The 288,358-nt window shown below is 45.0% G+C and overlaps 2 protein-coding genes and 1 pseudogene across 5 annotated transcripts; all 3 read right to left on the minus strand.

The window, feature by feature from the left end:
• Positions 1-29,168: 29,168 nt before the first annotated feature.
• LOC308614197 (polyadenylate-binding protein 2-like) lies at positions 29,169-31,262 on the minus strand (annotated as a pseudogene). Its single transcript has one exon. The product of its transcript is annotated as a polyadenylate-binding protein 2-like (transcript).
• A 12,737-nt stretch (positions 31,263-43,999) lies between these two features.
• Positions 44,000-166,594, minus strand: LRRK1 (leucine rich repeat kinase 1). 3 transcript variants are annotated; one of them, XM_081230161.1, is made up of 34 exons: positions 166,218-166,594; positions 161,375-161,625; positions 127,416-127,579; positions 117,645-117,816; positions 112,791-112,970; positions 112,225-112,373; positions 93,558-93,784; positions 92,355-92,482; positions 92,101-92,264; positions 91,129-91,266; positions 89,858-89,970; positions 88,755-88,831; positions 83,235-83,364; positions 82,481-82,593; positions 81,837-82,051; positions 79,672-79,836; positions 78,992-79,164; positions 77,778-77,898; positions 77,361-77,520; positions 76,694-76,970; positions 73,386-73,557; positions 70,635-70,798; positions 69,475-69,614; positions 67,404-67,653; positions 64,767-64,933; positions 61,657-61,854; positions 60,405-60,682; positions 58,571-58,765; positions 57,636-57,787; positions 52,816-52,933; positions 51,432-51,548; positions 47,698-48,548; positions 47,210-47,311; positions 44,000-45,344 (listed from the first exon to the last, which is right to left on the minus strand). In XM_081230161.1, the coding sequence occupies exons 2-34, from the start codon at positions 161,472-161,474 to the stop codon at positions 45,167-45,169; spliced, it is 6,048 nt and encodes a 2,015-aa protein (XP_081086287.1). In that variant the 5' UTR covers positions 161,475-161,625; positions 166,218-166,594; the 3' UTR covers positions 44,000-45,166. The 3 variants fall into 3 exon arrangements, with proteins under 3 accessions (XP_081086287.1, XP_081086289.1, XP_081086288.1); XM_081230163.1 differs by having other exon boundaries at positions 166,498-166,591; XM_081230162.1 differs by lacking the exon at positions 166,218-166,594 and adding an exon at positions 162,491-162,541.
• A 3,454-nt stretch (positions 166,595-170,048) lies between these two features.
• Positions 170,049-205,718, minus strand: ALDH1A3 (aldehyde dehydrogenase 1 family member A3). Its single transcript, XM_081230172.1, has 13 exons — positions 205,571-205,718; positions 200,211-200,315; positions 197,921-198,061; positions 193,325-193,454; positions 192,936-192,997; positions 190,427-190,555; positions 188,754-188,867; positions 186,186-186,288; positions 184,432-184,616; positions 179,621-179,785; positions 178,071-178,228; positions 177,218-177,292; positions 170,049-171,879 (listed from the first exon to the last, which is right to left on the minus strand). The coding sequence occupies exons 1-13, from the start codon at positions 205,667-205,669 to the stop codon at positions 171,807-171,809; spliced, it is 1,539 nt and encodes a 512-aa protein (XP_081086298.1). The 5' UTR covers positions 205,670-205,718; the 3' UTR covers positions 170,049-171,806.
• Positions 205,719-288,358: the final 82,640 nt, after the last annotated feature.

The following is a 288,358-nucleotide window of genomic DNA, read 5'->3' on the forward strand; positions in this document are numbered from 1 at the left end:
CAGCCAGACCTCCGTTTCAGAGTCATCTGGGTGCTTTTAAACAAGCACACTCCTGTGTCACTCTGGGTCTGAGAGCCGGGCCTGGGGACTGACATCTTGGCCTCGCTCCCCAGGTGATCTCTGTGCAGAATGATGGTGAGGACGTCCACATGCCCTGGTGTGGCCTGACTTCTAGAAACTAGTTGTTCATTTTCCACTAGTTATTTCTTACATTTTACTCTCTAGTAACACCAAAGAGCTTGTAATCCCTCCCCACATCAACACACACACACACGCATGTGCAGGGTGCTCTAAATCAGCCACACCTCTGTGCCTTTCTCTGCCTAGGCTGTGCCCCTGCCAGGCCCCTCCCTCTGTCCAACTCACTAACTCCCCCAGAGAGGATACTGTCCTTTTCAGCTCATGCAGGCTCTTGCTGGAGTGGTTCCATTCTTTCAGCACTCACTAGCTGGGACCAACCTCTTTTGGGGGAATGGATGGGAGAGAAGCACTGTGGGTAACAGGAAACCCCATATCAGAATTTAAAATGGAGGCAGGATAACTAACCACACGCATCATGTATAAATGTGTGTGTGTGTGTGCATGGAGAGAGAGAGAGAGGAGAAAAGGGGTCAAGTTTTCAGAACAAAAAAATGACGTCCTTATCTGACAAAGTATTTTTTCTGATTTGTCAATTGATATATAAATATGAGAAGTTTCATAAAGGCACCAAATTAAAGTATGGTTTGTTATTCAGTCAACAAAACCACACAAAGAATAATATGACATGAACAAAAACTGGAAATATTGCAAGGAATGCAGGGGATATTTGAAAGTTTGAAGTGGGAAACTTACCCCCGGCCCTCACAGCTGGACAGGCTGAAATTTTCTTTTCTTCAGAGTTAGAGTGTGGGTCATGGGGATGCTGATGAACTCCATAATGACAGCCCGTGAGAGGATGGGCTTGGGGAGGGGCAGGATCCCACCGTGGGGTGCACACCCCTTTTTTCCCTCCATCCTTCCAAGACAGCACCAGGCTGCACACCCCGCAGCTGCCCCAGCAGGATTCATTACTTAGAAGGGAAAATGCCCCAGCTAGTTCACCCAAGTGGGGAATTGCTCCAAATATGGTACCCACATCAGGTGCTGTGCAGGGACCCTAAGGGCCAGAAGCACTTGCTTGTAAAATAGATTAGATTGGGCAATCCACAGGCTTCCAGGGATCTTGTTTACAATTCTGCAGACACCTGGGGGCGTCAGTCTGGGCCTTAAGCAGGCTATGGCCCAGGCTCCCCTCTGTCTCTTCCCAGAAGGCCTGGGAGGCTCCACTTCCTCCACATCTGCCTTGCCAGGGACTCTTGAAGACAATAGAATCTGTCACAGAGTGACCTTTCCAGAGCTGCAGAGGTAGAGGTGGAAGGAAGGGAGGGAAGGTAGGTCTGAGGCCCTGCAGCCAGATCAATGCCTCCTGAATGGACCCAGGCAGGAAGGTGAGGGCCTGGGATCCCAGTCGGGGATGGGGGAAAGGGGAGTAAAGGGCAGCTTGTTGTAAAGCCTTGTTGGACCCCCACCCCCACGAGGCCACTTTGCTCCACAGCAGAAGCCCCTGGAGCCTCTGCGATAATCCTGTACAAGAGCAGTGTCCCCAGGTCCCCTCCTGCTCTCGTTTTTCCCTCCAGGCTCCCTCTCTGCCCAGACCCCTGTGGTCCAGCCTCCTTTCTCTCTGGCCCCCCTTACTGCCTACATGACTTTTGAGCAGATCACCACCTTTTATTTTCCAACTGCCCTTGTCTGGCCTCTACAAACCCACTGTCTCCAGATTCAGCTGACACCCCCACCCTTTCTCTGTAGCCCCCCACCTCTTCCTGGAATGATGGCCAGCCTGCCACTCAGGCCCCCAGCCCTTTGCCTCTCTCTCTACCATCTCACCCCATGGCTCTGAATAAATGACTCTTGAATTTGTTTTATCCCACTGAGTTCTTCCAACAGCCTTGAAGATCTCCAGATGACAAACCTGAGCCACCAAGAGTGTTGATGACATGCCCATGGTCACCAGAACAAAGGTGGAGCTGGTTCTGCACTGAGATGCTCACTCCACATTGCGTCCTCCCCTCGGTGACCTGGGCTCCCCTCCCCTAATATATTTGGACCCCAAGGCAAGGGCACAAAGGGACACCCACAAAAGATATGCGAAAATATTTACAAATTGTAACTTACACTATTTCTAATATTTTTTCTCCTCTTACCTTAGTAAATATATTTTTGCAATGACATGGAAGGGCTGGTTCAAATTAAGAATTTTACCGCATTATAAGTTCTGCAGGAGAATGTGGTGGTGAGGAGAGCCCTGCTGCCCAGCTCTAGACTGTCCTGCTCTCCTTATACCCCAGGTTCCCCCTGACACTGTGAGCAGCCCCAAATCTATAGGATCAGGATCAGTCCAGCTCCTGTGTGTGCCCTGAGCACACACCATCAGTGGTGTGGCCTCCCTAGAGAGGACAGGCCAGCAAGAGGCTTGTGCAGACCCTTGATAGTTGGATGGGGATTCTGGGCCCTGGGGCCTGGGCTTTAGGTGGGCTCCTCCCCTGGGCCCATACACTTTTGTCCCAACTGGAAGAAGGTCTGAGCAGTCCCCACGAACAGGGCACAGTGGGCTTCTCTTCCAGGACAGGTCTGGCTGTCCCCACACTGCCTTTAGTCCCTCCTGCAGGTCACTGATGGTTGGCTGGAGCCTGGAATATAAACAAACATCCCAGGGGCCTCCTCTGAATTGGCTCAGTTCCCTGGAACTCACAGAGACAGGGCACCCACATCCCTTGGGGTATGGTTGGTACTTCCTCACAGGCCTTCTGCTCTGGGGGAAGAGAAGAAGCTTCTTTCAGCTCCCAGTTGTGAAGTCAGAGCCCTGGTGCAGGGTGTATAGCTCCTATACCTGTGGGGGCTGGGAGGAAGGCAGTACAACATCTGGTAAGGGTGGGCGTCAGGGTCCACTGGCAGCAGGGGCAGGGAAAGAGGATCGGAGGCTGGTGCTGGACAAGAGGTTGGGAGCAGGGTTTGGGGCCTCCACCTTGGCAGCACATCTGGGGCCCCAGCTTCATCTTTGCTGCTTTATCTCGGATGGGTCAGATCTGAGGGGATTCCTCTGTGTTCTGAGCCTTTTGTCTATGAGAGGAGAGGGGGATGGGGTTCATCCATGCTGCAGCATGTGTCAGCATTTCCTTCCTTTTTAAGACTGAATAATATTCCATTGTACGAATATATTACATTTTTTAATTCTTTCATTTGTCAGTGGACACTTGGATTGTTTCTACTTTTTAGCTATTGTGAATAACGCTGCTGTGACCATGGGAGTGCTTCTTTCTTTTAAAAAGTTATGTCATGGGACTTCCCTGGTGGTCCAGTGTTTAAGACTTCACCTTCCAATGCAAGGGGTGAGGGTTCAGTCTCTGGTCAGGGAGCTGGGATCCCACATGCCTGGCAGCCAAAAAACCAAACATAAAACGGAAGCAATATTGTAACAAATTCAATAAAGACTTTAAAAAATTGTCATCAAAAAATCTTTAAAAAAAAGTTATGTCATGAATATTTTCCTTCCTAGTGTCAGAGGAGGAGAGGCCTTGAGAAGGCCAGGGAGGAGGTTCCGTGCCCAGCCCCTAAGCTGTTTTCTCCAGTCATGCTGCCCCAGCAGGGACTCAGCATTTCCAAAGGGGGCAGAGTCAGAAAAGGCAGCACGATAGGCTCATGGCTCCCGAGTCTGGTTCTGGCACAAGTCTGATGTGTATCGAGGGAAGGGAGTTCTGATGTTGAGATGTCAGACCGAGTGTCTGCAAATGGACAATGACAATGTCATTTGGCTAACATTGATATTTAGCAAATTAGCCAGCTGGCAATTGACATTAAGTGATGAGACTGGTCTTGAAGAATAGCTATGTGCTAAAGTGTAGGCAGCCAATCAGAAGGCAATCAACTTCCTGAATACCTTTTGGCCCATGTTGAAGATATGAAGGAGTGAGAGTAAAGCAACACTGGGGAGGGGTTGGGGTGAGGATGGTGGGAGGAGGGGTGGAGGTGGTGCGGGATGGGGCATTGGGGGTACAAGCAATATTAGCCACTTTTTTTTTTTTTTTTGCAGTACGCGGGCCTCTCACTGTTGTGGCCTCTCCCGTTGCGGAGCACAGGCTCCGGACACGCAGGCTCAGCGGCCATGGCTCACGGGCCCAGCCGCTCCACGGTAAGCGGGATCCTCCCGGACCAGGGCACGAACCCATGTGCCCTGCATCGGCAGGCGGACTCTCAACCACTGCGCCACCAGGGAAGCCCTAGCCACTTTTTTTTTTTTTAAACACCTTTATTGGAGTATAACTGCTTTACAATGGTGTGTTAGTTTCTGCTTTATAACAAAGTGAATCAGTTATACATATATATATGTCCCCATATCTCTTCCCTCTTGCATCTCCCTCCCTCCCACCCTCCCTAATATTAGCCACTTTTGATTGAGTACTTCTTGAGTGCCAGGAAATGTGTGAATTGCTTCTCACACATGTGGTAATGAAGGGGAGAAAGGTTGTCCCCTGTGCTGAGTTGAATGGTGGCTCCCCCAATATATGTACACATCCAATCCCTAGAAACCTGTGAGTGTTATCTTATTTGGGAAAAAGGTCTTCGTAGATGTAATTCAGTTAAGGATCTTGAGATGAAATTATCCTGGATTACCTGGACGGGCCCTAAATCAATGACAAGTGTCCATATAAGAGACAGAAAAGGAGACCCAGACACACAGAGGAGAAGCTCACATGGTCATGGAGGCAGAGATGGGGGCCATGGAGCCACCAGAACTGGAAGAGGCAAGGAACAAGATCTCCCCGAGAACCTCCAGAGGTGAACATGGTCCTGCAACCCCTCAAAGTGGGACTTCTGGCTCCAGAACTGACAGAATAAATTCCTGCTGTTTTAAGCTATCCAGTTTGTAGCAATTATTGTGGCAGCCCCAGGAAATTAATACAGTCCTTGAAAATTGTATTATTAAAATCTGCAAACCAGGTGTGGGTGATTAAATTGATGTGAACTCCAGCTTTGTCTATCAGTTTGAGGTCAGCCATTTCAGCTGGAGGAGGCAATATGGGGAAAGGATGATGAGTTAGGAGGGGGAGGTGAAGGTTTGGTGGAAGGAGCAGCAGCCTGTGAGACATGGTTGCAGGTATGAAGATCTGTGAGAGATTTCCCAAATGTTTGACTGGAATTTCATTTATTTCTAGCTATTTGCAAATTGTCCTGAAAACCTCCCACCTCTCTCTCTCTCTTCATCACACACTCACACACATTTATTCAATGTGACCAACTGCTTACACATCAGTGCCCACCAACACATTGACTGTGCTGCTAGGCTAACTTGATTTAGTGTAAACCTTATAGTAAAACTTTTCCCATCTCTGTGACAAACTTATTAATGTCAATCACCATTTGCAACTAATTGTCTTTGTGAATCAGAATTTCCTTAATAGTCTATATAACCCAAAAAAAGCCCCCTAAAAAACCATCAACAATAACCTTCAATTTTTAACTGCATCCAGGCCCAAAGCCATGTCATACTTTAAGAAACACAATGCATTTGGTAATTTCCAATTTTATTTACATCTTTCCAAAACATTTAAGCATTAGGTCCATAGTGATTTTGGCTCAAATTTCCACAAGCATTCTCAATTGCTAACACTCTGAGATCCCAGGGAAACTCCTGCTTTCCCAGCTCCTCATGCCCCCACCTCGGTCCCTTCCCCACCTCTCCCCTCACTGTGAACTCCGGCCACACCAAGGTCCCCTGACAAGTGGCATCCTCTGTGGAGCACATCCTCCCACCCTCATTGCTTTCTTTTTCTTCTATTTTGAAAATCTACCTTCTTGGATTTGGCTCTTGTGTGAGAGTTGGGAGCATGAAGGTTGTGCAACCCCTGGGGGGTTAATAATTTTCATCCTGTCTCATCACAGTTATACATCTAAATACATAAAATATATTTATACCTAGAAACCACTGCTTTTGTCTGTTGTATATATTACTGTTATATATCATATTTTATTTAAGGGGGAGGGTCAGTACCAAACACAAACTTGGAAGGAGGAAGTGGAGGGAGTGAGTACTTGTCTGGATTTATCCATCAGGTCCAAGGGGGTGATGCTTGATTGGGCCCCAACCTTCTCAAGGCAGGGCCTTTGTCTGGAGGCAGGACCCCTCACGACTCCCCACCCCTGTGCTCACAGCACACATGCACACCAGGCATCATTCCTATGACTTGGCTTTCTGGGAATTCCAGCCAGAAATCCTTCTGGGGAATCAATTAATTTCAACCCCTTGAAAAGAGCACCCCTCAGTGTGAAGGAATCATTTGGCAGTTCTGAATTTAATCACATGAGTTGGCTTCCCCGAGTCGTCCAGCTGTGACATATGAACAAGATGCTGGGCCAGCCAAGAACATGGGACATTTCTGTGGAAAGCTACTCTAAGGCTTCCTGGTGAAAACAGAAAGTGTCACCGCCCCTTGCTGACTTTCATCAAAGTGGAATCAGATGATAGACAACAAACATTAGTTGGCCGAGAGTGGGATACTTTGGCACAAGCCAACTGGCTTCAGGCAAACCACCAGCAAGCCAGCCTCTGGCAGGAGGGTCTGTCAGCTACCCTCAGGGGAGGGGCCCCACCTAGTGAGGGTGAAAGGTGGTGGCAGTTGACTCTTTAGGGGTTTGTGTGGTAAGGGGTGCTCAGGAGAGACTCTGCCCATGAGGAAATGTACCTTATCACCCAAGCCCGAATGTCACAGCTCTCTCAGGATGCTTGGTTGCCCCCTGGGGTTATCTGTCTGATCTTTGGAGTGGGTCTTAAGGGATACTTTCTGGTGTATTTGGAGCTTTAAAAGAGTTTCCACATCTAGGCGTCTGAGAATGGGGTGGCGGAGGCCACCTCAGAGGAGGGTTTTTCCCTTTGAAGCTCGGATGCCTGCTGGTCTTATCTCACACCGGCTCTGGTAGGGAGATGTGTGCCACTCCATCAGGGACTGCTATTTGATTCTGGGTATTGAAGGAGTGAGTCCTGAGCTTGTACACAAGGCTACTCTGCAGGCACAGATTCTGGAAATAAAGACAGAATACGGATGGATAACCCGGGCCTTCTGGATTATAATAGGAAAAAACTACATGTTTTCAAAAGGTTGGGATATCTGCACATCCTCTTCTACTTTTAAGATAACTACAATGTTGGTTTCCTGAAACCTTGAAAGGGAGCCACCCTTGCAAGTACATGTGCTAAGGGGTGGAGTGTTGCCATGTTGCCACTTGCTCACTGGGTTTTGATATTTGTTGGCAACCCCAAAAGGGATTGAAAGTGAAGCTGCCTTTAATTTGGAATTGATTGAGCATGTCTCCTCAGTTCCTATTAACATGTGGGGCTTTGAAAAGAGCTTAATTCCTTAATGCTGGCCAAGAAATCAATATCCTAATTAGTGTTCAAAGCAGACAGCCATTTCCAAGCAAAACCTCCTGTTCTGGCATAATTGGCCTGGATTTTCAATTTCAAACCTCTTTTGTAAAATAATGGCAGTGCATGCTTTAAATTTATCAGAGGATCTTTCAAATGTTCAAACATAATTTGTGGGATTGGGGAATATCACTCTGGAGTCCAGCTTCTCTGTGTCCTACTGGGGAGAATGTTCTGGGCTTTATGGTTTGAAGATGATGGCTCCAGGAGTTATTAAGTGCCAGGCACTGACATAGTGCTGGGAATACAATGGTGAAGCAAAAGAGAAAAAGTTCCATCTCTGGTGGAGTTTATAGTCTAAGAGGGGACAGATATAGTGAGAGGCCCACAGGAATAAATGCACAGTGGCACCCGTGGTAGGAGACAGGCATGGTGTTGGACAGATTATCCTGGAGACTTGGAGGAGTGACAACTGAGTTCTGGAAGATAGGTAGGTGGGGAGGGGGGAGGTGTGTCCAAGGCACAGGAAGGTCAGTGTGGCTGGAGCAGAGATGAGCTGTCAGTGCAGGCGATGCTGAGAACTGATGTCTTCGCCAAGAAAGAGAAACGCAGCCCCAGGAGTCCAGGATCTGGCCTGGCCCCTGGAGTGTTGGTGGGAGCTGGCCTGGTGCTCCCGGCTTGGTCCAGGTGTCCTGCAGACACAAACAACCTCATGGGGCACCAACACCAGGCAAGACGTCCCCGAGGCCATGATGAAGTGTAACAGACTGAGGCCACTTGAAAATCTTGTCTAAGCATAGACACAAAGTCGAGCTGCAAACCACAGAACAGCACACGTCCTTCTCTCTGGGTTCAAATCAGTGACTGCTGCTTCCTCACCTCCATCTAGGCTGCACCCCTGCACACAGCATTTATCATTTCTGAGACACGTAGTTGCAGAATGGTTCCCACTTCCTGACAACCCCCATCTAGAGCAGAGTCCCACTTCCTTGGACATCCGAAGTCCTGACACGAGCCAAGCCTCAGCCCTTTCCACATCCTCTGCCCAGATGTCCTCGGTCGTCCCAGGTGTCTGCCTCTCTCTCTCTGCGTTGGGTGATGCATCACCTGTTCCTGGTGGTGTTCACAGGAAACCCAGAGCAGAGGAAGGGGTGTCATGGGTGTTTTCTCTCCCCTCCCCCCGAACTTGCTCAGGCCCTGAGTTCCTGGTCCAAGAGCAGAGAGGGAGAAGAGGGCAGGGCAGCCATGAAGATATTGCTTGGACGTACCACCATTGTGATCTCACATGGGCAGCATTTTTTAAAGGACTCTTTTTTCTGGGCACTGAGTTCTTCAAGGGACCCCACCCCACATTCACTGGGGAAGGCTCTGCTGAGGGCTCTTGACCTGGGTGAGCACATTTCCAGAGGGCTGGAATCTCCAGCTTTTCTTTGGCATTTTGGTCCATGGTACTTAACCTTTGGAGTGGCTTTGGAGTGCAGTCTGTGCTCACCCTCGCTCTGCCGGCAGAGCGGCGTGCTGGTCCAGTCACGTGGACACTGACTCACTGTATGCTCTACATTGCAGGGGGGCAATAAGAAGATTCTAATGGGTCCTCTCAGGGCTCTGCTCGTGAGACTTGAGGTGAAGGGTGAAGCACCCTCTGCTCTTCTTCCCCTTTGGGGAGTAGAGAGAAGACTCAAAGGACATCAGTGGCTCTTTCCAAAATTCTGCTCTGCATCCCAGCTACCCCTGATACTTTACAACCGCAGTGTGGGTGAGTTTAGGTGCCTTCAGAGCTTCAGCTGAAATGTAGCATCTATGTGCTTCCGAGGAAATGTGTGCAATATTCAGATGGACTGGGCTCTCAGCACTTCAACCAAGAGCTGTTCCAGCTGGAGCAGGTCAGTTCTGGGCAGTCTGGGAGCAGGAGAAGGGTACCCCAGAACACTTCCTGATCCCGTTTTCTGTCCTTGTGCCTCAGCAGTACCCTGCCCTGGAATGAAGGAGCTTTCATCCCGTAAATACTCATCTCAGGGCAGCTGCCAATTCTGGCCCCACTCCTGAGGACCAGAGGGTTTGCATCTGTCCCACTTCCCTTGGCACTGAGGCCCGTGGCCATCAGGGTGGAGCCAAGCTCCAGAGCCAGCCTTGGTGGTGTGACCCAGCCGAGCCAGGAGCCTTGGTCCACGCCAGACAGCTTCCCCTGGTGAGGAGAGGCTGCGACAGCCACCCACACCCTCGGAGCCTGTGTCAGCCCCAGTGCAAGTCGAGTGGACCCCGGCTGTCCTCTTGAGAAGTGTGACCATTTAGTCTGAGGGGACAGTGGCGTCCCGACCCAAGAGTGGCTAAGTTTTCCAGCTGCCCAGCTGCTGTCTCTGCCCAGCAGGGGAAGCCACGCCAAGTTCCAGCTGAGGGAGAGTGTGCAGTTTCTGATGACATCCTCTTAGAAAGGGTCTTTGCACAGCCAGGGACCTGCATGACTGGGAGAAAGAGGCTAGTTTTCTTCTTGGAAGTTCCAGCCAAATCAGGTTTATTGAATCACTTCACTGAATCCCAAGAGAAAGACCCTTTGCCTTCAGCCCTGAATATAGGATTCCTGTTCTCATGTGGACTCTGTTCCAGCGGAATTTGGAGAGAGGCCTGGATTTGGAGCCTACCACTCCTTGTGTGATCACAGGCAAGCCACCTAACCTCTCTGGGCTTTGGCATTCTTTCTTTCTTTCTTTCTTTTTTACTTTATTTTTTAATTGAAGTATAGTTAATTTACAGTGTTGTGTTAGTTTCAAATGTACAGCAAAGTGATTCAGTTATACATACACACATATTCTTTTTCAGATTCTTTTACATTATAGGCTCAAGGTATTGAGTATATCAAGATATATACTCAAGATATTGACTATAGTTCCCTGTGCTATACAGTACATCCTTGTTGTTTACCCCACACCTTGGGTAACCATAAATTTGTTTTCTATGTCTGTGAGTATATTTGTTTTGTAAATAAGTTCACTTAATTTTTTTAGGTTGGACAAATAAGAGATATCATATGATATTTGTTTTTTTCTGTCTGACTTATTTCACTTAATATGATAATCTCTACATCCATCCACATTGCTGCAAATGGCATTATTTCACTCTTTTTTATGGCTGGGTAGTATTCCATTGTGTGTGTGTATATATATATATATATATACACACACACACACACCACAGCTTCTTTATCCATTCATCTGTTGATGGACATTTAGGTTCCTTCCATGTCTTGGCTATTGTAAATAGTGCTGCTATGAATATTGGGGTGCATGTGTCTTTTTGCGTTTGAGTTTCCTCTGGATACACACCCAGGAGTGGGATTGTCGCATCCCATGGTAACTCTATTTTTAGTTTTTTAAGGAGTATGGAGATACTGTTCTCCATAGTGGCTGCACCAATGTACATTCTCAGCAACAGTGCATGAGGGTTCCCTTTTCTCCACACCCTCTCCAGTATTTATCATTTGTAGACTTTTTAGTAATGGCCATTCTGACTGGTGTGAGGTGATACCTCATTGTAGTTTTGATTTGTATTTATCTAATAATTAGTGATATTGAGCATCCTTTCATGTGCCTGTTGGCCATCTGTATGTATTCTTTGGAGAAATGTATACTTAGGTCTTCTGCCCATTTTTTGACTGGGTTGCTTATTTTTTAATATTAAGCTGAATGAGCTGTTTTTATATTTTGGAAATTAATTTCTTGTTGCTAGCATCATTTGCAAATATTTTCTCCTGGTCCATAGATTGTGTTTTCGTTTTGTTCATGGTCTCCTTTGCTGTGAAAAAGCTTTTAAGTTTAATTAGGTCCCATTTGTTTATTTTTATTTTTATTTCCATTACTCTAAGAGACAGATTCAGAAAAATATTGCTGCGATTTACGTCACAGAGTGTTCTGTGGGCTTCAGTTTTCTTGTTTGCACAATACGCAACAGGAAGAAACGTGGGGTCTGAGGAAGGCAGTGCAGCCCCCTGAGGGTGGGTGAGGGCCTGGGGAGATAGCTGCCTATGCCCAGTGCCACAGTGGGCACTTGGGAGTTAAAATAAGGTGGTAATCCCTGGTTGGTTTGCCCCATCTAGATGCTCAGGACTAATGAGTGGAAGGAACCTCCCGCCAGGCCTCTGCTGACTTGATTATTTTGAAATCAGGGAGGCTGGAATTCTGCCATAATTATCTCCATTCCTTACAAAGAAGTCTGGAGTCATGTCCCACATAGCTGGATTAGTGCTGCTTTTTGGTCTAATGTGACAATTAATTGAATGTGTGCTACAACATGAAATCATGACAACGGACCCCCTCCATGTTAAGATTTCTAACTTTTCAGAGAGGAGAACTACGTTACATCATGGGCAAAAAACCTGATCTTTTGGCTTCATTCCTCCATGAGAGTTGCTGATTGAACAAAATAGACAAATACCCACAGGACGCCTTGGTTTCAGGCAGGGTGTCTGGACAGCTGCAGGGGTTTCTGCCAGAATGCAGTCGACTCTGCCTAGAGCTGCCCCTTCAGGCCGTCTCTAAGTAGCGCTGAGTCCTGGAGCAGCATTTTAAAAAGCTGATTTGGTTCAGGCTTTTAAAAAATCAAAACAAAACAAACACTGACCCCCACTGTGATGAACAACAACTTTTCTCAGGCTTGGGAGAACTGTGGCCAGGTTGCCCCTGGCGACAACACATTCTGGGTTGGCCGCTCCTCTGGGTCTTTGTTTCCCAGGTGCACAATGGGGTTGGAGAAGGTCAAACTTGTTTCCGGCCGCACTTTCTGGGAGGCCAAACCCATACCTCAGGGCCTCTCTCCTGCCCTTAGCCCCCTGGCGGGCACTGCAGCAGGGAGGATAGAGCAATCTGTGTCGCAGGATTCCCAGGGCCTCTTGCCTGGGAGCAGATCATCTGATGGCGAACGATGATGGCTGCTGACCGCCCAGGGCCCTGTTTGCTGCTGACCCCTTGGCCCCTGGACCTAGGAGTACTTGTCCAGGCTGTCCAGCCCGCTGCCCAGTCCCACATCTACAACCACAGACACCTGCTGTCCTACAATTTCCTGGAGACCTCCGTCCATCCATCCACTCTCAAGCAGTCTGGAGAGGAGAGCCGAGCCTAGGCCAGGAACAAAGGGCAAAGAGAAGGCCTGGGGCTTCCCTGGTGGCGCAGTGGTTGAGAGTCCGCCTGCTGATGCAGGGGACACGGGTTCGTGCCCCGGTCTGGGAGGATCCCACATGCTGCGGAGCAGCTAGGCCCGTGAGCCACGGCTGCTGAGCTTGTGCATCCGGAGCCTGTGCTCCGCAACGGGAGAGGCCACAACAGCGAGAGGCCCGCGTACCGCAAAAAAAAAAAAAAAAAAAAAAAAAAAAAAAGAGAAGGCCTGCTCCCCCTCCCACTTCACCTTTCCACAGCAGCAGTGATTTGCTCCCACCCATCCTGAGGACTTGGTTGCTGCAGTAACTCCTGACTTGAGCTCCATTCATGCATCAGGCTCAGAAACACTGAGCACAGGCCAGCAAATCCAGTCCTGGAACTCAGCCAGTGTGAACAGCCAGCTCTCAGCCACCAGTGCCTTCCTTGGGCTCTGCCTGGCAGGACCTGCTCACTTTGGTTCCCTGGGCCATGGGCACTCACGGTAAAGCTGCCCTGTAGGAGGCAGCTCCCATGGCCCTGAGGCTGGGTCATTATCTGCTAAATAGGGGCCAGCTCTCCAAAGGACTGGTGGCCTCTCAGGTCCTGGCAGCATCCGTGAAATGGAAAGGGGAGGAGGGGTGGTTGACACAGCTTTCAGGACACTTTCCTTGGCCAACTGTATTGTTTCTATTGTTGCATACCAAGTCACCCCACACTTAGTAGCATACAACCAGCTTCCTATACTCATAGTTCTATGGTCCAGAATTTGGACAGGGCACAGCAGGCTGGCTTGCCTCCACCCTGTAATGTCTGAGGCCTCAGGTGATGACTGAGGGTGACCAGACAGCTGGAATCATCTGAAGACAACCTCCCTCTTGTTTCCCTCACACGATGCTGATTGTTCACTGGGACCTCAGCTGGGGCTGTTGGTCAGAGAGCATACACATGGCATCTCCGTGGGGCTTGGGCTTCCTTACAACAAGGTGGCCTCATCATAGTCAGACGTTTCCCTGGTGGCTCAGGGCTCCAGAGGTGAATGCGCAGCTTCACACTGTGAGATTTGGAGGTCACACAACATCATTCCATTGGTTACAACCAAGTCACAGGCTCCCCAGATTCAAGGGAGTCAGGCATACCCGCCCCCCACCTTGATAAGAAGAATGTCAAAGCCAGTTGCAGTAAAGCACAGAGATAGGAGATACTGTCGATCTTTGGAAAACACAGTGGGACACACCACTCATTGGCTTTCCTTCCCACCTTGTCCCAGCCACAGTCCAACTGTGCAGACAGCCTTGGCCAGGTCTCTCCAGTGCCTTCTTCCTTTCCTCACTTCTGTGGGGCAGATCCTCACAGGCCCACCAGTGAGCCCGACCACACGGCATGGGGAGGCCCCTGCCTTTCCCACTGTGGCTGGGCTAAAGAGGCACGTTCAGGGTTAAGTGGAGTTCAGAGGGCCACTTGGTTCTGTGGAGGATCCCTGGCTGCCTGCACCCACCTGCCTCCCTCAGAATCCACAGCAATTCATGTGGCCTTGGGTCTTGTGTTTCTTGGCTCTCAACCTACAGCTCTGGAACGAGGGAAGCCAAGCAGAGCCTGGGGTTCCAAGAGCCCCCAGTGGCCCCGAGATTCCTCGGTGGCTGTCATGTAAGGGGGCAGGCTGTTCTTTATGGAACCGTGTTTGTCCGGGTGAACTGCAGAGGTGCTCCCTGCAGCCTTTGGTGGCTGAGAAGCTCTGAGATGTTTAGCTGAGAATAGTGCAAGGATTAGTAGGTCCCAGCTGTGAGGGCTGTGGAGACTTCACAGTTCCAGAAGCTGCTTGTATCGAGAGACTCTCACAGGAAAAGTTTTCGGGTTTCCAGACTTCCCCTCCACTCTTTGGCCTGCTCCTGATGTGCTGACCCTCACCCCGTGCAAATCCCCAGAGGGACACAGGGCCCTCCTTGGTCCTGCACCTGGGCCACATGCTAGAAATGAAAGCAAAGCATGTGAGTGCACTCACACATACAAACCCACATGACACATACCACACCCCCACACAACACACACACACGTGTACACCAACCCACCCCATGCATACACAGGCACCCACACACATAGCCATACCACACACCACATACACCCCCACACCTACCTACCCACATGCACACACACACACATCCCCATATCACATGCACACTGACACCATACACACCCACACAACACACATACCACCCACACCCACACATACACACACACAGGAAATACTCTTCACAAGCCTGTGGCATATGCAGAAAAGCCAAGTTACATTAAAAATTTTTTCTAAAACACAAGGAATGCAAAATGTCGATTAGAAAGTCCAAGAAGTCCAGAGAAGAAAGTTTGCCCTGACTCCCCTCCAGCTGGCCCCCCAGGCACACCAGGGCTCCTTTGGGCCTCTGCCTGCCCCAGCAGCTTCAGTGTCTGTATTTACATATGTCCACACACAGCCACAAGGGTTCCTTCTTTCCCAGATGGGATCATACTTGGGAATACTTGGTAAAGTAAACTCATCAAGCCCACAAACTCTTCTCAGAGGGCCATCCATTTCTTTGCAGGCCATGGAGGCTGGGCCAGGCAGGCAGACGTGCAGGAGGGCAGGGGCTGGGTCTGTTGGAGCGGGGCGCCCTCTGGCCACGGGTCAGGGAACTTCTCCTGCCAGCCTAGTGAAATTGCAGGACACTGGAGAGACCCTCTGCAACTCCCCTCCTTTCCTGGGCTCAGGCAGGGAGAGGAGTTCTTGTATTTTGGGAAACCGCATGTCTTTTTGGCCAAGCCCCAGGCTGCTGGCTACCATGGTTGGTCAAGTTCATCCTCCACTGTGGGAGAGGCAGGGCCCAGCCCTGGGCCTTACCCAAGGGTGCCACCATCTCCATCCGGGGACTAAAGATGGCTGGAGAGGAGTGGCTTTCCGAGAGGGATATCTGTACCCCAACCTCCATGTTCCCCTGGCTCAAGGCTCACCCAGCTGTCTCCCCATAACGTAGGTTCTCCAAGCCCAGCTGCTGACCTTGATGTAACCCGTTCCTGAGGACCAGGAGGGGATGAGGAGGGGGATGTTCTGTCATGCTTTTGTATACAGCCTGCCCTGCTTCAAGCCTTTGGAATTCCTCTTTAGGGCCTTGTTGCCTGGAGAACTGGGCCCCTCAGCTCTCATGGACAGCCATGGGCAGGAGCTGAAGAGGGGCATGCCCACGGGCATGCCCTCAGCCATGCCTCTGGGCCCAGTCTCCTCCCTGGCATGAGCAGAAGTGGACAGAAAGATAGACAGGCTCTCCCACCAGGGACTGACACCACCCTCGGCCCCTGTGGTGTCAACATGAGGAAAGGTGTACAAGCTCATGTGCGTGTGTGTGTGTGTGTGTGTGTGTGTGAGAGAGAGAGAGAGAGAGAGAGAGAGAGAGAGAGAGAAAGAGATAGGGGTTTTCAGCTATGTTCTGTGGATGTCATCCAAGACGCATCAACAGGAAAGGCTCAGAGTCCTCCAGCTGGCACCTGGCCTGCGCACTGGGACCAGGGTGGGGCCTGCGGCACCTCCCTTAACCCCATCCTCGAGGGGTGTTGCCTCCTGAGGGTTTTCACGCCCATGCTGTCCTCTCCACAGCAGAAGGTCAGCCTACGAACACATCCTTACAACCTGCTGTTCCAGGCCTGTGTGAACACTGCCCAGACACACACACACACACACACACACACACACACACCCTGCTGGGACACAGAGACCTTCCCTTTAACCTACCCCTGTTGTGAGCCTAGAACTAAGTCACTGCCCTCTGTGAAGGAGGATGCAGGGCCTAAGAGCCTGAGAAGCCCACCCTGGGCCTTCAGGGCAGTCAGCAGAAGCGGGATTTGAACCTGGGTCTCCCTGCATCTCCAGACCCACCGTAGCCACCACACTGGGGAACAGAGACTCCCTTAGTCCTCAGCAACCCTGAAAGGGAGGTTTGGGATGAAAGCCCTGGGCATTGGCTTTTGGGGTTTAGAGAGGCCGACCTTAGGGCCAGGCAGAGACCCTGTTCTTGGCGACCCCTGCCCTGTGCTCAGGGGGTGGTCTTTCTGTCCTAAGGACCCCTCTAGCCTCCACATGTTGGTCTCAGTGTTTAACTGAGCACATGCCATGGGTTCTTTGTTAGTACCGGGGAGGTGGGCAGGATGGAGTGGTTGGAGGTCCCAGGAGAGGGGTGGTGGGGGCCACCCTGCCCTAAGGTGGTAGAAGGAAAGAAGGCCTGGTTGGTTTTCTGACTCTCGCCCCAGCTGCTGCTCACCACATCGCACTAGTTCAATGTTCTCTCAGTCCCAACCCCTGAAAATGAAAGTGAATGAATAGGAAACTGCTAGTTCTAAGCTTAAAGGGCAGGAGGTTGGGGGATGGGCAGACTGGCTGCTGGAAGGGGTCCAGCCCTTGCCTCTTGAGATGTCAAATGCCCTGGGTCCCCACCCAACAGCCTCCTGGGGAGGAACGTCACCCTCACTGAGGAGTAGGTTGAGTTTGAGCCCATTCTCTGCTCTCCAGGCTCCACTGAAGGCGGCAAACACATAGTGTACATTGGATCAAATTTAAGCCATTGTTATGTTAGATCAAATTTAAGCCATTGTTATAAATACAATCCAGATTAAAGGTTAATTTAGTTTCACTTTTCCAGCTGCGCTTGGTTTGAAGCTTCAGTGACCTGACCCAGCTATTTCAGAGGTGGAGGTCTTTTCTAGTTCCTTCTGCTACATCTACATCGTCTGCTGAAGCTTCCACCCTCCTCTTGCCCCCTTCTCCCTGCTCCCTCCTTCCCTAGTCTCACACCAGCCCTGGACTTGAAGATGAGGATCTGTTCTAGGTGGGTGGGAAAGATGTCAACTTGTTCTGTGTAGCACAGAGGAAGTGAGAAGCTAGCTCCTGGTCCCTGTGTCCCTGTGCAGTGGAAACCAGGCCACCGTGCAGAGTTGTTTAGGATTCTCATAAGGGACCCGTGTGTGCTTTAAGGCCAGAGGCAAGATAAGGCTCTCCAGGGCACTCGGAGAAGCACCTCCTGGATTTGAAACATGGCCTGCCCTGCCACATCCACGTTATTTTTCTTCCCAGCTTTATTGAAGTGGGATTGACAAATAAAAATTGTACATATTTAGGTGTACAACATGATGTTTGGATACATGTGTATATTATGAAATGATTAACACAAGCTAATTAACATAGCCATCACCTCATACTGTTACCACTTTTTTTGGTGTGGTGAGAACACTTAAGATCTCTTAACAAATTTCAAGTACACAATACATTCTTACTGACTGTAGTCTCCATGCTGCACATTAGGTCTCCAGAACTTATTCATCTTATAACTGGAAATTTGTATCCTTTGACCAACAACTCCCTATTTCCCCTTCCCCACTCCCAGCACCGGTTAACTACCATTCTATGCTCTGTTGCTATGAGTTTGACTTTTTTAGATTCCATAAGTAAGTGAGATCATGTAGTATTTGTCTTTCTGCATCTGGCTTATTTCTTTTATCTTTTATTTTATTGAAGTATAATTGCTTCACAATGTTGTGTTAGTTTCTGCTGTACAACGAAGTGAATCAGCTATATGTATACATATATCCCCTCCCTCCTGAACCTCCTTCCAGGACCCCTGCCCCCTTCCCACCCATCTAAGTCATCACAGAGCACCGAGCTGAGCTCCCTGTGGTATACAGCAGATTCCCACTAGCTATCTATTTTAAACATGGTAGTGAATATATGTCTATCCTAATCTCCCAATTCGTCCCACCCTCCCCTTCCCCCTCTGTGTCCACATGTCCACTCTCTACATCTGTGTCTCTGTTCCTGCCCTGGAAATAGGTTCATCTGTACCATTTTTTCTAGATTCCACATATATGAGTTAATATACAATATTTGTTTTTCTCTTTCTGACTTACTTCACTCTGTATGACAGACTCTAGGTCCATCCACATCTCTACAAATGACCCAATTTTGTTCCTTTTAATGGCTGAGTAATATTCCATTGTATATATATACCACATCTTCTTTATCCATTCATCTGCTATTGGACATTTAGGTTGTTTCTATAACCTGGCTATTGTAAATAGTGCTGCAATGAACATTGGGGTGCATGTGTCTTTTTGAATTATGGTTTTCTCTGGGTATATGCCCAGTAGTGGGATTGCTGGGTCATATGGTAGTTCTATTTTTAGTTTTTAAAGGAACCTCCATACTGTTCTCCACAGTGGCTGTATCAACTTACATTCCCACCAACAGTGCAAGAGTGTTCCCTTTTCTTCACATCTTCTCCCGCATTTATTGTTTGTAGATTTTTTGATGATGGCCAATCAGACTGGTGTGAGGTGATACCTCATTGTAGTTTTGATTTGCATTTCTCTAATAATTAGTGATGTTGAACATCTTTTAATGTGCCTCTTGGCCACCTGTATGTCTTCTTTGGAGAAATGTCTATTTAGGTCTTCCACCCATTTTTTGATTGGGTTGTTTGTTTTTTTGATATTCAGCTCCATGAGCTGTTTGTATATTTTGCAGATTAATCATTTGTCTGTTGCTTCATTTGCAAATATATTCTCCCATTCTGAGCGTTGTCTTTTTGTCTTATGGTTTCCTTTGCTGTGCAAAAAGCTTTTAAGTTTAATTAGGTCCCATTTGTTTATTTATGTTTTTATTTTCATTACTCTAGGAGGTGGGTCAAAAATGATCTTGCTGTGGTTTATGTCAAAGAGTGTTCTGCCTATGTTTTCCTCTAAGAGTTTTATAGTGTCCAGACTTACATTTAGGTCTTTAATCCATTTTGAGTTTATTTTTGTGTATGGTGTTAGGGAGTGTTCTAATTTTATTCTTTTACATGTAGCTGTCCAGTTTTTCCAGCACCACTTGTTGAAGAGGCTGTCCTTTCTCCATGTGTAGTTTTGCTTCCTTTGTCATAGATTAGGTGACCATAGGTGTGTGGGTTTATCTGTGGGCTTTCTATCCTGTTCCACTGATCTATATTTCTGTCTTTGTGCCAGTAGCATACTATCTTGATTACTGAGCTTTGTAGTATAGTCTGAAGTCAGGGAGCCTGATTCCTCCAGCTCCATTTTTCTTTCTCAAGATTGCTTTGGCTAGTCAGGGTCTTTTGTGTTTCCATACAAATTGTAAAATTTTTGTTCTAATTCTGTGAAGAATGCCATTGGTAATTTGATAGTGATTGCACTGAATCTGTAGATTGCTTTGGGTAGTAGAGTCATTTTCACAATGTTGATTCTTCCAATCCAAGAACATGGTATATTTCTCCATCTGTTTGTGTCATCTTTGATTTTTTTCATCAGTGTTTTATAGTTTTGTGAGTAGAAGTCTCTTGCCTCCTTAGGTAGGTTTATTCCTAGATATTTTATTTTTTGTTGCAATAGTAAATGGGATTCTTTCATTAACTCCTGTTTCTGATCTTTCGTTGTTAGTGTATAAGAATGTGAGAGTTTTCTGTGCATTAATTTTGTATCCTGCAACTTTACCAAATTCATTGATTAACTCTAGTAGTTTTCTGGTGGTATCTTCTTTTCTATGTATAGTATCATGTCATCTGCAAACAGTGACAGTTTTACTTCTTTTCTGATTTGGATTCCTTTCATATCTTTTTCTTCTCTGATTGCTGTGTCTAGGACTTCCAAAACTATGTTGAATAAGAGCGGCGAGAGTGGACATCCTTGTCTTGTTCCTGATCTTAGAGGAAATGCTTTCAGTTTTTCACCATTGAGAATGATGTTGATTGTGGGTTTGCCATATATGGCCTTTATTATGTTGAGGTAGGGTCCCTCTATGTTCACTTTCTGGAGAGTTTTTATCGTAAATGGTGTTGAATTTTGTCAAAAGCTTTTTCTGCTTCAATTGAGATGATCATATGGTTTTTATTCTTTAATTTGTTAATATGGTGCATCACATTGATTGATTTGCATATATTGAAGAATCTTTGCATTCCTGGGATACATCTCACTTGATCATGGTGTATGATCCTTTTAATGTGTTGCTGGATTCTGTTTGCTAATATTTTGTTGAGGATCTTTGCCTCTATGTTCATCAGTGATATTGGTCTGTAATTTTCTTTTTTGTGTTATTTGTGTGTGGTTTTGGTATCAGGGTGATGGTGGCCTCCCTCTGCAATTTTTTGGAAGAGTTTGAGAAGGGTAGGTGTTAGCTCTTCTCTAAATGTTTGATAGAATTCGCCTGTGAAGCCATCTGGTCCTGGACTTTTGTTGTTGGAAGGTTTTTAAATACAGTTTCAAATTCATTACTTGTGATTCGTCTGTTTATATTTTCTAATTCTTACTTGTTCAGTCTTGGAAGGTTGTACCTTTCCAAGAATTTGTCCATTTCTTCCAGGTAGTCCATTCTACTGGCATGTAGTTGCTTGTAGTAGTCTCTTATGATCCTTTGTATTTCTGCAGTGTCAGTTATAATTTCTCCTTTTTCATTTCTAGTTTTATTGATTTGAGTCCTCTCCTTTTTTTTCTTGATGAGTCTGGCTAAATGTTTATCAATTTCGTTTATCTTCTCAAAGAACCAACTTTTAGTTTTATTGATCTTTGCTATTGTTTTCATTTCTATCTCATTTATTTCTGCTCTGATCTTTATGATTTCTTTCCTTCTGCTAACTTTGGGTTTTCTTTGTTCTTCTTTCTCTAGTTGGTTTAGGTATAAGGTTCGATGTTTCCAGTTTTCTTTTGATTTCCATTTTCATGGAGTATCTTTTTCCATCCCCTCACTTTCAGTCTGTATGTGTCCCTAGATCTGAAGTGGGTCTCTTGTAGACAGCATATATATGGGTCTTTTTTTTGTATGCATTCCACCAGTCCACTGGAGCATTTAATCCATTTACATTCAAGGTAATTACCAATATGCATGTTCCTATTACCATTTTGTTAATTGTTTTGGGTTTGTTTTTGTGGGTCTTCTTCTTCTCTTGTGTTTAGGCAGTTGTTGTGAAGCTGGTTTGGTGGTGCTGAATTCTCTTAGTTTTTGCTTGTCTGTGAAACTTTTGATTTCTCTGCCAAATCTGAATGAGATCCTTGCTGGGTAGAGTAATCTTGTTTGTAGGTTTTCCTTTTCAATACTTTAAATATATCCTGCCACGCTCTTCTGGTCTGCAAAGTTTCTGCTGAAAAATCTGCTGATAACCCTAGGGGGATTCCCTTGAATATTTTTTCCCCTTGGTGCTTTTATTTTTATTTTTTAGAGGTTAATGATTTTTATTTTTTATTTATTTTTGGTTGTGTTGGGTCTTCATTGCTATGTGTGGGCTTTCTCTATTTGCGGTGAGCAGGGTCTGTTCTTTGTTGCAGTGTGCAGGCTTCCCATTGGGGTGGCTTCTTTTGTTGTGGAGCATAGGCTCTAGGTGCGTGGGCTTCAGTAGTTGTGGCATGCGGGCTCCATAATTGTCGCTCACAGGCTCTAGAGCACAGGCTCAGTAGTTGTGGTGCAGGGGCTTAGTTGCTCTGCAGCATGTGGGACTTGCCTGGGCCAGGGATCGAACCCATGTCCCCTGCATTGGCAGGCGGACTCTTAACCACTGCGCCACCAAAGAAGTCTCCCTTGCTGCTTTTAATATTTTTTCTTTGAAATTAATTTTTGTTAGTTTGAGTAATATGTGTCTTTTGTTGTGTTTCTCCTAGGATTTATCCTGTATGGGACTCTCTGCGCTTCCTGGACTTGGGTGGCTATTTCCTTTCCCATGTTAGGGAAGTTTTTGACTACAGTCTCTTCAAATATTTTCTCATATGCTTTTTCTTTCTTTTCTTCTTCTGGGACCCCTATAATTCGAATGTTGTGCATTTAATGTTGTCCCAGAAGTCTCTGAGACTGTCCTCAATTCTTTTCATTCTTTTTTCTGTATTCTGTTCCTCGGCAGTTATTTCCACCATTCTATCTTCCAGCTCACTTACTCATTCTTCTACCTCAGTTATTCTATTATTGATTCCTTCTAGTGTATGTTTCATTTCAGTTATTGTGTTGTTCATCACTGTTTGTTTGTTCTTTAGTTCTTCTAGGTCTTTATTAAACATTTCTTGTATTTTCTTTATCCATGCCTCCATTCTATTTCCGAGATTTTGGATCATCTTTACTATCATTACTCTGAATTCTTTTTCAGGTAGGTTGCCTATTTCCTGTTCATTTATTTGGTCTTGGTAAGTTTTTACCTTGCTCCTTCATCTGTAACATATTTTTTTGTTGTCTCATTTTTTGATGGGTGGGGCTGTGTTCCTGTCTGACTGGTTGTTTGGTCTGAGGCTTACAGCACTGGAGTTTGCAGGCAGTTGGGTAGAGGTGGGTCTTGGTGCTGAGATGAGGACCTCTGGGAGACCTCACTCTAATGAATATTCCTTGGGGTCTGAGGACTCAGTGCTCCCACCACAGGAGTTCAAGCCCGACCCCTGGCCTGGTAGCTTGGGGGTTCCTCCTGTCCCCTTAGGGGTTCAGGGTCCCCCACCAGTGCCTGTTAGGTACCCTAGCTGTGAGGAGATGTGGACTCCAGGTCCTCCTACTCCGCCATCTTGAGTCCACCCCTGCCTCTGGCTTATTTCATTTAGCATAATGTCCTCCAGTGTTGCAACCTCTAATGTTGCAAATGAAGGATTTCCTTCTTTTTTCTAAAAGCTGAATAATATTCCTTTGTATATATATACCATTTGTTCTTTATCATAGAGCTTGTAGAAATTCACAAGCTGATCCTATAAATTACATGGAAATGCAAAGTAAGACCCCCATTCATCTGTTGATAGACACTTAGGTTATTTCCACATCTAGGCTACTAGAAATGATGCTGCAGTGAACATGGTGGTGCAGATATCTCTTCAAGATATCTATTTTATTTTCTTTGGATATATACCCAGAAGTGGGATTGCTGGATCATATGGTAGCCGTCTTTTAAATTCTTTTTTGAGGAAACTCCATACTGTTTTCCAGCTGTACCAATTCACATTCCCACCAACAGTATATAAGTTTCTTTTATCCACATTCACACCAACACTTGTTATCTCTTGACTTTTTATAATAAATCCATTCTAAGAGGTGTGAGGTGATATCTCATTGTGGTTTTGATTTGCATTTCCTTGTGATTAGTGATGTTGAGCATCTTTTCATATACCTGATGGCTATTGTCTGTAGTGGTAGTAGTTGTTGTTTATTTTTGTTTTCGTTGCCTGTGCTTTTGGCATCAAATCCAAAAATTCATCACCAAGACCAATGTCAAAGAGTTTTCCCTTATGTTTTCTTCTATGAGTTTTATAATTTCAGGGCTAACATTTAAGTCCTAAATTCATTTTGAGTTGATTTTTGTGTCCAGTGTAAAACAAGGGGCCAATTTTATCCTTTTGCATATGGATATTCAATTTTCCCAAGATCATTTATTGAAGAGACAATCCTTGCCCATTGTATATTCTTGGTGATTTTGTCAAAGATTAGTTGATCATCATATATGAGTGCATTTATTTCTGGGCTCTCAATTCTGTCCCACAGGTCTGCCTGGTTTTGTTTTGTTTTGTTTTCTGGAATCATACTGTTTTGGTTTCTATATTTTTTTAGTATAGTTTGATATCAGGAAGTGTAATGCCTCCAGCTTTGTTCTTCTTGCTTGAGATTTCTTTAGCTATTTGGGATCTTGTGGTTCCATACAAAATTAGGACTTTTTTTTCTCTTTCTGTGGAATACACCACTGGAATTTTGATAGGGGTTGCATTGAATCTGTAGATTGCTATGAATATTTTAACAATATCAATTATTCCAATCCAGGAACATTGGATATCTTTCTATTTATTCCTGTCTTTTTCAGTTTCTTTAATCAATGTCCTATAGTTTTCAGTGTACAGATTTTTCATCTCTTTGGTTAAATTTATTTTTAAGTATTTTACTCTTTTAAATGCTATTGAATATGGAAATATTTTCTTAATTTCATTTTTAGATAGTTTGTTTTTGGTGTATAGAAACACAACTAACTTTTGTATGTTGATTTTGTATCCTGAAACTTAAATGAACTTGTTTATTAGTTTTAGCAGTTTTGTGTTTGTGTGTGTGTAATCTTTAGGGTTTTCTATATATATAATCATGTTAGTTGCAAACAGAGGCCATCTTACTTCTTCCTTTCCTATTTGGATGCCTCTAATTTCTTTTTCTTGCCTAATTGCTCTGGCTAGGACTTCCAGTACTATGTTGAAGAGTAGTGGTGATAGTAAGATCCTTGTCTTGTTGAGTATGATGTTAGCTGTGGGCTTGTCATATATAACTTTTATTATGTTGAGAGCTTTTTTTTTTTTTAATCATGAAAGGTTGTTGAATTTTGTCACATGATTTTCCTGCATCTATTGAGATTACTATATGATATTTATCCTTCATTCTGTTAATGTGGTATATCACATTGATTTGCATATGTTGGACCATCCTTGCATCCCAGGGATAAATCCCATTTGATCATGGTATATGATCTTTTGAATTCGGTTGAATTTGGTTTGCCAGTATTTTGTTGAGGATTTTTACATCTATGTTCAGAGATATTGGCCTATAATTTTCTTTTCTTGCAGTGTCCTTGTCTGCCTTCAGTATCAGGGTAATGCTGACCTTGTAAAATGAGTCTGGAAGAATTCTTTCCTTTTCAATTTTTGGGAAAAGTTTGAGAAGAATTGGTATTAATTCATTAAATCTTTGGGAGAATTCACCAGTGAAGCCACCTGGTCCTGGACTTTGTTGGGAGATTTTTGAGTACTGATTCAATCTTCTTACTTGTTATTGTCTGTTCAGATTTTCTATTTCTTCATGATTCAGTCTTGGTAGATTGCATGTCTCTAGTAATTTACCCATTTCTTCTAGGTTATCCAATTTGTTGGGGGTATAATTGTTCATACTAGTCTCTCATGGTTCTTTGTATTTCAGTGGTATCAGTTGTAATGTCTCCTCATTCATTTCTGATTTATTTATTTGAGTCTTCTCTTTTTTTCCTTAGTGTAGCTAAATGTTTGTCAATATTGTTTATTTTTTCAAAAAGAAAGCTCACTTTTGTTGATTTTTCTATGGTTTTTCTAGTCCCTTGTTTACTTCTGCTCTGACCTTTGTTGTTTTGTTCTTTATGCTAACTTTGGTCTTATTATATTCTTTTTATTCTAGTTCCTTGAGGTGTAAAGTTAGATTATTTGAGATATTTCTTTTTCTTAATGTAGGTGTTTATCACTCACTATAAACTTCCCCCTTAGAGCTGCATTGCATCCCATAAGTTTTGATATGTTGTGTTTCCATTTTTTGTTTGTTTCAAGATTCTTTTTATTTCTCTTTTGATTTCTTCTTTGACCAGTGGTTGCTCAGGCATGTGTTGTTGAATTTTCACATATCTGTGAATTTTCCAGGTTTCCTTATCTTACTGATGTCTAGTTTCTTACTATTGTGGTTATAAAAAATACTATAATTTCGATCTTTTAAATTTGTTATGACTTGTTTTGTGACCTAACATATGATCTACCCTGGAGAATATTTCATGTGCATTTAAGAATGTGTACTTTGCTGCTGTTGGATGGAATGTTTTGTATTTGTCTGTTAGGTAGATTTGATCTAAAGTGTAGTTCAAGTCCAATGTTTTGTTAATGATTTTCTGTCTGGGTGTTTTACCCATTGTTGCAATGGGGTATTGGAGTCCCCTACTATTATTGTATTGCTGTCTACTTCTCCTTTCAGATCTGTCAATATTTGCTTTATATATTTTGGTGCTCTGATGTTGGGTTAATGTATACTTCCAATTGTTATATCCTCTTAATGAATTCACCCCTTTGTCACTGTATAATGACCTTCTTTGTCTTTTGTTACAGTCTTTGTCTTAAAGTCTGTTTTGTCTGCTATAAGTAAGTATAGCTATCCCTGTTCTTTTTTGGTTTCTATTGCCTAGAATACCTTTTTCCATCCTTCACTTTCAGCATATGTGTGTCTTTAAAGCTGAAGTTAGTCTCTTGTAAGAGCATATAGTTGGGTCTTATTTTTTAATTATTCAGCCACTCATTTGTTTTTTGATTGGAGAATTATATATATATATATATTATATATATATATAATATATATATATATAAACATATATTTAAAGTATAGTTGTACAATATTATATAAGTTACAGGTGTACAATATAGTGATTCACAATTTTAAAGGTTATAGTCCATTTATAGTTCTTATAAAATATTATATTTAAAGTAATTATTGATAAGTAAGGACTAACTATTGCCACTTTTTCATTATTTTCTAGCTTTTTTGTAGTTCTTTCATTCTTTTTTTTTTTTTTTTTTGTGGTACGTGGGCCTCTCACTGTTGTGGCCTCTTCCGTTGCGGAGCACAGGCTCCGGATGCGCAAGCCCAGTGGCCACGGCTCATGGGCCCAGCCGCTCCATGGCACGTGGGATCCTCCCGGACCAGGCACGAACCCATGTCCCCTGCATTGACAGGCAGACTCTCAACCACTGCACCACCAGGGAAGCCCTCGTTCTTTCATTCTTTTCTTCCTCTCTTACTGTCTTCCTTTGTGATTTGATGATTTTTTTTTTTTTGGCAGTGTTATGCTTGGATTTCTTTCTCTTTAACCTTTGTGTTATCTACTACAGGTTTATTCTTTCTGGTTACCAGGAGGTGTACAGAAAACATTTTATAACAACCTATCTTAAGCTGATAAGAACACATATAAAAACTCTACCTACAGTGGGCCATGATGCAGACCATGGGCTCCCATCTGGGTCTCCTTTTTGCAGTCTCCAGGGTGGGGAAGGGAAGTCCTAGAGGTGCATGGCCCATGGGATGGTGTCAGGCCATCCCTGCCCTCCCAAATTGCAGCTCTGTGTCACCCCTTGAAGGTTTGCCTTTGCAGAATCACACAGGTGTGCCCAGCAAGGCACCTGTGCTGATCTTTCTTCCCACTACTCACTTCTTCTGGGTATTTGTGGGTGCAGGGAAAGTGGGGGGGGGTCTATCCTGGAGTGGGGTGGCTTGGAAATGATGTTGTCATCCTCTGGATGTTTCTGGCCCCTATGCCAGAGAAATGGGGGATTTCCAGCATTTTAAGACAGCAAACCCAAAGCATCTCCATGGCCATCCCTCTGCCTTCAGATAACTCTGGGATTGTGAGCATTTCCTGGGTGTAAGTCTGGGAGCCAGCTATGTGCATGCTGTTGGGCTCACATGTTACTGTCTGTACATTGTTGATGCCCAATTTATCTGGCTCATGAATCTATTAAACATGAAAAAATAACCATCTCTAAATATTAATACACTTCTTATATATCTAACACATAGCACCTGAGTATTGACAGTTTTCCCCAATTAAACATTATTTAAAATTTTATTGAATCCCACTTATAAACAATTAAAATCGAAGTCTAAAATACAGACCACCTTCAGTGCTTTGAACATGCTAAGAAACAGTCGAGTGCTGTACTCACTATAAAACTGTGACCCAAATGCTACCTACTGCCTTAGATTCACATTTTTCTTCCTTGTTCTGCACTAACCTTCTTCTTATTCATACTCATAGTTCTTCCTATGGTTTCTGAGCCTTTCTAAGGTTGCAACGTATGAGTTCTGTACTCTAATATGGGAGAAGGGGGTTTCCCTACACCACCAAGTAATTCTCTGACACCAGCTGGAGGTCTTACAATTCAACTCAAATCTGACACTATCTACCAAGAGGTAGCATCAAATTCCTACAAGACTGCCATCCCTTGCCCCTGACACACATTTCAGATGCCAATCGCAAGTCCAGGTCATCACCTGAGCTTTTAACCGACTGGCTGTAGACTGGAGGTTCCAATGAGCCCCACCTTGGGTTTGACTGATTTGCTAGAGTGGCTCACAAAACTCAGAGAAGCATAATACTTACTAGATTATCAGTTTATTATAAAAGTATGTAACTCAAGAACAGCCAGGTGGAAGAAATGTATAGGGCAAGGTACAGGGAAAGAGTGTGGAGTTTCCGTGCCCTCTCTGGGTGCACCACCCTCTCCAAACCTCCATATGTTCACCAACCCAGAAGCTCTTCAACTCTGTCCTTTTGGGTTTTTACGGAGACTTCATTACAAAGGTATGATTGATTAAATCATTGGCCATTCCTGATTGATTCAAAATGTAGCCTGTCTCCCCTCCCTGGAGGTCAGGAGGTGGGACTGAAAATTCCAACTCTCTAATCACATGGATCACATGGTTGGTTCTCCTGGCAACCAGCCCCTACCCTGAGGTGCATGCAAAAGTCACTCATTAACATAAAAAAGACAGCTTTATCCCTCTTATCACATAGGAAATTCCAAGGGTTTTAGGAACTCTGTGCCAGAAACTGAGACAAAGATTAAATACATATTCCTTATTATAAATCACATACAGGATGCCATTTCCAGACCCCAGTGAGAAAAGATCTCAGATGCTGATGACGCAGGACCTGGGCTGTGGATAATTCCCTTGGGCAGGGCTTCTGGCAGCTCCTCCCAAGGCGACTGCACAAGCTGCGTGAGGTGTTTGCTCCTTGAATCTGTAGGACACTTCAAGCTCAAGCTTTTCATGAAGCTTTGTGTTTTTTGCAGTCCACCTCCCAAAGTGAGGCATTCTTTAGCTGCCATTTGTCCCGCTCACAGGCTATGTTGACCTGCTCTGGTAGCATCATGAGAAACACATCTTGTTCACATCTTCCCGGAAGGACAACTTGAGGTTCATTTCCAGGCAGAAGGGTGAGTGTGCAAGCCCCTCTCCTCTTCGATCTGCCCACCACTCACGGCAGACGCGGTTTCTAGCTCTTCATCAAGGGCGATAGTCGTCTCCTTTCAAGATGACTTTTCCTGAGTTTGTGTTTTCCTCTTACACAGATTTTAAAAATGTTTTTTTTTAATTATTATTATTTTTTATTTTCAAAAACAACCTTATTCATGACACATATTTAAAAAAAAACTCCCACCCCCTGGAAATGAGCTAAAAAAATAAACAAAATCCACCTCCCACCTCCCTGTCCCCACTTCCTCCCATTCCCTCCAAATAAAAGGGAAAAAAAGGTAAAGGAAACAAAACAAAACAAAAGACTGAAAAACAAAAAACACCCCAAAACCTCCCAAAACAAGGTAGTGCATTTCCCCAGGGGAAAGGGGAATTTACACTGGAGCCGCTGGGAGCAGATCAGAGATCTTCCGGCTACAGAAACCTGCAAAGAAAGACACTCAAAACAGAAAAAGAAACACAAAAGGAAACAAAATAGATCACCAGGCAATCTGGAGGGGCAGGGAGCCAGAAAAGAGGGGTGGGGTGGGTGGTAGACCTGGAAGGACAGGAACAGGCAGGAGGGGACTGTGAAAGCTAGGGAGAAGATGGAGGGAAGGTAACAAGCAGAACAGTTCGGTGTCCTTGCAGAGCCCTGGGTAAAAAAACCCCTCCTACCACCCATGCCCACCTACCCTTGAGCAGCCCGCAAGGGGGCAAAGGGGGACAGGGAAACAGGGGGAGCAGATTGCGCGGTTGAGACGTGTCCATGGCGAATCCCCAGAGTGAATGAGCAGCCCCCTGCCCCATTCCCTGGGCCTTCCCTTACTCCCCAAAGCAGGTCCCTCCTCAGCAGTTAGTTATGGGATTCTCCCCCCTTCCACAGTATATCTTTTTTTTCTTAATATTTTTTTCCATCAAGGTCATCTTCTGTTTTTTCTTTTTTTTAATTCTTTTTTTTTCTCCTTTCCTCTTTTTTTCCTCTCTCTCCTCCTAATACACACTTTTTTTAGTGAGGGGAATACCATGATGTCGCTCTAGCCCAGCCCCTGTAGACACGACCCCGGGGCCTGCTATTAAAACCACTGTAGAATCCAGATGCCTGGTCTGTTGGTTCATTTTGGGATCACCTTGATTTGTCTTCCTCTAAATAGGGACTCATCTAAGGCCAAGGAAGTCCTCACTGACTCTTTGTCTGAGAACTCTATATATGCAAACCCTTTGGGATGGCCACTAAATTAGTCACACAGTATAGTAACACAGTTGACTGAACCACAGCCATTAAAGTGTGCTTCCAGCTCTTCTGCTGTTGCACCATAGTCCACATTGCCAACATAGATGGAACGGGCATCAGCCTCCATCTTCTCCTCAATGGACATGATCACTGGGCCAGCATTGCCTGGAGCTGGACTCATACTCATCTTCTTCTCTACCTCGTTCTGTAGCTCCTTTAGCTTCTCAGCTTCTTCCTCCCTCTCCCTGACTTGAGCTTTGATCGCTTCCAGCTCCAGGTCCTCAATGGCGCCGTCCCCCGGGTCACCCTCAACCAGTCCCGGTTCCTCCTCCTCTTCCTGGCTGCCGGGGGCTCCCGAGCCAGGCCCAGGGCCCGGAGGTCCCGGGGCGGGTGGGGGGCACCGGGCCGGGCGGCTCCTCTTCAGGCTCGGGCTCCAGCAGCAGCTCCTCAGGCTCCAGTTCCTCAGACTCCAAGCCGTTCCCGTAGTCCCCTGCGTCCCCCGGGGACCCCTCCCCGGCCTCCCCACCAGCCCCGGGCACAAGATGGTGCCGCCGCCCCGGCCTGGAGCCCCGACCGCCCGCAGACCCCGCTGCTGCTGCTGCCGCCGCCGCCACCATCGCAGCTCAAAAAAATGTTTTACAAGCTAATATTCTACACTTACTAGAAGGAGCCAATACCGGTTTATATAATACTTGTCTTTAAAAGTGATCACAAATTATACGTATCTTTTCAATTACAGCTACAATTTACATGCTGTAAATAACTTCTCTTTTTTTGGTATTGTAACAGGGAAGAGCTAAATTGGACTCTATGTTGGATCTGTTTCTTTGACTTTAACCTTTGCTTTTCGTTGCTTTTGTTATTATAATCATACATAATGGCGTGCCTCAGGGAACTCTGCTGCCTCTGGTAGAATGTTAAACTGAAGTGCCTCTGTTCAGCTCACAGGGAGACAATCTGACCCTGCCCACCTGTGTGAATGGCTGCCAGAAAGAAGAAATGAACACATCCCCTCACTGAGGCTGGTCCTTCCAGGAGATGTTTTGCAAGGCTGATGGCCCTTTTTACTTTACTTCCCCACTGCCTCTCCCTCTCTGATTCTGTAAAAGAAACTGGCATCCAGACCCTGATAAGATGGTTTTGGGGGACCGTAGCCCGCCATCTCTCAGACTGCTGGCTTTCTGAATAAAGTCGTCTTCTTTGCCTCAACACCTCGTCTCTGATTTACTGGCCTGTCGTGCGGCAAGCACAGCAAGCTTGGACTCGGTAACAAATTTGGCTTAGCCAGCCAGGAGCCTTGTGGCTCATGGCTAGCTGGCCCCAGTCAAGGAATATTGGGGCAAGACCCTAGCAGCTGCCAGGTCCATTTGTCCTGAGGATCTTCCCTTCAAAGTACCCTGAAGCGACACCAGCTACCCCAGCGCTTGGCAGTTGAAGCAAGGAACCAACAAACTTCTAGGGGTCAACGGACTCAGTTTGATTTTGGACGGTAAGTCGCTCTGGTGTGCACACTGGAAACATATTCCCCCCCTCAATTTGGGCTTTTCCTTTATGGGACAAGCCAATTTGGTCAGGGTACCCTGTTGGAGAGGGGAATTGTCGTTGGACTCTACCTGATTTTGGGAACTGGTTCATTGGGAGCTAGTTCGTTGGTTTTGATCTTGGTTTTCTTTTGGTTTTGTGTGCATTGATGCTAGAATTTGTTTGTGCTTTTTGTGTTGGAATTTGTCTGCGTCTTTCATGTTTTGGTGTTATCAAACTTATCAAAAAGGGAAATACTCCATCTCTCCTGAAGGATAGCCTTTTGGGGCATATATTAGATAAATGGGCAAAACATAGCTATGAGCCTATGACTAAGAAAGACATGATATACTATTGTAATAGGGTGTGGACCCAATATATGTTAGGATCAGAAGAACGATGGACCCCTGAATGGTTCACTCAATTATCATACGATCTGGCAGTTAGAAGTGTTTTGCAAAAGAGCAGGGAAAAGAGGTGAGATTCCATATGTAGAAGCATTTATGCTATTGCATCAGGAGGAAGGAGTCAGAGGACTGCTACCTTATGGTACAGCGGTCTGAAAGGAAACCCAAGGGAGAACCTGTTCTACAAGGGGAAGGGGGAGAAAATGAGAGTGGGGACATATTATTCCAGAGCTTAAACACCGCCTCTGGCCCATCCAGCTCCCCCACTGGCTGAGCAGGCTACATGCACTGGCAGTTGTTCCAACTGCCCCACCCCATGCCACCAACATATTCACCCCTTTCACTAACTCTTGTTTCCCCCACTCATGGGGATCGAATAGAAGTTTCTATGGTAACCCCGGTGGCAGAGGGACCTGGTTTAGTATCACCATCTAAGACCCGACAGGCACCCAATTTGGACTGAGAGCAACTTCCACAGCAGGGCAATTTCCCCTGCGCTGATATCCTGTAGGAGTCCGTAATGCAAATGGCCAGCCAGCTGGGCTCCTATGGATGCAGAATCCATTCTCGACTTAGGATTTGCTTAACTGGAAAAACCATAACCCTGCTTACTGAGAGGACCCACTCCATATGACTGAACTTTTCACCTCAATATTTGCCACTCACCATCCCACTTGGGCGGGCATTCACACTGTTATGAATATAATGATTACTGAGGATGAAAGGAGGATGGTAGAGAGGAAGTGCACCAGCTCCGTTTAGTAGATCCAAATGGAACTCCAGAAACAAATTTGGCAGTCCCTATTGCTGAGCCTAACTGGGATCCTAATAATGGGGGCATGCCACTCCTAGAACACTACAGCGGATGTGTCTTAGTGGGTCTTCAAAAGGGGTTATCTAGACAAAAGAGCTTAAACAAGATTCAGGAGATAAAACAAAAGCCAAATGAGGATCTATCAGAGTTCCTGGAAAGGATTTATCAAGCTTATAAGCGCTACATGGATGCAGACCCTGAGACCCCTGAGAATGTATGACTTTCACTGGGCAAAGCACCCCAGATATAAGGAAAAAATTACAGACGTTAGATGGTGTATTTGGAATGAACCCTTCTCAATTAGTAGATGTTGCTTTTAAAGTATTCAACAACAGGGAACAATGACAAAAGCAAGAAGATGCAAAATGGAAGGCACCTTTTCTGGCAGCAGCATTGAATTCCCGGAAGGTGAGTAACCTAAAGGAAGGTAAGCCACCATTGGGGAAGGAGCAATGTGCTTACTGCAAGGAGGAAGGTCATTGGAAAAGAGAATGCCCTAGACGAAAGAATAATAGACAGGAGCCTCTCATATGGTACAAAGAGAGGAGCAATCTGATAATGAATGAAGAGGCCCTTGGACCTGAGGCGTCTGATTCTAATTTCCCCACAAGACCCCTGAGTAACATTGACAGTGAGGAACAAGTTGATTGACTTTCTAATAGATATGAGTGTCACATATTCTGTGGTAAACACCAAGGTGGCACAGAAAACATCTCAGTCTATCTTGGTCATGGGAGTTTCTGGAGAAGTAGAGAACCATTTGTTTCTATAAGCTCTAGAATGCCAACTAGGGGACATAGCTTCTTATACATGCCAGAGTGTCCAATCCCCCTTCTGCGACAAGATCTCCTTTGTAAATTAAACACTCAAGTAACCTTTTCGCCAGAACAGCTTGACATCAGGGTCCCACCGGAGCACACTTTAAGCCCACAAATGCTACTCATGGAAACCCCAGAGAAGGAGATAGAGCTCTTTCCCACAGAGGTCTACGAAAAGGTAAGGCTGGAAGTGTGGGCTGACGGCACTCCAGGGAAGGCCCAAAACACCTAATCTAAAACAATACCCTCTGAAACAAAAGGCTCAAAAGGGAATTCAGCAGATCCTGGAGAAGGTTTTGAAAATAGGACTGATTAGACCTTGCAGGTCCCCATATAACACACTTATCGTCCCGGTCAAAAAGCCAAACTCAGCAGAGTATCGTTTTGTCCAAGATTTGAGGGCTATTAATGAAGTAGTCCAAGACTTACACCCTGTGCTGCCTAATGCATACACTCTGCTCACAACTATTCTGGGAGAATATGGCTGGTTCTCAGTCCTAGACTTGAATGATGCTTTTTTCTGCATTCTTACTGTAGAAGAATCACAGCAGCTATTTGCTGTTCAATGGCAAGACCCAGAAACACAGGTAGTCCAACAGTATTGTTGGACAGTCCTGCCTCAAGGAGTTAAGAATTCCCCGACCTTGTTTGGGGAGACGTTGTCTAGAGACCTTAGAGGCTTAATATTGGACGAAGGACTCTTGCTCCAATATGTGGACGACTTGCACATAGTGAGCCCTACATACGATAAATGTCTACAAAAATTATCAGAATCCTGAACTATTTGGCTAATTGTGGATATAAGGTCTCCCAGAAAAAGGCCCGGATATGCAAACAGCAAGTCATATATCTGGGCTTTGCCCTCTCTCACGGACAGCAGGATCTTTTGCCTGACAGAAAGCAGGCAATTGCAGGCTTAGGAGCACCCAAGACCCACAGACAACTGAGAGGCTTTCTGGGAATGGCAGGGTTCTGTCGGATTTGGATCCCAAGCAATGGGCTCATTGTAAAGCCTCTCTATGAGGCACTGAAGGGACATGATCTTGAGCCCCTTACTTGGACTAAAGAGTGCCAAACAGCCTTTGAAATGATAAAAACGAAGTTAGTCTCAGCCCTGGCTTTGGGACTACCAGACTTAAAGAAACCTTTCAAACTGTATGTACATGAGAGACAAGGCATAAGCTTTGGGGTGTTAATTCAAACTCTGAGGAATATCCCCGGACCTGTTGCTTACTTCTCAAAACAACTAGAACAGACTGTTAAAGGGGGGCCTCCTGGCCTTCAAGCTGTAGCAGCTACTTGTGACAGATTTCAGGAAGCTGAGAAGTTTACCCTAGGGCAACCCACCACCGTGTATGTTCCTCACCATGCCCTTTCTTTGCTGGAACAGAAAGGGGCCTATTGGCTGACTTTTGGGAGAATGGGAAAGTACCAAGCCATTCGCCTGGACAATCCCAACGTAAGACTTCAAGTCACTTCAGCCCTAAATCCAGCCACATTGCTCCCGATTGACGCTGCACAATCCCCTGAGCATGACTGCCTACACGTCATTGAGCTAGTGTACTCTAGCAGACCAGACTTAATGGACCTACCCTTGGCTGAGCCAGATATGGAATTGTTCACCGATGGAAGCAGCTTCATGGACAAAGGTAGGCGACGTGATGGGTATATAACCACATGCCGGGTGGTAACACTTAAAAGGATTGTTGAAGCAAAAGCCCTGCCCCCGCGGAGCTCAGCTCAGAAGGCAGAAATCATTGCTCTGACAAGAGCCCTGCTCCTCGCTAAAGGGAAGCGAGTAAATATATACAGACTCCCGCTATGCATTTTCTGTGGTGCACGCTCAGGGGGCGATCTGGAAAGGAAGGAGGCTTCTCACTTCAAACAATAAAGGCACAAAACATGCTTCTGAAATCCTGTCACTGTTAGAAGCAGTCCATAATCCCTCACAAGTGGCCGTAATGCACTGCCCAGGCCACCAGAAGGGTGAGACTCACATAATAAAGGGCAACTGGTTAGCTGACCAAGCTGCAAAGAAAGCAGCAAAGGAAGGCAATTATCAAGCCATGATAGGGTCACTTCTTCCGCAGACTGACTTGTCAAAATATCAGTCAGTGTATTCAGAAAAGGACAAGGAGAGGGCCAAAGAGTGGGTTTTCACTCTTGACCGTAACTCACCTGGCTGGAAATGTAATGCACTAGGAACTGTTTTGATTCCTGAGGCCCTCTTGGACACTGTGCTGAAGCACATTCATGACAGTACCCATTATGGGAGGGTTGCCACCTGCAATGGATTCAAAATTATATAATGGGAACTCACCTACAAAATACCATCCAGCGAGTCACTCGGAATTGTATGATTTGTGCTAAAAATAACCCCAAAACTGTTGTCAGACCTCCCCAGATGGGGACCCAGCACAGAGGGACCTGCCTCACAGAGGACTGGCAAATAGACTTTACTCAAATGCCTCAAATTGCGGGAAACTTCAGATACCTGTTGGTGTGTGTGGACACTTTTTCAGGATGTGTGGAAGCATATCCCACCCGGACAGAAAAAGCCTCCCAAGTGGTTGAAGTCCTCTTTACGGAAATTATTCCCCAGTTTGGACTACCTAACACCCTCCAGAGTGATAATGGGCCGGCTTTTGTCTCTAGCATACCCCAGTAAGTGGCTAAAGCCCTGCAAATTAATAGGAAGTTGCATTCATCCTGGAGACCACAATCAACAGGAAAATCTGAGAAAATGAATCACATGTTGAAAAGGTGCATTGCTGAAATATGTCAAGAGGCTAATATAACTTGGGATAAGGCATTACCAGTTACCCTGCTATGGATCAGAGTGGCTCCCAGAAGCAGGGTTAAATTAAGCCCCTATGAAGTATTGTATGGTAGGCCATTCTAGGTATCTGCCCAGGCAGGGGAATCTGTAAATGCTCTGAAAGACATAGCTGTTGCTAATTATTAAAGCTTTGGGCACTATACTGACCTCTGTTCATGAGTTTGCTTCCAGCAGGTCTGCCTATCCAACTGAGGTGGCTTTGCATCCTTTCTGACCCAGAGATCGAGTCCTCCTTAAAACCTGGAGAGAACAAGGGCCTGAGCACCAGCTGACTGCAAGGTGGACAGGACCACATGTGGTATTACTCACCATGCATTCATCTATCAAATTGGCTGGGATAAAACCTTGGATTCATCATACTTGGCTTAAAGCTGCACCACCATCATCAAAAGACGACCCAACTCCTGAGAGGCTTGGAGAGCGGTGGGTTTGTGAACCCTTAGAAGACTTAAGGTTGCTCTTCAAAAAGGATAAGAGTTGAGATTGCAATTTCCTTATAGATGGAGAAGGATGGGTCAATCTACTTGTTTAATCCTGTTCTACTGAACAGCACAGCATCAGGTCCATATAATTGAGAATTGTACTATTTACTAAAAATTCTAAGAATTACCCCCTGCCCAATGCTGATCAATTCCATTCCGCGATCACCCCTCACTGCCCCTACACAGCAGGAAGTAGCTAAGAGTGGTCGTCGTCCCTTATCCCACAAGATTGTGGAATGGACATTGACAGTGGGGAATTGTAACAGGGAAGAGCTAAATCAGACTCCATGTTGGATCTGTTTCTTTGACTTTAACTTTGCTTTTCGTTGCTTTTGTTATTATAATCATACCCTGCCTCAGGGAAGCCTGCCCCTCTGCCAGAATGTTAAACTAAAGTGCCTCTGTTCAGCTCACAGGGAGACAATCTGACCCTGCCCACCTGTGTGAATGGCTGCCAGAAAGAAGAAATGAACACATCCCCTCACTGAGGCTGGTCCTTCCAGGAGATGTTTTGCAAGGCTGATGGCCCTTTTTACTTTACTTCCCCACTGCCTCTCCCTCTCTGATTCTATAAAAGAAACTGGCATCCAGACCCTGATAAGATGTCTTTGGGGACCCTAGCCCACCATCTTCTTGGTCTGCCAGCTTTCCGAATAAAGTTGTCTTCCTTGCCTCAACAGCTCATCTCCGACTTGTTGGCTTGTCGTGTGGTGAGCAGAGCAAGCTTGGACTCAGTAACAGTATCATTCCAACTTTTTACAACTTGTGTTGCAGGAAGGGGGATCCCTTCCAGGGCCCAAGAGTGGGCTCTTGTCTAACACTCGGAAATGAATTGTCCGAGGAGACACGTGCTGACAAAGCAAAAGACTTTATTGGGAAGGGGTGCCTGGGCAGAGAGCAGCAGGGTAAGGAAACCCAGGAGAACTACTCTGCCATGTGGCTCACAGTCTCAGGTTTTATGGTAATGGGATTAGCTTCTGGGTTGTCTCTTGCCACTTTGCTTGGCCCACAGTCTGACTCAGGGTTCTTCCTGGTGGCGCTCACATCTCAGCCAAGATGGATTCCAGAAAGAAGGATTCTGGGAGATTGGCAGGACATATGGACTGGTGTCTCCTCCCTCCTTTCAGCCCCTCCCATATTCTCCTGGTTTTTGGTGGCAGCACCATGTTCCTTATCAGGACCTCCTGTTGCAAGACAGCTGATGCAAGTGGTTATCACTGTGCCTGGTCAAGGTGGGTGGTTTTGGTCGATGGTTCCCTAACACGTACTATTCAGTTAACTAGTTAACATATCATCACAACTCAGCCTGAGTGAGCCCCTCCCTTTAAGGTGGACCCCTTTGTCCTTTGAATACTGCCCCTGAAATCCTTAGATATCCAGCTTGCCTCAGGTCCATTCTATTTAAATAGTGTGTGTATGCTTGTGTGTGTGTGTTTGTATGTACATGTGTTTGTGTGTCTGTGTGTATGTGTGTGAGTGTGTGCAGACATGGAATCAGCTGCCTTCCAAAGAGCCCTGCTTCACTTTGGTGGAGAAGTGCAGTAGGTCTAGATCTAAGAGCTAGAGGCGTATGTGAGAATGGTGATGTATGAAAGGGCTACTATATAAGCCACTTTTAATGACAGAGCTCCAAAATGTTTTTGACGATTTTATATACTAGTTTTGATTTACTTTTTCAATAAGTAACACTGATGATTTAAGAAGCCCATCCCAGCCATCTGACTCACCTCTTAAGGCAACCAAGTGTCCCAACTCTTGGTCTCACAACTGAAGGCTGTGATATCACATGGATGTTCCCAGTTTCACAGAGTATGGTGCTGTTCCCCCATGTCTTACCTTTCTTTTAGGATGAGCCTTTTTTGCCCATTTAGACCTCTCCTCCCTGTGTCCCTTTCTCGAGAAGCTCTCAGTCTGGGGAAGACAGCAAGGACGAGTGGATAGCACCGTGGAGCCTGGTGCCAAGGGCGTGAGAACCACGTATGAGTTTGCTGGGGGGCTGGGCATGGAGGTGGGTGGGACGTCGGCATCCTGTATCAAGCAGGTTGGCCAGGTGAACTTGGGTAACAAACCACAAGGTTCACTTCTTGCTCTTGCTCTGTGTCCATGGCGGGGTGTTGGGGCACTCTGAGTCACCTCTCCAGGACTCAGGCTGATTGGACAACGACCAACTATAGCTGCAGGTCCTGGAGACAGAGTGGGGAGCACCCTGGAGGGCCTCACACAGATAAGGCAGTGCTCTCACACCAGGTGATGGGCACTCCTTCCACTCATCCCATGCCCTGTTTGCCAGAACTAGTCACATGGCCTCTCCTGAAGGCTGGGGGTGGAAGATGCAGCCAGATCACAGGCCCAGAAGATTGGGGAGCATTGGTGATTGCCTTGAGGATGACACAGACCATGGATGGCAAAGTGGAAATTTATTTTATTTGTGTGCCTATCATTACTCAAATTTCGTTTTTTAAAGTATGTGCTCCCAACAGGACTCCTAAACATTCCTATTGCCTTTTTTTTTTTTTGCGGTACGCGGGCCTCTCACTGTTGTGGCCTCTCCTGTTGCGGAGCACAGGCTCCGGACGCGCAGGCTCAGCAGCCATGGCTCACGGGCCCAGCCGCTCCGCGGCATGTGGGATCTTCCCAGACCGGGGCACGAACCCGTGTCCCCTGCATCGGCAGGCGGACTCTCAACCACTGCGCCACCAGGGAAGCCCTCCTATTGCCTTCTTAACATCCATACACCAGCTTTCATGTATTGTGATGTGTGTTACACCTTAACTCAATTCTCAAATAAAGATGTTAGTAAAAGTCTTCTTGATACTTCAGAAAAAAACAGATTTATTTTTAAAGTTGGGCTGTTTCACAGGAACAGAACCGCTTGTGTTTCCCTTAAGCAGTTCGCAGAGAGGACTTTTGTGTCCCCCTGGGTGAGGGTCCTGGGTACCCATCTCAGGTAGGGGAGATGGTAATCATGACTGGGGGGCAGGAAGGGAGTCTTGGCCCTAGGTCAGGGGTGGGGCTGGACTGTCACATACTCCTCTCTCTTGGTCCCGAACCAAACCTGACGGAGGGTAAGACCTGTCATGGCCATTTCATGGAGTAGAAACCAGAGCCACAGGGGAGGGGTAGCTTGCCTGGGGTATAAGGTTTAAACCTGCAGGATGCCACAGCCTTAGTTTTGGCGTTTGGACAACTAGGATGGAGCCCCAGACCCCCCTCTGTAACTGGTTGCTCCAGGGACAAGATCTACAGGCCATACCCAGCGCTCACAATGCAGAAGTAAGCTCTTAGGCTTGTCTGGCCACAGAATGTTCCAGTCCCTTTTTGCTCAGGTATCTCTGCCCAAAGTTGAACAGATGCTTGTTAGGACCAGCTCCAGAGCATTACCTGTTAGGTCTCAGGGCTCTGTTTCGGCTAGTGGAAAACGTACCTGAAAGTTTAGGAATTGCATATGGCTCCTAGTAACAGAGAGCTGGAAAATATTTTCTTAAACAAGAAAGTACTTTCCTTGTCTATGAGGTGACAAGGAGCCTGAAGAGAGGCAGCCAGGGCTGGCGTGGAGGGTTGCCTCTCTATCACTCTCCCAGGTCCTCCCTGCACCCCCAGGGGAGCCCTGCCCTCTTGCTCCAGCAAGGACCAGGGAGGCAGGGGCAGGGTCAAAGAGGCTCCTGATGAGTCAGCCCTTTGATGGACCTTCCCCAAGCCCTACTCAGGCATCTCCACACTGTCCCTGGCTGGGCTCAGTCCCAGGGCCACCCCTCCCTGTAAGGGAGGCTGGGAGCTGATGCACCAACAAAAGCAGGGTCTGTTACTGAGCAGAAGGGGGGGCAGCGAGCAGTTTCTGTGATTCTCCAAGTGCTGTTATAACTAATACACCCCCTCCCCCATTTCCCTTTGACTGCTCCATTCTGCCAAGGGTGGGAAATAGTGTCAGGTACTAAGGGGTGCAGAGAACTTGAGGCCCCAGGCCCTGACATGCTGGAAGATGTGGATCCTTCCAGGGCATGATTTCCATGTTTCCTGGTTTTCCTGAGCCTTGGGGGAGTTTGTGTGTCACCTCGCATCCCCTTTGGGGCTCACTGACTGCTTCTTGCAGCATGTACTCCCAGCCTCGAAGGCGCTGTGTAGGGAGGTGGGGGGTCTGGTGTGCTCCCCCCGCCCCCTTGCCACCAGGCAGGGTCCTTGCAGAGACTCTGCGGGTCTGAGCAATCGGTGGCTCTGGAAGGTGGTGGTGGTGCAGCTGGTAGCCAGTCATCAGAAAGGCTGATGCTTCCCAGGTGCAGGGCGGGAAAAGGCTGGGCTGCCCTCTGCTAGGGGAGGAGTCTGACCTGCAACTGGGCTGCATGTGCTCTTGGCAAGAGGGGAATGGGGTCAGAGCCCACTGATCTTGGTCAACTGTCCCCAGCCCTTCACGCCTGTCCCTCTGCTTGGACCTCAGCCCAGAACTCTGCCTGCATCCACAAGACAGCCAGGGTGAGTTCTAGTTCAGCCATGGCCCCGGGGCCAGAAGGACATGACAGATTGTTGGCCCTGCCCCTGGGACCTGACCCCCTCGATGGGATCAGGTGCCTCCACGGAAGAGAGGGAACATAGGGGGGCTTCCCATTACCTCTTGACACCAAAGCCAAGGTGTGCCCTTCCTGGGTCCAGCCTGGCTTACCTTCCTAAGAAGGCTATTTTACAATTCCAACAGTGCCGAGGAAGGTATAAAGTAAAAACAAAGGGCCTACTCCTCAGTTCTCCTCCCCAGGGGCAACAAATGTCTACCTGATTCCTGGGCATCCTCAAGGATATTTTCCCTGTGCATGCACGTATAGCTGTACAACTTTTTTTTTTTAATGCAAGTAGTAACTCTATACACACTGTACTGCAAGTCGCTTTTTATAAAAACAATGCATTTATTTTACCTCGGAGGACACGTCAGACCAGCACCATTAGCACTGCCCCATCTCTGAAAGGCTGCAGAGTATGGCACTATTGGAGGTACAGGCATTATACAACTTCCTTCCTGATAGAGCTTTAGGCTGTCACTTGTTTGGGACCATTATAAGCAATGTTGCAATGACATCCTTGTTCTATATCTTGGAACATTTTCACAGAAGTTAAGGATCAAATACTTAGTGGGACTGCTAGGGTAGGGTCTTAGGGTATGTGTGTTTGAAATTTAGGTAGATACAGCCCAAATGCCCTTGAAGGAGCGGCCCCATTGTAGAGTGCCTCCCCTTTAGTCCATCCTCCACTCAGCAGCCAAAGTGATTTTTAAAGACAGTTAGATCAGGGACTTCCCTGGTGGCACAGTGGCTAAGAATGTGCCTGCCAGTGCAGGGGACACGGGTTCAATCCATGGTCGGGGAAAATCCCATATACCGTGGAGCAACTAAGCCCGTGCACCACAACTACTGAGCTTGTGCTCTAGAGCCTGTGAGCCACAACTACTGAAGCCCGCGCACCACAACTACTGAAGACTGCATGCCCTAGAGCCTGTGCTCTGTGACAAGAGAAGCCATGGCAATGAGAAGCCCGCAGACCGCAACAAAGAGTAAGTAATCCCCGCTTGCTGCAACTAGAGAAAGCTCGCCCACAGCAACAAAGACCCAGTGGAGCCAAAAAAAAATATATATATATATATAAATAAATAAATTAAAAAATAAAAATAAAAAAATAGATCATCTAATACCCTTTGCTAATACCCCAGTTGCTTCGATGGGTACCCACGCCTCTGATGCCATGCCTTGTCTGCCCTCCCCGCCATAAATAGCATTTTATTGTTGTCTCCATGACTATCATCTTACTGTTGGGTGAGGCTGAGTGTTATATCTTCTACCTGTTTTCCTCTCACGTTTTCTCTTTTTCATCGATAGGTACAAACTCTTCATTTAAAAGATAAACCAACTATTTGTCTCTCATTTTTGTTACAAATATATTTTTCCTGACTGACTGTCCATCTTTTGAGTTTGTGGTTATTTTTCCACTTAAGTGTCTAAGTTTTAGGTATTCAAGTTCATGGACCATCTCCGTATGGTTTCTAAGTTCGTGAAGAAGCCCCCTCAGCTGGCTCTGAGAGGCCACGACCTGAGCTCCTGCCTCCGCTCACTGCAGCTTGTGCTAGTCCTGGGGCTGGGCGAGCGTGGAAAGGCAGGCTGGGGCCCAATCGTGGGGCCCTGAGTGTCTCAGAGCAGTCTGGCTGCGGGGGATGTGAACCACAGGTTTGGGGCAGAGGAGGCGTAGGACTCAGTTTGCATTTGAGAAGTTAACTAAGCAGCTGTGGGGTGCGGAGATGAGAAGAAAGGGGAGTGGTGACCTCCAAGAACCTGCTGAGGGGCTAATGGCTGTGACATGGGGAGGCTCAGACCCTTAGCCCCCCTGAGGCCATTAATAGGAAGTGGGGAGACCACAGCCCATCTCTGCCCATGGAAACTGCTTAGGGGCAGCCTTGCCATGGGCCAAGGAGGGGCTGCCCCTTCCACTGGGGCAGTGAGTGGGCCTGCGTGGGAAGAGTCTGCGCTGTTATTACATGTACTCTACAGACAGAAAGCCATGACTTCACTCTTGAGATGAAAGGAATCACATTCGCCCACATACACCAGCAAAATCTTAAGTTTGATTTTTATCATTTAATTTTAGAAAAAGGTCAACAGCTTGTACTGGAGGATGATCTCACATTCACACTCCTGTTCTGGGTTAAGCAGCCTCAAATGGTTACTCTTGGTAACGATGTGAACATGTGTGCATAGGTGTGTACATGCAAGTGTGTGCGTAATTTATGAAAGTTCTTGCCATCATACCCATACATCCCCCTGTTAACAATTTCACTTTTTTACTCTGCTGTATGTGGTGCATAGTAAATACATAATTTGATATAAGCCTCATATGATGTGATTTCACAATCAGAGTCCTAACCCTTGAGATATGACTTAATTTGTAAAGTGATAAACAAGATTATTATGTGCAAACAAACAGGGTTTATGCTCCAGCTGCATCCAAATTTATTTCAAAAAGCTGTAAACACAGGCCCTTTCTCAAGTCCTGATGATTGAGTCTCTCTGCTTTCTGTCGACAGGAGAGGAATGTAAAGGCTGAGTCGGTGCTCTCGGCCCTGTGTTGGCTCTTGGTTTTCCAGCCCTGTCACTTAAAGAAACTCATTCATTCCCCAGATTGGGTAGTGCTCCTCGCTGGGGTCCTTCTAAGGCTTTTCACACAGAGACTTTCCCAAGCGGGGACATCTGATCTTAGCCTGCCCGAGCGGGGCCCCGGGCCCCGGGGACTCAGGAGCTTGAGAAATGTGCTGAGAGCCTGGGAGCCACCGGGGGAAGGGACAGGGGTCACAGCCCTCCTCCCTCCCTGCCCCGAACTGCTCCCCAACTGAGAGCCCCTAGTGTAATTCCACCCCAGACCTGGGGGTGAAAGTGGGGAGGCCCATTATGCCAGCAAGGCCCAGCCCCACTTCGTGTGACCCAGCCCAGCCCTGAGAGTGGATGGAAGAGGCAGGGGGACTTTGGTCCAATCAGACTCCACCGTCTGTAAAACCAGCACTGGGGGGATGGGGGTATCCAGGGAACTCAGCCCTAGAATAGGAGAACCCTCAACCCACCCCCACCGACCTGGGCGGGGTGGGAACTTCTCAGTACTTCTTAGCAGCAAGTGGTTCAGAGGAGAACCCAGTCTGCTTCCTGGGTCCTTAGAGGGCTGCAGGCTGCAGGTGGAGAGGTCAGGCTGCTGGCCCATGCTGGCCAGGTCCGAGAAATGCTCATTTCACAGGAATTACCTTCTCTTCCGCATGCAATTCTCCAGCCGGCCCAGCTCCTCATAGGACTGGTAGAAAACATCAAACTCCCGGGTGCCCCAGCCCCTCCAGACAGCCAGGCACCACTCCAGTTTTTCGTTCTCAAAGCCGCACACAACTGTGTCCTTTGCCACTACGGCAGCATCCACAAGCACCCTGCAGAGAGAGGGGGTCTGAGAAAACCCACAGGGGTCCCCACTTGGTCGGGGCTGTGACCCTCACCCTGCACCTTTTCGGAGGACATAGCCTGGTTAAGGGGGCATCTGTGCACCCCAGCCTGGCACCACCGCTGTGCTGGGGCACACTGCTTCTCTCTCTGTGGTCCAGCCTGTGGGCAGTCTTTCTAAAGTCTAAAAAGGGGCCTAGGGCATCATTTCAGGTTCACCTCAGAGCAGGTATCCTCCCTAATGCACCTCAGACCCCAAAGAGCCCAGAAAAAATGGTCAGCCCTCTGTGTCCACAGGTTGGGCATCCTCAAATAGGGAGGGCTGACTGTACTGTGCCATTTTACATGTAAGGACTTGAGCATCCTCGGAGTTTTGTATCTGCAGAGGTCCTGGAAGCAAATCCCCGGCAGATGCTGAGGGAGGACAGAATTATCAATTCTACCTAATAATTCTTGCTCATCAATGGTCCATGACAGATTTTAAGCATTAACTCAATTCCTTGCCACCCAGCCCAGGCATGATTCTTCTCCCTTTCTAAGTTTCCACATGCTTAGGAAATACAGGGCAATATATTAGGCAAAAAACCTGTACCAACAAGTCCTAACTATGTACATTTTTTTTGAGCCTGTGGATTGTTTTGCATGATCCGGGCATACACTGCAAGTTTCCTTCTGGGCCTCTGCGGGGATGTGTGTCCCACCTCCGAGCACACACTGCCTGCATCTCCTCCCTCTGCCCCGTGTGCCCTGCCTGGCACTGAGGCCAGCATGTAAACTGGGATGTGCAGGGCCTCCACTCCCTCAGGCCTTGCATGTCTCGGACACTTGGTAGCTATTTGCCAAGGGAATAAACGTCTCAGGTGCATCTCAAAAAGCTGGCCTCCCTTTTGCTGGCTGCCTGGCCTGCTTTCTCCCTACAGGAGGGCAAATAGGAAAAACAACACCAGGAGAAAATTCAGGGGAACTAATGGTGGGCACTCTGAGGTCAACAGGCCCAGGCTCTACAGAGCCGGCCCTGCCTGCTTCCCTGGAAGCCTGCCTGACCTGTGATCTGGGAACTACTGCCGCCCACAAACTCAGCTGGTGCTCAGCAGCAAACCCAGATCTTGTCTCCAGTATCACTTGCAGGGCAAGGGTCACTGGCCCGGGTGCCATAGACATTTCCTCTGTCATCATCCTTCTCCGGGGAAAACAGGCTGAATGCAATTTCTCCATAAGGCAGATTAACCACGTGGGACTCAGCAAAGTGAGGGGTGTGGACATTGCCAGCTGCCTGACAACTCCAGGAACACTGGCTGGCACCAGCCTCCCATCTCTATAGTCAGGCAGACTGTGTCTGGACAGGCTGTCCTGCCCAGCATGACCCTCACAATGGAGTCTGGCCTGCCTCCTGGTGGGACCCCCAGCAGATGGGTGCAGCTGAGCCTGGGAATGGGCATGGCAAAGGTTGGCGTGGTCTGGCTGCGCGGCTCCACCTGGTGCTGTATGGGAGGAGAGGCGCCTCAGGAAGGGCTCTCCTGTTTGGCAGGAGGGACGGGGAATCAACTGGATCCCCATTTCAACTGCAGCTGAGCTTGGGCACTGGAGGCATACCCCAGGCAGGGCAGTTGGTCCACAGGTGCTCTGGGCACGCCCAAAACAGGCAGCCATGACCAGTGGGTGATGGCCGGTTCAGCTGGTATTTGCTGATCCCCTAGGAGCTTCCTGTTCGTCCTCCGTCTATGGCCACAGTGGGGGACACCATGTTTATCGGTGGAGGACAGAAGGGTGGCGGCCATCATGCCGGGAGGTGGCAGTGAGGCCTCGATTCCCTACGCCACACCCTGGGTTCTCCAGGAGCTGCCCTCAGTCTTACCCGTGCGGAGTCAGCTCTCGGGCTTTCAAGACAGCGATGACTCGGCCCCGCTGGGTTCCTGCATCCTTCTCCAAGCCAATGACGATAACATCTCCACCACGCCTAAGAAACCAAAACCCAGAAGGGGAACTGTTTGTCTAGGGCTGTGCTCTCCAGGGGAAACAGAGCTGGTGTGCAGAAAGGCACGGGAACAAACACAGCTTCTGCAAATGGATTGAGTTACCGAGAGGGCCCCGGAGCAGGGCGAGGAGGCCTTTCCCAGTAGGAAACCTGACCGTGGCTCTCCTTTGTGGTGCCCTGAGCTCTCTGGAGGGCTGATGGGCTTTCGTGCAGCCCGTCTTAGATTTGCTAAAGAGATTCCCTCCAGTTCCAGAAGAGAGGGAATAGCTCCTGATGGATCTTGACAGTACCTTAAGGTTCCCCTCACTCTGCCCCCAAAGCAAGAGCAGCGGGCAGTGCAGGATGGCGCTCCCTGTTGGGAAACCTACCTGGGGACCCAGATGACATCTTTCACGGCAAGGATCTTCACAGCCTGCAGGTGCTGGCTGAACGCCTCGCCATCCACGGGGCTCAGGTCATGCTCAGACCTGTCAGAGCCTGTGGTGGGCTCGAGCAGCCTGCTGGTGTCCTCGCAGTCAGTGGAGAAAGGCAAGCTGGAAGAGCTTGTGGGGGAGCAAGGTAGGCTTGAAAGGGATGTGGGCACCTGGTGGGGTGGAGATGAGGAGTAGGAGGACATAGAGCAGTAGTCGGTCAGCGAGTCCTGGTGGGTCAGGATCTGCGTGCCCAGCTCCTCGCTGTACATGATGCTCATGTCTGCAATGGAGTCCTTCTTGGGCTCCTTCGGGCTGGCTGTGGAGCAGTCCAGGGGCTCCGGGCCCATTAGGTGCACGGGAAACACGTCCCTGAGGGGGCTGGGGTCCCCGCAGAAGTATCGGGCGCACAGCTTGTAGGTGGCGGAGTGGTACATCACCAAGCAGTTGGCCCTGTCATCCAGGCACCAGACGACCTCCTCCCCGTGGCACTCAGAGCCGCACACGACTGACGTGACCACCGAAGGGGCTGAGTAGGGCTCCAGCCGCCTGCTGATCTCCAGGGCCACGCAGTCGATGACCAGCAGGCCCGGCCCGTTGCTATACCAGACCTCAGATCCACTGTTGACCACCTCCATGGCCTTCACGGGGTAGGGGTTCTGCCTCGCATCTTCGTCTGGGATGCTGAACTTGGACCTGTTGGCTGTGTGTGAGCACAGGTAGGAGCAGCTATGGTCTGGGGCGCCGTGCACCATGGGAAACACCGCCACAAGTCCATCAGCCAGGCCTGCCAGCACCAGGTAGGAATTCTGCGGGGAGAAGACAGGGATGCCTGATGCCCTTGCGTCTCGCGCACCCGGGAGAGAAACAGTCGGTGCAAGACTCATCTCTGCACGTACTCTAGGTGGGCATGTGCTTTCTATCAGCACTTCCTGGAGAAGCCAGCTCCTAAAAAGGCAGCGGCTGCCAGCGGGAGCTTCTGGGTATGCTCCCAAAGGAGGTGCAGCTCAGGCCCAGAAAGGCCACACCCATCCCCCCTCCTGTGAGCAGGAGGAAAAAGGTCCATGGCACCCGAGCAAGGGGCACATGTTGCCTGGACCACACGGCTCGCCTTTGGTCAGCCTGGGCTTCTTGCAATGCCAGCAGGAGGGAACTGCCTTCTCCTTCAGGTCACCAGGGCCTCCTTCTGAGGCATGATGTGGTGCCCTCCTTCCCCTGAACTCTGCTCCTTAAGGTGACAGTTGTGGACACCCTATGGGTGTGCTCTTGGCCTCCTGCCTGCTGCCCCACAAGCCGGGTGCTCCATAAGAGCAGGCCTGGGTCTGCGTGCCCACCACTGCCCCCGGCACTGGCCTGCACAGGGAAGGGCCGAGTCCCAGTCACCTCTGTGACTCCCCCCAGTTTTATGCTCAAGTCACAACACGTGCTGCTGAACTAATTCTTGAAGAAATCACTTCCAAATTCAACCCTCTTGTGGAGGCACTTTTTGGCCACTATGCCACATTCCCTGCTTACCACATCTACTCTGAAATGCCTGTGGTTTAAGCATTGATGGGGTCTTGGGGTGTCTCCTGCCCCCACAATGAAGCATGTGCTCTTCTACAACCACCAGAGGTCATCAGGCAGAGGCCAAAGTTGCAGAGACTGTGCTGAATGCTGGGCCCAGCCCAGGCCTCCTCGGAGCATCTGTGCGGAGCTGGGAATGGAGAGCAGCTTAGCAGCCTAGACGCCTGAGTGGGGTTGGGGGGTGGCCAGGAAGAGTTCAGGAGAACAAAGCCAGAGCCGGGAGAGAGCAGAGACGTGAGCCTTGTGCCAGGGAAGGTGAGCAGCAGAAAGCCCCCTTGTTGGGAGCTGGGAAGTTGGGCTGTCCAAGGTGATAAGTGAACCAGCCTCTAGCTTACTGAAATCCATCTTCAGGATTCAAGGAAAGAAAACAGCCAAAGCAAATAGGAGCAAGGTCTCTATCAGTCCTGGCTCTGGGCCCCAGCCAGGCGGTGAGTCCCACATCCCAGATGGGTGTGGATGTCCGCATGCAAGAATGCAGGGGTCTGTCATCCGTGGCCACAGGGCAGCATGGCCTCTGAGGGGCAGACTGGCAGGGAGGCTCTGCACAGAGCCAGCTTTATTCCAGCTGGTCGAGCGGGTGGTGGTGCCCTGGCTTGGGGCTCTGGCCAGCCATGGCTTTAAATAACACTTTGTGTTGAGTTCTGTGCTTCAGTGCAACCAGGTCCCGAGCTCCCCAGTTGCCCGGGGGGCCACAGTCAAAAATGACTCTAAGGTTGATTTCAGTTTCTATTTTTTTAAAAATTTATTTATTTATTTATTTATTTTTGGCTGTGTTGGGTCTTCGCTGCCGTGTGCGGGTTTTCTCTAGTTGTGGCAAGCGGGGGCTACTCTTCGTTGTGGTGCACGGGCTTCTCACTGCAGTGGCTTCTCTTGTTGCGGAGCATGGGCTCTAGGTACGGGGGCTTCAGTAGTTGTGGCACACAGGCTCAGCAGTTGTGGCACATGGGCTTAGTTGCTCCGCGTGCAGCATGTGGGATCTTCCTGGCCCAGGGATCGAACCCGTGTCCCCTGCATTGGCAGGCGGATTCTAAACAACTGAGCCACCAGGGAAGTACCTGATCTCAGTTTCTTAAGAAATGAAACTGTAGAGGGGTGGAGAGGAGAGTGCATATATTTCACGATTGTCAGGAAGTAGTAATAATGCTCAAATTTACGCAGCGTGCTGGTCCAGAGCTTTGGGTACGTTATGCCCAGAGATCCTCCTCTCAATCTCTTTTACACCCATTTTGCAGATGGGAGAACTGGAATCAGATGATAATAGCCGACATGTTTTAACAAAGCCTCACCAATAATGACCTTTCGAGCAGGGAGCTGCACAAACAGGGGCCTCAGGGCCCACAATGGGGTTCTGGAGGCCAGAGAAGCCTTGGGGACGCCGCTGAGGAGCTGGGGCGAGGGTAGGGGCAGCTTCTTGTGGGGGTGGTCATGGCGCTTGATCTTCAGAAATGAAGAGGAAGAGGTGTTGAGCGGCAGGGTCAATTCTGGAGGGAAGGGCCTGCTCAGAGTGCGGTGCTGGGTGGGGAGGGGTGTGAGGGGGCAGCGGGGGGTGAGCCCTGGCCGGCCCTGTGGGCTGGGTCTGATCCTGAGGATCAGCAGCACTGCCGGGGCCCAGGGCTGGGGAGGGCACCACTCGCAGATTCATCTGAGAAAGGCAGGGGCTAGAAGTTGAGGTGATGAGTCTCACGGCCATGCTGGACAAAGAGGGACTGAGTTCTGGAACTGAGGCTGAGCACTCCAGAGGAGGCAGACCTGAAGGGGGAGGGGAGCTGGCTGCCCGACAGGGGTGGGGGCCTGCCAGGGCCCGGTGACCAAGTGGCTGTGGGAGGTGCTGGGCCAGGCTCCCGAGGCCCCTGCTCTCAGAAGGGGAAGGGCACACATGCAACTGCTCCTTGACACCACTTGCACCAGAAAAGCATCTCACCTGAACTGGGGCTGTGGCATTTGCATGCAGAACGCAAGCCTTCCACTTAGCCCACTAATGATGGCCCCGATCTCCTGTCTCTCTAAGGCTGACTGTGACCTAGGCTTGGTGATCCAGAAGAGCATGGCTCTCTCCCTCCCCACCAGCCCAATGGAACGGGGAAGAGAGAATCAGAGACCTAGGCACCACCTCCCCCTTACCTCACCTTTTTTATAACAGGCACCGCCAAGAAGCAGGTGACGATGGCTGGGGTGTCCAAAGCCCGTTGGGGCATGTTCAAGGGACACATGCCCTTGAGGCTGTAGATGTAGATCTTCTGGTCCTGCAGAGGAGACAGTCAACATGAGAGCCGGGGGACTTCCCTGGCGGTCCAGTGGTTAAGACTTCGCCTTCCAATGCAGGGGGCGCGGATTCGATCCCTGGTCAGGGAGCTAAGATCCCACATGCCTCACGGCCAAAAAACCAAAACATAAAACAGAAGCAATATTGTAACAAATTCAATAAAGACTTAAAAAACCAAAGCAAAGCAAACAAAAAACAACCATGAGAGCTGGGCTGCAATAGGCCTGCCGGTTCCTAGGGTGCACTCGGTCTCAGAAGGCCCTTTACGCCTTGGAAAGTAACTTATTGAGGCTTTCTGGTTGGTTGTTTTCATATTTCTGTTCTTTGTAAAAACTTGGAAAACTACAGAATATTCTGAAGAAAAACAAAATCGCCCATACTCCAATACCCAGAGAAAGCCACGTTTGGGATTTGGGGCCCAGACTTTCAGTTTTCCGTGGGTATTGGTGTGTGTGCGCGTCCCCAACAGTGGGACCACACTTCTATGCTGTTTCCACACTTTTCTTCTCCCAGGACTATCAGTGCAGGCAGAGGCCCTGTCCTACCTGGTCTGTGAGGGAATGATGCATGTCTATCGCTCAGGTGTACCAGAATTTGGCTCATCTGTTGTCAGATGTTTATTCTGTTCAAGTCTTTACTGCTATGAATTATACTGGAATGAGCATTCTTATACACCTATCTAGTCTGAGTGTGTGTGCGTGTGTGTGTCTTGGTTTTTTCCTTAGAACAAACTCTTAAAGCTAAAATTGCAGAGGCTTACGTGGTACGAATATTTCTGAGATTTCTGATTCATATTTGAACCATACTTCCCATCTGGAAAGGCTGCACCAGTTCATACACCCCCACCCAGTAGCTTCAGAGTATTTGTTTTGGGGCACTCCTCTCTGGAGTTCTCAGAAGACAGTTCCTTGCACCTTCTGCTGACCTTTTTACATGAAGGCGCGAGGCCTCAGAGCTGAGTGGATTTGCTGTGTAGACAGGCAATGTTATAAGAAACCCAGTCAACTTTGCCAACCTGCTGGGGTTCTCCTCTTGCCGGGATTCTGCACTTGACACTTAGCTGAATCCCAGAGATGCTGCTGGTTCACAGGGCTGCTGGCATTGCTCTGGGGTCTCACAGTTGTGGGCTGGGGTTAAATCTGAAATTCAAATGTACCTGGGTGTCCTGCATATTTAGTTGCTAAATGGGACCCCCACAGGGGCTGGTGTCGCCCACCTCGATGAGAGCCCTGCAGAGGGGTGGTTACCTCGGTGGCCGTCCACAGAGAGTTCTGGACCTTGAGCTGGCAGCTCAGCTTCATGCCCGCACAGCTCACGCGCTGCACTTCCAGGAGGCCCTTCTCCGCGTTCACCACCGTGTAGTTCCTACAATCGGCAACAACTGTGCAGTGAGCTCAGGCCTCCCTCTCCCTGGCCTGGCCTGTAGCAGCCTTGGAGGAGGACAGCAGCTGTGGACCTTGTCCACCCCTTCCAGCCCAGGGTCCAATTTCGCATGTTTTAAGAGACTCAAGGACTGTTCATGGCTGGGGAAGAGCCTGGTTCTGCCTGCCTGGTAATGCTTGAACATTTGGGCAGAGAAAGGCCATTCCCAAGCAGAAGCAAGACCCTCCTCTTTCTGTGACCTTTGAGGGCTCAAAAAGTTGCCCACAGCATGAAGGGACACCAGGGGGCTGTACCGGCACTAAGGCTGCTCCCTGCCCTCCCACTGGCTATGTCTCCCCGCCGCTCCCCCGCCACACACACACAGCACAGTACCTCAGGTCAACCAGAGACAGACGGGGGAACTGCAGAGTAGACTGGGGGGGTCTCAAAACGGGCCCCCAATATAAGTGCTTTGAGAACTAACAAGCTGTTGTTTATGAGAGTGACCCTTCACTCACCCGCCCCACCATGTTCCCCAGCATCGCCATCTCCCCACCGTCCTTGATAGGCATCCAGCATGCTCACTGTCTGGAGGGAAGACTGCAGCTGGGGCAGGGGTCGGTTATTCACCCAGGCCACACAGATCTTTTCCCCAGTCCAAGGGAATAAGTCAGGTGAGTGGACAAGAGTTCTCAATGGAACACTTTTCTGCCATCAAATTTTGGAAACCCTTGCCGTTGTTGGCTGATAACGTGTATTTGCAGATGATAAGAGATGAGTGAAAAATCAGCAAATGAAAACCTTCTTCAAAGTCATATTCCACCCTTTTTCTCCGGTCTATTTTCTATGCATTGAAAAAATAAAACTAGGATATTATAAATAACTTTACATTTAACTTGGAAAAAATTAAAAATATAGAGAAACTTAAAGGATAACACCCCTATTCCATCCAACAAGAATTTTGTTTTGTGTATCCTGTTTTCTGCACGTCCCCCCTTTCTTCTCACCCACTTCCCTTCCTTAATTCAGGATGGCCTCGATCTCATTTCCCCCTCCACTCTCACTTCCCAGGCTCACTGCCCTTTGTGCTTCTGGCCATAATTTCTTCCCCTCACCCTCCAGTGAGCTTGCCCCTTCTTCAGGCTGGGGGTGAGCGTTTAAAACCCTCCCAAGTCACAGAGAGAGGCTTCCCCTTTCCACTGGAGATAAGCTTTTACAGCTCTGAGCAGTATTGTCTCCAATATCCTGGGTGAGTCTGTAAGACTGAGAAGGTGGGGTGGAGCAGGGCCCATGCCAGAAGCAGCACTGAGCACCCCAACATCCCTGCAACCTTGGGAAAGGTTCCTAGACCGGCAATTACTGGGTCAAAGGGTATAAGTATCTCGAAGCCATTTAAGACATACCAACAAAATGGTTTTCAGACAGATGTGCAAATTTAGATGCTCACCAGTAAGGTATGACCCACCCTCAGTAGCATCCATTATTATCTTTGAAAAAAAAGTTTGCCAACATGATGAGCAAGAAAAAAAAGTTATCTTGCAGATTGAATTTATATTTCTTTGATTACCAGAAAGTTCAATTGTTAAAAAATATGTTCATTGTCCTCTGTTTACCTTTTTCAAAGGATACTTATGTTCCTTGCCTATTTACTATTGGATTTTAGTATTTTTTCCCACTGATTTGTAAAAATCCCTGAAATAAAAAGATAAATAATTAAAATTTTTCTCTATTTGTTTAAAAAATTTTAGAGAGTCTGTTGAGGAAATAAATATTGATGGGAAAATTGGGTTTATTTTTATATACACTGGTGAGCATTTCAATTTATTTTATGTGTACATTTATACTCTTTAATAGTAAGAGGGCTTTATTTTCATGATAGGCAATATGCCTATATTTCCTGGTCTTCTGAGATTGTGACATTCCACCAAAAGCACTGTGATATCGGGATGCTGTGCCCATAAAGGAGTTTGAAAACCATGTGCTGTCATTCAAACCAGAGGGCCCAGGCCCCACCTATCAATCCCTGCCTCCTTTCTTCTTTTTCACAGTGTGCATATCATGGTGCATGTGCCCATCACCCAGCTTCAGTAATTATCACCGTATGGCCATGTCAGTTCATCTCTGTTCCCATCCATTTTTTTTTCTCTCCCCAGATTCTTATGAAGCAAATCCCCCAAATCATCTTTTATGCATTTATCTCTAAAAGATGATTCGAAAAAAAAGATGATTAGAAACCTTACCACAGTGCATGACCTCACCTAAGAAAAGAGAAAATAATTCCTTAATATGAATATCCAGTTTTCAAACTTCCCCAGCTCTCTCATTATTGTTTTCAGTTTGCTTGAATCAGCAGTGAAAGAAAGCCCACATTTCCACTGAGTTTTATGTCTCAGTCTTTTGATAGGTTTTCCTTCCCTCTTTCTCTTTCTCCCCAGCAGGTCATGTGCTGAAGACACTGGGAGGTGTCCTGTGGAGTTCCTGCATCCCAGGGTTTCATCTACCTCATTCCCCTGTCCCCGATCTTGAGTCTTGATTAGATTCCATCTGAATTTTTAGGCAAGAATACTTCCTCATTGGGGTTGTGTATTTCTACTGAGAGGCACACAATGTCTGGTTCTCGCTCCTTTTGTGATCATTAATGATAACTGCCTACATCCATTATTTCAATAGAGATTACAAAATGCTGACATTCTAATTCTAGCATTTCTTCTTCATTTATTAGCTTCATTTACTCTAAAAAGAAAAACTTCCTCCTATCATCTCTTTTGCTAGCTACCATGGGGCACAGTTCACATAGGAAAGGCAGAATAAAACCTTGATTCTTTCTGTATAGACTAGTTTTCAAAATAATAGGTTTCTTCCCTAGGAGCTAGGAGCCTCTAATGATGATCAATGAGGAGTTTTATAAGTTAAAAGTTTTTTAATTATTATTTTTTATTAAGTAGCATTGGAAACTAACGAATTTAAACAATTTGATGTGTCTCAATTCATTGCAGATATTTATTCTTACTGATCCTTGGTTGCCCTATCTTTGGCCAGTGGGAACCTATTCAGATTGGCTCCTGAGTCCCTTTGATCCACCCTCACAAGTCTCTGATGGCATCCTTGTTTCCAGTGTGTCAGATATTTCAGGTCCACTTCCTGCCCCAAATCTGGAGTCAGCCACTTCTCCAATAAGCCTTGGTTCCCCTTGGCACTTAGAGACCACCATCTGCATCCTAGGGGTGCTCACTAGTATTTGGTTGGTCATTGTTTCTAGGCCTTTTCTTTTTTCTTTTTATTTTGCGGTACGCGGGCCTCTCACTGTTGTGGCCTCTCCCGTTGTGGAGCACAGGCTCCAGACGCACAGGCTCAGCGGCCATGGCTCACGGGCCCAGCCACTCCGCGGCATGTGGGATCTTCCCGGACCGGGGCACGAACCCGTGTCCCCTGCATTGGCAGACGGACTCTCAACCACTGCACCACCAGGGAAGCCCTAGGCCTTTTCAATGGGCAGAGCTAGGAAATATGAGTTCATTTTTCTTAAAGCTGAAATACTCACAAATCCATCTAATTTAAATTCAGAACTACAGGATTTTCATTTAACCTATCTTTTATATTTTGCATGCTGAGTATCACAATTTGCAATGCATGGCACCAACATAATTACTCATTAACTTTACCCTACAATTATAAGCAATGCCTTAAAATAGCAACACTACCACCAACATTATAATTACTGACTGTGTGTATATGTATATACATATATACACACCTACATATATATGTATTTTTTACATATATATGGACATATATGTATACACTTTTTACATATATATTTTTTATTTTTATTTTTAGGACATTTTTGTTTTTCTTAGAGCACGTCTTATGTCAGAACACTCAGTCCCAGTGACATAAAACCTGATGAAAACCTTACCAATAGTGACCTAGGGAAATGGCAAAGTCCCTTCCATTTATCTCATTGCATCTTAAGCTTTGCTTTATCTAAGCCTTATCAGATTTGAGCACCTGCAAATGTTGCACTAGGCTTCCTAGAAGACTATTTGTGCCATGAAATGCTCTCTTGCTTCTGAAGATGTCACTCTAGGTAGGTGGGAGAGGCCACACCTCTGGCCAGGACTGAAGGGTCTCACACAGGATGGTGCTTTTCTGCAAAGTCTCTGATGCTATCTTTCCAAGTCCTTGGCCTCTCTGTCATTCTCCTAGAACATGCAAAGCCCCTCCCCAATGTCGCTGTCCTTCCTGCCGCATCACTAAGAAAAAGAGATGCACCTGGAAGGCGGGGTGGGGGCATGAATTCTTATTGAAGGGCATCCCTCTTGCTTGGTCCTGGGACCCCTTCCCTTCTCTCTACTCAGCAACTCCGCTCCAGTACCTTCCTCTCTTCCTGACCCCCAGCATCATTTACTTCCTTTACCATCAAGCTGCAAATAACTTCCATCTTTAAACAAAACCCTCCTTTGACCCCCGCCCCCCATGTCCCTGGCAGACATCACATTTTCTCTGCTTCTCTTATCCACAAACCCACATGTGCATGTCTGTGGACTGTTTTCTCTCTCAAGCAGACTCCATCAGGCTTTCAACCCACTGTCCACTAAACATCTCTCACCATGGTCATCCATGACTGCTCCCCAAGTCCATGGTCACCGCCCCCCCCGCCCCCGCATTCTGATACCAGCAGGGCACGGTAGGCCTCAGACGTTACCTGGACTCCTCTTTCCCATCCCAGAACACCACCATGTACTCCTGGCCCTGGGATGAGAAGAAGGCCGTCTGCTTCCCGCAGGGCAGCTGGTACATGAAGGTTGCAAAGGTTGGGTCCTTCATCTGGCTCACCACTGCCAGGGCCAGTGGTCGCTGAGGGAGAGAGGCCAGCAGGGTCATGAACAAGGGTCACTTACAACCAGATGGATGCCCATTCTTTCCTTGAAACTAAGGGTCTTGAACCAGGAAGGAAGAAGTGGAATCTGCTTATTCAGCACCCAATCAAAACAAGAGGCCGAAACAACTTCAGATACCAGAAACAAACCCTTCCTGGGTCTGGGTCACCGTTATCCATGGCACCTCAAAGTCAGGTGGTCAGGTTAGCCTATACTCTGATATTCCAACCCCCATGCCCAGGGACACAAAATCTGGAAAATATTTTTCTCAGACCTCATTTACTCTCCATACATTAAACTAGCATCATCTAATTTGATAAATGAGTTTTAACCTTGAAACCATTGGTCTCTTCCAAAAACAACTAGCTTCAAAATGATAATATGGCTCCTGCTTCTCATGAGCAAACTTTCTTCCCATACTTTAAAAAGAGATACGTACATTCTCTCTGCTCTTGCATGGGGGCTGTATCACTATAAAGGTTGGTTTGCTTTATTCGCATGATGATGTAACACAAAAGTTGGGGAGGAAAAGAAACTTCATTTTTCCTGAGAGCGACACCCACCCAAAGAAAATGAACTGGATGTATTAGAAGCAATACATATCTCTTTGTAGAAGAGATGAGCAGAAAAGGGTTGCCCCATGTGTTCTAGACCCTCAGTGAAGGGTGGGCAGGCAGCCATACATGTGCACTCTGGAGACCCATAGCCTCCACCAGCTGGCAGGAGCTGCCAGGCCCCCAGGCTCTGTGCCCCCAGGTACCTTCTCGGGCTTTGTGTCCCAGCACTCCATCATAAGCGCCTGGAGTCGATGGAACTGCACTTCCTCCAGCTGCCCCAGAACCGGGCGGATGCCCTTGGACAGCTTCTTGGCAATCTGAAGCTGGTGCTGGCCCAGCGCAGGCCGCTGTCCTGACAGCAACTCGTAGAGCACCATCCCATAGGAAAACATGTCTACCTAGGCAGAGAGGCAAGCCAAGTCAGACCCCCTGCCTGGGCCCAGCAGATCTTGCAAGCTGGCCCTGAGAGAGAGAGGGAGTGAGGAGACACGTTAGATAAGGAAAACGTGGGCCCTGTCCAAAGGAAGACAATCATCAATTTCACCAATCCATCCACCTCTTTCTACCTGTCCAAGCATCCCACCAACCATCTGACCAACCATCATTCTGTCCCTTTATCCATCTATCTTCCAGTTCTTCCTTTTTTTCCTTCCTTCCTCCCTCCTTTCTTTCTATCCATCCAGCCAGCCACCCACCCACCTGATCACCTGTCCTTCTGCACATTTATCTATCCATCTTCCTATGTACCCATATATGCATCCATCTGACTGTCCTTCTGTCCATTTACCCATCCATCCTCCTATACTTCTTTCCTTCCATCCACTCATCCATCCATTCATCCATCCATTCATCCATCCATCCATCCATCCATTCATCCATCCATCCATCCACTAAACACATAATGAGAACTTGCTGTCAGGCACTGGTTAAGGGCTCGAAGGATGCCACGGTCCTTTCCCTTAAGTATAAAAACAAGGCAGGAAAATGCAAACTCTTGGTTTAACATGCTTGGTAGTAGGAGTACATGCAAATCATAAAGAGGGGAAAGTCTCCCAGATCACAACATTTTGATTCCTCTAAATGTCATGAAAATGTGCCTAAAGGAGAGAGTTACACAGGTCTCCATGAGGGTCAAGAAATAACTTTTTAGCAGGAGAATGGCTAAGATAGACCTGAGAGTTTTCAATGTGAAGGTTCTGTTACAAATTTAGTTATGAGGTGCCTTGTCACCTGTTACTAAGAAGCTTATTTTTGTCACTCTGGTTTGCCTTTTCTATCTTGGTTAATAGCTACAGATGCCGATTTAACCCACATATGCTTGGGTCATTCTTGAAGCAATTAGTCAATGACCCATCTGCAAATCACCAAATATAATGAGAAATTACAGACCAGGGGAGTTTCACTGCTGGCTGATTAATTAACCAGGGCTGGCACTAGATGCAAGGTGAGCACTGTAAGATGGTTTTAAGTTGTCTGTGTGCCTGCATCTACCAAACAGCCCTCAGGGAAGAAGGCAAGCATTTAGCCTGCGTCTCAGCCAAGGTTGGCCATGCGGCCGCCTGGGAGGCCATGCTTATTTAACCTGCCAGAATTCACTCTCTTCTCTTGGCTTTGGTGATGCTGCCTTTCGATTTGACCAGGAGCCTTTACCATCCTTATCTGTCTGTTCCTCACAAGCCACTGTGAGGCTGGTCCTCTGTCTCCATTTTGCACATTTAAATGGCAGAGTTGGGACACAAATCCGGACCCATCTCTGTCTTGGACTTTTTGTCCACTGTCACAGCCTTCACTATGTTCCTGAACTGAGGTTTGAGTATTCTGAGGCTAGGTCACTGTTCTGAAGCTAAGGAGAAGTCACCCATGACATTACTAGGTAGATACAGGCCTCTGTGCCCTTCTGGTTCAAGCCAGTGCCTGTGGTTGAGCACTGGAGAGGGAGAGATGTGTGCTTGGGGGCATGTGGAGCCCAGAAGCTGCAGGTGCCTCCAGGACTATGCAGTCCTGGGCCAGGGGACAGCAGTGGGCCAGGGCCCATACCTTCTCGTCGTACACGATGCGAGGCCTGATCTCTGGGGCCTGGTAGCCAGGAGTGCCCTCCACACCGAGGGCGCCCTCGTGAAATGACTGCCGGGATATGCCGTAGTCTGACAGCTTGATGTTGATGTGCTCCTTGACGTCCAGAGACCAGACCAGGATGTTGTCTGATTTCAGGTCACAGAAGATGATGTTCTTCTTGTGCAGGTAGGCCAGGCCGGAGGCTATCTGGTAGGCTATTTTTTGGGTGAGCATGTGTCCCAGGGGCATAAAGGAAGAATCTTCGCAAAGAAAAAATTATCAAACTATCATCATAACAACTCTTTTCTTTTCTTACCTCTGTCTCCCCAAATACTTTATATTCTACTGATGCGTTCTCATTGCTCTCCAGGCTGGATGCCAGAAGAGACAGAGAACAACCTTCTTAAGATTATTTAGGTTAGAAATGCTTGTTGTTACTGCTTCATGGCATCTCACGAATTGCATCTCTGCAATTGTTGGTGTTTTTACTAAAAAGAGCAAGGATTCAAAATTCCTAGAGCTCACCTGAGGCCAAGACTGCTATAATGTCAAGGGGTGCGTTGCAGGTATAAGAACTCCATTAAAAAAAATCTCTTCCACTGGGGGAGGAATAATTGATTTTAACTGCATTTCTTCTTGCTGAGTTAAAAGACATCTACCTCTTTCCCTCTGCCAGCTGTTTGGAATTTAGTTACCCATTTCTCAGGGTAAATATTTAAAACTTTTGTTAAAAAGTAATATCGGATAAAACTGACCCCAGGATCTCAGATTTTTAACAATGGTGGACAGATGTGGTGAGCTATGGGCAAAGGAGAGATTTATGTGGCTACTGGGCTCACCAGGCTGCTGCTGATCGGGCCTCCCTGGGCTGCCTCTTTTGATGCTCTCACTGCCCTCCAAGTGGGGCTATTATCATCCTCCTTTTATGGATGAGTAAATTAAGCAACTTCCTGGATTATGGCAGACAGCCTGGACTTGGAACATGGCTCTGTCTGACTCCAAACTGTGAGTTCCTGCAGCCTAGCCTACACCACTGCCCAGCACTTAGGCTTGGAGAAGCTCTTTTATCACCCACTGGGAGTGGCACATGAGTCACAGGTGGGTGTACTCGGCCACAGATGGCTCCCCAGGACCTGAGCTCCCCACCACTGACTCTCTGGCCTCCCAGGGGCTGGACTGGGCCAGGGCGGGCCCCAGGCAGCACTCTGTGGAAGGTTCTGGGCATGGTGGGTACCTTTGGCATTCTCGGACAGCACGGTGTTGAGGCTGCCAAGCGGGGCGAGCTCCAGGGCGAAGCAGAGCGGGTGGACACTGATGCCGATGAGGGACACGATGCAGGGGTGCTGCAGGGCGTGCAGCATGCTGGCCTCCTGCCGGAACTCCGAGAAGTTCCTCATGGCGTCTGTGGACCGAAGGTGCCTCAGCATGGTGTCTGCAGGGAGAGCACGGCTGTCACCACTGCCTGGGGAACCTGTGTAGGGCGACTCTGCGTGGGGGTCCTGTCACACTCAGAGGTGCCTCACTGGGATTCTAGGGGCTGGGCAGGGCCAGGATTTATATTTTAAGTCATTCAACATAACTGGGGTTGCAATATCGTCACCCAAATTTGGCACCAAATGTAGGCAGTCCTGAGGCATCCGGGCTGGTATCAAGCCCCCTCCTCAGGTCTACACTTGTCCTGTCACACTCGGCATTCCTATCCCCTTGGTGCACACGCCCCCACCCTTGCCACCCACTCTCTTAGCCCTCACCCCACCCCGCTGCTGGCTGCCTGAGGGTCTCAGTTGGATCTTATTCCAATCCTGCATCCCTGAGTGTCACCCAGAGCTCAGGCAACATGTCTGGCATGTAACCAAGTTCCACTGCTCATCTGCAGGGATGCTGGGGGCTTGGTCGCTGCTGCTCACCTTACTCCCTGCCAAGAGCCAGGACCATGAAGGGCAGAAAGGACTCTACCACCCTCTTGTCAGCCAGAGAGAAAACCATGGGGCAGCCAGGGGCCTGTGACACGTCATCTCAGGCCAGAGGAGAAAGGTCTATGGGCAGTGGTGGGCTGTGCTGTAACCTTCTCCAATGTCCTTGAAATGCATCCCTCACGGAAGGCATTTGCCTGAGTCCCCCTGAGGGGCCTTTCCCACCAACTGGTCACCCACCAGGCTGTGGTCAGCCCTGAGGTCACCGAGCAGTGTCCACGAGGTCCTGCTTGTCTTCTTGTGTCCTGATCTGTCCCTCCCCTATGTTCAGATTTTAAAATCAGGGATCATTGGACATGGAAGTTTAAACAGCATGAAGAAAATCTTGGCAGTTAAAATGTATCAACTGTGCCAGATCTATGTGTGTGCCAGACAAACTGTTTTTTAAGTGTAAAAGTCTTGTTTTTCACATTGGGTCTTTAGACCATTAAGAATGTATTTCTGACTATGGTCGAAGCCTGACCCAAGTCTGCCCCAGTTTAGCGAATAGTCAGTTCCCACTGACTCCTGACGCTACCTCTGCCACGTGCCAGCCTCACCTCCCACACACATGCAGGCTCTCTCTGTTCCCTTGACAGGCCCAGCCGTGCCCCAGGAGAACACTGCCTTAATGCCTGGAGACTTATAAGTCAGGCGTTCGCTGGGCAAGCCTCTCTCCTTTGTCTTCCGTTGTGGGATTTTCTTGGCTGTTCTTGGGTTTTTGTCACTTCACATGCATTTTATTTTCATTATTTTTAAAATATTTATGTATTTATTTGGCTACACTGCACGGCATGAGGGATCTTAGTTCCCCAAACAGGGATCAAACCCGTGCACCCTGCAGTGGAAGCACGGAGTCTTAACCACTGGACCGCCAGGGAAGTCCCCACATGCATTTTAGAATCAGTCAGATTTAACACACACACACACACCCTGCTGGAATTTAGATGAGAACTAAATTGAATGATAAATATTAATTATTCCTCAATACTTTATGGTTTAATTGCTGCCATGGAAGGCATTTTCTAATGGGTCATTGTTGTCAAATTTGATGCTGAGCTCACGTCTAACAACTTTATCAAACTCTTATTGGCTATGGTGTTTGTCAATAAAGTCTCTTAGATTTACATTCTCTGCATGTAACTATGGTTTTGTTTCTTCCTTTCTTTTTTTTTAAATTTATTTTATTTTATTTATTTTATTTTTGGCTGCATTGGGTCTTTGTTGCTGCGTGTGGGCATTCTCTAGTTGTGGCGAGCGGGGGCTACTCTTCGTTGTGGTGTGCAGGCTTCTCATTGTGGTGGCTTCTCTTGTTGCAGAGCACGGGCTCTAGGTGAGTGGGCTCAGTAGTTGTGGCTTAGTTGCTCTGAGGCTTGTGGGATCTTCCTGGACCAGGGCTCAAACCCATGTCCCCTGAACTGGCAGGGGATTCCCAACCACTGCGCCACCAGAGAAACCCCATGTCTCTTTCTTTCTGATCTCTCTCTCTTTTTTTTTTTTTTTTTGCAGCACGCGGGCCTCTCACTGTTGTGGCCTCTCCCGTTGCGGAGCGCAGGCTCCGGACGCGCAGGCTCAGCGGCCATGGTTCACAGGCCCAGCCGCTCCACGGCATGTGGGATCTTCCCTGACCGGGGCACGAACCCGTGTCCCCTGCATCGGCAGGAGGACTCTCAACCACTGCGCCACCAGGGAAGCCCCTCTGATCTGTTTCTTTATATTGCTCTATGATTCTAATTTTTCTACCAAGAGTGTAAATTCCTCTTGTGATCATGAAGATAACCATGCTAAGCCAGGGGCAGTGAGAAATGTGATATCCAGCTGGCTGGAAGGGAGGAAGCCTCCTAGCGCTTGCCCTAGCTGGGCATTAAGTGGTGACGTGTTGCTCTAGAACATCTCTGAGCTGCACATGATGTGTGGACCTGAGCATGCCAAGGCAAGAGGGTGTGCCCTCCTTCAGGTGGAGGGGGTAAGGGAGAATCCACCCATGCCGGCTTCCCAATTCATTCATCTGGAGTGCCCACCGTCCTTCCTTTAGTGGCTGGGTGGGGTGGCCCAGGGTGAGAGGTCCACCTGAGGTCTGACTGTGCGCCCACCACGTGTCAGGCCTGCGCTGGACATGGAGTGGATGGAAATTGTAAGGATGGCCCGTGCTCTTGGGGGCTCAGGTCCAGACAAGAAAGTAATCTCCAAAAGCAATTTCTAGGCCTTGCTCAGCCTGATCCTCAGGCCTGGCCCACATCTTGCCATGCATAAAGCGGGGCTACCCTGCGGCCCACATTGGCTTTGCTCACCCTCCTCCCCTGCCTGTGTGTCCTCAGGGGTCTCTAAGGTGGTGCAAGTTTGGACCAAGTGAAAACACGTGTGAAAAGAAATGATGCAGGGCCCTGTTTACCTTCAGGGGCATTAGCAAAATTCTTGAATTTCTTGATCTGGAATCGCTTCACAGCCACGGGCTGGCCTTGGTACCGGGCCCGGTAAATGATGGTGCCACTCCCACCTTGGCCCAGGACAGTGCTCTCATCCTCGCTGTGCTCCAGCTTGCTGTTCTCCAGGAAGAGCCTGCCGGAAACACAGTATGTGGGGGGGTTAGAGTAGACCTCCCTACCCACCCCCTATAACCTGGAGAGGCCCGCTGAGGTGGGAGGCGGGTCCTGGGCTGGGCGGGTACAAGAATGTGCTTGGCCATTAGTTCCCACTGAGGAGAGTCAGGGTTCAAAGCCACCAGGAGGTCACACAGATCTGGGATAAACCCCAGCCCTGGGCAGGTCACTCAGCCCTGACAAGCCTTGGTCTCCTCTATAAAATGGGCTCATAACAGGAATGGCCTCAGATGTGTGGATGGTGAGTGGCATAGGGTGAAGCCTCTGAAGGTGGCGGACACAGAAAAAGAATTCCTTTGGACATTTTCCTCCAAAAGGTTCTATGCTTTGAGAGCTAGTATCCATCAGACAAACTGTCTTTATTTACTGCTAGGTTAGTTGTTTCCTCATTTCTTTTTATTAAGCCAATAATTATATAAATGGCCATGCAGAGCTTCTGATCGGCATGGCCAGTGTCCCCACAATTGATGGCTAGGATTTTACCCAAAGGCAGGGAGTTTAGATCTTCTCACCTGTCTGTGTGTTCTAATCCTAGGTAAAAGGGGGACTTCTGTTGGGCTTTTGGAAATATTGCAAGTCACTCCTGGAAGGGAGGGAAAGAGGGAGGGATGCAGGAAGGGAGAGAAAGAGGGATGGAGGGCGGGCAAGGCAGCCGGATGCCCTCCCATTTCAGGGCTTCCCCCTGCTTTGCTGAGGTCCCCCAGTGTTCCTCTTCAGCTACCTCTGCCGGGTGCCTCCCCTGGAGCTCTCCTGGCCCAACAGACCAATGCCCCTCTCCCACCCCCCAACCATGCAGTTGTTGCTCATGTCTTCCAGGAACAGATTTTGCAGCTGCTCAGACTCTGCACAGCTCAACCACATCACACTCCTGGCAGATGCAACTGGACCCATTGTAGACCTTGGTGATGCAGTTGAAGATGAACTGGGCTGTTCTCCAAGTGTCCACCCCAAAACCACCTGCTCGGGAAGTGTGGGCACTTGGAAGCCTCATAAGACAGGGAAAAGTGGCTATGCTGAAGATCCCTTGGGGCTTTCTGTTAGGACTCCTGTAATTTGGGGATGCAGGACAAGGCTCCGTGGATGCCAGATTGCCCCTGCCCCCACCTGCCTAAACTCCCAGTCAGGGAGTGTGATGCTTTGGGGCCATGGTTGGGCCATAGCTAAAGTTTTCAGAGAGTCTCTGCTGGATTGTGAATTCTGTTCAGATTCTTGGGCATTTCAACTCCCAGCCAAGTACCTTGGTTTAGGAACCATGCTATAGCCTGCAATTAGATCCAAACCAACAGGGACAGCAAATCTGGCTTTGCTTTCCAGATTCCATACAGTAGACTCAATAGCCCAGATTCAGTGGGGGCATAAAACATAACAAGGTTCAGCAAATAAATGAAAATTCTAAAAGTTGGAGCTGCCTAATTGGGCACCCCACCATGAAATCTGATTCACACATATATAAATCTCTGCATGTGGTCTCCAAGACGTGACCACCCTCATGTTAAAGATCTAGAGATAAAGGTAAGTCACTTTGCAGAAGAGTGGTATTTAATTGTCATTTCTACCAATGAGGTAATGGGAATATTAAAAAGATCTATGGGGGAAATTTTTCCAATGTAGGAAGTGATTTCTTAATTTAATAGACTCATCCAGAAGCATGTTTTGGAACCACAAACGTGCAATATCTCGGAGTACTCCATATCCATTTTCTTGGGGTGGGGGAGCAATTTGGAAAAATGACAACACAAATATTCTCGCCCCCCCGAAGGGTTTCTTTAAAGAAACCAAATAGCAATCCTTTGAATAAGAAAACAACAGGATTTCACAACTCCAAAAACATTGCTAACCACCAGTGTCAAATTATCTCCAGGGAGACCAAATCATGGCTTCTGGTTTCCATGACTACAGAAGATTCCATCTTTTACCAAGCACTTGGATTCTGTGACTGTTTCCTATAGGGTGGGACCACAAAACGTTTTCTCTTTTCTCCAGCATTCTCTCCCCAGTTATTATCTTAGATTAACACAGGTAGACTCATCTCTAGGAACAGATTTAGGGGATCTAAATGCTCAGCTGCAGGGTAGCAGTGAGGAGTCAGCATTTGCCAAGAAAGGAAAATGAGGCGGTACATCTGGGAGCGCCCCCTTTTTGGACACCAATGGATATTTGTCTTCTATTCCTTGATCCAGCAGCAAAGTAGGAATCAGAGAGGAGGGCCAGCTCAGTGGAAAACAGCACCAGCTAATGTGAGGGAGAAATGGTGTGGGGTCCCAGGATGACTTCAACTTCCAAGTGCTCTTCCTATTGGCTGGGCCTGTGTGGCTTCAGAAGGAAAGCTGACAGCCTGTTTCCCTTCAGGCAGCCTAGGCCGGGAACCTAAAAGTCACCTGGGTTTGGATGGGAAGCAGTGGGTCCTGTGCATCGGCGCTGTGGCATACCTGGCTGGGAAGTCGGTCATGAACAGCTCAGGGACCAGCTCCTGGAGAGGCACGGGGAGGTCGGGGTGTCTGGGGCAGGAGATGAAGTCCTGCTCGATGGCTGTCAACACGCAGTCTTCCATGTCAAAGTACTGCACATCCTCCAGTCTCTCACTTGGGTCGGCGTGCTGAGCCCAGGAGGTCTCGCACACTGGGCAGGGCACATACTGCTCCATCAGTGGGGTCCCATCGCTTTCCGTGGCCGTCAGGGCTAAATGGGGACAGAGCAGGAGTCAGCTCACACAAAGGCGGCTGCAGGTGGGTCCCTGAACAGCATCTGCACCCCCAGGCTGGGTGAGCCTTTCACAGGAGGGGGTCTGTCTGCCTTGGCCTGGACCCCTGGGAGTGGCTGAAACATGACTGCCGCACTCGGGTTCCTTTTTCGGGAGCACCATCCTCGATCCTAAAAGACACTTGCAGGGAGGGGCCAGGGATGCACTGGACAGTCGCCAGGGGATCTAGACCCAGAGGTAGCTGGCCTAGGAGGTGCTGAGAGTTTGGGGATCCCTCCTGCACAGCTGGGCCCCGGAAGGACACTGCAGGCTGGGTCTGAGCTATGCCACACTCCAGTGACCAAACCACAACCAGTAAGGAGCCGTTCTTAAAATTAGAAACATAAGGCTTGCAATTACTATGATCTAGAAGAGCAATGCAGGAGGAGAAATGAGTACAAATTATAATAGACAAAATCTAGTCATTTTACTTGTGTTCCCCTGGGCAGGAGACACAGCTTTTCTGCACACCCCTGAAAGGAGGTACAAAGAAACACCCTCCAAGTTGTCCCGGGCAGATGCCAGAAGGGTGAGCTGATGTCCTGCTTTGTGCAGGGTGGATGCGTAGAATTTTCTGGGTACATGTGTGTAACACATCCTGCCAGCTGGCTGGTCGTGCTGTGTCTAGGCAGCCCTGTCTCAGGCCCTCAGCTCAGTCCTTCCTGTCTAATAGGCCCTAGTCAAATCCCCAGCAGCGCCTGTTGTGGGGAGATCACAAAGGGCCCGTAGGGTTCATATGGCTTAGAGGCCCCCATTGTATGGCCAAGCACTGCCCAATTGCCCCAACCCACACACTAAACTACCTTCCCTTAGGCTCCTTTCTAAGCTTATTTTCCTTGTAGGTCACCTTTCCCATCAACACCCAAAGGACCCCAGACCCGGGTGTCCAGAGTATGATCTGGAGCACGCCCAACCACTGTTTCTTAAGCATTTCTTTTGATGCTCTCCCAGGATGCAGGGATGGTGTACAGGTGAGGAAGCCAGCTCAGGAGGCCAGATGACTGGACTAGCAGGCCAGAGGCGGCACTAGGATCCCAAACTCGCTCTCTGCTCTTTTGGCCTCCAGGCTTCCGGAGTTGAGGGCTCACAGGGAAGAGGCTGCCTGGTTTGGACTGGATGGCCTCCTCCCTGCAGGATGCCCCGCAGTGGGTTTGTCTCCACTTCAGTAGCAAAACAAACAGAGGACCTCAAGAGCTTCACTTCAAAAAGTATTTTCTTTGGGTGGACTGTCAATGAAGAAACTGATCAAAGGGGCTGGAAAGGGCTACGTGGGTGGCTGATCACCGCTGGGATTCGGGGGTTTGGGGTAGGCAGGGAAGAAAACTGGGGGCCCTTGGCAGGTGTGGTGCCTTCCCTCCCACCCCTGCACAAGGGATGAATCTCCAGCTGCGGGCTCCTCCCTGGATTTCAGCAGCCCTGTCCTCACCATGTAAACAAGAACACGTGAGGCTCACATGGAGGGTCTTCCTAGACCATGTGCGGTACCCGGGGCATTCTTCCCCCACGCTGTGGGCAGCCAGAGGCCAAATCCCTCCCAGGACCCGTGGGTCTTGGCCCACTTCTTCCTCATAGCACCTCCACCCATGCCCACAGCTGGACTCCCCCAGGGCTCAAGACTCTGCCAAAGGTCTGTTAGGACCCCTCTGGTCCCCTTGGGCTGAGTCGCAGTGGGATTTCTGTTCTCCACATAAGGAGCCCCACCCCGATTTACAAAGAAATATTAACATGAGCCAAGACCTGGTTCAAAAACATTTTCTTACCAGGAAACCACTGATCAATCAAGGAGTTGACATGGTCTGTGATAAAAGCCATTGCCGAGAAGTCCCTTATTTCAGATTGGCAAATGATTTTTATTCCTCCACTTTTTTTCTTTTTCCAGTTCACATCCGAGGATTCCACACTGCAACCCAGAAACAAAAAGGGGTCCATTGTTATCGGCTGTGAAGGGCCCTGGTTTAATCTCCTTGCCTTCAGGGCGAGGGTGCAACCCCCAGGGACCACCCCCTCTGCAGGGACCCAGGCAGGACTGTCAGAGGAGGCTCCTGCGTTTGTGTACTTATGTGCATGGCCCTGCCTTGTCCCCCCGCTGTCCCCCAAATGGTGAAGCGGACACAATGAGGACTTTGTAGGAAGGGACGCTCAGGCTGGGATCTGACCCTTAGGTGTGACCCTGGGGAAGCTTTTTCCACCTGAACCACAGGCTTCGCATCTGCCAAGTGGCAACTGTGAGCTTTAAGTGGGAGCATCTATATGAAAGCACCAGGCACCAAGACTGGCCCAAACCAGGCCCTCAGAAAAGTTACTTTCCCCTTTTCCCCTCTCTTCTCACAGAGCTGAAAAAAATATTTTGAAAAATTAATTGTAAGTATGAAATAATCTTGTATGTACTAAACTAAACCTGATCAAAAATCAGTTACTAACCTGTTGAGCTGACTTTATCTCTCTCAAAAAAAAAAAAAAAAAAAAGAGAGAGAGAGCAGGAAAAAGGAGCTGAGGTAGGTACTGTGGGATACAGGCTGGGGAACCAGTGTCATCACCTGGGGCATCCTCTCTTAGGACAAGGGGGTTGTGCTGGATGGCTGCAAGGCCCCTGTAGGTCCCACCTAAGTGACTAAGGGGTGCTAGATATTCTCACCCCTGAGCTCAGTGGCCACCCACTTCCCTCCAGCGCTGGGCTGTGGTCACCACACCCTCCCTTGCCTTTCCTGTTCTGTAAGGGGAGAGAGGAAGGGGTGAGAAGGTGGGAAAGCTCTGGGACATTTGCTGGGGGTTTCCTACTTCTAGCAAGCTTCCATGAGGACCTGCCCTCGGGAACAGAACTCTGGACATCAAGTGGACAGTCTCCCGGTGGAGGCTGTCCTGAGGCCCGTTTCTGCAGCACCGTGGTGACCCGGTCAGGTGAACTCCCAAATGTCCCTACCTGAGGTAGCCCCCATCAAAAGTGACCAGGAGTCCTTCCTGCCAATAGATGGTCTGATTTCTTTTCACTCTGAATGTGCTGCAGCGATTTCTCTGGTTTCCTGTAAAACTGTAAATGGTGACTTTCCTGTGCCTGCTTTTAGTATTCTTCTTGTTTTCAAAAAGCTGAAAGACAGAGAAAAAACCCTACTTAAGTAGACCAGGCTCCTTGCTGGCCCTGGGCAGAGCTGTGAAGAGGCTGTCCTGGCCCCATCATGATAAAGGACCACCGTCCATCTTCCCACCCCCTCCCTCCTGCACCGCTCATCCTGCTGCCAAATGAAATGCTGCATTATCTGAGGGGGTCTCCAGGATACTCTGGGAACACATTTTCCCTAAAAGATTGAAAACAGGATTTTCTTTTTCAAATCTTTTCCCTCCCTGATTTTACAAGTTACCTTAGAAAATATGGAAAGTACAGAAAGATATAAGAGAGAAAATAAAATACCAATTTAATACATAGATCATGAAAATTTTGGTATATTTTATTCCAGGGTTTTTTCCTATCTACCTGTATGTTTATAAAACAGCTGAAGCCATATTTTGTAATTTTTTATTTCTAAATTTCTAATTGTGTATACTTTTAAAAACTTTGCTTTTCCTATGTCGTTAAAAACTCATAAAATTCATTTTTCTAAAGCTCAATATTTTATTAAGTATAGTAATTTGCTGAATTATTCTCTTCTTTGGATTTTTAGGTTGGTTCCAATCTTTTGCTCTTTCAGATAAGCCAGATGAACATGAAAACCACAGAGCTTTCTCTGATTTCAAATGATTTCTATAGTTCCCATTTATAGCAGTAGTATTATTGGGTCAAAGGGTTTGAACATTTTCAGGCTCTGGATGCCTAGTGAGGAATCACTTTCAAGGTGAATAGGCTGTATATTCACTGACCATGGTGTGTGAACTTTCCTGATTCTGGGGCTGGCTGTTAGCTCCCTGCTAATTTGATAGGTGACAAGTGGTATCTTATCAATGCTTGAATTTGCAATGCCTTTGATACTTCTGAGACTGAACTCCTTTTCCTCATCTGAATTTCAACAGGACTTCTTTCCTAATTCTGAGTGAGGGATGCTGCCAGGAAGGGCGCCTACCTCCACACCCAGCTGGGCCCACACCCCGCCAGCCACTGAGCCCACTTGGAAGCTCAGGCCTCACACGACGCTGATGCTTGGTGACCTCCCACTTAGAACGTGGCAGGAGGAAGAGTTCAAAGTGAGGTAAGAGTGACCCATGCGCCCACTCCTTCCATCTGTCAGTGCACCCAACTGTGTTGCTAACAAGTCTCCCTCCCATTAACATGAGCTGTGAGAGAAAATGCCAAAGCATTTTCAGGCTCTTCTATTTACTTTTGCACCTTTCAGTAAAATGGGAAGATCAAAGAATATCTTTACTTAATACAAGAAGTTTAATTCCATAAGGGCCTTATAATTAGAACATGGCAAAAGCAAACTCATACTGAGTTTAATGTCAGTTATTCAACAGTCCTGGCTTATGTCAGGGGTTCTCACACTGTAAAGTAAGTTACAATTCTCTGGAAGGCTTGTGAAAAACAGAGCCCTGGGCTCCATCCTGGAGTTTCTGATGCAGCAGGTCTGGGGCAGGCCCAAGAATTTGCACTTCTAACAAGTTCCCAGGTGAGGCTGATTCTGCTGGCCCAGGAACCCCACTTTGAGAACCACCACTCTAGCCCACCACTATTTCCATATTATTGTCTTGCATGAAATGAATGTTGACTGACAGCCGGGACTTTCTTCAACACAATACCAGGTGAACCCACAGAAAAGAACTCCTTGGGTTAGGTCTTCACTGCTCCCAGACCAAGTTAAAGTTCTGTGCCAGTGGTTCTCAAGCTTGACTGGACAGTGGAGTCACCTGGAGAGCTTTAAAAAAATACCGATCCCTGGGTTTCCCTGGTGGCACAGTGGTTGAGAGTCCCCCTGCCAATGCACCAGACACGGGTTCTTGCCCCGGTCCATCCAGGAGGATCCCACATGCCGCGGAGCGGCTGGGCCTGTGAGCCATGGCCGCTGAGCCTGCGCATCCGGAACCTGTGCTCCGCAACGGGAGAGGCCACGGCAGTGAGAGGCCTGCGTACCTCAAAAAAAAAAACAAAAACAAAAAGAACTGATCCCTGGCTGCCACACCCACAGATTCTGACTTAGTGGTCTGTGTCTGGGTCTGGTCTGTGTCTGTTAGAGCTCCCCAGGGGAGTCTAGTCACAGCCTGAATGGTAAAGCCATGATTCTGAGGCCATGGTTCTCCAGGTGTGGTCCCTGACCAGCAGCATCACCTGGGGCAGTGGTTGGATAAGCAGACTGCTGAGTCCCAGTCCACAGCCACGGAGCCAGAACCCGAGTGGGGCCTAACTGTCTGTGTTCTAACAAGCCCTCCAGGGGATGTTGATGTTGGTTAGATTAGAACCCCTGCTCTTAATGGGATATTCTGTCCAAGCCAGCTAGGCACTGATTTGGTATTCACAGAATGATTCAAGTGGGTCTGTGGCTTAGAGGAGAGAAGGCAGCCATGCTCTACTAGCCTCCGGGCCCTAAGTCAGCAGATTTGCTGCAGGAGAAGGGTCTTCAGCCAGGCTCCTCCAGCAAAGGGCATCTCCCTCCCTCCCTTCCTCCCTCCCTCCCTCCCTCCCACCAGGGCACAGTTGCAGGTGCCTCGCATGCAAGCAAAAACTGCCCCATGCAGAAAATGCAACTACCTGAAGGTCCATCTCGGCCAAGCTGATCAGCATCCGTGCTATAAACCTTTGCCAGAAGCCAACTGGAACAAAGCTCATCTTAAACACCCTCTGAATGGTGTTGGCCGTGGGATGCCGCATGCCGTGGGTGTCCAGGCCAGGTTTGGATGGAAGAAGATGTGGCAGGAGATAGCTGAAACACACCAAAGGGGGCTGGTGAACCAGGGGCCTGAGGTCTGCTGCAGGGCTCTGACCCCAGCAGACGGACTGGCCTGGGGCAGGCTCTGCTGAAACAGCTCAGGCTGCCCGGTGCCTTCCTCCCCGGGACTTGGAATCTTATTTTTAGATAGAGGGGGTAGTTTATATGCTTCGAATAAATGCTCCAAGAGAAAATGAAGATAGGCACAGTGAATCTGTTTATTGACATCTCTAAGATAGAGACTAGAATACGGCTAAGGGAAGACGTGGAAACATCTGTGGTCATAAACAGACACAGCAAATAGTAGTTATAACTTCTCTGTAAACTGGGTTGCGACTGGGGAGTCACTTAAAATTAACTTTGGATGGTGAAGGAAAAACAAATACAGCTGCGCAGTTCTAAGGACAATGTAGATATTGGGGTCAGAGAAACGTTTTTGGCCTTAGAAGTTATTTATTGTTCTTGACCCGTTGAAACAACACAGTTGCCTTAAAAGTTCGAATGAGGCTGTTTGTGCAAAAGAGCCATGTTTTATGAGAGCACTATTACTCATAAAAGCGCTGAGTCACAGTGTCAGTGAGCCATTCATGACTGTGATCGTTTGGAAACAGCTGAAATGGGGGAGGTCCCTCTAAGATTTCCCTGACAACCAGCAACCTTTCTGTGTGCCCTGGAGCTAAGGCGGCCTTGGGCAGAGCCTTGGATGTGCCCTTTTCTTAAAGGTTTGCCTTCAGCTCTCCTAATCCTTTAAAAATACATCAGTTTAGGTCCTATAAAATGTCTTTAGAACTTTCTGAAAGGGAGCGCTGAAAATATTGTAGAAGGAAAAGTCAATGACAGCCTGGTGGGTGGAGCAACCAGGGATCGATCCTGGCTCTGTCTTCAGCACACAGCTTAACCTCACTGCGATTCGACTTCCCTGACGTGGGAAGAGAAAGGATACTGACCTCAAAGGGTTAGAGAAGGATGGACAGGGGGCAGATGGTGAAGTTTTAGGTCCTTTTCAGCCATTACAGGTCTTGGGTGAAAGGACCTTCTCAACTACCCCAGCTAGGGTGCCTCTCTCCACAGGCAGGTGCTCTCCAGCAGATGCCCTGATTTAGTCCTTTAAGTTCTGCGAAGTCCTTCTTTATCTCTCTGACCTCCCCAAACAGGAGGCCCTCGTCAGTGCCCAGTGTGATTTATCCTGCTTCTTCTGCCTGCATTATGCTCAGCTTGGATCTCACGGGACCCCCTACACTTCCTGTGTGCTGCAGCTTCCTGCTTCTTTCTACCTGGCAGGTGTCCCCTGGGCAAGGGGAGGGAGCACGCTCTGCACCCAGGTGCCCCAGTACGCAGCACACAGAGCAGGTGCTCAATATTTTTGAAGGCAGAGGAGACTTAGAAGCCAGCATGGCAAGTGAAGAGATTTAAACTGACTGGCAATGGAAGCCCTGCTCAAGGTGAGCGGAGTCCTGGGAGACCATTGGCACCTCCTTAAAAGTGATCACTAGTAGGGCAAGGCTGTCCCAGGGGAAGAGCCTGGGGAATTAAGAGGTGAGTTCTTCATGTGCCTGTTGAACATTAAGTCTGTGAAGACCTGGGTACTGCGGAGCCGGCTCACACTATGTCCCTGAGGTTGTCTCAGCAGTCGGGCAGGAGCCTTCCCTGAGTGCTGAGAGCCAGTGAGTCCCCACCTGGAAGGTACACAAACACTCAGAAGTCTAGGGAGGTTCAGAAATGCCCTGAAGGTTTTCCCAGGGACTGGAGGCTTTCAGGGCTGCAGTTGAAAACCATGCTCTAAAAGGAGCAGCAAATGCCTTTGTTTTTGTTGATAGTGTCTTCGACCATATCAAACCTTATGGGGTGAGGAGCTGGAACTCCTGGTCCCTGGGGCACAAGGGAACCATTATACCTGTGCTAAGATGGAAAACGCTTGGACACTTCTGACTTTAGATGGAACCAGACACCACTGGCTATGAGCACTTAACACAAAGATGGAAACAATAACAGTACTGATAATCCTTGATGTCCTTGAAGCTCACAGGTGGAGGAGACACTTCTCATAGTTTACATGTATTATCAAATTTAATCCTCACAATGACTATAATACTAGTAGATAATAGTATTATTCCCATTTTACAGATGAGAAAAGAAAGGAAGTTGGGACTTGCTTTTACATAGTGCTAATATCTCCTCATTCCTCTAACCTGTTGATAAAATAACCAGAAAATTGTCAGATTCTGGCTGCTTCACTGTGTGCTTTTTCATGGGCCAAAGTCAAGGACACACCTGGGCCATGGTGTGAGGGATCATGTGGGTTTTGAATTCCTCTTTGGGGTTTCTCTTTTTAGGACTCAGTCTTGGCTCTCATGAAGCTGGAACAGGAAGGACTGAGGCCCCCTCCCATAGTCATAAGACGAAGTGGAAATCTCAGAGAGAGATGGCCCAGGGCTGGCTCCCAGGAGACCCAGTCTGTGCTGATGATATTGCTGGGCTGGCCACACAGGGTCCAGGGCAGCTCCCTGGGAGTCTCCTGTGGGCATCCCCCCAGAGCTCTGGGGTTGAGGGGCAGGATGGTGACAAGTTCTATGACAGATGAATGGAAAAGATCTGTGGATTTGGCATCCTGGCCTCAGGGCCAACATCAGCATCAGACCCAGGAAATGGCTGAAACTGAAATTAGGGCAAGGAGGCCCTGAGAACCAAGCTGGTTTAGGTCAGAGCATCATTAGATTTAACCCACATGCCCCTCCAGCCCCTGCCCTCCCTTGCGTTTCGAAGCTGGGCTGTATAATTAGCACACACATCTTTGTTACTTACTCCATTTTTATTCATCAAACAACCAAGCAATCAACCTCCCAAAGCGTGAACTTCCCAAAGTTACCTTTAATGCCATTGCCATTCTTGCATGTTTTCCTACACCTTTTCAATAAATGGATTTCTTTGAACCCCCTGAAGAGAGACATCCAAGGCACAGGAAGGAGCAGCCAGCCGGAGGACCGGCCAAGCCCGCCCCCTACTGCCCCAGCCCAGGCAGGCAGGTCATTATCATGGGCCGTCCCTGGAAATCTTGCTCAAGCCACCAGTGGTCCCAGCCCTAAGTCCTTCCTCTAGGGGGCAACCGGCACAGCCCAGTCCGTGGCCTCACCTGTCATTGGCGACGGGCAGGGCTATCTCAAATTTGGCCAGGAACTGGAAATACTGCTCTTCCGTCTGCTTCGTGAAGCCGGTCCCTACCAGCAGCATCCTGAGGTCCTCCGCCCTGATCACCCCGTTCTTGGCCACCGACCTGGAGCCCTTGATGTTGAAGATCCTCTGCAGACATTCAGACAACCAAATGGGGTCGAGGAAGTAGAGGTTCCTCAGGCCGTGGCTGGTGTCCGGGAAGTGGAGCAGGGTGCCAGTTTCAATGAGGAAGCTGATGGCTGCTCAGGGGAGGGGATGAGGGAACAGTGTCAAACAAAGGGCAAAAGGGACTCTGGGTGACCTCCTCCTAAGGGGGCCAGCTTACAGATTCTTCTTAGGAAGCCACCAACACTCCCAGCACATGGGGCCCTTCACATGTTCTCAACAGGCATCTTGTAACTCTTGCCAATGTGCTGATCTCCATTATTCATGGATTCCATCTTTGCAAATTCACTTACTCGTTAAAATTGATTTGTGACCCGAAATTGATACCTGAAGTGCCTTTGCAGTCATTTGCAGACATGCGCAGAGTGGTGAAAAATTTGAGTGCCCCTTCCCAGGGCCCTGTGCCTGTGCCTGCTGGTACCCACCTGATCCCCCCTCTCTCCCCACCCTCCCAGCCCACCCACCGGACTGTAGGTCCTCGTAGTCCTTGATGTCATTGCTAGGCATCTGCTCTACCAGCTGCTCCAGCTGCCTGTCCGTCAGGTACTGCACATCATCGCTCAGGCCGCGGCGCTGCTGCTCCGCCAGCACGGCCTCCTGGAGGCTCAGGTAGCTCCTGGGTATCTGGGACAGGTGGGAAAGGCTGGGCCCTCAGGTGTGCCCGGCCAGCCTGGTTCGCCTGCCACCCTCCAGAGGACTGACTAGGTGGAATGCTTCCTGTCACTGTCCCACCCCTCCCTTCCCCCAAGAAACTGCTCACATGGGGACCCCACACTATATACAGCACATGTGTTTTACAGTAGAAAGAGAGAGGGAGGTACAGTTCCTCTGACACATGGGAAGCAGGCCCTTCTGGCTTCAAGGGGATGAGAGGTACCCACCAGCCTCCCCGCGAGTCGCTGGCAGCCAATGGTGCTGCCCACATCTTTCATGCTGCACGTGACGTGGAAAATGAGCTGCCGCAGCCCTTCCTGACCTTCCAGGCTCTTACAGGAAAGCTCGCTGTGAGTGCAAAACAGAACCGTGCTTATTCATCGTACCTCCCCTCTCTGACAAGCACTGCAGTGCCTCTGTTTCCCTAAGTGTTTCGTCCCAAACACTGGCAAGTTGAGAAAACTCATGAGAGAAATTTAAGGAGGCCTTACTTGATGCAAAGCATGGTGCTGGGGGCACCACAATGTGCTGTTTTAGTCTGTCTTCCCAACGTGCCCACTTGACAGAGGAGGAAAGTGAGGCATGCAGGCACAAGGTGACTCCCAAGGACACAAGCTGGAAAGGAGCAGGCTTGGGTGGGACTCAGGTTTCTGACCCAGAGCCAGCACTCCTATTACCGCAGGCCCCAGGGGGCATTCTCAAGGGCACTCGAGGAATTCCTGAAAGCCCCATCCTGTACTCTGAGCCACATGGCATGTCTCCAGGCTGACCCACGCAGCAATGTCCATGGCACTTCACCCAGAGCGAGGGAACCCAAGAGCCACCAGGGTAGCAGTCAGAGAACACTTAACTAGCTGAGCCTCAGTTTCATAATCTTCAAAGTGGGCACAACAATCTCCATAACCTGCAGAGCTGTTGTGAGAATCCAAGGACAGGAGTGGGAGAATCAACATGCCCAGGACACTGGTCCCACAAGCAGTGGCCCATCCTGAACCCCACCCTGTGGCCCTCCCCCATCTCAGCCCCTCTGGACCACTCAGACACACTGGGAGGACCAGGACCACACCTGGGGTCTGTTCTTGATCAATGATCAACAAATGTGATGGGTGGTGTTTGAGTTTCTATCTCGTGGTCCCACTGGGGCCGTGCACACTCAGCACTGGCCCTGGGGGTGGGGAGACTTGGACAGGAAGCACAGAGGGTGTCTCCAGGCCCTGCCCTGCAGATCCTCTAGCAGCTCTTCACCCTCCCTAGGGCTGCATCTGTTCTGGGGGCCCAGGTGCCACCCTTCACCCTGGACAGGGCAACAGAGGAGCACAGCCCCTGCCTCAGGAGCCCTCTGCAGGCAGAGCAGGCGTCCCCAGGGAGATGGACAAGTGAGGGGCCGGCAGCCACAGCCCCGCGACAGGTGGGGATGAGCAGGATGCCATGGGACACTCACTGTAGGTGTTTGAAGGTGATGTCCGGGAAGCCGGTGGCCCTGGACCCGGAGGGTGAGCGGCAGAGCGCCAGCACGTAGGCGCGCAACGTGGCGATTCTCTCCACGCGGAATTTGGTTTCGATTAAGTCCAGGTGTGTTCCCACCACCAGCACAACGGCGTTTGGGGCCTTGGCCTGTGAGAGACAGTCTGGCTGGGGACGGGAACAATTCCCTAGGCGGTGGATGTGCCAACCCTGTACGCCCTGGCCCTCAACCATCACCCCGCTGCACCCCGCACTCGTCTCTGAGAACCTCGAGGGCCTGCCACACACTAGGGGGTGTGTGGGGGCCTGTGACACTCCCTGGGGCCTCCATCTCTGATCCCTTCAGACAGCGCCCCAGCTTCTGGCCCACGTCACCTTTCCACTGGAAGAGGGGAGCCCCGTTCCCCTCCTGGGTCCACGATGCGGGGCTCTTAAATTTAAGGAAGCAGAAAAGTACAAGAGCACCATCAACCATGTGGCCCAGGAGCGTTTTAAGTGCTTCACAGTGACCTGTGATTCTGGGGCCTCATGACAGCCCAGCAAAGTGCAAAGCATTTCTCCCTAACCATTTCCTTTTTTCCTTTTTCCCCCCCGAGAAGCGGCGGGGCCCCTGCAATGTCCTGAGGACTGAGAGCTGAAGGGCTGGCACCCCCTCACCTCGATGTTGAGAAGCCAGAACTGAAGGCTGGCCACAGCCTCCTCCCCCAGCGCCAGGTTCCAAACCACCACATACAGGGCCTTGTCTGTGAAGAAGCACTGGTTGACTGTGGCCATGCTGGCGGGCCCACCGATGTCCCAGACGTTGAACTCCACAGACTCAACCTACTTGAGCAACAAGGCAGCAACAGGGAGACATTTTAGCAACCAGGGTTTTAGTCAGTCAAATTGAGATAACTGATCACTCTGAACGTTGTACATGGGGGCCTGGTAAAGGCACAGCCATGGAAAAGCACGGCCTGTCCTGCTGTTTTTCTCAGGAACCAGCCATCTGAGGGAGAGAAGGGGGCCCAGCAGTTCAGAGGTGGGCTTCCAGGGGCTTCCATCTCCTGCTATGGGAGCAGGGGGTCCTGGAAGGCTGGGTCCCCTGGGCAGAGGCGTCTGCAGAATGTCGGAGGGCACTGTCTGCCTCCATCTCAGCTGCAGACAGTTAGGAGACATCCTGCCAGAGGAAGCCGGGGGCTGACGGCAGTGCTCACACCAAGGCTTAACCTCCGTCCAAGTGAGGGCAAGGCCAAGCAGACAGGACCCTGAACTGTGCAGGTCAGAGGGCAGTGCCCACCACGGATGATGGGAAATGGCCCTGATGTGGGAATCTAACAAAAGATTAGTTGCTGGGCTCCAGGGAAAGGCTGTGTAAATGGTGGTTTCTCTATCGTTTTATGAGGTCAGAGTCTGGCCCGAGTAGCTAAGGTTGCACTTTTCTGTGGCAAAGAATCGTTCCCACCATGCTGCAGTTTGGCCTCCAAGACACAGTGTGCTGACCTGCTTTTTTGGTGTAAAGATGAAAATGGACAGCTGTTCTAAACTGGCTGAAGGCCCAGCCACACAGAGAATTACGGAACTCAGTGTTCACAAGATCAGGTGGTTGTCCTTCAATGAAAGGGGTGGGGAGAAACTTGAATGACGGCAGAAAGGAAGTGGGGGCAGCCGAAGGTCAGGAAAAGTGGAAATACTACTAATTCACCCCTCAGACCTCAGACAGCTATTTGCTTAAGAACAGCTGGAAGAAAGTGACATGGAATAATCGCTTAAAAAAGCAGGAGAGAATACAGATTCTGGTTACTTTCGAGAACCTTTGGACATGCGTGAGCTAGGTTCACTCCTGGGGTGTTCTGGGGAAGGGGGCAGGGCTGGTGTTAGTTATCTGGCCCTAATGGGCAGATCTCCATTCTCTAGAGAACTAGTTTCTGAGTCCATATTAACATATACATTCAGCTTAAATGCTTCATGACTCGAATTGGATTTCCCTGACTTCAAGTGATTTTGTGTGAAAGACTCTGCAATAAAACTGATCTCTAGCTGGCCCTGTGCTGGGGGCTGTGGGGAAAATCATGCAGCTTCTGGCCTCAAGGTGGCTGAGTTTTCCACAAATAGCCTCCATGCACCTGTATCGCTGTGTGGCTACGTGTACCCACAAATACGGCAACAGGTAAGGGAGGCATCATTGGCATGTATTCACCCCCTGTGCCAGGAGAAATAGCTCAGACCTGTGCTATAGTCCATCCCACCAATATTCCACAGGCTCTTTTCTCTGATTCAAGTGCAAGACAATTTTCATTTGTCTCATACTGAATGAAAAACAGGATGATTAATAGGTTCATTGAAGGACTCATTTTAAATAGGGCTTAGAAACTAGACCTTTCAGAACTTGGGGTGAAAGCAGGTTTTGAGGGGGACAGTGCATTCATGCTGGGGCTGCCTTCTCAGCCTTCCTGTTAGGGGCAGGTATTAGTATATCTCACTCCTACAGCAGTAGTTCATTCTCAGCCCTGGGGAGGGGCCCTGTCCCAGGCCATTTGAATCACAGTCTTTGGGGCTTGGTCACTGCTGTCTTTAAAAAGCTCATCAAAGCAGTCTAACCAACAGCCAGGGTTGGCCTGGAACCTCAGCTTAGCTATAACAGAAAAACTACAAGGACACGTTAAGAAATTATTCACTGCCCTTGGCATGAGCTGGTTTGAAACACACACAGTGACCTCTGCAAATATCCTGGGCCTCAGATACCAGGCTAAGAAAATCCTGGGCTCTCTGGAGAGGAGAGAGAAGGGGCCCTGGAAGCTCCCTCCCTCCCACAGGGACTCTGCACGCCAACCATCCTTGACCTTGGCTCTCGAGCCAGCCGGCCTCTGGAGCTCCCACTTGGTGGTCCTGATGGCGGCCTCGCTGTGCACCACCTGGGGGGCCCTCCCCGTCTGTAAGATCTCCAGGAGGGTGGACTTGCCCTGACGCGGAGGACCCACGATGATCATCTTCATCTGCTTACACTTCTCTGCTTTCCGCAGCTGAGCACGCAGGTAAGACAGCACTGCTTTGGGGCCTGTGCAAAATCACAGTTGGGGAGAGTGGATGCTGCTGCTGACATATAGGTGGGAACATGCTCACATCTCTTGAGAAACAAAGTCCTATCTGGAAGGAACACTTTCTGTATGTTCTAATTGGGTGAGTTGAGAAGACTATTGGGTCTATGGAGGGAAGGTGTGATATGAATCACCCCAAAAGTGAAGTTTAAAAGTCAAGGATCTAAAGACAGCATCCTTGCTGCTACAGGTCATAGATAGTTTGATCACATGGTCAATTGCAATACAACGGTCCACAGCAACCATTGAGTTCTGGATAACTTCACAGCCTCTTCCCAAACACAGGAGCCAGAGGTGGGCTCCACAGGTCCCCCAGCTGTTTCCACCCCAGATCCTTAACAACTGGACTTGAGTGCCTTTTCAAGGGGGTGACGCTGAGGAAGCCCTACCTTCTTTTCTAATCTCTGCAGGCACATTGCTGACGTTCAGGTCTTCAATGTCCAACTGCCAGAGGTTGCCCAGCTGCCCCAGCTCAGGAGGGAGCTCTCGGAGGCCAGGATTGCTGAGGGCACACACACACCATGGGAGGACACACACACAGCAGCCCATCAGCCTCTGGGGCCTGTGGGGGCCACTGACAGTCTGTACCCCAAGCCCAACATCTTGGGCCCTGATTTCAAGTGTTCCATTTAAATACTAATTCCCAAGCCTTTCTCCCTGGGAAGCCAGTGGTACAAATGGCAGCTCTGTCTTCTGCAAATCCCCATGGCTTAGAACGGGGTCCCCTCCCCCAACTTTCCCATCTCTTCTATCATTTACACTATCCTAATGATGATCACTGCCTCTTCTTGACAAGGCAATGTAACCTGAATTATTTTATATTTTCATCAAGTTTTGCACACTGTCTGAATCCCCCAGCGGTGCTCGGCAGTAGGTACTTAGTAAATGAAAGGATGGATGATTGAGGAGTTCTTCTCATTATAAATGAGTGAAATAGCAAAGAAGGCATCATTGCATCACTACCTCTGCCTTCCCTTCCCTCGCCTCTTTGACTAAGCCTGGCTCTGAAAATCCAACTGCTGCTTCTTGGTACATAGGTGGATTATTTCTCCCTGGCTTCCATGTCCTCAGGTGGTTTACACAAGGACATTCTGCTTCCCTGGGCCAGAAGGGCCAGTGCAACTGCTCTGGCTGTGTACTTACTTTCCCAAGTAGAGTTCTGATAAGCTCTTCAGTAGGCAAACCGAGGGTGGGACTGCATCCAGGTGGTTGTCATTCAGACAAAGGACTTCCAAAGACTCACTTAAGAAGGGAGGAAATTCCAGCACACATGCTGCAAAGAAGTGCAAAGCAGACTGTACATTTGAAAATAATTCTGGACCACCACAGCGTTGGAGGTGTATAAACTGGTACAACCTCTGGAGGGCACTTTTGACAAGTCTATCAGAATAAGGTGCTCATCTCATGGATCCAGGGACTCTAATTCTAGGAAACAGTCCTACAGACATCCTGGCACGTATGGCAAAGATGTGAGAACAAGCACACTCAGTGGCACACTTTGTAATATTAAAGGTAGAAGACAGCTTATGTGTCCACCCACAGGGAGTTGGTTAAATGAGTAATGGGATTATATACAACTATTACAAAGCACAGGGCAGGTCTACATGTATGGGTGTGAAGAGATACTCAAGAGCTATTGGTAAATCAAAAAAGCAAGGTGTGGAATTAGGTATCTAGAAGGCTTAACTTGTGTACCACAAAACATATGCAAACATGAGAGCAAACACCCTCCCATGAATTTAGGTATGTTATATGCATGTGTGCATACACATTACAATGCACATATGCACGCTATATGATGTTGTGTGCATATGCACACACCACACACATGTATGTGTTACATGAAGTTATGTGCATGTACACACATGTGCACATATGTATGTTATGTGATGTTATGTGCACACATCACAATGCACACATGCATGCATATGTTATATGAAGTTATGTGCATGCACATGTGTTATAAGGTGTTATAGGCATGTGTACACATACCACACATGCACACCCATATGTATACATTACATGCTGTTATAGGCATGTGTATACACACCACAAATACACATGTGGCGTATATGTTACAATGTATGTCAGACACAAACACAGTTGCTACCACAGACACATGAAATTCCATAGTTTTCTCTGGAGAAGGGAATTACTAGTGTAATGGAGCAGGACCCTATGGGGCCTTCCCAGAACAGCCCCTCCCAACCCCATGTCCTCCTAGTGCCTCTTGTCGGTAGAAAAATTGTAGCCTCTTAGGCTTCCCCAAGTTCTAAAGAGTACAGTTCATCAGAGAAGTTGAGAAAATGCAGAAAGAAAGGAAAACAGTCAAGCAAGACAAAATAATAGTTTAGCTATTAGACAAAGTCAAGGATCTTTAGTCAAGAGCTATAGATAATATTCTGAGCCATGTCCTTTGAGCTGTTTTGCAGATACTGAATCCCCCACGAGGTGGAAGAAGTTAACTGTATGCTGCCCACAAGTACACAGTCCCCAGACTGGTTGGAACCAGAAGGCTGATGAGGTTGACACCCGAATACCTCACCACCAACCAATCAGGAGAATGTCCACGAGCTGATCACACAACCCATAATCCCCCTCCCTCACCCTGTCTTTAGAAACCTTTCCCTGAAAGCCTTTGGGGAGTTCAGACCTTTTGAGCACTAGCTGCCTGGACTCCTTGCTTGGTGCCTGCAATAAACACTGCACTTTTCCTTCACTACAACCCGGTGTCAGTAGATTGGCTCTACTGCATGTGGGCGAGTGGACCTGAGTTTGTTTTGGTAACACTAAGAGACTGAATATTCACTCCATGCCCTTTGGTGCAGTTCAGAAATTTTGTTTACCATATACATGTATTACTTCTTCAATTAAAAAAGCTAGTTAACTGAAAAATAATAATGTGGGCTTGGTTTTTATGCTTCTTAGGATGGCATTCTCTGAAAAACAAGCCAACTCTCTAGTATATTTAAGTGATTTCATTAATTAGGCTAATTATGAGATTACTATTAAAATCACACCAAATTTGCTGTTTCCACAGCACCAGAGTGTGTGAGTTGAGAAAGAATGTGGGGAGAGCTTGAAAACCGATGGGAATCAGAGGGTTGGATTGCAGCAGAATCTCTGAAGTGCCTTCTCCTTTCTCCTAAGGCAGGGAGAGCACACCCCTGAGGGTCCCTTTCAGCTCAAATTCAAGGTAAAACAACTGCCTCAAAGCCCTCTCAGCTGGTTCTCTGCCAGACACATGAGATAGGAAAGCTAGAATTCTTTTGCAGGGCTGAAACGATGTTCCTCTGCCCTTGATCACAGCTCCTCCCTTAACTCTGGCTTTTCTCCACACATGTAGCTGCAGTCTCAATGGTAATGGGGTAACCTGGTATCAGAGAATGTTCTGGGAGAGACGATAACGGAATACAGATATTGGCACCTGGAAAATTTCCCCAGCTAGTGTCACGCGAATGGCCCCTATGGAAATAAATGCGTAACAGACTTTTAAAGACAGCTTTGTACTAGTCCTTGTTCTACAAGAAAAATGTTCAAAAAGACTTTTATTTTTCAATGAAAAAGAATGATCAACTTCAGCCCTAATTCCCATGGAAAGAACATCAAGAATAAGAAAGGCTCACTTTCTTCCCAGAGAACACGTTCTGAACAAATGGCTTCTGTGCTTTCCAATTTTAAAGTTTCACCTTGGTGTTTATGAAGCCTCTTTAAGTAACGGATGGCTGGAATAAAGGACTTATACTGCAAACAGAGGCAACACCTGACACAGACCTCCTGGCCCAGAATGGAAACTCTGGAAACTGGGCTGGGCAGAGCACAGCTCAAGGTATTTATGAGCCGTAATTATTTATTCATAAGCTATTTATGAGTTGGCTGGTCTGAATTTTACTATAAAAATGGCTGTCCAAATTATTTTTGGACAAGGCCACTATGCCAACATGACTACTTGAATGTACATAAATCTACCTGGAGTCTTACTATCCGTCTGCACACAAGTATAGATGATCCCGTACCCGAGGTCAACAGCCTGAGACAATAACCCTGCTGAGGAAAAGCGTTTGCAGTGGGTCTCTCCCTTTCACCAGGTGTGGGCTTCAACTTTCTACTTGAAATTGAAAAAATCAAGAGGCTTTTGTCATGCGCCAACAGCACAGCACCATCCATCTCTGCCAGGGAAACTCCCAGAGGTGTGGCCCCTCCCCTAGTTCCAGACACATTCCTGCGGGCCACCAGCAGGGGCTCCAGAACACAGGTACACGTTTCTGTCCCACTTTTCACTGTGTGCCTCTGGCCTTGCACTCTGGCAGTTTCGAGGGACAGTGGCTGGTCCCGCAGGGTGCTGGGCGCACCTCCTCGCGCACATCTCTATGCTCTGCGTTTCTAGACTGGAGACACCTTTCTAGTCGACCGCAACCCCCGAGGCTTGACCCACAGTGGTGGGAGTGTGGCCGAGATCCATACTAGTAGCTCTTTTCGTGCCTACCCTCCTGTTTGGGCATCCATGAGAAAAAAGGGTTTGCTTTTCCTTCCTTCCAAGTGAGATCCCTGCGTCTGGACTCAATTTACAAAGTCTTAAGGCCCTTTGTTTTGAAAAGGATCAGTTATGAAATTCCAAATTGCATTTCCCTAGTAGCAAGGTTAAGGGCCTTTCCTTTCTTTCTGGGCCATCTGGGCTTCCTTTCCTGTGAACTGTTGATATCCATTGCCCAGTTTCTGCCTATTGGGTGGACTTAAAAAAAAAAATCAATTTGTAAGCCGTCTTTGTATATTAGGGACTAAAGCCAATTTATGTTGCAACGATTTTTGTTGCAAATATTTCCTCTCAGTCTGTTTGCATTATGACTTTATCATGCCTTTTACTGAACAAAGTTTTTCCATTTTTACAACACCCAAGATTTTGCTCTTTTTTTAATGACTTCTGGATTTCCCAACTAGCTTTTAAAGGTCTCCCAAATTATACACTTATTCTCTTAAATGTTATTTTTCTTTTACGCTTCAAGCTAACATCCGCATGGGGATGTTTGTAACTGATGTAAGGTAGGGCATCTAGTGCTGTGCTTTCCCCCCTTTCAGCTGGACAAGCAGTTATACCAGCACTATTTATGGAAACAATAAAACATTATTTTTCCCACTAAATTGAAATGCCACCTTTATCATATATTAAATTCCTATATTAGGTCTATTTTTGGACTCTGTTCCACTGATGATGTGTTACTTTTTCAATCCTATGTAAAAACACTCTTACATGACTGATATATGCATTATCATATGTATACAGTAGTTCATCAAAAAAGGGCAAGAGGTAGGCAGACTACTTAGTTCACCTCCTGCAAATGTGCCTTGGCCTCTGTGGCATTTCTTATCCCCATCTCACACCATCTATACTCAAAGAGCACTTGTCAATATAGATTGATCAAGCTGAAGAAAAAAGTTATATTACACTTAAAACAACCTAAATATTGGTTCCAGTTCTATGGGACAGTATCCAGAGGGATATATCTGTGACTGCTGATGGCTTTAGAACTCCTGGTTTTCAGGTTAAAAAAGAGGGCTGGTGACTGAACTTGAGGGACAGGTCCACACCTCCCCCTGTACCTTACAGAAGATAATGAACAAAAAGAACTGTTTTCCTAGAAATATTCTCTGCTGAACTGGCCTTGTTGTGTGACCATACAAACACCCTAGGAAAAGTTCTGTTTCTAATGAGTTTGGAGGAAGACCTCAAGCTCCTCCAGAATCTCAGCCCAGCCAGGACAGCCTGCAGGGCCAAGGGTGGCTGTGTTCCCATGTGGACTTCACAAGATGCCATAGTGTGGCAGTAAGGACTTCATAGTACTGCCCCCGGGCCCCAGTGCTGGATTCCACAATGCTGGCTGAGACCTGGCTCTTGCACTCAGTAGCCATGTGACCACATCAGTCAACCCTTGTGCTACAGACTGAATTGTGTCCCCTCAAGTCCATATGTGGAAGCCCTGACACCCAATGTGATAGTATTAGGAGATGGAGTCTTTGGGAGGTGATCAGGTTTAGACAAGGTCATGAGGGTGGAGCCTCCATGATGGAGTTAGTGTCCTTATAAGAAGAGATACCAGAGGGCTCTCTATCTCTCTCTCTGCCACATGAGAACACAGCAAGAAAGCAGCTGTCTGCAAGCCAGAAAGAGGGCTCTCATCAGAAACTGACACACCCTGATCTTGGACTTCCAGCCTCCAGAAAAGTGAGAAAATATATTTCTGTTGTTTAAGCTACCCAGTCAGTGGTACTTTGCTAGGGAAGCCTGAATTGAAGACACTCTGGAGGCTTAGTTTTCTCATCTGCAAAATGGAAAACCACAACCCATACGTCATGTGATGGTTAAAGAAAGACTGACACATGTATGGTATCTAGGGCAGTTCTCACACCCAGCAGGCCATCCACACACAGTAGCTACTAGTCTTACTGGCTGCAAACAGGAAAGGGGGTTTCAGGACACTTGCAGGCCATCTGTGTGACATGAGCCATGGGCACAGGTACTCCCAGGGTTCTGAGTCAAGCATGGGCATCTCTGGCATTCTCACAGGGCACTGCAGGGGAAAGCCCAACAGGAGGGCCATCCCCCTGTAGGGGAGCAGGGGCAGGGCCCGGCCCAGCTGTCTCATCTCCCAGCAGCAACACACACACCTGCCTCTGTCCCGGAACGCTGGCGGCCTCTGGTGGTGAAAAAGGAAATTCGCTTTGTTTTAAGTGCATCTTCATTTCTGTAGGGAGAAAAAAGTCAAAATTTGAGGAAAGCATGGCAAAGACATTTCTATTTTGGCTGTGACTGTACAATGCCACACATAGAGAAGGGAGAAAATTCCGTTGGCAGGGTGTTTGGGCCCCTGCGGCTGACGTGTAAGCATGGACAGCATCAGTTGTGCTCAGAAGTCTTTCCGGAAAAAAAAAAAGCTGGCAGGACTGGTGGTTTCCACTCCTGAGCTTTTCCATCCCAGGCAGGTGGTAGCGTTTCTGTGCCTGGCAGGAATGCCCATATCAGAGGCTGTTACTTCACGCTGTTCACTGAGGGAATTCTCTTAGGAGTATAAGTTCCACTGAGATGTCGCCTGCAGCAAGTGAACCGGGAAGGCTGGTCTTCAGGGTCCCAAGGACCAGCAGGGCTCATCCCCAGATTTTCCCCTTTTATTAGAAGACCTTGGAGGGTACTTTTTATTCAATCTCTATACACATTGGTTAGTGACTGGCAAAAACTTTTGAACAGAATGATAGGTGAGGCTAAAATGAGGAGATTCTCCAGGATCCTTTAAAAATTAGAAATGGGAGGACACTGTTTTGGGCTGAATTGTGTTCCCCCCATTCATATGTTGAAGTCCTAACCCCCAGTACCTCAGAATGTGACTGTATCTGGAGATAGGCCTTTAAAGAGGTGATCAAGTTAAAATGAGGTCCTGAGAATGGGCCCTGATCCAATCTGACAGGTGTCCTTATAAGAAGAGGAGATAAGGACACAGACAGGCACAGAGGGAGACCATGTGAGGACACAGGGAGAAGGCAGCTGTCCCCATGCCAAGGAGAGAGGCCTCAGGAGACACCAACCCCACCGCCACCTCCATCTCAGACTTCCAGCCTCCAGAACTGTGAGAAATAAATGCCTGTTGTTTAAGCCGCCCAGCCTATGGCACTTTGTCATGGCTATTCAGCAAGCTGGTAGAGACACCATCCCATGCGTCTGTTGACTGGGGTTACACACACATTTGAGAACTTGCTGGGGACAGACCCCTGCTTACCTGCCAAATTGATTTCTGGAGAGATCCAGGGTTTTGAGTTGTCTGCAGGTCCACTTCTCTTGAGGTGGCAGTGCCACCAGCTGATTTCCTTGTAACTTTAAGAACATGAGGGCCTGGGACAGAGGGAGAGAGAAGCAAAGACGATGTCAAATACCAAAGGAGCGGAAGACCTGAAGGGAAAGTCAGTTCCCTGGCAAAGCGAAGCCAAATGATTATAACCGATTCACTGTCACAAAGATTCCAACAGTGTGGGGCTTCACAGTGTCTTAAGACTCATAAAATTATAGCAAACAGAGCAGATGGGATAATTAATAGAAGATCCTTCCCTTCAGATCAATGGGAGGCAATTATTCAAGAAAGAATGGAATCTAAGTACTTCTCAGAATTGAGGTTTCTTAAGAGTGACAATTATTTGTGGACCCATCCTGGGAATGGTAGATGAGTCTGAAGGTCCTGGAGGCCACTGTGTTACCACAGGAGGGGGGTGGGCACAGCATGATGCCTCTTTGGGCTGGTCCAGGTGACGCCCTGGACAGGGGTCAGGTGGCATCAGTGACCCGAAAGGTGACCCGCCCCAGTCGTGCACCCTCTGCTGGCTTGACACTGATGCTTTCAGAGTAATGCAGAATTTCCCACCAGGGGCTGGCCCTGGGCACCAAGTGGTGAATAGGATCCATGCTCTGCTTTCAAAGGTTCCCAATGGAGTGGGGAAAACAGACAGATGTGCGAACAACATAAAGGTAGAAGGCAGCCCCATGCTGGGACACACACACGCGCGTGTACACACACACACACACACACACACACACACACACACACACACGGCTCTGGTAAAAGGCACTTCCTGAATTCACATCCGGGAATTCCAGTTCTGCCACTTCCGGAGAGGGAGGCAGGGACAAGAAGGCCCCGCCCTGTGGTGCTGCCAGGGCTTCACACACCAGAAGGCCTGGTGGGCTCACCCTGGAGCCGAGAAGGAACAGAGCCAGAGGTCAGTCCGAGGGGCTGCTGGGCTGTGCCTTCAACTGTCAACACTGAAGAAAATTCTGGAGGATAAAAATTCATCATCCCGCCACCCTCCCAGAGCTGTTTCATTTTGCACATTTCCTCTCAGTCTCTTTGCACACAACCATGCATGACTTTGACAGTTAAACCTTTCTTTCAACTTTTTTTGTCTTGAAAGCTCGGAAGAAGCACACAGGTTTCACTGCAATGTGGAGTGATTTTCTTAAAAAAGCTGAAAATGAGAAATAAGGTGCTATTAGACTTACATCAAGCTGGAAAAGTCCCAGGGGAACTTCTCTGAGTGTGTTTTCTGAGAAGTCCACATCCTTAAGGTGGTTCTTCCAAAACACAGCCATTTTGTCTGGTAGAGACTCCAAGGCATTTTTGGATGCTTTGCAGCATTTCTAGGAATTTGATGAGAAAGAGAATTAATTAGCTTTTTAAATGCCGTGGTGTCTATGATAAAGACTGTTTCCAAATTTAATGTTAAAAACAAGACCATTACAAAAAGGCTCTGTAATAAATACAATTCAGCTAATTAAGAGGCTACAGACTATCCTTGCCCCATTTTCCCGTCCTTGCTCCAAGGAAGGGATGGGAATGGTTTCCTGGGGAGACCAAGGTGGCTCATGGTCCTTTCCCTTCCCTCAAGAACATCTGGCCCATTGTCCTTGGAAATAATGGGACAATTCAGGACAGTGCTCTGAAGAGGAGCCATGTCCCACAAAAATATGCTTAAACTAGAAATGTTAATGTTAGAGATGGAGAATTTCCATATTTGCTATTGCAAACAGCAATAAAACACAAATATTCTTTATGCTGTTCCATCTGTTTTAACATGCAAACTTCCCAAGAGACAAAACCATGATTTAATGGGCAGCACTATGGATGCAGACTATCCTTCTCTTCTTTATTCTTATTTTACAGCTGTCCTAAAGGAACAACCCCACCTTTTGGACAGAACTCATCCTGGGCCAGAAGTTCAGGCTGTAGCTGTGGAAAGTCCTGTGGGTGTTACGGTGCGAATCTCAAACCCAGAGCCAGGTGCGCTGGCTCTCGGGTGAGTTACCTGCCTGAGACCCTCAGCTGCTGGATGCTGAGTAACATGCCTGTCTATAACACAGGACACCACTGCGTGGCTGCCAAGGGCACGCGGTGTGCACCGCACCCACAGCTCTGTGAGGCTGGCATGGATGTGGACTGACAGCTCCTTTCACGATTTTCGGCAAGTTACTAACCAAAGGGCAGGCCCAGGCATTTGGAAACACCTTCACGTTATTTCTGGAGACATTCAGACAATTGAGTGACTTGAAAGAATGAAGGAAAAGCGCAGGGAGTTCTGTCAATTTATTGTCAGAAATATCGAGTTCCTGTAGCTTCCTCAAACCAATCCAGTTCGTGGCTAGGGGAAAATAAAAAAGGATGAATTGTAAAATAGCCCAGTCAAGAAGAAAATGACAAAGTAAGTCAGGTTACTGATGCTAAAACATACCATTTTCTTCTTCAAACAATTTTTCCAAATAATTTTTTGAAGCTGTCAGTTTTTGAAGTTTTGAGAGATGCAGGAATCCCGGTGGGAGGTGGGACAACTTGTTGCTGGAAATATCAATTTCAAGTAGCCTGTAGTTGGGGGAGAAGGAAGTCAAGGCATCAGAAGAAAGAGGTAAAGCATCACGGGTACATATTTCTCTGTAAACATGTTTCTTTTTCTCCTTGCACAAGGATAAAGAATGGGCATTGAAATACAGCAATATGATTTTTATTCATTGCATTACTGTCACTATGTCATGCGTAGACAAAGAAAACCAAATCTCTCTTTGGTGGATCCTGGTCTCATTGACCAGTAGGGATGTAACCTTTCTCACATATGTGATAACAGAACAAGCTGGTGCCCTGGAAGCTATTGGAAGTCCAGAGAGCAGTGCTTTTAACCTATTGGACCCTCAAGTCTGTCCAGGTTAAAGACACCCACTCCATGGCACTTGTTTAATATTTTGTGCAGGCTTCTTTCCCATGAGTTACTGCTGACCCTAAGTTTTTTCCAACATTCTTTTTTACTTAACTTAGAGCCTTAGCTTTTGAAATCAGCTCAAATCCCATATGGAATGAGGCCTTGAAGGTATGATTATCAATACATCAGTGAAGGTAAGGTCCTTCCTCTCCCCATGCAGCCTCAGCAGGAGGCTTGGGCCTCTTCCCAAGGCCTCCCAGAAAAGGAGACTGGAGCTGCCTACACCATCAGGCTGCTGCCAGAGTCCTGTGAAATTAACTGTTTCTCTGAGGCCCTGCCCACTTTCCTTGGGAGGTGGACCAAAAGCTGGGTTGTCTGGGCACCATTGTTTCCACCAGCCCCTTTCCTCTGACTCCTGTGTGCAGGAACAAGACTGGGCACCTCGGGCAAGCAGGCCTGTGTGGCTGCCAGCGAGTAGTGGAAACGTGGGCCAGACAAGCCACCCTACGAGACAGATCTTTCTGCATTCATGTGGAAAAGAGGTGGGACCTGGTGCCCAAGAGCTTGCATAATGGCAGGCAGAACTTCCTTCTCTTATTTTAGCTGAAAATCTGTTTTCAAAAGCAACAACTACAATCAGAGAGCATGATTGCTGGAAGAGGACAGTGCAGGAGGAGGGTGGCGGTGGCAGCCGGGGCTCAGATGGCCAGGGCTCACCCCAGGGGCTGCAGGGCAGGAGCCCACCTGGAACAGATGATTTCGTCTGATGACTTCACGCTGGGCAGCTCCCCCAGGTGGTTGTCTGAGAGATTCAGCTTCCGGAGGTTGATGAGTCCCCAGGGGATGATGGAGGGGAGAGATGTCAGGCAGTTGGCAGAAAGGTCCAGCTCCGTGATCTGGCAGGAGATGTCAATGAGCCAGTCCAGATCCACCCAGGGCAGCTTGAGGTGGGACCATTTCACACGAAGAGCCTGGATATTGGAGAAAGGGGGAAAGCACACACCAGCGATGAGCCCAGGGCTTGTGCAGACTTGAAATAAAGCAATGATTTATTCAAGTGTGAATCTGTCTGTTCATCTCAGCAGAGTCCCGAGAGGTTGGGACCATGTTGCCCCTGAGAAGGTACTTATGCCCTCCTGCACCTGCAACCCGAAGGTAATCTCTGCACAGCTACAGCTACTCACTCTCCAGCCTCTAGAGGGAGCATGTGGGCTTAGCATCACCTCTTAGAGGGCTATCACCCTCAGGGGGGAAACACAACAGGAATGGCCCCTGCTCTGTACAGAGGAGCCCACCCAAGCTTGAAGCAGCCTCCCCAGACTGCAGAAGAAGGCTTAGACCCAAACCTGGGTCTTTTCACTTCCCTTCACGGCACTCTTCCCTGTGATTAGAGCAGTTGCCGCCTGCAGCTGCTTACACCACGCTGGACGCTTTGTGGATGAGCTGCTTCCAGAGTGAGAGACTGAATATACAGACAATGGCCAGACCATATATAAAAAAGAGAACTTTGACCCACAACCTGCAGCAACCTACCAGGAAACTAACCCCCTTATCTATAATAAAGAGTCCAGGAAGCCAAACTTGCCAGAAGCCATACTGCAATGTCTAGTAACAATCCAGGAAGCTAAACAATAACTTCTGTAACAACTGGCCCCAAATGTCCAGGACTTGATTGATAAGTGACAGTTTCCCTAATTTTGTCCCTGCTTCCAACTTAGACTAACCAGGGAAAGGCAAATATGCCCCCTAACCCATCATGTAGGACGCCCCCCTTCTAGTTAGCTGCCTCCAGCTTCCCCGTCAACAGCCTCTAGTCAGGGCACACCTGAAGCCTTCCCTTTATCCACCATAAAGCTTCCCCACTCCTCTGACAAAATGCAAGTGACAATGGCTGACTCACTTGCCACCAAAAGCTCTGAATAAATCTCCTTTGCTTTTCTCATTTGATTGGGTCAGAAAGGCCAGCAGTTTGCTGGCATATGGTGGTAAAAGAGATCTGGTTAAATGTGTATGAGCAGGGCTTTTCTCTTTCTTCTTGATCATCAAAGAATTTGGGGCTCAATGAGGTTTCTGGGGAAAGGAAATTGGCTTTTTGGCTTGTTTCTCTAAAGCAGCTGGAAATCCGTATCAGAAAATTAGAGAAACAAAGATTAGTTCTTCACTAATGGGAAAATGTAACAACTGGGAAAGACACCAGAAACATGGGGTAAGTTTGCTTTCAAAATTGGCAGCAGCAGACAGACTTCCTTATCTTGCCACAAGGTGGCAATATGTGCCTTATCTTTGTCGCCCCCTTAAGCTAACTTGCCAGGATTGGAAAGGCTGGGTCTGCAACACCCTCTCAAAGCTCTGGTCTTCGAACCAAGAAGATGAGGCTCTGTCTCTGTCTGACTCTCTCTCCATTCACCTGGATGAAGAGAGGCAGTCGATGGTATACTGGATTTTGGGTAAAGAGAATGGGGCTTTAGTCTCAGATTTTTGTTTTGTTTTGTTTTTTGGGTTTTTTTTAGACTTGACGTGTAGGCCTGTTTTTGTTGTCATTATTGTTTTCCGCCATAATTTTCTATTTTGAAAAATTTCAGAACTGCAGAGAAGTTGAACTAGGACACATGATTACCCATTCATACACCGTGCACTGTAGACTCACCAATTGTTAATATGTTGCCACATCTGCTTTCTCTTCTTTTTCTCTACACACACATACAAGCACACACACTTTTCATTTATCTGCTGAGTCATATGAAAGTAAATTATAGTTATCATGGCACTTTACACCAACATGTATCTCTGAAGAACAAGAATATTTTCCTACGTGACAACCATATATTTATCATTTTCAAGAAATGAAATCAATACATTATCAAATCCACAATCCATGTTCAAATATTCCCAAATACCCCAGAAATGTCTTTTATAACTATTTTGTATCTTGATCCAGGATCCCATCAAGAATCACACATTGCATTTAGTTGACATGTCTCTATTTTCTTTAATCTAGAAGAATCCTCATGTCTTTTAATGTCTTTTCCAACTTTGGCACTGTAAGTTTTCAAGTCATTCTAGTTGTCTTCTAGAATATTCCATAATCTGAATTTACTGAGTTGTTTCCTAATGTTTAGATTCAAGTTAAGCATTTTTGGCAAAAATCTCAGACAATGTTGAGTCCTACCAATTGAACTCCACCAGAGGGCACCTGATGTCAGGTTATTTCACTAATGGTCTGATCCCTTGGTTAAGTTCCATTTTACTCTTTGTGATTAATCAGCAATCTGTGGGGTGATATTTTGGGACTATCTGTGAATATTTTATGTTCCTACATCAGTTTACCCAGTGATTTCAGCATCCATTGTTGATTAGGGCCTTACTCACTTAGTACATTGGTGGTTACAAGGTGGTAATTTTTCTAAAACTACCATTCCATCTACATTTGTTACCTGTCATTTTTCTGTACAGAAGTATGTCCCTTCCCACCTGTTTAAATATTACTATGGACTCACAGGTCCTTTTTAAATTCAAAGTATTATAATTCATTATTATCATTATTTCTTCCAATGCTCAGTTAGTCCCCAGTTTGACCACTGGGAGTCTCATCAAGGGGACTCCTGTGTTCCTCTGACATATCCCTATCAGTTTTGGGTACTCCCTTACTTCCTGATAAAATAAGATGTTCAAGTTTCCTCTGGTCCTTTCCAAGTACCAGCCCTGATTCCCTTTAACAGAAAATGGTATTTAGAAACCAAGATCTAGGTGTTGGGTATGCTCATGCTATTGGGCTGTCACTGATTCTTGGCCCATTGATCCAACACAACCCTATATTTAACATGAGTGCATTCTGATGACTCCAACTTGAATCCAGTCACATCAGCTTCTTCCTAATCTTTCCATAAAAATTCATAGTTGTGTCACCCTTCACCTTATTATTGTTGGTTTTAATCTGTTAAATGAGCAGCTTGGACCAGATGATATCTAGGTCACTTCTGGACCCAGGATTCTTTCTGGCTTATACTCTTGAGAAGGACAGTGGCTTCCCACAGAAAGCCTTGGAGTGATCATGACAGCCAATCTAGGAGCCATGCCAGTCTTTGCAATGCCAAGTCAAAGAAGGCCCTCTAAGGGTCTGGCTGCCTCCCTTTCCTGGGTTCTCAAAGACATATCCAGGCCCTAGGTCCAGGGCCAGACAGCTGGACATAAATCCAAGGTGTCCAGATTGCAGTCTGACTTTCTCTACTCACCCTGTGTGGCCATTCTGGTCATTCAATATCAAATAGTTTGGACCTGAACTGAAATGGCAGTCAAATGCAAGATGAAAAGGAGGCTGGTTTTGGTTTTAAATAACAAACCTTAGGTGTCTATAAATAAAACTCTCTAAGGGCCATCAAAAATAAATAAAACAACAGGAAAGATTCAGGATGCTATTGTGACGTAAACTAGTTGCAGCACATCTTTGGAGGATCAGCTGAGATGTTCTGCCCTGACAATGGCAATCTTCCTCCTGCATTTCCTTCTTGTCTTCTGACCCTGGAGCTGCAGCCTAGAACTGAATAAGGAGCAGAGGCTCAGCCTCAGGAGACTGGAGCCCTGTGTTTGCTTAACTAACCCCATGTGGGGCCTTGGGCCAGTCGAGGTGGAGGTGGGTACTTTCACAGGTGCTATCAGGCTCACCTCCCCTTATAGGAACCTGCCTGTGGATTCCGTGCTGCACTAAGTCAGCCCAAGGGTCATCTCTGTCTCCACTGCCCCAGCAGGCAGTGTGGCTATCCAGAACCCGGACTGCATGCATCTCCAGTGCTGCACCTTGTCTGACTGTGTGTGAAGCTCAGCACCATGCCTAGCATGCAGCAGGCACTCAATAAATGTTTGTGTGCTGAAAAGAATCAAGCCCCTGGGACCAGCAATCCATCTATTAACACCTCTAAGCAGAACGATCACCCTAAAATACCAAGGTCTACTCAAACCCCTCAGCCTTCCTGCACCCCAGCCCGCCTGCAGCAGAACACCTGAACTCCCTCCCCAGACAGCCCCACACCTCCACAATCTGCCCCAATCACTCCCCAAATTTCTGTCTCACTGTCTCCTCCACGACCTCTGCCCACCCTCTGTGCTCCTCTTGGCAGATGGCTGGTGGGGTTAATAATTTGTTCTAGGTAGAAGAAACTGGGGAATGGGCCTACTCCTAGAGCAGAGAATTCAAGACCAAGGGGAAATTGCCAACTAAAGTACAGAAACTGCCTGTTCATAAATGAACCATAGGGCTCAGAAAGTGGACTGGAATTCATAGGAAGGCTGTGGGGGCCTGACAGTGAACTTACTGTCAGTACCTGACTGGCCAATGTGCCAAAGGGCTGCCAGGGTGCTCTGGGGCTGCAGGAGACACAAGGTTGGTGGGACTGGAGCTAAGGGAGTTTTGCAGGTTTTCACCAGAGAGCTGGTCTCCTTTTGATCATGGGTGTCATGAGGTCACTCAAGGATCCCAGATTCTGCAGGCGGGCTGGCCTCCGCCTTTGCACTCTGTCCTGCTACCACGACAAAGGGGAAAGGGTGCTCCCTGCTCTGCTTTCTCTCCCCTGGAGTTCACAGCCCTCTTCCCTCCTATCTAAATCCTACTAATCCTGAAAGCCCTGGGGCAAGGACCACCTTCTTCACGCCCAGTAAGTGTCTGCGGTACAGCCCCCAGTTAGGTAACAAGGATGCCATCTTGCTTCACAGTCAGCAGCGTTTACTTGAGCACTGCCAAGTGCACGCCAGCCTGTCAGGCACTGGGGTTGAAGATATGGATGCTGCAGATGGAACCGGCTCAGGGAGTTTATGTCTCGAAGGGAGGAGCTGTGTGTGTATTGAACGTGCATCTAGTCACCTTTCAAGGACTAAGAGTATGTGATGTTGACCAGAAAGCCAGGAAAGAACACCTGCAGGGAAGCCTCCTATGCTTCTTTGGGAGGTACTATTTATTAGAAGTAAATCATCAATAACAAGAGAGTGGCTGTGTGTGGCACTGAATTCTCTAGACATGAGGAAGAGGAGGAAGCAGATGCTGCCAGTTCCTAAAACTGAGCTCTTTCTAGGTCTTACACCCACCAGAGTTTCTGCAGGGTTGAAATTTGTGAAACTCAAGCCCAGGGAGAAGTAGTAAAAAGCAAGAAGTCAGAAAACATGATGACACACTCAGAATTCAGATATGCTTGTGAAAAGACTTCTGGGCTGGATGGTGGTTGGAAAAACATGTAGGATTTCTACCTGGTCTTGGGTTAGTCTGAAAACTTTCACTTATACAAGTTACTTTCCTTTTGGTGCACAAACATTATAGGGTGCACAAGTGTTTCCAAAGTGGCAGAGAGGAAGAAGGAAGGAGAAAGGATGCACAGTACACCTGACATGGAAATGTAGCTGGGCAAGCCCTCATTACTTATTTATGTTTAGTCCGGGCAGGATCACAATAAACCAGGTTCTGAGGGGGTGAAGCCAGCAACTGTATAATTAAATCCATGCACGCTGAACTGCAAAATCAAAGACAGCTGGCTGTGGAGATCCCCAAAATTCAACAATGCCATGGTTAAGGCACATCTCTCTGGAGGAAACAGAGACTATGCTCATGTTGGTCCTTAAGCATGAGCCCTTTCAATTTTGGGCCAAACAGAAGGAAGTACTACTCTCCCAGAAGACACTGTATGATGACTTAAGAAACTTGCTTTCCAAGGCAGTGGTGGTGACCAGGATCAGTTCAAGAAGGACTAGGGCACTTGGCTCATTACAGAAAGTGACGTTTGGAGTTACCTCTGCATACGAAGGTCTCCTTGTTCTGTGATGGAAGCTGTGGTCCAGGAGGGCAATTACCTGCCTTTATATAATGCTGCCTGAAGCTTCCATACAAAAATAACACGGTGAATGAGCCAGTGGACTACAGTGACATCTCTCATGCTTTTATGTCAGTGCAACCCTTATGGTTGAAGAATATAATTGTTCATGAAGGGCTGAAATTGACAATGTTTTTAGGCTGGCTTTAACCTTGAGAGCTGTGGGGCTGGCAACTGGGCCCTGAGCAGACACAGAGAAGGGTTCTCTGCCCCAATGCTGGGGGTGGGTGTGCATCCGCAATTTTGAGAACCCACAAGAGCAAGTTCCAACACTGCCTCCTTACTAGGTCTCTACTGAGCCCACAAAGCAGAATCTCCATCTCTTCTCCGTGTGTTTCCATCTCACTGTCCCTTGAGGGGACAGACCAGAGCTCAATCATAGCACAGCATGACACAAAAAAGGCAGTCAGTAGAATTAGTCTTTCCAGTCAAGGCACACGTGTTAAAACGGGGGAGAAATACATAGAATGTTCTAAAATGTATTAATGAACCCTTGGTCTACATAAAACCCAAAACTTTCTTTTTGTGGGTAAGCAGATTCCTGGGTGGTGGTTCCTTGTTGAACCAGTCAGGAAGACAAGAGCCACCTTCTGACATGTGAAGGAACAGTCAGGGCACCAGACATCCGGAGGAGTGCAAAACCAACAGGTCTAATCTGAAAGGAACAGACTCACTAAAAGGTCTGAAGAACAGGCCAAAAGAAACTCTAAAAATGAAGGCGCTCAGAGCAGCAGAGCCAGTTGCAGAATATGAAGACATATCCCAGGCCACCTGAGTGATATCAGTGACTGTGCAGAAGGGGATCTGTGCATGAATGCCAACAAGTTGGGGTAAATTTCAAGCCTACAAGTGTCTTTTGGGAGCCCAGACTGTCAGAGGAGGCTCTAAGTGAGGTGGAGTCAGCTGGACTGGGGGTCAGCACGCTAGAGACGGCAACTCTGGCCCAGTCTCCCTGTGCTGATGAGGGCCATGGCAAATGAGGACTATGCCCCACATCCTCGGCCCTGGAGAACCCTCCATGCAAGGCTTCCAAACGCCTACTGCTCAAGTCCCTGCACCCTGGCAGGGACAGGCTCTCAGGAGGGAGGGGGCATTGAAAGTGAAAGGATGAGAAGGAGCCTGGACCTTGACTGGCCATCTGCCTGTGCACATGAGGTGGCCATGGCGGGCGAACCAGGCCAAGGGCAATGGAGCGACAGCCATAAGGATGGTGTCGTGGGCTGAAGTGTGTCCCTGAAAAAGATATGTTGAATCCCTAGTAAAAAAAAGTCCCTGAGAAAAAGCTTATTTGAGCTTATTTGGAAACAGGGTCTTTATAGAGGTAATCAAGTTAAAATGAGGTCATTAGGGTGGGCCCTCATCCAGTATGAGTGGTGTCCTTATGGAAAGGGGAGATTAGACACAGAGGCAGACATGTGCAGAGGGAAGATGATGAGAAGACACAGGGAGGATGGCATGTGGCTGGAGTGATGGGTCTACAAGCCAAGGAACACTGAGGACTGCCAGCAGCCACCAGACACTAGGAAGCAGCAGGGAGGGGTCCTCCACTGCAACTGTGACAGGGAGCACGGCCCTGCCAACACCCTGATGTCAGACTCCAGCCTCCAGAACTCGAGACAATACATTCCGGTTATTTTAAATCAATCAGTGTTTGGTACTTTGTTATGGTGGCACTGATACAGATGGTAACAAGTCAAGTGACAATTGGAGAAGTCAAGACCTGAGAATCCGGAACATTCCATCAACAGAAGCCCACAGATTAAGAAAGGAAATGAAAGAGGCAGAGTTTCTTGAAAGCCAGAAGGATGTCTCTTAAGATAAGCAGATTAGAAACATAATAAAAAGGTGGGAAAAGGACAGTAAAACCAGTCATTAACTTAGGGAAAAGCCTGGGAGGACTCTATGGTGTAAAAGGAGAATTTTGAAAATGACCTGAGAATACTAAAGGGAGTAAGAGAAGGGAGAGGAAAAGAGAAAGGGGAGGACAGCCTTCCTTCTAAACTCAGAAGGAAGATCAATTAAATGACTCACTTGAACGACTTAAATTAAATTAAATTAAATGACTTAGTGAGAGGAAAAAAATGAAATCAGTTCTGACAAAAGCCTGCCTGCTAAAAATATTATAAATGTCAGAATTAGTAGTGGTTAACTACCAATATAATTTCAAACAAACAAACAAAAAGGGAAACATAACCAAGGAAGCCAGATCAATGAGAAATGTAAGTACAAAAATAACTTACAAGCAAACCTACAATGGCATTTTAAATAGTCAACATGGAACAGTCTGTTGCCTCCAAGGGCACACTCAAACCTGAACCCTGTAGGGGAACCTTCTGGAGGTTGAGCTGTGATCACATGATAATACCTTCCTGGTGACTCTTTGCAATGCATGGACAGAACTTTTTCAAATGACCCTCACAGTAACCCTGTAAGCACAATTTGCACATAAAGAGCCTCAGTGAGGTGACCTGTTTGAAGGTAACAGAACCAGGATCACGATTCAGGTGCCTAATGTTCTGTCTGGTCCCTTCCTACCAGGCATCATGTTCATTCACATGCCCATGGAATAGCTGACATGATTTCAAAGGCATTAGGAGAGATAACCAAGGTGACTCAATAATGATAAAGACACTTAACCACAACCCCCAAAATACAGCTATGCTAAATCTTTGTGTTCCAACCCAGGACAAATTTGTAAAAAACAAACCCATGAAAATTCAAGAAAAATATTAGCAGGATATGATAGGTCAAATATGCAAAAAAATGAATGGAGGACACTACAATAAGAATGGGAGATGACCAAATACTAGGGGACAGGAGAATGAATTCTGTTTTCAAATCAGTATGAACTTGCACATAAATTGATTACATTCTGTGTAAGAAGCAAAAGTAAAAGGAGAAAAAGGGGGGAAAAGGGCAAGCCTCCTACATATCTTATGCCTGGACAAAGGCAAAGTAAAGGTAGAGACCAATGATGAAAGCAGAATTAAAAGGTGTCCAATTATTTGGCCATTAAAAATGCCCTTTCAAATAATGTTTGGGTAGGAGAGAAAACCAATTCACAACAGTAGAATATATTTTTAGAACAACAAAAACATCACAAGTAATGGGGAAAAAACAAACAACTCTGATCACAGTTACGAAAAGGAAAATGTGAAGCATGATAAACTAGCTCTGCCCTGCTTAGAATGGAAAGCTAAAAGAAAGCAGGGAAATGAAAACAAAATTAGATTAAAAATAGAAAAAACAAAATGAAGTAAAAACTAGGAAGTTGGTAAATAAAACCAATTCTAGAGTTGTTGGAAAATAATAAAATTGATAATCAATTGACTAAAAATAAAAGTACCTTAATAATCTAAGAATGAAAATGACAATCTAACAACTGCTGAAAAACAATGTTTAAGTTGTGGGAGATATCCTCAGCCAGAGCTAACAAACCATATAATGATGTTGAAATGCAAAATTTAATTCCAAAATAAAAAATTCTCAAAGTGACACAATAAGAGAAAAAACAAAATAATGTATATGAGACAAACAAATAAGGAAACTAAAGAATCACTCTCCAAAGGCTCCTAATTCAATATAATTCTTTTTCAATCCAATCTTCAAAGAACAAATAGTCTCTGTGTTACATACATGGTTACTTAACAGAAGACTCACTTGATTTTATGAGTAAAACCAATTACTTTGCAAAAGCCATTAAAATTCTAGCCAACTGCATGCACACACTTGGATACAAAAACTGCAACAAAATCTTCTCTAATGGAAATCAACAAGTAAACTCAAAGGTTTCAGTTCTGCAACGGAGGAGGATCTATACCAAGAAAACAGCACTGTTGGTGGTAACTTATGGAAAACCACCAGCACATTTTGTTAAAGAAAAGTGGCCCTCTTTTAATCATCTGAATGCCAAAACATAGTAAATAAAATTTATCACTTTTTCTTCGCTAAAATTCTTAAAAATAGGTAAACAAGGTTTGTTTTAAATCAACATTGTGCTTTTTTCCATGTAGTATTTCAGTCATTCCTTTGAAAAATAGGAAACTTACCAAAAAAAATCTCCCTTCCAACTCAAGAATTTTGCCAATAGCAATATGCAAGAGAGAGAAAAAAACAAGAAATAAAAATACTATCTCTGCAGTTACTAAGCTATTCAACTTACTGTTGAGAGAACTCCGTTTCCTCAACTTTTAAATAAAGACAAAAATTTCTACCTCACAGACTTGTATAGAAGATTAAAGTAGAATATTTGGCAAAGTACTTTGTTAGCCATGAAGTCCTATGTAAATGGAAGTTTACTACATATATAAAATTTTATCCATCCATCTATTCACCTATTCATCCATGCATCCATCCAGGTATCCATCCATCCGTCCACCCACACACCCATTTTCCATCCATTCATCCATCCATCCATCCATCCATCCATCCATCCAAGCAACCAACTCCTCATCCTGTTCCAGGCCCTACACTGAGGGGCAAACACAGGGTGAGCAAAGCTGGACAAATCCCTGCTTTCACGAAGCTTCCAGTCAAATGGGGGAATTGACATTAAACAAGAATGTCACCAGAAGAGACAACCCCAAACTTTGTTAAGTGCTCTGAATAAAATGGCAGGAAGCTCTAAGAGATGGAAAGGGGGATGTGACCCGGCCTGTGGGCTGGGGCAGGCTTTCCTGAGGACGTGGCGTATGGCTGAGGTGTGGAGGTAATGCTGGTGTCCAGGAGCAGCGCTGTGCTGAGCATGAGGAGACAGACACTCTTGTCCCTGTTGTGTGGTGTCCACCCTGTGGGTATTCATGGCCAGTAGAGTTCCCCCTGCTGCTGGACATTTGGGTTTTGTTCTCCTAGTTTCTCTTATAGACAGCAGTGCTTTGAGTACAGTTGTGGCAATTACGTTTTTTTTCTTTTGAGTTACATCCTAGAGGTATCTTTCAGAAAGGAAATACCAAATTCAGAGCTGTTCTCTGGGAGAAAAGAGTTTTATAGCTTTTGTCACATGACGCCAATTACTTTCCACACATACGGAACCAATTTATAGTGCCAGCAGCAAGGCTTTGGTGTCCCTTTCTCTTTGACGCTGCCAAGCGCCTTACTCTGCATTTATATTTATTTTTGCGAGTTTAATAGGTATGTGATGGTACTTTCGAGTCATTTTAATTTGAATTTCTGTAATTGCCAATAAGATTGTATATGTTTCCATGCCATGATTTACTATCTGTGTTTTCTCATGTGTAAATTAACTGTTCGTTTCTCTTAACTTCTTACCCAAGGGCATTTGTGAGCAATGTGACCAGCAAGGGCCATGGCTCTGGCTTGGGCACTGCTGAGTCCCAAGCAACTAGTAGGTGATATATAAACACTGACTGAATTAAACTCAATTATCAACTGACATGTAATTGCGTCAATGGTGTTTTTTGGATTTCAGTTTCTGTCAATTCTTTTTTCTCAAGTATCTGCTAATGTTTTTCTTTTTAAAATTTCTTTAAAAATTATATTTTACTATATTAGTATACTATAGTAAAATTATATTTTATTATAAATAACTAATTTATATATATATATATCATTTATCTTATTTGGACTATATGTCTTTTTTTTTTTTTTTTTTTTTTTTTTTTTTTTTTTCTTTTTGTGGTATGCGGGCCTCTCACTGTTGTGGCCTCTCCCGCTGCGGAGCACAGGCTCCGGACGCGCAGGCCCAGCGGCCACGGCTCACGGGCCCAGCCGCTCCGCGGCATATGGGATCCTCCCAGACCGGGGCACGAACCCGTATCCCCTGCATCGGCAGGCGGACTCTCAACCACTGCGCCACCAGGGATGGACTATATGTCTTTATACATCTTTATATACCTTTAAAATTTTGAAATGGAATCATTTTCTTCTATAACTGGAATAAATGTGCTTTTTGAAAGTATATTCTGATGAATTTCCAGTGCTTAACTCTTACCTGTCTGGAATTTATTCATATCATTATGAATGTACTTGTCTATGCTGATATCCAGTAGTTCCAATGACATTTGATAATGTTTTCTTATTCTTTCCTTATTGTGTTTTCTAGCTTGTCACATAAGTTCAAACAATAGTTTTAGTATTTCTGCATCTCTATGAATCATCTTCTCATTGTAAGCTAAATGTAAGTGGCTTGTATAACTGCTGTTTTGTATTATGTTTGATGATCTAGTGGGACAGGCCACCAGGAAGCTGAACGGTTACACAGTGCACCTGCTCAGCTGTTCTACCCTGTGACCCTCACTATCTGTTCTCAAGTTCTAGGAAGCACTCACCATGTGGACAACGTCACAGTGGCGAGTCTATTCCATAGAGAAAGCGTATGAATGGGGCATGAGAGTGGGGAAAGATTTGGTATTTGGAAACTAGAGAAAACAGTAGGATAATTGGCTAAATTTCAGGGCACAGGAAAAGTGGAACTGATGGAAGAGGCCCATAATAATTCTGAGTTTGATCTCATAACTCTCAGAAGGCAGGTGAAGGCTCTTCCCTTCACACAAGCCAGCGGTGAAAAGGCCGAACCACAGGCAATCAGGCTGCTCCCAGTCTGCCTCTCACCTGCCGGGGCCCCTACTGCCCCAGAGACTTACATCTGCTCTGTGAGACAGGACCACCTGCTGTGAGGAGGACGTGAGGAGCTGAGAAGGTGCGAGGTGCAGATGTAGAAATGCTCTGGAAAGTGTAAAGTTCTTGAATAAGACTCTTGGACCAAGCACTAGGCCTAACCTTGGGCAAGGATGTTTCCCAGAAGCCTTAGTGCTCACAGTGTCAGTAGCCCTTGGTGAGCTGCTCATGAAGGCCCTAGCAAAGGCTGAGCAGCCACACTTGCTGCAGCCTGCCCTTTCTGAGTATCCCATGTATGCAAACCCTCAGACCCACCAGATCACTCTGATGGAGAAGGGCTGCTTCAGCTCCCAGAATGTGCAGCCAGGATGTTTATGCTGGGGCACAGATACAGGCATCTGAATGGCCAGTCACTAGGAATGTTTAAGGTACATCATAAGCCAGAGCTGATCCAAAAATGACAATAGTAGTAGTAGTAGTAGTAGTAAGAAGTGATCCTCTCTAGGTTTGCTGCCAGATTTGAAATCATTAGGGACTTGTAAAGAAAATTAATAATTCCCCAACTGCATAGTTTCAGAATCAATTTCAGCTCTTGTGGACTTACTCCTATACTCAGAACAGCCCAGCGTGCCCTCCGGCCCAGCCCTCTAACTGCTGAATGGGACAAACACCGTGGTTAGTCCAGGCCCTGCTTAGGCCTCTCCTGGCATTTCTGTTTTCCTGCTCCTTCCCGGGTGTGCCAGCATCAAAGTGTTATTTCTCATGGCAACAAAGCAAACATTGACAGGACAGTCACCAGGAGCACAGGCCGACTCATTAAACATTCAGGCAAAGGTTTGGCGGTTTTCCAGAAGGGCACCCATGAGCCAGAGCCAGGAACGGCTTTGGCCAGGTCTGACTTGGCTTTGCTTTTGCTCTTTTAAAAGTGTCCAGACCATGTGGTGTGGGCTCTCAGACTTTCCTTTCCAAACACCATCAAAACCTAACTGAGCAGCCCGCCCGCTGCCAGTGGAAAATCAACGTGGGCTTCTCAGCCATTCCCCGTTTGCCAGCAGAGGCAGGTTCTGGCAGCCTGAGAACTAGGCTGTGCCTGACACAGAGGCGTGGTGAACCTTGACTGGCCGTGGCTTCCACAGAGGCAGCAATTACATTAAAAAAATATCAACTAGCTAGTGGGGGAGGCTGAACACAAATACAGAAAAAAACAAGATGACTGCTTCAGCAAGGTCACTGCCATGAATGCCAGCAGGCAAGGGAGTTTTCAGGCTGTGTACACATGGTAGCAAAGCACCCTTTCAGTGCCTGCCCTTGTCTAATATTCTGAACAAAAAAATGCCAGCTCAACTCCACTGCACACCTGGGAAGGTCGAAGCACTTACCTCTGGTTTCTGAGTCATCGTTCCTGACACTGGACCCCTCCGCGCTAACCCCCTCTCTTCTGCCGGCAGCACAGAAGGAAAGTGTTGTCACAGGTTAGAGATCAGGGCAGCCAGACACACTGTCTGCACACACTGCACACACTGGATGCACACACTGCAAAGGCCCTTGAGTCTGAAATTCACTTGAATAAAAAAAAAAAATACCACCTGCTTTGGGGAAGCCCAAGGAGTCTTTATGACTCAGGATGCACTGTAATTTCATTTCCTCTTCCGATTCTACCCAAAAGGGCAAAGGAGAAGAAAAGCAACATTGTCTTTTCTTTGTCTTCTCCTTTGCAGAATGCAATAATCACTTCCATGCTCTATCCCTATCTTGGCAAATTAGCAGGAGTTACCCATAGAAAAGGTCACAGACACAGATGTCAACCATTTCTGCTTTTAACCTTAAGCCAAGAAAATGCAAGTCACTGGGTACACATTAGAATCATCTGGGGAGTTTTTAAAACTACTGATTTGGGTCCCATCCCAGAGATTCAGATTTAGTTAGTGTATGGTATGGCCTGTGCATCAGAATTTTTAAAAAGCCCCAGGAATTCCAATTACAGAAAAGTGTGAGAACCACTGATCTACATGAAAGACCTGGGAGGTACAGTTCAGGAATCATGAAATGAGAAAATCCCCAAGTTAAGAAGGCTCAGGTTCTGGTCTGAGTATCACTGTTTAATATTTTCTGTTCTTGGACAAGTAACAGAATATCTCTAAACCTCAATACTTTCATCTGGTAAACAGATTATATTTCTTGCAATTCTTACTAAAGTGTTGTATGGATCAAATATGAAAAGAAAGTGCTGGGAAAAACACTGAACACCACACACATGTAAGGGTTAGATGATCACTATTTATTTCCTTTTGCAACATGAAGCTGATGTTTAATGTTTATTGAGCTCTTATTATGTTCCAGGCCCTGTGCTAAGTGCACACCTGGCCTCCAAGGTAGATACAATGATTAACTCTGTTTATAACTGAGACCAGCCAAGGCACAGAGAGCTAACAAGTTATGGGAAATAGAATATCAGTGTTCTCTAGAAACTAGGAAACCAGCAATGATAAGAAAAAAGTAAAAAGGAAATAGCAATACATATAATCAAAAAGATGGGAGGGATAAACTAATATGACAGGTCCCACACAAATGTGAGTTGGGTGTGTTCCTCTTTCAAAAGACACAGTCTCGGATGGGATTAAAAACTCAATACTGTTACAAACAATACACCTAAGACAAAATAAAAACTGAAAATAAAGGCTGGGGAAACTTAAACAAGGTTGATGCAAAGAAAAAAGAGCAGTGTGGCCATGTGAAGAGCAGACAAACCCAATTTTAAGGATAGAAGCATCAACAGGATTAAGGCAGATATTTGATATAATGAAATACGTTAAAATGGGTCATAAAGCCATAAACCAGGGGTATGAAGCATAAACTTCTAGAATTATATGAAGAACTAGATAAAAATCAGTAGATGAGGAAACCAAGCCCCAGAGATGTAAGTAACCAGATGGAGGTCCTAGAGCAGTGAGGCCTGGAGCCCAGATTAGAGCCAGGAAGTCTCTTGCCAGAGCCTAATCTTGACCACAACACCATCAACCAAACACTCAGAGAAGATATCAAGAAGATTTCAGTACAGATAAAAGCCAAAACGAATGAAGGAACAAACAAAATAAATCATAAAAAAATAAAGAAAATCTAGGTCCTTGGTAGGACAACTAGAATATATAAATCCCTGGCTGGTCTGATTAAATTCAAAAGAGAAAAAGTAAAACTGTTCAACATCATAAATGGGAATATAATAACTACAAATATAGAAGAAAAGAATTACCAGAAAAGGTAAATGTAACACACTATGATGGCAAATTTAAAAATCTAACGGAAATGGATGATTTTCTACCAAAATATTACCTCTTGAACTGCACATAAGCAAAAGCAGACAACCTGAACTGATCAATGACTTCAAAAGAAGTCCCCAAACAAAGACCTGCTTTATCTAATCAATCTTTAACAATAAATAACTCCTATGAAACTTCTCCAGATTGTAATAAAATGGGAAGTTCCCTAAGTCATTCTGTAAAGCTAACATAGTCTTATACTAAAATCTCATAAAGATAATAAAAATAGAAAATTATAGATCAATTCACCTATAAATATAGATGCAAAAACTGTAAATAAAATATCAATAGGTCAAATCCAGCCATAAAAACACCAATTAGCATTATTACAAGATTTCAATATTGGGTCAGTATCTATCATCATCATTCATTACATAAACAAATTAAAGTAGAAAAGCTATGTGAATATATCCATAGCTGCTAAAACGAGATCCAACAAAATTCAGCAACATTTCCTAATAAAAATCCTAAGCAAAAAGGAATACATGGAAACTACCTAAATATAACAAGTCTATTTACCAAAAATCTACAGCAAATGACCATAAACTGCTGATGCCAAGACTTTTAAAAACAGGAACAAGAGAGATACGTCTGCTCTTTTCAGATGATTCAACTTTTGACATTTCTGCTGATAATCAGTAAGCCATGAAATAAAGTAAGTTAAATAAATATTAGAAAAGACAAGACAAACCTGCTTTAAATTTGCAGATGAGTTGATAATATACCTAAAAGTTTCAAGGAACTCCTCTAAAAACTAGAATTAGTAAGACAAGTTGGTAAGGGGACTGGGTAAAACAAATAAACAGAAGAGCTTTCCTTCGTACCAGCAACATTAGGCTGGAAATGGGTAAGAATTATATATATTCCATTCAAACAGTGGCAAAAACAATAATAAATAAACAAAATAGGTTCAGGAAATCTTTATGAGGAAAACTATAAAATCCCATCCAAGAACATAAACGCAGCACAAATTGCCATGGGAGTCACCATAGGAAATGCACAAAATGGAAAAACGAATGTCTGATAACAGTCAAGATATTTTTGAAAAAAGCAAATAAAGAGTAGAAAACTTGCATTAACAGGTTGTAAGGTTTAAATGAAATGCCTATAATCAAAACAGTATAGCATTTGAACAGAAACAGATTAATAGTGGACCAGTGCAGAGAATCCCAAAATGTATATAGGTATATATTGGGGGAAATGGCATTAGTGACATTTCAATTCAGAGGGAAAATCAAAGTTAATTTTAAAAATTGTGCTGGAATAACTGATCATCCACCTAGAAGAGAGGAATGCTAGATTCCCTCCCTCAAACCACATATACAAATAAATACAAGAAAAATTAAAGCTTAAAATATAAAAAATAAAAGAGTAAAAATAGTATAAAAGACTCTAGGAGAATATTTATATAAAATCGAGAGTGAAATGACTTTCTTATATAACCCAAACGCCATAAAGGAAAAAACAAACATATTTGATTATACATTCTTATATCTTTGTTATCTCAAAAGATAACAGACAGAAGACAGATAATGGATTGGGAAAAATATTGGCAACATGTATGATAAACAAAGGCTTAAAATCTCTAACATACAAAAAGCCTCTCCAAAATGAGAAGGAAAAGGTGAGTAATCCTTGAGAAAAATAATCAACAAACTGTAACAGGCAACTCATAAAGGGAAATGCAAATAATTGATGATGATATGAAAAGATGCTCAATATTATTAAGAATAGAAATGTGGACATTAAAACATGGAGATTCCATTTTTACCCATCAGAGTGATGAAAATTAAAAGGCTCCTGGACATCTAGTGCTGGCCAAAGTATGGGGATAGATATCCCCATGTAAAGCTGGTGAAAGTGTGAAACCAGAAATAATCCAAATGTCCACCAGCAGGAAAAGGGCTGAGTCAACTAAGCTACATTCACTCTAGATTTAAGGCACATATTTAAAAGAATGAGATGTAGCCACATTGACTGATCTAGGGGGAGTCAGTGATAGAGTGCTAAATTTAAAAAGTCAAGTTGAAGATAATGTAAACAATGCAATATTATTTTTGTTATTAAAATGGTAAACTAACTAGAACTAATTCCTGTATGTGTTTTTTCCCCAGTTTTATGGAGCAATAATTGACATACGACATTGTATAAGCTAAGATGTATGACCTGTTGATTTGATACATTTACATACTGCAGAATGATTACCGCCTGTAGCCTTAGCTAACACCTGTACTATGTCACCTAATTACTATTTCATTTTTGTGGTGAGAACATTTAAGCTTTATTCTCTTGGAAACTTTCACATATATAATACAGTGCTATTAGCTGTAATCAGTGCTGCACATTAGATCTCTGGAACTTATAGCTGAAGTGACCAACACTTCGGCTATATGACCAACATCTCCCCATTTGCCCCATCCCCCAGGTGGTGGCAAACCATCTACTCTGTTTCTATGGTTTGCCTTTTTTAGATTCCACATGTAAGTGAAAACATACAGTATTTGTCTTTCTCTGTCTGACTTCTTTCACTCAGCATAATGTCCTCAAAGTCCATCCATGTTGTTGCAAATGGAAGGATGTACTTCTTTCTCATGGCTGAAAAATATTCCACTGTATATATACACCACCTCTTCTTTATTCATTCATCCACAGACAGTGACTACTCACCATTTTTCCTGGACAACTGCTAGGCAAGGCACTTGCTTCGACGAAATACTTCCTGAGGAGATATTTGCTGGGGTCAGGACTGTCCAGTAAGATGTAGGAACAGAAGAAGGCCCCATGCCGAAGCAGGAATATGGCAATGTCTTCATTCCCTAAAGGACAGAAAGTGGAGAGCTAAGGGCATTGGGATGCAGGGTGTGTCACAGTTGTCCAAAAGGGCAGACACTCACATGTGAAATGAAAATGAAAAGGGCACTGGTGCTGTTGAACTTCTCTATTACCTCCCTTGACGCTGGAAGGTTCCTGTTAGTGACAGAACTTTTGTGGGGCTTTGCCCTTTGAAGTACCTCCTAAGATGGTCCCTTTGCCACGGTTGGCCCCTGTCACTGAAATCCCCTTGCAGGAGTGAGTAGGGGGAAGGAGGAGAGAGGCAGACCTTTTGAAAAAGCAAAGAATGGAGTTGCGAAAACCTCCACAAAGGCCATTGGAGAGCAGAAGTTGAGTGTGAAGGATGGGCCCACATCTTGACAGGGTGATGGTTTTCATGGGCGGACTGACTGGGGACCCACCTGACTTGATGGCCGCGTAGAGTGGCAGGCGCACGATGACAGGGAACTCATTCTTCCTGACTGCATAGCTCTCTGGGTCGGCCCCGTGCGTCAGGACCAGGAGTTTCACCACTGCCAGGTGCCCCTGCTGGCAGGCCAAGGCCAGCATCCAGTTCAGTAATCGCTGGGGGCTGCAGGGACCTGGCAGGGACGACAGGACAAAGGGAGAGGGTGGCTGGAGGGACTGGTTGTTCCTGCTCTGAAATCCCCTTCGATCACGGGCCTATTTCCAGCTGAAATTTGCTTCCATCCAGTTGACAGTGTCTATGGAGTAGTCCCTCTGAATTGCATATGACATTTCCCCACATCATTATAAACCCACTTGCTCATCGAATAACACCAACTGAGGAAAAGCAGCATTCAAAAGCAGCATTCAAAACAGTGTGATCTTAACAATGGAAATAAGACTAGAAAGAACTACCTTCAGTGCTGCAGAATTATCTCTGGGTAGTGGGATTGTGAGCATCCCCTTACTCTCTTCCTCATCCCCAGCCCTGACCTCATCCCTAGAGCAGCATCACACACAGGGATATGGGTTTTGGAGATAGGCAGTTTAGGATTAAAATATTTCAGCTGTGTGGGGCCCTGGTGGCACAGTGGATAAGATTCTGTACTCCCAATACAGAGGGCCTGGGTTCGATCTCTGGTCAGGGAACTAGATCCCACATATGTGCTGCAGCTAAGGAGCCCTATTGCCACAACTAAGGCCTGGTGCCACCAAATAAATAATTATAAATAAATATTTTAAAAAATCCATAGTGAATTTATCTGACCTCAAAAATAAAGATTTAGGGCTTTCCTGGTGGCGCAGTGGTTGAGAATCTGCCTGCCAATGCAGGGGACACGGGTTCGAGCCCTCATCGGGGAAGATCCCACATGCCGTGGAGCGACTAGGCCCGTGAGCCACAACTACTGAGCCCGCGCATCTGGAGCTTGTGCTCCACAGCAAGAGAGGCCACGACAGTTAGAGGCCCGCACACCGCGATGAAGAGTGGCCCCTGCTCACCGCAACTAGAAGAAAGCCCACACACAGAAACAAAGACCCAACACAGCCAAAAAAATAAAAAATAAAAAAAATAAAGATTAAAAAAAATTTCAGCTGTGTCATCTTGGGCAAATTTCTTATCCTCTTTGTGACTCAGTTTACCCATCAGTAAAATGGGAACAATAACGCCCCACCTCCCAAGTTTAATGTGAGGATTACATGACATAGTGTATGTCAAGTGCTTGACTCAATAAATTGTCATAACCTCTGTCAAGTGCCTGACATAACTCATTATGATATGTCATTATGTTCTTAGAGTAATAACACTTTTCTGCATTTCCAAATTATCTGTAATATACATACATTACTTTCATAAGTTAAAAAAAATACTTTGATGAAAAAAGTAGATCAGCCTAAAACAGAGAATTACTCCCTGAAAGAACTGCCTACTTAATTCCAGGATAAAATAACACTTAACACACTGAATGAACAGAGAGAGCGTGGGCTGAAATGTTACAATATCTTCAAGTTCAAAGTAGTGCAATGACTTTTGGATCTAGCTGCCATACAATCTCATCCTCCACATGGACACTTCCCAATTGCATCATAACACTGTCTCACTTCCAGAGGTGGAAAGTCCTCAGGAATCAAAGTGCTCTGAAGCCTGGAGAGAGCGACCCTCCCTCTGTGATAGGAAACTGACCAGGAAATAGGGGTGAGGCAGAGAAGGCAAGAATTAAAACCCACCACATAAGGTACCTGGCACTATGCCTGTGCTGCAGCAGGTGCTAAATAAATGTCCCTTCTTTGCCCTCAACTGATAACTAAAATGAACAATTCAAAGGAGGAGGTATATGAACAGAAAACGAATTACCCCTCTCCATTACTACCAGATATCCAGCTATGAGAAGTGTAGTCGTCATGCTGCTAACTTCTGTTGAGGATATAAGTGTGTCATTCTTAGGAGGCAGGCCCTGTATTTCACAGTCATAACTTTAATATGAGGAAACCGAAGCTCAGGGAGACTTGGGAACTTGCTGAGGGTCCCACAGTTGGTAAAGGGCAAAGTCAAGCCTTAAGTTCTGCTTTATCTAAAACCAAAGGGTGCTCTCTTAACCATACAAACCCCTACATGTATTCTATGAGGCCCAAATCCAGCAACACTCATAGAGCCCATCTTTCTACCTCCTCCTCCTTCTCTTCAGCCCTGCTCAGCTACAAGACCAGGAATTACATAATGATGTCCTTCAAATGATGTTCATAATTACACAACGATGTACCCACACCCCATGGACCTCTCATCCCTCCTCTTCTTGAACCCTGCCTTCATTCTCTAGCTGCCTCTTGTCTTACCTTACTCCCGACAGTGGCTACCTTTCCTATAGGCTGGGAATTCCCAGAGAACACAAACTGTTTTGCCCACCTCTGCACTCCCCACAGGGCCCAGCACAATGCACTGGACTCCTTCAGTCCTCAGCAGCTCTGTCCTGAGTTGAGTTAAAGACATGACACCCCTGGGAACAGCTGAGAACCATGCTCAGGTCCACCCAAGCTCCCTGCTCTGCAAAAGCAGGCAAACCAGGCTCTTCCCTTGCCTGTCTGCCAAGTAAACTCCTACTTAGCCTGCAAAGCCTGGCTCAGATGTCAGCTCCCTCTGAAGGCTCCAGCCTGCACCCAGACAAGACCATTCCCTGATCTGTGCTTGCAGGCCACTGTGTAAATATTTCAACCTTCGCATGGTTACACCTTTCTGCCTCAATTTCCTCTGCTTGACCAGGACCTACTAAAGGGATGGAATCACCTTTTTCAAAAAGCCTCTGTATCTATCAAGTTCTGCAGTGTGTCCAGTACTTGGAAAATGCTCAATAAATGTAAGCTGTCCAATGAGATGAGTGAGTCAGTGGCATAGACTCTTTGGGACTAGAACAGAGCTACTCTTGGAGATCCTTGAGGAGAGGGAATCAGCTTTGGCTCCTTGGGGGCTCCTTCCTGCCCTCCTATACCTTGCTTGACCCAAACAGCATCTATGGGCCCTAACAGTGCCCTTATTTCTGTTCATAAACTCATTCTCCTTCCAGCCACAGGAGAGGCATGCCAGCTTGGAACCAAATCTGAGCACAAATCTACCTCAAAGCACATAGCTGGACACCCCTTAACAGTAGTACTGCATAATTGTGGGGTCCCATGGAAAACTTAAAATGAGGATCGCTTGGACTTCCCTGGTGGTGCAGTGGTTAAGAATCCACCTGCCAATGCAGGGGACATGGGTCCAATCCTTGATCCTGGAAGATCCCACATGCCATGGAGCAACTAAGCCCGTGCGTCACAACTACTGAGCCTGCACGCCACAACTACTGAAGCCCACACACCCTAGAGCCCACGCGCCGCAACTACAGAGCCCATGCGCTGCAACTACTGAAGCCCAGTGCTCTAGGGCCTGCATGCCACAACTACTGAGCCCGTGTGCTGCACCTACTGAAACCCGCATGCCTAGAGCCCATGCACTGCAACAAGAGAAGCCACTGCAATGAAAAGCCCGTGCACCACAATGAAGAATAGCCTCCACTTGCCTGCACGCAGGCAATGAAGAGAAAAGCCTGCACGCAGCAATGAAGACCCAACGCAGCCAGAAAAAACAAAAAAAATGGGGTCCCTTGTTCAAAAATTATTAAAAATTTCAAGAGGGCTGGGACTTCCCTGGCAGTCCAGTGGTTAAGACTTTGCCTTCCAATGCAGGGGGTGTGGGCTTGATCCCTGGTTGGGGAGCTAAGATCCCACATGCCTCATGGCCAAAAAACCAAAATATAAAACAGAAGCAATATTGTAACAAATTCAATAAAGACTTTAAAAATGGTCCACATCAAAAAAAAAACTTTAAAAAAATTTCAAGAGGGCAACTGCAGAGTGTTAAACCAAGTGTGGGGCCCTTCTAAGTGCAGGGCTCTGTGTGACTGCACTGTCACATGCCCATGACGCTGGCCCCACTCCCTCACAAAATCCTAACTCCCAAGACCACTCTAAGGCAATGCCTCAGCCTATAGCTGTAGTGATGCCTGGACTTAAATAGTGTCACAGATCCAAGGCCATCATGGGAAATCAAAGGAGACCAGGACACCTTGAGTCCACCAGAGAAAAATTTAACTTGTTATTAAAAAAAGCAACATAGCATGGTACATCCAGACAATGTAATGTTATTCAGTAATAAAAATATATATATATGTGCTCTCAAGCCGTGAAAAGACATTGAGGAAACTTGAATGCATATTGCTAAGTGGAAGTAGTCAATCTGAAAAGGCTACGTACTATATGAATCCAACTATATGTCATTCTGGAAAAGGCAAAACTATGGAGACAGTAAAGAGATCAGTGGCTGCCAGGGGTTGGGAGAGAGAGGGATGAATAGGTGGAACACAGATGACTATTAGGGCAGTGAAACAATTCTGTATGATGCAGTAATGGTGGAAATATGTCATTACACTTTTGTCAAAAGCCATAGATATACAACCCTAATGTCAACTATGGGCTTCAATGAGTAATAATGTGTCAGTATTGGTTGGTTCATCAGTTTTAACAACTGTACCACTCTCACACAAAACGCAAATAATAGGGAAACTAGGAGGTGGTATATGAGAATTCTCAGTACTTGTTCATCAGTTCTTCTGTGAACCTAAAATTGCTTTAAAGAATACTCCCAGATTTCTGGATCTCATGACTAGTAAACAGTATGAAGACATAAATATTTTGAAGTGCAGCCCCCCTAAATGCCTGCCTGGTTCCTAAGAAAAGAGGGTCCCTGAGAGGTGGTGAAGAGCTCATGCTCTGGGATTTACCTGGCAAAGACTCAAGTAATTCCTGCACGACATCAGTGTGCCCAAACTGTGCTGCCACCACGGCTGGGTTGTCGTCGGTGGGCTCCGTTGGCAGCTCCACCAGTCTCTCAGTGAGAAGATACCGGACAGTCTCCAGATCCCCATAGGCCGCAGAGATGCTCAGGAGCTGGCCCTGGTCAAAACAGAACAGGGGCAGGATGTCAGCAAGACCAGTGCTGTTGGGAACTGCCAAGAAAATTGACTCTAAATGCTTCATGAAGTCCATGGGCAAGATTGGAGCTGTGCTGCCCAGGACAGCTGTGGCTGACGAGGCTTGAAACGTGGCTCATGCAAAGTGAGATGTGCTGAAAGTGTAAAATCACATGGGATTTCAAAGACCTAGTACGAAAAGGGTAAACTATCTTGTCAATAATTTTTATACCGATTACATGTTGAAATGATGATCTTTAATATATGCTGGTTAAATAAAATAGATTATTAAAATTCTACCTGTTTCTGTTTACATTTTTAATGTGACTACTAGAAAATTTGATCTTATAAATGTCTCATATTCTATTTCTTTGGAACAGCATCATGAAAGATATCTCAGGCAGGAATCAAAATTCTTCATGTTATTTGAATGTGCAAGCCAGGGCTGCTGTCCTGTGCCTTAGGTTTGTGCCTCTGAGAGCCCTCTTCTCACAGAAAGCCTGGTCTCTTTCTCAAAGGTCAGCACATGCCCCATCTCCTTGCTCACAGTGTCCCCTGCACTGGGAGGTCTCTGTCACCATCTCTGCATAGCTAAAGCCTTTTCGGCTCTCTCATCAAGGCTGCAGTACTTATTCATCTTGCCACACAGGTCATTTGAGCCTGAATACATGCTCTCCTGTATTGCTTTAAAGTCAGGTTTCTTAAGATATAATTTATACATAGTAAATTCACCCTTTTTAGTGCGCTTTGATGAATTTTGACTAGGTATAACTCAATCACAATCACCACCAGCAAGAGCTAGACTATTCCATTGTCCCCAAAAGCCATCTTGTATTTGTGTATACCCACCCCCATGTCTCTGGCTCCTCTGTTAGACTGTGGGTTCCTCGGTCCAGTGTCATGCTGGTTCTCCACTGAAGAGTCAGGCACAGGACACTGACGTTGGTGCCAAATGGACATGCCACATTGAATCCTGGCTCTGCCACTTACCACCTATGTGTCTTTGGACAAGTGCCTTGCCAGCACTGTACTCCAGTTCCCTCATAATAAAATGGAGATCATTACAACTCCCCTTAATCTCCTTCATGGCAGGCGTTGAGGGAAGTGGGTATAAGGAACCCAGCTCACAGAGGGCAGCCATGCTAATGAATTTGTGAGTGGGCCAACCCATGAATGCATGGGCATGATATCACAACCAGGGCAGACTACTGACACGGGCAGAGGGAGGCACAGACTCCAGGCTGTCTGCTGAACAGCCCTCCTTGTGGGAGGCCACCCAGTGCCAACCCAAGGGGCCAACAAGTCTGACCTGCTCATGTGTGCATCCCAGTTCTCCCCATAAGAAGAGAGGCCTTTGGCCATATATGCTGTGAATTCATAATAGGAGGAATCAAAAATGCCCTCCCCTCAATAATTCTCAAGCACATGTACTTGCCAATTTCCCCCAAAAAATCTCTTACAATTTTGAGAACAGGTTTAGTAACTGAGTTATTTCCAACTATTAATTATATGGAGACATTAAACCTGTGCTAATCAAAGTATTGCATCAGTAAAGTGCTTCCATGGTTAACAGCCAATAAGAATTTCCCACAAGGACCAGAATGTGGCAATGGTCTTCTCAAGCTGTAGGTGGGCAAGAGGGTTGATCTCTACAAGCTTTTTGGAAAAGTTTGGCATGTGTTTCAAAATTTAAAAATTGCTCATACCCACATTCTCAATTCCTGTTAACCTAGGCTGAGAAAATATATTGACAATAAGAAAAGGATTAGGCAAAAAACATTCAATACAGCATGATTTATAGTAGTAAAAAATTAGAAACAATACAAATATCTAACCAAAAGGAATAGCCAGGTAAGTGACACTGTCTCTACTAGATGGAATGTCATGTAGCCATTGAAGGTGACGCTCATAAGGAACTTATACAGAAAACTGTTCATATAATATTATGTGAGAAAAAGCAGTATGCAAAACTATACACAAATAGGCTTGTACCTATATTAGAAACAATAACAACGACAAAATGAATGTTCAGATCAGCAGCCTGGAAGAGAGTATACCAAAAATGCTAAGTGGGGAGGAGGGGGAAGATGGCGGAAGAGTAAGACGCGGAGATCACCTTCCTCCCCACAGATACACCAGAAATACATCTACATGTAGAACAACTCCTACAGAACACCTACTGAACGCTGGCAGAAGACCTCAGACCTCCCAAAAGGCAAGAAACTCCCCACGTACCTGGGTAGGGCAAAAGAAAAAACAATAAACAGAGACAAAAAATAGGGACGGGACCTGCACCAGTGGGAGGGAGCTGTGAAGGAGGAAAGGTTTCCACACAGTACAAGCCCCTTAGTGGGCGGAGACTGCAGGTGGCGGAGTCGGGGGAGCTTCGGGGCCGCAGAGGAGAGCGCAGCAACAGGGGTGCGGAGGGCAAAGTGGGGAGATTCCCGCACAGAGGATCGGTGCCGACCAGCACTCACCAGCCCGAGAGGCTTGTCTGTTCACCCTCCGGGGCGGGCGGGGCTGGGAGCTAAGGCTCGGGCTTTGGTCGGAGCGCAGGGAGAGGACTGGGGCTGGCGGCGTGAACACAGCCTGAAGCGGTTATTGTGCCACGGCTAGCCGGGAGGGAGTCCGGGGGAAAAGTTTGGACCTGCCGAAGAGGCAAGAGACTTTTTCTTCCCTCTTTGTTTCCTGGTGCGCGAGGGGAGGGGATTAAGAACGGTGCTTAAAGGAGCTCCACAGACGGGCGCGAGCGGCGGCTAACAGCGCGGACCCCAGAGACGGGCATGAGACGCTAAGGCTGCTGCTGCCGCCACCAAGAAGCCTGTGTGTGAGCACAGGTCATTCTCCACACCTCCCTTCCAGGGAGCCTGTGCAGCCCGCCACTGCCAGCGTCCCGGAATCCAGGGACAACTTCCACTGGAGAACGCACGGCGCGCTTCAGGTTGGTGCAACGTCACGCCGGCCTCTACCACTGCAGACTCGCCCTGCACTCCGTACCCCCTCCCTTCCCCCGGCCTGAGTGAGCCAGAGCCCCCGAATCAGCGGCTTCTTTAACCGTCCTGTCTGAGCGAAGAACAGATGCCCTCCAGTGACCTACACGCAGAGGCGGGGCCAAATCCAAAGCTGAACCCCGGGAGCTGTGCGAACAAAGAAGAGAAAGGGAAATCTCTCCCAGCAGCCTCAGGAGCAGCGGATTAAATCTCCACAATCAACTTGACGTACCCTGCATCTGTGGAATACCTGAATAGACAATGAATCATCCCAAATTGAGGAGGTGGACTTTGAGAGCAAGATTTATTATTTTTTCCCCTTTTCCTCTTTTTGTGAGTGTGTCTGTGTATGCTTCTGTGAGAGATTATGTCTGTATAGCTTTGCTTTCACCATTTGTCCTAGGGTTCTATCTGTCCTTTTTTTTTTTTTTTACTTAAAAATTTTTTTTTCTTAATAATTATTTTTTATTTTAAAAATTCTTTTATTTTACCTTACTTTATTTTATTTTATTTTATCTTCTTTCTTTCTCTCTTTTTTTCTACTTTTTCTCCCTTTTATTCTGAGCCATGTGGATGAAACGCTCTTGGTGCTGCAGCCAGGAGTCAGTGCTGTGCCTCTGAGGTGGGAGAGCCAACTTCAGGACACTGGTCCACAAGAGACCTCCCAGCTCCACATAGTATCAAACAGCGAAAATCTCCCAGAGATCTCCATCTCAACACCACCACCCAGCTTCACTCAACGACCAGCAAGCTACAGTGCTGGACACACTATGCCAAACAACTAGCAAGACAGGAACACAACCCCACCCATTAGCTGAGAGGCTGCCTAAAATCATAATAAGGCCACAGGCACCCCAAAACACACCACCAGACGTGGACCTGCCCACCAGAAAGACAAGATCCAGCCTCATCCACCAGAACACAGGCACTAGTCCCTCCACCAGGAAGCCTACACAACCCACTGAACCAACTTTAGCCACTGGGGACACACACCCAAAACAACGGGAACTACGCACCTGCAGCCTGCAAAAAGGAGACCCCAAACACAGTAAGATAAGCAAAATGAGAAGACAGAAAAACACACAGCAGATGAAGGAGCAAGATAAAAACCCACCAGACCTAACAAATGAAGAGGAAATAGGCAGTCTACCTGAAAAAGAATTCAGAATAATGATAGTAAAGATGATCCAAAATCTTGGAAACAGAAAAGAGAAAATGCAAGAAACATTTAACAAGGACCTAGAAGAACTAACGATGAAACAAGCAATGATGAACAACACAATAAATGAAATTAAAAATACTCTAGAAGGGATCAATAGCAGAATAACTGAGGCAGAAGAATGGAGAAGTGACCTGGAAGATAAAATAGTGGAAATAACTACTGCAGAGCAGAATAAAGAAAAAAGAATGAAAAGAACTGAGGACAGTCTCAGAGACCTCTGGGACAACATTAAACGCACCAACATTCGAATTATGGGGTTCCAGAAGAAGAAGAGAAAAAGAAAGGGAATGAGAAAATATTTGAAGAGATTATAGTTGAAAACTTCCCTAATATGGGAAAGGAAATAGATAACCAAGTCCAGGAAGCACAGAGAGTCCCATACAGGATATATCCAAGGAGAAACACGCCAAGACACGTATTAATCAAACTATCAAAAGTTAAATACAAAGAAAACATATTAAAAGCAGCAAGGGAAAAACAGCAAATAACACACAAGGGAATCCCCATAAGGTTAACAGCTGATCTTTCAGCAGAAACTCTGCAAGCCAGAAGGGACTGGCAGGACATATTTAAAGTGATGAAGGAGAAAAACCTACAACCAAGATTACTCTACCCAGCAAGGATCTCATTCAGATTTGATGGAAAAATTAAAACTTTTACAGAAAAGCAAAAACTGAGAGAGTTCAGCACGACCAAACCAGCTTTACAACAAATGCTAAAGGAACTTCTCTAGGCAAGAAACACAAGAGAAGGAAAAGACCTACAATAACAAACACAAAACAATTAAGAAAATGGGAATAGGAACATATATATCGATAATTACCTTAAATGTAAATGGATTAAATGCTTCCACCAAAAGACACAGACTGGCTGAATGGATACAAAAACAAGGCCCATATATATGCCGTCTACAAGAGACCCACTTCAGATCTAGAGACGCATACAGACTGAAAGTGAGGGGATGGAAAAAGATATTCCATGCAAATGGAAACCAAAAGAATGCTGGCGTAGCAATTCTCATATCAGACAAAATAGACTTTAAAATAAAGACTATTAGAAGAGACAAAGAAGGATACTACATAATGATCAAGGGATCGAACCAAGAAGAAGATATAACAATTGTAAATATTTAGGCACCCAACATAGGAGCACCTCAATACATAAGGCAAATACTAACAGCCATAAAAGGGGAAATCGGGAGTAACACATTCATAGTAGGGGACTTTAACACCCCACTTTCACCAATGGACAGATCATCCTAAATGAAAATAAATAAGGAAACACAAGCTTTAAATGATACATTAAACAAGATGGACTTAATTAATATTTATAGGACATTCTATCCAAAAACAACAGAATACACATTTTTCTCAAGTGCTCATGGAACATTCTCCAGGATAGATCATATCTTGGGTCACAAATCAAGCCTTGGTAAATTTAAGAAAATTGAAATTGTATCAAGTATCTTTTCTGACCACAACACTATGAGACTGTATATCAATTACAGGAAAAGATCTGTAAATAATACAAACACATGGAGACTAAACAATACACTACTTAATAACGAAGTGATCACTGAAGAAATCAAAGAGGAAATTAAAAAATACCTAGAAACAAATGACAAAGGAGACACGACGACCCAAAACCTATGGGATGCAGCAAAAGCAGTTTTAAGAGGGAAGTTTATAGCAATACAATCCTACCTTAAGAAACAGGAATCATATTGAATAAACAACCAAACCTTGCACCTAAAGCAATTAGAGAGAGTAGAACAAAAAACCCCCAAAGTTAGCGGAAGGAAAGAAATCATAAAGATCAGATCAGAAATAAATGAAAAAGAAATGAGGGAAACGATAGCAAAGATCAATAAAACTAAAAGCTGGTTCTTTGAGAAGATAAACAAAATTGATAAACCATTAGCCAGACTCATCAAGAAAAAACGGAGAAGACTCAAATCAACCGAATTAGAAATGAAAAAGGAGAAGTAACAACTGACAATGCAGAAATACAAAAGATCATGAGAGATTACTACAAGCAACTCTATGCCAATAAAATGGACAACCACGAAGAAATGGACAAATTCTTAGAAATGCACAACCCACCAACACTGAATCTGGAAGAAGCAGAAAACATGAACAGACCAATCACAAGCATTGAAATTGAAACTGTGATTAAAAATCTTCCAACAAACAAAAGCCCAGGACCAGATGGCTTCACAGGCGTATTCTATCAAACATTTAGAGAAGAGCTAACACCCATCCTTCTCAAACTCTTCCAAAATATAGCAGAGGGAGGAACACTCCCAGACTCATTCTACGAGGCCACCATCACCTTGATACCAAAACCAGACAAGGATGTCACAAAGAAAGAAAACTACAGGCCAATATCACTGATGAACAGAGATGCAAAAATCCTCAACAAAATACTAGCAAACAGAATCCAACAGCACATTAAAAGGATCATACACCATGATCAAGTGGGGTTTATTCCAGGAATGCAAGGATTCTTCAATATACGCAAATCAATCAATGTGATACACCATATTAACAAATTGAAGGAGAAAAACCATATGGTCATCTCAATAGATGCAGAGAAATCTTTTGACAAAATTCAACACCCATTTATGATAAAAACCCTTCAGAAAGTAGGCATAGAGGGAACTTTCCTCAACATAATAAAGGCCCAAAATGACAAACCCACAGCCAACATCGTCCTCAATTGTGAAAAACTGAAAGCATTTCGACCAAGATCAAGAACAAGACAAGGTTGCCCACTCTCACCACTCTTTTTCAACATAGTTTTGGAAGTTTTAGCCACAGCAATCAGAGAAGAAAAGGAAATAAAAGGAATCCAAATTGGAAAAGAAGAAGTAAAGCTGTCACTGTTTGCAGATGACATGATACTATACATAGAGAATCCTAAAGATGCTACCAAAAAACTACTAGAGCTAATCAATGAATTTGGTAAAGTAGCAGGATACAAAATTAATGCACAGAAATCTCTGGCATTCCTATACACTAATGATGAAAAATCTGAAAGTGAAATTAAGAAAATATTCCCATTTACCATTGCAATAGAAAGAATAAAATATCTAGGAATAAACCTACCTAAGGAGACAAAAGACCTGTATGCAGAAAATTGTAAGACACTGATGAAAGAAATTAAAGATGATACAAATAGATGGAGAGATATACCATGTTCTTGGATTGGAAGAATCAACATTGTGAAAATGACTCTACTACCCTTAGCAATCTACAGATTCAATGCAATCCCTCTCAAACTACCACTGGCATTTTTCACAGAACTAGAACAAAAAATCTCACAGTTTGTGTGGAAACACAAAAGACCCTAAATAGCCAAAGCAATCTTGAGAAAGAAAAACGGAGCTGGAGGAATCAGGCTCTCTGACTTCAGACTATACTACAAAGCTACAGTAAGCAAGACAGTATGGTCCTGGCACAAAAACAGAAATGTAGATCAATGGAACAGGATAGAAAGCCCTGAGATAAACCCACGCACATATGGTCACCTTATCTTTGATAAAGGAGGCAAGAATAAATAGTGGAGAAAGGCAGCCTCTTCAAAAAGTGGCACTGGGAAAACTGGACAGCTACATGTAAAAGAATGAAATTAGAACACTCCCTAACACCATACACAAAAATAAACTCAAAATGGATTAAAGACCTAAATGTAAGGCCATAAAACATAGGCAGAACACTCTATGACATAAATCACAGCAAGATCATTTTTGACCCACCTCCTAGAGAAATAGCAATAAAAATAAAAATAAACAAATGGGACCTAATGGAACTTAAAAGCTTTTGCACAGCAAAGGAAACCATAAAGAAGATGAAAAGACAACGCTCAGAATGGGAGAAGATATTTGCAAATGAAGCACTGACAGAGGATTAATGTCCAAAATTTACAAGCAACTCATGCAGCTCAATATAAAAATAACAGACAACCCAATCCAAAAATGGGCAGAAGACCTAAATAGACATTTCTCCAAAGAAGATATACAGACTGCCAAGAAACACGTGAAAGAATGCTCAACATCATTAATCATTAGAGAAATGCAAATCAAAACTACAATGAGATATCATCTCACACCAGTCAGAATGGCCATCATCAAAAAATCTAGAAACAATAAATGCTGGAGAGGGTGTGGAGAAAAGGGAATACTCTTGCACTGCTGGTGGGAATTTGAAGTGTTACAGCCACTATGCAGAACAGTACAGAGGTTCCTTAAAAAACTAAAAATAGAACTACCATATGACCCAGCAATCCCACTCCTGGGCATATATCCTGAGAAAACCATAATTCAAAAAGAGTCATGTACCAAAATATTCATTGCAGCTCTATTTACAATAGCCAGGACATGGAAACAATTTAAGTGTCCATCATCGGATGAATGGATAAAGAAGATATGGCACATATATACAATGAAATATTACTCAGCCATAAAAAGAAAAGAAATGGAGCTATTTGTAATGTGGTGGATGGACCTAGAGTCTGTCATACAGAGTGAAGTAAGTCAGAAAGAGTAAGGCAAATACCGTATGCTAATACATATATATGGAATTTAAGGAAAAAAATGTCATGAAGAACCTAGGGGTAAAATAGGAATAAAGACACAGACCTACTAGAGAATGGACTTGAGAATATGGGGAGGGGGAAGGGTAAGCTTTGTCAAAGTGAGAGAGTGGCATGGACATATATACACTACCAAACGTAAAACAGATAGCTAGTGGGAAGCAGCCGCATAGCACAGGGAGATCAGCTCGGTGCTTTGTGACCACCTAGAGGGGTGGGATAGGGAGGGTGGGAGGGAGGGAGACGCAAGAGGGAAGAGATATGGGAATATATGTATATGTATAACTGATTCACTTTGTTATAAAGCAGAAACTAACACACCATTGTAAAGCAACTATACTCCAATAAAGATGTAAAATAAAAAGCTAAGTGGGATTGTTTGGATGCATTAGGAATATGATTACTTTTTTGTTCTTTTTTTCTTTACTTTTATATATTTAAAAAATTTTCTTTTTTGAGCATGTGCTATTTTTATAGTGGAAAAAAGTGTAAAAGAATATATTAAGTTAAACATTCAGATTGCCATTTTGTCCTTTATATTTCTGTGACCCCCTCCCTGTCCCCTGGGAAGGCAGGAGTAGTGTGCTTAGGTGATGACAGCCTGAGAAGTCCAGTTGAAAGGACTGGCACCAGTAAGTTTACATGAGAAACAAGGTATTCAGAACACAGTAGAAATCCTCATTATGATTATAAAGATAACAAGAAAACAACTTTAGTGGTAACCTTCGCCCAACCTGGGTCCCCAGCTCTGGCCAGAGGGGCTGGCATTGACCTTACCTTTTCCAGCTGGGACATGGTCTCATCACAAGCTTCTCTGAGCAGGTGCTGGGCTCTGCTGGCGTCTCCTCGCTTGTATGCGGCATGAATGCCTTCCGTCCTGGGGCTCTGTGCTGTGGGGTCGCCACCTGGCATGGATAGTTTGCTGCCCATGTCCCCGGCACCTGGGTGGACAGAAGCACACACGTAGCATGACCTCCACTGCCAGCACTGCTCTTAGGAATCATCAGAGAGGAGAGTGGGATGTGTTCTTCAAGACGTAAATCTGGAGGCTTTAGCAAGAGAAACGGGTTGCCCTGAAATGCTGCCAATGTCACCAAGTACAGCAGACTTTGGCACCTGCACCCTGCTGGAGGCCCTTCCTGCATAGGGCCATCTGTGAAGGCACGGGGAAGCTGAACACAGCTCGGGGAAGATTCTGCAGCTAGACGATGGCCTGGAGCGAGCGGGTCCAGGGCACCCGGGGCAGCTGCCTGGCAGGAAACTGCCAGGCTGACCTTACCAACAGCAACAGAGAAGCAAGGGCTTTGGTGGGAGAGCTCGTAGCCCACCAAACTGTCCCACTGCTATATCCCTCAGAGGGATATGGTATCTAGTGGTGGAAGAAAGGCAGGTCAAATCCAGCGGGTGTGGAAATCTAGACCCTCTCTGCCTAGAAAACTCCACAAAGGCATGGGACTTAGAAGGGCAGCCCTCATTCCATACTGTGCTGGGTCTGAAGACGCAGAAGTGAAAGCAGTCAGCCCTTAGAGCTCCCACTCTAGAATGCTTCATAATTAGGAGGTCGGTGGATCCCAAAAGGCTTCAGAGACTTCCTGCACATCCTAAAGTTGCACACAGAATTCTGTGTGTGTGTGTGTGTATACATTTCTCTGGGGAGAAAATTCAAGGCTTCTACCAGATTTTCAAATGTGCTAGTGAACCAGAGTTAAAAGTTTTATCTCTACAGATATTACAGAAAAGACTGCAATGAATGAGGAGTTAAATTTTGATTGTGTTGAGTGACAGCAGAAACGGGGACAGAATTCTATCATTCTTGGCCAAGTTCACACAGCTTGTAAGAGGTAAACTGGGACTGAAGTTTGGTTCACCAGCTCTCAGGCTCGGGCTAAACCCACTCCATCTCTTTGCTACCTCTTTGAAGGGATAAAAAAACAGGGTTTTCTTTAAATGTAAAAATGTAAATGCTGAGGAAGGTTGGCTTCCAAACACTGACATCACAAAAGCAAATCACATTATAGTAGCTAACATTTGGAAAAAAAATTTTTTATATTTATTTTCAAAAGCATAAAAATTACATGCTTAGAAATAAATTTTTAAAAAGATGGACAAGATCTATACCCTGAAAGCTATAAAACACTGCTGAGAGAAATTAAACAAGACCTATATAAATGGAAAGAAATCTCATTTTCATGGATTAAAAGAATCAATATTGTTAAGATGTCAATTCTCCCCAATTTTATCTATAGATTCAATGTAATCCCTACCATAATTCCAGTAGGCTTTTATGGGCATAAAAATGGACAATCTGATCCTCAAATTTGTATGAAAATTCAAAGGACTTATAATATCCCAAGCAATCTTGAAAAAGAAGAGTTGGAGGACATATAGTACCTGATTTCACATCTTACTATAAAACTATAATAATCAAGGCAGTGTGGTAATAGATCCGTGGAACAGAATAGAAAGTTGAGAAATAGACCCATACTTGTACACCCAATTAATTTTTGATAAAGGGTGCCAACACAATGAGAAAGGTAAAAATCTTTTCAATAAGTGGTGCTGGAACAACTGCACATCCATTGAATAAAAAGAGACTCGGACCCCTACTTCTCACACAAAAATTACTTTGAGATGGATCATGGATGTAAACATAAAGGTTAAAAATTGTAGTGCTTTTAGGAAAAAAAATCACAGGAGAATATTTTTATGACTTGAGAGGAGGCAAAGCTTCCTTAGATGGGGCACAGAAAGTAATAACCATGAAAAGAAAAAAATTCCTAAATTAGACTTTAACAAAACTTAAAACTTCTGCTCATCAGAAGGTTGATCTACCATTTAAAAACTATTTACCATTTGAAAATGAGTAGGCAAGTTACATACTGGAAGAAAATATTTGCAAAACATATATCCAAAAAAGGAATGGTATTCAGAAAATAGAAAGAACTCCTATAACTCAATAATAAAGGACAAACAACCCAGTTAAAAATGAGCAAAGATTTGAACAGAAGATATTCTAAAAGCTCAGTATCATTAGTCATTAGGGAAATGCAAGTTAAAAACCACTACACTCCCACCAAAATCACTAAAATTTAAAAATACTGACAATACTTGGTGAGGATAGGGAGCAACGAGAACATTCATATATTATTGGTTGTGTCTAAAATGGTACAACCACTTTGGAAACAAGTCTGGTGGTTTCTTACGAAACTAAGTATATACCTACCCTATGACTCACTTATTCTATTCTTAGGTATTTACCCAAGAAAAATATGTGTAAAAAATATATCCAAGAATGTTCATGGCAACTTTATTCATGGTATTTCCAAACTGTAAATAGCAAAGGTGTCCAACAACAGGAGAGTGAATAAATAACTACTGTGGTATAGTAACTACTCAGCAATCAAAAGGAATAAATTACTGATCCATGAAATGATTGATGGGGATCTCAAAACACAATGCCGAGTGAAAGAATGATGGCCCAAAATGATCCCATTTATATCCTGTTCTAATCAGTGGTGGGAAAAAAATCAGAACAGTGGTTCCTGAGGGTGGGGACAGTCATGAAGTTTACCAGCGGAGGGGCATGAGGAAATTGTTTGGGTGATGGTTCTTTATCTTGATGATGTTTTTAGTACACAGGTGTTGGTATTTGTCAAAACTTATCAAATAGTCTAATGAAGGTATGTGCATTTTACTTTATATAAACTTTACCTAAAAAATTATAAATAATATTGAACTATAGTCAATAATATGAATACTGAAGCACTTGAGGGTGAAAAGTACAGATATTTCCAATTTACTTTGAAATGCATTAAAAATAATGGATTGAAGGATGGATAGAAGAAGAGATAGAAATGAGAGCAATTTTAGAAAATGTTAATGGTAAAATCTAGGTGGTGGGTATATGGATGTACATGGTTCAGTTCTTTCATTTTCACTGTATGTTTGGAATTTTTCATAACAAAATATTGGGAGAAGTGAATCAGAATAACATACCCTAAATGGAAGGCCTGCCATATGGCATACTGAACGAGCTCCACCACCAGCCCAGAAAAATCCTGCTCTGGAGAAAGGGAAAGACAAGTTGCTTACAGTAAAGCCCCTTGATACCATGCAGGGTCTTTACAGCTCACTCTAAGCCATGACTATTTCAAAGGCAACCATTCTGAAAATCCACGTTAAGTGGATTTCATGAGTGTCACGCACAATCTGCATCCTTCCTGAAACACCAATACAAGACTGCTGTGTCTGAATGGAGATTACTGGTGGTTTTTTTTTTTTTGGCTATGCATTTTTGGAAAGGGGTATCCAAAAAGGGCTTAGTGTGTAAGTGGTTATACATGTGAATAAGGAAGCTTCACATCCCATCACACACTAACAGTCCTCATTAATTATTTACAGTCAGAGACTAAGACATTTGAGAGTCAGCTGCAGGGAGAAACCATTGGCAGGGTAAGAAGAAGGCAGAATCCACGGCCGCGTCATCCATCAGAAGAGGCACTTAATTATGTCACTGCTCATCTTTCAGAATTAAACAAATATCCTCCTTATCTCTGTAAAAGACAGGTGCACGTGTGTGAGGAGGTATAAAGTAACCTCTTCTGTTCACATTAGGGACATAAATTTAAAAAATTCAACTTTATGCCCAAGTTAAGCAACACTGAGAAGGTAGAACCAAGGACATAGGATGCATGTGAAATTACAAGGGTGGTTTTACTTTAACTTGATTTATAAATAATGCAACATATGTAGAATAAATGACATACTAAGAAACAAGACTCTGCTCGGTTCTATTTACATATATATATATATATATATATATATATATATTTAATGCTGTGGGGTTTTCAGTTTGAATCTGATTTTCTTAAGTTGCATGGACAACACATGTACACTCTCACTGACCCAAGAGCTGGGAGCTCTGGTCCAATCAAATTGTTGGAAGGACATTATGGGACAACATCAGGTAATGCATATGCATTTAATTTACTCTGCCAACTTCATTTAATTTCCTGAAATCATAAAGAGAATGGTTAACATATATTTAAATTAAAAAAAAAAAGACCAAAATGCTAATGATAAGTATTAATGATGGGCTGGGGGGAATTAGTGATAGGATTAGAAAAGATTTTTCTTTATTTCCTAAATTCCCTGTAATGGAATTATATGACTGCTTTATTTAAAACTTTAAAGAAGTTAGATAAGTAATAAAAGAATACATTCTCACTGAAAAAAATTAAATAGTACAGAGATACATCATGTAAGGCAGAACCCCTCCTCCCCACCATGAAACACCTTTTCTTAGAGGTAAATATTTACTTTAATAGTAATTTTTTTTTACAAAAATACTACAGTTTATATTTGAGAATTTGTGTCCTTTGATTTAAACTTAAATCGGGGTAATTGTATGTATGTATGTATATTTGAGATTATTTAGTTATTTGTGCCTATTAATCAACCATTATCTGTAATTATATTCTTTTACACAGTAAAACATCACAGTTCTAAATATTTTGCTCATACAGATTTAAAATTCATACTAAAAATATAACCCCCCAAACTTACTCTATTTCAATACAATATTAATGTAGCAAACAAGTAACTAGGACTAGTAGGAAAATAATAGTAGAACATTATAATGATTCAGTGTCAAATTTTTTTAAAAATCCTTTTTGTTCTTTATTACAATAGGTGTAATTATTTTCCTAAATAGCAATGAAAATTCCATATACATATATATACTACAACCAGGCATCTTAATTGTTTGGGTGATGGTTCTATATCTTGAATTAAAGTTAATATGCATAACAAAGAAGGTAACAAAAAACTAGGAGAAAGGGAAACCATTAGCACAGTTCTTTTTTATTTTTAAGGTTTGGTCAGCGTAGCTTGTTTGGTTTTAGGAAAGTGTCAATTAGAAGTAATTAGAAGCAAGAAAGAGTGAGGGGAAGCCATAAATGTAGTGAATGAGTAGCATTATGGATTCAGCACATGTAGACTTACTCAAGAATACAAGAAATATTTACAGTAAGCTGTTAGGTGATAAGTGAACATATTCCTGGTGGGTGATAAATGTTAATATCTATACAGCCTGGTATTTAAATATGCTGGACATGGACAGTAAATTAAAGTTCATTATGTGAAAAAGTATTTGGTTAAAAAATATTTAAAAACCGATGAAAGCAGAACATCATTTAGTCCTTGATAATCACTTTCAATTTAATATTCTATTTATAAAAAAATACTTTCAGTAACACTGTATATTTCAGATATTCAGCCATTTCTAGGAGAAATGTTTTTAGTTGCTAATAACTCAATCTCTAAATGTTATTTCTGTAATTCAAGTTTTAGAAAAAAAAATTATTCTGACTACAGGAAAACTAACAGAAATTATTCTTCTCTTTTATTTTGGGAAAGTAATAAAACAGAATTCCATGAGTGTTATAGAGTGATGTCTGGCTGTACAAGCCATGTCACTTACACTAATAGTTCACTGTGGCCTTCCCCATCTTAAAGAGAGTCCTCCTTTGTCTGCTGATTCTGAGTCTGTTCTGTCCTTATATCCTAAGGAGACATTCTTCCCTTTTCTTCTAGAACAGTATTTGTTAACTCATCCCTCCCAGCCCAATGATCAGAATAAAATTCTCTCTCTACTGCTTTTTTCCTACAAATCTAGGACAATGGAGAGGTAATATGAAAGTGACCTTAATTCTATCAGTTCTAAATGTTGGTCTCTTAAGTATATATATTATACATTTAATTCTCACGTCCCCGTCAAAGAACGCATGCATGACAGAAGGCAAATGCTCTCTCTTGATTCGAAATCTGTGGCATCCTCTGTACATCCTGGAAAAGACACTAACGTTTTACTTGAATATATACTTTTTAAAAAATTACATTTACCTCCATCAATAGAGTAGCAAAAGGTAAACATATACCTAACAACCCAGAGTTCACTGCAGAATAAACAAGAGTAAACTTTAGGATGCTACTGACCTGGTCATAATTGTTTAATGACCTTCCTGTGCCATCCTCCATCGAGTCCCTGTGTGGCCAAACCCGGGGGTTGGGGGCTGGCCCTCCCCAGAGGTGACGCCCTCCTGGCACTGCAGTGGCTCACCCACTGTTGCCCTGGGCTTACCAGCCTCCAGCAAGAAGGATGCTTCTTTCTTTGCCAGCTGTCACTCTAGGGGTTTAGCCTCAGCAGCAGTTTTCATCTCTGGGTCACATTACGGTGAAATCCAACCCTTTATTTCTTCGGGGAAGAGGCAGAGGTTGCGGGGTGTAGAGGGCGACATGACCCCAGGGTGACTCTCGGCAGTAATTCCTCACTGACTCCAGATGGCTGGTGCTCAGCCTCATCAAGCTGGGCCATCAGACCCAGCATCAGAAAAGAAAGCAAAGACAGCAGTGGCATTCACCAGGGGCCTGGCTCACGGCTCATGCAGAGCAGAGCTCCAGCCACGCAGGCTGAGCGTTTCTCATACCAGCAAAGCCTCCCAGCACAGATGTAAAAGTTCTCTGTGGATATTCTCACCAAATCACTGGAAATGAATTTTTGTTAATAAAAGGGGCCTGGGCGGTTATACCTATGAGCAGGCTGTGCAGAGGGAAATCGCACATAAAAGTGCAGTTTTCTTTAGAAACAAAACATACAATTAATTGTTAAGATTCCATGTTATGTCCACCTGACACAGTGAAAAATTTAATGAGTTCTAATATTCATTGCTGGCCAGAGTGTGGTGAAAACTGTACACTTGTCAATGTGGGAAGGCTTACTTAGACAGGCTGGGACCTGGGACCCTTTGCTGTAGTGCTGCAATGCTTGCACCTGGACATATGTCTTCTGGAGTTACAAAATACAAAGAAACTATAAGGGACTAAAAAGAACTGTGTGCATGTGTACTTGGGGCAAATTGTGGACAAAAAGATACAAAAAGATCAAAAAAGCTAACTGCCACTTCTGTGGAGCAGGGAGCAAAAGCAGGGTACTGCGCATGCCCCCTGCACACAATACTACCAAAGAGGTGGGCAAAACACCTAAGCCACCCCTCCTGTTGAACCCCTGGACACACCCCTACCCTCACCCCATATAAGGGACCAGCTCGCCCCCCACCCCCCCAGGGAGCGGAGCAAGAAAGGGAAACTCTTGTTTGTTCTTGCTCCCCACTGCTGCATCAGAGGTCCCAATAAAATCTTGCTTGAATTTCTTGTCTGGCCTCTGATCAATTTCTATTGATTAAGGAAGGCCAAGAACCCTGGTCGGTATCAACAGCAACACTATGAGTAGGTGTCATGGCTGCCATTTTACAGATGACGGAGGCCAAGATGAAGACACTTCACAGTGACAGGCTGGCAAGGAGCAGGGGCAAGAGTGACAGCAGCAGGTCTTTGTGACCCTAGAGCCCATAGAAATCCTACTACTCTTCTTTCCAGTTTATTTTTTTTCCCCATAGGAAACATTTTTAAATTGAAGTATACTTGATTTACAATGTTGTGTTAATTTCTGCTGTACAGCAAAGTGATTCAGTTATACAATATATACAATCTTTTTTGGGGGCGAGCGGGGGGGCTTGCCACACCTTGCAGCGTGCAGGATCTTAGTTCCCTAACCAGGGATCGAGCCTGTGCCCCCTTCAGTGGAAGCACTGAGTCCTAACCACTGGACCACCACGGAATTCCCCTATACATTCTTTTTTTTTTTTTTTTTAATTTTTATTGGAGTATAGTTGCTTTGCAATGTTGGGTTAGTTTCTGCTGTACAGCAAAGTGAATCAGCTAAATGTATACATCTCCTCATTTTTGGATTTCCTTCCCATTTAGGTCACCGCAGAGCATTGAGTAGAGTTCCCTGGGCTATACAGTATGCACTCATTAGCTATCTATTTTATATACAGTAGTGTATATATGTCAATCCCAATCTCCCAATTCATCCCACCCCCCTTTCTCCCCCTTGTATCCATACGTCCATTTTCTACATCTGTGTCTCTCTTCTTTCCAGTTTAATACTTAAGACAGACTGCATGTTTTGTCCCCCTAAGTTTCATGTTAACCATAATCCCCAGTATGATGGTATTAGGAGGTGGGTCTCCGGGAAGTGACTGGCTTATGAAGGTGGAGCCGCCACGATGGGATTAGTGCCCTCCCAGAAGAGACAGAGACCTTACTTCTCTGTCCTACATGAGGACACAATGAGAAGATGGCCGTCTGCAACCAGGAAGTGGGTCCTCACCAAGAACAGAATCTGCCAGTACCTCATCCTGGACTTCCCAGCCTCCGACGTGAGAAATAAATGTCCGTTGTTTAAGACACCCAGTCTGTGGCAATTTTATAGCAGCCTGAGCAGACAAAAATAGTAGAACCTCAAGATACTTCAAAATGAGGAGCTACCATGCAGCCATTAAAACTGATGATAATGGAGACTAAGGAAAAGTACAGAAAAGACTTATACAATATTAAGCTAAAAGAATAGAATATGGAGCACAGACAGTGAAAAATGGAAAAAATATATAACACAGAAGATTGGTTGACATCATTTGAAAATATGCAAAGTGAAAAAATTTATTTTGGGAAAAAAAGATTTCTAATGAGTATAGTCTATTATTTTTGTTTATAAAAATTTAGTCTGTCTGTTTCTCTCTCTCTGTTTAGAAAGAAAAGCTGAGGAACACAAGTACATGATAGCAGCAGGTGAAATGATCAGAGATTTTTTTCTATTTGTGTTTTTCTGTGTTTGCCAATATCTTTCCCTTTTTCTCATCAGTTTGTATTGATTTTGAAATTAAGAAAAAGAAAACAATGAAGTGTGTCCAGCACAAAGTTGACTACTTTCAGTCTGACTTAATGAACTAGTTCTTTGATGGTATTATTTAAGCTAAAACAACTCTTGGGTATACCAAGTCTTGACTCAGTTGCTCTGGAAATAAAGAGAATAAGAAAATTTCCCAGACAATAACTGGCAAAGGTGTCATGGACTTTAAAAGAGAAAATAGGGCTTCCCTGGTGGCGCAGTGGTTGAGAGTCTGCCTGCCGATGCAGGGGACACGGGTTTGTGCCCCGGTCCGGGAAGATCCCACATGCCGCGGAGCGGCTGGGCCCGTGAGCCATGGCCGCTGAGCCTGTGCGTCCAGAGCCTGTGCTCTGCAACGGGAGAGGCCACAACAGTGAGAGGCCCACATACTGCAAAAAAATTAAAAATTAAAAAATAAAAGAGAAAATAAAATGGTCTATGATAACATTTAGTATATCAGTAATTGGTACCATTTACTGAGTACTGCCAGATGCTATAAGAAACGCCCTGCATACATCTGCCTTCCTCCCAACACCCATGCAAGGCAGGGGTTCTCATCACCACTTTCCACCAGATGACCAGTGCTCCAGGTGATTAGTGAAAGTGCCTCCATCCAGCTCCTAACAGCAGAGCTGGGACTTGAACCCTTGGCACCTGTCGTCAAAGTCCAACTCCTGACTTCCCAGGCTGGGTGCGCCCAACCAAACATGGGGCAATTATTCAGAATGTAATGTCCTTGGCAAACATGTAGGAACTAAAAGGTGAGATGATCCTGTCTCATTAGATAGAAAAACCAGAGAGGATATGGAAACCAATTCCTCCATGAATTCAGTAGCAGTGGAAGAGAGACACAGAAATATGAGCTACAAAGATGAATTCTTTCCAATACTTAGTTCCTCTCCCAAAAATTAATTTATTTATTGCTCATTCATTTTATAAACAATACTTACTATGTGCTGAGCTAGAGCCTGAGGACACACCTTGATGAGACAGGCAGGAAGAGCTAGAGTGTGAAGCTGTATTCTTCCCAGATTTTAGGTTTTTTTTGTAATTGAAGTATGGTTGATTTACAATGTTGTGTTAATTTCTGCTGTATAGCAAAGTGATTCAGTTATACATATATATACACACATTCTTTTTTAAAATTCTTTTCTATTATGGTTTATCACAGGATATTGAATATAGTTCCCTGTGCTATACAGTAGGACCTTCTTGTTTATCCCAGATTTTACTTTTTTTTTTTTTAAAGAAGACTGGGTTTTCAATTGTTATTAATTTATTTATTTTGACTGTGACACACGGCATGTGGTATCTTAGTTCCCCGACCAGGGATCAAACCCGTGCCCCGTGCAGTGGAAATGCGGAGTCTTAACCACTAGACCACCAGGGAAGTCCAGATTTTACTTTTAAACATCTACAACAAATGCCATGCTCGAGAGACTTGGGATGGTCAACAGACACTGACCTGGTCAAGAAAGATGAACCGTCCTTCTGAGGAAACAAAAATCACAGAAGTAAGACAGTTCCTTTATTTAATACTCACATAATATAAAAAGGTGCAATCTGAAGATATAAAAAGAAATAGTCATACTCTGATCTCTGGGGAGGTGATTGTGGGCTGGGCCCACTGAGGGATGGGCTAACCTCTGTCACAGCAATCCTGCTTCCAGGGACGTGACTAAGGGAATAATTCTATACATTTAAAAAGCACTATGCAGGGAATTCCCTGGTGGTGCAGTGGTTAAGAATCCACCTGCCAATGCAGGGGACACGGGTTCGAGCCCTGGTCTGAGAAGATCCCACATGCCGCGGAGGAACTGAGCCCGTGCGCCACAACTACTGAGCCTGCGCTCTAGAGCCTGCGAGCCACAACTACTGAGCCTGCGTGCTGCAACTACTGAAGCCCACGCGCCTAGAGCCTGTGCTCCACAACAAGAGAAGCCCCTGCTCGCCACAACTAGCAAAAGCTCACGCGCAGCAATGAAGACCCAACACAGCTAAAAATAAATAAATTAAATAAATAAATTTATTTTTAAAAAGCACTATGCAGGAAAACAAAAGGAAATATGCATAACGATGCTGATTTCTGTATGGTTTAGTATAGCAAAGAATGGTGGTTTTGTCAATTATGAAATGCACTAAAATGCTTATCACATCGAGCACATGGAGGGACCCCGCAACACAGGATAAATGACCGGAAGGAAAGACCCCAGATGATAACTTTGGTTTTTCTCATGTGATGGAATTTGAGGTGATCTTTCCCCCTTTCCTCTATTTTCCAGTTATTTCTCTGTTACTGCTATAATGGAAAAATAGTTTTTTTAAATACACTTTTCAGATTAACAAAGTGAAATTTCTAACTAAATCCAAATTCCTCTTGGCAAAGATAGACACAAGGAAAGAAGAAACTATCTCAATCCAGAGGGAAATTTAGGATGAGGCACCAAGATTTTTCCAGTAGTGCCTTTTACTGAGAACTGTGAACAATGCTAACACACGTGGCAACAGAAATAGAACTGTACTCAAATGAGAAGACTTGGGTTCAAGTCCCAGTCTATTGCTCAACAGCTGCATGGTCTTGGCAAGTATTTGAGACGTCTGAATCTTGTCATCTTCTTGTGAAAAACAAAAACGAAAACAAAATCCCCAAACAAAAAATGACATATATAACAATACTGCAAAATGCATGCTCCCCAAAATAAAAGGACCGGCACACAAATGGGGGTTATTTCCATGATGCCTGTCCCCATCCGCCCAACTCCAGGCAACTGTGAGGCACTGACACTGCACCCCCACTTTCTCTGTGGACCTCAGGCTCCCTCAGCCTTCACTCTTGTGTCTCTCCCTCCTGGAAGGAGCCTCACCCCTTCCCTGCTTCCAGGTCCAGTATGGATGCTACCCCCCAGGGAGCCCTGTGGCCCTTCCCATGGGCTTCCTTCTCCTCCCTCTGTCTGCACCTGGCCTGACTGGGACCACCCCTATTGTGTGGATCTGTCTGCCTCCTTTCTGCTTGGTGGTGCCGGCAAGCTGGGCCTGCAGATACTCAATCAGCATCGTGTGTCCCTAGCACTGTGCCATGCACATAGTAGGTGCTCATTAACAACTTCTTGAATTCAACTCACTGGGTTGCCAGAGCTCTCTGTGTGTCAGTGAGGGGTTCACTCTAATCTTGCCCATGGGCAATATCATTCAGGATGGCCACAGGGCACAGAATTCTCCTGGTAAAAGAGAAGGACACCTTCAGGCCCTTCTGGATTTTCCTTTCCACCAATTCTTCTTTAAATGCTTGATAAAATTCACCAGTGAAGTCATTTGGGCCTGGCTTTTCTTTGTGGGGCATTTTTAAAATTATTAATTCAATCTCTCTACTTGTTATAAGTCTGTCCAGATTTCTGATTCTTTCTTGAGTCAGTTTAGGTAGTTTGTGTCTTTCTAAGGATTTATCCACCTCATTTAAGGTACTGAATTTGTTGGTGTACAATTGTCCATAGTATTCTCTTATAATTATTTTTTATTTATGTATAGTTGACAGTGATGTCCCCTTTTCATTCCTGATCTTAGTAATCTGAGCCTTGTCTCTTATTTTTCTTGTCATTCTAAGTGAAAATTTGTAAATATTTTTTTCAAAGAACCAACTTTTGGTAGGTTTCTCTGATTTTCTCTATTGTTTTTCTAGTCTCTATTTCATTTATTTCTGCTCTAATCTTTGTTCTTCCCTCTGCTTGCTGTGGGTTTAATCTGTTCCTTCTTTTCTGGTTTCTTAAGATGGAAGGTTAGGATATTGATTTGAGATCTTTCTTCTTTTTTAATATAGGTGGGTATAGCTATAAATTTCCTTCTAAGCACTGCTTTACCTGCATCCTCTAAGTTTTAACATGTTGTGTTTTGTTTTCATTCATATCAATGTGTGCTCTAATATCCCTTGTGATTTCTTCTTTAACTCACTTGTTATTTAGGAGCATGTTGTTTCATTTCCACATATTTGTGAATTTCCCAAATTTCCTTCTGTTATTGATTTCTAATTTTATACCACTGTGGTCACAGAACATATTTTGTTTTATTTCAATCCTTTTAAATTTATTGAGGCTTGTTTTATGGACAAACATAATTTGAACACATAAGGAAAAATCTCAACAAAACTCTGTGTCCTAAAACACACAAACTAGATAAAAGGATGAATGACAAATGAGAAAAGAAAATTAGAATGACCAATTAGAAAAGAAAACCCCATATTACAGACAAAGGGTTAATATGATGAAAGAAGCATGCTCTTACATTGATGGAGGGAATACAAAATTGCACAACCTCCATGGAGGGGAATTACCAATACCTAGCAAAATTACATCTGCATTTTCCCTCTTAGCCCAACACTCTGTATTTTAGACATTTATGCCAAAGATACAACAGCAAAAATGCAAAATGATATCTACACAAGACTATTTATTGCATCATTATTGCAGGGAAACAATCTAGATGTCCATCTATAGAGAACTGGCTATAGAAACTATGGGACTTCTGTAATCAGAGTCCTATGCAAAGATAAGAAGGAAAGAGAAAGGGTTCTATATACTGGGGCATCATCTCCTACTGTTTTGTGATTCTCAGGGCAGCTCCCATTACCTCTCCCCTGGGTGGGACACACAACATCCCAGCCCCCAATGACCCTGTGTGCTAGGTCTGCTCACCCCATCCAAGAGCTGGGAAGGCAGAGGCTCAGCTGAGGGCAAATGAGGAGCCTGAATTATGCCCCAAAGTGGCAGCTCTGGCACAGTGCAGAAGAATAAGTGCAGCACTTGTGGTTCCTGGAAGAGGGAGAGGCCCACGCCCCATGCTTATGGGTAACTGCCAAGGATTCTCCCCATGCCCGTCCATAATCTCCATGCATCCTTAAGTACTGATGGTGAGGAGAAAACCTGCAACGAGGTGTCCTGCCTCTATCTCCTCATTCTCCTAGTCAGAGTGCACTTTTCTGGTGCAGGGCGGGCAGGGCAGGCTGCTGAGGTGTCTGCACTGGAAGGAGCAGAAGCAGGGCAGACAGACAGACATATACTCACCAAGACAAGACAGGTTGGCTTTGGGGGAAATACCTGGAGGTCTCCTGAGAATACAAGATTAGAGATTGAGGATAGAGACTGCGTTTTGTGAACTTCTGGGAAAGATCTGGGCAAAGGAGTTCAGAGGCTTGGCTGTATGCTTTAAATGGAATTCCCTGTGGATGTCCTGTTGAGAAACTTCAGTAAAGATTTAAACTGATTTTTGGTTTTGTTTTAAGATTCCAGGCTGGAGTTTCCTTGGAATACAGAGGCTATGAGTGATTTCCCTGCATCTCAAATATATATTCATTTCTCCTCTTCTTCCTTTTTAACAAATGGAATATACTATGATTATGTTCTACAACTTGCTTCCCTCACTTAAAAGTTCTGTGTGGGCACATGGAGATCCAGCATACCTGTTTTCACGGTAGCCCTTTGTCCTTATTGATGGCATGTCTAGTTCTGTGTAATCCCCTTCACTGCTGTGCTGAACATCCCTACATGTGCATTTCTCACCTGAACTGTATCTCCAGGTTAAATTCCTAGCAGTGGAAGCAGAGGATAGAGTCAGCCTTGATTTTTATAAAGATTGCCAATTTGCTTTTCCAAAAGTTGCATCAATTATATCCTAACTTAATTATCAACTCAATATTAGTTTAAAATAAAATATGAAAAACAGCAGAAATTATATCTTTGCTGTCTTAAATAATATCAAACTTCCTGATTGTTTCCAATCTGCAAAGCAAAATAACATATCTCATAATTGGTTCTGGTTTCCATTTCTTTCCATATGAATGACATTCAGCATATTTTCATGTTTACCCATCATCTCTATCTTTTTCAATGAAATAAACTCTCTAATTCTGTTTTTGGTTCATTTGAAAATTGGAATATTCTTTCTATCATTGATTTGGCAGTGCTCTTTGTGGTATATGTTGAAGATAGTTTTTACCTATTTGTTGGTTGTCACTTGAGATGCTTTTCTACAGAATAGTTCTAATTGTTATGTAATCATTTTATTAATCTACTCCTTTATGATATCTGGGTTTTGTGCTGTGCTTAGGAAAAAGTCCCTCTCCCTCCAAAATTATTTTAATTTATCATTTTCCTAGACTTTTAATGTGTTCATTTTTATGTTTAAATATTTGATTCATCTGAAATTGATTTTGGTGTGGAAGTGAGAAAGCAATATGTTATTTTTGTCCTATTGCCAAGTAAACTTTCTTCTCTGGACTAATTTGAAATCCTAAATAGTAAAGCAAAAGCAATGTGCATTTGGACCTATTTTTTTTTTTGGCTGCGAGGCATGTGGGATCTTAGCTCCCCAACCAGGGATCGAACCCGCATTGGAAGGTGAAGTCTTAACCACTGGACCGCCAGGGAAGTCCCATTTTGGCTTATTTTTGAGTTGCTACTCTGTCCCATTGCTTTCCCTGTCCTTTCCCTTTCTACTCTCCAACACATTTCATTACTATGGCATTGTAATAATTCTAACATATGATGGAACTACTCTGCCCTCCTCTCAACTGACCTTCTCCTCATTTGAATCTTCTTGGCTATTCTTATATGCTTATTTTTCTAGGTAGAATTTATTATTCTTTGTTCATGTTCTAAAAAGAAATCCTGTTTGTATTTTAACTGCAATTGCCCTGAATTATAAAATCAACATGCAGAGAATTGACATTTACAATGTTGTCTTCCTATACAAGAGGACTATATGTCATTTTTAAAACTGAAGTACAGTTAACTTACAATATTATATTAGTTTCAGGTGTACAATAATAGTGATTCAATATTTTTATAGATTATACTCCATTTAAAGTTATTATAAAATATTGGTTATATTCCCTGTGCTGTACATTACACTCTTTTACCTTATTTATTTTATACCTAGTAGTTCATACTTCTTCCTCCCCTTCCTTGATCTTGTCTCCCCCCACCCCCTCCCCTCTGGTAAGCACTAGCTGTGAGTCTGTTTCTATCTTTTATTTATTTATTTATTTTTGCGGTACGCGGGCCTCTCACTGTTGTGGCTTCTCCCATTGCGGAGCACAGGCTCCGGACGCACAGGCTCAGTGGCCATGGCTCACGGGCCCAGCCACTCTGCGGCATGTGGGATCTTCCCAGACACGAACCCGTGTCCCCTGCATCGGCAGGTGGACTCTCAACCACTGTGCCACCAGGGAAGCCCTCTATCTTCTTATATTCACTTGTTTGTTTTATCTTTTTAGGTTCTACATATAAGTGAAAACATACAGTATTTGTCTTTCTCTGTCTGACTTATTTCACTTAGCATAATACCCTCCAGGTCCATCCATGTTGTTGTACATTGCAAAATTTCATTATTTTTTATGGTTGAGTAATATTCCATTGTACATATATACCACATCTTCTTTATCCATTCATCTATTGATGGACACTTAAGTTGTTTTCATATCTTGGCTATTGTAAATAATGCTACTGTGAACATTGGGGTGCATATATCTTTTTGAATTAATGTTTTCATTTTCTTTGGATATGAACCCAGGAGTGGAATGGCTGAATCATATGGTAGTTCTATTTTTAATTTTTTGAGGAACATGTATACTGTTTTCCATAGTGTTTGCACCAATTTACATTCTCACCAACAGTGCACAAGGGTTTCCTTTTCTCCACACCCTTGCCAATATTTATTATTTGTAGGCATTTTGATGATTTGATGATAGCCATTCTGACAGGCATAAGGTAGTATCCCATCGTGGTTTTGATTTGCATTTCCCTGACGATTAGTGATGTTGAGCATCTTTTCATGTGCCTCTTGGCTATCTGTATGTCTTCTTTGGAAAAATGCCTTTTCAGGTCCTCTGCCCATTTTTTAATCAGGTTTTTTTTTTTTTTTTAGTGAGTTGTATGAGTTCTTTATATATTTTGGATATTTACCCCTTATCAGATTTACTTAAATATTCTTAAAGTTTCCTTCATATGATCCTGTATATTTATCATGATTTCCCCTAGACAGTGTACATTTAATTTATATTAATTCAATAATTAAGAAAAAAGCAAAACATTTCTACTTATAGCCCCTTGGACATTCAAAGTTCTCATTTCAGTTCTTCTGGGCTTGTAAACTGATCTGGATAGGGCATCTAGTTACCCACTAGATACAATGTCAATACAAAGAGCTCCTAGGAAAAACAAGGAAAGATCAACGAGGTCCTAGAGGTTGATAAGCAAAAGATATGAAGACAGAGTTCAAAAAAAGTAAATATAACCAGCTCTTAGACACACCAAAACATGCTAAGCCTCACTTATCATAAGAGAAATGCATATTAAAACTATACTGAGACACCATTTTTCACACATCAGATTAGGAAAAACCGAAAATTTGATAACAAACACTGTTGTCAGACCTATAGGGAAACAGGCAAGCACATACATTGTGGAGGATGGGGGTAAACAGGAAAAACTCCCATGGAGGGTGATTTGGCACTATCTGGCAGACTTTCAGAAGCATATGTCCTTTGACCCATCACTTTGAGAATTTATTGTGTAGATATGCTTGTATACATGTGAAAAGACATCACAGCATTTTTTGTTATAACAAAATATTAAGAATAGCCCAAATGTCCAGTAAAGCAGACTGCTTACATAAACTGAGGTACAACACAATAGAATTCTGTGCATTTGTCAAAAGAATGATTATGATGATGATAGCACGAATGTGTGAAAGAAACGGGCAATGTATAGAACAGTGTGTGTGATCAGCTACACATTGTATAAAGGAGGGAAAATAAGAATCTATATTTGTTTTGCTTGTATACACATAAAGACATTCTGTAAGGATGTAAAAATCAAAGAATGGTTTTTGAGCTGTGTGACTATATTCAAACAACTAAAGTTTTAAGATCTTGGCAAGGAAAAATACATGAAGTCATCTGCTCTGCCTTTTCCTCTGCATGTCTTCAGGCAGAGATACACACCCTCGAGTTCAAACAACAAAAATTGACTCCAGCTGATTTGCCTCAAAACAGGGACTGCCATCTGCCTTCTAAATCCCAAAGCAGGCAAACCAAAAAAAGCAACAAGCCAGGATCAGGGGTCCTCTGTAGCTCGCACAGTTATGAGTTGATGTATTTAACTCGTAGATTTGAAGGGAACCCCTTGAGTGATTACAACGTGGCCTCTGAAAAGTTAAAAGCAAACACCACAAACGTATCTGCATAAAAGATAATGCTTAGCAGAAGCAAACGCCTGCAGCCTCACCCCTTTGCCCTGAGACAAAAACGCAGAGAAGATCTTCAGTCTGAGCAAGAGTTTACATTCCTGGGTGCCGCACTCCTCTGCGGCTGGGTCTGTAGCCTGTGGCTGAGTTGGACCAGACCGCTCTGTGATTGCCACATTCACAGCTATTTTCCTCTATGGAAATGCCCACTCACATAGTACAAACTTCTTCAGTTAATACAAACCCTGGCCAGACAACAATATGGCCCTTTGTTTTTATGAGTGATACTCTGATTATTAAAGCAAGAAGCTCCATGATTCCTCAGAAACCGCAAACATCCCAAGAATGCCTGGGTTCTGCTACTGTGGCCCTTTGCCCACCGAAACCTGACTCAGCCGTCACCATTTCTCCATGAGTTCAAGGCGCTCCTTATGGACAGCTTTCAGCTGAACATTTAAAAGATACTCATGAATATTAGAACTTCAAGCTTTAGTAGGAAACAAACAGATTTTGCTAATCTGGTCAAAAAAAGCATTCTGAAGATAAGGCGGGGAAAGATTTTTACTTTAATGAAAACGTTTTCAATTAAAATTTAAAGTTTTAATTAAAACAATTTTTATGATTAGATTAGCGGTCATCACATTTCAGTGATAGACACATTCGAAAATGAGGACTGGACATGTTGTAAATTCCATGCTTCCTATGGCTTCAAGCCCAATAAAATCGAAGACCTCCCATTTTTAAGGACCTCCCCATTTTTATCAGTGTAATATTATTATCAGTTTCAGTTAACAGAACTAGAGTCCAGGTGAGGCTACATAATTTACTGAGTAACTACCAAGCATGCACACTTCGCATGGTGCTAAGCATTCTGCAAACAGATTCTAACCATTTCTGTGTTACAGACGAGGACTGCGGTGCAGAGGGACCAGGATTTGAACCCAGCTCCTTCTGACTGCAAAGTCCACATCCTTGACACCATCACTCATTTTCTCCTGCAAATTGCACACCTCAGAGATGCCAAGGAGATGCTGGGAGATAGGATCCAGAGAGCAGGCTGAGATAGGATCCAGATAGCAGGCTGAGCCCTGGCTGTAGCCACAACCTCCTGCCCCAAGTCCTTAAAAGTTATATATATATACCAAACTCAACAAGCCATGTGAACACAGAAAACAAGAAGGAGACCTATTAGGTCCAGAAACCATTGTGCATGAGATAGGCAAGGTTCAGGAGTGCTCCAAGGCTGCCTGGAGGGCATATGGGAAGCAAGGCCCCCAGAGCCACCAGCAGGGGGACTGCTCAGAGGGAAAACCACAGTAAGCCTTTCTCCAGCCTGCGCCAGGCAGTGGGGGGAAGAGGTTTCTGCCCCCTGTGCACTAGAGAGGAAGTGTGGAAACTTAGGTGGTGGGTGACACTCAGGCAGCTCGTGGAGCCCCCAACCCAGAAGACATACTATGGGTGCACCCCCAGGACAGCCCACTGCAGTCTCCCTGCCCCCCTATCGGCAGGCTGCGTTGACCAAAACTGCGTTCACAGACAGCTATGGGGAATCCCAAATACAAAGATCAACATCCAACCATGTACCCACAAACATTTGAGGAAGATGAACGCCATAAAGGAGAAGCACCCAATTCCGATAACAGAGCCTGCAAGCAGGGCAGGAAGAGACCCCTCCCCACCCCCATCCCTACACACAGAAAGTAAAGCTAAATTGAGTTCCCTGCTTATTTAGCCAAGGACCCAGTGCCACTGGGAGCATGTTGATCCCCCAGGGCAGGAGAGGATGAGGCATATCCCACCGCAGTTCCCCCTTGGGCCTCAGAGTCCCCAAGGGGAAGTGAGTAATTGACAGTGACAATGCTTAGGCAAGGTAGGGTCTTGCCAGATCTGAGAGCCTGCATCTCTTGCTGCACCCTTACATTACTGCTCAGTGGGAAAACCTACACAAATAACCCAGTCACCGAGATAAGGGAGTGTGGACAAACTCTGGACTCTTTGGTTGATGATTAACTTGTTATCAGCAACCACTACCCTCATCTGGGAGGAAAAGACTGAGTCAGTGCCTGAGCCCCCCTAAGCAGGATCTCGGGTTCTGGCTTTCCAGAATCTTGGGGGCCCATCTCCATCTAGTACCAGTGTTAGTAAAGCAAGAACAAGACCTCAGAATAAATATGACTGACGTCTTGGAGAGATACCGGAGGACGCAGCATCCATACACAAGAATTGACTGAAAAGCTGGGAGATTAAATCAAAAGAGTTGATCTGTAAAACACAGTAAGTGGGTGGCAGAGTATAATGGACAGAGCTAGAGGACAAATCAGCAATGTGGAAAACCAAGCAGAGGGTGCAGCAGCAAGACACAGAGAAGTTAAAGTACAGACAAAAAAATTAAAGAGACATGGAAGATGGTCCTTGATGTTTTTCAAAACGTGTCTAATAAGAATTCCAGAACCATGTACTCAAATAAATAAGAAACATTCTCAAGTTGAAAAAAAGATGAGTTCTCAGAAGTTAGAGCATACTACTCAAGAAGTTGAAGAGGGGAGGAGTGAATTTAGGAAAAAGAAGAAAATAAAGATAAAAGCAAAAATTAATTAAATAGAGGGACTTCCCTGGTGGTCCAGTGGTTAAGACTCTGTGCTCCCTGGAGAGGGTGTGGAGAAAAGGGAGCACTCTTGCACTGTTGGTGGGAATGTAAATTGATATAGCCACTATGGAGAACAGTATGGAGGTTCCTTAAAAAAGTAAAAATAGAACTACCATATGACCCTGAAACCCCACTACTGGGCATATACCTTGAGAAAACTATAATTCAAAAAGAGTCATGTACCAAAACGTTCATTGCAGCACTATTTACAATAGCCAGGATATGGAAGCCACCTAAGGGTCCATCGACAGATGAATGGATAAAGAAGATGTGGCACATATATACAATGGAATATTACTCAGCCATAAAAAGAAACGAAATTAAGTTATTTGTAGTGAGGTGGATAGACCTAGATTTGTCATACAGAGTGAAGTAGGTCAGAAAGAGAAAAACAAATACCGTATGGTAATGCATATATATGGAATCTAAAAAAAAAATGGTTCTGAAGAACCTAGGGGCAGGACAGGAATAAAGATGAAGACATAGAGAATGGACTTGAGGACATGGGGAGGGGGAAGGGTAAGCTGAGACAAAGTGAGACAGTGGCATTGACATATATACACTACCAAATGTAAAATATATAGCTAGTGGGAAGCAGCCGCATAGCACAGGGAGATCAGCTAGGTGCTTTGTGACCACCTAGAGGGGTGGAACAGGGAGGGTGGGAGGGAGACACAAGAGGGAGGGGGTATGGGGATATATGTATATGTATATGTATAGCTGATTCACTTTGTTATAAAGCAGAAACTAACACAACATTGTAAAGCAATTATACTCCAATAAAGATGCTAAAAAAAAAGAATTATCATTCTGAGACTTACAGAAGCTTTCTAATATAATAAACCACTCCAATGTTAAACTTAAAAAAAAAAAGGCTCTGCACTCCCAATGCCCGGGTTCCATCTCTGGTCAGGGAACTAGATCCCGCATGCCGCAACTAAGAGCCCGCATGCCACAACAAAGATCCCCCATGTGGCAAGGAAGATCCCACATGCTGCAACTAAGACCTGGCTCAGCCAAAAAAAAAAAAAAATTAATTAAATAGAAACCAAAGAGTTTTTGTCCGCCATCATGGTGTGTGTGGTTGACTCTGTTCCTCGCCCTGTCCTCTCCCAAGACTTTCAGGATCAAGCGATTCCTGGCCAAGAAATAGAAGCAGAATCGTCCTATTCTCCAGTGGATTCAGATGAAAATGTAATAAAATCAGGTACAACTCCAAGAGAAGACATTGGAGAAGACCCACTCTGGGTCTATAAGGAGTCACACATGAAATGGCACGTGTATTTTTGCTGTATCAAGGTCATGTGCATCTTAACCATATCACTCTGAAAACCACTACTATTTGGACAGCTGGATGTATTTTATTGGGAAAATAATTTTCCTCTTTGTTTCAATGTTTCTGCACTAGTGGGTTGGCTCAGTAATAAATATGTGAGATCTTTCATTGGAAAAAAATAGAAAGCAAAGAAACTAAAAAAAGCAACAACAAAACCCAAAGCTGCTTCTTTCAAAGGACTCATGAAACAATCTTATTGAAAGATTGATCAAAAAAGTAAGAAACGGGGGTGGGGGGTAGCAAAAGTATGGACAATATCTGGAGTGAGAAAGGAGACAAAAATATACACTAGAGAATTAAATCATGAGAAATGGCAGATGGCAGGTCTGGGACAGGAACTGGACCACAGGAGCCTGGAATATCTTGTCACATCAGAAAGCAAGGATGTTATCAAAGACTCCTGGGGTCATGTCAAAAGACAGAGAAACCAAACCAAAGGGGCTACTGCTGGCAAAAGATGAATAATTTTAGCATCAGAAACAAAAAAGTAAAAATCCATGAGTGAGTAATAATACTAAAAGGACACACTTTATCGGTCACCTTTGAAAGATGCTAGGGAATTGATCCATTTTCAGAAAATGGAATAATTAAAATAAGGGAAAGATTCATTCATCCTGACTTTCACATACAAACCGTATCTCAAGGTACCACAGAGTTGACGGGAGAAAGTCCTTCTTTAGAGATAGATTTCAGCTAGATGAAGAAAGAATGATAGACTTAAAATATCACCACTTCACAACCCCAAAGAAATAACTGATATAAAGCAACGATTGATGACTAATAAAATCATTAGGTGAAAAGCTGAAAAACCATTACAACCTTTATGATGACGTATCATGCTGACAACACCAAAATTACTGAAAAATTTGAACAGCAAAGAGAGACAGTTAGACATCATTTGAGTCCTGTGGTGAAACAATAGGAAATACACAACACTAGTTATTTAGTGTTCTTGCCAAGTCTTACTCAATGTAATCAAGCCTCTGGATCTATGGAAGCACAGAGGAGCACCACACCAGATGCAATCACCAAAATCCGGACTGTGGGAAACTACAAAGGATAAGCAATGTGGTTTTATCAACAATTAAATTGCAAGGAAAAAGGAAGTGAGGGAGAAAGGTAGAAATTAAGAGACTCAGTAACAAACCTGATTCAAGTCAACCATTCATAAAAATAAGTTATGAGATAATCAAGGGCATTAGAATGCTGACTAGATATCTGATGTTATTAAGCCCATATTTTTTATTTTTAAAAATGTATATAAAATGTACTGAGGTTGGACTTTTTTAAACACTTCTTGACATATGACGTTTGGAATTGGGTTCTAAATAATCTAGAGAGAAATGGAAGGGAATATGAATAGATCAAGATGGGCTATGTGTGATAATTGCTAAAGTTGGGGCAATGGATACAGAGCGGTCCATTACAGTATTCTCTCACTTTTATGACGCATTCAAAATTTTCCATAATATAAAAGATGGAAAAAAACAGATAAAAACATAACAATTTCAAAATTCTGCCTAGGCTAAAGATTTATGAAAAAAAAAGCCATTTTGAATCTAGGCCTAAGAAACTGATTTCTGAGGGAAAAAAAGAGAGAGGAAACTATTTTCATGAACAGGCTAGCCTCTGGGAGTGGAGGTCCATGCTGGACCCTCTGCTGGACTGAAACCCACTCCCATGCAGCAGATGCCCTGGCAAGCCTCCCTGTGAGAGGATGAGAGACTGGGGACCACAGGCAACCCATCCTGCAAACCCAGGCTTTGTGATTTCCTCTCCCTCAATGAAGCCTCTTCCTTAACCCAGGCAGGTGATGTTATAGAATTTTTGCTGACCAGAGGGGACTGCCTGGTGGGACAGAAACAATACTACGTATTTATAGGCACTGACATAATTAACAATGGTATAAAACATGGCAAAATGTCCATACTAACTTTGAATAATGGCTACCTTTGGGGGTTTATGAAGAGCAGTTACCAGGGAGAGTTCCAAAGGGGGCTCTAACTATTCTTGTCATGTTTTACTTCTTAAAATAATTGTTGAAGTAAAAATGGCTTAATATTAATATCAGTTAAATCTGAGTGTGGGTACATCCTTGATTCCTTTTTCTTTTACTCCTCACATCTAATGCATTATCGATTTCTGTGGTGTGCTGTGTCAAAGATGACCACAAACTTTTGGCATTCCTTCCTTTGGGAGCTGGAATCTAATATTTCCCATCCTGCATGGAATCCAGATTTACCTTCTGACTTGTTTTGACCAACAGAGGGCGGCAGAAGCAATGAAGAGACGGTTCAGGCATAAGCCTTAGTAAGGCCTCAGAGTTTCTGCTTCTGAGCTCTGGGAATTCAACTGCTAAACTGTAGACAGGCTGGGGGTGGACGTCTGGATGAGCATGTGTAAAGAGCAGCCACGGTGAGGAGCACCGAATTATCAGACATGTGAGTGAGGCAAGAAGAACCACCCGCTGAGCCCTGCTGATAACTGACTCACAGGATCCCGGGAAACTATAAACTGCTGTGGTTTTAAGCCAGCAAGTTATGGGGTAGTTTGTTACATAAGTCCTCAGAAAAGATTCCCACTCCATCCTCTTCTTCCTTTCCTGCCCCACCGTCCTGGCCTACCATGGGCCTTCTTTCCAGAGCTCTGGTAACAGCCTTCTAGTTGATTGCAAATTTCCCTAATAATGCTTTGAATCCTATAATTATTGGTTTATCTGGAATTAATTGTAAAAATGTTTATTTTAATCAATGAATTTGCACTAAGAAATAAATTAAGAAATTAACTGAGAAGATAGTAAGATTGATATCAAAATAAAATAAATGCCTATTAGGATCCTCAGGAGAATTCAAGAAGACACTGCATATATGTCACAGGAACAGAATGCTATGAAAAGAAACAATCAAGAATAGGAAAGAGCTTTTGGAAGTTAAGAAGGGTTGGAAAACGTGAGGGAAAAGATAGGCAACAGGAGTTCCAGAAAAGCAAACAAACCAAAACAATAAAGAGAAAAAGCAGAGGAAGATAATACTATCAATGAAAATAAAAGGACTTTTCCGGGCCTGAAAGGGATAAATTGTTGACCTACCCTGTACCAAGCAGCATGAAGGAAAAAGACCCCCACCCAGGTCTTTTGTTATGAAATTTCAGAAGACCAGACATACAGGGAAGATTCTAAAGGCTTCTAGAGAGGAAAAAACAGGTCACCCACAAAGCAACGAGAATCAGATCACATCAGAGGACAACAGAGCAGGCTCTTCCAAGGTCTAAAGGCAAATGATTTCCACTTGGGATCATGGGGAAGACCAATGGAAGATGCTTTCAGGAAAACCGAGTCTCACATGTGCCACCACAGCCCTTTCTGAGTTTTCTCACTCATGTGCTCCAGGTAACTGAGGGCTCAAAATAAGAGTTCTGAGTAAGAGGTGGAAACCAGGTGGAGGTAAAAAGTAGGGAAGAGGTGTGCGTCTCCTGAGCCCCACAGAACATGGATGACACTGAGTCCCCAGGCCAAGTCAAAGCAATGAGAACATATCATTTAATGTAGCAAAAGCAACCCAGAGATGAGTCCACACTGATAGAATTAAGTGGGAGGGAGCAGCTGGGAGGTGTGGTGCAAGGGGAAAGAAATCGTCCTCTATCGTGGCAGGCAGGCAGGCAGGCAGCAGACTCTGTCTCAACAGATGGAGCAAGAGAAACATGCAGGCATATTCTTTATGTAGAGGAATGGTGATGACCCGAAGAACTAGAACCAGAAACAGGAAATAGAGACACTTTTGGGAGCTGACACTGGGGCTTTGCCTTATAGTCCATCTGTATCACTTGCTTCCTTAACCAGGGCTGTGTATTACTTTGATAATTTTGAATGTGCTTACTCTTCGATCCTGCCATTCTGCTGGGGTATACTCAACTCTTATGGTAAGAAGCAAAATATGGAAAGAATCTAAAGGCACTATAATAGCAGATTGATTAAATAAATATTGTTGTATTTACACTATGGAATTTGATGCACATGAAAAAGACTCCAAGGCGTACATCACTCAAGTAAACAAAAGTTGCACAACGCATGTACAATTGAATGTCATGCATGTAAACCCAGAAATATACACAAAAAAGAATTGTGTGTGTGTGGACATGAGTGTAGGAAGAGGATGGAAAAGAAACACACTCAGCTAACAGTGGTCACCTGGGCAGGATGGCATTTGATTTTATATGAGAATGTATGTGATTACACACAAGTAACTTTTTCATAACTTTGGGGAGGCCCCTGCCCGCTATCAGGCAGGGGTTTTTTGCTTGTTTTTTGCTTTTGAACCCAGAAGTGTTGGTGATTTTGCATGGGGATATGGGCGACCACCCATTGGAGCCTTTTGATTCTGAGAGCAGAAGGGAGGGGTGCAAACAGCCTGAAGGGTCTGCCCTGGCCTCTTCCACCTCTAACTCCCAGGTGTGGGCCACTTGTTGCCACCCATCTGTCTAAGAGCTCACAGGGCCATCTGAAGTCCAAAATGAGCTACTAAAAGGAACTTGAAGAGTGTCATTCTTGAATACAAAATGTATTCAAATTCTAACCTCAAATTTGCATCATCACTTGGTTCTACATTCAAAATAATGGACTAAATTTTTCAATGCCTTTAAATATCTCTATTTGCTGAAAAATTCGAAGTGCCACAACTAAGTTATTTTTGGCTTTGGTTCTCCTGAAATGAATAGGTAAGCAATTGATTTTAAACCAACACCTGGTGACATGCCTGGCCACTGGATGCTGGACGATGTAGATGACATAAAAGCTGCGAGGCACAAACATAGCAAGAATTAGCAAAATGAAGTACAATCCTAAAAAGTTATTTACAATTGAAAATATAATTTCTAACTAATGTGTGATTCCTTCTATAACATCAGGGTTATGGGCTTAGGAAGGATTGTACTGCTTGAGATGCACACTTCTGTTTTTTGCTTTTTTATCTTTTATTCTTTAAAACAAATGTCAATAAATAGCAAGACGGCTAAGTAGAATCAGGAGAAACTGAACACAGGGGCGGCTAGGATGGTGAACAGACTCAGAACTGGGAACTCTAAGGAATATTGGAAGCCCCTATTTTCATTCATCAGGGGTCCTGAAAATGTGTGTGAAATCCATATACTAGAGCTTGGACTTAAACGTTATTGGGTGTGATAATTTATATGTTATTTATTTCTCTCAATTCCCAGAGTTAAAGGATTTCATAAAAATCCCAGTTATGGCTTCTTCAGAGTCTGGCTGATGTGGACCAGGAAACCAGGGAAGTGGGAGAAAATCCTTATCCCTCTGCACCGGGGCCTGGGGACGTCCATACAGGCACCTGCTCACAGGCCACTGACCTCTTCGTGGAGCCCAGGGCACAGAGTTGGAAAGAAAATTTCCTCTCCTGGCCACTGAGTAGCTGCCCTGGTGAAGGAGTCAGGGGCAAATGTGGGGAAGGGGAAGGTGGGTTGAGGCCCTGGGTGAGCTTCAGGCTCTGGGCACCTAGAGTGGGGTGGGGGGATGGGGCACTCCAGAGAGCCCACCCACACAGGGTGGAGGGAAGGGGTGGGAGGTTGCTCTCCCCTTGGGTCCATGTGGTCATGGCCTAACAGTTAGTCCACAGACTAAAAGGCAAAAGGTTGGTGATATCCAAGTGAAATGTGTAACGTTGCGGGCTGCCTGCTCTTGAAGGCAGTGGGATGGTTTGCTCAGCCTAAAAAGGAATCCACAGGGAGGGCAAGGCATCAAAGTTAGTTATTTCAAGAAAGGGGTTAAGGGATGCCCATCAGCCTAGGCGGGTGGAGCTAGAGGCAGTGGAGACAGGACTGGCCTCTGCAGCAGCACACACTTCCCAACACAGCAGCCCACAGAAAGGCTGGAATATTTGAGAGGGAGTCAGCTCCCTTTTGCTAGAAGTAAGCAAGCATATTCTGAACAAATAATCAGATGATCTAAGCCTCAGATTTAGGTTCATATTAAAAGCCCCATCAAACCCAGAGCTTCTGTCATTGGGCAGGACTTTGCAGGCATGAAGCACAGCTGTGTTAACTGCTCTGACATGGATGGATGCCCACGGCCGTTTCTCCTGCAACCTGGGCCACCACACAGCTTCCCTCCTCTTCACCGCTCTCAGTAAGGGATTCCTTACTGGACAATGGCTACTGTCCCTGGGGGGACCAGTGCTGCTTCTGCAGCCAGGTTGGAGAGGGCACCCTGCTGACCACAGTCCCAGCAAAGCCCTGTACCTCCAGCAGGCATGAGCAGGACACCAAGTCCAGGAACAGCTTAAGATGTGGGCTGGCGGTTACACTCTGAAAGGCACACAAAACAATGGATCTGCCCCTTGTAGGAGTTCCTACAGTGGCTCACTAAGAAAGCATGCTGCCACCGGAGGGGCACTTCCTAGTCACGCTATTTCCTATTTCTATTTCTGGAAAGCAGGCAGAGCTCCCACTCAGGCAAATCTACTTGGCTCTTGTATTAAAAAGTTATTTTCAAAACAGATTTGAAAAAGCCAGAGGAAAAAGAAAAGGACGTTGGAAGTAGCTATGTAAAAACCTAGGATTTGAAGGCCCTCTGGAATGTTCCTTCTCCTTCTTTGGTCCATGCTGTGAGAGGCAGGCAGCGGAAGTCAGGACCGCTCACAGAGAGGCGGGGGATGTGGACCACCTCAGGTGATGTCTGTCCAAGCACCTCTCACCCTTGGTGAGATCCTGAAGAGTCTCACCAAGCGTTCTCAGTCTGAATTATCTAGAAGTTTCCTCACTTCTCTGCTCCCCAGGAGCCTTACCTCAGCTGAGAGGACAGGTTTTTCCACTCTGACTGGTGAGACGGACGTGGAAGAATGTCTAATGACATGTTTGTCAAACTGGCTGGGTCCACAGTCCTGGCCCAGTATCTATCTCACTGACCCTCGTTCTCTCAGCTCACACACTCTGAACCCATCCATGCACTCTAAACATTCCTCCTGCACCGAAGGCCAGCTGAATGCTGACAGTACTAATAAGGTTGTAACACACCTTTCTGGGGCACAATTGTGCTGCACAAACATAGAACAGGCACACATAGCCCACATGGCACCACAGGCAGTTGGAGAAGCACTCACATATTCATGGGCGCTGAAAGGGTTAACCATTCTCAACAAGCACAGGTGAATTGTGTAAGTCAAAACAGGTAGAGGCACCAACAAACACACCCAGTACACACACACACACACACACACACACAAGACCACTACCAAAAGCCCAAAAGTAAAAAGTTAGTTTTTTACTAATTTTATTAAAGTTTGGATCTTTTCCTAACTCTACTTGGAAGTATAATGATAACATTATTTCCAAAGCATGGTATCTTCCAAGGATTTTTAAAAGGTGAGAGAGCTGCTCCTACATTGGGAATAACTTGGGTATCCACTGGTCCTCTTTCTGACAATCAGTTTCCCTCAGGCAGTGCTGGGAATTAGGTCTGCAACGGTCATCCCTGGGGTGAGGCTGGTGGATTGGGGGGAAGGGGAGGGGAGGCATGACTCCTCTGGGGAGAAGGTGGGGCAGAAAAAAATCCAGCTCATCCAATGGGGACAGAACTCAGAGGGTGGGCCCCATGGGAGGCACAGCTGCAGGTTCCTGGAGTCAAATATCGCCCCATTTAATCCAGAAAGAAATTCGTGGGAAAGAGGCCAGTTAAAGCAAATTTGATCTTGGAAATGAGCACCCAACGAGGGAGGAGGTACGCAGGTTGGATCCTAATCACAAAACTTCCATACTTAAAGAGAAAACAATTTTTAAAATAAGTTGCAATATTATTCTTCTAGTTGCAAAAGTAATGCAAAACAACCACAAAGGAACGCATGCTCATTGTACCCCTATGGGTAAACAAAGAGCAGTGGCTATAATCCCTAGTGACTGTGCTACTCTTTGAGTGTCACCTGCTCCCAGGCTATGGTCTTGGTGTATATAGTTCTATTTTGTGAAAATGAAATCCAACATGTGATGTTTTAAAATTGGGCCCACAGAGCTCCGGGGTCAAGGTGAAGATCAGCGGTGGGATTCACCACCCCCACCCCTCCACGACTGCCCATCAAAGCAACTTCACTGTTATAGCTGTTAGGTGGGCTGGGGCTCCAGGTAAAGTTTCATGAGAGAAAAGCTCTGTGGGCTGCTTAAATAAATAAATAGAAATACATAAATAAGATACAGTTTTAAAGTACTGAAGCCCACCAACTCCTATCATGGTAGATGAATGATGGACAACAATCCTTCCCTTCTGCCTGAATCCACAGCCTGGCTGTGGCCTCCTGGTGCAGGGAGCTCTTCACTTGGGCTGCTCCATGTGACCTTCTTTGGCCAAGGGCAGAGGCATGGAGGCGACAGCGTGCCACTCTGAGCCTAGGCCTTAAGAGACATGGAATGTTTTTGCTTTCCCTGCTTGCACCTCTGCAACTGGCAGGGAAGAAGGCGCCCTGCCAGCCTGCTGGTCTCAGGAGGTTAGGAGTCACATGGAGCAGAGTGCAGACTGCAGCACGCAGCAGAGCCCCCCCCCCACGCCGCCCCAGACCCCTCCTGGCCAGGAGGCCAGAAGTAGATGCTGATTGGCACATCCCACTAAGATTCTGTGTCTGTCTGGATCAGGGTTCAGAGAGGTTGAGCCACTCAGCTGAGGTCACCCAGAGCTAAGAACTGAATGCAGCCCTAATGAACCCCACAGACAGGCTCTTGAGCCCTCATCACACTGTGTGAGTCCCAGAAGTGTCTCCCCACCCCTCCTCACTCAGTGAAAGGAAACAGTCATAAACCGGCTGTGGGGTTCTAAACAAGACAGTGACAGAAGTACACATCACTCTAGGTTACAGGTAGTTAGTAGTGGCTCCTTAATCCAGAGCCCTAGGTAATGGATTCAGCATTCCCAGGACCCACACAGGTCCCCGTCTTCCCCTGGACCTGGCAGGAAAGCAGGGTGGGTCCTCTGCTGCCCTCATTCACTGCTCTCAGGTGAGCTGAACTGTCGCTGCAGGAGGCCAGGAGGGGCCTGAGGTCGGGCTGCTAAGCCATGTAAGCAGTCCGTTGCCAGCAGGAGGGGAGTGTTGTAGGGTTTCATCCCTGGGGGTCCCAGGGCAGGCCCTCCACACTCAGCTCCTTGGCTACCACCTACGGGACCTTTCAACTCTTGGAGAATGGGCATAAATTTGTACTTTCTTCATAATTTCCATAATGCTGAGCCATAGGACAGAATTTTACAATGTATTTCAGGTCACTTTTCTCTCATCTTCTTCAACTCTGTGGTTTATGTGTTTTCTTCCATGCATAAACACATCCCTGAGCATCAGGGTTCACAAGACACCACCTCCCCTGTCCAGCCCTAAGCAGTAGAACAGTACCAGTGGGGGCTGCACGATTCCCATAGGCTCCTCAAGCCTTGTGTGTGTCCTGAGGCTCATCCAGAACAGGGAGGTGTGGAATCCTGAGATTCCACTGGGGAAAGAGGCCCCTGAGGCAGAAAATACCTTTCTGTGCCTGCTCCCTCCCACCTGGTGATCACAGCTGTCAGGGAGAGGCAACTGGCTGTAGGAGCAGTGTAAAGTTCAGATCCAGACCTCAAAGGAGAAAAATGAGGGCTAGGAGTGTCAACACTCTGGCCTCTCATGCACATGAACGTTCTCTGGTCATCGTCCTACCTCAGGCCTGGAGACAGGGCTGGTTCCAGGTCTGTCCAGGGTCCCTTGACCCAGGTCCCCAGGAATTGTAAGAGTCAGTGAGGATTTCTGGGCACCTTGAGGTCTCAGCCTTGCCTCTCTGTTGGTGGAACACTGGCACAACCCGGGAGCCTGTTAGAAACGCAGATTCTCGGTGCCCCCAGACTCACAGGATGAGCATCTGCAGTCCACCAAGATCCCCAGGGGACTGGAGTATATACTGCAGTTTGAGAAATGCTGCTCTAATTTGCTGGTCCAAATCATTTAGACCAGTTGATTCTCAACCCCAGCTGCACAGTAGGATCGTGGTGGTGTGGAGGCAAGAACTTTTAAAAAATACCCCCAGGATGCTGCTCCAGTGGAGCTGGGGGTGCCTGTGCACTGACAGTTTTAGGCACTGCCCAGTGTTTCTGGAGGCCAGGGTGGAGAAGCACTCGCTTAGATCCACCAGCTCTTGACCAGGACGAGGACGGGGCAGAGTCTCCTCTGGGGCTTTTTCAGATGACACAGCCACCCACCCAGTGAGCCCCAGAAGGACTCAGCATCCCTGCCCCCACCATCATTCCTCAGGATTGCTGAGGAGAGGCAGATGGGATACTGCAGCTGAGAGTGCCCTGGAAAGAGGGTCTACCCAAAATCAGGAATAGCATTCCACGCACGTCACCTTGATCTCATGCTAATAAGACATGGCCTTCCTAACAAGCAACTGAAAAAAGGCATACATCTGAAAAAAAAAAAAAGAAAACCTTTCAAAAGATGCAAGTCAAACACTCTGGGAACATTTAGTGCTGGACAATGTCAAGAAGCAAATTCTTTTCTCATTTCATAATCTGATTTATATGTAAAGAAATCTTCCAGAAACATCATCTTAGTTAGACTTGGGGCATTTTCGATGGAGAAAAAACACTAAGTAACTGAACATAATGTCTACTGAGCCAGGTACAACACTGAATCACTAACTCCACAGAGGTACAAACCCACAGGTCCTCTCAAATCCCACATGATGACCTATACTTTGAGGATGAGAGTCCAGGGTTAAGGCACAGTTCAAAGGGCAGTTCTGCCCATTACAAGTTGTTGACCTTGACCAAGTTTCTACATCTCTCTTATTCTCATGTTCCTCAGTTATAAAATGGGGATAAAAGTACCATTTATAGGTTGTCGTGAGGATTAAATGAGGTTATTTCCTAAGACACTGAACCCAGGGCCCCATATGTACTAAGGACTTAACAAATATTTATTGTTAACAATATCAACGATATCCTATTGGGGATAAAAGTGATGCAACTCTGGTGAACAATCCAGCAATATGTGTAAAGAGGCTTAAAAACGTTCAAACCTAATAGTCCCACTTCTGTAAATCTATCATAAGGAAATAATCTCAAAACCATGTTTAAAAAGATGGACATGGAATGATTTTGGTCTGAGTCAGCAACTAGAAGCAACACAAATGTCCCAAAACATCCAGTGGGAGAGTAAGAATTAGGTCAATCATTTTGCACGGCACACCCAAATAAGATGATATTTCACTGGATCCCACAAGCTAGGTGACTGACACAAAGGGGAAAAAAGTAGGATACTGAAGTATATACATTATAATAAGTAAATAAAGGTAAAACAAAGTTCCTACAGCCCAGAGAAGCTGACTAGAAGACAACATACCTAGATATTAACTGTGTTTAGGGCAGTGGGACTCTGGGTGACTACTTTTTCTACTTCTTTTTTTCTTTTTTCAATCTTTCTTTAATAAACGTATTATTTGTATAGCGAGAACACAAAACCAAATCCCCGTTAAAAAAAATCTTTTTAACCAACATGAAATGATGCCCTGATTCTTAAGATCCACATAAATCTTAAGTCCACATAAATTTTGTCCCATGGCTCCTTCAATGTTTAGAATTTAAGTGAGAATCCCATGATATGTTTTATATTGAAAAACCATACAATTCATCAAATAGTTGGCAATTTATATCCTTTGGTTGAGAACCCATTGTTCATACACAGAACATGCAAAACAGGCTTGGCCAGCCCTGCCCTTACCGCTGTTATGGGTCTCCATGGCGTGTCCTGGACACACGGCTGACCCTTCTGGCCCCACACACCAGTACATGCTGGGTGGTCGCCGAGACATTCCAACCATCAAGCCTCGAGGTGGCCGCTCTCCCCAGTCAGTTCCCGCAGTGGTCACAGCAGCCGCAGCTCCCTGAGGGGTGGACTAAGTCATGGCTTATAGTCCAGGGTGGACCAAGTCACAGACACACCGTCATGGCTGAGCGGAAAGCTGTCTCGTCCTAGTGGTGAAAAAACATCAAGTCAGAAAGCTTTTCTTAACTGTCAAGTCACTTCCTGCACCCAAGCACATACTTATTTATAAGGTCACGTAAATACGCATTGGTGTTCCCCCTCCCCCTTTTTGCAACACTTCTCTTAACATTCCAGCTACCCAGTCACACCTGGTCAGATGGCGGCAGTGAAAAGACAGAGCTCCCCCACCCCACCTCACAGCTGGGCTCCAATCTGCCCAGCTTCTCCAATCTGCCTGAGAAGAGTCCAGATACTCCAAACAACTGTAGAACACCTACTGGTAAAGGGCTCAATCACTGCTCCATCAACACATATTCATAGTCACCAGCACGGTGACACCAAGACAACCAAATGAGGCTCCTTCCTTGCGGGGTTTATGCTCCAGTTGGGGTGGGGCAGACACACACGTACACAAAACAAGGCTTCCCTTTGCCCAGGACAGACTCTCCCGGAAGCCCAGAGGTGGGCATGTAATGACAAAGAGGTAATCACGCAGCAATCTCAAAGAGAAGGGTCTGGAAGGCACTGGTACCGGTTATGAAGCCAAGTCAGTTTGAGCCCTGGGGGATACAGAAAGGGGCTCCCTACATTCTACCTGCCCCCACCACCCCAGGGGATCTTTGGCAATATCTGGAGGCATTTTTGGTTGTCACCTCTGGGGGTGGGAGTGCTTAAAGGCATTTAGCAGGTAGCAGCCAGGAACACTGCTGAACATCCTACAGCACACAGGACAGCCGCTCACAGCAGAGAATTATCCAGAGAAACTCTGAGTTAGATTAAGGCACATCTCCTAAGACTAAGGAGACTGTGATGAGGCAAGGCACTGCTCTCACATGCTGGGCTCCCACTGACCTTGGGTCCCTGACACAAGGACACAGGCTGCTATGCTGATTAAATGATCAGAAGCACCTTGAGGGTGAGATCCAGGCTCAGCTTGGCAGGGCCCGGGGTGAAATGCACGATGGGAAGGGATGACCATATGAAATGCATGTGTCTCTCCCAGCATTCATGTGGAGTCTATAGTACAGACATAAAAAGTATGGTGCTAATTAGCAGCTGTTCTCTGAGATAGACAACTCTGAATTAGAGGGTGATAGTGTAGTCCAAAAAGAAAATTAAGGTCATGTAAATGATGCCTAAGACAACATCATCTATTAAAAACAGACATGCACCCAGGCAACTTTTCCCGGTTGCTGTGAGATTTCCAGCAAGGTCAAGTTTCTGCAGTCACCTTCTACAATAGGACTGGAAGTGGTTCTTACTTGCAGTAATAATAGTGGGAGGACTGGGAAGCCAGCAGGGTCTCCCACCTGCCCTCTGATTAACAAGCTCAGAAGGGGACTTCCCTGGTGGTCCAGTGGTTAAGACTCCCCATTTCCAATGCAGGGGGCATGGGTTCAATTCCTGGTTGGGGAACTAAGACCCCACATGCTACACAGAAAAAAAAACAAAAAAAACAAAAAACAAGCTCAGAAAATCAATGCTGGAGGGCAGACCCACTGTCTCCCCAGTGAGCAGGTTCTAGAAGGTACCCTGAACAGGGTGGGCACTGAGTAGGCTCCAGAACAAGGCTGTGAGAGCACCGGAACTTTCTCATCTTAGAGCCTGGCCCCTGGCCCAGGTGGTCTATACTCTTATAGGCAAGGGGAGGTGGGGCTGGGAAAGCCCTGAACCAGAGGTCTTGCCCTTTGTGAGCCCGCACCTTTCCGAACTAAAGAGCAAAAGGTTTAGAGAAACCACACTCGGGAAAATCCGTGTTGGAAGTTTGGGAGCCTGAAAAGTCCAAGAAGGAACGAAGGAATGATCAATCTGGACACTATTTAAGAGACAATCAAAGCTTTGTAAATTGCAAAACCTGATTAGGAAAATCAACTTGAGAGGGGACAGGGAGAAGTAGCAAAACAGAATCTCCATTTTAAAATAAAGGCTCCAAATCACACAGCAACATTCAGAAACGAAGGCGCACAGTTGTTATCTGCTTTCAAATGCCTCTCAATATCAGCTACCAATTATACCCAACAACACCTGAAAAACCCAAATGCTAGTAGATATTCCTTCTGAAAACAGAAGTGTCTTATCATATATGTTTTTAAGTTAAAAAAAAATCTTAAGAATATTTTAGGCCAACCTTCACCCAGCCATTTTGTTCCCCTTTTCATTTTCAGTTTCCTTTTGAAAATCATTTTACCAATGGAGGATCTTGCCACTGGAGCAGTTTTTCAGTTATAATTTGTATTTTGGCTTAGACTCTAAGGTAGAAGTTTTAAGATGAAGTAATTCAAGTTTTGCTCAATCTTTGCCCTCTAACGGATCTTTCCTTCTTCTTGCTTCTTTTGGGTTCCGATCAATGCAACAAATAATGGTTGCAAGTTACATGTTTTCTTTACATTATAGTATATATATCCTAAAGAGGGTTTTAAGAAGTGTCCTGCAATAGTAATTATTTTAATAATTTTTAAAACCTCACCATTGATGGAAAAGAAAAAAAGGAACCTGATATTCCTTCTACAAATGTTTTTATTGGGACCTTTCCATGGGGAGTGAGCTTCATGAATTCATGAAACTTACAGCTGGTGGAGAGGACACAGTTAAGTAAGTAAACTTTCTAATATGGAAGAAACATCCTGAACTTGCTCACTTGTCTTTTCAGGAGGCTTGGAAAGGGCTGCCAAAGAGCTGGAAGACACTTGCAAATGAGATGTGTTAGAAATGCTCTTATCATCCAGCTCTTTTTTGAAAAGCCTGGTCAAGATGGTTGGCCCATGGTCTTTGCACTATTGGCATCCCTTGACCAATATTGGTTTGCCTACAAAATGTGTTTAATGCATTTGTGGACATCAAAATATTACAGAGCTACAAACCGGAGAAATGTGTAGTTCTCAATCCCAGAGGAGAACAGAAGCCCTTCATGAGTCTAAAGCCACAAACAAGTTAAGGCTGTCCATTCACCACTCAGTCTCTATACCTGCATGAATTTGGTGCCTCCTGGACAGCTCTGGGAGTAAAGATGAAGCAGTGAGCAAGGTAGGCACATAGGAAGGGTCTCTGACACCTGGACTGCCAGTAGAGACTTCCAGGTAAACTAAAGGAGTAATTAAACAGATAAAGTAGGAACACAGACAGTGGCAACCAAAACGACATAGAGAGAGGGATGTGAGTGAGGCTGGGTTTGGCGAGGGTGGCTGGGTGGGGAAGCAATGGCCAGGTGGTCTGAGATGGCAGAGGCCAGATCAATTGGGAGATGTGCAGGGAAGGAGGTCTTCTGGATTTCATGCCAAGCACAAGAAGCTATTGAAGGGTTCCAAGCAGAGGACACTCTCTAATTTTTCAAAAAAGAAATTACTCTGGCTGCCAAACAGAGAATGGGGGGTGGGGCGGGAAGTACTGCAATTGTACAGGAAAGAGAAGCTCGTACCTTGCACTAGGCAAGGGTGGTGAGAAAGAAGGGAATGGACCTGGACACATGTGAGAAGTAGACCCAACAGGACTTGCTAACAACTGAATTCAAGGGACGAGGGAATGGGATGGAAGACAACTCCCACGTTTTTTATCTGAGCATCTGCGTTTACTACGTTTACTACGGGCCACTCACTGAGGTGTGGAAACCTGGGGGAGGGAGAGGTTTGGCAGATCCCCAAACCTCCTGTAGGGACACATTAGGTGTGAGGTTTGTATGTTTTTAACTTAATTTTTTATTCTTCCAGGACATAAACAAAGATAATTAAGTCAGACCACAAAAGGAGTTGAATGTTAAACATTTTTCAAAATCGTGTATATTCTAGTTGCCCCTTTAATGCCCGAGGAATTTGGATACAATGCGAGTGAGTAGCAAACTCTCAAAACAGTGCATTTGGTGAGAGGCTCGCTAAAAACAAAACTGCTTGCTCCTGTTTTTCTACTTCTCTGATCCTTGCAGGGGGATGTGCTTGTGGGAGAAAAACTTCATGGCCTCAGAACGCGAAGGAGCAGGGTGGACCGACCGCAGAGATCCCTATGCTCGGCCGTTACCATCTCCTTCCGACCCCCAGCCTTCCCCCACCCCCGACCACACTCATCTGCGCCCCCGCCTTGGAAGGTCGGCCGCAGAGACCACCAAGGAGATGGCGGGTTTTATCCGGACCCTCGGGCGAGAAGCGTGCACCGGACTTAGAAGAGGGCGAAGGCGCTCGGCCGTCTTGCATTGCCAGGCCGTGCCGGCAGAGAGCCTCCCGGGCAGTGCCTCTCCGACACCCACACACTCAGACTCACACTCCCGCACACACGCGCGCTCGCACGGCCCGCTCCAACTTGAAGGAAGGGGTTTTCTCCCAAGGTGGAGGAAATGTGTAGACGTCCTGGTGTATTTTCCTTTTGTTGCTTGGTGTCTGCCCCCTCCGCCCCGGTGCCGTCCCGCGAGGCCTCGGGTTCCCCGCCTGGGCCCACACACCCGGCACCCCGCGAGCGCGGCGGGAGGCTGAGGGGCCGTGAGCCCGGGGTAGCCCCGCGCCCCGGGCCTGGGTTGCAGGGCCCAGGGCTCCACGCGCGGTCGCAGCAGGAGGCGGCGGGTCCACGACGGGGCGCGGGCCGGGTCAGCACTTACCTGCGGCGACTGCGGGCAGGGCCGCCGGCGCCTGGGACGCGGGGCTGCGCGCGGGCCGGGAGGACAGCGGCGGATCGGGGCCGGGCAGCCCCTCTGCCCTCCGCCCCTGCGCCTCGGGCCGCGCGCCGGGGCCGGGCCGGGCCAGACGCACTTCCTCAATCCTGAGGAGGGCGGGCGGCGGGCGGCGCGAAGAGCGAGCAGGGCGAGGGTCAGCCGCTGAGAGGCCTCCCCACAATGGGCACGAGGAGTCCCTGCGGCCGCCAGCCTCAGTTTCCCTCACCGTAAACCCCGGGTGATCACAGTCACTGCTCCCACCCGGGTGACCACATGGCCCGCGGGCCCTTCTAGCGCGAGGTCTCCTCCAAGTTGGGTACCCTGCTCTCCACGCGGGGCAGGAGCAGCGGTGAGATTGGTTGGTTTGCGGCTCAACCCAGCTTTCCCTGCCCCTCTGTTCCGCTCAGCAGCAAGATTCGCTGATGAACTTCTGACTAGTATCTGTGGGTCGTAGATTCTGGCAGTAAATATTAAAAAGACGGGAATATTCATTTGTGTACAACTCTTTATAGAGCAGACTAGAAATATGTAATTTTAAAGCTTTAATAGTTTGCAAACTATTCCAGTTTGGTGGAAGGTGGAACCCCTTCCACCACATGAATTTACTACTTTAATTATGGATATATACAAAGATGTCACTGGTGAATCATTTTAAATTGTCTGGGTTTTTTTTTTTTTTTGGTGGGTGGTGTGGTAGATAAACATGAGGGAGTGTAGGCAATTTATTATGTTTCAACCTAATATAAGTATTATATTATATATATTATATTATATTAATATAAGTTACCACCATTGAGGCCATTATCCAAACGCAGATCATAAAGATGCACGTCCATGCTTGCAGGCAGGCATCGGATTCTGCTCCACGTGCCCACCGGGGAAAGAGAAACCTGCTTGGAAAAAAGCGGATGGTTCTGCACCCTGGCAGGACCCGCACCCCAGGCTCCTCCTATGTAATGCTATGACTGGAACATTCTCAAGGAACAGAGACAAATTGCCACCACTGCTATTTCACAAAAGCGGGGCAGCTGCAGCCCCACCCCCACCCCCACCCCCAGCCCCACCCATGATCTTGCAGACAATCCAGGCAGTGACCACTTGGACAAGATCCTTGGGTCCCTGTTTGCCGAGGGGGCCACGGGGCAGCTTAGCTTTGCTCCCTAGAGGCTGCCCCTCCAGCTCTCCTAGACCAGACGCCCTTCCAAAAGGGTGGGTGCAGTTTTGCAATCCTGCCCTCACCACTGCGGTTCTAATTCCACTATGCAAAAGGAGGTAGTATGATTGCTACCGAAAAGTCCCTAATAATTTGCAGGGCGTGGCGTCCACGGTTCTGGGTGAGCCCCGCGATGGTGGTGAGGCGCCCCCTGCAAGGCGCGCGGCTCTGCCACCTAGCGATACCGTGAGGAAGCGCACGCCCAGTTCGCAGACCAGGGAGCTGACGTAGCCCACCGGGATGGGGGCAAATCAATTTCCCTCTTTATTTGTTTGTTTGTTTGTTTAAACATCTTTATTGGAGTATAATTGCTTTACAATGTTGTGTTAGTTTCTGCTTTATAACAGTGAATCAGCTGTACATATACATGTATCCCCATATCTCCTCCCTCTTGCGTCTCCCTCCCACCCTCCCTATCCCACCCCTCTGGGTGGTCACAAAGCACCGAATTGATCTCCCTGTGCTATGCGGCTGCTTCCCACTAGCTATCTATTTTACATTTGGTACTGTATATAGTCCATGCCACTCTCTCATTTCATCCCAGCTTACCCGTCCCCTCCCCGTGTCCTCAAGTCCATTTTCTACGTCTGCGTCTTTATTCTTGTCCTGCTACTAGGTTCTTCAGAACCATTTTTCCCCGTTAGATTCCAGATATATGTGTTAGCATACGGTGTTTGTTTTTCTCCTTCTGACTTACTTCACACTGTATGACAGACTCTAGGTCCATCCACCTCACTACAAATCACTCAATTTCGTTTCTTTTTATGGCTGAGTAATATTCCATTGTATATATGTGCCACATCTTCTTTATCCATTCATCTGTCGATGGACACTTAGGTTGCTTCCATGTCTTGGCTATTGTAAATAGTGCTGCAATGAACATTGTGGTACATGACTCTTTTTGAATTATGGTTTCCTCAGGACAATTTCCCTTTTAAATGAGCTTGGGAATTGGCTTGGAAATGTCTCCACTGTAGAAAATAGCCAGGGCACTTGTCACATGGGTGGCCTGTTTCGAGCTGGTTGTATCCCAGCATTTAACTCTATCCATTGGCATGTGTTACAGGTTTGCATGAGGTGACTGTTACAGGTCAGTTAAGATTTCTTTCTGCTTATTCTTGACCCCCGCTGACCAGCATCTCATGTTGGAATGACCCCTCCTAAGATGGGGTCAGTTGGAAGCTACCTCCCTGACCTACCCTTTCTGCTTTCTGAAGGTGTAGTGATTGACTGACCCCTCAGTTCTTCTAGTCACCTCCCTTCAGCTGGGTATTCTGTTTCCTCAGAGATTTCTCCTTGGACACTTAAAAAATGTCCCTCGGGCTTCCCTGGTGGCGCAGTGGTTGAGAGTCCGCCTGCCGATGCAGGGGATACGGGTTCGTGCCCCGGTCCGGGAAGATCCCACATGCCGCGGAGCGGCTGGGCCCGTGAGCCATGGCCGCTGAGCCTGCGCATCCGGAGCCTGTGCTCCGCAACGGGAGAGGCCACAACAGTGAGAGGCCCGCGTACCGCAAAAAAAAAAAAAAAAAAAAAAAATTGTCCCTCATTATCCACCTTCAAGCTCAAGTCAGCCACATGCTAGGAGCAAGAACATTAAAAGGGCTTGGTCCACCATCAGGAGAAGCTAGGGCATTCCAAAGGGTCCACTTTTAGAGAATGTGCCAACCTACTGTGCCCCACCCGGACAGGCGCACAAGGGCAGGTGTGTACACACACACATATACACATACCACAGCCAGTATATGTCCTCAGAATGGTTACCTTCATGGTAAAACTTCATGGTAAACCAAATGAAGGTAATGCCGTTTTCCCTGAATTTTCTGCTCACATTTTGATTGGGAAATGGGAGGTTTCTAAATGCATTAAAGCATATACAAGTGCATATATTAAAAGGGATCTGATCCAAGCCTCCCTTAAATTTTCTCTGAAAGGGTGGAGCTTTACCTCTACATGGCCAAAATGATATGGACTCTCAACACGAGAGGCATGGTTGAACTTGGTGGACCTAACCAAGTACAGGAATGTTCTTGATCCAGCTTCAGTGTCAGTGTATGACTTGGTGATTGAGGCTTACTGGTTTGAAGCCTTAGAAACTTTAGGTAAGTTAACCCCAGACACCGAGATCCTCGTGGAGAAAAGTGGCAAAAATGGATGCTTGTGCACACAGTTGCAGGATACAGTGTCTTCCCTAAATCCCCGTGCAGTCTTCCCCGTCATTTCCCACACTCACATCTCCTCATCACTTTATGATAAAAAGGGACTCAGTCAGCTTAGATAACAGCTTCAACTTCACCAACTAAGATGCAGAGCCTCTGAGGCCAAGCTTGCTGCCTGGTCCATCCCCAAAACCATAGAAGTGAGTTTCACACTCAAGCTAAGCGTGGGACTTGATGGATTGAGCAAATGTAATTTTGTCCTTAAGTGATTGATACCACTTTATTACAAGCCATTTTGTACCAAAGTTCTAAGAAAAAGGTCAGCCTCAGAATTAAAAGGGGTCTTATCTTTAAATGAAAAGACATAACTTTCTCAAATATCTGATTTTATTTTATAGTTGTTGCATTGTTGAACACAATCTGCAGTTAGGGTCAGAATTCCCAGGCCAGTAGATTTTTTAAACCATACCACAGGAGTAAACCTTAACAGAAGTGAAATCTAATACTATATAGATAAATACAGTATATTACAGAAGGTTAAATACATCACCTCTGTTTACTTACAACTATAAAAAGATACATTATACCAATTATAAATAATGTAGCATTTCATATTAAAGGCATTATTGTACAATGAAAGAATAAGAACCTTCTAATGTATTACTATCAAGGTTAGTGTTTATAGTTACTTGAGATAAAATCCTGAAAATTCAGTGTATGAAGTCAAATCCTGATTTAACAAGTGACTGATAGTCGAAGTGATGTGTTAACTGATTGAGAGAAGGTGAATTGCATAGTGCATATTTCCAACAAGAATGCTAACCTCACTTCACCTAAGACTTTCTCTATACATACACTGGTTTTGACACTGACCTCCATTTTATTACTGCCGCCCCAATTTAATTCTCAAACATAACTTAATTCTCAAACATAAGCACCATTAGAAAAGTACTAGTTAGTAATAGTAAAAGTATCTGAATAACACAATTTCAGTTTGGTTTTGTTTTTTTAAAGCTATATGGGAAGACTTTCAGTTTTCCAAGTTAAAATTTGGAATTGCACATCCTTTGGATACACAAAGAGGAAAAGAAAAATTCACAACCTGTTATTGCTGTGCTCAGGCCACTGTAGTAGCAGACCCAGTTCCTCCATGAAGTGCAGATGTTATTTGTTAATCAATCACTAATTAATATCAAAATAGGACTTTGAAAAACCAGGGCTGTATTATAACAGCAGTCGTTTCAGTTGTGTATGTCTTACTAAAATGTTGATACCCCAACTGGAGAAAAGGAAAACTACACAGGCAAGTGGTAGAAATTCATAATTGGGAAAAGCAAATTATGGCTCTAATTTGTAAAATGTGGGACTTAATGATCCTAGGATTTGCTATACTGTTTTAGTGTCAGAGCACTGGGTCCTTAGCAGCGATGGTGACACTAGCGACATTTCCTGCCTAAGAAAGTGCCTTGGTTAAGGTAGACAATGACATAGCATTAGATAAGCTCTTTGGGCTGCTGATTTGGTCACATTCCAAAGGCAGTATTGGTTTTAAGCTGAGTCCCATTGTCAATGTCAAGATACAGTCCTTGAAGACCGTTCACACCCAAGGCCTTCAGGACCCTTCCATGGTACGTGCTTCCCCAAATCTCCCCACATCTGATACTCCCAACCTTGTTTTTTAATTTTTTTTAAAACTTACTGCTATTCCTTCTCACTGAATGGTAGGAGGGACTTGTTCTGTGGGCAGGTAACCCTGAGGAATCCGCAGGTCCAGAGCCCTGTTTGCAGAACACGCAGGGATTTTCTTTTTCCAAATTCTTACTGGAGTCAGAGTCAACAAAGCATTTTTAAGCTACTGCTCGATACTTCAAATACCACTTCCTGTTGACAACACCCTGAGCCTCCTCACTGTCCCCGGGATCTGGTGGAAAGTGGAAAACAGAAATGGCCACTAGTCCCATCCCCAAGCAGGACTACAATTTCACACACAACATTTTGGTCAATAAAACAGGAGCGTGAGAGGAAAATAAAAATCGTTCAAATCCAGTAGATTTAAAGTCTCCGGAAGAAAGTATCCCAGGAAGGTCAGAATGTAGGTTTCTCTTCAGCAAGTTAGATCTGCCACATTCAGCTGTCAGATGTTTGAGGAAGGAGTCTGCCTTTCCTTCAGGGGTCCTTGTCGTCCAGTTTGATGGTGACAGTTTTCACTTCTGTGTATTCAGCCAGCGCATATTCACCTCTGTGATCACAGAAAAGAGGGAGATATAACATGGGCAGGCACTTAGCCATTCTGTGTGAACCGAGTTCTAATGCTTCACAGGCTAGTACTCTGTTGGGCAGTCTGGAATCTGTGCAAAGGCCAGAATGTGAGGACTTAATAGAGTCTAAGGACTGTAAGGCCATTAGTAAGTTTAAGTACCTGGATATGTAACTGAAGGTTAAATGTCAAGTTTTGTGTGTGTGTGATGCTTCTGAGATATTCAGAAGGACTAAGGGTTTGCCTTCAAAGGATGAAGAGGATTTAAAACAAAGTGGTAAATCCCTGGGTGGAGCTGCTTGAAGAGACAGCAGAGGCAGAGGCCCGAAGCTATTGACTGGGTATGTGGCCAGAGCATCCATGATGGGCAGGGACATAGAGGACCTGGAGCTGGGGACCAGCTGTAAGAAGAGTGAGGCCAGTATGGAGCGGCGAGGGGCGCGGACGTTAGCAGAGTGGACACGAGGGAGTCCGCAGCCTTTGAGTCCGTGTTTCTGATATACATCCTTTCCTTAAGTCTTGCAGAGCCCAGCGACCCATCTCAGGCATCATGAGTCATCCTTAGGATAGATCCCCTTCCCAGAACCGAGAGGTGGCTTTGGATCGATTTAAAAGCCTCTACAAGACTTGCTCTGCCATTATGTAAATAAGAATGTGCACCTGTTTAGGAAAAGAGGTGGCTATGGAGGCTCTGTAGCTAGAAACACTCGAGACAGAATCCCATCTCATCCCTTAGACCAGAGCTTCTCAAAGTGTGGCCCCCAGACCAGCAGCACCAGCCTCACCTCAGAACTTGCTCGAAATGCAGAGACTCAGGTCCCCCAGACCTACTGTGGTAGGCAGAATAATGCCCCCCACAAGGCGTTCACATCCTAATTCTCTGAACCTTTGAAAATATTAGGTTATATGACAAAGGGGAATTAGGGTTGTACATGGAATTAAAATTGCTAATTAGCTGACTCGTGTCAGATTTTTATCCTTCAGAACCATGAGATAATACATTAATGTTGTTTAAGCCACTAATTTTGTGGTTATTTATGGTAGCAGCAATAGAAAATTAATACACCTACTGAATCTAGGGGTGGGGCCCAGAAATCTGTGCCTTAACAGCCAGGGGATTAACAAGCCATGGGATTCTGAGGTAGCTCAAGTTGGATAACTACTGGCTTGAATCCATGCAGTTTAGGCAAGTGTTTTTGCCTTCCCTGAGCCTCAATATCATCATCGGTAAAATGGGAATACCATCGCCTCCCTATAGTTATAATGATTAGAGTTGATTCAAATAGAGCAAATTTACCTACTATGTGCTAGGTAAAAAGTAAATGGTAGAAAGTAATATTATTATTTTATTGTTAGTATGTCATTGAGTTCTTTGGTAGTGTCCTAAAACGAAGTTCAAGAATGATACATGATAATGGGTGAATTATTTTGTAATTTTTTCTAAACATAACAAAATATAAAAGCCATATACAGAATGCTAAATTCAACTTTTGCAGAGCAGAAAACTCTATTAAAAAACCCAAAGGCAAATTATAAGCTAGAAAAAAATTACATTTACAACACTGTGTGAGAAACAGAGTGCTGTTTTCCTTAATACACAAAAAGCTCTTACTAACCAATTTAGAAAAAAAACAAATGGAAAAATCAACAAAAGACATGAATAGTCAGTTTGCAGAAGAAAAATAAAGATTACCAATAAGTGTTAATAAGGTGCTCAATCCTTTACAATTAAAGGAATGCAAACCAAAAGAGTGGGAGCCCATTTTTCATGTGCTGGATTACCCAATTTTGGGAATTTATTCTGAGAACAATTCCCCACAAGTGCATAAAGATTTATGCGCAAGGAAGAACATCAGCATGGTCTGCAGCAGCAAAACCCCTTGGAAATAACTCAAAAGTCCATCATAGGAGACCACCAATAAAAAGAAGGATAGGATATCCAAAACCCATTCTTAAGAGCAAAAAGTATTTTCCTCCCAAGTCATTTGAAAACAGAAAAAACATACATGTTTACATCCATTGTATGTATAGAAAATGTACAATAACCTTTAAAAATGAGCACATAGTATTGTACTGTAAAAATTCAAAGCAGTTAATGATTTCTCAACTGCATAAAGAAAAGAAAAGCAAACCAAGTGATAAAATCATGCTGAATTAGCACATAACTAGTAAGTCCAATATGAAATCACTCCTGTAAGATTAAGTGCATGAATCACCTCATTCTTTTTATTCCTGCAGTCACTGCCCTAGTTCAAGTTCTTGTCATTCTTATTTGACCCCTTGTGGCACTTTCTAAATGGTTTCTCACCCAGTTGTGACTGCCTTGGCCCTCACTTATCCATAAGCTCAGCCTTTCTCCCATTGGACCTCACCAGAATGTTGGGGGCGTTGGCACTGCTGTTTATAGAGTTCACTGCTGTGTGCTCAGAGCCTAGCACATGCCTGGGGCATCAAAGGTGCTCAGTAAATATATGCCAGTGAACAAATGAACAAGTGAACAAAATGAATAAAATGGATGATGGGACAGTGGTTACCTCTAACAAATGGGATTGAGGGTCAGGGGAGGGAGACCTTGACTTCCCACGGGTCTCTACAGTGTGGATTTTTTTTTGTTACTATATTGCAAAGCAAAACAAAGAACTAACAGGAGTGTCCAGGGGGAAGAGAAATTGAAGGCTTCATCCCAAGACCTGTACAGGGAGAGATCCCAGAGGGGCCCGTGGGTGGGCGGCAGATAGCCAGCCCCACCCAGGCCGCCGGGGATGGGGAAAACCATGGAATCCACCGCATAGTGCTCCAGCATAAAAAAGGGGAACTTACTGCAACATGAAGACATTAATTAGAGACAACTGAAAATGGAAATTGGTTTTCAAGCCAGTTTCCAGTCTCCTTGTGAATTATGTTAAAGTACTTTATCAAAAGCTTTGGGAAAATATATGCCAAGGGTCAAAAAAACAGACATCCACAAAAGTCCCAATTGTGGCTAACCAGCAGGATGACACACAGACTGAGTGTAGCGGATACTCCCCTGCCCTGTTCTGCAGCAGGCAGGAGGTGCCACCGGGGATGGGGAGGGAGACGCAGGTGAGAAAAGCAGTGAGGGAATAGTGTGTGTGAGTCAGTTGCCTAGAAGTCAGGTGGGCCCCACACACCCTTCCTGCATCCAAGGACATCTGCTTTGGGGACTGAAGTTCTTGCTGTGGGAGGAGGCTGTGCCTGGCCTCTGTGAGGGGGGCCTTGTGGGGTTCTGGGTCCCCCAGCTGTCACAACCTGACTGGTTGAAGCAGCAGAGCAAGGAGACAAATGACCCTGCATACCCTGGCTGGCTTCAACACAGGTGGCTCACAGAGGTGACCCCTGCTGAGCAAGGCCCTGTGGTGTGGTGGGTTTAAGAGTTCAATCCCAACTCCGTCACTTACTGGTAGTGTGACCTGGGGAAGGCACAGGACCTCTCTGAGCATCCCTGAGTTTCCTCATCCAAAAACAGGCATAGCAGTAGTACCTACCTGTAGTAGACTGAACATGTGTGTCCCCCTGAAATTCAAATGTTGAAACCCTAATCCTTAATGTGAACAAATTAAGAGGTGAGGCCTCTAGGAGGTGATTAGGTCAAAAGGGTGGAGCCCTCATGAATGAGATTAGTGTCCTTATAAAGGAGACCCCAGAGAACACTTTCCTCCCTTCCATTCCATGGGGACACAGAGAGAACATGGCTGCCTGTGAACCAGGAAGAGGGTCCTCAACAGACACCTGGATATTGAACCTCCAGAAATGGAGAAATAGATGTTTTTTGTTTAAGCTACCCAGTCTACTGTATTCTGTCCCAGCAGCCTGAATGGACTCAGATTATCCCAGGGACTGCTGTAAGGACGGCATGCCTTAACATGTGCAAGGCTCTCAGATAGAGGTCGGCAGAGTCCATGCTCAGCAAATGTCAGCTGTGGCCAGTGCTATTTGTGGGCCCTAGAGGTGATGCGGGTAATCCCAGCCCAGGTCTCATGTCCCTCGTGGACAGGTGAGTGCAAAGAGGTAATGAACAGAGGCTCACAGAACACAACACAAACAAGTCATTCAGCAGAGGGATCAAGGTTTCTGTAAAGGGTCTTCATGGCCAAGAATTTACTGAGGTTCTGCAAGGGGAAACCAATTTTAGGAATTAGGGGGATACAAATGGACACACTCTACTCAGACGTTCAGATGGCTCTGGTGTATTGCCACGAGTCAGGATGAATGAGAAAGAAGGACTGAGAAGGGGGAAGGGCCCCCAATTCCCTGGAGACTGGTCAAGAGCATTTGCTCAGGGATGGAAGCCAGCTCCGTTCATTCCTTCATACATCTTAATTAAGAATCTGGAAGGGTAGCTGCTCAAAGGCCCCACTAAGGCCCAAGCCAAGGGGAAGCATTTGAGTGCTCCTACTGGAAGATGTACAAATAAGTACGAAGTGATGCATCTGTATATAAATAATACAAACTGTTTAAATAAGAGGAAGAGCTCGGAGTCCTTTGAGATGTTCCAGGAATGACCCTGTGTGTTGTCACAGATGGTTTCCCTGGGAAGATTGATCCTACAAGCTATTTGTCCACAAAGGCTAATAAAACCCCAACGACCACCAAGAAAGATGTGGGAGAGAAGGCAGCATCTGGCTGGAAACCACAGCGTGCCCACCCCCAGAACGCTCCATCCAGCTCTAGGCCTGGGCCTTTTATCTTGGGCCAGACACAGAAGACCCACCCATTAGTCTAGGTCTATGGAGCACAGCCTCCCAAAGGGCAAGACAGAAGGGCACCATGAAGACATGTGCAGTGGGTTTGACAGAGGCTCGGAGGCCCGGCATGTTGCAGTATCCCTCTGAAGAGGCACTGAGGAGGAGCCAGAGTCACCCATGGTCTGTCCCTGGGAACTTGCTAGTGGGCAGAAGGGCCACAGCCTGACCTGGGAGAGAGCCCATCCTCCCTGCTGAGGGCCAGGGTTTGAGTGAGTAATGACATCCCACGTCTGGTGGAAAGTGCACTTCCCAGCTCTGCCCTGTCCTGCAGTGAGCCTAGGTCAAGTACCTACTGAACATCTCCACATGGGATGGGTGCTGGGGAGGACACATATGCTGAGGCTGGGGGTCGGTCCTGGGGTGGCGTGAGGATGAGGGTAGGGAAGGGCAGGAAGGGGAGAGAAGATGGGGGACATGGCCCAGCCCAGGGGGAAAGCACAGCACAGGGGAGAGCTCAGTGGACTGGAGGGTGGGCCACCATTCACCATACACTGTGGACCTAGTGTATCTTTTATCGGCCCTGCTGACAGGCATGGAGTGATAGAAACACTTACAGTTCTCTGCCGTTCCCCGACATTTTAAAGCCACCAAATGGAGCCTGTGCATAGATGGCATTGTAGCAGTTGATCCTGGAGAGAGAATAAAGAGAAGCTCAGGGTCACCAGGAGAGGACCCAGCTGGACCTCAGGTGTTGCAGCTACTAAGCACTTGGTGTAGAGCGTCACCTAAAGGATGACCTTTTTGTCAAGGTTTTAATCATGAAAACAGTGTTTTTGATCTCTGCCTTCTTGCTCTTACCACCAGAAACTAAAATTTGAATATTCTGAAGTATAAAGCTTCTCACTGGGGTAGGAAGGGAATGACAAAGGGAGAAAAAGGGAGAGGAAAATTATGGTGAAGGGAATAAGAATTAGCTCTGAAATGAGACAGGCCTGACCTCAAAGTTCTCCTGCTTCTTGGCCTCCAATTCATATTTATCTTCTAATATTATCTTTAAAAAGAGGATAGTGTAATCAGCAGAATTATTGGTGAAACAGGGACTTTCATCCATACTTTGCACAAGAGCATGTGCTGCTCTTAGAATTAGAATAAAACATAAGGGGTGGCCCAACACGGTGGTCAAGAGCATGGGCATCAGAGCTGGACAGCTGGTCCTGAGCTCTGCTCTGCCACGTACTAGCTGTGTGACCCTGGGAAAGTCATGCAGTCTCTCTGTCTCTTGATTTCCTCATCTGTGAAATGGGGGTGATAACAGTACCCCTCTCAGAAGGTGGTCATGAGGATGGAGCAAAGTGCTTAGACAGTGCTTGGCGCATAATGTACGACTAAAAGCTCTCTGTTAACAGAAGGGTAAGGAAGCCAGCTGGCCGGCAGCTCAGGGGGACCGAGCACTCACGCTCTACTCACCAGACAGTTCCAGACTCTAATGCGGAAGCCAGCTTCAGTGCTTTGTCGAGGTTTTTTGTGAACACAGCTGCTGTTAGTCCGTATTCAAGGCTATTTGCTCTTTTTATCACTTCTTCGATATTTTTGAACTTCAGTATTGGCTGCACTGGTCCAAAAATCTATGATTAATTGGAAGAATGGTAGTGAGAGGTTCTGGAATGAAGCATGTATGCCCTGAGCAGGCACTTCCTTCGTTTATGCTTTTTTCAAATACCCACAGTGCTCACACGCACGAAGAGGATAACTGAAGGAGAGAGTCCAAACACCTTTTTAGCTGTGTGATGGTTGAAATCTGAAGGGAAAGACTGAATTAAACAAAAATAAAAAATAACAACCAAAATAATACGTTGGGTCGAAGCTCTCTCAATGTGGTCAGGGCTTCTAGAAGCCCCAGCTTCAAGCTCTGGAGGAGCTCCTGCATGCTGGGATGCACTGGAGACAAAACCTTGGAAGTCATTCTTGGAAAGTTATTGTGAAGGGTGTTTGCAGGCACAGACTGCAGGCCCTGATCTCTTGGTCCTGCATTTTCTATCAATGAAGATGACCTAAAATGTTTCCCTAATAACTCCCAGGGGAGGGAATGAGGCAGTGTTCCTCACCATCTACAACATAGCAAAGGAAAGGAAAGAGCTACGGGCTGAACATTTAAAGGTGATTTTGAAAGAAGCTTGTAACTGATTCAATGTTCAGCACCATAGCCCAGCAGGACAGGGTCAGCCTGCTGAACTACCTGCCCTGGTTCCCATGGAGCTTGTCACAGAGAGGTTTAAAAAGCTGAGGCTCATGCCATCAGGGTACAGTTAGTAACCCATAAAAATCTTAAGGAGAAAGTGTATAAAAGGCTCGAACCGGGAAGATTTCGGCAGTGATTCACTCTTTCTTGTGCCCCAAAAGGCCACATTCCGGGGTCCAAGCACCTGGGACTCAGGTGGGAACCAGTTCTAACCAGCTTAACAGTGGCACTGAAAGACACAGTTAGAATTACACTCTTATTGGGTGTCACCTTAATTTCCACCATTTCTAAGGATGCCCATGATGGAAAACGTCAAAGAGACTTCTAGCCAGAACACGTTTTTGGAATGAACACTTGTCATTTAAGTTCGGTCTGGGGGAACTGAAGGCAGCTTTGGGCCCTGAATCCATGGCTCGATTCCTGACAAAATGCACAGGTTGCAATGGCCCTCCACCCTAGGCTAACCTGAGGACATGTGAGAAGACAGAAGAGGGATTGTTGTTACCCGGAGATGATGAGCAATGCATGGAGCTGGGGGCTAGGACAAACTCTACACAGGGCTCAGGGGTCCCAGGAGCAGGATGGCTTCCCAAAGGGCCCCTAAGGAGAGGGAAAAGGCCACAGGAAAAAGGAAAACAGTCCCTTCACAAAGATTTCTGGGATCCCTGGGCCCTGGAGAAGACTCCGGTTTGAAAGGCCCAGCCCCCTTCCCCACCCCCCTGGGCCCCAGCTCAGCACAGGGCCCCACGGGACATGGTTTTTCCTGCAGCCCCAGTACCTCCTCTTTGGCGATCCGCATGGTGTCGGTAACTTCTGAGAAGACAGTGGGTTTGATGAAGAGCCCCCTGTCTTCCATGGCCGAGCCCCCATATTCCAGCTTGGCTCCCTCCTTCTTTCCACTCTCAATCAGATCAAGGATTTTGTTGAACTGCTTCTGGTCAATCTGTAAAACAGTGAGAGGTAAGCCCGGCTTCCTTCTGGGAGGTGACTACCAACTTATGTGTCCAACGGCCTCCTATGTGATCATTGTCCTACCCATCATGTTTTGGCCAAGAAAAAATTCATGGACCAGATGTTCCCTGTATGCAAATATTCCTCCGATGCACAAATCGGGGCTCTTTGGAGCAGGGGAGAGATGGGCTTTTCTCATCCTCTCCAGGTGTAGGTTTATTCATATGTCTGACCCCCTCCATGCTGTTAAGCAAATCCGTGGGGGAAACAAGATCTGAAGTAGTCACATTCTTTGTTCTAACTCTTGCATCCTGCTAAGGTTGCCAGATTTAGCAAATAAAACCACAGGATGCCCAATTAAATTTGAATTCCTAAAAAGCAATGAATGATTTTTAAAGTATAAGCATATCCCAAACAATATTTGGGAAACACTTACGCTAAAAACGTATTCACTGTTTACTTGAACTGGGTGCCATGTATTCTAACTTGCCACCCTGTACCCTGCTCCTAGGGCACCAACAGTTATTGGAATTCTCCATCCACAGTGCAGAGAAGTGAGAAGTAAAGCTGACCACCTTACTCATCACCCCTGGACACAGAGTAGAGGCTCAAGGTGAGGTAGAGGGGCTGCTCCTGGTTGATGGGGAGCCAGCTCATCAGAAGGGCTCCATCTTCTGTCACCTTGTTTAGGGGTCTCCTGGGCTGGGGTGTACCCTGTACCACCAGCTTAACACCCAGCTTGTGGATGCTGTATTTGACCGGCTGGCAAAGGGCACCTCTCTGGGAGACTCAAGGGAGGAAGTGCTCTCCCCACCCAAAATGATCCCTCTTCCCGAATCCATGGGAACCCTGTTCTTGACCCTGACCCTGTTGCAAATCCCCTCCCTCTGTTCTTGACCCTGACCCTGTTGCAAATCCCCTCCCTCTGGCTGGGAGAGACAGAGCTTTGTTAGATAGGTTTGCTGTAGCTGTGACTTTCAGATAAAAAAGTGATTTAATTTAAGCAAATTTGAATAAAAAAATAAGCAACCCAATGGTGCATTTGGATGACTGTCTGTCCCTGAGGAGTAGGCTGGCTTTCTTGGAAGGGGTGGGCACAAACCATGTAAGCCCCTTGACCAGTCATCTTATGAAACGTGGATCCAGTGTTAAAACACCAAGTTGGATCCATTCCTCACACTTTGTACCAGGATAGATTCCAGGTAGATCAAAGACTTAATCAATGAAAGATGAAGTCATAAAAAGTTTTCAAATTCTCTCATGTGGGAGAATGCCTCCATAAGTTTGGAGTGCTGATGGCCTTTCTATGGCTTGAAATCCAGAAGCCAAAAGAAAAGATTAATAATTAATAAATTTGAGTACAAACAGCATAAGCAAAGTCAAAGGGCAAAACAATAAACTGGAAAAAATCGACAAGTCATATCATAGAAATAGTGCTAATTTCTCTAGTATGTAAAGAATTCTTAGAAGTGACAAAAAATGATCAGCAGTACAAGAGAAAAATATGCAAAGCACATGCACAGTTGATAGAAAAGGAAATATAAATGGCCTTTAAACATGATAAAATGTTCTACCTTACTCATTATAAGAGATATATGTACATTAAAAACAAATGAGATATCATTTTTAACTATCAGATGGGCAAAACTCCATACATAGTCTGTTAGTAAGGCTGGAGAAACAGGCAAGCTCATACAAGGTTGGTAGGAACGTAAGTTGGTTCATCCTTTTGGAAGGTAATTTGGCAATGCTTGTAGAAATCATAAATGTGCTCTCACTCAGCAGTCCCACTCGGGCAATCCGTCCTGTGGATTTCCTTGCGTATGTGTGGAATGACATACTCTGTGGCACCGTGCGTGACCGCACACACCCACATACTCATCAGTACGTGTTACTTGAATTCTGTTGGATTCATACAGTGGAAGTCTATGTACATATAAAAAAGAACAAGGCAGGTTCCCATGGTTTGGTATGGTATGGAAAGCTCTTCAAGTTTCTTGTTAGGGGGCAAAAATCAAGGTGCAAAACAGTACTGTGTATAGATATTTTGAGTAAAAACAAGGGAAACCAGAATTCATATTACATTCTTGTACACATACTCAACTTTGCTTGTATATACAGAAATTCTGGAGAATTTTCTTCTAAGAACTAAGAACACAGGATACCCATGGACAGAAGGGTAAAATCCATGCCTATGAATGAATGGAAGGAAGCTTTTTCACTACTGACCTTTATATGTCTTTTGGATTTTGACCATGTGCATGTACTGCCCCCTAAAAAGTAACTCAAACTGCAGCAGATCTCATAATATCTCAAGGTTCCCTCAACTTCTCTCTGGGAAGTCTTAACCAAGTCTTGGGTTAAAAGTGCCCGGATTGCTCTCTCCTCCTTCTTGGAGACCAAGAGGCTTGTGGGGCTTCATCAAACTACAGACCCTCAGCGGCCGCTGACCATGTTCTGCCTCCAAGACCGTCTGTCCTGAAGCCAGAGGAGGGCCCCATGGAAACTCTACCGTCCAGACTCAACTCTTCCTGGCAAGTCCGTGTGAATGTGTTGTTTAAATCTAATAATCCTCCATGAACGTCAGCTGGTGCCTCACAGTGCGAGAGAAGAACCTGCTGGGAAGTGAAGGCTGCGCCAGGGCACAGCACCAAAGACGGAGAAATAGGGCCCCGCCGACGGCCAAGGCTGTGAGTGGCTCTGCCGGAGAGGAGAGGACAGAGAGGATGCAGGACCCCGCCCCCCACCAGGTGGCCTGCGTGAGTCTGTGCATATCTTTGCTCAGTTGCCAAACAAACCTGAATAATTTTGGAGTGTTCTGGCTGCCTGCAGTGGACACCTATCTGGTCAGCTAGCTGTTTTACAGGCATGAGACAGACAGAACTATTTAGACAGCTGTAAATCCTCTTGGAGCAAAGCCTTATTAACGTAGATGAAAAAGCACTTTGGCAGGAAAAAAAGCCAACAACATCCTAAAATAATATGCTGAGGTTAGATGGCTTAAGTGAGTTTTCAAAAGGACTTTCAGCAGCAGCATCAAAAGCACTGATGAAATCAACACCACTGTGCTGTCTTGGAAGAGATTTCTATATCTGGCTTCAGAAGTCAAGCCTGAAGCCTTGGAAAGGGACTTATGAATAATGAGGGGGTAAAAGGGATTCCTTAGAATGGGATCAGCTCACATATTTCCCACGGATTCTGGGTTAGCTTTACAATCACAGCAGATTTGATAATGACTTGTGGCCATGTCTGTATTCATACCTGAAATCCAACCAAGGCTGATGGACAACTTTGTGTCACTGGATGCTGGGTTTGGGGTTGAGGCCTGACAGGATGCAGAGTGTTGGCCACAAGTGGAGATGTTTCTCTCCACCAGGGTCACGTGGCACCAGAGCCACAGAGCATGTGGGATGGGGCAAGGCAGGGGTGGGCACGGTAGCCAGAAACACACCTTTTCCACATGGTCCTCCCCTATCCCCAGCCAAGATGGTTTAAGCAAGACCTAACTGATGTGGCTTGAAGTCATGCACAGACATTTGCTGCCACTTAGATCAGGGAGCCTGCCATTTAATGCCTCCCCCCGCCGCTTAAAAATAGAAACTTATTAAGTGCCTTGAAATTTTCATAATATTCATCAATTACTCTATTTTCCAGATGAGGAAACTGAGGTTTGGAAGGAGCTTGTGGCTTTCACAAAATCACAGAGCCAAACTTGCCCTCAGATCCATGGCTTCCCGTGGAAACACGTGGTGCCAACGCAGTGGGTAAGTAGCCAGCTCCTGGGACAGACACAAATTGGGTGAGTCCTGACATGTGATTTGAAATTTCCTGGCTGGAGCAGGACTTTGGCTACAAGCAAAGTAGGCTGCTGTTGAACTCCATTTTAATAATGCATGGGATGGTCAGGCTGCCCTCTTTTAAATATTTATCCATCTGCCGCACTGCATACTTAGTAAGAAAGTGATACAGGACCTGCCCTCTTAAAGAGGTTATTAAACCTCGTGGTTATGATCATTTTCATCCTGTCGTTAGCTTCAAAAACGAGGTCTCCAGAGACGTGTTCCTACTGCCTGGAGATGTATCCCCATCCTCGGAGCCCTTTCCAGTGGGATTCTTTGGTTTCTGATGGTCACTTTGTCCTATAATGCACATGGGCTCAAGGGCCTCCGGGCTGACGCCTCTGGCTCCAGCTGCTGCCTCCGCCTGTACTCTGCTGCCTTTCAGCCAGGGTTACAACTCGCTTCTGCAGAGAGGCCAGCCAGGCAAGACAGCCTCTGCCTGAGGCTCTCTCCTGGGGACCCTGGTGGTTCAGAGAAGTGTTGGTCCTTTGGCTGGAGGGTGCAGTCACATGGACTTATGAACCGGGAATGCCTCCCTTCTATCAAGGCCTGGAGCTCAGCATTATCTGCTGCAAAGAGCAGAGCTCTGTGTGTCCACCCCCATTTCATAACACTACCAAGACCTGATGGGATTGAACTGTTGATCAGTGTCTGAAAAAAAGCCTCAAGTGGCTGGGCAAGTGGGTAAGGGAGTCCCCTGGAGTCACAGAGCACCAGAGCTGTACAGGGCCAGGGCCAGAGGCCTGCCTGGTTCAGTCCCCAGACGTGCACCTAAAGATCTGACACGTCAGTAGGTTACCTGGGGCCCCTGTTCGGTCCTGACGTCGAAGGGGTCTCCAATGGGCCGTTTCTTGGCGAACTCCACGCTCCGCCTGACAAACTCGTCATAGACCTGCTCCTCTACGAACACCCTGGAGGCGGCCGTGCAGCACTGGCCTTGGTTGAAGAACACTCCCTGATGGGCGCACTCCACTGCCAAGTCCACTGGAGAGAGGGGGCGGCGAGGGAAGAGGAAGCGATTAAGTTGTTAAGGCCGGACTGGCAACAGCTGCAACTCTAATTGCCCACATGAGAAAACAAGCCCCGGGATGGCTACGTTTCAGAAATTAATTTTGCTCAGCACTTCCCAAACAGAGAGGATGGGAAAGGGGATTTTTCGATCCATGGAGTTTGGGGTTAAATAGGTCCCCTGACTGCAGGACTTAGTGTCTTTACTGCACTAACGAGCACAGAGACTTGTCACATCCTCACCTCACTTGCCCATGACCTCACTTGCTCACATGACCCTTATCAAACCAACCCTCAGATAGGAGTCCTGTGTTTTAGCTGTAGTTTTCCTCATTGGGAGGGAAAGAGGGTGAGCTGAGGTGCAGAAGGGGCACCCAGATATGGAGGCACAAGAATGCAAAACAGGAGTCCGGCTCTTTGGAACTCCAAATGTGGGTCACAGTGGGGCAATACCCAGAACTGTTCCATGTGGCTCCAGAGACCACTAGCAACACTGATGATGCTTCCATTAGGGAGCGCCAAACCAGGCAAAAAATGAGCAGTCCACCTTCACACCCAGCCTCCCTTTCTTTCCTTGGGGCTTGTTTCCTCACCCAGTCCTGTCTCCCATTGAAAGCCAGCTTCAAGGAGTAGAACTGAAACCAGTTACTTACACCTTGGCGAGAAATTGTACTGGGGTCATTTTTCTCAGGGATATTTGCAATTCCAAACTTATTTGAGTGTGGAGTGGAAGGTTTTGTACTCCGTGAAAGGAATTCCTGGCACCAGTGGGCAGGTGGGGGAGGCTGTTCTTTAAGGCAAAGGTGTTTTAGTGTACTTGGGAAGTCACATCAAAAATCTGGCAGCGGACCATGTCAGCAGGTCAGTGAATGTCTGATGTGGCCTTTCCTTCCCTCTTCTGGACATGACAACCAAGAAGAGTGTCTATTTTAATATTATGTCATGAGACACAAACTGCCCCCAAGCTGCTGGGCAGGGTGGCTTTCCCAGGGAAGAGGTAGTGAAGGGAGAGACAGCACCCAGGCCAGCAGGATATCTTTAAGGGTCACGTGCCACTGGCCTCTGTTTTGTCAGATCTGAGACAAAGAAGGAAGAAACATCTCAAGTCTTCGAGAGCCTGAAAGCATCATAGGAAGTACCGACATGGAGGGTAGAATGATGAATGCTTGTGGGGGGAGCACATGCCCTGCTCCTCCTCCTCTTGGCCTTCCCCCTCTCCCCTGACACAGGGGGCTCTGGAGAAGAACCCCAGCCCGCTTGTCATGGCCCTAGCTCTGCAAGGACAGGGAAGGCAAACTCATGAAAGGCAGAAACAGGCGGCCTCTCTGGCTACCACATGAAACATGTCCTCCTCCAACGCAGCTGTAAAGCTGGCGTTTGGACCTCCGACTGCTATTATTTATGGAGGGATAACCCGAGGTGGAGAAACAGCCCCATGATGTGTGTGCTTGTCTTTCTCAATTGGTTCTGATTTGGGCAAGGAAGTGGGGAGAGATTTACGGGTCCCATAAAGCCCCAGCAATGCCCGGAAGGGGAGAGACTCACGGTCGGCATCAGCACACACGATGCAGGGGTTTTTCCCACCAAGCTCCAGTGTCACCCTCTTCAGGTTGCTATGGGAGGCAGCTTCTTTAACCAGCTTTCCAACCTTCAGGATAAAAACCAGACCACATTAAGCCTCGGACACGGCTGGATGTGGCCCACACATTCTGGACAAGCCTGGAGGCATGAGTGTGGCGTGGCCTGGGCCGCGGCCTCCCTACCCAGGCACCCTGGGCCTTGATGCTGCCCTCTCCCCCCCCCGGCCTCTCCCAGCATTTCCTCTCGGATCAGACCTTGACACGGCTGGAATCCCGGATCTGAGTTGCTCCACATACTGGGGTGGACGGGGAGCCTTCAAAGGCTCAGTGACTTGCCCACGGCCACACAGCTGGCTAGTGGTGGAGCTGGCTGTCACCTGTCCTGGTGCCTGTCCCTCCCGGCAGCAGGCTGGTCCAGCTCAAGGGACCAAGGGGAGGTGGGTCTGTGTGGTCCTTTGGTATAATCTGAGGGAACCTCTGAGAATTAGGGAAATAGGGGAGTTAACCTTTAGGATGGGAAACACACCCTAAGACTGAGGGCCCCCAGTGGGTAGGGAGAGAATTGCTTCCCTATGAAGTAATGGAAGGACCACTCACCAAACTGCGACGTCCAACCTCCCGTGTGTACCTACCATCCCCTGCACCGCTAGAGGTGGGCTTGGCCCAGCACACAGCAGTGACTTGTCTTGGGCTGGGTACCACCAACTGCTGAGTTGGAAGACTCTCAGAGACCACTGTGCACACAGGGGCCTAGCGCTGGATAGCCAGCAGGAGGCAGAACTAGGCTCTTTCAGGGCTGAGGCTATTTCCTCAAAACTAAGGTGAGAGTGCATTTGTTTATAAAGGTTCTTTTTTTTTTTTTTTTTTTTTGATGTGGACCATTTTTAAAGTCTTTATTGAATTTGTTACAATATTGCTTCTGTTTTATGTTTTGGTTTTTTGGCTGCGAGGCACGTGGGATCTTAGCTCCCCGACCAGGGATCAAACCCACCCCCCTTGCAGTGGAAGGTGAAGTCTTAACCCCTGGACCACCAGGGAAGTCCCCGAGAGTGCATTTTAAAACTCGGCCAGCTCCTGGATGATGGCCTGAAGGAGGTGTGGATGGCCTGACCCATGTGATAAGGACTGTCTCCAGGGAGAGTACCCGAAGCAAACCAGCCTGCTGTGGGCCGGCGATCTCTTGTGAGGCTGAGGCACAGCTGGGGGCCTCAGTGGGAAGCACCCCTCTTAGGGAGATGCCTGTCAGTTGAGCAATCCCTGGGGTCACAGAAGCCACCTTCTTGTGCAGGAGGCTGGCTGCCTGGTGAGAGCCCCACCCGGCTGGACCCATGGGTAGCCCTGCTCACCTAGAGAGAGAAGCTGGGCAGGGGCAGGGGCGAGGACACTTCTGCTGTTGGGTGAGAAAACTGAGAAGACATAGGAGCTGTTGTGGGGCAGGACCCTCTCTGCCCCTCCGTCCCCCTCAGTCCCCTGTCTTCCAGCTATTGTCCAGCAGCCATAGGAGTGGGTCTTGGGCCCCTGGCTGGACTAAACTAGGAGGGAGATGGGAGCACTAACTGCCTGGGAAATTTTATCCATTTATTTTTTTAAGTACAGAAGAAGTACTTTCTCATTAGAAATAATTCTCACAAATAGATGTGTGTAAATTAAAGGGGAAAGTTTTTATCTTCCCTCACTCTGTTAATGCCCCAGGACCTGCCCCAGAGGAGGCCACAGTAAGAATTTTTTGGGGAGTCCTTCCAGGTAATTTCTATTTCTCTACACACACCCTTTTACTAATGGTATATACATATATATATAGTATATACTTTCCTACAGTTTATTTTATTATTATTATTTTTTTGCAGTACGTGGGCCTCTCACTGTTGTGGCCTCTCCCGTTGTGGAGCACAGGCTCCGGACGCGCAGCCTCAGCGGCCATGGCTCACAGTCCCAGCCGCTCCGCGGCATGTGGGATCTTCCCGGACCGGGGCACAAACCCGTGTTCCCTGCATCGGCAGGCGGACTCTCAACCACTGCGCCACCAGGGAAGCCCTACAGTTTACTATTTTCTTATGCTTCAGCAATAGATCATGGACAGCTTTCCTTACTGTAATGGCTGTAAAACATCATATAGGATGGATACAATATACAGGAAAGTATGTCCTTGAATGCTCATGAGAATAGTAGCTGCTTCAAAATGGAATTTCTGAAACAAAGGTTTACACTTTCAAATGTACGATCAGTACTACAGTATTGCCAATCACCTTAGGCTTATTTTTTAACCTTGATTATGCTGTTTATCCTATGGATATTTCAATTTTTATTTTATCTTATCTACGAATATTTTCTTCTGAGGCTTCTGAGTAAATACATTAGATATTTATTTAGTTTGGAAACTGGACCAGTAGCTTTTTTTTTTAACTGATTGTTAAAAAAATGTACTATTTTTTTAGTACAAATATGTACTAAAATGGGGTCATCATAGTTTAGCCTCTAAACGGAGAATTCTCAGCGACAGCCACTGTCCCCCATAGTCAGTGAGGAGGGTTACCTCTGTGGACCCAGTGAAGGCTATCTTGTTGATCTGAGGGTGAGAAGAAATTGCTGCTCCCACCGTGGGCCCAAATCCTGGCACGATGTTCACCACGCCCGGAGGGAATCCCACCTGGGAGGAAATTGAGATGGTGTTCAGAAGAGGAGGTTGGGTGAGGTCCCTGAGCAGAGCAGCACCCTCACCTGGAAGCTTGGGCCCGGCTCCTATCGCCACCCCAGGACCAGACCCAGTCAGCCAGTGTGCGGGTGGGGCCAGGGCGAGGCACACACCCTCCTTCTGGGCGGCCCTGCCTATCCCAAAGGGCTTCTGAGCGAAATGGCAGTGGCCGTTTCATAGCAGAGCACCATTCTGTGTGTGTGTGTGTGTGTGTGTGTGTCTGCATGGGTCTGTCTCTGTGTGTGTCTATGCTGTGTCTATATGGATCTGTCTCTGTGTGTCTGTGTGTGTGTGTTTGTCTGTGTGTTGGGGGAGAAGGGACACCTTGGTCACTGTCCCCAACTCGGAGGTACCTGCAAAATACCCTTCCTGGGCTTCAGCTTTCATTTTTAAAATCTGCCCCATTAATGTTCCAAATGGCAATATGGTCTCACTCCCTCAGAATCCCTGCTGTTGAACCTGGGTCATGCCGAGAGCCCGCACATCCTGAAGGTAGGGAGCGACTTTTCTTTCACATTCATGCTTGCTGCTCCTCATATGCTGGGTCCTCTTTATTAACCAAGAGCACCACAAATGAACTGGTGGTGGATGCTGAACCACTGGGGCATGCTGAACCCCTGGGGGATGCCAGTGTCTTCATTAAAACACATTATTTTAGTAAAGCAAGATTGTACAACATCGTGCTCGAGTCTTTAGTTTTCCTAAACACTTTTTTAAACAGTTGTGACTTTAGAATCCGTAAGTCTCATTACTATGATGTCATCAGGTCCTACATCACAGGTCAAAGGAAAGTGGGAAATTGGTCAATTATTGGCTCTGCAGCCTTACATCTAAGTCACAAAGGTCTTGCTTTCCGGTCGTATTAGCCCAGCTGAGAAGTGGAAGGAATGGATCTTACTTCCTATCCCTCTTTTCTTCCTGTTTCTTTTTAAAACTCTTTGCAACATACGAGTTGGGGACAAAACGACTGAAACACATTGCCAGGTGTGTCTGGAAGGAGGTGTCCCTTTGGGCTGTTCATTTCCCTACGCGGTGGCTGCCACGGAGAGGACGGTCACCCGAGAGCAGAGCATTGATGAGGAGGCTCGGGGCTCAGCAGTAGCCCCTCCAGGGGGAGCTGGCGAGATCACCCACCCACGAGAAGAATGGACCATTTCGTACACCACACGTGCACCAAAGAACCTGCCTCCCAAGTAACCCTCCTGTAAATTATCTAGACAAAATATTTGGTCATAAACCATGAGTTTGAGCTCATAATAAGAGTAAAGTATTCTCATTAGGATCAGCGGGAGGAACGGAGTCTCTTCTAGCTCAGTGACTGCAAGCAGGAGAGGGAACGAGCAGCTGCCAAGTGAAACCCAGGAGGCATTCCCTTCCCACTCGGCCAGGAGCCGGATGGCGCTGGCACGCACAGCACAGCTCCATGGGGCAGATTTATCTTGTGACGGTGGCCTGGTTCCTGGGAGTGGCAATGTAATTGAGGATACAGAATATTTTCTCTTCGGATGTCTTACCTCTTTGATCAAAGAGCCGAGATAGAGGGCGGTGAGGGGAGTCTGCTCTGCTGGCTTCACGACCACGGTGTTCCCACAGCAGAGAGCAGGTGCCAGCTTCCACACCAGCATCAGCAGAGGGAAGTTCCACTGCAGCAGAACAGAGAGTGGTTGGGGGGCCCAGATCCACTACTACACTGTCCTGGAGGCCCTGTGATGCCTCCATGGAGCACTTGATTTGCATGGTTTAGATTTGGGGTATAGGAGGTAACATAGGAGTATGCGATGATCAGAACTGCATTCTTGCCTGGCGCCTCCTAAACTGCATTCTGGGAGATGCTAATAGGTGGTCACTGCAAAGAGGATTCTGCTATAGGTGTACTACCTTCTCCTCTTGGAGGTTTACAATGCCATCAGCATGTTAACATCTCCGAAAAGTCCCACAGAAACGAGCCCCGCCTCTCCTAAACGCAAATGCCACAGGATCTCTTTCTCTCCTTACAGAACACATACTAACCCCCACCGAATGGGTGTTTGGTGAAATACACCTTGGGAAATGCTTTCTTGTCATCCTTTCACCCCAGAGGCAGGGATAGCGAAATTGCTGTGACATCAGGCCTGACAAGCACTCTCGCCCACTGAGTGTCCACTGTGTGCCAGGTGCGGTTCCAAAATCTGAACTCATTTGATCCCCACACACCTGCGTGGGCCAGTCATATTACCGCTTCTGTTGACAGAAGAGGGAACTGAGGCACGGAGGAACTATGCCTCAGACGAAGGCCAGGATTCATGGCCAGGCTTGTTTCCTCCACTACACTGCTGCCTAAGTAACAGCTTTGATGAGACGAGATGAAACCGAGCATCTCCAAGAGCGCAGTTAGCTTGATTCTAGCCGTGCCTCACCTCCGACCCCCCAAACAGTCCGTTTGGCTCCTTATACTCCAATGATGTCTCCCCTGCAGGGCTGACCAATGGCTAGCTGGATTTCTCCTCCCAGCTCTGTCTGGAATTCCTACCACTAGACAACAAATATGACATCCCGGGGGCTTCCCTGGTGGCACAGTGGTTGGGAGTCCGCCTGCCGATGCAGGGGACACGGGTTCGTGCCCTGGCCCGGGAAGATCCCACATGCTGCGGAGCGGCTGGGCCCGTGAGCCGTGGCCGCTGAGCCTGTGCGTCCGGAGCCTGTGCTCCGCGGCGGGAGAGGCCACAGCAGTGAGGCCCGCGTACCGCAAAAAACAACAACAACAACAAATATATATATATATATATATACAACAACAAATATATATATGTATATGTAAACATCCCATTTCCCAGGGGCCTGTGTGGTTGGTTAATGACAGCAGGTGTTGTCTTAGGGTTCCCCCAATAGTGATCGGGGTCCCCTCTTCTTCTGGATCCCCACTCCTTAGCACATAAATGCCATCAGTTCTCCTCACCTACAAGCAAAACTGCACCTTCTCCTGGCCTCTGCCTCTTCTAGCAGCTCCCGCAGCTCCCTTCTCTCTCACTGCAGCTTCTGGAAGGGCCATCCCCACGTGCCCAGCTCCCTTTCCATTAGCCTCAACTCCCCCGATGCCTCTCTTGGGGAGCACACCTAACAGCTGTGTTTCTGTCTTTTTGAATTCCTACGTAGGAGATGACCCCACTGACTACAGCCTCTTTCTGGAAATGTATTACGTCCCTGGGAGGCCCCTGACCCTGGCTGCTCAGACTTCTCCATGGGATTCCCTGGCGCTCTGTGGGATTGGCCCCAGGCCCTCTTCTTTTCTCACTCTACACCCATCTTTAGGTGGTCCCTCCCAAATTGATGGGCAAGAGCACATTTGGCCTGACCATTTCCCGGCTCTCAAAACTGGTTGCTGAAGGACACGTCTGCCTGGGCCCTGCAGAGCCCTTCTCCAACCCTCTTCACACTGCCGCCCGCCTCCCCAGCTGGTGCAGCTGCCTGGTGTTTCCTCCAATCGAGGGCAGCATCATAGCATCCCCAGCACCTGCCAGACTCTCCAAGGCCCAGTGAATAAAGTCCTGGGCCCTGGGAAGCAAGGCATACTGGATGCTGAGCCAGCACCACCTGCTGGCTGCTCCTCCTCTTCCTTACTTTGTCTCCACCTAAGCTCTGACCTCACCAGCTATCTTTACTGCCCTCCAAGTAGTCCAGACACTTCCACACCCTCGAGGACTCAGGCCATTCCTACTGCTCAGAAACCCCTTTTTCCTGTTGAACAACTCTCTTATCCTCAAGGCCCAGCTGAGAGGCCACTGCCCGAGGGGAGCTGGCCATCCCTGACCCCTTTGGTTTGAATCCATGTGTCTTCTGTTGCACTCCTGGAATCAACCCCTTGAGAGCAGGCATGGGGTCTGATCCATCTTGATGACCCTCAAGCACCAAGCTCCATGCCACAGAGCAAACGCTGAATTAATACAAGTGCAATCGAATCAAAACCCACTAGAAATTGGTTCCAAAGGCCACAGGGGAATGGGGTGGGATCTATACAGATCTATCTAGAGAAGTTGCCATACTTACAGGAGTGATGGCCCCACACACACCTATGGGCTCGTGCCTGGTGAAACACACAACGTTGTCATCTGGAAAAGAGGTTAAACAGAGAAGAACATGCTCGCATGAAACTAGGTTAAGGATCTTAAGGAGTAAAAAGACAAGAAAGAAACCCAGAAGCCCACCAAGTGTCCGCTCTAAGTCCTATCTGTTCCACAATGAAGCGATTTTTAACTCAATTTCAAAAGTATAATTCCTTAGAGGAAGGATTGACACAGTGCCATTTCCTTTTTGGGTGTGGGAAGGATGCTCTGGGGAAAAGACCCGGGGGTGCTCTGAAGAGGCTAGCTAGAGGAGTGAGAAGACAGAACCCCTAAGAGACCCCGGACGAGGCTGAGAGTCCTGAGTTGGCTCACCTGTGGGGATGGTCCTGCCCTGTATTTTGTCTGCCCACCCTGCAAAGTATCGAAGGGTTTTGATACAGCCCTCCAGGTCGATGAAAAAGGCGTGAAGGAACGGCTTCCCTGTGTCCATCGTTTCCAGGGTCTGCAATAATAAGACAACACATTTTTAAGACACAGTTTTCCTTTTAACCGTCAGGTTGTTAAAGACAGGGCAGGGAGAGAGAGCAGAGTCCTAGAACGTTGCTCTCAAAGTACCTCACAGCCATGGGACTCATCAGAAAGCAAGATACCTCATTTAAAGTAAGACCTGTCCCAGGCTGTCAAGGACTGCTTTTCTTTCAAAACACCTCAGCCTGGAGGGTGGGCCAGAGCACAGGCATGGGTCCCCACGAAGGACAGCGGGTACAAGGTTGGTTTGGAGCCTCGTTGGGAAGGAATACGCCTCAGCGTTGGTCTTCTGTCATCTGTCTGGAGTGCTGTTGCCCCAGCAGTGGGACCTGGACACATGGGTTTGTGCACTCCGGGGAGCTCTCAGAAGGTTCAAGGACTTGGGGCGGGGGGTGGTGGCTGGGGAGGGGCTGGCTCCTCTAACAAAAGAGAAAGGGGGACGCAGGTTCCTTCTTCTTGGCCCTGCTGACCAGCACAGCTGTGGAAAGAGTGACGGGGCCCAGAGGGGTCGTGCCACCAGCACAAAGACGCACTCCGAGCTCCTCCCGCACTGGGCTGCCAGCCGGATGCGCTGCGTGGTGGGAAGGGAGCAGACTGGCCTTTGGTGGTGAGGGGCGACTCCTCAGGCGAGCGCACAGCCACTCAATGGCAGGGATTCTTTTCTGTTTCCAGCCGGGCTGAAGAGAACCCCTTTGTCCCTCAGACAAGCGGCCCCAGTTGAGCCCTCCCGTCATCCATGGCTGCAGGAAGTGGCCACCCTGACACATAGCCCAGGGCAGGATTCTCATTTTAGAGTCACTGGGCTGAGAGAATGACTTACAAAGGAAGAGAGGCCCCTCCGTGTGCACTCGCATATGCCTCATTTCCGAGATGGATGGCTCTGCACCCACTTCAAGGTGCAGACACAGGGGCTAACAGAGCCCAGGGACTCATCTGTGTTACCCAGAGGGTAGGCGGCATGGCTGGCACTGAATGTGGGGCGTCTGACTTTCAGTAAGGGCAGTGACTGCTTTTTAGGCCGCTGCCCCTGGACATTTGCATCTGGAAAGGATGTAGGATGGCCGCATGAATGGCTGGGGCTACTCTATCTTTGCTTCAGGAATGAACCAAGAATTCTCTGAACAGGAGGCAACCACTCTCCTAGCTGAGTGGCCTTGGCAAGTCCCTGAATCTCTCCCTACCTCAGTTTCCTCATCTGTAAAACAACAACAATAACAGTAATGGCACCTACCTCATAGGACTAGTGTGCAGGTTAGAGGAGTCCTATACATAAAGCGCTAACAGCACTGTCTACCCATAGTAACAGCCACATCCACTGTTCAAATGATGATAATAACAGCTCTGACTATTGTCATCATTTTCCCTTTTAGGGCCAGACAGGTGCTCCACAATCCTCAGCTGGGGACAGCAAGGAGACAGGGCTGTGTGTTGCTAGAGATGACAGGGCTGGTCTGGGCCTCGGGTGTGTCTCACCCCTGATAGATGCTGCTCAGGGACCAAGTCAGGACAACGTGACAGCCAGTACACTGTCCCTTTGGCTCCTACTGATTTACATTCTAAGTCGGAACTTGCATTTTCCCAGGGGAAACCCAACAATTGCAAATAATGCCAAAATTCTCCAGGGCCCAGCTGCTCTATACAGCATCCGCACGCCTGTCAGTGGAATGGGGAGCTTACACTTGGCCCTTTTCTGGGATGGGAGAGAAAGGCAGGAGACTGGGACAGAGCTTTGTGGGGACGTGCGAGGCCTGGAGCCACTGCCCACATCCAGCCCTGGCTTACCCTCTCTGGCTGGATAAACTAGGACAGATTACCTAAACTCTCTGGGCCTCAGCGTTCTCCAAATAGGATAATAAATACTACAGGTCAAATGCCCACAATAAGCCTGGTACATGATGAGCATTCAACAAGCATTGACTGTTTTTTATTATTAACTTAGTCACGTTTGCTTACTGGAATGACAACAGGAATTTGCCAGGTTGGTGTTATGGAATCTGTCCAAGCAAAACTGGGTCACAACAGGTTTAGAAAGGAAGTTCTTTAAAAAAATAAAAATCAAAAAAGATTCGCAGGTGAGTACACAGGCCTGAATCTGAGAGATCAAGTGTTACCAACTCACTGGGACTTTTACACAATTATTGTGTCTGGACCATGTGGGAACCACAGCTGCTTCTAAGTTTATTTCTTTTAACATTTTAGGAGAAAAATGTGCCTTTTGAAAAATTAACACACGGTAACCCTCAGATACTAAAGAATGAAGGAAAAGTGCTGTGGGACATGCCTCAGATGCCCCAGCGCCAAGGCTTAAATGAGGGGCTCAGAAGTGGAGATCTGCTTGAGAAGAGAGCAAACAGGGACAGCCCCTATTTCGAGGCTCCCAAGATGAGCGCCCGAAGTGCCAGAGTCTGAGTCCAGGTGCTTCAGTGAGGGAGAGGAAGGGCTGGGGCTGCTGGATCTGCCACATGGTCTCCAAACACCGAACACAAAGTAATTGCCCAGCTCTGTCAAAGCCACCAAGCTGGCAAGAGAACATGATGGAAAGCGGCACTTTGTGCGGGAGAATGCAGGAAAACCCCATCAAGGGCGTGCTTTCCCGTGATGTGGTCTGGGTTTTAGAAACTGTATTTGCCAGTCATTCTCTTGTCCCTTTCACAATGTGGCGAAGAACTGGATCTTATTTCTTGTGGGCAGCGAGGTCAGGTGGCAGAGGGGACTTGCTCTATGTGCTTTAACACCAGTCTTGCCAGGACAGCCAGGAGGGCTGAAGGTAAAGGTGGCCTTGAAGCCACTGCTCCCCAAGATGATACTGACACTTGAGGACAGGGTGGGGAGGGTGCCCAGGCACATCCTCTCCCGCCTGCTATTAGTCCTCACGGACATTGCAGACCGATGAGCTCATGCTGGGTGAAAACAGAAATGTTTTTGAAGAAGCCAGTTTGGCAGCTTGAGAGTTGAGACTGGCTTTCGTTGCAGGAAGAAACCAGAGGCTCTGCGGAGAGAGACACTGACCCGGGGAGGGAGCTCTTCTCACCCGGGTTCAGGCTGGCCAGCTGGGGAGGGCGGAAGGAAGGTGCAGTTCTCTCTGTGCGGATGCACCCTCAGTGCAACGCACCCCAGAGGAGCACCCAAAATGTAGTTTCTCCACCCTCCACCCCAAGACACACATTCAGGGTCAAGAGCAATTTCAGAGCCCTAGCTGGCACTGACCTCCACGCAGGTGTCCACTTGACTACTCATTCCCAGCATCAGATCAAGAAAGGAAAGAACCATTTTTCCAAATCAGAGACCAAAAAGGAGATTTCCTTTCCTACCAACTGGGCCTCCAGGTCTGGGGCAAGTTTTACACAGGAGTCTGAGCCATATGAGGGCTGCGTGTGCAGGCTGCAAAGGCCTCAAGGCACAAGGGGGCCCCAAGATTTCCTCTGATCAAGCACTCACCACAAGACCAAAAGAAGGTCTCAGGATCTCGTTCAATTCTGTACTTACAACTCCTAAATGTCTTCATAGCCCATCTCATGAGAGCAGGCCAACCTCATGCAGTGGGATGAATAAAGATCCCCATTTTGCAGCTGAGGAACTAAGGTGCTAGAAATTTGTTGGCCAGGAGAACAAGTAGCTGAGGTTAGAACCTGGGTCTTTAGATAGCATTATTAATAAAAGCTATCATCTATTTAGTGCTTACTGCATGACAGGGACTGCTAAGGATTTTAAATGGATCGTTCTCACAACACTCAGATATCATCATTCGTGATATTGTCCATGAAGAAACATATGCTCAGGGAGGTTAAGCAACTTGTCCAAAGTCACACAGCTAGTAAGTGGCAGAGCTGGGGTTTGAACCTAGGTCTTTCATACTCTGAGGTTTCCTATAACTAGGCTATTCTGCCCTCACCATCACTCCACACACACTCACCACTGCCCACTTCAGGGGTGAAATAGGGGTGATTTTTAAGCTATATGGGGACACCTTTTCTATGTTAAGTGGTAGCATTTATTTTAATAAGTATTAGAAAAAATACACCAGCACATTAAACCTGTAATTTCATGGATACTGTCACTTAGGATGAGGTTAAATTTCACTTTAAAAGGGAGTTCATGTAAGAAAACAAGTTAAGTTCATAACTGTGCAGGTGGGACCAGGATACAGCCCAGCCCAGCCTAGCTGTCTGTGAACATCTCAAGTCTGGGAACCACTAATGGAGCTGAACTTCCTCCAGGCCAAGAAGATGAGCTGCAGGGGACCAAAGTCCGACTTCAAAATGAAAAGTATGCGTCCAGTAGCATAAACGCCTGCCTATGGCCAGAAAGCCACACCTCAAAGGACCAAGCAGTCCCACCGCCACACAAAACAGCACCCTAGGTTCTTTCTCCCACACTCTGAGGGGGGTGGGCCCTCGGGGAGGCCGGCTGGCCCCACGCCTCCCGTGTGCATGTACTCACGGCCAGGACGGCGCGGTCCCTCTCCACGAGATCCGCCAGTTGGTGCAGCAGCCGGCCGCGGCTCAGGGCATCCAGCCGGCGCCACGGTGAGCCTCTCTGGAAGGCGGCTTGTGCAGCCTCCACGGCCTTGTCTACGTCGAGCTGCACGGCCGAAACAATAGAGAGAGTGTGTCACCTTTCGCTGAGGGCTCAGCTGTCAGAGAACAGCAGAGTCTCCGCCCGCTGCAGAGGAAGGAGGGGTGGCAGGCAGCTCAGAGCAACAGCAAGGTTTCCAATCACTTTAATGGCTGGGGGCTTTTTTCAAGTGGTTTTTTTCTTCTTTATGTCTTAAGTCTTTCAAGTTTTCTACAATGGCCAAGGATTAACTTTCCTTCTGATTAGACAAAGCGTTTAAAATAGTCATAAAACCACTGACCTTAATTATTTTTCTTGGTGACCAAAGTAGGAAAAGATCATCTACTTGCTACCTCAGTTTGGATACAAACACACTGCCACAGCTCACCAATTAGGTGGGAAATGTCTGTCTTGGCATTTTACTGCAGCTGAGGACTGCAGTCCAATAGCAAGAACGGGGGGTACGAGTCCTCCTCTGGATCTCAGAACTGACCACATTGAAAAAGTCCCTAGATGGGGAGGATCAGGGACTTTTTCTCCCTTTAGCCTCACCTCACCCACCCCCTGAGGGCAGAACTGTGATGATTTTATAGAAAAAGAACTGGATCATCTATGCACTGATAGAAGAATTACAATCAAAACTTCTTCTTTACTGGGAAAGAATGAGAGCTGTTTAGAGTAGTGACACCCATTCTTTTTTAATTTTTATTTATTGTTATTTTTTCGGCCATGCCACGAGGCATGCAGGATCTTAGTTCCCCAACCAGGAATCAGACCCGTGCCCCCTGCAGTGGAAGCGTGTAGTCCTAACCACTGGACAGCCAGGGAATTCCCTGACACCCATTCTTATGTTCAGGAAAATGGGGTTTGAGGCTCTGGTTGCTGATGGGCAGGGGCTCACCCCCCAGGTCCCCCTGAGCCTCTCTTCCTTAGGGAGGTGCAGCCAGCAGTGGACACCTGGAACCAGTCAAGAGGAACACTCCACCAAGATTCTGTGTCTCCAAAGTGGGCTTGGAGGTGAGCAGAAGCTTTGGCAAGGGAGATATTAGGTCTTTGAATTCCTTGTCCCAGGCTCTGGGGTGGAGGCCAGGACCTCTCCAGCTGCAGGAACAGGGCAGCCTTTGTCTTCTGGTGCTTGGAACAGTCACTGGGACCATGGGACAAGCCAGAGCCGGGGTCAGGGATCTTACTCTCCTCCCTGATACCTGTATACTGCACCTGGGAGTCCTGCTCTGCATCATGCTCCACCCCTACACCTTCACATCTTCACACGAGCTCCTCAGTGCTAGTATCTTTGTAGACAGAGCTTAGCATGGGGCGCTGCACATGGGAGGGCATGTAGAGGTGGAAACACTGCGCATTGCATACCTCTCACAAAACCATCACTAGTAGGATCAAATTCAAGCCTATTTTACACATGTGCCATTCACCCTGTTCACATTCAACATTACCTACACACTTAAGAACATCAGATGAGTACTCTAGTGGTTGAGGAGAGGGTTACATTTCCCTTCGCTCCTTACAAAATCTGTACCTTCAACCTTTCCCCCAATGATACATATTCAAAAGATACTTTATGGTTTGAAATGTATCAAGGACACATCCACGAGTCCCTTAGCTTTATATATAATAATATATATAATATATAATGTATACATATAATATAGCTTATAAAATATACCCTGCACTATCAAATAGGGTTATAGACTATAGCTTTACAAGATAATTTAAGTTTCTGGTAGAAAAGAAATCTGGCAGTTGCATGACATTGTTACCTCTGCATGACTTAGCAAGTCATTCCTCCTTCAAGTCTTTTTTTTTTTTTTTTTTAAGTGTCTCCTGCCAGAATGCTGCATTTGGTGAAACACACCAGCCGGAAATGCTTTCTGGAAAGATTATTTAACGCCACCAGTATCAAACAGTTGATAAAAACCTTTCCTTTAGCCACGTGATAAGGATAGCTGAGGTCATCCTCATAGATGGAGAAACATCTATCAAAGGAGAGTGACTCTGCAGCACATCGTCCCTAATTGATCCCATTCTGGGCCAAGTGTCTGAGAAGCAGCTCGCTTAGGTCCAACCTCAGTGTGGGCCAGTTCTGCCTTATAACTCAGCTGAAGCGTTTCCTTTTCCTCTAGTGATCTGTAATTGAATTACTGGAGAGGGGGGCACCCACCTTATCTCCTTCTTCCACTTCACATATTTTCTCTAGAGTTGAAGGGTTATATGTGGCAAACTTTTTTCCACTCTTGGATTCGTTCCATTCATTGTTGATGAATATCTAACCAGGAAAGGAAGTTGTAATGCATTAGGCTTAAATCAAAATCATATAATTCCAACATACTGAGGACCTTAGGTAACGTCTTTTCCTTCTATCCCTCCAACCTACCTGTCTGCCTTTTTTATAGGTAGGACCTGGAAGGGGGATGGAGCCACATGCCCAACCGGGAGCACACTCAGAATTAGAATCCAAGTCTCCTGACTTTTAATACATTTTCAGAGAACTACATTTTGCCACAATAAAACTAATTTAGAATGTTTTTCTAAAATATTCTCTCTCTCTCTCTTTTTTTTTTTTTTCGGTACGTGGGCCTTTCACTGCTGTGGCCTCTCCCGTTGCGGAGCACAGGCTCCGGACGCGCAGGCTCAGTGGCCATGACTCACGGGCCCAACCGCTCTGCGGCCTGTGGGATCTTCCCGGACCGCGGCACGAACCCGTGTCCCCTGCATCGCAAGCGGACTCTCAACCACTGCGCCACCAGGGAAGCCCTCTCTCTCTCTTTTTTTAAACAATAAGATGGAGTCACAGAGAAATAGCAGGGTTAGATAGTTACATAAAGGGTATAAGTTAAATTTTACACACTCAGCAAGTTCGAGGGAAGATTAAATATGCATATATATATATATATATATATATATATAAGCAATCCACCTGCCCCTGAAGAGTATGTCAGCAGTGAGCACTACCTTCTCCCTCCTTCCTGCTGCAAGCTCCGGCTAGATCACCAAGGAACTGGCATTATATAAGGATCTTACTATAACCTCATTAATTCACATCAGCCCCCCTCCCCCATTCCCTTTAAAATGTCTATTTTCATGTTGGGCTTAATAAAAGCCAGTATTGGAATACAAAGATAAATATCTGTGTTAGGAAATGTTCTGGTTATATTAACATATGTAGCAAATAACGGCTTATATCCAGAACCAAATAATTAACTCACAAAAATCACTTATTTCAGAGACTCAGTTATCTAGAACACAGCCGAGAATAGAGACATTAAAAAGAAAAAGACATTGTGAGCAAACTAAAAAGAATTCACAAGTCTATGCACTGAAATGTGTGTACTATTTACTCTTAGTTTACCCTAAGTTCTAACTGCCTTAAAAAGCATTAAAAGAGAGGGCTTTTGGGAAAGAACTAGGAACAGAGGTGACGGATAATACATAAAACATGTTCTGACAGAATGGAGGCCCAGGCTACCCAGTGAGAGGACAGGCAATCTCCTGCTGTACCAGCTTGGGAGAACTTTGTCATCAGAGCCCATCGTGGCATCAGAGAGACTCCAGTCGCAAACATGACTGATATGCTTTAGAAGCATTTCCATCAAGTAAAATGTCATCAATAATTTCTAAGTATAGAACTAGCTCATCAGATTCCATCTCTATATCTATATGCATATGTTTATATGCACATCTCTATATGCATTTATTCTATGTCTATATCTATATGCATATCTTTGAGTCATTTAAAGGGAGAATTGCATCACTACAAGGATTAATTTCAGTGACTGGGAATTTCATTCATTCGGAATACTTGACTCCCCAGTGAGGATGGATTAGAGGGGAGCCAACTCATCCAGTGTGCAACCTGACTATGTTCTCTGTCCTGGGCTGTCCTGTAAAAAATCCTAAGCTCACAGGGAAGGAAGCCCGCTCTGGGAAGCCACTGGTGCACTGTTTTGATAACTCTCCCTGGAAAGCAGGGAAATTTGAGCGCGGTGGGGACAATGTACAGAAGGCCAGCTCTGGCTGGGCAGGTGGGCAGAGGGCCCCTGCCTCCCTGTGTGAGGTCCAGAGCTGAGAGCGACCCTCGGCCGTGGGCTGTGCCCATCTGACTTCTGGAAGCTCAGCGCCTTCAACGTGAGGCCAGGCCCCCAGGGAAGCGCGCGGAAAAGGCCAGGCTACAATTACAGGTTTATTCTTCCAGCTGAAACCAAATCCAAGAGTTCACTTTTGCCATCCAGCAAGCAATCACTCGGTAACAGTGAGAAATTAATAAGTAGAGAGGAGGAGTTAAGTTAGCGTGGGGAGGAAAGTGCAGCCAGGAAGAGAGGCCCATTTGTCGGAAGATGAAATTTCGTGGGTTAGATAATAGAGACTGTCAGTGAAAACTGCTGATTCTAGGACCTTCCTGGTATCAATTCCAAGGAGGAGGGAAAATGAGAAGGTGGTAGAAGAGAATATAAATAAGGGGATAAAAACAGATTGCAATGATCAGATGTCCGTTATACTTCATCTCCAAGCATGCTCCTCCAAAAAAAAAAAAAAAAAAATTACTTGGTCGTTCATGACATTGATCCATAGTCCTTTCTAACCAGCAACTTAAAAAAAATTCAGACTGCTCAACGATACTCATATTTTCCCATCACAATGTTTCTGATTTAGCAAAAATTTTTTCTTTATACTACATTAGTAAGTAATTTTGTAAGTGGTTTCTACTGTTGCTTTTTCTCTCCAATAAAAGAAAACAAAAACACAAATGAGGAAGGGGTAAGTGTGGCCTACCAATTATGCTGGCTGTATTGTTTTGAACCCCCAAACAGGAAAATGGGTCTAGAAAAAATCTGTTCCCCTTGACTTGTGAATTGGTATGAAACAAAACTTATAGAGGAATAAAATTATGGTACATTGAGTGGATGGGACTCACATTTTGAAGGAACGGAATGGTATACTATCCAGACTGAGCTGGAAAACCACAGCTATTGTCAAGATACGGGTGCCCCAGAAGAGGCGAAGGTGGTGGTCACACAGTGAGTTCTGCTGACGCCACTTACAGAAACTTCCATTGGACCTCAGCTATACTCAAAAGGAGCATATTTTCAGAAAAGGAAATTTGAGTGAATTTTATTTTTCATAAAACAGATCATAAAAACCAGTGTTTTAATGAGCCAGAAAATCTTAAAAAAGAATTTCTACTACTGGAAGGAAAGGAAGGGGCCCTATGAAGTGAAACGGGCTGCTACCCTCTGAGACCTATGTGGGGGTTTTGGGGGGAACCACCCCTCACCAAAATCACAGAGCAGAGCCCAGTGTTAACACATGAGAACAAAGGAACTTCGTCCTTCTGGAGACTGGACTTACCCTGGGAAATGGTCCCCCAAGGCTGGGGCTCAGACCCACCATTTCCAGCTTGTCCTCCATTAACAAGAAGCACCATGAGTCAGGTTTGAAAAATAACAGACCGTTACTGCTCACACACTCCACAGCCAGGGGGCCTCGGGGGCCTCGGGGGCCTCGATACTGTAGTTCTGTTTCTCCCGCTTCTTTCCTCAGCCCTGTGGGCTGCCTCTGCAGCCAGGGGCTCCTTCAGCATCGCTTGCCTGGGCTCCCCACCCTCAGTCACAACCACACAGGCTGCCCCAAACCCACAACTGCTAGGAGGAGGCCTCTGTGGAGGTGGGCCTGGAGCAAGGACAGAGAGGCAGAGGCCTTGCCCTCCAGAGGAAAGGAGGGTACAGCAGTCTACTGTCAGGCTGCTGCAGTCATCATCGCCTAGGAGCCACTAAGGATCCTGGCTCTCCAGCCCCCTCCATCTCATGCCCTTCCCTCAGCCTTCGTCACAACCCGGTTCTGTTCCACTAAGGAGAGGGGGCACCCAGCAGGACAAACAAACACCGGTCACTCTGTGAATGTGCTAAAATCCACCTCTCTACTTAAGGGCTGCATTTACACTTATGAAAGGGCAGAAAGAATTGCAGACAAAGAGGTAACTTTCCATATGTGACTCCATTGTTCTGATAGCACTAAAAAAAAGGTAAAAAAAGGAATAGGAAAATAATATACGTAATTTCTGGCTTCTATACTGTTTTTTAAAATCCAATAAAACAAAACGCTACCACCAGCAACAACAGGTGACCACCACGAGTGTTAGGGGCTAAAAAAATGTAGGTACTATTTTCACTGTTCCCAGAATATGAGTTGGAATTTGCACGCTGAAGCTGATACTACTTAGGAAACTACATTAAAAATAATCTCCATCGAAGTGTCTCTGTTGATCACAGAGCCCTCTGGAAACAGTTAATTTTAATGTCATGTGATCAGAGGTCCAGCCGACAAGAAGCGCCAAGAGATCAAAATCTGAAGGCCACACATAGTGGCCTACAACTTTCTCTGCTTGATTAAAACTATTTGAGAGACATAATTGCTACTTGTGAAAGTAAAATTGATGGAGGAATTTTCTAAGTGCTGTGTCAGCTGGAGTTGGGGGCAATGGATAAGATGCAAAAATAAAAGGACACAAACTTGGGGAAAGTGAAGCCAACCGTGCCTCTTGGCCTGCACCCCTGAAGTGCCCCCAGGGCCAGCCCAACGGCCTCCAAACAGCCTCGGGGTGTCTTCCCACCGGAGGGGACACGCTCCCCGCTGGCAACGGAGCTCCCAGCCCTGCTCAGCCCGGGCTCCAGGCCTCGCCATCTTCCTTTCTGCCCTAGGCAGGTGTTCTCACCGCTTTGCCGGTGCTCCAGCCTCCTAGCCCACAGCGCAAAAACGACAGCGAGCCTCGGAACTCCGCGGCGCGATGGGGCCCTGCCACCCGCGGTTTCCCAGGCTCAGATCTGAGACCACGATCTGCCAAGACCAAGGTCTCTGGGCTCCGGGACAGTCTCATCAGTGAGCACCTTCCTACTAGCCCTCGTTCTACTGGTAAGCTGGTAAGAGCTAAGCACAGGAGGTGCCCGACTTCTCTCCGCTTGCTCTCGCTGACGTTTCCGGACACTTCCCGAGGCAGCCTGACCTCTCAGGTCGGCTCTTGGTGTTTTCAGGCACCCTCTGACCCTCTCGAAGCCCGACCCCTTCAGCCCCGGAAACTACGCCGCAGGGTCTGCGGGAAGACCACCGCGCCCACGTCACGGCGCACCACCGCTCGCCTTCAAAGCGGGCCCTGCAGGGGCACGTCGGGGCCGCGCCGGGCTTCAGCCTGGCACCGCGCGGCCGCTGCAGAGCCTCCCTCGCCCGGTTTTCGCGCCCGAGAGCCCGTCTTGGGGTGCGGATCTTGGAGCCCCTTTTGGGGTGCGCGGCGGACTCCCGCCCGGGATGCCCAGTGCTGAACGCTGCTTCGGGAGGGCCCGGCTGAGCGGAGAGGCTCGAGTCACAGGAGCGCCAGGCGAACTCAGCTGAGGGCGCGCCGCCCCAGCTCCCCGCACTCTCGGAGCGGAGCAGCGGGGCTCCCGGCCTGCTCACCCCTGGTCCCCGCCACCGTGGCCGGGCAGCCCAGCGCGGAGCCAGGCGGCCGTCGGGTGGGACGCGGGCCCGCCTCACCTTGGTGAACTTGACCTCCAGGTTGCGGACGGGGCGCGGCAGGGCGGGTGACTTCCTGTCCGGCTGCCCGTTCTCCACGGCCCCGTTGGTGGTGGCCATGGCTCCTCCACGCTCCCGGGTCCGAAGCGCCCGAGTTTTCGGCGCCTGCTCCGGCCTGGGCGGTGCGCAGCCTACTCGCGGGGTGACAGCTCCGCGCCGCTTTATGGAGCGCCCCACGCCTCCCGCCCGAGGGGGCTGTCTAATTGGCTGCAGGACTGGAGGAAGGGAGGGCTGGCGGGAGGGGAGGGGGCCGGCCCGCCTCACCCCACCCCGCCGCCGCCCCTGCAGGAGCCTGGCCACCCCCCGCCCGGCCACCGCGCCGCGCGCTCCCCGCCCGGGAGGCTTCCCTTGGAGGAGCTCCCGAAACGCCGCCGGGCCCCGGAAGTCCCAGGGCTCGGGCAGCGGGCCGGGGCAGGAATCGGGGGCGCGGGGCCGCAGCGCTGGCCGGCGAGTCCGCCCGCGGCACCTGCCGCCCCCGGCCCGCTGACGCTCCGTGCACTCGCCCAACTTCGGTCCGCGCCCCGCGCTCCGGGAAGGCGCGCCCGCCCGCCCGCTGAGGGCCTTGCGCCGCGTCCGGGGTTGGGGACCCCGCGGGGAGGCACCGCGTCGCTGCCCACGTGCCTCGGCCTAGAGTCCAGACGCCGGGGCCGGGCTTGCAGGACCGACGCCCGCCGCGCCCCACTCGGCCCGTGCCGGGACTGCGGGCAAGCGGGCGCGGAATCTCCCCCGGCCCTGGGCGTCACACGCCGAGGGGCAGAAGGCTAAGGAAAAGCCTTTGGCCCTTCCTTCCCCGTGCTGTGGCGTCCCAGCGCGGCCAGGCCCCTGACCTTCACAGGCTCACAGCGGGGCTCCAGCCCGAGGCCCTGGGATGCAACTGTTCTGATTTTTTTTAAAGGCATACATTATACCTTATTTTTTTAAAAAAATAATAAACAAAAGAGAAAGCACGTGAGATCTCTGTGTGAGCTTTAAGTGTTGAAGCGCTTATCGCGTAGGTTGCTCAACTTGCCAAGGAAGCACATCCAGCTCCTCTCAAACGTTCCACCGAAGCCAGGGACTTGCTCCAGGTCCTATCTGAGACATGGAAGCGGCTTCTCATGTATGTCATCCCTCAGGTTTCTGGAACGATGATGTGGGGCATCAACTGGAGGACAAAAGCAGTGGCTTAATCCCCAGAACCCTCAGCCCCTCAGTCCATTTCCTTCTGTGAGTAATCTCAAGTGCCAAGCAATGCGGACACTCCTTACTGTCCTGAGGCTCCTTCTGTTTGTTTTGGGGCTCTCAGTGTCCATCTCTATCCTCTCTCTCCTTCCTCACTGCAGTGCTGCTGAGTGTCCTGGATAGTGGAATAAGCTTTTAAACTTTTGCAAACCTGTCATCAGACCGCCTGCCTTCTGGGAATGAAAGGGTCCTATGCTGTTGTGGCTTAGAATGCACAGGTGAAGCAGGGAAAGGGGATAATGGGTCCCCCGGGGCTGACCAACATCAGTGAATCTGTTCTTGATGCCAGGTTTACTGACACTGATGAGTCCCAGAACAATGCTGTCTCTTTCCTTAGCTGCTCCTGCCAGTCCCTGGGCTCCCTGTCTTGCCTGGCTGGCCCCGTAGCCCCCGCTCAGGCCTCTTGGAAACGTGGGCAGATGTCTCATGCCAGGGCCTCTACCTGGATGTTGAGCCCCAGCGTCTGGGTGCCTGGGCCCAGCAGGGCCTGCAGGGTCTGGAGGCAGACCCTCCTGACCAGCAGCAGTTGGCCTTGGGGGCCAACAACCTCACCTGTGGCTCCTCCTGTTGACATCCACCCACATGATCCTGGGAGCCTGGGATCAGAGTCGGGTACTCAGCCATAGGAGGCGGCTCCCAGAGAGCAGGTTAGGAGGATGGGCCTGGCTCGAGATTTGTTCAAACCAGCAGGCTACCTCTGCTCCCGTCTTGCCACTCAGTAGGAGGGATGGAAGCAAGATGCTCTTCTCCCCATTTTACGGGTAAGTAAACAGAGGCATGCAGATACTTGTACCAGACATCACCTGCAGTGGAGGAACCAAGGCCAGACTGTGTGTGGGTGGATGGTGCAGGGTGTGGAGGAGGGATTTCTCTTACCTTCCTCTGCACCCTTCTTTCACCAAGGGCAGCACCTGTCTACTGTGGCCCCATGTCACTGGGGCAGCAGAGAGCACAGCAAACGTATAGGTGCAAAATGATAGCAGCATCCCTCCAGGTGTGCCTTGTATAGAAATCAAACCCTTAGGTACCAGCCTCAGAGGTGGTGACCATAGGTGCCAGGAAAGGAGGAAGGACTGTTTTCTCCCATTATCAGCCATTGGATGTCTGGGCGGCCGGGGGATTGTCTGAACATCTAAGGCTTTAGAGGCCCAACCCTTCTGGCCACATCCCTGACCTGGATTCCAGCTGTGTGCCCTTCCGTTGTACACTTCACTCTGAGCTTCGGTTTCTTTTTCTGTAAAATAATCTCACTTTATAGTGTTTAGGGAAGCTAAAGTAAGAAAATGGTGTGTATAAGCTGTAAAGTGCTGTATACATGCCAGCTTCTCATTTTCCTTTTCTTCCTTGAGATTGATTCCTCTTAGTAGGCTTTCTTCTGGGAAGTTAGCAAGTCTTCCTGGCTTCTCTCTGGCCTCCACCAACTTCCCTGGTCAAGCAATAGCCACTCTGCTAATTTCATTGTAAAAATAGTATTTGTATTTTGTATTCAACTCTGTGGTGGTGCTGCTGCTATCTGCTGCTTGGCTTCTTGGCATCTCAAATTATATAAGTCCAGGACATCTCATGCTGAGGGCTTACTAGTTTGATGGACATTTAATAAAAATAGTCATGAATAAAGATGAGATAAAAGACTGAGATAAAATTTAAGTTAGATATTCCACCCCCTCCAAAATCTCAACCTAATTCATTTTTAAATGCATAAACCTTGTAGGAGATATTGAGGTCTGTAGCAAATGTAATTCATAATGAAAAGGAGAATGATAATAATGGAACCCCATTTTGTTTTACCTCATTTCCAGTCTGGTACCTAAGCCTTACTGGGTGTTTCCAGAGGCCTGCTGAGGGCCCTCAGCACCTCCAGAGCTGGTGGCCAGCTGCAGAGCTGCCTCCCACAGGGCACTCACCTCACCCAGCACCCAGGAGTCAACGTCAGCCTCCAAGACCCGGGCATGTGGTAGCCTTTCATGGAAAGCGAGGCTCCTTGGGTGAAGGCGGTTCTCTAAAGAAGGGAAGTAGTGTGGCCCTTCAGTGCAGGTGACCTCACCTCAGTTTTCTTGGCTAAAAACTGGGCTGATGGGGTGAGGAAAGACTTTACTGCGAGTACCTCCCAATTGGTGTCAATGAAGTGGATGCCACGTTTCATGTGTATTGTTCAATGTTGCCCAAACTTGACTTGAGTAGGGGACTACTTGCCTTTCAGGCTCCCTGTAACTTAAGACCCCCATGCTACTACATCATTCTCTCCTCAGGGAACATGTAAACACATCTGCTTTCCTGCAAGATTGCATCAGTGATGACACCAGAGGCAGGAACGCCCAGGCCTGAGGAAGATGAGCCAGCTGACACCCAACCCCTCCAGCCCCTCTAGTCCTTTCTGGCCTTGAGGGAAGATCTTCCACACACAATATTGATCTGGGGTAAATCAGTTTTAGTCCAGGCGGAGGCAGAGAACTAAGTACCTAAAAGCAAAGAAGACACATCAGAATCTTTGTGGGTCAGGCCTTGATTAGGTCTCACACACTCAGCCTGACAGTTCATGGCTGCCAGCATTTTCTCCTGGTCCGCCTTCCACCAGTAACTGCTGTGATTAAGAGTTGTGAAAAGGGCAAGAGAGAGCATGGCAGGTAAGGTAGAGACAACTGGTTGGCCACCCAGTTCTTCACTTTTTTCTTGCTGGTGGAACTTTATATTATTGAAGGCAACAATGTGCTTTGATAAAACATATTTTCCAGCCTCTCTGGCAGACAGTAGTTGTTAATTAGATATAAGCCAAAGTCTTTGGTTTGGGCTTCAAAAGAAGCTCGTTACATGGGACTGAGTCAGTTGAGAGGCTCTTCTTTCTTCCTGCTGCCTGGACCATAGACATGAGGGCTGGGCCTCCATCAGCCGTCTTGTGACCATAAAGCAATGCCGAGAATGGAAGTTGTATGGTAAAGAGGTTGGAGCAGGCACACAGGAAGAGCCCAAGTCCTTGATGACCCTGGAACTAGGCTTTATGCCCTGGATTTCCTTTCTTGGATTTCTTACATGTAAGCAAAATGTAAATCCCTGTCTTATTTAAGCTTGCTATTTGGGCTTTCTGCTACATGTGGCTGAACCTCATTACTAAGTGACACAGCTGGCTATTTAAACCATGCCCCATCACCATGACTAGAAAAACAAACTTCTAAGCTCAACTGGAATAATTATATCACGTTTGTATAGAAAGAGCAGCACGTTTAAAAAAAGTCTTATCATCATCTGTACTTTTTTGGCTTTAATCAAATGCTCTGAACATTCTGTGCTCAGGTTTACAGTAAAATTTTTTGAAAAGACAAAACTAACCCTGGGATAGAATAAATGAAGCTAGCTCATTTATTCATCTACAGCCTTAACTGCCTAAATTGGATGGTGAGGTCCTATCTAGGGAAGAGAGACCTTTTGTTGCAAAGGCCCTCATGGGGCTGGGCAGGTAGCCCACATTTCTATGGTGCCCGTGGGTGTTAGCTGTTGTGGCTTCACTCTCCAGCCTGCTGAGGAAGGTACCAACACTGAGAAAGCTGATGGGACTGCACGGGTCCTGGGCCACCCAGACCTGGAAGCTGCTTGGCCAGGCCAGCACCTGATCCAGACAGCAAGAAGTCAGACTTTTGGCTTTAAAGCACATAAAATGTCACCACATGTAATCACTGCATCTCACTCGTAATACTCTACACATCTTAGTACCGCCACCGGACCTCCTCAGTGACATGAAGATTTGTTTGTAAACTTTCCAACCCTCTTAAAAATTCGGGGATTCTGAGTTCTGAACCAAATTTGAATTATTTGGGCGTTTGAGTTCAATTTACTCCTGACAAAACACACTTCCTGGTTAGAAAGAAAGTTGTTTAAGGGGCTTATAAAAGGGTTCTGGAAGATTCTTGGACACAAAGTGGCTCTCACTAAACAATTGTGCTGAGTTAAGCCGAATTGAATCCGAAACATACATATTAAATTTTCCTTGAAATCCACAGGGGTATAAAAATGTCGGGAAAGGGGGCTTAGCAAGATACAGTTTGCCAAACCCAAAATGTATGAAAACTAATTTGAGTGTGTTAGTTTGGCGAATCACTCCTGGGCTCATCCATCCTAACCTCACAGTGACAAGACTTTCCTCCTGCCTTTCAGCCAGGACTCCCTATAAAGAAGCATCAATTACCAAAGAATCTTCCTTTGGATTTTTGCCATTACTTGAATCCTGCAGTGGAGAAAGGGTGGGAGAGGTTGTTAAAATCTGTGTTCTCATGAGATGACCTGGGGATTCTCCTGCACTTGTGTTTGTGGTGTAAGAGTTGCTCAGGCGGAGCTCTTGAGGTTCCCCTGTGATTAGAAAGTCTCTAGAAAGTACATCATGTCTTAGCATATGTTTAGGTATGACAGATGGGAAGGCTATTTATGTATACTTTTATCTGTTTTTTTGTTTTCTGATATGGCAGTATGGTGATCCGAAAACATCCATCCCACCCCCAGGGGATTAGATTAATTAGTGACCTGTAACATTTTCAAATTTATGTTTTTCATTATTGAGCATGTCTTCAAGCACTGGGCTTGTATTTATTACATATATTATTTATATTCTATTAATTCTATTATTTATATTAATTATATGTCATATATTATCATCAAATACAGTTTATCAGTTAAAAGACAATGGATTGGATAAGGTGTATTTTCTACCAGCAACAGTTAATAAGCTTAAACATTAAGAACAAGACTGGAATTATAGGTTTCACATGTTTTAAATGTGCATCTTATAAATTCCATGGACACTTCAATTATTATGAATTTCAGCCCATCTTTTATCCCAGGAAGTGCCAGCCTTTGCACCTGCTAGCAAGGTCCAATGATTCCATTGCACTCTTTCAGTTGGCCACTAGATGGGACCAAGCTAAGTAGGAAGTTGCCAGTGAACTTTTTTCCACTGTGAGAAATAGGACTTTCCCAACTTACAAAGAAATGGTGTTGACATTAGAGTGCCTCAAACTTCAATTGTATCATAGACACAATGCTAGAACTGGAGATCAGTGTACAGGTTAGCCCGCAAAAGCCCACTCACTTCTTATTGAGCCTATAAGGGGTCCTGCCTTTTGAGACCAGACACATGTGGGTGTGATTCTTTGCCCAGGGAGTACTGACGCCCGGCACCTGAGCTTTTCAGGCCTCTACTTCCTCTTCTGAAAATGGGAGTCACGTTTCCTGCCCAGATAGGGTGTCATGGGGGTAAACAAGGGAGCAGGTGTGACACACCAAGCACACTTGCAGTGAAACAGACACGAAGACATCACTGCTGCCCAACTCATCATTCATCTGACAGAGCCCTGTCCTGCCTGCCCTCAGCTCCCAACCATCGCGCCTACCTGGGTACTCACCCAGTCCTCCTCTCTCCCTGTCCCTCACACAGGCAAGACAGCCAAGGACTCCCTAATGGAAATTTGCCAAGAGACTGCGGGAAATAGATTTTTTAATGCTAAAGGATAAATAAACATGTATGAGCCTAGGAGATGGGCCTTGTAAGCATACAGACTGGGTCAGATTCCCGCTAAAGCATTTTCTAACCTCTTTATTCAAACCTTCTGGGACTGTTTCCTCACCTGTCAGAAGGGGATGGTGGGACCTCCATCACGGGTCGAGAGACCTAAATGAGATCATGGTGTGACAGGGCTGGTCTCTGCCTGCTGTGTAGGGGATGTCCCATTTATGCCCCCTGAGGCTCTCCTGCTGGGGAGACAGACCCCAGCCCCTTCCTTCAACCCTGGCCAAGCAACTCCCAGTTGGGCGGGCAGCTTTTCAACCCTTCTAGAACCTTCTTCCTGGTTTTCTCCCTGATCAATGCCACAGGTGGCTTTCAGCAGGTCTAGACCTCAGAGACCCTTCTCTGGCTGACTCTAGACCTACTCCCCCTGAGATATTCCCCCTCACATATATTTATGTTTCATCTCATCTTTGCAGACACTTCCTGGGCTCTTTTTAGAAATCTTTTTGGTTTGGGGGCTTCTGCAAGCCAGACTTTGCTCTGACTTGTTTCTCTCTCCCGTTTCATTAGCCATTTATGAGGGCTGACTCTTCTTAATCTTACTAGTCCAGACCAGCCATAAGGTTTCTTTCCCAGGCTGAATGTCAGGAATGAGTAGGGCACTTTTGGCACTGTGCAAAGAAGCATCTCAACTCATCATCAGAGTGGTGATAGATTAGCTATGTCTGCTGTGGGCACAGCATGCAGGGAGGCCCTAGAAGCCAGCCTTGTCACATTGTATGGTGCACAGGAATCCCCTGGGATGTTGTTAAAATTCAGACTCCATTCATCGGTCTGAGGTGGGGTTCAGGATTTTGCACCACTAACAAGCTACTGACAAGTATCTTAGAAAGTACCCTTCTAGGTTGGCAACATCACCATCTTCTGGGAGCTTTTTAGAAATACAGACTCTCAGGCCCTGCCCTAGACCTACAGAGAAAGAATCTGCATGTTAACTGGAGCCCCAGGAGTTTCACATGCACATCATGGCAGGAGAGGGCCACCAGGCACCATCTTGTGAAAAGTGCCCCCTGCACCCCCAACCTGAAGCCCACCTTGTCAGGATGGCTGAAATAAGTCCTTCTTCTCTTTCTAGTTGTTACTTTTCAGATTGAAGATGACTTTACATTTCACCATGAGCCCAAGGAAATTCCAAGAAAATTCTTCAGAGGTTCCTACAGCTGCCCCCAAGGGAATGGCTTTGCAGAATTTAAATCAATACAGTTTTACAAGATCAAAGCCCAGAAATACCAGGAAAATACTATGAAGAGGTTATATTTTCATTACATGGAATACAAATTGCTCTTTATATCCATCTTGAATTCAGGGGCTTGAGGACGGCAGGTTTCACAGGAAGAAATACAGACTTGGGGAAGGTAGGGGGACTTTTAGGGCACTTTGGTGGTTAGGACTTGTGCCCATTGGAGGGGTTTGGATGGATATTACTAGGCCCAGAGGCCCACACTGGGACATGAGACTCCCCTCCCAGGGGGCAGCAGGTTACAACAGGGTGTTTGCCCAGAATGGCTGAAGTGGTGACATCCAAGGAGCAAGTGTGGCAGTGGATGGTCGAAGCAGGTGGTGGGAGGCCAGAGCATGGAGATGGCAGTGGGCCTCCAGCTTCTTCATAAGAGCATCAGCTCTAGGCATTGTACATATTCCAACTAAGGGGGTAGCTACATTATAATAAACATATGATTTTGTGTATACAGAATTATAATTAAGCATCTGTTTGTGTAGTCACTGATTCAATATTGGTCTTCTTTATTAAACGGAGCTCTGTGAAGAAAGGGGCACTGTCTAGTCTCTCCACTATTGCCAAGCCAAGTGGCCAACATAGTGGAGGTGCCAAAAAAAAAATCACTGAATGTTGAGTCGATGCATTGCTTCCATATTTTATTATGGACTTAGGTGAAATAACTATTCTCGGGCATCCTGGCTCCAGCAGTTGCTGGCTGTGTGACCTGGGGCAGGCCTCTAATGTTCAGCTTCCTACTCTGTGAAATGGGACAGTTTGGTAGCACACAGCTGTGTAGATGGCCTGGTGCTACTGGGCTGTTCTGGAAATGGGCCTCTCCAGGTGAGAGTGCCTGGTCAGGCTAGGCATGTGGTCACCCTTCATCTCCTCAAGGAGGGGTTCTCCAATGCCGCAGGGCATTCACTGACGAAGGTCAGGGTCTTTTTGCTCCCAATGGGATGGAAAGGAAGGTTGATTAAGGGAAGAGAACTCTTCCTAGTCCAGCCTTTGCTTGGAGATACCCGAGCAAAGGCTGAACTAGGAAGAAACACTGTCTAAAGTAGAACTGACTGCACAAGACACAGAAGGAACACAGCATAGCAGGACCATGCCCTCTCCTCTCTGACTCTAAGCCCTCCCACAATGAAGCAACTCCTCCCACCCTGCAAGGCTGCTTGTGACTGCCCTCCTGCTCTATGCCACATCCACACCATGCCGTGTACTTGCCAGGTGCTGGCTGTGCAGGGTATCTTTCAGTTCTGAAAACATGGTCATCATGTCTCCACCTCAGGACCTTCATGATTGCACTTGCCTCTTTCTGGACCTCTTCTGTCATAAGAGTCTTATTTCAAATGCTGCCTCATAAGAAAGGCCTCCCCAGATAACCCGTCTAAAACAGTGTCCCCATCCTTCTCTCACAGCACCCGATTCTACTGTCTTTATAGCACTTCTCATACTTTTCAAACTGTTGGTTTATTGTCTGGAACCCTGCTTCCAGAACCTAAGTGCACAACTGTAGAGATTCCCGCACCAGCCACCAGGTGGTGACATGAACCCGGGACAGCTTGGTACCAGATGTCGCGAGGGGCCCCAAAATATTCAAAATGCAAATGGCTATTTATATATTTGGCATATTCATCAACTGTGAGTTGGGTAGTTTATTAGTAGGTCTTCAGTGAATGTATCAGGACTAGTTCTCTTTCTAGAACAAATTAAAATGAGGCTTTGGGTTGGAGTAATACAAACAAATTCTGCTTGTCTTCCCATCCATTCCTGGGACATTAACTGACGAAAGAACATTATCAACAGTTAGCTGATGTAGTAGACCTGGGAGAGGCCATACAGATCTCCAAAACCTATTTCTTTATTTCACAGACAAATCAACTCTGGACTCAGAGGGGTAGCCTTTGTCCATAGTCACAGAGTTAGCTGATTCCCAGTCCAGGATGTTTTCTTCTGCACCATGTGGAAATCCATGATCCTCAGGCATAAATGCCCAAGCACCCTCTTGATTTGTATCTTTTAAAAAGTAGTAAGGCAATCAATCCTGAGCAAAATGGACTTCTGCTAAGCCAAAAGGTTTGACACTTTGTTAAAGCATTTTATGAGCTAGGCTTCATGACTACAGAAAATTAGGATATGGCTTTTGCTCTCAAGGAGTTTGTAATTTAGTTGGGAAAATATGTCCAGGCAGCATAATTACTTATCAATTCAAGATATTATGCCATTCTGGAGAGGCAAGAGATGGTACTCCTGAGTACAGGGAAGGCTTTTGTAAAGAAGGAAATCAAAGATCACATACTTGGACCTTTGTGTTGTCACCCCGCTTGGGTAAGATAAGAGCAGGCAGTGTCAGCTCAATTCTACCAAAGATACAAGAGAGTCCCAACTTTCAAGTCTGTGTGAGGCTTCTGTGCATTACACTGGGGCCAAGGGGCTGGTGAGCTGTGGCCCAATGTATTGCCTGGCACCGTCATCCTTTGGACCCTCCACTTCTGCCTGGCCCCCAGCATCTCCCTGGTAAGGCATTCTAGTGTGTGCTTTAAAGATAGGCAACTCCTCAGGGAGTCCTCGAATGGCTGCAGAGTCTGGAAGTGCTGAAAAGAGGCCTGATTTGGGCATTATTGGTGGTGTCTGGCCTATGTGTTGGGACAAAAAATAAAGGTCACCAACTTAGAGCAGAACCTCCTTCCAAAGGAGAGAGAGAGGCACCCTCACCCTCAATCTGTCTCCTCCACCCTGAACTGGCACTCAGGAAGCTGCATTGTCAGGATACTTGGCACACCCACGTTGGGCATACTGTTTAGGGTGTTGGTTCTCAAGAGGGAAAACATTCTTTAGTTATTGCTTTTCTTAAAACATAGCATGTTGGACTTCCCTGGTGGTGCAGTGGTTAAGAATCCACCTGCCAATGCAGGAGACACGGGTTCGAGCCCTGATCCAGGAAGATCCCACATGCTGTGAAGCAACTAAGCCCGTGCACCACAACTACTGAAGCCCGCGCACCTAGAGCCCATGCTCTGCAGCAAGGGAAGCCACTGCAACGAGAAGCCTGTGCACCACAATGAAGAGTAGCCCCCCGCTCGACGCAACAGCCCATGAGCAGCAATGAAGACCCAATGCAACCAAAAAAAAAAAAAAAAAAACCCAAAAAAAACCATAGCATGTAGCTATGAGCAATCACATACTGCTATTTCAGCTCTACCCAGTATATAGGGACTAATAGACAAACTTACTTTTTCTCCTCCAGTTGTACTGGGTTTATTGTCTCTTATGGGCATTAAACATAACAAAAGCTGAGTATAGGTGGCCTGGCATACCTTTGTCTGTAACAGCACTTACTTACCTACAGTCTCTCATCTTTCAAATGATGGAGCAACTTCCTTTGTGTTAAACTCTGTGATTGAAAGAACTTATTTTTGGTAACTTTCCCAACCCACAAAGCCAATCCCATTTTAAGGTGGAAAAGTACAGTGTAACAATGGCATCACTGTCTTTTTGTTGGTGACGTGAAAATGTTTGAAGCTTGACCCTAACACCAGTCACCGTCAAAAGGTAATGCCTTGTACAAAATAACAAACCAAATCCCAAACGTCTGTTTACGGTCATCACGGTTCATTTCATTAAGCCATAACTCTGATTACATTCTTTCTCCTACCCTACCCTGAAGGTTTAGCTCTGAGGCCAGGGGGCCTGGCCTACTCTTCCCTGGGAACTGAGTGTCCAAAAACACATTTGTGCAAAATCGATGCAGGAAACCCTCAAGCTCTGTGGGGACCATACTTCAGGGGCTCCTTCCAGCCTTGGAGTGGTGCTTCCATCTTCCCCCTTCTGAGCACTTCGCCCCTTGAGGCCCCTGGTTCCTGTTGCACCTGCAGAGATCTCACTGGGTAATTCCTGGCTGAGGAGGGAGAGGGTGAGGCGGGTGAGGCAGGTAATGTACGTGTGAGAATATGTTTTCACCTGCGATAATGACGCACAGGCAGAAATCTTAAAAGAATGGGATGGAGTAGACAGAGGGAGCCAATGGCTATGGGTGTGGGGTGGTGTGGGTGATCCTGTCCCTCTGTGTGTGAGCCTCCCATCAAGTCACCTTTCATCTTGGCAACACTTTTCCCAGAGCCCCCTCACTGCTGTAAATGACAGATCTAAAACATGGAGGAGAGAGCTGTCCTCAACCCCATGCATGCAACCCTTGACAGTGTGTGCTTTGGCCTCACATGTGCCTTCAGGAACACCCCTTTGTATGAGAGACCAACTGAAGAAGAGGGCAGGCTGTGGAGGCAGATTGCCTTGGGTTCCATTCCCACCCTCAATGGTGTGGGGCCTGGGCAAGCCCCCTCGCCCCTTTCAACCTAAGCTACCTCACCTATAACATACAGATTGTCACACCTACTCATGGGGTGAGGCAGGGGCAGCTAATCCCCAAATATGGCTCCCATGAATTGTCCTCCTGGGGTTCACGTCCATGAGTGGTTCCTCCCATGCTAACTCTGGGCTGGTCCTGCCTCTGGTTTAACTACAGTCTTAAGTAAGGTCTTGCAACTTCTGCTTCTGCCCTTTTGGGGGCCTGAGCTGCCATGTAAAAAGTCCAGATATCCTTCAGAGAGACCATGTAGAGAGACTACAGAGAGACGGAGAGGCCCTGAGACGAAAGAGACAAGACCAGTCATCCTAATGTCCCGACTGCCTTCCATCTATCCCTGCTAAAGCTCCAGACAAGTGAGTGAAGCCGTTTTGGGTGTCCAAACCTGTCATCATCTTGAAAAATCAGCCCTAGCTGCCATCTTGGATGACCAGACCCAGCCATTTTCTGACTGTAGCTACATGAGAGACACCAAACTAGACCAGTAGAAGGACCTTCTAGCTGAGGACCAGACAGCACTTAGAATCATGAGAAATTATAAAATGCCTATTATTTTGTCACTGAGTTTTGGGGCAGTTTATTATGTAGCAATAGATCACAAGACCTGGGGCATATACTAAAGTAGGAAATGCTAGCTATCTCCACAGTATCCATTGTGAGAATTGGAAAGATTTTTTTGTTAAGTCCCAATATAGTGCCTAGCATATAGCAGGTCAAAAATAGCCATTTTATTGTTATAAATAAATATAAATAGGTGGTTTTCCCTCTTCTGAGACCTAATTAGTCTAAACACTCACCTTTCATGGGCCTTGAGTCCTGACATCCTGGAAGCTTGATTAACTCTATAGAAAGGGGCTCCCAGTGTGCCTATCCACAGGCAGAGCCATATTTCAGGGGCCTCTCATTTAACAAATATTTATAGGGCTGCTACTATGTGCCAGACTCCAAGCCAGGCGATGAGGCCTCAGAGGTGAAAAGAACAGATACACTGGTGATCTCATAGCTCTTACAGACCAGGAAGAAGTCAGACTCAGAATGAGACATTGCAAGTGTGAATAGCAGTATGGGGAAGTGCAGAAAGAGGAGGACATAGTTAAGTTTAGTTTAGCTGCTGGTGACAGAGACTGGAAACCATGGTGACTTAAAGAAAATAGAGGTTTATTTTCACATAAAAGAAATGCAGAGATGGGAAGTCAAGAGCTGGTGAGGTAGCTCCACACTCAATCACCGGAGAGCCTGACGTCTTCTGTCTTTCTTTCAGCTCAGCCATCTTAGCTTGCACATTCCATCCTCAAGTTGGTCCCAAGAGGCCTGCTGGAGCTCCAACCATCATGACTACATTCCAAGGGGAAAAGGCAAAGCAGAAAGCCTACCTTCAGGTTTAACTATCCCTCTTTTGAAGAACTTTCTCTGAAGCACCACCCCTCTCCAAAAGATGTTTACATCTCCTTGGGCACAGATGTCTGAAACCTGGGAAATGTAATTTTTTTTGCTGGGCCCATTGTTGCCCCCAACAATATAGGGGTCTGTTGGTCAAGAAGAAAAAGTTATAGGTATTGGTTGGCAACTAGCAGCTTCTGCCATAGGGACCACTTCCTAATCACAGAAGTTCCATCCTGGGGAAGTGACATTTTTAAGCACAAAGAAAGGATGAGTTCATTAGGGAGAAAGCTTTGCAGAAGCAACCTTTGCATAAAGTCCAGAGGTAAGAAATCTCAAGGAGCCTTCAGGAACTCACAGGAGTCCAATATGGACCTTTTGTCCCTAAATATAGTTCCCTCATCTGCCTAGCAGGAGCTTACTTTAGCTTAAGACCTGTGAAAATATGAGCCTTCCCCTCCATCCAAAAAAGCTGGAGTCCCCTTTCACACTTGGGTATGAGTGAGTTTCCACTCTACAGAACACACTGGCAGGCTGAGGGAAGGTGAGGAGCTGAGGCCCTGGAACGTGATGGAGAAAGAGGAACTCGCAAGGTTAAGGGAGATGGACTTTTGCCTCCCTCTTCTTCGCCCTCAGGTGGCCTCTGAGGGCAAGGGGCACAGGTGACCCTCTAAAGCAGTGGCCAGAGAAGCTACAGCTGTAAGACTTTCAGTAACTTCCGAGAGGACTTGGCACTGCACTATCTGTTTGCTGATTTTGTATCATAAATGCATGAAGCAATATTTTACAATTACAACTTCCTGAGCTCTGGGCCCTATAGCAAGGCTTACTCTAAATTCCTTTTGTTCTCATACTACACATCAATTCAGCATGTGAGGGGGTCTGGAGAGAACTCAGCTAGATATGCAAGCCAGACAAATGGAAAACATGTTTTTTTTTTTTTTTTTTTTTGCCTTTCAACAACTGGACATGCCAAGCCCACTTCAAGGAAAGGAGCTGCATTTTAAGTTAGCCCCATTTTCTGGAACTGGTGAAAATATCTTCATTTTTTGGGTTTCCGCCTGTGGTTACCTTGTGAGGCTTCCCAGTTCCTCGTGTCCCCTCCCAGGCTGCATCCTGGCTCCTCGGGCCTGATTTCCCATCACATCTGCTGTGGGCTGACTGCCCAATCATTTTCCATGAATGCCTCTGTACAGAGAGGTCTCCACAGCTGCACAGCTCGAGATGCACCATACCCAACACAGACCCCTGGCAACCCTGGCCAGAGAGCCATTGGAAACTGGCATTTACCGGGAGGCGATTTGATTTTGTGATCACATAGCCCTGCTCTACAGCCAATGCGGGCCTGAATACTCCCTTCTCCCAGGAGCTTCCTGTCCCTCGCGTTGTTGCTATTTGGAAATGTGAGGCTCAGAAAGGGAAATAGAAGGTGGTGGCATCATAATCTGGGAATAAAAGGGTATAAAGGGTATTTCATACTATCATGAGAGGTCCAGGCCGCTGTACACATTGGGTGAAATGTTTATTGTTGCTCCTTTGAGAAGTGAGCTATATAACTCTTTAAACTCACCAGAGTCATCACTACCAGGATCTGATTCTCATCTCTTAGAAGGCATTGCATTGCTTTAATATGCAACAGTCTAACATAACATTAAATCATTTTTTAAAGTTTCATCTAGTTGAGCCTGAGCCAAGATATTCTTGGGTTGGGTTTTGCACAGCCACCCTTTTTTTATATAGTTAAAAAGAAACACACGACAAAATACCTATCAAGTGATTTCACTCTTGCCAGCGTCCAAGAGTGATCTGCATAAGTGGGCCCTTTGGGTTTCCAGGGGCCCGGTGCTATGGCTTCATCATCAGGAGCAGTGAGTATTCTCGAGTACCCACCACCCACACCACACTGCAAAGGGGTAGGTGGGAAGACATGGTGGGCCAGCTGCAGATTAGAAAAGTCTCAGTCTTCCATGGATGCCAAGGACTAGATTGGAGAGACAGGCTAACCCAGGGCTGGGAAGAGAGCACATGCTTTTTCCCCTTTTGTAAGCTATGCTTTTGCAAAGCTGTCAACTGACTTCTGCTCCATTCCCTCTGCAAGATTCCACGCACCCATCGAGGCCGAGTGAGGCCAGCCCCTCTCAGAAAGGCTTCCTCTCTCCTGACCAAACCTTTCAATTTCCTCCTCATTCAGGACACCATTTGAACCGTTGAAGCAACCCTCAGTAAACCCCGCCTTGGGTTGTGTGTATTTGGTCATTCACGTGTTGCTCTCCCCGACTAGTAAGACAGGGCTCATGTCTTAACCAACCTAGAATCTTGGTGGCCTTCCAGAGTTCTTTGGTGACCCAGTGAATGCAGCAGGAATACACAGCTGGGAAGATGTGGCTCCATCGTGCCATCCAGCCTCCTGCCCAGGTTCCCCCCATGTCTCACTGGTCCCTCCCAGTGGGTTCCCCAGCCCACTCCCCTCTCCCTCCCAACTAGGTTCTTCAGACCACATGGCTGGTGGCAGAGATGAATTTGAGGACAGCTGGTGAGGGTGACGGGAACTTCCTCCCAACCTCAACCACTTCTGGGGAATGGCCCTCACCCTTGGGACTGGGCGATGGTTAGGAGGAGGTGCTTAGGTTGGCAGAGGCCAGATGGCTGCCCGGTCCTGATAGGAAGCTCATCGTCAGGGGCCCAGCATGGTTCTGAGGACTTACTAGATGCTCCACACTCTGTCCTCAGCCAGGGACCCAGCCTCTTGGGAGCCTCTTCCTGGGCCTTGCCCCACCCTGGTGCTGCCCAGATATGGGGGTGCATCTAGTTCTCCCTAAGATGCTAGGGTGCTGTGCTGCAAGCCTGGCCTCTTCCCAGGGCCGGGAAGACAGTCTCCCTGGGCCTGGCTTCTCCTCCCCAGCTGGCTTGGCCAGTCTGGAAACAATGACTGTGGCCAGAAACTGCTTCTCACGGGGTTTTGGAAACCGCGGCGGGACATCCACAAACAGCTTGTGCACAGGGCTGTGGCTCCGAGTAGAGGAGATGCTTCAGTGCTGGGAGGGTGGAGAGGAAGCGACAGAGACAATAGGCAGCATTGTGTTTTCTCCCAGGAAGCTCTGTTCTGCTTCGCTTTCAGGGAAATTGACTCTGGGGCAGCTCAGTCTGTTCCAAAGCAACAGCTTTATGTGATTATGTTAGTCCCAGGCTAGGACAAACCCGCCCTTTCTACCTCATTAACAACGCCAGCAGGGACCAGCCATGCCACGGTGGGGCTCTGTGCCCTAATTTGTCAGGCAAGGGCCGAGTGTAGGAAGTTGTAACAACAATGCATCTTGGAGCAGAAGCTGTCTATGGAGGGGGTGCAGCTTTGATGTGGGGCCCTGTCCTGATTAGGAATGATGTCTGGGGCCCCGGCAGTGCTCGAGAGGGTGGCATAAGCCTGGATGGCATTCGGGATGTGGGTTTTTGCACCTGGGTCTGATGAGGTTTGATGGGGTTTAACACATGCAAACAGCGGCTTTTGTTCTGCAGGACAAAGGCCTCCCCAGTTTGGGCCCGGGCTGAGACCCCGGTGGCACCCTTTTCCTCCCCGTCGCCTCTTGTCACTCTCCTTGTCGAAGTTTAATTAGGACGAGCTTTCACAGGCTCATTTCTCACTCCAGCAACTTTCTAACACTTCCTAACGAGGAGGCTGGAGCCTGAGGACTGGGGGAAGGAGCAGGGGCTTTGGGGAAGGAGAGAAGGGCCGTTGAGGGGGTTGGGAGGGGCCGGGCAGGGGGTCTGTGGAGAAGAGCTGAACAGGCAGGCACAGAGGAAGCTCCAAACCACACTGGCTCCTTCGGGAACTGGGGGTTGGTCTGCTAAGAAGAGAAAATAAAACAAACCCTAACTGGCCTTTGTTTTCTGGGTGGCCAGACAGTAATTTTCCCCAAATTCTTTATGGTTCCGGAAAAGAAAGCAAAGGATCAATCAGCGTTGACTTTGTGACTTTCAGAACTGGATCACATGGGCCCATAACACCTTAAACTCCTCTAACTCACATGCAAGCTTTTCCCATCCACTGGCTTCTAAACAACAAGAGCCACGGTGACAGTACCCAACCTCCCAACCCAATCTTGAACCAGATTCTGACATGAGGAAGTGCTGTTCCCTGTGTGGATGGTGGGATTCCATGTTCTGCTGACCTTGATGGAGATGTTGTCTTTCTCCTGCCCAAAGAGAGGTAAGAGATGGAGGTGGGGGGATGGAGGGTTCCTGTTCCTGTGTAGCCCTGCTTATTTTAGTTAGTATAGTTCTAGTCATGATGCAGTAACAAACACCCAAAAAGTAACTTAAAACTCACAAAGACGTATTTCTTATTCTGTTACATGTCCACGGTCAGTTGGCTAGGAGCTCTGTGACACATCACCTCCACTCTGGGCCCTAAGCTGATGAAGCATTGTTCTCTTATTGGAAACACTGATGATTGGTTTGGTAGAGGGAGAAAGATGGTGACAGTGTGTTGGCTCTTGATGTGCCCTCAGTGAGGTGACCCACATCAGTCTTGCTCACATTTCACAAGCCAAAGAAAGTTATATATCCATATCTAAAACTTCCACAGAGGAAAGATATGTCCTCCTGCTATTAGAAGGTAGAACCAGAAATATTTGGTTATTAGTACTAAAGCCCTCCTATTTTAGTTATCTATTGCTGTGTAACAAATCACCCCAAAACTTAGTGGCTTAAAACAATAAGTATTTATTTTCTTATTCAGGAGTCTGGGAACAGATTAACTGGATGATGCTGGATCAGGGTCTCTCTTGAGGATGCAGTCAAAATATTGGCTGGGCCTGCATCATCTGAAAGCTTGGCTGGGCTGGACAGTTTGCTACCAACATGGCACCTCACATAGCTGTTGGCAGGAGGCCTTGGTTCCTTACCACGTGGGTCTTTCTATTGGGCTGCCCAAGATTATTCATGACATGGCAGCTGGTTTTCCCCAAAGCTAGTGATCCAAGAGAGAAAGAGAGAGAGGAAGAGAGAGGAAGAGAGAGGGAGAGAGAGGAGAGAGAGAGAGAGAGAGAAAAAAAGAAACAAGCAAGAAACTACAGTGCCTTTTAGGACATAGTCTTGGAGTCACACGCCATCACTTCTGCTTTCTTCTATTTGTGAAAATGGAGATATTAAGTCTAGCCCACACTTAAGTGGAGGGGAATTAAGCATTGCCTCTTAAAGGGAGGAGTACCCAAGAATCTGGGGTCATGTCTTAAAATCCCTTCACCTGCATGAACTCCCCAGCTAACTGTCAGATTCTGGGACCAATCTGCAGGACTGAGAGTCCATTTGGCCCCAGCGCAACCCTCTTCACTTGTAGCTGGGACTCTCCATCTGTCCCTGTTGGTCAACAGGAGGAGGGTGAGAGGAGAGCAGGGCATACCTTTCAAAACAGTCTCCTGCTGAAAGGGAAAAAGAACAGAAGAAGGGAAATACTTAAGCCCACGAAGTCTCCCTAACTTCTTCTCGTGCTTAACCCAGCTCAACCCTGCCACAGGTGGGTGGACCGTTGGAGTCAGGGATCTCAGCCCAAGCAGCCGAAGATGCCCCTTTGTGCAGAGGTGAACAGACAGCTGGGCTCCCTCACTAACTAAACATATACTAAGCGCATAAGTTTCCAGGGCCTGGGGTCCAACCTTATGCTACCACAAAATTATGAACCACTACGCACCCAACCCTCTGAGTTACAAGCGAAACTTTCAAGGCCAAGGGCCTGCTGAACATCCTGGCCCATGTGAAACTCCCAGCAGAGATTTCAACCAACCAAACTAGAGTCTAGAGGAAGGAGCAGAAGCTCTAGGGGAAACCTAGGAGGAGTTAGGCAAATGGAGTGATGGAAGCGGGGTGTGAGGTGGCCAAGGTGCCTTAACCCAGAGGCTCTGGCCACTGCCAGTCAGAGGGCCTCCAGATTCACTCTTTGGCAAGCCACACAGATCTTGTTGGTGGAGGATTCTCAATTTGGAGAGAGAGCAGCAGGTATATTAAGTTTTAAAAATGACATCATGGTGGTTGTTCAGAAAAGTTGCCAGTAAGGACAATTGTCTTGTATCAACCTCTGTCTCCTTTATTTCTAAAATTGCTTGGGAGTGGCGTTTTGGGTTCCTACCTCCCTTGGGATTCTGACTTAGTTACAGCCCAGAGCCCAAAGGTCTCTTTCTGGGCCCCACGAGGGTCTGAGTAAAGTGGAGAGGATGTGGTGTTGTCCCCAGGGCAGGCAGGACCCAGAAAGGGCAGCAGGGCCACTGTGAGTTGGGGGACTGCTGGCCGTGAGGGTGGCAGACTTCTTTAGGTAGTCCCACTATTTACTTTTGGTCAATAATTAGAAAGATTTTTGGAAAAAGAGAACATATGGAACTTGGCCTAAATGAGAAAGGCTCAGGTGACTCACTAGATTAAGTAGGCAAGTCACACAAGTGTCAGTCTTCAAGGCCATGAACTGGGCTGGACAGTACTAGAGGCAGCCTGACCCCAGAAAGCCTTGTTTGTCCCGGGAGAACCCTGGCCACGCACATGACCAAAAGCCCTAAGGATGTGAGCTGCCCAGGCAGCGTTGCTGGCCCGCCCTCCCTGACCAGAGTGGGTGGGAAATGGGGCACTGTCAGACCCTGGACAGAGCCTGTGAACCTGGGGCCAGTTGCTTCCCTGGGAGTAGTTTTCAGTTTTTGAATTATTTTTTCCTCCCTCTCCTGTTGCCCAAACACAGTGACTCCTTTTGGGAGCAGTTGAGACTTTGTGTTCAATGGTGAGATTGCACCCATTATTGATGTTCAAAAAGTGTTCAATGGGCTCCTGGTGGCAGGGCTGGTTGATATAACCTCATTGGAAAGTGGTTTGGCAGAATCTACCAAAGCTGCACATACTGGATGCCCCAGGAATTCCACTCTTACCCAAGGAAAACAAGTGCTTACGTTCACCCAAAGACATGAACCAAAGTGTTCACATCACCCACAGATGTAGAGGAGAATGTTCACAGCAGCTTTCTTCCTAAGATCTGGGAAACACAAACATCCATAAAAGGTAGAACGGACAAAGGGTGGTATATGCACACAAAGGAAAACTACAGTGTAGTGAAGATACCAGAGCCCAACTAGCCAGGGCAATGTGGATGGATCAGACACATAACCTTGAGAGAAAGAGGTCAGACAGAAAGATGTATACTACATGGCTCCATTTACGTGAAATCCAGGGACAGGCAAAACCATTCTGGAGGATAGAAATCAGGATGGGGGCTCTCTTGGGTGGGGTGATGACAGGAAGAGGTTAAGAGCCTTCAGGGGTGGGAAAAGTAATTTTTTATCTCAGTGGTGGTTACGCAGATATATACCCAGGTGAAAAATTCATCAGGGTATACGTTTCAGGTGTGTGCACGTCATTGTATGTGTGCTCTGCCTAGAAAGAAAGATAGTTCAAGTGGTAACCAGGTTTCCTGCATGTTCTGGCTCTTTCTGGAGCTTTTAGAAATGTTTCCTCTACAATGAAGAATTGATCATTCCATAAAAAACAGTATAGTGTCACTTTACCTCCTGGATTTTAGAGTCTTTTCAGGAAGAAATAATCTGAGGGGAGTGACATTCTAGTAGCAAAACTTTCTCCCTCTGACGAGGTGAGCCCTGCCCCCTCCCTCTGTGTCAAGGTTTGTGCAGCAAATAGTTTCAACTTTCAGATGTCGTCCTCCAAGCAAAAAGTTCTCATTATGGTCTAATTACCTTGGCTGTTGGAAACAGGAAACGAATAGCTGAGCTATTGAATTTGGGGAAAAAAAGAAGAGAACCACTTCCTACCAATATTTTTAGTTTCAAAAAGATCACTACTTAGTCTCCTCAGGGCTATTAGGTACATTAAGAATCTGCATAATTATATATTTTAACAGGAAACCAAAGAAAGGAGCAAGAAAGTGCAGTTTCAATCTTTTGGCTAAATAAAAATAAATGTGTGGGTGTAAGCTATATATAAATACATCTTACATTTTAAAATGCCTAATCACATATTTGCTTAAGGAATTTCTGCACATCATGGTAAAAATAATATACGTCATATATTTTCCTCCAAAAGATATGAACATACAAATAAATGGAAAACACTCCATTTAAAAAAAAAATTGTGTAATGAATTCTGGTCAGTAAGGCTCCTTTTTCTTCACGAATTTTTATGGTTTGTGTGAACAATCTAGGCAAAGGAACATTGTGAGAGCGTAGTGACAGAAAATTCCCAGAAATATGGGTGCTTGTCTTTCTGCTGAGGGCTTTATATCACAACCATTGTCCCACCACCCCCACTTCTGCTGCAGAGAGAATTTCTTCCATGGGGAGCAGTGAAAAGTGAATCCCACTGATTTCTCATTGTTCTTGTAAAATATATGCTACGCCTACAAGCCCAGAGAATGGGCCCCCATCAGAAGCATTTCCCTGTCAGTCTGCTGCCAACCTCTGTGATACTGGATACTACATGAAAACTAAGAAAGCAAGGAAGATCGACGTGAAAACGCTGGGAAACAAAATCTGTATATTTTATTTCAAAGGGAAAGTCTTCATGAATGTCTCTCCCTGACCCTTTGGAGACACGTTGAACATAGGCATACTTTTAATCAAGTAAATTAAACTTGCTTTAAAACGAGATGAAGCAGCTGACTTGCATCTTGCTAGCGAGCTCAGCTTAGATGAGTAGAAGCACACCAGGTCTCTGGAAACAGAACACTGGGCTGGAAATAATTAATAGTACTCCCACCATTTTGAGGAAATAATCTGCAAACCAATAGAGCCCTCTATCAACAGTTAAGAAGTAAAGGAACGCACTTTTAAAGGGTCAATGAGGTGTAGACTCCCAATCACTTTTGTGCAAAGGATAGAGTCTTAAGAGTGGCTTTACCTGGTTTTCTGTCCCTCTCAAAACACAGCAGAAAGACAAGCACCCCTATTTCTGAGTCTTTAGCAAAAGTTAATGGTTTTTATTAAAATTTATTTAATAAAATAAAAAATTTATTTAAAATGATCATTGCTATTTGCAATAATAGCTCAGTGGTCATGCAGTTCCCACCTCTCTGTAAAAAAGTGTGCATTCCTCAAGTTTGTTTCCTCAGTTCCTCATCTAAAGTGCTGATGAGTTCCTTAGGTTTATTCTTCATATTCACATGTAAATAATTGAACGAATGACACAAGAATAAGAACACAGACATTATTGTTGTTTTTCGCTGGGGTGAAAAAAAGCTATGTTCATACAACTATCTTAGATACTCAAAGATAGGAATTTCACTGAATGTGGGAAATTGCCTGCTCTGTAAGCAAGTAACTGTCATTAGGACATCCCTTTTTAACTCAGTGTAGCCTGAACCAGCAGCCGAAGCATCTCCTGGGAGCTTGTTAGGAAAGTGCTGCGTCAGGCCTGACTCCATTACTGACTCAGAATCTGCATCTCAGGGCACTACCGTACACAGGAGGGTTTGGGAAGACTAGTTCCTGTAACATGGGGTGACTACTATATACTCCTTCTGGGCATCGTAAGTGAGGGGCCCAAAGATGAGTGTCGCCTCCAGCAAAGACCTTATATTTCATTACGATAAGACTAAAAGATGTGAACAAAGATGGAATATTATACTCAAAAAGTTACACTGGTGTTTGGATGGGATTTGCCTTAGGATGGCCCCTGGCTCTCCACACTGAGGAGCCTTCTGTTCTCTCAACAAGGTGGGGTGAGGCCATGGTTCCACATCCTGACCCCTACATGCCAGCCTTAACTTGCGCCTCCAAACTGTCCCAAGTTAGATTCCTTCCTGTGACGGCTGGATCTGCCATGGTGTGAAGATAAAAGAAGCAACACAGGTTTTCTTACAGAAAATCAATGTTTTGAAGCAAATGTGGAAACACTGGGTTTCATTGGTTACCAGGGGAAGCCCTCCACAGCTGCACACCCTGATTGATGCCATGCCAAGTGTCTGCCTGCTCTCTCAGACACACAGCCAGCATTCTTATCTGTTAAATGCTTCAGGAGGGTGAGAGCGGTCTGGGGGCAGGAGATTTGGTTCCCAGCCTCCCATCCCTGAACCCTTAGCCCTTTCTCCCCTGTCCCATGGAGCGCTGCCTCGCAGCTCTGTGGTCCTCACCAGCATGGCCCTTCCATGTAGATGCAGGGTTCCCTCTGCCATGTGGCTTCAGCTAACCGCAAAGCCGGATGAAACTGGGCCACACGGAGCTTTGGGCGGGCCGGCCCTCCACAGGCAGGGGTGTGACTGGGTCCTGGGAGCCCCCTCTCCACTGTGGGCCCAGGGAGGCCCCCCTGGATAACGTGTTCCAGGTGTTCAATCTCAAAACAAAGAAGCTTTTCTCTGTTGCCTGAGAATGAAGTGTCCTCGCTAGTTGCATAAAGTTTTTCCGAGATGGTAATATTTGGTTACAGTAAGATCTGTTATTTCACAGGAAACCCAGCAGAGGTGCCCGTAATTTGATTCATGTAGTAACTGGGAAAACTCAAAGCAGGGAGCTGGGGGGGATGATCCCAGCTCATTAATGCAGCATTCAGTGGGGTCAGTGTTCAGTCCTCTGAGCAGAACCTCACATGATAGGCTGCCAGTTCCCCAGCCACCTCTGAGGTCGGGGTCACCATGGAAGTTTTGCTAGCATTTCTCTAAGTATAACACCCCAAGGTGTGTTATATTATTCCTTGTGATTTAGTCTTTCTAGTAATTGCTAATGTGCAGCTCTAAAGCCTGAACAAATAGCATTATGTAACAGAACTAAGTCAACATTTAAGAGTGTCAAAAGTCACTTGCTACAAATTTGTCGAGGGTGCTATAGTATTTGGTACCTGTGGAACATAATTTTATAAAGTACCCAAGGTGAGTTGAAATAATACCTCAGGTTTTCCTAAACATATTAATTCATGCCTTTCCAGGAATTTTTATTTAAAGTACTACTACATTAATTCATAATGTAGACTTACATATATGAAGGGCTTAAAATATTAGAATTTATTGGAACATATTTTATCTAAAATCAAGAGCGTTAAGAAACATGTACATGTAATGTGAGAGTGATTAAAGGTGTTTATCGGTGCTCAGATCTGCTGATGCATTTACTTAAGCCTCTTAAAGAGTCGAGGGCCAGGCAGCAAAATGCTGAAGGATTGAGACTCTTTCTGGAGCAGCTCTACAAGCCCTGATTCACTCTTGCTCCCAATTCCAAGAGGTACCCATTGCTAATTTCTCAGATGCAGAACTGGGACAACATCTGGAGATGTTTAAAATATCTGGGTGACGGGTATTGTGGTAAACTCACAGTTCTAATGATTATGTCTTTGTTTCTCATTCTCTTGAGTCCATTTGCTGGGGAACCAGGACTGATGAGCAGTGGGCCTTCCTGGTGACCCGCAGTCAGCAGTTTGGGGGCTGGGAGAGGACGTTGGGGTTAAGGGTGGCATACATAAGGGTTTGGGAAGAGGATGGAAACCACAAATGTGGGCACTTTGAGTTATTGATAACTTTCAGTTCCATGTTCCCAGTCTCCCACCTCCACCCTGGTCCCCCAGGTGAACACTCTCCATGCTGGACACCTATACATACAGCATTGGTCCAGCCAAAGCACATTTGTCAGGTCACAAAGTTGTTGTCTGGACACCTGGCTGATGACAGCTGAGATGTGCTTTGGTCCGTTCATGTTGGAACCGGCTTCCCAGATACATATTGTAGCAAGTGTTGTCTGAATGGTATAAATAAAGTAGAAGTACTCAGTAAAATCATCACATGCCACCCTCTCTCCACCCCTTATTCCTAGGTTTTAATATCTTTTGCCTTTCCTCTACTAGAGTTGTTTCAAACTAAACTCAGGTTGGCCTGTCCCACTTATACTTTTGGTAAGGTCCCAGACCTTTCTGTTCTCTACTTTGATTTGTAACATGGGCTGAATATGCCAATCATTTATATTTGTACTGTGTAATTATCTATCAATATTAACTTATTAAAATTAATAAACATTTAAAAAATAATTAGTAAAATATTTAGATACTTTACATTTTAATTTTTTCCAACTTTATTAAAATTGTGAAAACCATTAAAAGGATAAATAAACACTTAATGGGAATATTTATAATACTATATTTTAATACCTATTAAATATGTTTACTTTCTTCATCTTTAAAATGATAGGCTGTCTCAGTTTCCTTCTGCCCCTAAAGTGTTATGTTCTAAGTTTTGGTTATGGGTCTCTTTTTAGTCAGCACACTCCAAAATAAGTATAATCAGATCCATTTTTTTTCCAACTTAAATTATGAAAAATTTTAACACACAGAAATGGTGAAAGAGCAATACAATGAATAACTGTGCACTCCCCACCTAGATCCTCTGACTATGAGCATTTGCCATATCTGCTTTATCTCTGTATCCTGCGTGCCCTTGTAAACCATTTGAAATTAAGTTGCAGACATCATGATCCTTTACTCCTGAAGACCTCAGCATGCGTTTCCTAGAGACTAAGGACTTTCCCCTGCATGACACAACACAGCAGTCACGCCTGAGAGAATGAACAATACTGAGATATCATAATTCTAGCACCTGTGATACTGTAATATCATCTAAGAAGACACACTGTGTCTTCTTATTCTCTTTTCATCTGCAACAACCATCCTCCCTCTTTGTGCCTTGGCTTCCTCATCTGGGGAGAGTGGCAGAATCCTCCTGTAGCTTTGTTGACAGGGCTCACTACATTTTAATACCAGCAAAGTGTTTAGGACAGTGCCTGGCACACAGTAAGCATGGGTGAATATGGGGTTTGGAAAAACATGTATTTAGCCAGAGGAGATCAATTATTAGAAGATGTAGGTGCCTTTCCAACCACCTCTGTGAAGACACCTCAATACATACACAGCGGGGTTCATTGAAGGCTCTGTGTTGAATGGATACCACATGCTGGTTATGTATATCCAGCAAAGGGACAGTGTGGGCAGCTCTGGGGATGCTGAGGTCATTTTGTGGGACACCTTGCTCCCTTCATCACATACAGACTGCACACCCACATGCATGTTGCATGGGCAACACTGTTGCCAGTTGCCAATACTTATCATACCCCAGTTACACCACCGAGAAACATGCAGGTAAATATGATACTGAAAGCCTGCTGAATACAATTAATTGTGTTTCATTACCCCTATCCACCTGTGCTAGGTTTTACTGTACTTTTTCTTGAATGGCAAATAAGAATGTTTTTATTTTAAATGACAGCTAGGGGAAGAATCAAGTTGCTAATTTCCCTGAGATGCATGAGAGTGTAATGACAGGTAGAGGCTGGAGACCAAGAGTCATTTTCCTTAAAAGGTACAACTTGAAAGTCGTTCTTTTTTTTTTTTTCTTTTTTTGCGGTACGCGGGCCTCTCACTGTTGTGGCCTCTCCCGTTGCGGAGCACAGGCTCCGGACGCGCAGGCTCAGCGGCCATGGCTCACGGGCTCCAGCCGCTCCGCGGCATGTGGGATTTTCACGGACCGGGGCATGAACCCATGTCCCCTGCATCGGCAGGCGGACTCAACCACAGCGCCACCAGGGAAGCCCGAAAGTCGTTCTTTAAATGACTTGGATCTGACTTAATGAGCTAGTTCCAAGGTCCTATTAAAAACAAAAAGTAGGAGGGTGGAGGAGGAAGGAGAAACGGCGAGATCCAAGTGGGTAGAGGTCCGGAATACATAGCCCCATGGGACTGAGAGACTATCTGCGGCAGCTTTTGAAATGCCCTTTAACACTGATCCAAGTCATCAGAAATCACTGGGAAATGTTCGGACTTCCCTTTCAAAGGCAGTGGCCTACTCGTTCTAGGACTTTTGCCTGAGGAGAAGGAGGTGGAGTCTCTTGTTTGCTCTGGACTTCTCATCAAAAGCCCAGCAGGCCTCAGTTGGTTTGTGCATCTGTTTTGTTACTGACCTGATTTGTAACTTCAGGCAAATGAGTCTCAGATTTTTCACGTACTGAATAAAGGATGAGGGTGAAGTGTCTCCTGCTTTCCTCTCCTCCTAAGGTCTTTTTGAGCTCTAAACTTCTATAAACAGAATAATATCTGAATTCTGTTTTATATTTCTTTTGATGTTTTATTGTTTTCCACTGTAATCATTTCAGAAAATATATAACTTTTTTTTTACATCTTTATTGGAGTATAATTGCTTTACAATGTTGTGAAGTTTCTGCTGTACAACAAAGTGATTCAGCTATATGTATACCTATATCCTCATTTCCCTTCCCTCTTGAGCCTCCCTCCCACCCTCCCTAGCCCACCCCTCTAGGTGGTCACAAAGCACTGAGCTGATCTCCCTGTGCTGTGCGGCTGCTTCCCACTAGCTCTCTATTTTACATTTGGTAGTGTATATATATGTCCATGCCACTCTCTCACTTTGTCCCAGTATAACATTTTAAATATTTTAATGATCATGAACATCAGTGAGTATTATCTGGAAGGGGCTCACTTAGGTTCCCAAGGTTGTAATAAAACTGGTATTGCTTGTGGGGTTGCTAGTGGTGGCACTGGGAATTGATCCTGTAATTTTGAGAAAGTAACTTAGTGATATGTATCAGAATTATAAAATATTACATGCTGTCTGACTAATATCCCAGGTTTGGTCCACAATTCAGTTTAGTTTAAGGCATGCATTAGGAGAGTTATTTACTTTTTAAAATATCCAGCAACAAGGAGCATAAAAACAAAAACAAAGAAAGTCAGGGCCATGTCACTGACTGTTCATGAGTGAACCTGTTTTCCCAATACTTGGTCCACTCAAAGTGGGCACAAGGGGTAGCAAGCATGCCAGCTTTGGATCAGACAGGGCTGAGCCTCAGTCCCAGCTTGGACCTTTCTCAGCTGGATGGCCTGTTTGACCCAAGCCTCAGTTTCCACATCTGTGCAATGGGAGAATAGCACCTGCCTGTGCAGGGCAGGGATGGGGTTGGTGATCGTGTACCTGGTGAGTGTGGAGTCAATAAATAACAGCTTTTCTTTTATTTAAAATTTTTAAAAATTGTATTTTTGTAACATTTATCACACATAGTTACAAACTGTTTTTCTTATGATGAGAACTTTTAAGATTGACTCTCTTATCCAGTTTCAAACATGCAATACAGTATTTTTAACTATAGTCACCATGCTGTACATTATATCCCCAGGTCTCATTTATTTTATTACTGGAAATTTGTACCTTTTGACCACCTTCATCCACTTTGCCCACCCCACCCTCTGCCTCTGGCAACCACCAATCTGTTCACTGTATCTATGAGTACAGGTTTTTTGTTTGTTTGTTTTTAGATTCCACACATCAGTGAGATCATGTCTTTGTCTTTCTCTCTCTGACTTGCTTCATTTAGCATAATGCCCTCAAGGTCTATCCATGTTGTTTCAAATAGCAGGATTTCTTTCTTTTTTATGGCTGAATAATTTTCCACTGTATATATTATGTATTTACACACACCACAGTTTTTCTTTTAGAGCAATTGAAGATGTTTATTGTCCCCTTTATTCTCATTTGAAAAATATATTAATATGCACAACAGATGGTATGAAACATTGTTTAGTTATAAAGTATCATCATGAAAACCACTCACAAAGCAGACAGGTTCCTGCCCTGCCCAATGCCCTCCCCCTGACGCTGCCCACATGCACAAGGACACCCATTCTCTTCTCGTTTTCGAAATAAGTTTAAAATCCCAAATGTACACATGCTTTAACCACATCAGAAGACATTGCAAAGCATTACGAACTGTCAATTCTTGGGGGTGATAGAAAGAAAGAAGCTATTTCTGGGTGAGGTTACTTCAGGAAAGTGAGTGACTTCTCAGTTGAAAATATGTCATTTTGTTGTTTATGCATTGGATTAAGATACCTTAGGTAAATAAGAAGTTATTCTGATTAGGGTCTTGAACTGAACCTAACCATGAACCAAAAACCATAGCAGTCTTATAATTCCTGATGTCGTGCTGTCTTTCTGAAATATGCCATCCGAGGGTTTTGGTGTGTCCAAGCTTCTGCTCCTTGAGAGGGTTGTGACGCACAAGGTCATGATCAGCTGTCTTCTGGTCCCTCATACCTCTCTCTCCCTCCTATTCTTGATGATGCCAGAGGGCCTCTGAGCTGCTGGAGTTTGGCACCTGTGACCTGAGCTCCTTCAAGGGCAAGTCTTGGTCAGTAGATGGAACCCTCTGAAGTGACTCCATATGACCTTGGGAAAGTAGTCCTAAATGATCTGGGGACAATGGCTAAGTGTGGTTTGGGTCTTGTCACTTCGAAGGCTGTTTGGCCCTTCAGTAAGTCAGGTTCCACAGACGTGACACCAGAGGAGCGTGTCGTTCAGGGTGCGAACCACATACTACACAGTTATCAACTGAGGCCACAAGGCCATGCTTCAAAAACACTGCCCTTCCACAAGTAGCCAGCATTGTCCTGGGAGGAATGGGCTCTTCCGCAGACAATGCTCTGCTCGAGATCCAGCCCTGTCTACAACATGACCGAAGAGCTCAGGGCAGGTGGTGCAGGATTTTGATTTTCCTCTGGGATGAAAAATCTTTGTTTTTAAAGGTGAAAACAGTTCTAAAATCATTCAGATCTGGCGAAAAAATAATCACTGTAGGTAATGCCATTTTTTATTTTAAAATCATTTTGCTATCCTAAGAAAAGTAATGAGACCACTTTTTTGGGGGAGGCTTATGAAATAGCATTTCCAAGAATGTTCTAAAACTCCATTATGGAATTGGGTGTCCAGCCTCTCAAAGAGCCAGCGCCCAACTGAACGTGCAATTTTGGATTCAGTTCTTTGGGGATCTGTCTATTTTATTCGCCATGCCTTATGCTTTTCCAACACAGCTGTGTTCTGCAAGAGACAGCCTTCAGCTTGATGTCCACTCTATTTCCCCACAGATCAAGCCACGTGCATGTTGCTTCCAGGTTCAAGAAGCATTTATCTAAACAATAAATTCTATAAATTTCCTCAGCCAGAGATCATAGCACTGGAATTATTTGAGTTATTTTCTGCTTTCCTTGAAAATATTGTCCGAGGGCTATTGTGGGTCAATGATGTTTACAAATTATACTTACATCAAGATTACTTTGAATTCAACTAAAAAATTTTTTTATTTCTGACTTTATACCAGAAACTTCTGTTACTATTTCCATATTACCCACCTCTTTCTTGTTAGTTTCCCATAATCTACATAAACGAGATCACGTTCCAATTCAGTGACTTGAGCTTATTTTTATGAACAGAACTCTTGATGCTGGAATAGTCAGAGTAAAGCCAATAGTTCAGCTGTTAAATACAAAAAGTTTCATATTTCTTTTTGTTATATGGTGAAATATTTCCTTTCCAGGAAGACAGCTAGAGCTAAGCAACTTCTCTGTGAGTTGTAAGATACCAGGGTTCTCCTCGGAGGGGATATCTAAACTTCTAACTCGTGTTGCTGGTTTCAGATCGGGTGTGTACGTAGTTTGGGGAATGCATACAGGCTTCCATCTTGGCTGTATTTATGTACAGTGTTTATGTCGACTGAGTAAAGTGGTAAGTTTGCCAGACCCCATCTTCCATGCCACAGGCAAGGCTGCCGTTGCTCCTGAAAGCACAATGAGGATGGTACTGAGGGAAATACGCCCAAATCATAAATAAAGTTAGAAACAAGAAACTGAGCCAAAACATGGGAAATATGTGCACACAGTTTGAAATGACCTGGTCCAGAATTAAACAAACCCAGCAGGAGAAAATCTTTGCAGCTCACAGAGGGTTTAAAGGCTTCCTTCTCTGATTGTTATCTGCTGCTCATTACCTGGTTTTGAAGGTAAAAGCAATGTGTGCTCATGCCTCTAAGAATAACATTAATCCTCTACACAGAAAACCTAGCACCAAATCCAACGCAGGCTCTCTGACCGGAGAATTTCACTTTTTGCTTTATCTCTGCCGTCCATCTGGCCTGTCAGTCCTGTCGCATACCTGCAGCCTATAGCCTGGAAATCAGGGACTTTGATGTTCTAAAGGACACTTTATCTTGGGTAATTTTCGCCAATTCTTACGTTATTGTGTAGGATGCTCAGAGATTCAGAGAATGAGCAATGGCTTTGTCTACTAAGATCAGAGTAATTTGCAAGCTTTATTGAGGGACAAGATCTAATAAAGGGACTTTTGAGCTGGAGCCTGTCAACACCACCAGGAACTGGCATGACATCAAGCTTTCCAATTATTGATAGCTTAAGCATCAGTGGGCAGAGAGAAAGGCTGTGGGCATGTGGAATTCCTCCTCGCCAGGGCAGGAAAGCTTTCAGCTTATTACTGGCTTAATACTAGATTTATTTGTTTAATTAAAAAGGGAGTTCATACACATGGGGGGGAAAATGTCAAACTATACAATGAAAGGCAAGTCTACCTACATCCTAAATTCCCAGTTGAGTTCTCCTCTCCAGATGTGAGTGTAAATATTCTAGGAATTCACAAAGTGTGGTCCTCCCCAACCTTCTATACCAAAGGGAGTGCCCACTCACTCAAATCTGCCTCCTGCTCTTTTCACTTCTCCATGTATTTTGCAGGTTATTCCTCCACTGTACTAATGGCAGGATACCAGCTCGGTGCTTGTACCTATACTTTTAATCCTCTCAACAATCTTATGAGGTGGGTACAATTACTTAAGCCGATTTTACATATGTGGAAACAAAGGCATGACTTGCCCAAGGCCACCAGTCTGAAAGGGCCAACCCAGCATTCTGACCCCAGAACCTGTGTGTGACTACTGCCTATGTTGTTGCCTGGAGTTACCTCTTTCCTTAAAAACAGCTATTATTACATAATAGTTGACAGATACAATAGAATATATAAGGAGTATGTGGTATCTTAATACCACATACTCTTAGAACCAGATCCTATCTAAACCTTGCATAGCTCCTTAATTTATAAAAATCATTTTACTCCAGGGCTTCCCTGGTGGCGCAGTGGTTGAGAGTCCACCTGCCGATGCAGGGGACATGGGTTTGTGCCCCAGTCCAGGAAGATCCCACATGCCGCGGAGCGGCTGGCCCCATGAGCCATGGCCACTGAGCATGCACGTCTGGAGCCTGTGCTCCGCAACGGGAGAGACCACAACAGTGAGAGGCCCGCACACCGCAAAAAAAAAAAAAAAAAAATCATTTTACTCCATATGTAATAATCTCTAAATAATATCTCATTTAGTTTTACTTTTTCTTTCCTTTATAAAAAGAGTTGTATTTCCTCATTCATTTATACAACTGTAATATTCCGTTGTCAGGATGTACCATAATTTACTTAACCAGTCTCCTAGTTGATGACCATTTAGGTTGTTTGGATCAAACATTGTAGTCGAGAATCTTCTGTGTGTGTCTGTGCTTGCACACCTTTACGAGTGTAATGATGGATAAAATCCTACATCAACTGAATCAAAGTGCAGATAGTATGAAGTTTACCTCCCAAGAAGTTACACCTGTCACAGCTGGTGAAGGACAGTCCTGCTTCACCACAGTGTGCACAAGTAAACTCTTATTTATAATTGCCAATTTGAAAGGTAAAAGTTTTTGGTTTTTTTTTTTTTTTGCGGTACTCGGGCCTCTCACTGTTGTGGCCTCTCCCATTGCAGAGCACAGGCTCCGGACGCACAGGCTCAGCGGCCATGGCTCACGGGCCCAGCCGCTCCGCGGCATGTGGGATCCTCCCGGACCGGGGCACGAACCCGTATCCCCTGCATCGGCAGGCGGACTCTCAAGCACTGCGCCACCAGGGGAGCCCCTGAAAGGTAGAAGTTTTATACTTTTAGATCAAATGAAGTTTATTTAATTATGATTAAGGTTAGGCAGTCATTTGTTGGGTATTCCTTTTTACATGGAAAAAGGTTCAATTTCTTATTGAATCTCAACAGATCATGGCATATTATGGAAATCAGCCCTTTTTCTATCTTATCTGTGACAAATATTTCCCTCTAGGTTGTCATTTTTTTTGACTCTGTTTATGATAATTTTTCTTAAACAGAATTGTGTGGTCAGATTCATAACTCTTATTATGTCAGGATATTATGTCTTGTGTAGAAAGGCCTTTCAAAAACACTCAAGGATATTTGTATGTTTATTTATTTATTATATATAACAATCGCTTTATTTTTATGTTACACTATATTTTTTTTTAGTTTTTTTTTAATATTGTGGTAAGAACTCTTAACATGAGATCTACCCTCTTAACAGATTTTTAGGTGCACAATATCATATTGTTATCTACAGGCACAATGTTGTACAGCGGGTCTCTAGAACTTATTCATCTTGCATAACTGAAAGTTTAAACGTGTTCATTAGCAACATATATCATATACCATACATATACCATTATATGTATATACCACATTTTCTTTATCTATTCATCCAAGGGTATTTCTTTAAAATATTCCTGAGTTTTATTCTAATATTTTGGTAGTTTTATCTTTTGTATGTGTTTAAAATTTTCATCTATCAAGAAGATTTTGGTTAAATAAAATGAGATAAAAATCTCCATATCATCTTTTGCAGATTGCTACCCTGGTGCCCAAACTCCATTTTTGAATCATTGATCTTTTTAACCTCCTGATTTGAAATGTAGTTTTGATCATATACCAAATTTCCATATGCATTTGGCCTGTTTCTGTACTCATTACACAGTCCCCTTGATCTTTTGATCTATTTGTACATAAAAACCAAACTACAGCTTTGTAATATTTTAACATGTGGTGGGCTGATCCTCTCATTGCTCTTGAGTTTTAACAGTTTTTCTGGAACTGATCAAATGTCTATTTTTTTTCTATGTAAATTTAGCACTACCTTGTATAATTTTTTAAAAAGGAGATCCTTTTAGTATTTTTATTGAGATCACATTAATTTAGGGAAATTACCATCTTTACAACATTGAGTTTCTCTACCCAATAATAAGGCAGTTTATCCCATTTTAAAGTCTTTCTTATGTCCATTGGTATCATTTAAAGATTCTTAATATAGGACCTGTACATTCTTATTGGGACAGAATATCTGGGACAGAATATCTGTCCCAGATGTTCTCTCTCTGTTTATTATAACTCTTTACTTACGTTATATTTTCTAATGAGTTGTTGCTTGCACATAAAAAAGCTACTGATTTTTGTATAATTTTGTCACCAGCCATCTTATAAAATTCTCTTAATAGTTTTTCAGTTGATTCTTGTGTGTGTGTGTGTGTGTGCTTGAGGCATACTATTCTGTCATCTGCAAATAATGAAAAATTTACTTCCTTCCCAATATTTATGCATTTTGTTTCTCTTATCTAATTACATTGGCTAGTAATTCTAGTACAATTTTACATAATCATAGGAATTGTGAGCATCCTTGTCTCTTTCCCATCATCAATGGAAAAACTTTTAATGTTTTCTCATTAAGCAAAATGTTGCTGTGCATGTGTGTGTGTAAAATCAAGGTGAGTGCCTGTTTCTATCTTATAAAGATGTTAAATTATAAATTATGTTGAAATTCATAAATGCCTTTTCTGAAGCTATGGATAAATTAATTTACTTTTTCTTCTATGACCTATTCTGTGCTATATTAATAGATTATCTAAGTTGGAACAGTCTCACATCTTGGAATAAACTCCAGTTGGCTGTGGTGCATTTTTCTTCTAAAGCACGGCTGGATTATTCAGACCTTTTGGAGCTTTTCTTAGTGAGATTAATCTCACTAACAAAATCTAATATCTTTCCTTTAGGAGGCCTTGTCAAATTTTGTTATCACTATGTAATTTTTTTGCCTCATAAAAGCAATTTGCTAATTACAAGACAGTATCTTGGTTTGGATACTGGAATAGAAAAAGGCCATTAGTGAAAAAACTGGTGAAATCCAAATAAAGTCTGTAGTTTAGTTAATAGTTTTATACCAGTGTTAATTTATTAGTTTTGACAAAAGTATTCAGGTTATATAAGACATTAACATTAGGTGAAGCTAGGAGAAGGATGTGTGGGATCTCTGAACTATCTTTGCAACTCTTCCGTAAATCTAAAAATTAATCTAAAATCAAAATAAAAATTCTGAAATAATAAGTAATTTGAAAACCTTCCTTCTTTTTTACAATCTAGCGCAGTTTAAAGAGCACTGAAGGTATTTGTACTTTGGATATTTGGTAGAATTTATGTATGATACCAACTGGACTGGATGTTTTCGGGAAAGTGCCTTTTTGTTTTTGTTTTTTGTTTTTTGTTTTGTTTTTTTTTTTCGGTACGCGGGCCTCTCACTGTTGTGGCCTCTCCCGTTGCGGAGCACAGGCTCCAGACGCGCAGGCTCAGCGGCCATGGCTCACGGGCCCAGCCGCTCCGCGGCATGTGGGATCTTCCCGGACCGGGGCACGAACCCATGTCCCCTGCATCGGCAGGCGGACTCTCAACCACTGCGCCACCAGGGAAGCCCGGGAAAGTACCTTTTTGATAACTTTAAACATTTCTACTATGCAAATCATTTTGTTTCTATTTCTATCTGTTTTGATTTCTAGTTTTACCAATTTATATTTTTTAAGAAAATCATATCGATTTTTATTTTATTTTTGTAGAACTGAGCAGGGTAATCATTTATTATTTAAAATTTTTCCTTTGTCACTAAGAATTTTCTCATTTCCATATTTTTCTTTCTTTTTGTGTTTTTTCCCTTCATTTGGTTAATTGTTTATTTTACTGGGGCAGGGGAGGGAAGAGCTCTTGGACTTTTCTGGAAGTTCTACTGTGTTTTACTTTTTCATCTTTTATTTTTACTATTTCTCTCCCTGTAATATCCTCAAATGTATTTTATTGCTTTCTCCCTAATTTCTGATGCAAATACTATTAACTTAAGTACTTAAGGCTATGAAATTTCCTCAGAGTATTGCTTTAGCTATATCATATAGTTTTTGTAACATATATTCATTATTTTTATTTTCTAATATTCTGCAGTCCTGTTTTCTATTTCATTTTGGACAGGAAATTTGTTGCTTTTAAAAACAGCACTTGTAAGAGTGATTACATTTATTTGTGAAAAATATTTATCTGTCCTTATAGATGAGTAACACTGTTAACTTTTTCTCTATGAATATTATTTGGTCTTGAATGTTCATGATAAATCAAAAGCAGATAGAACAAAACTCTTCATTTCTGCCATGTCTCCCCACACTTTCAGGAGGTCAATTCCCCCCACACCTTTTTTTTTAAACTAATTTAACTTTACTTTCACAATTTACCAGGATTGAGATTTAAGTTAAATGAAAGAAAATACACAATTAGATCATGTCATTTTGAGAGGTTGTGTAGGTTTAGAAGTTTAGGTTCAATGAGGAGTTAGAAAAAAAATTGCAATGTTAGAGACATATAAGATATAAAGGACATAAATATGCTCCAAAGTCTGTGTATTTCATATCTTAGGAAGCCAAGTGACCCCAGTCTCCACTGCTAAGCTAGGATGCTCTTGGAGTCCCTGGCAGACATAATATCTTTGGTACAATGCAGCACGACATTACTTATATCATTAACTAGGTGGCCATCACTTTCAGCTCTATTTCTCAGCTAGGAAAATTGACAATCTAGCCAACAACCTCAGAACAGATAACTTTATCTCTACCAGATGGCCAATACTCCCCACTCTACTCCTTGGCCTTCAGAGTGGTCACACTCCATCCCTTATCTTTCCCACGTGCCACTGCAGAGGTCAAGAGCCTCTCCAACAGTTTCACAATCTGAGGTGACTCCCTCTTCTGCTGTGTGTCTCCAAGAGAAGGCATTACTTCAAATCATTCAGAATCGTGGCGTGTAAAACACAACGTGGATTTTATTAGTATTCGCACACAACCTATAAATCTGACTTTAGCCCTGAGTGCTTCCGTAAGTAATGGATTTTGACTTGCTCCCCCAAATCTTCCCACAATGACTCAATCTGATGAAAATGATATAATTCTCAAGGGATTCATTTGGTTCCATTGCCCACACCATTTACCATTTTCCACCCAGTCCCAATGTGGTGGGTCTTTTCTGGTTGTTTCATTTGGCTGATTCCTGTCCACATCTTCTGTGCCAGCCCTTGGGTGTGCATTCTTGCTCAAGACACGTCACCAAATCCAAATATGTAGTGAGCTTCCCCTTCCTCCTGGGTATTTATTTATTTAGGTATAAAGAAAAATGACAAATGTGTTTTGTATTACATGCTATCAGCTACAGCAGGCTACAGTTCCAATGGGGCTGAAGGGTGTTTTCCATTAAGGCTCTAAGTTGCCCCTGTGAACCAGGCCTTCCTTCTGCTGCCAGCTGGTGGGAGTGGCCTGGGTCTCCTGCGTTGGTCAGCTCAAAGTAGGAGATAGAGTACATTACCTGTTATTTCTCCCTTGTACTTTGCCTTTTATGTCTTTTGGTTGCTCTTTCCACATCTTCTTTTATTTAGAGCAAAAACAGCTGTATATGGATTTCAGGGCAGCTTGCTCATGTCCCTTATAAATTCCACCAGTACTTGACTTCAGTGCCATGTAGTAATAGTAATTATTATTTTATAGTAATTACTATTGTTTTATAATTAAGAGCCAGAAAGCAACCAGGCATTCTAATGCTTAATAGCTTATAATTAAAGTCAGTTGTATGTGGGGTGTGTGTGTGGTCTGTGTGTGTATGAGAGAGAGAGAAAGAGAATGAGGATGTATTGGTATTGTCACTAACTAGGTCAACCATCAGCTCAGGAAACAATACAGCATTTCCCAATTTGAATGACCTCAAGGTATCATCCATCAAACAATAACCATGACAATGGTACTAGCTAAATTTTGTTGAATCTTCACTCTATGTCAAGGCATTCTTTGCTAAAGGCTTTACATGTGGCTTTACATGAGGGCTAAAGGCTTTAGTCCTCACAACAACTCTATAATATAGGCATTTTTATTCCAATTTTACACATGAGGAAACTGAGGGCTCTCAGCAACTAATTCACCTAAATTGGAAATGAGATAAAAGCCCAGATCATATAACCAGTGATGGTGGGAATGCCATAAGGAAGACAGAGCCATGATTACTAAGGCCTTTCTATAGCTTTTTAAAAGTCTCTTCCCCGCAAAGTGGCAATATATCCTTTCTCAGAGTTAGGCGGAGAGTTCGAGGATTCAGAATGGAGTGAAACAATGTTTGGAGCAGAAAATACAGTCCTCTTGTTATCTACCTGCAATTCTTCTCTGTCATGAAGGCCCTCCTTCCAACCTGATCTACTTTTAGCAAATCAAATTGATATAATTAGAGGATTTTAGGCTATTTTTTCTTGTTATGAATGCTCATTTTTATAACCTGCTATTCTTTATTTTGTTTCATTGAAACTACATTATTTTGTTTCCCATATTTATGAAGTGGAATCTAAGCTTTAGAGTGTGACATTATTTTTAAAAGTAAAATTTCATTTCGCAGACAATTTATGTTTTCAACTGTTTAGTTAACTTGAAGGTCATTCTTTATTTACTGAATAAATAGATCAAAGCTAAAAAATGCTCCTTAGAAAGATTCAACCAGAGGTTGCCACCAGTTTTCTTGGATGTCGGCCCTTGAAAAATGGTAAATATGGTAAACTTTTTTACCTTACATTAACTTTACAATTAATGCCAGGGAGGTAAACATCTCAAACTCATCCAATCAAATTTTTGTTAGGCACTAAACCTGCCAAATCGGCCTCACTCTGAGCCTGGCAGTGTTTAGGAGCAAGTTCGGGGACTCCCGTTTGTGAAATCCTTGCCATAACTACTTTCATCTTAAAGCGTCATGGAAAATGATATTTTATAACAGAAATATTTCAGAGCATGCCAAGGAGATGGCATTTTTTTCTTTAGTACATAATTAAGAAACATGGGCTCTGCTTCTTTAGTAATAAAAACAAGAAAGGCATTTGTAAACTTTAACACAAGAAGTTATATGTTCAGAATAATATTTCCTGTGGTTGAAAAATCTCAGGAGACAGTGATCTGGAGCAACAAGGAGGTGCAAACGATTACTTTAATGAGAGGCAAGTCTCGTTGCTCACAGGAGGGGATGAAAGCTTCCATCAGCCGCTCTCACATGAGCCCCAGTGGCAGTTGTGTGACAACCGTGCTGCTGCTCTCAGGCGAAATCCTGAGGTATAATTGCCTGGGCGGCCCTATAATTTAAGGTGCTGTGTGTGATATAAGAGGACCATTAAATCAGGACATTAACCATGTCAGAAAATAAATGTGGACTTGCCTGGTGGCGCAGTGGTTAAGAATCCACCTGCCAATGCAGGGGACACAGGTTTAATCCCTGGTCCAGGAAGATCCCACATCCCACAGAGCAACTAATCCCATGCGCCACAACTACTGAGCCTGCATTCTAGAGCCCATGAGCCACAACTACTGAAGCCCACGCTCCTAGAGCCCATGCTCCACAACAAGAGAAGCCACCGCAATGAGAAGCCTGTGCACCACAACGAAGAGTAGCCCCTGCTCGCCGCAACTAGAGAAAGCCGTGTGCAGCAATGAAGACCCAATGCAGCCAAAAAATAGATAAATGAATTAAAAAAATTTTTTTTAAAAATGTGCTCCTTTGTCGCATGGGTTCTATTGTCTTAAAGTCATTGGGGGTAAATCATTCATATGAATATGGCTCCCACGAGGGATCTGCACAGGCAGACTCTGGGGATCTGCACAGAAAGAGTGGGTTTCATACACACCCACACACACTCACACACAAGCTACACTCCACATCTTATGAGGACAGTTTTCAACCTCAGCTGAGGTCAATGCATTTTAACAGCGGGTCCATCTGACCACTAACTGGAGTGGACAAGGGAACGACCTCATTTCTATTGAAAGGCGGGGGCACTCTTCTCCAAGAGGGTCTCCAGAGGGCCACCTTGGAGCCAGTGATCACTACTTTTTGTGGTTTTGAGTTAGTGCTGCAAAGTTTACCTTGTGATTCCAGAATTTAATTTCAGATGACAGATATTAATCTTTGGATTTGTTTTGCAATTTTTTTCTGTGTGTGTGTTTTAAACTAATATTTATTTATTTTTCCATGAACAACATTCCAGGCAGTGGGCCATGCCCTTTCACATATATCTTCTTATTTTAGGTAAGTACAATGATCTTCGATTGATAGAAAAATTGATATAAAGAGGGGGTACAAAACTCATGTTAATATTGGCCAACAGAACAACTGGACATCCACAAGCAACAAACAAAACAAAACAAAAACCCAAAAAACTAAGAACAATTCTTGAACTAAGCCTATTACCGTATAAAAAATCAACTCAAAATAGACCATGTAGACCTATAAAACTCATAGGGGGAAACAGGAGAACATCTTCATGACCTTGGGTCAGGCAAAAATTCTCATATATGACATCAACTACATGACTGATCAATAAAAGAAAAACTTTGTAAACTGGAGTTCATCAAAATTAAAATTAAAATCTTTTGCTCTGCAAAAGGCTCTATTAAGGCTCTATTAAAATCAAAAGACAAGCCACAGACTGGGAGAAAATATTTGCAAATCATTTATTAGATAAAGGGCTTAGATCCAGAATATATAAAAGATCCAGAAGACATAAAAAAAATTCTCCAAACCAACTGTAGAAAAATAAACAACATGATTTTTAAAATAGGCAAAATATCCGAACAGACATTTCACCAAAGAAGATGCATCATTAGAGAAATGCAGATTAGAACCATCATAAAATATCACTCCACACCTAGGAGAATGGCTAAAATTTAAAAAAAAAAAAACTGACAGTACCAATGGCTGGTGAGGATGCAGAGCAACAGTCACTCTCATATGTTGCTGATGAGAATGCAAAATGGTGCAGTTGTGGCTACTTTGGAAAACAATGTGTCAGTACCTGATAAATGCAATCACATTCTTACCATATGATCCAATAATCTCAGTCCTAGATATGTGTTCTAGAGAAATAGAAATACGTTCAAAAAAAGTTCAGAAACCTGTTCATGAACACATATAGACACAATATTCATAATTGCCCCGAAGTTAAATAACCCCAGTGTCTTTGGATGGATGAATCGATAAGAAAACTACAGAAATGTACACCATGGAATAAGCCGTAAGAATGGTACACTCAGCCATAAGAAGGAGTGAACTATTGATACACACAATGACATGGATGAGTTTCAATGGCATTATGCTGAGAGAAAGAAATCAGTCTCAAAAGGTTACCTACTGTATGAGTCCTTTGTATCAGGGGGCAACATGAGGGAGTTGTTTGGGGTGAGGGACGACATGGTTACAGAAGGAGGTGAGCAGCAAGTAAGTGAGCAAAGTTCCATCTGTATTTACAGCCACTGCCCATCACTTGCATTACCACCTGAGCTCCGCACCCTGTCAGATCAGTGACGACATTAGATTCTTATAGGAGCACAAACTCTACCGTGAACTGAGCATGCGAGGGATCTAGGTTGTGTGCTCCTTATGAGAATCTAATGCCTGATGATCTGAATGGAGCTGAGGCGGTGATGCTAGTGCTGGGGAGCGGCTGCAAATACAGATTATCATTAGCAGAGAGGTTTGACTGCACAGAGACCATAATAAATCAATTGCTTGCAGACTCATATCAAAACACTATCAGTGAGTGGCAAATGAAAACAAGCTCAGGGCTCCCACTGATTCTGCATTATGGTGAGTTGTATAATTATTTCATTATATATTACAATGTAATAATAATAGAAACAAAGTGCACAATAAGTGTAATGTGCTTGAATCATCCCAAAACCATCCCCCCTGCCCTGCCCCGGTCTGTGGAAAAATTGTCTTCCACGAAACTGGTCCCTGGTGCCAAAAAGGTTGGGGACCACTGCTTTATATGGCATCCTGGAAAAGCCAAGCCTATTGAGATGGAAAACAGATCAGTGGTTTCCGGGGGTTGGGTTGGGGGGAGAGTTTGACTATAAAGGGGCAGCATGAGGGAATTGTTTGGGGTGAGGGAGCTCTCTGGACCCTAACTGCTGTGGTGGATATACAAATCTACACGTGGGAAAATTCATAGAACTGTACACCAAATAAAAGTCAACTTTATTGTATGTAAATTCAAATATTAACAATAAAAGAAAAAGAACAATTGGCTAACATTCATTGAGCACTAACTATGTGCCAAGCCCTATTCTAAGTATGGTTGGTCCAAGGTCATGTAACTCATTAATTTCAAACTTGGTCTCTCTGATTCCAGCTTTCCACCACACCTCACCTACCTGCCTTTTCAGATAAACTGGAATAAATCCCAAACCCCAGAACAACTTAATGTTATCACTGGTGATTGCTCTTAAAATGAGTTTTCCACTTGTTTTTTTAGTATCTTCTTCAGTTTCACAAATCGCTGTGTGGGATTTGGTCTCCTACTAAAAGACATGGCTTTCCTTGTTCAGACGGGTCTGCAAATAGCACTGAGGTGGACTCAGGTGTGTGCCAGGAGGCTGAGCAGACCGTGGCCATCCCCAGTAGTCAACCCTCTGGATACATAGAAAGTATTAAAATCTGATTCTTGATAGCTGTGTAGTATGGAAAAAGACCATCCTGGTTCACTGGACGGTGCTCCTGATCAGGACCACCCAGGGTGCCCTGGCACTAGTCATCACACAACTTAGGACTTAGTTAAGACAAGCATTGCCCTGACATAGATAAAAATTAAAAGCATTCTGCACAAAATCTATAATTCTTCCTGCACACAGTGCAGGAAGAGGGCTTTATCTGGCCAGCATCAGATGTCGGTTTCAGAGACTTAATGTGATTCAGGGAAGTTTGGGGTTGATTTGTGGCTCTGCCCCGACTCTGTGGAGTACAACCAGATGAGGCTTGCTGGGGGCTTCCTGGACCATCCAATCCTGAGGGTGGCAGATGTCTGTGTGCCCGTTCATCTACACTTACCCCCTGCTGTTTGTTCACTGACCTTGCTGGTGTAACCCCACGTTCTCCTGGGTGTTCTGCAAGTCTCCTGGATCTGCCGTGAAGGTTGTGGGGCCTATGTTGCAGACTGGCTGGAAGCTTCTTCTCTGGGCGGACAGGGCACTGTGTGTAGACTGAGTGACTGAGATACATGACACATATAAAACAGGTTTTGTAAATGGAGTGGAATTTCAAAGCCCTAATTCCAGAAATAACCACCGAAAGACACATACATGCTTGAAGGGTCTTAAGACATGGGGAATGTTTCTCAAACAAAGACTGTGAAGGCTGGACAACTAAGTGGGTTGGGGACTGAGAGGGCCCTGCTTTAATTTATTTTCTCAGGGAAAGAATGAGGTAGATGGGATTACCTCAATCAAACAGAGCAGAAGATGACGTCATTAGGTGAACAGAGAGCCTTTTGGGCGGACGAGGTGGGCTCACCCCCACTCCCAGCCACCTCTGGAGCTTCCAGCCCCCCATCACGGGGAGGTGTGCAGCTTTGCAGGGAACAAGAGCAGGGCTGCGAGCTGAGGCAAGCTCGCACTGTGTGACTTTGTGTAGCCCATGAACCTCTGGGAGTCTTGGTTCCCATGTCTGTAAATGGAAAGGGAGGGTAATAAGAATGATGCCTGCCCTGCTGTGAAAATTCTATAAACAGGCACAGGCTATGTGCATGCTAAGGGTCCATGTACACGCTAGCAGGCTATGTGCATGTGAACACGTGACACTAATGCAAAGAAGGTGGGCTGGCAGACTGACCTGGTACTGCCCCAGGTTCCTTCTCACGGTGGCTCTGTAAGGTAGCTTGCTTGTCCTGGGCCAAAGTGCAACTAAGCTGACATAAAAACATGTAGCAAACAATATACAATTAACCATAAAATATGCAATACTCTTTGTTGTGATTTCCACATAGCCGTTCTATTTTCATAGAACTTTTCCCCTGCTTTTTGCCAAACTCTTGTATCCATAAGGAATGAGCGTAGTTCTTAAATAATTGTTAGTTGCTATTTCCATTTATGTTACTAAGTATCAATAAGACAAAAGTGAAACAATAAAGAATTTTTTTGGAACTTCATTTGTCTTGTTCCTAAATGATCTGAATGACCTCTTTGCTATATCAAATATTCATTTTCAAATGCTAGAAGAATAAATACTTCCTTGTTTTTTTCCTGCTATTCACAATATAATGGCTTCAAACAGGACACATTTTAAAGTTTAATCGACATTCTTAACCATTTCTTCATTATTTTCTTAAGTACAGACCATAAAAATAATAAATCAAGGCCTGATTTGTAACTTTTGTCAATTTCCATAGTATAAATACTCCCACCCTGGCCAATTTCAAGTTACCAGTGTGACATCACTGAACAGAGAGTTGGGAAGAGATGTGCAATGGCACATATGATATACTTCTACCATCCAGATACAAAAACCGTAAGTAACCTCAGGAACATAAATATTAGGAAAAAGTAGTAAAATAATCAAAAGAGAAGAATTTTGAATATTTATTACATTTGTTTTAAAATATAATTTAGTTAAATATTAGTTTACATAAATTAATTTTAAATAATGGCTTGCAAATTTCCTGAATATTTAACAGTGGGCTCCCACATGCTGATGCCAGCCAGCTCCCTAGGACCACTGCACAATGGAGCCCACCACCCAGACTCCCCATCCCACCCCAATATTCACAGACAGTACTCCAGGCCTGCTGCACAGTGCTTGGCCTCAGAGTTCCCTTCATCGTTATTCCACAAATTTCCTTTACCTTCCTCTTCATTGCATCTCATTTCCTGGAACCACATCGTCCTCTTTTTTGTTTTACTCTCTCATTTTTGTGCAACACGTCCTCCCATAGCTTTCTGAAAAAAAAGGAAGTGGAATTTTTCTGTTAGATCATCTGGGCACACATTGAATGAAATGTCACTTGTCTCGGGTGTTAACCATTTAGTTGAGATATGCTTCATTTTCATAATTAGCTAGAAACCATCACTCACTCTTTCTTGTATTTCTGATCAATTTTTAACAAACATTGGCAATCTACTGCAGTGTACTATTTCTACCCTCTTTTTCTATAGTCATGAACATTCTTCTGCTACTTAAAGTCTTTCACGTGGAATATTATGCTTTTCAAGTCTTGAGCTTTGATATTTTTACCCTGCAAATTCCATCATCAAACAGCAGTCATCCACGGCTGGTTCATGTTCTTTCCTGTCCCCGTCTCAGATGCTACACCATGCTTCACTCACCATAATTTGTCATCGGTGTGATAACATCTTTAAAGACATTGCTAATGTCTGACGTTGCACGTGACTTGTGTGCTGGTTTCTAAAATGTGGTTTAGGTGAGACAAGGTATTATTTATTTGCCCTGTATTCTTGATTTGTGGCCTAATTTCTTCCTTTAGAATGAAGGCATGTGAGTTAATGACAGTTTAAAGACTTCTTACTGTGAAGTTCTAGAATGATGCTTTATGAATAATCTTTGGATGACTTTACCCAGGGAAATCTGCAAAAATGAAGGTAGGGGGAAGCGGGAGAAAAGAAAGAAAGAGCAGGCAGATGGTGGAGAAAAGATCATCAGAAGCCAACTGCTTGATTTGATATCTGTAATGAAAAGATCCACTCAAACCAGTATGTTTTGAAACAAGATAAAGGAATTCTTATGGATTTCCAAAAATTGTGGGAAAAAATCCTCTACACTTCAGAAAATCCAGTCTGGGTCTATGATCTGTTCATTACTGAGTTAAATCCTAATGATCGTGGATCAATGAGCATTTAAAATGTCAGAATCACTGAACATCATTCTTAGGGAATATCCCAGAAGTGTTAAAATTGCCTGGGAAATTTGTACCCATTTCCTGTGCTCCCTGGGAAAGAAGCCAGGTAGGGAAGGATGAATTTCTTGAGGGCATTTGCCTCTGTGCCTGGTGAAGCTAGTGGAGCTGCCTATAGAGTCCTGAAAATTGGCAGTTCCCTGTCCCCTTATCCCTTACTCTCCACTATTCTCCTCCCATTGAACCGACCATCTGGCAATCCCTGTGAGTGCTATTGGGGCAGCCCAACTGATGGCCTAACTCCCTCCTGACCCTCATTTCCAAGGGTGTTTCGGGTTTCTTCATCTGCCCCAGTTTGGCAGCACCTGGATTGTACTTTTCCAGTCCTTTGGGGGCTCTCATGACTCTGCATTCATCATAACTACTCCATGTCCTTTTCTAAGGCATCCTGGGCTTCAGACAAGATCCTTGTGGATAGAGCTGTGTCTGAATCAGTCTGGGACTTGAGGATTCTGGGCTCTTGTTGAGGGTGGTTCCTTCTCCAAGGAGAAGATCCCACAATTCCCACTCCCCTTCCCATCCTCCTCTGGTGGTATTCCAAACACTCAAGGCCATACCCTGTTTTTACCGCCACTCTTGAAACCAATCAGGGGACCCAGAGGGTGTGGGCTGCCCAGGTGGGAGATGGGGATGCCAGAGAGAGATGGCCATGCCAGAGGGAGATGGGGATCCCCAAGGTGGTCAACAGTGGATGTGGCCAGAAGGTGAGGACAGATGAGCACAGGCCAGGCTAGCACAGGAACAGGACAGGTGAGGGGAACAGTGGCACAGGTGCCATGCATATGTTGAGACAGCTGCTGTGGCCATGGCCTCTTTCAAATACCTGGGAAGTAACCTCATCCAGCATTGGGGGGGACAGCTGGGCACCTGTCCTCAAGAGTGCCTGTGGTCAGTGTACAGGGGGAGGTGTTGGGCCTCCTGCTCCTCTCCCCAATCGGGCAGGACATTGCTTGTCCTTGTTCCCAAAGGCTGAGCTGACCTTTCCCAGCAAGGGCTCCACAGGTGGGGAGGTGCTGTGTGCAGTCCCAGGAGGGGTCCCAAGAACCACTGGGACCTGTTTCCTTCCATGCGTGCCCACACCTCCTCCCCTGGGAGAAAAGCCTGCTCCTCCTCTCCTGGGCTCCAGGGACAGGTCATGTTCTGAATAGCTCAGGTAGCAAATTTACTGTTCTGAGGAGTCTAGAGTGGCTTTGAGCCATGATGTGGATCTCTGATTTTTGTTACACTGTTGACACATGGCTGTCAAACTCCTCACTCACTCTTCGGAATCATGAGCTTGCACAGCTCTGCGAGGGGGCTCTTATCAAGTGGTCACCTTAGAGTCAGCACATGGATGCCCATAGCTAGCTGAACAGACTGTCTCAGCTCCCTCAGCTCCTCACACTCGGCATCATCCAGCACTGGTCCCCAGCTCGTCCCAAGGTCTTACTGCTCTGGTGTCCACACATGAGTGTCCAGGAATTCCCCTAACACGTGCCTGCCTGGTGAGGGTATTGCCCTACCAGCCACCTCTTGTACTCACTCCCTCTGCCATGGTCCTGGACAGGACACAAGAGGGGGTCCCTCTCTGACCTGGCTCATGGGCGGTCTGGAGGCTTCTTGTCTTCTCTGAGTGGCCCCAGGAGACAGTCCCCAAAAAGACCAGAGTCAGAAGTCAGGACGATTCCCAGGGTCTGGCTGCCCAGGTTTACCCATGACCATCTGATTACATGTTCTATGTCATTACAAAGGCAAATTACCCCTATTACCAATCTGGAGCTGGAATTCACTTCTCTGTTGATGGAGACTCTGTAGTTTTACATTAATTATAAAGAGAAATCAGGGTTGCTTATGAGAGGTTTTGCCCACAAATAAATGTTTGGGAACTATGGATGCCCCCAAAATGAGGGATGAGGGTGGTGGATTCTCAACCATCAGTGATTTGACTTGATTTGCTATTAATCCATTTTCTGTACCTCTTTTGAATTTCATCTTTATCTAAATAGGATGAAGTATGTGGACAAGTTAACAAATGGAATCAAGAAGCAATAGGAACGTTTCCACCAAAATGAGGAGCTTTTCATTTGAAAGCTCCCTCCTCCTTACTTTCAAATACAAGAGGAAAGTTTCAGGGATGAAGTAGAGCCTGAGGAGATGGTTAGAGATTGTCCTGGACTTTAATGGTAATTTAAAAAAGAATTCCGATCTTGATTTTATTCTGCACTAAAAGGACATATTTTCTACTGCCACCTACTTGTAATGACCTAACTTTTCTAGAAAGAGGGTATAGAGGATATGAGATCCTATGCATTCCCATATAATCCAAGCCACAAGCAGAGACTCCTTGAAGAGCCCCTGATACTCAGGGAATAGTTACTTTGGGGAATTCTTGGCGAATGGGCAGAGTAAAAGCAAAGGAATTTCCATAAGGGCCAGAGACCAAAGAGGTGTGCTGCTGAGGAAATGAGCCCAGAAAGCTCACTCTTGGAGTGACATCATCAAGGCAGAGTGTTGCTGGGACACTGCAGACATTTCCTCAGTGGAAACTTGCAGTTTCCTGATAGGTCAGCCTGGAGATAAGTACATCAAGATCTATGAATTATAAGATTTAAATTCTGCAGCTTTTTTGATATTTGACATGGGCCACTTGGGGATATAACTTCTAAATCCAGCAACTAATAGAATGGGCATCATAAGAAAATCTACAAACAACAAATGCTGGAGAGGGTGTGGAGAAAAGGGAATCCTCTTGCACTGTTGATGGGAATGTAAATTGATACAGCCACTATGGATAACAGTATGGAGGTTCTTTAAAAAACTAAAAATAGAATTACCATATGACCCAGAATCCCACTACTGGGCATATACCCAGAGAAAACCATAATTCGAAAAGACACATGCACCCCAATGTTCATTGCAGCACTATTTACAATAGCCAGGACATGGAAGCAACTTAAATGCCCATTGACAGACGAATGGATAAAGAAGATGTGGTACATATATACAATGGAATATTACTCAGCCATAAAAAGGAATGAAATTGGGTCATTTGTAGAGATGTGGATGGATCTAGAGACTGTCATACAGAGTGAATTAAGTCAGAAAGGGAAAAACAAATTTCGTATATTAATGCATATATGTGGAATCTAGGAAAATGGTATAGATGAACTGGTTTGCAAGGCAGAAATAGAGACCCAGATGTAGAGAACAAACGTATGGACACCAAGGGGGGAAAGCGGTGTGCTGGGGGGGATAGTGGTGGTGGGATGAATTGGGAGATTGGGATGGACATATATACACTAATATGTATAAAATGGATAACTAATAAGAACCTTCTGCATAAAAAAATAAATTAAATTAAAAAATAAATCCAGCAACTAAAAAAAAAAAAAGGTGAGGTGATAAAAGATTACCTATAATGATAGTATTGCTGTATAACAATAGTTGCCTCTGTGAGAAAATATAGTTACTGGAGTCTCATATGATCTTTTCTTTTTAAAACAAATACTTCTTTACCTAGATGTGATTTTTCTGCTCTGGGACAAAGGTAGAGATAAAGAAATACTGCAGGCACCTCAATTTATAACAATCTGGGACGTTCAAGTCAGCAAGCGGGGCTTCCCTGGTGGCATAGCGGTTGGGAGTCTGCCTGCCAATGCAGGGGATGTGTGTTCGAGCCCTGGTCCGGGAAGATCCCCCATGCCTCAGAGCAGCTGGGCCCGTGTGCCATAGCTGCTGAGCCTGCACTCTGGAGCCCAGGAGCTGCAACTACTGAGCCCACGTGCTACAACTACTGAAACCTGCATGCCTAGAGCCCGTGCTCCGCAGCAAGAGAAGCCACTGCAATAAGAAGTCCATGCCCTGCAATGAAGAGGAGGCCCCACTCGCCACAACTAGAGAAAGCCTGCGCGCAACAACGAAGACCCAACAAAGCCAAAAATAAGTAAATAAAATAAATAAGTTTATATATATATATAAAAAAAGTCAGCAAGTGCTCACAGGGTTGACATGGCAGCTCTGGGACTGATTTCTTTTCCCTAATTGCTGGCTTTTGCAGTCTCCCAGTATTGAAGGCAGGATATTGGGACTGTTCTGTGGCACAGCTATGGTGTTCAGGGGACAGAAGTCCTGTGGTGAGGATACTGTGGTTGATTCCCCACAGAGTGAGGGGCAGGCACCATGCACGCAGACAAGCCAGGATGCCTCTAGCCGCAGAGTCATTTTCAGCCATGACTGTGGAATCCAGAATGTGTTCCATGATGGCTCCAAGACTCCCAAGCACCTTGAACTTTCAAGAGGAGCCATCCCAAGTCAGAAAGCAGTTCCCTGACCCTGGTAAAAGTTCCTCTTGCTCAAGTGGTGCTATCCTCACCTGGTCCCAGAGAATCCTCTGCAGGTGGTAAGCCAGCCAGGCAAGATGGAGGAGGCTTATTTCTCCCATAAGAACAACTGAAAATCTTTGCTATAAAACAACAAACAAACATAAGAAGCCTTTGAATAGTAGAAAGAAGAGGACAGACTGGCTAGGGATCTCAGCACTTGAGGAATAACACAGCAGTGAGTTCCGGATTTTCTTTCTGTCTTTCATATATCCTGGATTGGGCACTGGAGAAGCTCACAACCCAGAAACACCAATAGGTCCAGATTTTTAAAATATCCAAGAAAAGTCTGCTCTCTCTAGCCAAAGGACCAAGAAAAAGGCTGTCTAGCAGAAATCATTTTGACAATACCTCACAAATGCAGCTCCCCCCAGCCCCCAATTGCCAGTGTAGGCTGAAAAGTGAGCCTGGACTTCCACCCCCTGTCTAACAGTAGCAGGGAGCACTCTGATTCCCATGCCAGAGTGGTGTCTGGGAAGCTGAGTGGAGAGGCTGGACTTCCATTCACCACCCAGAAGTGGCAGATTGGACTCCTCCTTTCTCAACTAGAGAGTTGGGAGGATTACAGAGTGAAGAGGACTAGAGAAAGGGACTCTTTAACCTGTATACGAAGTGACTCCAAGTGACCCACACATGAAACTAATGAGAATTAACATGACAAAAAGTTTGAGAACTACAGTAGAGAATACCACCCAGGGTTTCAGATTAGCCTGGAGGTAACACATAAAAGAAGCAGATTGGACCTGCATGCTAAGTCTAAACAGATGACTCCCTGCTAAAATGGAAGATTTTAATAGGACTCAGAGTCTCATACATAATTCCCAAATGTCCAGGATATAATTTTTTTAAAAATCATTCATTATACCAAGAACCAGGAAAATCACAACATGAAAAATAATCAACTGAGATGATTCAGTTGTTGGAATTTTCTGACAAGAATTTTAAAGCAGCCATCATAAAAATGTTCTAATAAGTAATAGGAGCACTTTTGAAACAAATTAAAAAATGGAAAATAGAAAATATAAAAAGAACTAAGTGGAAACTGTGGAACTGAAAAATATAATAACCAAAATTTAAAAATTCTAAATGCTCTTGATAACAAAGAAGAGATAATAGAGGAAAGAATCTGTAAACTTGAAGTCAGGTGAGTAGAAATTACCCAGTCTGAACAAAAGACAGAAAATAGGCTGAAAAAATGAACAGAGCATCAAGGACCTGTGGGACAATAACAACATATTTAACATTCATGTCATCAGAATCCCAAGAAAAAAAGAAAAAGAATGGGGCTGGAAAAATAATTGAAGAAATAATGCCTGAAATTTCTCCAAATTTGGAAAGAGGCATAAACCTATATTCAGGAGGCTGAATAAATCCCAAACAGGATTATTCCAAGAAATCCATGCTCAGACACATCATAATCAAACTTTTGAAAACTAAGGACATAGGAAAAGCATAGAGAGAAATGACACATTACATACAGGGGAAGAAATATTTGAATGACTATTGATTTCTCATCAAAAATCACCAAGTCTAGAAAGAAGTGGCATATTTTTCAAGTGCTGAAAGAAAAGAATTGTCAACCCAGAATTCTATATCAAGCAAAAATATCCTTCAAGAATGAAGAGATAATAAAGACATTCGAAGATAAAGGAAAATCAGGAGAATTTGTCACTAACAGACCTATCCTAGAAGAATGACTAAAGAAATTTCTTCAAACAGAAAAAGATGATAGTAGAAGGAAACTTTAAACACCAGAAATAATGAAATGGGTAAAATGGAGTTAAATAAAATAGACTCTACTTCTCCTCTTGAGTTTTAAAATTTAAGTTTGGTGGATGAAACAAAAATTATAACATCATTCAGTGTGGTGCTCAATGGTACATAGAGAACATATTTAAGGCAATTATATTATAAAGTGTGGGGAGGATGCTAAAGGGACCCAAATGGTAAGATTTCTACATTTCACTCAAAGTGGTAAAATAGTGATACCAGTAGACTGTGGTAAGTTATGTATGCATATTTTAATACCTAAAGCTACCACAAAGGAAACTACACAAAGAGATGTACTTAAAATACTTCAGATAAATAAAAATAGCAGTCTAGGAAATGTTTAAGTAACTCACAAGAAAGAAAGAAAAAGGAAACAGTGCAATGAGAAACAGAAAACAATAAAATGGACCTAAGTGCCCTAATACATCAATAATTATATTAAATGTAAATGATCTAAATTCACCAGAGATCGGCAGAATAGATGAATGATCATGACCCAATCAATATGCTGTCTATAAGAAACTTACTTCAGTTATAATAATATAGGTAGGTTGAAAGTAAACCATAGTAGGGAGATGGGCATTGCCTGGGTGGGCACAGGATGAGCTGATGTCTGATGCTAAGTCAACAAATCAGGACGTCATCAAGTTCAGAATCAAATTCAGAGGTTCTGAGCTCCCACTGTGAAGCACGTGTTTGACAAATATTGTCCTCAATGCTCACCACTGCCTTACAATATCATGCTTTAACCTCATTTCATTGATGAGGAAACTGTTGCTTTAAGTCTTGACCTAAGACCAGACAGCTAATAAATAGAGACCATGGGCATTCATCAAGCACAGGCAGATTTTTCTTTTTTCTATTTCAGACTTAAAGCAGAGATGGAGAACAACGAGAGTAGGACCAAGTAAAGCAGAGCTGGAAGGCAAAGCAAGGGGAATTGAAAGTTAGAACAATGGATTCTGGCAAGTTTATCAGATTTCTAGGAAGGCCCCATCCTGGAACTCAGAACCTGAGCCTTAACCCATAGCTCTTGCATTCCTACTCCAGTGCTCACATTGAGGAGATATCCCATATATTTGATGGCACTTAGGCTTTTTGTTAAAAAATAGGTGTGGTCCTGATATTGAACTTATTATTAGCTCTTCAAAATGAGTCTTTAACTTTTTGGATATGCATACTTCATTATTTACAGACAAAATGGTATGATGTCTGAGATTTGTTTTGAAATAATCTAGTATGTCGGGGAAGTGGGGAGGAGAGTCAGTGTGTAGAAGTAACAAGCTTATCTGTCATTTATACTTATTGAAGCTGTTGATTGGTACATGTGGGTGCATTCATCTAGTCTCTCTACTTTTAAGTGTATTTGAAAATTTCCATAATAATTTTTTTTAAATGGGCCCCAAAGATAAGCTAAAAAAGACAGAGAAGTTAGGTTCCTGAGGGAACAAGGGAGGCCAGGCCACGTTGCCACAGGATTGGTTCAGGGGTCGGGGGAGAGATGCTGTTGACAGGCTGACTAGGTGTAAATGAGTTTTGAGTGTTTCTGGGCATGAACCAGCAGAGTTGCCAGTTCTTAGTCCAGGATGCCTAGAATCCCAGGCCAAGGAGAGCTGTATCTGCCAAGAGCCCATCCCTTTTGAGGAGCTGGCGATCTGAGATGTCCCCAGATCAAGGGGACCTCAATGCGATAAGACAGAAGCCTGTTCCACACAGCCTGAATCCTCTTCGGGTTTGTCATCCACCCCCTCATCTTGCCTGTATCCACCTGGCACTTAAATATTCAATCTCTTTATCTTTTCACATTCTGTTCCTGTTCCACCCTTTTCCCAAAGCCATGTCTGTGTTAGAATACCCGCTCCCTGCCAGCTCACTAAAGCACTCTGCTTCCCAGCTCTTAAAACATTTTTGAGATACGTATCCCCTAAGAAATTCCCCCACTATTTAGATAAAGGGTGTTGATTTCCTACCACAATTCCTTCCTCACACATTCCTCCACCAAACACACTGACCCATTTGCTTTTCATTAATGTAAAAACATAAACCCCCAGTTTATTAATTGATGTCTGTTTCTAATATTTCAATCTGGCACAGTATGGTCTGTGCTGATGTGTCAGCTGCCAGGAGGTGGAAACCATACCAGTTTTCTTAACTCACTCTGTGTGAGCAACTCAAGGAAAGGCATAGTCAGGCACCTGACAGGTGCTTTGGGAGATCTTTGTGAAAGGAATGATAAACATGGTGAGGTGTAGATGTGTCCCTTGGTGTTCCCCTTCTCTCAGGCCTCCAGTACATTAACATAGCCCCCTCAGATATAGGACTGCCCCAAAGTCCTAGATTCTAAATGCTTTCTTCCCCCAAAGCAGTCCCATCTCCCCAGGACTCTCCTCCTTGATGGAATAGCCAACCACTTGGGTGGTGATGACTTAATGGATTACTCCATCCTGGTTAACATTTGCATTTTAATAACGTGGTTCAAAGGGTAAATATTGTAGGCATTTGGGATACATTTGGAGGCCAATGGAGGAGATATCTGGCAGAGTAGGTGGTTTCCAGAACCCTTCATATCAGTCCATGTGGGCTGCTGCAAGAAGCTGGCACAGAGTTCAAGGTATAAATCACCCAATAAGTTGTGACAAAGCCAAACACTGGCAAGTCATCTCCTACTAGTTGGTGAAGGCTTTATGAAAGTAAGATTTGTATCCACTCATAAAGAAGATGGGAGCCTCTTTAAAAAATGAAGTCCCAAGTTGAGCACCGTCTCTAATCACAGCTTGATTTGCCTCCAAGGTGCTGGTTTCAAGGGGACCTTTCACCTCAGGGTTCCACAGTTTGGGAGGGATTTCATTGTGGGCTCTGTTGGGGAGGAGATACACTGTTGGAAAGAGGACAAGACAGAAGCCTTCCAGCTCCACAATCCTGGGCTCCTTTTAAAGTATGCACTGGGATTTTTTACTGAATTTCCACATGCTGTATCATTGTGAACTAATTTGAAAAGGTAAACTTCTTATTCTGTACTTCTTATCCTGTCAAATATCTCCTTCAAGGCAGCCATGGATCCTGTAAGGATCCCTCCCTCTCTTCCTCTCCAGTTTCGGCCTCCTGACGTCAGTGAGGGTTTTCCTGGCCTAAAGGCCTTGGCCTTGGGCCTAGAAAGCATCACTGTGGACAGCTCAGACTTGAGGCTGATGGCCCAGATAATTGGACAATCTGGGCCCAAATGCCAGTTTCCAAAACCAAAGAAATTTCTGTGCTGTTTGACCTATCATTTCAGCCAGACAGAAAAGTTTTGACATTTCTCCCCCACTCCCTCTTTTTAAACAATGTAGAATGCTATTCCATATCTAATTATACCCAAGAAATGTGACAACTGTAATTTTAGGAATCCAATTCCCACGACAATTTTGTAAAATGTACAGACTATTCATCAATAAATTATGTATAATTAAGCATTCTAAAATGATTTTTTTTTCTTTTTTCCTCATTTAAAAAATTTCTAGCTCATCAGTAACAGTTTCATATTACATAATGACTTTCGTATATATATATATTATATACATACATTTATATTTTATATATATAACTTGAAACATATATATATCAATATATATTAATGCTTTAATTTATATACAATAAAATTAACTTTTCTTTGTGAACAGTTCTGTGAGTTTTTACACATGCAGAGATTCTTATAACCACCATCACAGACACAATACAGAACAATTTCAACATCCCAAAGAAATCCCTTGTGTTGCCCCTTTGTAGTCAAATCCTTATTCTGCCCTTAGCTCGTGGCAACCACTGATCTGTTCTCCATCACTGCAGTTTTGCTTTTTCCAGAATGTCACATAAATGGAATCACACGGTAGGTACTTTTTGAGAGTGACTTCTTTCACTAACTATAATGCCTGTGAGATTCATCCAAGTTGTTACGTGTAAACATAGTTTGCTGTAACAAACTGCTGATCTATTTTCCAGAGTAGCTGTACCATCCTGCATTCCCACCAACAATATATGTTTGAAAGTTGCTTTCTACCCTTGTCAAAACTGGGTGTTGTTCATGTTTTTGGTTTTCATTTGTTTATTTTTTTGCCATTCTAATAGGTGTGTTGTGGCATTTCCCTAATCGTTAATGATACTGAGCATCTGTTCATGTGTTTATTTGCTATTCATCTGTCTCCTTTGGTGAAGTGCTTTGTTCATTTTATTATTATTATTTTTCTTATCATTGAGAGTTCTTTATAGATTCTGGGTACAAGTCCTTTGATATGTGATTTGCAATTATTTTCTCCCAGTCTATGGCTTGTCCTTTTATTCTTTTAACAATATCCTTTGCAGAGCAAGCGTTTTTCATTTCGATTAGGTTCAATTTATCAAGTTTTTTAATGGAAAAAATTTAGTTTTGGTGTCATGTCTAAGAACTTTTTGGCTAATTTAAGGTCATAAAGATTTTTCTCCTAAGAGTTTTATAGTTTCATGTTTTACATTTAGGTCTATGATCCTATTTGAGTTAACTTTTTAATATGGTGTGAGGTGTATGTAGACTGAGGTTTTTTTTTTTTTTTTTTTTTTTTTTTTGCACATGGTGTTCAGTTGTTCCAGAACCATTTATTGAAAAATCTGTTATTTCTTGACTGAGCTGCCTTTGCAAATTTGTCAAAATTCAGTTGACCATATTTGTTTGGCTTATTTCTGGATTTTCTTTGTGTTTCATTGATGGGTGTCTCTATTCTTTCTCCAATATTACATTGTATTGATTAATGGAGTTTTTTCATCTATTTTAAACTCAGGTAACGAGTCCTCGAACTTTGTTCTTTTTTTTCAAAATTGTTTTGGCTATTCTAGTTCCTTAACTTTAACACTTTAGATTCAACTTGTCTATATGTACAAAGAATCTTGTTAAGACTAAATATACAAATCAATTTAGGGAGACTGACATTTTAAGTAAGTCTTCCAATCATCTGTGAACACAGTATGTCATTCTATTTGTTTAGGTCTTCTTCTTTTTTTTTTTTTTGGTACATGGACCTCTCACTGTTGTGGCCTCTCCCATTGCGGAACACAGTCTCCGGACACGCAGGCTCAGTGGCCGTGGCTCACGGGCCCAGCCACTCCGCGGCATGTGGGATCTTCCCAGACCAGGGCACAAACCCATGTCCCCTGCATCGGCAGGTGGACTCTCAACCACTGCACCACCAGGGAAGCCCTAGGTCTTCTTTTGATCTTTTGTATTTTTCAGCATACAGATCCTACACACAATTTGTTATATTTACATGTAAGAATTTCATTGATGCTCTTGTAAATGTTACTATTTTTAAAAAATCAGTTTCCAATTGTCCATTATTATTATACAGAAATGTAATTGATTTCATATATTACTCGTGAGTGCTATAACCTTGATAAACTCAATTATCAGTTCTAAGGGATTTTTTAAAAGCTCAGGTGTTTAGAATTTTCTACATAAAATAATAATGTCATCTCTGAATAAAGATAGTTCTTTTTCCTTTCAAATCTGAACATCTTTTATTTTTTCCTTGCCTTATTATATTTGCAAGAGTTCCAGTATGATATTAAATAGGAGTAGTAAAAGTAGACACCCTTGTCTAGCTCCCGTCTTACAGGGAAAGCATTCAATCTTTTACTATTAAGAATTATGTTAGCTGTAGTTGTTTTACATATGCTCTTTATCAGATTGAAGAAGTACATTTCTATCTTAGTTTGCCTAAATTTTTAAAAATAAATTTATTTTTGGCTGCGTTGGGTCTTTGTTGCTGTGAGCAGGCTTTCTCTAGTCATGGCAAGTGGGGACTACTCTTCGTTGTGGCGCACGGACTTCTTGCGGTGGCTTCTCTTGTTGAGGAGCACAGGTTCTAGGCCCACAGCCTTCTTTAGTAGCACGTGGGCTAGTAGTTGTAGCTCGCGGGCTCTAGAGTGCAGGCTCAGTGGTTGTGGCGCATGGGCTTAGTTGCTCTGCAGCATGTGGGATCTCCCCGGATCAGGGCTCGGACCTGTGTCCCCTGCATTGGCAGGCAGATTCTTAATCACTATGCCACCAGGGAGGCCCCCTAGATTACTTTTTAAAATTATGCTTTGATCTTTTTTCTATGGGTATTGATATAATCACATATAATAGTGTGATTTTTCTTATTAATTCTTTATGATGGCTATTTTATGTTGTCAGCTTGAGGATGGGGATGGGATTAACATTTAAATCAGTGAACTTTGGATAAAGCAGATTGTCATCTATAATGTGGGTGGCCCTCTCCAATCAGTTAAAGGAATGAGTAGAACAAAAAGACTGGCCTCCCTGAGCAAGAGAAAATTCTCCATCAGACTGCCTTTGGGCTTCATCTGTACCACGGGCTCTCCTGGGCCAAAAACTTGCAGGCCTACATTGAAGATTTTGGACTTCCCAGACCCTACAACCATGTGAGCCAATTCCTTAGAATAAATATCTTTATATACATATTTATATTTTATATTTATATATAGAAGTTCACTTCTATTATATAAAATCTCTATAGTTATTATGTTTATAATCATACATTTGTATATATATACACATATATCTACAAATATATATACACACAAAATATATTGACCAGGGAAGCCAGTCTTTCTGAATAAATCTCTTTACATATTACTTATAGCTATAGTTAGCCAGATATGTAAAGAGAATTATTCTAAGGAATTGCTTATTTATTCTAAGGAATATAATATGTATTAATTCTATTAGTAACTACATAATTATATATATTCTATATAATATATAATATTATATAGAATATACATAATATTCTATATAATATATAATATACAGTTGATCCTTGAACAATGTGGAGCTAGGGATACCAACTCCCTCTGAGTCAAAAATCTGCATGTAATTTTACAGTCAACCCTTCATATTCACAGTTCTACATCCATGGATTCAATCACCATGGATTGTGTAGTACTGTAGTATGTACTTATTTAAAAAATTCGCATATAAGCGGACCCATGCAGTTCAAACTTGTGCTGTTCTAGAGTCAAGTGTAATGTATATATTATATCTCCTATGGGTTCTGTTTCTCCACAGAACTCTGCCTAATACAGATTTTGGTAATGAGGGTGATTCTAGAGGAACAAAATCTTAAGAATAAATTTTCTGAATTGGTTCCAAGGTTTCTGGATTTGGCTTTTTAATCTGGACACTAAGCACTTTATTTTTGGTAGTAAAAAGAGCACTGATAGTCTATGGCATGATCTGGCCAATAGAGATATGTAAAATATCACCATTGGATATTCCTAATCAAACACTTATAAGAAGCAAGAATCTGAGTGGCCATATATATGATACTTTCAAACATTTTTGTCAAACTAATGAGTATAATGAGATTGCTGGCTGGTTGCTTCTAGCATTGCTGGGTAAAGTGGTGAAAGAAAAGAATGAGCTCAGGAATCAAATTCCCAGCTCAAGTACTGAATAAATGACCTAAAAACTTCTATGTCTGCCCTGAAAGAGTCCCTTATTTCCAGTAGCCCCAGGGCTGAGATGGCTGAAAACCAAAGGTAGAATCTCATCCAGTGAGTGACTGATTTACAATGCAAATTGATTTCCAAATTTGCAAGGCATCTACTGTTAAAGTAATCCCATTGGGAAGGAATGTTTTCCTGAAAGTTGGAATGGGGATGTGTGGGGAGACACAAATGTACCTGGGGACATTGACTCCCTAAATTTTGATGAGTCTTCTTTTCCAGTAGGAAACAGCCTCTCCACTCCCAGTAAAAGCTGCCTTTTCACCCCATCTGAGGGGATTAACCCTACATTGGCAGAGGAAACTGTAAGAGCCCCCCGATCCCAGGCAGTTGCCATGCAAGACAATTCTGATTCTCCTCAGGACCCTCCTACCCACACACCCTTCACTCCTGCCAACACACACACACCCTCTTTGCTACAATGAGGCTCAAGTTTGGAGCAAAGCCCTTCCACTGTCTGCAGATAACTACTCTGAAACAGCTCTTGGTCTGTTACTGGGCCTTAGTGGAGACTGAATGCTTAACCATGGGCCATAAAGTTACCATGTTACCTGAGCTGTCCACCATGAACTGGGTTTTATGTGACACACCAAGCCATAATGTTGAGCATGCACAGCAGCAGTTCATCATCAAATGGAAGTGGTATATATGTGATTGGGCCAAAGCAGGCCCTGAAGGCACAAGTTAATTACATGAAGAAGTGGCCCAAATGCCTGTGTTCCTTACTCTTGCTATATTACTTTCTCCCTCCCAGTCTGTACGTATGGCCTCATGGGGGGTTTCCTACAATCAATTAACAGAGGAAGAGAAAACTTGGGCCTGGTTTACAGATGGTTTTGCATGATATGAAGTCATCACTCAGAAGTGGACAGCCACAGCTCTCCAGCTTCCTTCTGGAAATCCTCCCAGTCGGCAGAACTTCAAACAGTGCACCTGGTTGCTCATTTTGCTTGGAACTAGACATGGCTAGACCTGTGATTATATACCAATTCACTACTAATGGTCCAAACCCTTCTAGAATTAAGGGTTGGGTTACACCACCAGATAAAAAATGACGACCAACTGAGGTCGTGACTGGCTGAAGGCAAAGGGAATATGGATTGGGTAGTAGAGGAAGGTAGCTTGAATACCAATTATAACCACATGATCAGTTACAGAAATGAGGACTGTAACTGTCATGAATATTTTATCCTTATTTTGTTATGAATGTGTATGTGTGTGTATCCCATTGATTCTGCTCTTCTGAAAAATCCTGACTTTTATAGTCTATTATTGTGGTGAATTACATTAACTACTTTTTAAGTGTTGAGCCACCTTTATCTCAGGATAAACTCCACTGGATCACGATGTATGATTCTTTTTAATATTCCTATATTCAACTTGCTAACATTTTATTGAAAAATTTTGGATCCATATTCATGGGGATATTTGTTTGTGGTTTTCTTTTTTTATACTTATCTTTGTCTGGTTTTATAATAAGAGTAATATTGGCCTCCTAAAATGAATTATGAAGGGCCCCTCTTTTTTTATTTTATAGAAGAGTTTATGAGGAATTGTCATTATTTCTCCTTTAAATGTTTGGCCAAATTCACCAGTGAAACCGTCTGTGCCTGGAGTTTACCTTTTTGGAAGGTTTTTAACCTAGAAATTTAATTTCTTTGGTATAGCTATATAGGACTATTTAGGTAATCTATTTCCTCTTGATTTAATTTTGGTAGTTTGTGGCTTTTCAGAAATTGCTCCATTTCATCTAAATTGTTAAATTATATGTGCATATAGTTGTTCATAGCATCCCTTTATTATCCTTCTGATATCTTCAAAAGCACCCCACCCCCCACCTCCTGGCTGCACACTGGTAATTTGTTTCTTCCATCTTTTTTCTTGGTCAATCAGGCTAAAGGTTAATCAATTTTACTGAATTTTTCAAAGAACCATATTTACTTCCATTGATTTTCTCTATCTTTTTCTGTCTTATATTGCATTGATTCCTGCTCTTATATTCATTATTTCTACCCTTTTCCAGCTCCATGGAAAGACTAAACACTAGCAAATCTCAAACTAAACTGTAAAAGCTCTGTTTTACCTGCAGCAAGGCTGCAGGTAACAAGTTTTGATACAAGTTTTGGGATGTGCATGTTCCAGAGTTTCCCAAAGTGATCAAGTGTAATGTGTGTTAGCCATGGTGGGGGCAGGTGGGAATGTTGGGGAGAGAAGAGAGCTTTTTGCCTGTGTGTCAGGCTCTGAAAAGTGACGTTTAGAAAAGAGATTGAGAAAGGCTTTCTTCAGAAGAGCCTTTCTAAGCATTGTTGGACTCTGGCTTGAAAACAACACATTTAATAACATTTTTAAGTTCTTCATATTATAACAAAGGGTTGTAAACTAAGGAAGGTGCTACTCTGTGTAGGAGATTTGAGGCCCAGTGGTTTGGCCATGGAGTGATTCTCTCCTGTTCTGGTCTACTGGGCTTTCTCCATTATTTCAGCCTCAAGGGCCAGAGGGCCCAGAGCTGCCATCCACATCTCCCTCACATTGGACATCTGCTTTAAGAACCACTCCAATTAAAAGGTCAGGAAGCTCCCTAGTGGCTGTTTACCAGGTCCCCCACAGCCTGGGAAGTGAACATCTGATACCTGGCCTTGGGAGGGATAAACTCACTTTTGCCCACAGTTCCGTGTTTTACAGGTCCCTGTGTGTTTATTCACAGTGTTTCTGGTTGGGTAGATCTGAGTTTAAATTGTTGACAGGAAATAATTCCTTCTGGCCTGATATCCCAAGTTCATCCAGAGCCTGAGGATGGAAACTTGAGCTATATTTCCCAGGTTGGTTTGCTGTCCCTATAAATATGTATAATGTCTTTATTCATAAAGCACCCACTGCCTCCAAAGAGCTGGAGCTTGAATTGACATCCTTAATAAACACCCGATGTGGCAGAAGTAGGCCTCTCCGCCCTGGAGGCTCTTAATGACCTCTGGGTGCCTTCAGCCATGGGTGACCCAGCGTGGACAAACAAGTCCTCTGGACCCACCATTAGGGCCACTGGATGCTTCAAGCTCACAGATCCTTGTGCACATGTAATTAGCTGGTGAAGGTCGCAGGACATATTCTTAAGCTCTGCTTAAGAAATAGCTTGGGAGAATGGGCCCTAAAGAGCTTCATTAAACCCAAGGATGGAAACTGCCTAATGAAATAAATAGTCTTTTGTGTGGTAGGAAAAGAGAGCAGTCGGGGCCTTGAGATGCTCAGTGCTGTCCTGCTTCAGGGCTTGCTGGGTGTGGCAGGGAGCTTCCTAACCTGTTGTGGACAGAGGGCCATGCTCAACAGGCACCCCCAGCCGACCATCCTCAGGACTTGCTGCTGGGCTGTGCACTGGTGCCTGAGCCACACCCACCTCCATGGCAACTGCAGCCTGAGCACAGCCTGGCCCTGCTGGGAATGGCACACTCTAACCTCAGAGCCAAAATTCCATTTCCCCATCCTGTCCTCGGTGCCTGTCATCTGTTTCCAGAGACAAGCAAGGATCAGAGAACCTTCTGGGCTGCTGAAATGCATCTGATCTATTGCTGCCAACCTCACACAAAGTGGCCACTAGCCTTCACAGTGATTAAATGACAGTGCTGCAAAGGGGCAAGCAGGCATGGCTCACTGAACAGGCCCTGCTGTGCTGGCTATAAGGACACCTTTCCCTTCGGTTCAAAGCTAACTGACCAGGGAGTGTCTTAGTGTTTGCTGGTACTATCTAGATACTGGGTATTCGCCTCAAAGATGAGAGTTTTTTCATTTGTTTTGCTTTCTATTTGGTTGTTGTTAAATCCAGGCTGTTGCCTGCTCTGCCTTTTTCAGCATCACAGGAAATGCTGTGACCTATTTGTAGGGATAAACACAAAAATAAACACAGGCATAGGGGACATCAGAGGACACCTGAGACTGTTTAACTTGTGCCTATGACTAAGGGGAAGTAGGTTCTAACCTGGTTGCCTTTGATGTGTGGTGGGAAAGAGGCCTGGGCAGCGGGGCCAGTCACACAAGGACATCCCTGGAGGCCCAGGCCACCTCCCTAATTGGGCCCAGGAGACAGCGACGCTGGAAAGGGCTCCTGGGATTCCTGCTCTATGTCTGGCATTGGCCTGGGCAGGCAGCCGAGTAGCGCGCCGGGTCGGGACAGTTGTCTGTTGTTCAGCGGAGAATGAGCCTGCCAGATTGTGTGTCCTGCAGGAGATGGGTGGCTAATCTCTGCCCAAAGTGACAAGGGAAACTGGAGCCCTGTCAGAATCGCCGCTTCCAGGTTTTGGTTGAATGACCCGACTGCGCTTACATCACCTGTGCTCCCAGGGGTGGGTGCCTGAGAGGCCTAGACATCTGAGAGCAGAGAAGGCTCATGCTGTGTCATTAGACTCCAGGCTTCAGGGCCTTGCTTGTCCCAGGCAGGTGGTGGACAGGTATATGCAAGAACCGACACCCAACACCATGTGAGGGGATGGAGGGACACACACACACTCTGGGCCCTGTTCCTCACAGGTACAAAGCCACTTGCTTGGAGGAAATTCTCACATCTGCCAATGGTGATAATTACAGAGATAATGATAAAAACAATCCATGGTGGCTGGGTTTCTTGTCAAAGAAAATGAACCTCATTCCGGGGCACCAACACCTCTCCTATAGGTCTGAAACAATCCAGCTCTGAAGACCAGGGGGATCATTTGTATGGTGGGATTATTCTGGAACTTTTCAGTTGTCATAGAGCTCAGATACAACGGCCAAAATGAATGAACAGAGCATAAAACACTCAACCTCATGGACAGCAATTATGTCTTCCACAGGCCTAGGAGTATTGGTTTGGGGGCATCATCTGAGGATTCCAGCAACACTCAAACCCCACCCCCACTCCCACCTCCATGGGGCCACAGTTGACATTGCCAAATTAACTCTTAGTCCTTCCAGATGCTTGGGTTTTATAACTGTTGTTTCTGGACCCCCACTGGTTCCTTTTTATTTTGCTCCAGATACCCCAGATTTTTGTCTGCAGAATAATTTTTGTCTCCAATTCTCCATTCCCTTGGCACTGCATGCCCCTCTTAGACTGTGCCTCTTTCCTGGACCCACCCAGTCCTGCCTGGGAAAGAAGTCCTGGGCCCATGCCCTCTGCCCACCCTGAGGCCTAGAACCTCCTCCCTGCCTCCTGCCATGTTCCTGTCCTGCTCATCCATCTCCCTTCTCTCTGCTTACCCTTCAGATAGAATAACTGAAATGGTCAGCCTGACTTTTGATCCCCAAGGCTTATTCCAGGACTTTTTGTTTAGCTTTCACTCACTCCCTAGCTCTATTCTCCCTGGCTTCCCTGAGTCACATATCTCCCCTTGTCTCCCCAAAGCCCCCACCTGTCCCCCACCTCTTTGGTCTAGCTTGATTCTCCCTTTAGGCATGAGGGCCAGGTATCTTCTCAGTCCCTTTTAATCTGTGTATTTCTTTCATTCTAGTTCACAAAATGAATGACCAGTGGAGAGACAGGTGGGACTAGCTTGAGACCTTACTCCTTCAGCAGAATCATATTTTAAAGGGTCCCACCCAACATTAAATCAGACCCAGTAATGCACCTTGCCCCTCACCGAATGCATTTATACTTTACTGTGTGAGAGTGGAGTTGCTTTGCACATGCAGACATGTTGTTAACTGGGTAGACATTTAATGGTCATTTCTGCTTGCAGCCTTCCTCCCTTATTTTGGAGCTGATGATTCCTCCATGGTCCTTGTCCTTGAGTGGCAGCAGCTGGTAAGTTCCCTGAGTTTGACCTTCACAGACATGAAGGTTCCCATGGAATCTACCTATCATTATGCTAAAGTATAGATAGGTACTGTACACCAGGGAATGTGCATGGAACAATGGTGAATAAAAAGACAGAAACTGCTTCCTCTTCCTGGACCTGATGAAAACTTGCCCTCCTCCCATCCCTTCCCAAGTGCTCCAGAAAGTTAGCCCAGAGGTCACCCTTTCCCTCTACTAAGCTTACACCCTGTCAGTCACCTGGGTCCTTCCGACTGGTTTTTTGCACTCAGGTCATTAAAACACACACACACACACACACATACACCTCAAAACAAAACTGCCTTGTTCCTACATCTCCTTCCTGGTACTGTCCCTCTTTCCTTTCCTTCACAGCATTCATCTGGAATTTGTCTTTCTGTGTCTGAGTGCCTATTCCCCAGGCATATCAATGTTGCCACTACCAAACACTGCCTTCTTATAAATGCCCAAGCTCTTTCTGTGTGCTCCATTGTAATCCATTGCTCTACTTGTCAGTGTCTGCACAAATACCACACTGACTTTGTAAGATAACTTAATGTCTGGTAGGGTGAGGTCTTCTTTGATGACAGTGTTCAAAATTGATCTTGCTATTCAAATTCCTTTATTGTTTTATATGAATTTTATAGAATCTGGGAGTAGGGACAAGGTAGCAGAGCAGAAGTACCTTGAGCTCACCTCCTCCCGCAAGGATACCAAAGTCACAACTAACTGCTGAACAACTGTCGATAAAAAGATTGGGACCTACAAAAGAAGATATTCTACACACAAAGACATAAAGAAGAGACCCAGCAAGATGGTAGGAGGGGTGCACTTGTGATATAATCAATCAATCCCATACCCCCTGCCCCAGGTTGGTGGCCCACACACTGGAGGATAATTATATCCCACAGGAGTGAGAGTTCTGATCCCCATGTCAGGCTCTCCAGCCTGGGGGTCTGGCATTGGGAGGAGGGGCCTCCAGAACATTTGGCTTTGAAGGCCAGGGGGGCTTGATCACAGGAAATCCACAGGACTGGGGGAAACAGAGACTTCACTCTTGGAGGGCACACACAAGGTCTTGTGTGTACTGGGACCCAGGGCAAAAGCAGTGACTTCATAAAAGCATGGACCAGACCTACCTGCTGGTCTTGGAGGGTCTCCTGGGGAGGCAGGGTGTGGCTGTGGCTCACTGTGGAGACAAGGGCACTGGTGGTGGACATACAAGGAAATATTCATTGACGTGAGCTCTCCCGGAGGTCACCATTTTGGTACCAAGACCTGGTCCCACCCAAGAACCAGTAGGTTCCAGTGCTAGGGCACTTCAGACCAAAAAATCAATGGGGGAACTGAGCCCCACCTATCAACAGACAGGCTGTCTAAAGTCTTCCTGAGCCCACAGTGACTTCTAGACATGTCCTTAAATGCAGCCCTGTCCACCAGAGGGGCAAGACCCAGCTTCACTCACCAGTGGGCAGGCACCAGCCCCTCTCACCAGGAAGCATATACAAGCCTCTAGACCAGCTTCATCCACCAGGGAGCAGACATCAGAAGCAAGAAAACTATGATCCAGCAGCCTGCAGAAAGGAGTCTGAAAACACAGATCAGAACCTACCCTGGGACCGGCTGGTCCCTGGCCCTTGGGTGATGAGAGGAGAGTGTACTGCTGGGACACATAGGACATCCCTCACAAAGGGCCACTTCTCCAAGGTCGAGAAACGTAACTAACCTTCCACATACCTAAAAAATTTAGACAAAATGAGACAGCAGAAGAATATGTTCCAGACGAAGGAACAAGATAAAACCCCAGAAGAACAACTAAATGACATGGAGATAGGCAATCTACCCAAGAAAGAGTTCAGAGTGATGATCTAAAGATGATCCAAGAACTTGGGAAAAGAATGGATGCACAGAGTGAGAAGTTACAAGAAGTTTTTAGAAAATATAAAGAACAACCAAAGAGAGCTGACAAATTTTAGAATCTGTTTTCTAGATGAATCAAAAGACCCAAAAATTGTAATTGGAATTGTACTTAATGTATACGTTTATTTGGAGGGAAACTGACTAGCTCTCTACAATATTGAGCCTTTCTATGTATGAACAGTGACTAACTGTTTTTCTCTTTTATATCTTTCATAGTTTTGTAACTATCTCCGTAAATTTGACACATTTTTGTTAGGTTTATTTCTGGATGTTATATGCCTATGTCTTGCAATTGTGAAATTTTAAATGTTACCTTTCTAGTTACTTATTGCACATTTAAAGCAATATTATTGATTTTTATAATTTTACTTTGTATCCTATACCTTTCTTCACTGTTTTACTAATTCTATTATTTTATCCATTGATTTTTTCTTTCTTTATGTAGATGATTATATTATCTATAATTTTGTCTACTTTCCTAGTTCTTATTCTCAGCTTATTGCATCATTTAGTAACTCCAGTACTATACTAAATAGTAGTGGTGATAATACATACTTTTTTACTATTAAATATGCTGTTTCACTATTGGATATCAGTCTGCAGTAGGTTTTGATAACTACCAGTTGTCATTTTCAAGACATTTCTTTTAATGTTTAGGCACTATGGGCTTTTTTGTGAATGATTTTAAATTTTATTGAACATTTTTCTGTATCTTTTGAGAAATCCTTATGATTTTTCATTAGTACGTTAAACATACTAATAAGATGAATTATATCTACTTTTATTCTCATGGCAGAACAATTTTTGCATTCCTGGTATAAAAGCCTGATTTGGTCATGACAAATTATTATTTTAATGCACTTCTGGATTAGAATTGTTAATATTTTCTGTGGGATTTTTACAATTATATTCCTCAGTGAGATTAGCCTGTAATTTTCTTTTCTTCTGGAGATTCTCCAGTTCTTATTTTACTCCAGATTATATTTGCCTCAAAAATAAATGAACAACTAGTGCACCTACCAGGCACCAGGGTGGAACCATGGACACCTACCTAAGGGGATGGGAGGGACCACCAGCGACCAAGTAGGATGTGGGGCATGGGGGGAGTGAAGGGGGAGGAGAAGTGGAGGTGGGATGGGACTGGCACTCCTGAGGGGCAGCTGGGGGAGGGGAAGGGATCCAATGCCCGAAGGGGGAAAATGGGGGACCACTGGGAGGACAGATGATCAAAAGGGGGTGTGGCCAGGTTTCCCCTGCCCACTTGGGCCCCAGGGAGCCTTCTGAGATACTGGGCCTGATCCTCTGCCCACCGAGGTCCCCTCCAGCCACACAGGTCCTCAGGGAGTGGGAGGAAGGGAGAGGGGAGCAAAAGTAAAGGCTGGACCTATGGGGCCAGTACCCCTGAGGGGTGGCTGGGTGAGGGGAGGATTTCCTACATCCAGAGGGACCCACTCATGGTTAGGGATCCAGAGGTGACGGGAGAGATCCTGGGGGAGACGGTGGGGGCGGGGTGCAGAGGAACGGAAGGGAATGTGGCTTTCCCTGTCAACTTAGGCAATGCGGAGACTGTTGGGCTCCCGACCCTAATCCTCTGCCCTCAGAGCCTCCCTCCTGCTGTGCAGAACCCAAGTCCCGCACCTACACCCCACCCAGGGCCCTACCTCTACACTCAGAGACCCCCTCTAATGCGCTGGGCCTAAACCCCACCCACACACCCTCACTCAGAGCCCTACCTCCAAACTCTGGAATTCCACACTTCAAAGGCCCTCCTTTCCACATGCTGCCTCTCCCCTTCCACAGGTCCTAAGCAGAGGTCCTGCCCCATGCTCAAACACCACCCCCACACCCACCTAGGTCCAGCTCCACACTAAACCCTGCCCCTGCCTAAACTCCACCCCCATAGCCAAGATTTTTTTTCCCCCTTTTACATTGGGGTTCTGTTTTACCTTTTTGTTTCATTGTTGTTGATTCATTTATATTTTTATTTTTTCTAATAAATCTTTTATTTTTCTAATTTTATTTTATTCTTTATACTTTGTTATTATTTTCTCCTTTTGGCTTGTTCCCCCTCCTCCTTTTTTTGTGGTTTTATTTTACCTTGTTGCAGTTTTTCAATTATATTTTTATCTTTCCTAATATATTTTTTATCTTTTGAATTTTATTCTGTTTTTTATCCTTTGATATTGTACTGCTACTTTCTTTCTTTTTTTTTTTTTGCCACACCACACAGCTTGTGGGATCTTGACTCCCAGGCTGGAGGTTGGGCCCAAGCTCCTGTGGTGGGAGCTCCAAATCCAAACTGCTGGACTAACAGAGAACCTCAGACCCCAGGTAATATTAATCGGAGTGAGGTCTCTCAGAGGTCCTCATCTCAGTGCCAAGACCCAGCTCTATCTAACTGTCTGCAAACTCCAGTGCTGGACATCACAGGCCAAACAACCAGTAAGACAGGAATACAGCCCCACTGATTAAAAATAAATAAATAAATAAATAACTACAAAAAATATGTTACAGATGAAGGAGCAAGGTAAAAATATACAAGACCAAATAAATGAAGATGAAATAGGCAACATACCTGAAAAAGAATTCAGAGTAAAATAAGGATGATCAAAAATCTCAGAAACAGAATGGACAAAATACGAGAAACTTTTAACAAGGTTCCAGAAGAACTAAAGATCAAACAAACATGATGAACAACACAATCACTGAAGTTAAAAATACTCTAGAAGGAATCAATAGAAGAATAACTGAGGCAGAATGGATAGTGAGCTGGAAGATAAAATGGTAGAAATAACTGCCAGGGAGCAGAATAAAGAAAAAAGAATGAAAATAATTAAGGACAGTCTTAGAGACCTCTGGGACATTACATGCACCAACATTTGAATTATAGGGGTCCCAGAAGAAGAAGAAAAACAGAAAGGGTCTAGAAAATATTTGAAGAGATTATAGTTGAAGACTTCCCTAACATGGAAAAGGAAATCGTCAACCAAGTCCAGGAAGTGCAGAGAGTCCCATACAGGATAAACCCAAAGAGAAACATAGCGAGACACATATTAATCAAACTATCAAAAATTAAATACAAAGGAAAAATATTAAAAGCAGAAAGGGAAAAGCAACAAATAACATACAAGGGAATCCCCATAAATTTAACAGCTGATCTTTCAGCAGAAACTCTGCAAGCCAGGAGGGAGTGGCAGTACATGTTTAAAGTGATGAAAGGAAAAACCTACAACCAAGATTACTCTACCAGGCAAGGATCTCATTCAGATTCGGTGGAGAAATTAAAACCTTTAGAGACGAGCAAAAGTTAAGAGAATTCAGCACCACCAAACCAGCTTTACAACAAATGCTAAAGGAACTTCTCTAGGTAGGAAACACAAGAGAAGGAAAAGACCTACAAAAACAAACCCAAAACAATGAAGAAAATGGTAATGGGAACATGCATATTGATAATTACCTTAAATGTAAATGGATTAAATGCTCCAACCAAAAGACATAGACTAGCTGAATGGACACAAAAACAAGATCTGTATATATGCTGTCTACAAGAGACCCACTTCAGACCTAGGGACACATACAGACTAAAAGTGAGGGGATGGAAAAAGATATTCCATGCAAATGGAAATCAAAATAAAGTTGAAGTAGCAATTCTCATATCAGACAAAATAGACCTTAAAATAGACTATTACAAGAGACAAAGAAGGACACTACATAATGATCAAGAATCAATGCAAGAAGAAGAGAGAACAATGGTAAATAGTTACGCACCCGAGATAGGAACACCTCAATACATAAGGCAAATGCTAACAGCCATAAAAGGGGAAATCGACAGCAACACAATAATAGTAGGGGACTTTAACACCCAACTTTCACCAATGGACAGATCATCCAAAATGAAAATAAATAAGGAAACACAAGCTTTAAATGACACACTAAACAAGATGGACTTAATTGATAGTTAAAGGACATTCCATCCAAAAACAACAGAATACAACTTCTCAAGTACTCATGGAACATTCTCCAAGATAGACCATATCTTGGATCACTAATCAAGCCTTGGTAAATTTAAGAAAACTGAAATCATATCAAGTATCTTTTCCAACCACAATACTATGAGATTAGATATCAATTACAGGAAAAAAATCTGCAAAAAATACAAACACATGGAAGCTAAACAATACACTACTCAATAACCAAGAGATCACTGAAGAAATCAAAAAATTACTAGAAACAAATGACAATGAAAACACGAGGACCCAAAACCTATGGAATGCAGCAATAGCAGTTCTAAGAGGGAAGTTTATAGCAATACAATACTACCTCAAGAAATGAGAAACATCTCAAATAAACAACCTAACCTTACACCTAAAGCAGTTAGAGAAAGAAGAACAAAACTCCCCCAAAGTTAGCAGAAGAAAAGAAATCATAAAGATCAGATCAGAAATAAATGAGAAAGAAATGAAAGAAACAGTAGCAAAGACCAATACAACCAAAAGCTGGTTCTTTGAGAAGATAAACAAAATTGATAAACCATTAACCAGACTCAACAAGAAAAAAAAGGAGAAGACTCAAATCAACAGAATTAGAAATGAAAAAGGAGAAGTAACAACTGACCCTGTAGAAATACAAAGGATCATGAGAGATTACTACAAGCAAATCTATGCCAATAAAATGGACAACCTGGAAGAAATGGACAAATTCTTAGAAAAGCTCAACCTTCGAGGCTGAACCAGGAAGAAACAGGAAATATAAACAGACAAATCACAAGCACTGAAATTGAAACTGTGATTAAAAATTCTTCAACAAACAAAAGCCAAGGACCAGATGGGTTCACAGGCAAATTCTATGAAACATTTAGAGAAGACTAAAACCTAGCCTTCTCAAACTCTTCCAAAATATAGCAGAGGGTGGAACACTCCCAAATTCATGCAATGAGGCCAGCATCACCCTGATACCAAAACTACACAAAGGAGTCATAAAAAAAGAAACTACAGGCCAATATCACTGATGAACATAGATGCAAAAATCCTCAACAAAATACTAGCAAACAGAATCCAACAACACATTAAAAGGATCATACACCATGATCAAGTTGGGTTTATCCAAGAAATGCAAGGATCCTTCAATATACATAAATCAATCAGTGAGATACACCATATTAACAAATTGAAGGAGAAAAACCATATGATCATCTCAATAAATGCAGAAAAAGCTTTTGAAAAAATTCAACACCCATTTATGATAAAAACTCTCCAGAACGTAGGCATAGAGGGAATCTACCTCAACATAATAAAGGCCATATATGACAAACTGACAGTCAACATCGTTCTCAATGGTGAAAAACTGAAAATATTTTGTCCAAGATCAAGAACAAGACAAGGTCGCTCACTCTCACCACTCTTACTCAACATAGTTTTGGAAGTTTTAGCCACAGCAGTCAGAGAAGAAAAAGAAATAAAAGGAATCCAAATCAGAGAAGAAGAAGTAAAACTGTCACTGTTTGCAGATGACATGATACTATACATAGAGAATCTTAAAGATGCTACCAGAAAACTACTAGAGCTAATCAATGAATTTGTTAGATTAGCAGGATACAAAATTAATGGACAGAAATCTCTTGCATTCCTATACACTAATGATGAAAAATCTGAAAGAGAAATTAAGGAAAAACTTCCATTTACCATTGCAACAAAAAGAATAATATACCTAGGAATAAACTTACCTAAGGAGACAAAAGACCTGTATGCAGAAAACTATAAGACACTGATGAAAGAAATTAAAGTTGATACATACAGATGGACAGACATACCATGTTCTTGGATTGGAAGAATCAACATTGTGAAAATGACTCTACTACCCAAAGCAATCTACTAATTCAATGCAATCCTTATCAAACTATCAATGGCATTTTTCACAGAACTAGAACAAAAATTTTCACAATTTGTATGGAAACACAATAGACCCTGAATAGTAAAAGCAATCTTGAGAAAGAAAAATGGAGTGGGAGGAATCAGGCTCCCTGACTTCAGACTATACAACAAAGCTACAGTTATCAGGACAGTATGGTACTGGCACAAAAACAGAAATATAGATCAATGGGGCAGGATAGAAAGCCTAGAGATAAACCCACACATATATGGTCACCTTCTCTTTGATAAAGGAGGGAGGAGTATACAATGGAGAAAAGACAGCCCCTTCAATAAGTGGTTCTGGGAAAACTGGACAGCTACATGTAGAAGAATGAAATTATAACACTTCCTAACACCATACACAAAAATAAACTCAAAGTGGATTAAAGACCTGAATGTAATGCCAGGCAGTATAAAACCTCTTAGAGGAAAACATAGACAAAACACTCTATGACATAAATCACAGCAAGATCCTTTTTGATCCATCTCCTAGAGAAATGGAAATAAAACAAAATAAACAAATGGGACCTAATAAAACTGAAAAGCTTTTGCACAAAAAGGAAACCATAAACAAGATGAAAAGACAACCCTCAGAATGGGAGGAAATATTTGCAAATGAAGCAACTGACAAGGATTAATCTCAAAAATATACAAGCAGCTCATGCAGCTCAATATCAAAAAAACAAACAACCCAATCCAAAAATGGACAGAAGACCTAAATAGACATTTCTCCAAAAAAGATATACAGATTGCCAACAAACACATGAAAGGATGCTCAACCTCACTAATTAGTAGAGAAATGCAAATCAAACTTACAATGAGTTATCACCTCACACTGGTCAGGATGGCCATCATCAAAAAATCTACAAACAATAAACGCTGGAGAGGGTGTGAGAAAAGGGAACCCTCTTGCACTGTTGGTGGGTATGCAAGTTGATACAGCCACTATGGAGAACAGTATGGAAATTCCTTAAAAACCTATAAATAGAACTACCATATGACTTAGCAATCCCACTACTGGGCATATACCCTGAGGAAACCATAATTCAAAAAGAGTCATGTATGACAGTGTTCATTGCAGCACTATTTACAATAGCCAAGACTTGGAAGCAACCTAAATGTCCATCGACAGATGAATGGATAAAGAAGATGTGGCACATATATACAATGGAATATTACTCAGCCATAAAAAGAAACGAAATTGAGTTATTTGTGGTGAGGTTGATGGACCTAGATGTCTGTCATACAGAGCGAAGTAAGTCAGAAAGAGAAAAACAAATACCGTATGCTAACACATATATATGGAATCTAAGAAAAAAAAAAAGGTCATGAAGAACCTAGGGGTAAGACGGGAATAAAGACACAGACCTAGTAGAGCATGGACTTGAGGATATGGGGAAGGGGAGGGGTAGGCTGTGACGAGGTGAGAGAGTGGTATGGACATATATACACTACCAAGCGTAAAGTGGATAGCTAGTGGGAAGCAGCCGCATAGCACAGGGAGATCAGCTAGGTGGTTTGTGACCACCTAGAGGGGTGGGATAGGGAGGGTGGGAGGGAGGGAGACGCAGGAGGGAAGAGATATGGGAACATGTGTATATGTATAACTGATTCACTTTGTTATAAAGCAGAAACTAACACACCATTGTAAAGCAATTATAATCCAATAAAGATGTAAAAAAAAAAAGTTCCACATCAAAAAAAATCCTAAAAAAAGTAAAAATCTTATTAATTTATGCTGCAATTATAATATTTTCCATATATTGTGTTAAATATAATACAGATTAAATAATTTTTAAAAAAGAAGATGTGGCACATATATACAATGGAATATTACTCAACCATGAAAAGAAATGAAACTGAGTTATTTGTAGTGATGTGGATGGACCTAGAGTCTGTCATACAGAGTGAAGTAAGTCAGAAAGAGAAAAACAAATACAGTATGCTAACACATATATGTGGAATCAAAAAAAAAGTTGTTCTGATGAACCTAGGGGCAGTATAGGAGTAAAGACGCAGACATAGAGAATGGACTTGAGGACATGGGGAGGGGGAAGGGTAAGCTGGGACGTAGAAAGAGAGTAACATGACTTATATACACTACCAAGTGTAAAATATATAGCTAGTGGGAAGCAGCTGCATAACACAGGGAGGTCAGCTCCATGCTTTGTGACCACCTAGAGGAGTGGTATAGGGAGGGTGGCAGGGAGATGCAAGAGGGAGAGAATATGGGGATATATGTATGCATATAGCTGATTCACTTTGTTATACAGCAGAAACTAACACAACATTGTAAAGCAATTATACTCCAATAAAGATGTTGAAAATAAATAAATACATGTTAGGAACAATGAATAAATAAATAAACAAACAGATTTACTTATTTCCTATTATGTGAAATAACTTGTAAAAACAGAGATTATCTGTTCTTTGACAACTTGATTTAAACATACCCTAAAAAATTAGTAAGAAGTTGTGGATTGCCACTTGATTTTCTTAATTATCATTGACTTATTCAAATTTTCCATTACTTTTGTCAGTTTTGGCAATTTATATTCTATATTTTCTTTATTTTTTCAAAAGTTTTAACACGTTCATAACATCTTTCTTGATTAAAAAAAATTTCTGTATTTGTAGTTATTTCTCTTTTAAATGAAAGAGTTTTTGCCTTTTTAAAAATTTATTTATTTTTAACATCTTTATTGGAGTGTAATTGCTTTACAATGGTGTGTTAGTTTCTGCTGTATAACAAAGTGAATCAGTTATACGTGTATATATATATATCCCCATATCACCTCCCTCTTGCATCTCCCTCCCACCCTCGCTATCCCACCCATCTAAGTTTTACCTTCTTTTTCAATCAGTTAGCCCAGTTAAAGGATTTTTTAAAATCTTATTAGTCTTCTCAAACACCTTTGGTTTTATTTATTATCTAGGATTCTCCTGCCCTGATTTTTATTTATTTCATTAGTTTCTGCCCCTTTATTTATTCTAAGCTCATCTTTTCAGTCTTTCTTATTTTCTACTAAATATATTCAAACTGGAACATTTCCTCTAAGTATCATCTTGGTTGTATCCCATATTTTTTAAATACATAATAGTTTTATTTTCATTTTGTTGAAAAATTATAATTCTACTATGATTCCTTATTAATTCATGAAGTACTTAAAAGTATGAGTCTTTGTTTTCAAACATGGGATGTTTTTAGCTAATGTTTTATTGTTGATTTCTAATTTTATTGCATCATGAAGAGGAAATGCAGTCTGCATGATGTTGGATATTTGGAATGTGTTGAGACTTTCTTTGTGACTAAATGTGTAATCAATTTTTATAACTGTTCTATGTGTTTTTTTGTTTGTTTGTTTATTGGATGCAAAGTTATGTCAAGTTTGTAATTATATTATTCATTCTATATCCTTTTGTAATTTTTGGTCTAGATGGTATATCAGTTTTTGAGAGATGTGCCAACATCTACCATAATTATGGATTTGTTTATTTTTCCCTGTAGGTATATTGCTCATTTGTTGGTATTAAATGAAACTCTGTGTGTCTTTTAATACTTTTACTTTGTTTTTTAAATTTTATTTTGTATGACGTTATTCTAATCTAGCTTTACTTTTGTTCACACTTGCCTATTTTTAAATTAACTTTTCTTTTCCATTCTTAAGTTGTAGGAGTACCTTAAGTGTCTTAGTTTTTGTCAGATATATATTTTGTAAATATTTTCTCTCACTCTGTGGTCTGCCTGTTCATTTTCCTCATGGTATCTTTTCATGAGAAGAAGATTGTAATTTTAAATAAGTCTAATTTACCGGTTTCTTCTTTTGTTGTTATTGCCTTCTGTTTTGTCTAAGAAACCTTTTCCTACCCTCAAGCCATGAAGATATTCTATCATATTTTGCCTGTAAAAAATTTATGGTCCATTTAAAATTAATTTCTATGTATGGTAGGAGACAAGGATCAGCATTAATGTTTTTTCCCCTAGATAGGTATCCAGTTATTCCAGCACCATTTTTGAAAAAATTTTCTTTTCCTGTTGCAATACTTTGGTGCATTGGTCCAAAATCAAATGATTAGATGAATGTGTGTCTACTTTGAACTCTACTCTGTTCCTTGAATCTATCTGTGGGTAGTTGGGCAAGTACCACATAGTCTTGATTACTATAGCTTTAAAAGAAGTGTCATAATTAGGTAAGATAAGTCCTAAAACTTTGTTCTCCTTTCCTCAAGATTTCTTTGGCTATTTTAGTTATATGATATTTCCATATACATTTTAGAAGAGGCTTGTCAAGTTCTTTTAAAAAGCTTTCTGGAATTTTAATAGGGATTACATTGAATCTGTAGATTAACTTGGAGAAAACTGATGTCTTAGCAATGTTGAATCCTCTAATCTGTGACACTGAAATACATCTCCATTTTGTTAGTTCGATATTCTTTAATTCCTTTTGGCAATGTTTTATATTTTTCAGTATGGAGGTCTTTCATGTCTTTTGTTAAATTTATCCCCAAATATTTTATGTTTTCTAAGGTATTATAAATAAAATCATATTTAAAAAATCAGTTTCCAGTTGTTTACTGCAACTGATTTTTGTATATTAACCTTATTGTCTGTGAATTTGCTAATATACTTATTATTTTTAGTAGTTGATTTCTAGGTCATTTTAGGATTTTTCTATGTAAGCAGTGTGTCACTTGTATGATATTGATATTTTTTATTTATTGTTCTTGCCTTACTGGAATATCTAGACTCTCCGATACAATGTTGAATCAAATGGCAGGGGAGGCCTCCATGACTTTTCCTGAGGTTAGGGAAAAAGCATTTAGTTTTTCACTATTGAGTATGATGATAGCTGAAGGTTTTTCACAGATGCTTTTTATCAGATTAAGGAAGTAGCAAACAAGGTATCTCTTTTAAGATACTTAAGGTACTTACTTAAGATACAGTACTTAAGATTCCTTAAAAACTGGGAGTTTTAATGTGAATAGGTTTTAAATTTTGTTAAGTATTTATTCTGCATCTATTAATATGACAGAATTTTTTTCTTTTTGGAGGGAGCATGGGTCTGTTAATATGCTGAATTAAGTTGATTGATTTTCTAATGTTAAACCCTGCATTACTGGGATAAACTCTACTTGGTCACGGTGTAATATCCTTGTTATATATTGGTGGATAATATTTTGGCATCGATGTTAATAAAGAACATTGGCTTGTAATTTTCTTCTTTCTCTTTTTGTAATGTCTTTTTATTAAGGTTACATGTGGGTGTGGATTGGGAAGTGTTTCCTCGTCCTCCATTTTCTCAAAAAGTTTGCATAACGTTGGTATTATTTATGCTTAAATGTTTGACAGAATTCGTCAGTGAAACCATTTGGGCCTGGAGTTTTCTTTATGGGTAAAATTCAATTTCTTTAACATAGGGCTATTCAGAATTTGTGTTAGATTTGGTTAGTCATATTTTTCAAAGAATTTCTCTACTTCATTTAAGTGGTTGAATATTTTGGTATAATGCTGTTCATAACGTTTCCTTATTATTCTTTGAATATTTGCAGGATTTGTAGTGATGTTCCTCTTTCACTCCTGTTATTCATATATTGGTAATTTGTGTTCTCTCTTTCTCCCATAAGTTTTGCTAGCATTTATCATTTTGTTGATGTTCTCAATGAAGCACTTTCTGGCTTTAAACTTTTTTCTCTGTCATTTTCTATTTCATTCAATTTTGCTCTTTAGTATTTCCTTTACTTACTTTGATCTTATTTTTCTAGCTTTTTAAGGTGAAATCTCAGATCATTAAGGTCTTTTTCTTTTCTAATATAAGCCTCTAAAGCTGTAATTTTTCTCTAAATTATGTTTTAGCTGAATCTCAAATTTTGATGTGTAGTTTAAAAAAAAATCCTTCAGTTTGAAGTATTTTGAAATTTTCATTGCAATTTACTCTTTGACCCATGGGTTATTTGGAAGTGTGTTATTTGTTGCCAAATATTTAGGGTTTTCCTAGGTATCTTATTCATATTGATTTTTAATTTAGTTTCATAGTAATCGGAGAACATATTCTACATGATTTAAATCCTTGTAAATTTATTCAGCTTTGTTTTATGACCCAGCCTATGGTCTATCTTAATGAGTGAACTATGTGAACTTAATAAGAAGTTTAGGTATATTGCAGTTTTAGGTATTTTGTTCTAAAAATATCAGTTAGATCAAAGTGGCTGATAGGTTATTCATATCATTTATGTCTTTACTGGTTTTTTTAGTCTAGTTTTTCTAACTACTCCTAGGAGATAAACTTTTCTATTTTGTTTGTGGAATTATCTAATTTTCTCTTTAATTCTATCAATTTTTGCTTCCTGTATTTTGAGGCTTTGTTATTAGGCATAAACATATCTATGATTATTATTTCTAATGTATTCACCCTTTTATTGTTGTGATGTGCCCCTCTTTATCTTTGATAATTACTCTTTGTCTTGTGTTCTGTTGTAACCAATATTAACATAACCATGCCAGTCTTATTGTGCTTGCTGGTTGCATGGTACATCTGTTTTCATCCATTTACTCTCAACTTATCTGTGTCTTTCTATATAAATTGTGTCTCATAAATAGCATATAGTTGGGTTTTGCTCTTTTATCCATCATGTGTTTATTTTCTTTACATTTATTGTTGAGGTGGGATTTGGATCTACTGCTTAATTGTTTTGGGTTTGTTCTCTCTCTCTTTTTTTTTCCTCTGTTCATCCTCCCTTTCTAAAAAAATTATGAGTTAAGTATTTAAATACTTTTTTTTTCAATTTATCTATTGGCTTTCTGCTACATCTCTGCATTTTTATATACTTGTCTTAGGGATTACTCTATACATGCTTAACTCTTCACAGTTACTTTCCATTAATATTGTACTATTTATATAAAATGTAGAAAGCTTGAAGCTGTATAGGTCCACTCACCACTTCCCTTGCTTTCATGCTGTGGTTGCCATATGTACTACTTCTTCATACATTACACCACAAGATGTTGTTATAATTTTTGCTTTAGACAGTTCCATTTTAAAGAAGTTAAGAGAAAAAAAGTGTTTATATTTACCATTTCTGATGTTTATTCCCTCCTAAAGATTCAATTTTCCAGTATTTTCCAGTATTGTTTCCCTTCAGCCTGAAGAACTTCCTTAAGCACTTCTTATATTGCATTCTTGAAGGCAATACATTCTCTTAATTTTCTTTTATCTTAAGACATCTTTATGCTGTCTTTATTCTTGAAAGATATTTTAACTGGACATAAACTTCTAAGTTAACCATTTTTCTTTTCAAAAACTTTTAAATACCTTGTGTTCTCCATAGTTTCTGATGGGAAGTCAGTGATAATTCAAATATTTGTTCCCTTGTATATAAAACATCTTTTCTTTTTTTCTGGCTTCTTTTAAGATTCTTTATTTAACAAACTGGTTTTCAAAAATTTGACCCTGTTGTACCCTGGCTTGGATTTCTTTGTATTTGTTTTTCTAGGAGTTGGCTGAGCTTCTTGAATCTCCAAATTTATGTCTTATCAAATTTAGGATTGTGGGGCAGTTATTTCTTTTTTTATAGAAATCATTAAAAATTTTTTCTGTGCTTAAATACATGTAACATAAAATTATTATGTAACCATCCTAACCATTTTTAAGTGTATAGTTCAGTAGTTTTAAGTACATTTACATCGTTGTGTAACCATCACCACCATCCATCCACAGAACTCTTTCCATCTTGCAAATCTGAACTCTTCTGTATCCATTAAACAGTAACTTCCCATTCCGTCCTCCCCTCAGCCCCTGGAAACCACCATTCTATTTTCTATTTCTATAAATTTAACTACCCTAGGTACTCATATAAGTGGAATCATACAGGACTTATCTTTTTGTGACTGGCTTATTTTACTTAGCATAGTGCCCTCAAGATTCCTACATGTTGTAGCACGTGTAAGAATTTCCTTCCTTTTGAAGGCTGAATAACATTCATTGTATGAGTATACCACATTTTGTTTATCCATTCATCCACTGATTAATTTTACAAGGTGGTGATCGATGAAGGTCTTAGTAGTTTCTGTGAGAGGAAACATATTTGACTATGAGGCAAAGGAAGTCACTGGATGCCTGGGGCGTCTCCCCCACATTAAGGGGGAGAGCCAGTTGAAGAAGGGAGCCTCATAAAAGAAATATTCCAGGGAGTCCTTGCTGTAAATTTGCCTGCTTGAGGATGGATGCTGCAACCCATGCCTCTCATAACTGCTGCTTCTGAAGCCTGTGTGTGTGCTGGCCAGGGTCTCCTCTCTAGTTCTCAAAGTGTTTGGGTGCAGTAATGGCCACCTGCACTTTGCAGATGAGGAAATGGACATGCAAAGATATTAAGGGGCCCTCTCAGATCTCCAGTCAGCCTAGCTACAGAGGCTGCCCTTGAATAATGCATGGAAAGATGGGTGCCTCTTTTGGAAGGCACGCTGGCCACTCAGAATCCCAGGTTCCTTCCACATCCATGGTGGCTAGATGCAGGGAGGAGGGGTGGAGAAAGGAACAGGGGACATGGAGGCCAAAGATCCCAGTGTGATGTGACCCTCTTGGAGGTCTGGAGCAAGGATTTCTCTTCTCCTTTCTTGCCTCTCAGTTTCCTCATCTGTGAAACTTGCATGAGCTCTCATCCCTCAGAGGGGTGTGGAGGGGCCACAACACACACACTGTGGCAAAGCATCTAACCGAGGGTGGGCAGGGGATAAACGTGCTGTGATTTCAAGGTCACACAGCAGACTCCATGATATCCCTGTGTCCTCCAGTTGGAGCCTGTTGGCAGTGAGAGCTCATCCTTCCTTCCTGGAGCTCCCCATCTCTGTGGGGAGTGGGGGTGCACTGAACTGTGAGGGGTCATTCACTCCTTGCTATAGAACTGTCCTGTGGCAACCAGGAGCCCACACTGCCTCCATAGGACTGTGTCTGTCCCCATGTTCACCCAAGTCCTGTGCATCTGCTGAGAGATCCTGACTCAGGGCTGTCCACAGTATCAGAGCAGAGACAGGTACAGGGACCACAGA

The sequence above is a fragment of the Mesoplodon bidens genome (genome assembly GCF_964165515.1).
Source record: "Mesoplodon bidens genome assembly, chromosome: 3".
NCBI lineage: Eukaryota > Metazoa > Chordata > Mammalia > Artiodactyla > Ziphiidae > Mesoplodon > Mesoplodon bidens.

Coding starts and splice junctions, on each gene's coding strand:
- LRRK1 (XM_081230161.1), bottom strand. CDS start 161,474: ATGGTTGGAATGTCTCGGCGACCACCCAGCATGTACTGGTGTGTGGGG. Junction 67,654..69,474: donor GATTGATCAGTGGTTTCCTG/GTAAGAAAATGT, acceptor GTCCCCATTTAG/CCCTGACGGCCACGGAAAGC. Junction 61,855..64,766: donor TTTTGCTAATGCCCCTGAAG/GTAAACAGGGCC, acceptor CTCTCCCTGCAG/ACACCATGCTGAGGCACCTT.
- ALDH1A3 (XM_081230172.1), bottom strand. CDS start 205,669: ATGGCCACCACCAACGGGGCCGTGGAGAACGGGCAGCCGGACAGGAAG. Junction 193,455..197,920: donor GGGACCGCGCCGTCCTGGCC/GTGAGTACATGC, acceptor TTATTATTGCAG/ACCCTGGAAACGATGGACAC. Junction 190,556..192,935: donor TGTGTGGGGCCATCACTCCT/GTAAGTATGGCA, acceptor GTTCTGCTGCAG/TGGAACTTCCCTCTGCTGAT.